The 285567-nt window shown below is 46.2% G+C and overlaps 4 protein-coding genes and 2 long non-coding RNA genes across 11 annotated transcripts in view; 4 read left to right on the top strand and 2 right to left on the bottom strand.

Annotated features, from left to right (window-relative positions):
• Positions 1–24816: 24816 nt before the first annotated feature.
• Positions 24817–45509, bottom strand: LOC135399542 (uncharacterized). Of its 3 annotated transcripts, XR_010424330.1 has the most exons (8): positions 45362–45509; positions 44211–44268; positions 40306–40397; positions 31638–31739; positions 28960–29016; positions 28818–28871; positions 26187–26408; positions 24817–25181 (listed from the first exon to the last, which is right to left on the bottom strand). XR_010424330.1 is itself a non-coding variant. In XM_064631284.1 (7 exons), the coding sequence occupies exons 5-7, from the start codon at positions 29014–29016 to the stop codon at positions 24906–24908; spliced, it is 387 nt and encodes a 128-aa protein (XP_064487354.1). In that variant the 5' UTR covers positions 31638–31739; positions 40306–40397; positions 44211–44268; positions 45362–45509; the 3' UTR covers positions 24817–24905. The 3 variants fall into 3 exon arrangements, 2 of the variants coding, with proteins under 2 accessions (XP_064487354.1, XP_064487355.1); XM_064631284.1 differs by lacking the exon at positions 26187–26408; XM_064631285.1 differs by lacking the exons at positions 26187–26408; positions 40306–40397; positions 44211–44268; positions 45362–45509 and adding an exon at positions 34394–34419.
• A 7695-nt stretch (positions 45510–53204) lies between these two features.
• Positions 53205–216356, top strand: LOC135399541 (uncharacterized). Its single transcript, XM_064631283.1, has 24 exons — positions 53205–53313; positions 64285–64555; positions 66424–66480; positions 67144–67247; positions 83623–83655; positions 96742–96807; positions 97746–97913; positions 104804–104896; positions 119063–119295; positions 125235–125411; positions 130929–131012; positions 160574–160707; positions 167030–167267; positions 169692–169799; positions 173902–173976; positions 177500–177615; positions 178746–178801; positions 180267–180315; positions 188030–188097; positions 190786–190904; positions 193272–193334; positions 205564–205647; positions 213415–213491; positions 216137–216356. Exons 2-24 carry the CDS (start codon positions 64293–64295, stop codon positions 216294–216296), a joined length of 2625 nt encoding a protein of 874 aa, XP_064487353.1. The 5' UTR covers positions 53205–53313; positions 64285–64292; the 3' UTR covers positions 216297–216356.
• On the top strand, positions 61747–62292 carry LOC135400461 (uncharacterized). Its single transcript, XM_064632294.1, has one exon. It carries the CDS (start codon positions 61747–61749, stop codon positions 62290–62292), a length of 546 nt encoding a protein of 181 aa, XP_064488364.1.
• On the bottom strand, positions 196067–199658 carry LOC135400208 (uncharacterized). Its single transcript, XR_010424557.1, has 2 exons — positions 197113–199658; positions 196067–197002 (listed from the first exon to the last, which is right to left on the bottom strand). It is a non-coding gene; the product is annotated as an uncharacterized LOC135400208 (long non-coding RNA).
• An 11723-nt stretch (positions 216357–228079) lies between the features above and the next one.
• On the top strand, positions 228080–240158 carry LOC135399540 (uncharacterized). Its single transcript, XR_010424329.1, has 3 exons — positions 228080–228243; positions 236876–237032; positions 239037–240158. It is a non-coding gene; the product is annotated as an uncharacterized LOC135399540 (long non-coding RNA).
• A 26015-nt stretch (positions 240159–266173) lies between these two features.
• LOC135399539 (phospholipid scramblase 2-like) overlaps positions 266174–285567 on the top strand; it is a 22868-nt gene continuing 3474 nt past the window's right edge. Inside the window, exons 1-7 of one of the 4 annotated variants that reach the window (XM_064631282.1) lie at positions 266174–266269; positions 266623–266880; positions 269300–269377; positions 271698–271837; positions 280007–280103; positions 280160–280174; positions 285441–285532. In XM_064631282.1, coding sequence (XP_064487352.1) covers positions 266230–266269; positions 266623–266880; positions 269300–269377; positions 271698–271837; positions 280007–280103; positions 280160–280174; positions 285441–285451 — 639 coding nt within the window. In that variant the 5' untranslated portion in view covers positions 266174–266229 and the 3' untranslated portion in view covers positions 285452–285532. Of the gene's footprint in view, positions 266270–266622; positions 266881–269299; positions 269378–271697; positions 271838–280006; positions 280175–285440 lie in introns of all 4 variants that reach the window. The other 3 variants (XM_064631279.1, XM_064631280.1, XM_064631281.1) reach the window with 3 other exon arrangements.

The raw sequence follows: 285567 nt of genomic DNA, 5'->3' as shown, positions 1-285567 counted from the left end.
TCGCCGCGTCCCGGCCTCCGAGCGACGCTTTCCGCTGCGCTTTAGACGTACTCAATACAACCTTCAAAGTTACGATGTGCTCCAGTCATATCGCGTTCCTTAAGCGGTGTCTCCGAAACAATGTCGCCTCCAGTGGCTTTCGTCTAAAGTTCCATTCAAATTTCCGTGTTCCCTCCCTTGAATCCGAGGTGCAACATGTACTCCATAGGGCTTCCCTAGGCCTAATGAAAGCTCACCTGAAACACCACGACCATAATCTCCACAAATTACGTGAGCACCTCAAATTCCTCAAAATCGTTTGAAGGGCCTTACTTGTACGTCGTCCCCTAACCCTTACCTTACCGTTATTAACAAAGTTAGGGAACTCAACCACGAGCTCTACGTGGATGTTCAACGCAGAAAGGAGAATAAATTGAAGACCTTTCTGCCCCACTTGTTCACCGCACCCTCTACCACAACCGTGTACACGATTCCTCCCAATCTCCCCCTGAGTGAGCCCCAACGTTCGCTTTTATCCAAAGGGCTGTCCTTTGCTCCTTCTTCTCGCAGGCCTCCTGACGAGTTCTCCTTACTCAATGATTCGGAACGGTTTTTCCGCCGACTGTTGCTCGACGCCCACTTTCTAAATAATTCGACGTCTAAACCCCAAACTATTTTTGACAATCTTAATCCTCGCTGTTCAAATTGGACCCCTCCACCACAAAAGTTTCCTCTAGTGGAAGAATTCATAAAGGGCACACGCAGCTTACTTTCCAGAAACATGCCTAAGCTTAGCACCTCCTTTCCTAACCTGAACCCCTTGGAACTCACCGCCCTCGGGGAACTAAGATCCAGGGACGACATCATTATCAAACCAGCCGACAAAGGTGTAGCCGTTGTGGTATGGCGCCGAGACTTACCGCCGCATTCTTGAACGAGCCTCGACTCGAAACTCGACTCGAGCTGCTCCTCGAGGCCGGTTTTGCACTTCATAAATCGACCTTGGCTCGAAACGCTCCTCGAGTGGAGGAATTCCTCCGTGCATTCCTCGAAAATCTCGAGGTAGCATCGGTGCTACCTCGAGAACGCTCCTCAACTCGAGTTTGGCTGGTGTCATGGCGGAAGACAGGTCGTTCGCTGCGTCCATCGACTGCGTTTTCTGCCACGATTGCCTTTAACTGGGTGCTGACAACATTACCACTGAGCGACAACGTTCAATAAGGGGCCATCAAACTCCTTTTGACCATTTTGATGATCACGAGTTCCTGGTATGGCATACGGCACCGCTTCATGAAGAAAACCGTACGAAGCCTTTTAGATACATTGCCAGTGGAGGAGAATGTGTGCAATCGTGGGCTGCCTCTACCTCCTGTGCCACAGCTGCCCGTCGACATGTGATTTTATGGCGTTAGGACTATTCGAGCTGCCACGGGAGACATTGTGAATATGTCAGAAACGACGGTGTGCCGCGTTGTGGAAAAAATCCCACACCTTCTCGCAAGCACACTTTTCAAGACAAGGTGTAATAAATTTTCCTTCTGTCGCGCTATTTAGCACAAAGAAGGTGTATTTTAAGAATGTTTTCACGCAAAAAGTGGTGCAAAAAAAGAAACAGTGCATTGACTGGACATCTAAAAAAAAATAAACATCTGATCTGCCTCCTCAATGTTTTTCCGTAATCTTTATACTGTATCAAGCTGGCCCAACCCCTGCTCCAGTTATCACCGAAACGGCTCAACAAATCTTCCATTCATGTTTTTTTTTTTGTCTCTCGTTTTCGTTTTTTTTTTTTTTTGCAGTTGTTGTTTCAATAGTGCGAATTCCCTTTGTTGGGTGGGATAACAGGCTCCACCGTTTAGGCAGAGCGCGATTGAGAGCCATAAGAGTTCGTACGACATGCTCGCGGTGACTCCCAAAGAATGGTTTCCCCGATTCTTTGCTCGGACTGTTGTTGTAAAATCTGTTTTGTTTGTTTGATTGTTTATAGCTACCCTCAAGGCGTTGGGTAAACGTACCCATCCGCTAACAAACAGTCATTCACGCCACATATTGTAACATAATAGAAGAGTGACAAGCAGTGTCATCATCTTTCATATTATTTGATACGAGGTGACCATGCCATTAAGCTAGCTGCTGCCGTTGTGGTTGTAATTGCCAGACCAGAAAACTAGGAAACCTATCAGTCTGTTTCCCTGTTCGAAACACCTGCACCCTTCTTCAAACACTTGCAGACCTTTGTGTTTGTATTTGTAATGCACGTTGGTCGAAATAAAGTAAAGGATTACATTTATATTTCATGCCATAAGTGTGTTTTAAGCACGATAATTAACATTTTCGAGTGATCCCGAAAGACGGCTGGGGACGAGACTACAGTTTTATTCGAGGATAATTTCTCGAGGAGCGCCTTGGCGGAGGAATCCCCGAAGCGGGTTCATGAAACGCATGGGCTCTTCGAGTGGAGCAGCGCCACTTTCCTCCACTCGTTGGAGTCGAGGCGGAGCGTCGAGTCGAGGCTTGTTCAAGAATACGGCGGTTATACGTTGCCGAAGCAGAGAGACAACTGTCCAACACTAGGTACTACGAAAAACTTGATGAGGACTCCACAACCCAGCACCAACACACTGTGAACCAGGTCATCACCTCTGAAATATCGAGCGGTACTTTGCCCAGTGAGGCAAAAAGCCTTATCGTCAAGAATGCAAAAGCATCCTCTTTCTACCTCCTCCCGAAGATACACAAACCCGACTGCCCTGGACGCCCCATTGTTTCCGCACTCTCTTGCCCGACCAAACTCCTTTCTGCATATGTGGACTCTATATTGCAACCTCTCGTTCATGGGTTACCCTCCTACATAAAAGACACCACCAATGTTCTTCAACAGCTATCCCTCTTTAACCACTCTGGCAGTTGTGTTCTCTTCACTATGGATGTAATTTCCCTTTACACGGTCATACCGCACACAGAAGGCTTGTTGGCTTTGCGCCACTTCTTGGACCGCCGATTGACTCTACATCCAACAACGCACACCCTACTTCGTCTTGCCGAGTTGGTACTTACCCTTAATACTTTTGAATTCAACGGACACTTTTATAACCAAAAATGTGGTGTGGCCATGGGAACCAAAATGGGGCCCTCCTTCGCCAACCTATTTATGGGCTTTATAGAAGAACGTTTCTTTGCCAAGTACGATAAACCCAAACCGGAATTCTTTAAACGCTATATAGACGACATTTTTGGTTTTTCTACCACGCTCTCCTCTTCGGAACTCCAAGACTTTATCGACGCTTTCAGCAACTTTCACCCGGCGATTAAGTTCACGTCTGCCTCTTCGCACGACGCTTTAAACTTTTTAGATCTCACCATATCCGTTAGACCTTCAAAATTGCGAACAAGCATCTTTTACAAAGAAACGGATTCTCACAGCTACTTGTCCTATTCCTCCTGCCACCCCAGACATGTCAAGGATTCTATTCCCTTCTCACAATTCTTACGGCTGCGCCGCATTTGCAGTGAAGATTCAGATTTTCTAAATCAACTTGCCAAAATGAAAGATTTCTTCACCTCCCGTGGTTACCCCTTGTCCCTCCTTGACAGGGCTGCCGCCCGCGTTGCGGCTATCCCCAGGTCGGCTACACTTATCCCAGCATCCTCCAACAAAAAATCCTCATTGCCTTTAACAGTTGAGTATCACCCATCCATCTCTAACTTGATGCGACAAATCAAGTCCGGCTCGGAGGACCTCTTGAATTCCGGACAGCTCTCCACTGGCACGACAATTTCCTACAGACGCCCTCCAAACCTAAGAACTCTTCTTGTCCGCAGCCGCATCCAAAAAGATGACGAATTAGAAAATGGGACTTGCCAGGGACCACGGTGCTTAACCTGTGCCCATGTCGGACCCAACCATCGCCTTCAGGGCTCCAATGGTCGATATATCCACACGTACGGCCACTACACATGCAAGTCAGCGAATATAATATATGCAATATTTTGTTCTATCTGCCCAAATCTTCTATACATCGGAGAAACCGAGAGGAAATTACACGAAAGTTTCCGCGAGCACCGCCGCTTAATACTTTTACAACATAACATTAGCAACCACCAAATGACTCTGATCTCCAAGAAGTTTTCCAGTTCAACCCACAGCGCTGATAACGCCCGAGTTATCGTTCTTCGTTCCGGCTTCAACAATTCTAATTCCCGTAAACGTGAAGAAAGCCGCCTTATCTACCACGTCAACTCGACTCATCCCGGAGGCCTAAATGAAAGACTCATTTTAGGATTCTAGTTTGTCGGCACGTGTTGTAACATACCGCCCTGTGACACGGATCTCGTGTTAGCCCCCTCGCGGGCTGGGCGATATATACAACATGTTTCCCGATATCCCCCTCTTTCCTTCCTACTAGTCTGAAGAAGAGCCTTCGGCTCGAAACGTCACCCCTCGTCCCTCTGCTCCCCTCTTCGGTACACCAGTCCCCCCTTCTTTTCTCTCGTTATATCTGCTTGTTGATGATGCTGTCCAACACCCCCACTCGTCTACAACAGTTAAGGGTACTGTAAAGCAGCTGTAAAGCAGCAGGCAAGCTGTTAATATTGGCAGCGGTATTTGAAAGCTTATGCCGAAAGAAACCCACAGTGCAAATTTTATGTCCGACAGAGGATTCTAAATATTTTTTAATCACTTCCGAAATTGCGGTGAAAAGACGCGGTGCAACGCCTGGTGGGAAACAATCGCCTATTCGTCGAGCAACAGTGTTACATGTCTCCAACCCTCTGTCGGCTAAGTCATAGGCTAAGTAGCCGGCTTCATGAACTTTCTTTTAAAAGTTTGTTCAAAAGAGGTAGTTGCTGTCTCTCAAAATCTAAGAACATTGATACATCGTGTAAATGAGTAACAACCTGCCAGCAGAATCCCCATGAAAGCCACCTACGCAAAAACGCACCACGTCCGGCAAGCCACTGTGGTGATGGTAGCGGTCCACAGATGTCGCTGTACGCTCCATTGTTATTTGCATGTTTATGTCAGCCGCCCTACGTGGCGGGAGTTCTTAATTTTCTAAAAAAACTATGTGGTGGATTTCAAGGAAATTTGTGCGTTTGTATACTGAGCACCTAGGCTGTCCAAATGAGCCAACAATATAAAATTGTATGCCTGCTGCTTTACAGTACCTTTAAACAAGTTCTGATGTCAGTCCGTTTAAAACTTTCCATGCAAAGTGACTTATTAAGCAGTTCGCAGTCACGTTCCTTCCGTTGCGGTACGGAAGATGAATTACATTTTGACTATTACCAACTCACGTATGTACTGCTGACGGACATCTATGTGTTTCGTCCTAGGATTAATGGCTTCAGTCACTGTAACTTTAATACATCCTTGATTGTCTTCACAGGCAACGATCTGTTCAGTTGGTGCTACTCCGAAGTCCTGTAACAGCTGGCACAGTCAGCTCAGTTTCTTCCAGCGGTGTAGCCGCTACCAAAACGAAGCAACTGAATATCTCTACCCCCTACTCCACAAAAGAGTAGCGCAAAACTAGCGTCGCTACAAACTTGAAAGTGTAACGCGATACCACTACCACTACCAAATAAAAGTAACGTAAATACTACTACTTTTCCGCTACCGTACCCTTCTCTAGACACCACGTTACCTTGACATCTCGTTGTGTCTAAAAACTGTGCAATATTTATGTTCTCTCGCGTAGCCAGCATGCCGCCTAAAGTATACCACTACTTACTGCCAAAATTGATTATTTCACGTTGATCTTGACCGTGAGATGACGCGCACTTCAGACATAATAAGATTCCTTTGACAGTGCTTCGTGGAAAGGAAAGATCGCCTGCGCACACTTTGCTCACCAAGCTGCCCCTGCGGGAGGAGAATGGTCTTGACATAATGATGAATCATCGCGACGCTGACGATAATGGCGAAATAGAAGTGCAAATTAAGTGATTCAGGGTGTTTGGGGCGAGATTTTCCGTTCATATCCGTATGAGTATGAGCACAGAAAAAAAAAAAAAAAAAAAGAAGAAGAAGAACGGTGCTGCCCAAACACGCACTGATTTTAAGAAGCATCCGAATGAGAGTAGGAGACGAGGACGGACAGCGCGCCCTGGATAGGGTAGGAGATAAGGTTAACATCACGTTTGTTCTATCAAACAAAACAGTTCGTCATCAGAGTTCGCAATAGCGCCTTCTAAAAACAACCTCCGCATTTAGTGCCCTCTGCCAAGCGTTATACCGTTTTTCTTTAATCATTGTGCATATTGCCACGAATCATCGCGAAACTTCCAGGGCAGGCACGAAACGGTACATCTCATCCCGGTGCATGCTGAATAAGAAGTAAGAAGCTTCCAGACACATCGCCTGCTCTCTGGCAAACGCACGTGCTGTTTCTAGACTTTTCGGCGCGACGCTTAAATGCTTGTGCGCTCCAAGCTGGAGCATTCATTCTTTGGACTCAGTTGTGTTCAGAGAGCTATCACTCTTGTGTTTTGGTACCAAGTAGTCTAATAAACCGTTCGCTGTTTATTCGCCGACTCGCCGACACATTTCGCTTCGTCACATTTCTGGTGGAGGTGGAGGGCATTCAGGGGTGACGCAATTCTTGAAAAGTTCGTAATGAACCGTCGGTAGTAGGCGCAAATGCCAAGAAAGCTTCGAACGTCTTTCACGTTAGAAGGAACAGGGTAATTTGCGATGGCCGCCGTCTTCTCGGGGTCGGGGCGTACGCCGTCGCTGCTCACGAGATGTCCGAGAAATCCCTCGTAGCCGAATCGACACTTGTGAGGCTTCAACGTCAGCCCTGCAGTTCTGATAGCCTCGAGGACTTGCTTTAGCCGTTCAACGTGTTCTTCCAATGTTCTTGCCAAGACGACAACATCGTCGAGGTACACCAGGCAGGTTTGCCACTTCAACCCGGCGAGAACTGCAACCATAACACGCTGGAACGTCGCTGGTGCTGTGCAAAGGCCGAAAGGCATAACCTTGAATTCGAAAAGTCCATCCGGAGTGACGAGTGTGAAGTCCAAAGCATCGTTTTTCCACATCACTGGGTTCGTGGGGCAGCATCGCGTCCAGCATAGTCGATGCGTCATGGCCGTGTGCAAGGCGGAACGGCATTTACAAGCAGGCTAACACAAGAAATCCTTCGACTCAGCCACACCGCTCACCGCAGGACAACGGCGTACCATCCGCAGACGAACGGGCTCACCGAACGCCTAAACAAAACCCCTGCCGTCATGATTTCGATGTACGTTGACGTCGAGCACAAGACATGGGACGAAATACTGCCTTGCGTCATGTTCGCCTATAACACGGCTGTCCAGGAAACAACGGGATTCACACCGTTCCGCCTTGCACACGGCCATGACGCATCGACTATGCTGGACGCGATGCTGCCCCACGAACCCATTGATGAGGAAAACGACGGTCTGGACTGCACACAGCGAGCAGAAGAAGCCCGCCAGCTGGCCAGACTACGCATTGGTCAACAACAACGCGTCGATGAAAGAAGATACAATTTGCGCCGACGAGACGTACGCTTCAGTCCAGGCGACTTGGTATGGGATTGGACGCCGATTCGACGACGAGGCCTGAGCGAGAAGCTACTGAAGCGGTACTTCGGTCCCTACAAAGCAGTGAGTTGAACCGAAACGTTTAACGGTCCGGTTCGGGTTTAGGTTCGGCGATAAGGGTTCGGTTCCGGTTCAGCTCCAGAAGGCAATCATAATGGTTCAAACCGGTTCTTTCCAAACGGTTAGATTCACGAACCGGTTCAGGGGCCACGGCTGCGAATGAAGCGCAACAGGCAGGTTAAAACAAACTTCGTGTGTGTGTGTGTGTGGGATGACGCCGAAATAAATCATGTAAAAATAAAACGTTCAAAAATAAATCTCTTACAGATCAAACTTCCAAAATAAACTCTTCAATATAAATCATGAGAAAATCCACGCTGTCGAAATAAACTTTGAAGAATAAACGCTTCAAAATAAATCTTTTGAAATCCACCGTCCATTATTGGTGGAAAACCGATGGCACGACGTCCGCCGCGGAAAGTAGCGCGCTAACCGCCCTTGTGGCTGGCCACAGCTAGAACTGTGAACGAGGATTTCGCTATACCGGAAGTAGGTTGTCTCTCTCTGTGACCCATGGCCAGTGTCCCCAACTTAGTGTGGGTGTGTGTGTGTGTGTGGGGGGGGTGTTTTCTGATTGGGCGGCTGGCGAATTGTATTGGTGGTGTATCCAGCTGGTCGGCTTTATTTCTCTCTCTCTCTCTCTCTCTGGCATAATTACATCCAGTACGAATGAACGTCGCTGCGCAATCCGTCCACAACACCACCATAGCCAACTTCGCCCCAACTCCCAAGCCTGTTATCCCCGTTCACAGCTTAGCTCTCAGCTGGTTCAAGGGTCAACCGTGTGTGTCCTGTATTCATACGCGCATCGTCCTCATCAGTTTTAAAGTGGATATTCCGAAATCCAAAGCATTTGTTTTAAGAAATGTACTTGATAACAGTACAAACGTAAGTAAGAAACATCATAATAGCATGTAGGCATACATAAACATAACATAAACGTAAACATCATAATAGCGAAAAGAACATCGTGTCGCCCATAAACTATCATACGCAACATTACGTTGCTAAGCTTAACCATGATTTATTTTAACAGCGTTTAGTTTGAGGGCGTGTATTTGTAAACGGTTTATCTCAGAAAATGTCGGCGTACAGCCGTGTGTGTTACAGTGCTTGAAGTGGACAGGAAGGCGTCAGTGGTCGTTCAGGATTTTGAAAGAGTTTGTGCGATATGAAAGATTAGATTAGATTAGTAGTAATAAGGTAAGATTAGTAGCGCTTACAAGAGGAGCATACCCATAAATTACTGGTTTGGGTTGACTTTCCCCGCACGTAGCTCACGTCGCGAGGGTTAACTCACCCACCGGGTTGTTCGCAGAATCACACCAGAAATAACAGTCAACCGAGTCTGCTACCTGGACCTAAGTCATTTAAGTAATCGAAATTATTCATTACCAGTCAGAGTCGCGAATACACGTTAATCAGCTAACGACGCTTCATGGTAGTTGGATTGGAATGGTGCGATTGTGGCAAAGCGCTTCTAGGCGTGCAAGGGTGCAAACCCCACCCCCAACCACCACATCATTTTCTGGAAGCGTACGCTGTGCACTGTGTGGGTGTTCAGAGGTCTCTGTCTCTCTGTATCTATTACGACCTATGACTTAAGAGCGCACTATTTTCACAGTGACCTTGGAGTTCCAGCCCCCCCTTGCCCCCCTCACGGTACGGCCATGATTAGTAGTCATAACAGTTTTCAGTTACCACCTTTGTTGTTGTTATTTGCGATTATGATCCCCGTGGTCTTCATGTAAAAGGCGCGTTATAGTATTATCACTGACCGTCGCAGTGCTTCCATGTCGCCGTTAGAGTGAAGTGCCTGTAGAACAAAGACAGGGCAAGGGCAAGTGCAAACAGAGAGTTCAAATAATTTTCGATCCCTTGCCGTTTCCTAATGCGATTTCAGCATGCTTTTTTTTTACCCCTTTTATTTCAAATGTACAAAGAAAACCATATTGGTATGTTCTTTTCATTCTGACCCGCATGAGGATGCCTGGCCCTTTACTTTGTAAGGGGCTTCTGTAAGTTCACACTCGCACGTTCGGAATTATTCTGCAGCGTCGTGCAAACGAACGCATGCTGTAGCTGTGTTCAGGTAGTTTGCTTTCGCACAGCACTGCACAAAAGAAAACACAGAAGAATGCGAAACGAAAAGGAAAATGAAAACCAAATTGAGAACATTTGAAGGACCGAAGGTCGCACGGACGACAACGTATTTGTCAGTTGGTTCGCGTATTCGTATTTATGTACGGGATGCCTGCGGTAACTGTAGAGATGATCTCGAACACAAAGAGCTGTCAAAGAAAAACTGACAGGTTTGTGTTACAAACGGACTGATCTTACAATACATCGCCTGTTTGACACAAACGTCATAGCAGAGTGTCAGTTTCCCTTTGATGGTGCTATGTTCTAGCGATCATTTTTGTTGCTATGGTGGACACCCTGTGTATAGCTGAATCTGATTAGTATATTATTATAATATATGTCACTTATTGACTGTTACCAAAAACTGTCGTCGATCCCTAATTTTTATACATATTCATATGTATGTCACACATTAGGAGTCCTAACATTTTTCACTTACTATCTGTTGCTATTTCGTGACTCGAGAAAATCCAGATCATTGTTGCATGGCACGACTTTTTGGGCAAGCAAGAAGAAGTCTACGAAGCTGGTAAATGAAGAAAAATACGAAAAATAGCTTTTGTGTTCATGCACAACATACAAAGTTTAGCACTTAATTCCGTGTGAACCGTTATTTGAACCGGTAACCGGTATTTTTTTACCGGTTTGGTTCCGGTTCAGCTCCAAGATGGCATCGACTCTTTCGGTTCGGTTCAGTTCCGGTTCGGCCAAAAATAACGGTTAATAATGGTTTTCGGTTCGGGTTCGGGTTCGGTTCGACTCTCTGCTTTGTACTGTACTTTAGGTACTTTTGTTTGGCGTGCTGTTCGTTTGGTACACTTCCATCAAGTACTGCTGTACCCAGCTGGGAATGGCAAAAAGAAAACGAGGTCACTTCACTGAGTAACGTTTGTGCTCAATAGGACCATTTCAGGAGAAGAAAACGCCGTGTTGACTGGTCAGGAAAGGTACATGAAATGAAACTGAGATGGAACATTAAAATAAAAAATACAGTTTCGAAGTTCACGCCTCATGCAATCCGATAGGCGGCAACGTAATCTATGTTTCAATCTGTTCTGGGTTCTATTCTGATTTTATTTATCCTGCACTTTGTCATTTTTAGTGTTCACACTTTTCTTTTAGTTCTTTCACTTCTAAAGTGTCAGAACTTTCAGAGCCGTTTGTGTACTGTGTCTCTTTGAGACTATATTTATTATTCCTTCTGTGTGGTGGTCGACGGGTGGGGTGATTTAAATCACTGATATTCTACATGATTTAAATCCGAATTATCTCTCCTGACATGGGAAGTGGTTAAAAAAAAAAGGGGACACGAAAACGTGACAAAAAAACACAACTATTTTGTTAAGAAGAATTCTTGCAACGCCGAGACGGATAATTTGTTGTTACAATGATAACGTGTGCACATGCCCAGCACCCGCACTGCATGCTTTTCGACCGGGAACGATTATGGGCAATGCTGCATTTCGCACCAGACTTGCACATAACTTAAGTAGTCCAGTCAAGTTCCTCTTTCTCAAAGAGTTTTGGAAACAGCTTGGTATCTTTCTACAGTTATTTTAAAATATTTCTAAGAGGCCAGCATTCATCATCTAACGCACATAGTTTTAGATATCCCGGGGTACACGAATCCCAAGACGCGTAGTATGGAGAAACACGTCAGGTTTAGTGGATGCGCGGCGTACTGGTGTGAGCATGAGCGTTAATGCTCGGGGTATGCAGAAGTTGTGGTCTATCAAGATGGTACCCTTATACAGTAACAAGCTACTCTTAGAGGCATTTGGTGCTTCGCTTGAATACTGTTAGGAGCTGAGTTTTTGGGATTCTACTCTGGTGCTTTTCTGCTTCTTGTATCTGCTCTTAAATGCAGTTTTGGTATCTTCTCCGGGCTTGCTGAAAAAAAGAAAAGGATTGGAGTGGGGCGAAGTATAGACTCTGTACCTGGTGCTAGCACAGCCGTGCTGCCACCGAGTGTCGCATACGGGTAACACGAAACCCAAGTTGTCATTGTCATATGTTATCGTGGTCCATGACTGTGGACTAAAATGACAGGGCCGAGTCACACTTAAATCGAATAAGTTCGATTTTCATGTCAGTTACAATTTTCTGTGTTTGACCATGTGGATGGTCAGAGGTGGATCTAGAGGGGGGTCCGGACGTCCTGACACCTACCCTCAGTACCTGTCTTCATATACTTAGTGTGTAATCCCTAGATCGCGTATCTAGCATGCTGTCCATGACTGGACCCCCTCCTCAGAAAAATCGTGTATCCGTCATGTAGTATACAAATTTGTATACAAATTCATAGCTCACGTACCCAATATCCATCAAGTCCACCGCGAGTAAAGCAGACCTGGCGGGACCCCGTGAAGTTGAAGCTTTGCTTGATGATGTCCAAAACCGGAGGCGGGCAGCAAATGTCCTTTATGTTGTAACACTGGTATCCACCCCTTCCCCATCAATATTTTTCTGAAAAGCGATGTGACTCTTTTCAAAGTTATGTCCCACTAAACAGATATCAGATTAGCAAAAACATTTGGACGTGAACCTCTCAGTTGTGTTTGCCTAAACCGCCTATAACGTGATATCAATCGATAGATTGCAGGTCCCCGTGCATTACAGGGGTGGGCAGTAATGCAATACTTTGTATTATCATACTATTATTGTAGTACTTTTGAGTGTTTTTATTCTGTATTATAATGCTCATTTTCGCAATGTATTTGTGTCCGTGTTATTATACACAAAATCGACGGAATACATGTATTATTATACTTTTGAAGGTGTAATGCTTTCCTGCGGTCGTATGTACGACCTGCACAGTGTCATCGGTACATTTTATCGATAACTTTTAGTGTCGCCCACGCATCTGGAAACCAACAAGGTCCCCTATTATTCCCCTGCCTCAAGTTATCCCAACCTTATTACCTCTGGACCAGAGGCTATGGCAGACTTTCCAGCATTCCTTCTAGTGTAGCGTCCATAAGGATGAGTCATACCATTGCAAGGACTTTGTCGTCTGAAAGAGTTCGTCCAAGTAATGGTGCCGTCATGTTACACAAGGTTTGTCTGCCTATAATATGGCGACATGTCGCTCGTGCCGCAGGGCAGAACCACGGATAATTTCGATCACCTGGGGTTCTTTTGACGTGCGCCGGAACTCTCCCACACGCGGTGCTGAAAGCAACGTGAGTCTGTCCAGCGCTGTCACCCTTGTGAGTCGTTGCGCAGTGCAGAACGGCCCACATTTTATCATTCAGACGGGAAGAATCCAGGTCTCTGCACTCTTAAAAATGAGTTGCACCGCATAGCACGCTCCTAGCCAACCTATCATCTCGAACGATATCGTTATTTGTCCTGATTTGCTGAAAACGGGAGGTGTACACCTCTTTTGTGACACTTATGCTGTTCATAATTGGCACAATAAAGGCGTACCCCTCCCGTTTTCAACAAATCAGGACAAATAACGATATCGTTCGAGATTATGGTTGGCTAGGAGCGTGCTATGCGGTGAAGTTCATTTCTAAGAGTGTGCTACACTGCACATACCTTTAACCACGGTTTAGGAAGGGGACACCCTTTTGAGCTTGTTGTGGATCTGGCAAGCCTCCAATATATTCAACCATATGCAGCCTTATTAAGGGGGATGGTAGGGTAAAGCGACCAAGAAATCGAATTTTCAATTTTGGCAATGAAAAATAGAGCTCACTTCGACGAGGCATTCGCATCGACGAATCCGAGTGCCCACTTAAATCGCTTTAAATCCTGCGCCAAATATCGCGCCCCCTTGTAGTTGAAAATGGCGAACACGATGTTTCTTTAGTGTACCGTTCAAATCAGTTTATGTTACATTCTACACCGCTTTTGCATAATTTTCTTTTTGTAACTGTTACTCGTGACCAACAACGGTGCCAACGAATTTGATTGGCCAACAATTTCCACATTTTTTTTACTCATAAATGTGCTCAGCTGGTGTGCTCTTCTAACATTCTAGCAAGTTGCCAGACCATTTCTTGTTTGAGCAACATAAGAAGGTTGGCCAACACAAAGCTACAGCGCTTCTTGGGTATGGTTGTTTGTGTGTAGTTTGTAAGTTCGGCACTCCCTGTTTCCACCGCCCTTCGTCCCGCCTGAGTGCTGCAGTGTAGCGACGTAAACTATCACCAAATGCCCCCCTTCCTCCGTTTCCCTCAACATTTGACTAACAGCAGCTCCTTAGCTACAAGTAAGGTGTTCGTAGACTGCCTCCTTGTGACGCACAGACACTGCTGGACCGTGTATGCCAGGCAAATTTACAGCCTCGCGGGTTCACGTGATCGGTACGGTATGGCGTGTGTCCAAGATGCGGGGGCGCGAAGGAAGAAAGTAATAACAGTGAGCCTGTGGTCTGCTACAAGGGAACGCATATGTTGCACAGTGGGTAGCGTATCCTGTACTTATCCCGTTATCGCATACAAGTTCAGTTGCACAGATAATTAGCTATAATCGATGGCACTGCAGATGGTTGATGATTCCAGATGCATTATTACTCGCCCAGCAAAGCTGCTAAATAAGCTGTGAGAAATTTGAAGAAAAAAAAAGGAAGTCCGTTTAGCCCAGAAACTTTAAAATGTAAACCTAATTAGGTGGTGAGGTGTGCCGTCGTGTAGAAAACTTGCAATTCCATATTATTACTCGGCCCGTAGAAGTCAGAAAGTTAAATGAACGTAGTACACAGCGAGGGAATGGAGCTGGTCCCTTTACCTGTAAGCGTCGGCGCCGAGATCAACGTTGACCCCTTTATCGTGGATGACAGAATAATGTACGTCGCGGGACAATTCTTTGGTCCACTTTACGGCAGCGTCAAATGGTTCCACGAAGATGAGGCTGCAATGAGAACGCCAGCCTCAATGTCGAAGAAAAGCAATAGCTCTACCTTCGCTTCGGACGATGATCACATCTTTTCTCTGCCACAATATGTTTAAACATAATTATTGAAACTGACCAACAACACTAATTCAAAAACGAGCTTGCTTTTTCTTTTTTTTCGCATAGCAGAGGAAACATTCATGAATATTTATCAATCGATGTTCTGACGCTGGAACACATAGAAACAATGGACGAAATTGGACGAGATCGTCCAATTTCCTATACGGGCGTCGTTCTTCCTAATCATATCATTACTTAATTTGAGAGTGATGATGTACCGTTGGTAACCATTACGTTCGTTCCATTAGCAACTGACTTCTAAATTATCGTAGTGGTGGTAATGCAACATTTTGGATCCCATTAAATAAATTGGAAATGAGTTTCTCATTGATACACAGGCCATTTCCTCTTTCCTTGTATTGGTGCAGTCTGTAATATAGAACATGTCGGAACTCATTAACTCAATTGGAAATCAGCGTTTCTCATTCACGCCCATTAAACTAAAAAAATGAAAATAATTGAACTAATAATAAAAAAGCTCCTACACCGTTGATGTGGTCTTCGCGGCACAACACGGCGGACCTCGACTTCGCAAAGGCAGCTTCCCTGCTTAGTTTCCAATTCAGCCATTGAGGAATAGTCGGCTTTTACACGTTCAACGAATTCGCAGTCTTATTTCTCATTGATCTCATTAAAACTGCGCTGAGAAAGCAATGGGATCGTGTCTACTATTTTCAGCAGAGTTGTTCATCCACCAGTTTGATACTCACCCGACCCGACCCGTGCGTTTCTCATATCATTGAACTATTTCTTTACGTAACAGTAGATCACCTATTATGACTTTTCCGCACTTATTTCACAGGAAGCAGCAGTATTTTTCCGTGGAGACATTTTCCTGGTCAAGGCAACCCGCCCGTTTCTTCCCCTTTCTCGCCTTTTACAGAATTTTTTAAAACCACTGGAGCATGGCTTACTAAGAAGGGATATGCTTTACCATTGGGATAATTTGAGTGCGAGCAGCACCATTTTGGGAGGTATACGAATCGGCGCAGTGAGACCGAAACTGTCCGCCTCTGTCAGACATGTGACACTTTGATGGCGCCGGGTCATTTTCATGAATAACACCACTTTTCAGTGACTTCAGATCTACTTAATGACTCTTATGTCTGCCGCAGCATACGGAGGGCTGATTTCGACATTAAAGATTACCGATCCACAAAGTTAGTTATGTTTCTCAGCAAAACACAAAAGCACAAACATTTTGGTACATAGCAGCAAGCCATGGTACAACCGAAATGCGTTCAAAACTACGCGCCTCAGAGGCCCCCCACCCTCGGAGCCACCTTCAGTGCCGTGTATGCCATTTGGCGACTTATTCGCCGGAGGATTGTGGGACATTCGGTAATTACCTTCTGGAAAATTTTGCCGCCGTTTAGGAAGACCTTGGACAATTTTTAATTGAGGTAAATATATTTTTTCAATTAAACTTTCAAAATTGCGAAGCGAACCTCACATTTTTATAGAAATATGAAGTCCTCCACGGATAACCACCGACCCGACAAAAGCTATGCGCAGTATCGCAACGGAAGTAGTCGAAACAAATGGCGAAAATCCCGCTTTAGCCCCACCTGCTTGATTTTCGCAAAGAAAAGCGCACGCAAGATGCGGGGAGAGGAGGAAGTGTCCCGCATCTTGTTTTACCTTTCTTTCACCTACTTTGACCTTGATGCTGGTGACAACCGTCTTATCACAAAGATGCAAAACAAATGAAGGCGGGGACACTTCCTCCTCCACACGAACATTTCGCGCGCGCTTCTTTGCGAAAATCAAGCAGGTGGGGCTAAAGCGTGATTTTTACAAATTTTACTATTTCTGTTGCGATACTGTGCATAGTTCTTGTTGGGTCTGCAATTATCCGTAGAGGACTTCATATGTCTGTAAAAAAAGTGTTTTCAAATAAATTTTCAAATAAATTTCCCGCAATTAAAAATTTTTGAAGCCTTCCTCAATGGTGGCAAATGTATCCAGAACCTAATTGCCGAAATTCCCACAGTTCTTCGGCGAGTACGTCACCACTTAGAATTTTTTATCAATTTAGGTGAAACACCCTGGTGGTGGTGGTGATAGGGCTTGCCGTTGTTGGCCTCACGAATGTGGGCAACGTGACGACTCACGCCCTGGGGGAATGTGCGTCCTGGGCCGACTTCTAAGGGAACTGTGCCGACATATGTCTGAAAGCGCCTGCATAGTGAGCCAGCCATGATGACAGCCTATCCTAGCACTCGATTTTATAACACGGGCTTTTTGTGACTACCGCCAATGCGGCTGATGGCGGGTCGTTTCCATAGCAACGGCCTTATGTCTGTAATGTCTCTTAATTTGTGTATCACGTCGCTCACGCGATGACCAAAATGGCAGAATGGTCTTGTTAATACATGACTGAATTAGAACTGGGCATGAAACACGAACAACGAACACGCGAGACGACACTTGCGCCGCTATCAGTTGATTGATTTGCAGCACGCCTTAGAAGCAGGGCTCGAAACCGTTATTTTTTGGGGTTCGGTTCAAGTTTCGGTTCAAGGTTATCGGTTCTGTTCGGGTTCGGGTTCAGCGCAACCAAAATAACGGTTTGAACCGATATTAATCGGTTCGAACCGGTTTACGTGTGCTGGGCTAATCAGTATACCACATGTGAGAGGTAATATCAGGCTCCGGCAATGGTTCGCTCCTCCTTCCTTCCTCTTACTCCGTCGTCTCTACACTTCATAGGTACAAAGAATCATGCAGTTCACAGCAGATCATCCTTTTACTGTACCGAAAAATGCTGGGAAATGGCGTACAGCATACCATTGAACTCCATTGCAAAAGGCTATCGCCAATTTCTAAAGAAAAAGAGAAGAAAGCGGTCACGTGGTAGATAAGAGTATCCCAGAGTCCCATGCGCAGGCCTGCACGCTGCTCCCCATTGAAAAGAGGGCGAGAAGCCGCTCCTGTGTTCCCTTCCTCCATGCTCTGGACCACACGCCAACCTCTTTCCCGTGGTCGCCGGAGGTCTGCGTTGCTTGTGGATGTCACTGTGAACTATTAAAGTGTACGTCGCCTTCACACTGCGACGCCGAATGAAAGGAAGCAGCCGAGGCAACACTACAATGTGTAGCTGTCTTTACATCTCGAGTCACAAAAAATGTACAGGGGTGTCATGAACCTTTTGGTGGTGAGGCAGTAGGAGGTGCATGGACTCACCACTTCTTGGTTTATCAATTCGTCCGCTCTACGAATGCGACAAGATTCCGAGCGATGCAGGGAGCTGGTGCGCGGCAGTCGACTGGGAAGGAATAGGAGTTGCTACCGTTTGGCGAACTGGTTACCGCATCATATTTTTTCGATTCAGTCCCGGTTCGTTCAAGGCGAGAGAAAAAATCTTTACGGTTCGGTTCGGGTTCGGTTCGGCAAAAAACAACTTTTTTTGTGGTTTTCGGTTACGGTTCCGTTCCGGTTTCGGCCCCTGCTTAAAAGGAGTTGCTGAAGGGAAAGTGGGGGCGGGGAACAAGTCGCTTCTCAGACTGTTCTACATCAGCCTTTCAGATACAGGTTGGGACAAAAGTTTACGGAACGCGGGAGCGGCGTAGTTTTTCTTCGGTGCGACACCCTAGCGGCTGCCGGAACCGGGTGAGTTCACTGTTTCGGAGGGGTGGAAGGGTTCGCTGTTAGCGACACACAGTGGTAGTTTCGGTGTCGCTTGGGCGTGCCTCGGAGGGAAGCTACCGCTGTGTGTCGCTAACAGCGTACCCTATTACCCCTCAGAGACAGTGAACTCACCTGTTTACGGCGGCCGCTAGGGTGTCGCACCGAAGAAAAAGTGCACCGTTTGCGTGTTCCGTAAACTTTTGTCCCAACCTGTACATCATTTCTTCACGTGTCAGTGCCATATACAGTTCGCTGACACACTTATCTTTGCAAAATCTCTCGATTAGAAAAGCTTCAAATACTGCCCTCCAGATATCATTCGCTGCGCAATTTCGCTAGCGATATCGTTCAATGGATGTCAGTATTTTTGCACGTTAGACAGACACAAATACAAAATAAAATTATCTACTCTATAGAAATATCTCAGCACTCGCCTTCATTGTATCTTAAGGACGTCGACCCTACAATTTTCTGAAATTACTCAGGGGTAACTCCATTGCCGAGAGAAACATAGAAAAAATATGTCGCTGTGACACGCAACATTTAGTGAGTACACGGGTGGCAATCATATGGCCGAAAATCATAAGGTCGAACTATTAGAAGCTGTACAACCACTCATTCATTGTTACATTGCCCTTACAACTCCACTTCCGCTGAAGATACGTACGGTTCGTCGGCATAGAAAGGATGAGAGAATAACTGCAAAATCTTTTTCTGACCTATTCACAGTTGTCTCGCGACGTAAAGCCCCGAATTATTATTATCTTTGTCTGACCAAAAATAGGAAAATACTAGCATCCAGGTTCACTCGGGAGCTACACCCGACGACACCCACGTGCAGCGAGCGTGAAGTCGGAGCCTCAGGATAGTGAACTGAGCTTAAAGCGTTTATATGCGTTTATTGGTACGAATATTGAAGGTAAAGTGCCATTTCGCTCACTACTCTGCGATACATTCTTTTATAAAAGAGCGCGGGAACCATTTTTCCTATCAAACTGCCAGTAATACGCACAAGGTAGCAGGACCTTGGAGGGTCACCAGTGGTAAATCACCCCGTCTCAGAGTCAAGATTTATTTGTTGTTGTTGGAGAATCGCTTACTAATCTGACCTCGTTGTGTGTACTCCGCGAAATAGAAGACAGATTGTTGAAACAGAAATACTAGACGCAGTCCGCACAATACAAGCGGTGCAGTGAATGTAACTGCTATTATGTTCCTCATTCACTGGCGGAGAGCTGTTATTGTTCATTAACATGAATGTTAATTTAAACAAGCCTGTCTCCCAATTTCAACAAATCAGGAAGGCGAATGATAGTGCTTGATCGGCTATGATCCGTTTCATCCGCTGTCCACAACAACGGCCCTGTATTTTTAGGCGCACGGATCCCCGCAGGACTATTATTTCCGCCCACTCCACAAGGCCAATGTTTTTTTCCGGGACCAAAATATTCGGGACTATTTTTCCGGAACCTCCGAGATGTCCGTGCACCGAGATGTCCTCACCAAGATGTACCGAAGCATCCCGGACAACTGCTCACCAAAGAAAACTGCTGAAACCGGACAATTGCTCACCACAGAACCGTTGGAGCACTACAATTTCTTACCGCCCCTCTTACCACACTTATATTATGATTTGATTTCGCGTTTTTATGCAATGCGATTTTATTTCTCGTTTATGGCGCTCATATGCTTGACTTTTTTTATGTTAACTGAACTTCTTTTTATAGTTTTCTAAGGGTGAACGCCTCTCGACAACACGCTTCTCGAAGGACACATGCAACACGACGTGTCGTTCATGTATCACTCTGTCTCAGAATTTTGATTACGGATGTCCGGCATCATCAGCTAGCCTGCTTCCTTCCGTAAACGAATTATCCAGTGAGCAACTGTCCGCTTACGCGTTAGAAGTCTTTTACTTTGAGACAAGGAAGCCACTGCTTCTTGCGGCCGTTTACGAGTACGATGATTGGATTCGCCAGCATGAGCCTGTAAATATGCCTGTCTGAGTGTAAGCTGTTGCGTTGTTCGCAAATGTTGCACAAACAACGCAATGCACAAACAAACAGAGAGCTATAATTTGAGAGTTCCATCGCCAGGAGCAATACTCTTCCCCATTGGTGGTAGTGATGTGGGGAATGAAATAATGAGCCCCTTCACAATAAGGAGTCACAATAAGGATCGAAATCCTATGGTGTCCAAAAAAAGGGCTTTGAGGGCAGAACGTTGGTGGGCTGGATTTGGTCAGGGACCAAGCAGTTTTGAGAGAGGGAGAGAGTGAGCGAGAGTCCAGCTAAATGAGCGCTAGTTTCACCAAAGCCGATTAAGAGTTGATCCGCGATCAAGCGCATCTTAACTTGAAATTACGTCTTTCTCTCTTTCTCTAACATTAGCTGGCGTTACTGAAATTCAGACACCTTGCGTCATTAACGTTGTTGAAAAAGAACTGACGCTTGACCTTGGTTTAATGTTAATCGGCTTTGGAGAAACCGGGCCTAAGAGCTCCTAACGGTGCACTTCGGGAAGGTTCGTAGTGGGCAATGAAGAATAATGTGCTCTAGATCTGCGAGAGCACTGCAGTCACAGTGTCTGGGAGAGTGAACTTGTCTCAACTGGTAATGCCACTGGGCGACATCGATTCGCATTGGATGAGGAAAGCGAACGTTGGATCAACTCTACTCAGCATAGATGGGGGAGGATATCAGTTGTCCGTTGGCGGAAGTCAGGGGTCCTCGCAGAACGGTCCATGTCGCAACGTGGCAAGTATAGGGTGGTAGGGTTGATCCTAACGAGTACATGATCGAGTCTATTGGGGGGAAGGGGTATGAATCCCTTCCCGTTACCTCCTTCCATCAGCCGGCGGCAATCCACCCACTATCTAGGTTTTCCGTTCTTCTTCGGCGCTACAAACAGCGAAAAAGCCCATGGGCTGCGAGAAGGTCTCATAGCTCAAGTCATAGCTTAACTAAGCGCGGGATTAACTAGATTAATAAGCACGGGCTCCTCTGTGCAGCCATAGAGTAGCCAGAGCTTATGAGCTCCCAAAGGCCGAGGATTACACCACCAGGACGTATAGTCTTTCTGTTTCAATGTGTCGTTTTTCCACATGGTCTCCGTGCTTTTCAAAGGGGGGCAGGTTTTGGGGTCGGGTGCGTAGTCATTCATGCACCGCTTACTTGGAGTATTTGTCGGAACCAGTCGCCAATGTCTTCCTTTAGACCTCAGAGTATGTGATAGTTCGACGACGCTAGGTTAGGTGAATATGGAAGACAGCCAAATCGAAGATCACGTATTTTTAGGTATAGTTGGGTTAAGGGGAGGCAAGATGAGACAGAAATGTGCGATTGAATATGAATTTTTATTTTTCGTGTTTTTCATTTAAAAAAATACCCATAGGCACATTCTCAGAGGTCTAGAGATTCTGATTTGTAAATCGGAACGGACGTAGCAGGTTCTAGAATAAATACAGAACAACAAATTCAAGAGAGAAACTGATGTTCTGAGGCTGGAACAACATAGAAGGGTCATCTTTCATCGATAACAAATTCAAAAATGCAGATTGTTTCATCTTGCCCCAACCACGGGGCAAGCCGAGACAGCGCGTGGGGCAAGATGAGACACGCCTTGGTAAGGAACTATACGAATTAGTTTTTGCAATTTAAGCACCTACATAGCCCCCTTAAGCCCACCGCCTACATGATGTGGGATAAAACGACGCAGAACTGGGTGCTATTTCCGTCCACCGTCCTTTGCAAACAAGGCACTGCCAGACTGATGTGTCGCTGGTCGCTCGCTTTTGTGTGCGCTTCTGCTTTGCTGGAAATATGCTGGGAAACGGCAAAATTTGCTGGAAAATCCTAGGCAATATGCGATAAAAGAAATATCTGTGGAACAAGCATAAAGCCACCTAATATTTGACTTCTGTTTAAATTACGTTAAATTTAAATTGCACCGAATTTTTTAATTTTTCTGTTCCCCACCGGGAAACCAAGAATGCCCATAATTTTGCATGTATCTAGATGAAGGAATAAACAAATAGGATGCGGACTTACATTGATAGAATAAACCTGCGACACGCTGCCCGCAAAAAACGACTGCGGAAATATCGTGCCTTTTTTGCGAGTCTTTACATTCCAGTAACAGATTTTTTTTTCTCTTCTACGCAAATATCAATCCGGACAATTCTCATGTGCAATAAAGCGGAAATGCAGAGCCACCTATGAGTAAAGTTTCAAGTGCATGGGGCAACGCATCTCTGAGACAGGCGACGTCGAGAAAAAAATGTCGCTTCTTGCCGTGTGTCTCATCTTGCCCCTCCTTACCCTATATGCGAAATATGTGACCAGGCGTCGTAATGTTGGAGCGGTACACTCCTTGCAACCACTCAATGACATAAGCCGCCAGGACAGCGTCTACGTTATTTACTGTGTAGAGGACGATACTCTTCCTCTACATGAGCCCCGACCGGCGATGATGGTATGCCACGGAGAGGCGATGACGGTGGCCTATCTCCGTGGCCGCGCCGGTGGAACTGAGAAACGGGTGCTCCATGCGCGTGGCCATCGTTGTCGTCGTTGTCGTCGTCCAGCGTCCGCTACAGGGGTCCCCCGGCCGTCAGATGCGTTGCGGACGCATCGCGAGAGGTGGAGTCCAGGTAACGCGTATGAGAAAAGCTGCAGTTGAGGGCGACCGTGGTAGACGTGCAGGCGTGGTGACGTGTGGTCGAACAGGGGCACGGCACACGTTGGCGGCATTTCACAGAGGATGAAGACGGGAACAGCGATCCGTCAGGTAGAGACGAGCGAGAGAGAGTGAGGCGCTCGGTGTCGTGGCCCTGGGGTGCAGCGACCGGCACGGGACCCGAAGCTCGAGAGTCCCAGGTGGAGTGAGTGAGGTGCCGAGACGGGCTGAAGCGTGCCAAGGCGTCGGCTGCCGCGACTGCCGCAACCGGCAGGTGAGCGCAAGGCTCAAGTGTCGCGGCCGGCAGTGAGAAGCGTGAGAAGAGGAGTGAAGAGTACCGAGATGCGGTAGGAGTGAAGGCGGGCCGTGTGCCGGAGGTAGTGCTGCTCGATGGTGTCGTCACAAATTTGGGATGGTGAAGAGCCGAATTGCTCGTGATGTTCTTCGTCCGGGTCACCAAATGTAGAGGACGATACTCTTCCTCTACATGAGCCCCGACCGGCGATGATGGTATGCCACGGAGAGGCGATGACGGTGGCCTATCTCCATGGCCGCGCCGGTGGAACTGAGAAACGGGTGCTCCATGCGCGTGGCCATCGTTGTCGTCGTTGTCGTCGTCCAGCGTCCGCTACAACTGTTTGTCCCTCTTGTCATTCAGCGTTTAACAGTTGTTCGCGGATGATCCCCCAAACCGAGCATCGACAGCTTCGGCGGCTACAGCTGTACCCGGGCTACTAGTTGGTGCCGCGCGCAACACATTTGTGCTTCCTGCGAACTTCTGCTTGCAAGCATGGGGGCACTCGCTGCAGTGACATGCGAACACTGCGATACTGTGCGGTCATGCGATGCTGTGTGTCAATGTGTTTCAGACCTCCGGATTACTGACTCTTGATACTCCCAGATGGAAACCTGAAGCGGGGCAGCTATTTTTATTCAGTTGTCACTCGCTTGCACGTGCAACTTTGGGCCGCAAACCGCAACATGCGGAGTACAAGACCTGCGCTAGCACCAGCAGAGAGAATATTTCGTATGAGATTTTCAAAATTTACCCAACGATGAGATCTCCAGGACCTAGGAGAGCTTCGCAGTGTCGATTTTATTATTATTATTTTTTAATGTGAACGTCCAGTAAACCGAGAAAGAAATAGTATTCATACAAGCTTACTTCCACTAGAGTCACTAAATAAGCTACGCTCCAGAGTATCGACACTGAGCCGCCATGTTGTTTCGGATGACCTCCAGCGCCATCCATTTAGCGCTCTTCGAAGTGTTGTCTTCTTCCACTGCTGAACTTCACCATCTATTTCTACTGCCAAAATAGAGGTGGGGATGGAGGTCATTCGAAACAACATGGCGGGTCTTTTTGCCTCAGTATGGATACTCTGAAGCGTAGCTTATTTAGTGAGTCCAACTTCCACGGCAATCAATATGTGTAACCGAGGCAAGAACTCTGCACACACACCCGGAGCGGTGAGCTACATTTCCATTGGGCCATACTTCCGAATTTGTTCCACCAGTCTATCCGGACCTAATCCAGTCCAATTCGTTCTTAGATCTATTGCTCTCTACGGTGCGGTTCTGTAGTAATCGTGATGCGTGCACAACGTTGTAGACATGCGTGCGTGGCGTGGTATGCGTGGTATTATTAATTAGCACATTTCTATAGAGTTCAACACGGACTCTCACCTGCCATACAACCCTGCACTCATCAACACCTACAACCAGTTGCTAAAGGCACATAAAAAAAACTGCCGCAAAAGCCCATGATAACTCGTTATACTGCACACAGAACCAATTTTTGAAAGTATAATCATAGCATCTCATGTATCTATTTGAAGTGATATCACGTGCCACACTTATTAGTCCTTTCGTCCCAGCATCTATTGCGGCATCCGCAAACCTTGCTGCGTAGGCCCAACCCCTTGACCATATATCGGAGGCTGAGCAGACGCCAGCGGTCGGACGTGTCCCTGTGGGATCATCATGGGCTGCATGGACTGTGGGTGAACTGGTTGAAGCTTCATTGCTTCAGCCAAAATCGGTTGTCCCCTCTCCACGAAAGGCTCAGGACCTGCTTTGTAGTAATAAGCGGGACCAGGTTGGTCTGCTGTATCACCATGCTTGTAGTACACGTAGACGCTGGACAACAAAGCACTCTGGAAGACAACGACGAACCAAGGGATTACAACTCTGAACCGAACAGTGTTATATGCAAGTAAGATGTTCAACTTCACGAACGAATACAAGCGCTGAAAGGAGCGTGGAAAGGACTGTGCTTTACCACACTCGTGTCACTGACGTGTCATTGTCAGATGTCGCAAAGGAATAGAAACGATTTCGGCAAATTGAGAGGGGGGTGCAACAACGTGGGGACTGTAAAGAGCCCCTCTATGAAACTGAATGTCGTCTTCAACAGCACAGTTTTGTAACGTCCTCGTGCTCTTGTCTTTGCTGTAGTGTCAGGTTTGTCAATTAAAGAGTCAGTAATTTCCAATTGCGATTAATTCTTCGTTTTATTTGTTGTGCACGTGATCCTCTGCATGCAATGATCTGTGTACTGATGCCTCTATATATGAATTACGGATGCTGCAAAAGACAGTTGGTGTTATGCACTGATGAGAGCTGATTTTCAGCATCTTCTAGTGCGTATAGCGTCAGTGAGGAGGCAGGATGTAGAAGCATCCACGGAAAATGCACACAAATTGCAACTTTCGCTGAAAAGGCTGGGGAAGTTGGGTAATTGGTACTGAGCGGGCATGTCAAAGCAGCAAATAGACAGGCACAGGAACATGAACCAACTAGACATCTGTTTTCATGAAAGCAGATGCCTTGTTGGTTTATGTCCCGGAGTATTTGCATCTTTGAGATGTCCGCGCTGTAACCTTCACGCCTGTGTGGCGGGTAGGAGACTGTAGCCTCTATGTACACGTGTTCTAGCAACGTTTATAAAAGGTGCTACTTAAAAGTTACTTTGTAACTTCTGAAATAGGAGGTAAAATATAGCGATTTTTTTACGCTTAACTAAGGGTTACCACGTTACTGTAGTAGCGAGGAAGTGATAATTCGGAGTTCCTTAAAATTGGGCTTAACTCTTCAGCAAGCGAATCAGGAGAAACTATGACAATATTTTAGCAGAACCACTTCATATAACATTAATTTACAGGGGCTGTATATCCGCAGCGTTACGAGACTCTCTCGAATCTAAAAGTCATGTACCACTCCGGAAGCAATCTTCATGGAGTAATGGTCTTCTCTCATTGGTTATCCAAAATCGGACTGCCACGGACAGAACGGCGTTAGTGACTAGTGCTTCCAGGCTGTACCGACGTGAGCAGCGCAGTAGGCGAAATTCTTATGTCCTCGTGACGTTGACAGATAATGGCCTGTGTCGTTACACGTGACATCTCTAATGCGGAATGTTAGCTCCATTTCCGATAGAACACTGAGCTTCGCTCATGCGAAGATCAACTTTCAACTTAATTTTCAAAATTTCGTTCCACCATATTCCCTACGGAACGTGTGGCATTCTCTTCAATGCGGGCCTTTCGCTCTAATTCCTGTCATTTCTCTGTTTCTTCTTTTTGAACTAGGTTGGGGAATGAACTCTCACATAACCTACGGGCAACAACTAGTTTTCTCGCTTTCAAGCGCTCTTGCAGATTACACTTTCAACAGCGGCATTAATCTCTTTATATAGTTCAATGACATGTCCATTTCTTCATGTCTTCATGTCCATTACTTCATTATAGCAACATACACCCTTTGTGCGTATTGTATGTATTCACGTGTGCCATCTTGTATATTTCCTTGTCATTATGTGTGGGCTGCTGCCTTTGCAATGCCTCTCCCTCATAAGATGTTCAATTGTATTTGAATAACGTGTTTTCTTGCAGGACTGTTTAACGGGGCTTCCCCTCACAGTCCCGTATCTCAAGTGTGTTCCTCATTTTGTGTAGCACTAAGCAAATAATAAAAAAAAAAAAACTGATACGCTGGGATTGTATTTGCTGCGCGCAAATATTATGGAGTGAGATGCCGTGTTCATCTCTCTCTGTCTGCTTTTTTCATCGTTATTTGCAGCGCCCTTGATTCTTGACGTTGGTCGACCACTAATTCTCACCAAAACCGTGTTCCAGACGCTGTAAGCAGAGCTCGTAAAAACATATCCCGAAACGGCGTCACGGAAAAAAAAGCGATTTCATAAAGCAGTCAGTAACATTTCGCGGAAATATTCCGAAAGCATAAAATATTTCTAGTCGCCACCACCGCATCCCCGTCCCGTCAGGGCGCACGTATTAAATCTTTACCGAATAGACGCGTGTCACTTAGAGACGCATGCGCAATCTTCAAGGTATTTTTGTTGCCTCAAAAGTAAATATACAGACAGATTCCTCAAGCGGCTGCCACATATGCATGGGGCATGTTCATCAAGGGCGGTTCCAAGCCCTCACTTTTGGAAAGGGTGGCTTCTTCCTCCAAGTACGTATTGGAGGAAGGTAGAGGGGGACACTTAGTGTTAAGCTAATTGTTGGGTGGACCGACTTCGGTGGCTCAGTTGGTAGAGTGTTCGTCTACTCGTCTCAAGGTTGCTGATTCGAACCCGGCCGAGAACGCCAGCGACTTGGTGGCGGGGTAAGAGTTGGTTGGACAGGCAGTCTTCAGCGAGGGACGTTAAATACGGTGTGCCGTGTTTCGCGATTTCAGTGCACCTTAAAGATCCCTCAGGTGGGCGAAAGCAATCCACAGACCGACAACCGTGGCGTCACTCATCATCAGAGTTGTCTGGCGACGTAAAACCACCAGGTATTATTAGTATCGTTTTCGGGGGCAACACTGATGGCCATACATGTCAGACATTCGAAGTAATGGAAAGTATATGCAGATATTCGACAAACAGAAACTCTAACCTCGCCTTCAAAATCTCCACAGACTTTGACAATTCAGCCATTTTCTCGTGGTATATAGACTCCGTATTTCTTTCTTCTTTTTTTTTTTGTGAGAACGGCATCAGCGGAAGAAACATTTTACTACTAATACTTTTTTACTTTGCTTTTTAGTGCGCTAGTTTTCGCTACCGTACAGTCATCGTACAGACATATCCTCGACACATTCGCCATTTTCGCTGCCTTCATGAACGCTGGCACTTCCACTTGTTACAGCCATGAGACCACAAAGTAGACAGGGCACAACACATGGTATGCTTTGATCAAATTTTCGGGTAGTTCTGTAAATTATTGCAACTTCAAGTTGTTTATGTATATATTATTTACCCTATATGATCTCATTAGTTTATAGTTAATACAAGCATAGTTAGATCTCCTGTTGAACAAGAGAGAAACTGATGTTCTGAGTTTCATCTTTCATTGTTAGATCTCCTACATATATATTTATTTATTTATTGCGATATATCACCAAAGGACAAGGATATACGTGATAAGGAAGGAAAGCGTACCGCAGATAACATACGATGGGTGCAGATGGTGCCCTAGTATATAGCCTGCAGAACATGCTCAGCATAGAGTAAAGATATCACACGTAGTGGAAGCCACAGTTATAATGAACCGAATGTCAACAACCTACCACGTGGCATACACAGCGAAACAAGTGACGTCGCAAAATATAATGAATCTCCACCTGACGCAGTCTGAAAATGGGACTCACAACCTCGTTTACGGTATCTCACTCACTGTACGTTAGTAACTCAAGTTACCAGCGCCAATGGTACATATAATATTTGCGCCCTAAGCACTTATATGGTTGATACATAGTAGTAGTTCTGCTTGCTGACTTACCTTAACAATAAAATATAATGTGTACAAGATGATCATGGCATAGAACATGTAATTCTGCAAAAAAGAAAAAAAAACCGGAAAAGACATAAAGTGACATACAGGAACACAATCTTCATTTAAATTGGCACATGACAAAACTCACTCGAAGTTCCTTCTCGTCAATGTTTTGGTCTTGCTGTATGTAGCGTTTGACATCCATCTAAGAAAGGAAAAAGCTTTCTTGCAGGTATTTCTTCACCACAGTTCACGTACTTTTGAATTCCGTACAGATGTGTTTCGTATCTTTGGATTCCATATGTGTGTGACATAAAAGTGGCCGCCGTTACCTAAACTGCTCTCGATAGTGCTTCCCTCGGGTGTACTTTTGAGTGTCATAGTGATAGTGCCCTCGAGTAAGCAGAAGGGAAATGTGAACAGTTAAGCACCGTTAGCCCATACGTAACTGTCGTAGTTAACTACAGGAAGATTATGTATAACTACATATACTCATAAATACCGGGTGGTGCCCGAGGTGGTTACCTACATGAAGTTACGTTGTCGCCCGTTAATAGCTCGTCACTGTTATTTACAGTGTGCGCTACACAAAGTAACGCGTCTTTGAAAAGTAACCAAATATTTCTCAAATAAAGAAATAAAAACGCCCAGACTGCCGTTCTGTCGGAGAGAGCGTACAGGTGCTACATGATTAATTACCGATAATTCATCAGTTCACTCCTTATTGGATATTTTCAGAGATCCGTGAGATAGCAGGACTGGAGTCAGTCACCATTTAAAGTAGCCCACTCAAAAAAAAAAAAAAATCCCGGAACGCGTGCACACTTTGAGGTACCCGTTGTCCAATTTTGCTACGCAAATGAGCCGGAAGCAAAAATCGAGCGCGTCGTGAGCGCTTGAAGAACAGCGTCCATTTTAATTAGGGAAGAAAATTCATCAAAGCGATGAGGAGATGTTAAATATTAAACTCCTTGATACGTGTGCTTCCATGCACGCATGTGTGTCCGCAAGGGTTTGGTTCGTGCCGAGTACGACACTAGAGGAATAATTATTATTCCCTCATTACTCTAGGATTGGGTACAAAGCGGGTAGCATCTATCATGTCTGCAGCAGACGAAAAGAGACGCAGACAACGCGCTCTGAACTTGCGCAAGAAGAGTTATCTGGGTCAGTCTTCAGCAGCACCAGAGGTTCACCAAGCTTGCAATTTTTGCACCAGGAGGACATTCATGCGAAGGTGCCCATAAGGTGTGTCAGTAGAAACGTCCGGAAGCGGGTGTGTCATGTGTCGTAGAAGCGCGAATAATTGTAGACTTCGTGCTCCTGTTCAACAGGTTTAAAGCACTAGGAGTTTATATTGCGTTCAAGTGTACACTTGCTGACACGGAGAAAATTTTGAAGAGCAGAAATAGATTGCGTAGCGAAATTACAATGCAATGAAAAATTGTCTCACTAAAGGACGTTCTAGACGCTGAGGGGTCGATTGGCAGTATATACCAAAGCGTATGGACGACAGTACCGCAACTGCTGGTGTGCTATTCATGAGGGCTGGACATGATGCTGAGATTTGTGCAACTCTGAACATATTGTTGAGCTGTGCTGAGGGTCACACAACATGGCTGTTTTTTTTTTTCTTCTTTTGAAATAACAAAGCAGGTGCGCATTCGCCGAGAGAGCAACGTAACATTTAGCGCGCTCCACAATTATCCCCCCCCCCCCGGTCCCGTTAGAGCGATGCACGACTTGATGAAGGGAGCCGCTGTACACGAGGAGGCGGGAGATAGTTCCTGTCGGAGCTGAGCCTACTCACTCATCGACGTGACGTGGCAACTAAGAGTCAGCCAGTCAGGGTCGCGTTTTCAACGGCGGTAGCCAATCGCGAACGTGAGTTCAGCAGTTGTAGCCACGGAGACGAACCGCCGTCGTCTGCGAGTAGAGATTGAAAGTCCCCGTGTACTAAATGGGGAAAACTTTAAAATAAGTCACAAAACAGTCCCATATCTTTCTCAAAAGCGTGTTGCACATTGTCCGCAGACTGAACTCTGCAAGTTCGAAAGGTGCAATCATTTGCGTGTAAGAACACGCAAATGATTGCATGAATGAATGATTGATTGATTGATTATTGATGAATGAATGAATAATTGAATGAATTCGCAATGCCAGCAGTAGCAGACGAAATCTGGCTCTATATGTCCACGTAGCGGAGGAGAGAGAGATGAGGCAATAAGCAGAGGCATTCCGTATCTACGTGGCGTTGGCAGAGCTCACGTAGATTGTCACAGTGGGCCTCGGGGGAAGGGCTAGCCACGAGGATGTCGTTTCAGGGCATTTACATAGCAAAATTTGGCAGTGGATATCTCAAAGCACCAGCGGGTCTCCTAACAAAAAAAAAAAAAAAAAAAAGAAAAGAAGTGTGGCATTATTCCAATTCTGCAATCTCGCATTTCCCTGCAAACGTCTACTTAAAAAGTTCCTAAAATTCCTAAACTTTAGGTGACTAGACCTTTAGTAGTTGCAAAATCTCTCCGACAGAACGTCCTGTTCATAAGTCACCTGAAAAAAACGGCATGTGTCCGTTGAGAGCTGAAATCTATGAGAGGAGTTATGTGCTCCTTAAAATATGTAACAGCCTGGAGAGAGAATCAGACTACTTTAAACCTTTAAGCAAACTCTGCGACATAGGGGGTTCTTTTGTACACGTATAGGTTGTGTGCGTTACAGGGGTTAACGTGCACAACGATGGAACAATCGCGATGTACTTTAGGTATTCGTTAAATGAATATCATGTTCTTCGTATATCCCTTCGCGAAAAGAAAGTAGACTCACGTGTTTACTAAAATAGAAAGCCAGGGCTATGCTGCCACAGTAGCAACATACTGTAGTAATTTAGTACCATATTCCGAACACTTTCATTGCTCGTCGACTGGCCTGTGTATACAAATAGGAATTAGTTAATAGGATGAGACTTGCGATCTATTAGATCGGGATGCCTTCATGGTAAGTACCATGACCATATCCCAACATCACGTTGAATGACATCACTTTTGTGATCTTTGATCTGATAGCTTCTGTTAACACACCGTTTTCTTATAGTGTTTACAGCCTACTAAATCTCCATAGTTTGGTGTATAGCTGAGCGTTAATTAACTCAAAATGAAAAGGTTCGTACGGTGTACTGTCACGCACATACGCTACGAAGGTCATGCACTGTTGTCAGATAAAAATCTTTAAACCACCATATGGTGACTCCTCACTGCTGCAACCGGCGACTTCTGACCAGTAGATGTCTCTTCCTTTACCTGAACTGCAGGAGTCACTAGACAATTTGCCAACACCACCTCGCCGTCCAAGTACGGAGCACTCTACTAAGACAGTTGATACATTGCAATGGTCCACCAGCAATACTGGGCCGCCTGTGCCTAAACGTCCAAACAGAATAAGGTACCGCCTGCTTGTTTGAAAGACTTCGACACCAGTTGTGACATTTACATTTGCGTTACCACATCAACAGTACCGTCATCTTTCTTTTTTTTAGGTTATGCTCTAGTTATCTAGTTATTTCAGACATTTGTATCAGCAGCAACAATTTTTGTCCACTGTTACGTTCAGGGTGAAAATGCATTTCTCACGAGCTACGCGGATGTGGTCTTAGGCAGTAGGGCCGGATGTGAGTAGCTAGAGAGAGCCTCGAGTGCAGCGTCAGTCTGGCAACGCTGAGACTCTTATCTCAGTTCCCTGCCCTCGATCTGGCGCGTTCGAGCGTCAATGCTGTGTCATTTGAGTATTCAACTACTTTTCTGTACTTCTGTGTCTTACTCTTGTGCTGCATGACCCTCATACAAGATTGCGTCTTCTCTACGAGCTCTCTAGCGAGGTCAGCTGTGATTGTTTTTGATCAACAACGCATCACCCTTTCGATTGACATCCACAGCGGCCAAGAACGATGAGTTTGCGGAGGGAGTTTTCGCATGGGATAACTGCGTCAATAATTCTGGTGGTCACCGTAGTACAGGGGTATCCAAATGAAGAATACTGAGGGATGCGCGCATGTTTTCTGTGGTGGATAGTTCTGTTGGACAACCCAAATCACAAAGCAAGAGGGTTAGCACTAGGGATTGAACGATATATTCTTATCGATGTCATCGATATTTTATTGTCTGCGATGTTATCGATACTTTTAAAATATTGATATAGATATCTATATTATATCGATATAGATATCGATATGCATGCTCATCAAAATATCAGTAATTCGGAGACTTCTGCGCGCGGACACGGAATGGAAAAAGGTCAACGAGTTTATTAACCAAACTTGATTTGGTTTAGATGTGATGCACGTTAGGGGAAAACTTGGTAAGTTTCTAAAAGTTCGTGGATTGTACGGGGTCTGCATTTCGTGCCGAACGACGCATTCGATTATGCAGAACGAGCGCGCAACGCGGCAGTCGATTTTGATTGTGATTGAGTGATTGAGTCGGAGAATGATTTTCTGTTGCTGGCGTGGCTCCGTATTCGCAAACATCCACTCTTCGAGGAACAAACAAAGAAGGAGGCAGGGAGGCTGGTGCGCTTCCGAAGACGGCGACATCCTCCGCACGCACCTATAAATTATTGCACTGATTATTCCCATCTTTCTGATGCGCTAATTGAGGACGTGTTCTCCTTGGTCCTAGTAATATACGTTGTTCGTCGCCGTCTTCATCACGTGCCTCAGCGGTAGAACGCACGGGAGATAATAACACCATGACAACTTTTGCAACTGTGCAAGTGGCGTGACGGCTTTTCAGACATCCACATATATGGATATTTCTTTTAAAAATAGATACATCGACATAAACATCCATGTTTTAATAGATATTATCGGTTATTTTTTTACGATGGTGATATTTATCGGTATAGAAAATTTCGGTATTTTTGCACCACTAGCTAGCACACCTCTCCCTGTCCTGTGCCACAATCATCTTCCCCCCCCCCCTCCTATTTCGCCCTACCACCTTCTCTCTACCCTGGGTGCGCCGAGCTGTCATTCCAGAGCAGGCTGATCGCACCGTCCGCATGCATCACCCCACCCACCCCCACAAGGGAGCTTTCGCGGCTCCTTTCAGGCTAAAGCCTGAGCCGCATGGCAAGAAAAACTATAACCGAAACCGGGACCGCACTTTTTTCCGTGCATCGCCGCATGCTGCCGAACTGGAAACCGAGGTTCGGCCGAAGACTTGACCTTTCGGCATTCTAGCTCAATGAAATAATCAGGGCTGTATTCACAGGAGGAGGAGTCGCAAACGCAGCAACAGTCGGCTCGTTAGTCACTTCACTTTTACTATGGTTCTCCTTCCGGCTGAATAGCCATGCTTACTGCTTCTTCGGTTTACGACACTTCCGATTTCGGAACAGATACCTGCCCTTGCTAGGTCCTACCGAATTCGGCACGAAACTCCAGACGCCGAGAAAAATCAGGTCTCGATTTCTGTTCGGAAAGGATTTGGCCGGTTTTCGTGCCATCCGGTTTACGCTCAACATAGTCTGTGTAAAGCGTCTCTGTATAAATTAAAATTACACCAACAAAGCGGAAACCCGCTTACCCGTCAGATTTGACCCGGCGGTCGACTCCCCAAGCAGCAAAATGTACTGAAAGTCGAGTGCAATAGGGGTGGACGGGTAGGCGGAAGGCCTTGAACAGACTCCTGAAACTAAAGAACATTGATAATACACATACCGTCCACCCCTATTGCACTCGAGTTTCAGTACATTGTGCTGCTTGGGTCGATACAGTATATGCTCCCGTCAAGGAAGTGACAGTCCCCAAGCCAAAGCTAAACGGCACTCTGTTTTGGAGGCCATTAACGAAGTGAAGTAGAAAAGTCACGCCATGGATATCTTTTAAGCGATAGCGTATAAAATGAACGGGTTTCCGTGCGTATACATGCTTTGTGCACCAATGTGGTACAACTCTCTTTTCATATGCCCTGTGAGATTCGTATCATCGAGATCCTGCTGTAGCAGCTGTTCTTTTCTTGCTATGAAACGGTTTCGAATCGTATGCCGTCTTTGCACAGAGAATTGCACCCCCAGAATGCTGCACAGTACGCATCATATCTGGGGAAACTTAGACGCCGCGTGATGTCAGCTTGGGTAGGCAATAGCTGCAATGCAAAATTGACAGTCAATCCGATTTTCCGGCTACTGCTCTGTAAACTGCTTTCTGATGCTTCTGCCAATCGGGAACCACATACCCATTTCCAGAACAGCCGCCGGAAAACCGCATTGCGGGTCATTTCAGAATTGCAGCCATTGCCTGTACAAGGACCGTGAGGTCGCATGAAGACTAATGTGCTTAGGTTTGACGCATACTATGTGGCATTTTTGGGTGCATTTAAGCGGTATTATAAGGGTAACCAAACAGCCCACAGAATAACCGGTATCAAACACCGCATGCCTATAAGGGTACAAAATTGGACTTTTTTTTAATGCTTACTATCTGTCATCTTTGTATGCGTAAGGTGTTGACCCTTAAGTTGGGTTCACACTAGTGCGTTTCATTGCGTGCGGGCGCGGGCGAACGTTGGTTACCATGGCAACAGACGCGTGCGAGACCTCCCGCAGCAGACCGCAAGAAGTTCGCTCGAGGTGAACTTTTTCCAACGCACGCACCAACCCGTAAGAGGAGAACCAATCATAAGGTCGCATTGCGGGCATGCGCGTTGAGGTTGGCTCTTCCACCTGTTGAGCAACATGGCTGCCGTCAACGTGGAACTCACGCAAACGTCAAGAAAAAAAAGGCAAGACTCATGTGACACGACCCTGCAGACCCAAGAGCTGACATGCATTGAAGTGGAACAGCGCCCGTGGCTCTACGATAACTCGCGCGGGGATTATAAGGATACCATTAAGCGCGATAACGCTTGGGAGGCTATTGGCCGCATGGTTTCAATGTCAGGTGAGAGTCAGTTGGCATGAAAGAATATACTTTTTTCGTTATCGGAGACAACTCTACTTATTGTTTACAGCGACCGACTGCCAGAAGGCCTGGAGGGGAATCCGGGACCGATATGCACGTGAATTGAGGTCCACAGAGAGTAAACGCAGTGGCATGGGCGCTGGAGAAGTGTACCAGTCCAGTTGGCCACTTTTCAAAACCTTGGAATTTTTAAAGGAATTTATCAAGCAGCGCAGGTAAGAAACGAGCTTCGTTGCAGGATTTCACCATCTATTTGTCACGTACGTGTTCGTTGTGGTGGTTCGGAATCCAAGGATTCTGTTTGTCCCGGAAAAACTAATTTTAGTGGACACTAAAGATTGTAGTTTAAATTCTGGCGAAATGTTGAATATGTTTTACTTTTGCCTAGTACTGAGTTATACTTGTATGTATGTGTGTGTGTGGGGGGGGGAGAGGCATTAGGCAATAAGTCGAGAATGACTTGACTATCCCTCAGCCCCCTACATAAGGTATAAACAGCAAGTAAAATGAAATAGTCATGTACATGTCATAGCCATAGTTACAGTTCAAGAACTACGGTCATATTGTGTTCCCGTTACACACTTTTCAGGACTAAGAAGCTTCCAGCACCTGTACCAATGCAACCAGTGCATGGCAGTATGCTTGCTGCCATTCCTACAGATGGGCAGGATAGAACTCCTCCACTCTATCAAGCCTTGGGGGTGTCAAACAACGAGGCAGGTGAAGAAGACAGCCCTGTGTCCAGTGAGTACTCTGTTATGTCCCCAGTGGAGCCTAATTGTGTCGGAGAGTAGACAGTTCCACAGTTGTGGAACAACCATTGCCATAGTTTTCATCAAATATCGAGTCCAACCTAAAAATTACATAACTACAAATAACCCCATACTGCTGTGGCTTTGAATTTGATATGGGCAATTGGCAGAGCTGTACGTAGCTCGTTACCCAGTAACCAGTTACTTTTTTGGATAACAAAGTAACGACCTAGTTACTTTTCTAAAAATTGTAACTAATAACGCATTCAGTTACAGAAATTGGCAGAATTTTTTTGGTAACGTGTACAAGTCCGGCATTTGGAAACTTTAAGAAGGTAGAGCCTTTTAGTTTTCACAATTTTATCCAATTCCAGAATGTGCGCTTATCAGTAGGAAAGTGACATTACCAAGAAAGAAGGAAATTTAGACTACATTAGCCATCCATCAATTGCTCTATAAGCCGAGCATGAAGCATATCTCAGGGCTGATAAGTGGTCTACCTTGTGCAACTCAGTGATGTCAGAACCTCGGTTCATGTACCGATTGTTTTGTGTAGTAAAGGTTGTTGATAGTGCACTCGTGTGTTGTTTGGATTCTGTCCGTGTGATGCTGAACCCTTGTTTGATAAGGCTGCTTGGCCAAGACATTAAGATAATTGGAATGAACAAACGCATGCTACAAGAGTTGCAATTGGCCAATACAATGTGTCAGTATAATGCTTTTTTTTTTCAGGATTGTTGCTGTCCTGTATTGAAACCAATATACAGGATGGGTCACCATGCCCAGAAGAAAGCAGAAGCCCTGCCGAGGCTTGTTCCAGTCAGGTATGCAGCGCTCACACTGGCTCACTTTCTGGCGCTTTATTCTTCGCTTTATCACATATTAAATTCCTATTTATCACAAGAATCCTACTGAGCATTTATTATGATGTACACGGAACACACTCCAGCGCATTCCTTCCTCATGGTGACTTGCTAGCAGCGAATGTTACCATATGGACCTAGACATATACCTAGGTAACCCAGCATCCTATTTGCAAGTCCATACGGTACCATTCCCTGCTAGCGTGTCACTCTGAGGAAGGAATGCGATGGAGCATGTTTCGTAAACTTTTGTCCAGCACTGTACAAAGTGAATTGTTTCATGTACATCTTGATATGGTACACTAGAAATGCATGTGCATGTGTTTTCCACTGCCAAAGTGATTGGTTAAGCATTTCACCAATGCTGTCTACATTACTATTTATTCTAATAGTATACATGTTTTACCTTTTTTTGCAGGAAAGCATGGACAGTCCGTTCACTCCATCACAGACATTTACATTACTAAGAGAACAGCAAAGCAGAAACGAGACACCGACATTGCCAGAAAAACAAACATCAACAAAAAAAAAGAAAACATTCAGAAGACAACACTTTAGTTCAAATTTTAAGCAACGCAACACAAAATATGCAGAGTGGCAGCCGATGTCCCAGGCCCCATCTCGATGTAGATGATGAAGAGACAATGTTTCTCTTGAGCCTAAGGAAGACGTTGAAGTCCTTTGACGCAAAAAAGAGGCGACTCGCACAGATGCGTATACAGCAGCTAATGTTTGAGCTGGAATTTGGCGAATAAACTCACAAATTTGTTCACTGTTATCACTGTGTCAATTACTAGACCCGTTCTGAGTATGCTACACTTCTCTGTCATGAGGTTTCTGAGCGTGGGAGCCTCTTAGTGCTACAGCATATTGCCAAGCCAGCTCTCCAGATGCAGAGCAGAAGTATTCTGCAAACGTGTCACGAAGTTCTTTTCCAGACCTGGAATGCATATTTGATCCAGCTTTTTGCATGTTTCTGAGGGCGTCATTGTCAGACACACTCTGCCTCCACTGCCCTAAATGCACCGTTCCAGACACGTCCTCATAATCTGAGTATCCATGGGGGCAGTACACCTGCTTTCCATCGGCTTCATCACACGCTCTCAGGTAGTTGTGTAAGCAAACGGTAGCATACACAATGGCATTCACTGTTTCTAGAGAGGCGTTGATAGGCTGTCGGTAGATCCTCCAGCGGCTGGAAAGAATCCCGAATGCGTTTTCAATCACTCTCCGTGCTCTTGAAAGCCTGCAGTTGTAGACCTTGCAAGAGAGTGACACGTGCCTTCCTGGATATGGTCGCATTAGGTTGGTCATTAAAGGAAATGCCTCATCTCCTAGCAATACACAAGGCATGCGCACAGATGTGTGTGGGAGATTCCTTGGATCTGGCAGCTTGTTAGTGTCCTTCACCATTTCACTGATGTGACTGTTGCGGAAGATCCCTCCATCACTCCGTGAACCACACTCCCCCACATCAATCATGGTGAATTTATAGCTTGCATCGCAGGTTGCAAGCAGTACGATGCTATGTGTGCCCTTGTAGTTGTAGTATACAGAGCCACATTTAGGTGGGGCTTGGATGACTACGTGCTTCCCATCCAGTGCCCGGATGCAATTTGGAAAATTCCAAAGTGTCCAGAAATCGTCAGATATCTTCCTGAAAGTATCCTTGGACGGCGTCTGAAATTTCAATGTTAGCATAAAATATACTGGCATATAATTTAAGGGGAAATGGGAAAGTACCGGCGGATAGATGGGTTGCAGAGCATTCCAGATGGCCTCGCAGGTCTCCCGTATTATACAGCTTGCAGTCGATCGTCCGATTCTGTAATTCGTCGCACATAATCGTTGTGACGACCCGTGTGCTAAGTACCTTCGAAAATCTAAATGCAGCAGCATTAAAAACACACGATGAAAGAGTGCAAAAGTAAATTCAAGCCACCATCACAAAGTTAGGATGCCTTCATCCTTACCTCAGCGTTATGCATAGCCTTTCCGCCGGCGATATTGACTGCCGGAACGACGTGTTCTGTCTTTCGATCAGAGGGCCAACAAGCGATAGGAGGCGGTCGAACCTTCAATGAAAAACAGCTGTTGAGTACCGATGCGAACGAAATATGTACGGGGAAACAGTACCTTTCTTTCGACATTCGGAAATAGTCAAAGAAGTCTTGGCCGTCTCCTTGGCGCATGTCCCGCACAAGGTGGTGAAATTCTCCGAACTGAGTACGCGGCACCAAAAGATCGCGAACCCAAACACGACGTCTTCGTCGCTGCTCGAGCAAAGCTGCTGAGGCAAACTGGGCGACAAGTGCCCAGTCGACAACGTCAGCGTGTTGTATGTATGTCATAACACACTCGACAGCCTTGCTATTTACATCTTCACTTGAAGTTTGAGTTTTTTCCGTCGCACTAAACTCAAGCGTGGTCTCCAAACTCTCCGCCATCTTTGCTTGAAGAGCTCGAATGTGACGCAAGGCGCTCATTGGCTGAGACTTGCGCTGACCGCATGTATGTGAACAGCCTAGAGAAGTGCCTGTGTCGCACGCATGCGCACGCAGGCGCCCGCACGCAGCAGAACGCACTAGTGTGAACCACGCTTTAGAATATGGGTAAAAAATTGGGCGATTTTTGACGCTTGCTATCCGGTTTCTTTATGAGAGTGCACAAGTCTTCTGATGCTCAGGGTTACCGTGCAAAATATTTCCATTAAATTTGCAGCCAGCTATTTGACAGTGACCTCGACAGCCAGCGCTGTAGACGCGGACAGAGGATACACACGGACGCTGTCCATGTGTGTTCTCAGTCCGTGTCTCTGTCACGTTGCCTCATCATGTTGCACTGTACCAACCAACACACTCGGCACCTTTTCGCGTTAGACTAAGGTGATCTCAATCAAAATCTTGAAATTGGTGTCTTACCTCAGTCAAATTAGCCATTGAGTAGATTCCCACAGCGATGTTCAAAATACATTCGATGCCAAATCCAACGTCAAACATCCACCCTTTCGGAGCTAAAATGGAAAACCGTTCACGTCAACTGGAACTTCATTCGTTCGTGAATGCACGGTTTCGGAACTCTACAGTTCGTTCTGGCAAATGTAGCAGATGTCCCGAAAAAAAAGCACTCCTGCTCTTCTATGCAGCAAAAGACGCGTCGTCTCAAAACTAAATTTTAACGTTGTGGGTTCCATGCTGTTTTATAACGCCTACAACATATCTTTTGTGATGTTCCCCTTAAGTTGAACAGTACAATCGCAAAATATTTATCTTTCATTTCGCACTGTTCTCCCACCATTGGCGACAAACATGTTCGCCGGACGCGAAACCTTTCTTTATTCCGGGGCTTCCCGCGTATGAATTATTCGTTCGACTTCGAAAATTCCACGCTGAGAAGGGGCCAGTCCACCTCTCAGCAAATTGCCATGTACGCTTGACAAAAATCACTGGGAGAGAACGACGCCATACACAAAGCCCAGTGCGACAATGTTCAACTTTTTTTTTGTTATGTCATCAACGCGGCACCCGTGCACAATTATTTTTTATTTGGTTCACATCACACGGAAGTTTAACAGAAAAAAAGATCAGGGCTCTAGCTCCAAGTACTCTTTCTTTAAAAAATCACAAAGTTGCGTTTTTTTTAGTAAAACCCGGATGTTAGAGTTAAAAAATAACTAACTGCCGGTCGTCCTAGGACGTCCATCTTGGGGCCAAAACGTAGCCCAATGACTACATATCTCTCAACCCCAAAATATCCCGAGGGCGTTTTTTATTGCCGCGGAATGATTTTTGAAATCCTGTACCTCCTAGAGAACGGACTGGGCACGTCTCCCATGCTATTTGCTTATCCCCCTGTGTGACCTTCAGTATGCAGCCGTACGTACGGAACGAACAGTGTTCGCAGGCGCGTTTCCTCCGCCATAGTACAGCGGAGCTGCGCAGTTTGCGAGCCACTCTGAGGTGTCACGTGGCATAACAGGAGGGCGCCGTTCAGTCTGGCCTAGTGATGGGCAAAACGACTATTTTTAGTGAATCGATTCATGTGATCCAGTTCGTTTTAGTGATTCGTGCAAAGGATTCGTTCAGTGATGCAGTGACGTCTTCCGAGACGTGTCTTTCCTTCACCCCCAATGTGGGAGTGTGAAAGAGCACACTATTGCCTCTTGCGTCCTGGAAAAGGATTAAAAGAAAACACACAAAAAAAACCCAAGATAAAGGCAGTTCCGATAGCGTCCCCCGATACATTTGTTTGGTTTCCGCAAGTTAAAGCTCATCTTCCACGCATGAGCCAGCACTGCGCTCCTTCACCCTCTCACAGTGGGGGTGAAAGACGCGTCTCCGAAGATGCGCTATGACCAAAATAAAGAAAAAAAATTGCGTTTCTTCACGAATTTTTTTTGCGGACGATCTATCAAACAGATTTTTTGTTCTGAAAACGGCTACCGTATCAGGTGACCGAAATGAACAAATGTTCTCAATTGGACAACTTCGTCGCTTTTATAATTAAACACTTAATTAACGATTTTTAGGTAATGAGTCATTCGACAGTTGAGCAAGAGATGGCCGAGAATGTCCGCCGTCAAAGAGATGATAAAAGTGAAAACAGGATGTCTACAGCCCTTAGTTTTTTATGAAAAATCTGTATCGAACAAAAAAACACCCGTACAGCCACAACCACCATCCAAAGGGATGGAATAAATCACTCCCAGTGCATAATCCGAAAAATTGGCTTTGTGGCGCAGAGTACATAAGCTATCTTCACGAGTTCGCGACAACATTATTGGGAGAGACGAAACTTTAAGGTCAGCTCCTGAGACAATTCATCGACAGATCACAAGAAAAAACGAGCAGGCACAAAGGTTGGTTCCTACAAATGTACCTCCAAAATTGTTTTGACGAATACCATGTACTTAGGGAGAAGTATTTTTTTTTAATTTTTTTGCTTTGCTATCCGGTCGTCCGCTTGAACCAGTGACATCACGGTCCGCTCTCGCTTTGGCTCTTTGAAAATTGCCAAGCGAACGCCTCTTATTTCTCTTATTTTTTTTTCTTTTTCACAAATTTGAAGTCCTCCACGGATACCACAGACCCAACAAAAACTATGCAAAGTATCGCATCAGAAATAGTCGAGAAAAATTACTGAAAATTACGCTTTAGCCCAGCTTGCTCGATTTTCACAAAGAAGCGCGTGCCACGTGTGCGTCTAGGGGAGGAAGTGTCGCCGTTTTTTTTTTGTTTTACCTTCCTTTCCCCGCTTTTACCTTCATGCTGGTGACAACTTTCAAATCATAAAGAAAACAAAATATCCGTCTTATATCAAGGAAGGAAAAACAAATGAAAGCGGGGACAGTTCCTCCTCTCGATGCACATGTCGCGCGTGCGTCTTTGTGAAAATCAAGCACTGGGCTAAAGCGTAATTTTGAATTTTTTTTTTTTTTGCTATTTCTGTTGAGATACTGTGCCGAGTTTTTGTTGGGTCTATGGTTATCCGTGGAGGGCTTCATATTTCTCTATAACAAAAGTGAGATCCGCTTGGCAAATTTCTAAGTTAATTCGAAACAAATAAATTTCTCGTAATTGAAAATTGTTCAAAGCCTTCCTCAATGATGGCAAAAGTTTTCAGAAGGTAATTGCCGAAAGTCCCACGATCCTCCGGCGACAAGTACATGCATCGGCAGTTAGAATTTTTTATCGCATTAGGTGAAACACCTGTGTACGCGAGAATGGAAGATGCGTTAACGAGAGCATGAGAGAGCACAGACCGATTGCTATAATCGGAAGGACACAGAGGTTTCACATTTAGCCAGCCCTATTCTAAGCTGCCCAAGCAGCAAAATGCACTGAAAGTCGAGTGCAATAGGGGTGGACGGGTAGGTGAAAGGCCTTGAACAGATTCGTGATACTACGGGACGGGACACTGATAAGACACATACCGTCCACCCCCATAACACTCGACTTTCAGTACATTGTGCTGCTTGGGTGTGGTTTGAGGGCTCAGCTTCAGGAAACAAAGATTGCGGGAAGATAGAAAAGTAAACACGTTTGGCAACCTCTGGAAGCTTCCTTGATCGATGCAAAGAAAGATGTGTCAGCAAGGCGTACGCACGTCTAACAGATATAGACAGTTAGACCTTATCAGATCCGGAAAAAGTTTTGGGAAACGAAGAAACACGCCACACCTAGGGATTTGACGGAACCAGTTCATTTCATTGCGTGTCCTTGTTCAAGTAAAACAATGATGTACGTTGCGACGTGTGTTTGTTCGGTTTCGTTTGTGTATACCCGAAAGACTTGTCGCGCGAATTTGAGCGGAATTGCACGAACGAGCCCAATTGGTGCTCCCACTATATTATATGATGATTTCCTCAGATAATATTGCAATTAAGTTAGCGACGAATTAGGTGTAATGTCTAACTTAATTTTATGACCAGCGCTCTCAATGCTGAGCGTTCATTGGCAATTGCTTCCAGTTGCTCTACATACCAATCATGACACCCGAATGGGAACAAAACATGCTCGTTACGTTATGGCGCATTTTGAAAGAGTACTCAATCACTTCTATCTCAGTCGCACACGCTCATGAAGTCCACCAAAATGTTGCAGAACATGCTTGCATCGCCTAACACCAAAAGCGGGCATGGAGATTCCGATTGTTTATCTCAGGGACTCCGACACCCCCCTTGATGACATTTTGAGTATTGCACCCGCACGTAATTTGTGGGCGAATAAAAGTCCATACTCCTCCCATTTGTCGTGTGAAACCTGAAAGCACCGAATGTGTGACCGTGCATGGGTGCAGTTCAGGTCTGGTTCACTTGTACACTTACGTGCAGAAAGCCTGTACTTTCCGGTAATGTACGATATCAAAGTCCAAATGTTGACGCTCTGTTTTCCAAAGAAAAAAAAAAGAAAGATTCAGCTACGTGAAAAACACTTGATGTCACACAATGAATAGTTTCTGCGTAGCACAAATCTGCGTTTCTCTTTCTACAAAAACAAGTTTCTGCGTTCCTTCAATATCTTCATATTCAGCGACAGCAGCGTTTTGATAGGACTTTTTTTCTGGCTAAATATAATAAGGTGACCAAGCGTCACACTCATATTGGTATTGCTTGTAGAAAGATAAGTGCAAATATATTCTAGGCAGAATAAGTGAGAATTCCTCCTCAGGAGTGAAAAATGGACCATTTCCATGTGCGCTTCGACTCTAAGGGGCGGCATGTATAGAATGTACTGTTTTCCCTCCAATGACCACGGTGACACTCATACGCACTCTAAAAAAAAGAGTAATTTTACTCCTTTTGGGGAGTAAATGCACTGACACAAAAAATAGTCCCTTTCGGGAGTAAATGCACTGGAGTAAATGAATGTCAGAGTTGAGACTGCATTTCACGCTCTGTTCTATGAATCCCAGGAACAAAATTCGCGTGCATGCATGAAAATACTTCGAATCAAACAGTCAACAGTGACATGTCGAACGATATAAAATCTTACAACATACATAGGGCACAATTTGCGAAGAAGCGCTAACTGTTTCTTACTCTGTGGGGGGTGAAAATTGCTAAGTTGGCTGAGTAATACAGCCTTATGTCATCAAATTGACCACGAGCATATATTTACATAGACTGTTGCATTAGGAAGACCATTTGTGAAGTTCAGTGACCATTTGCAGTCCTGGGGAGTAAATGTCGGGGTTAAGCACCAAAATGGGGAGTAACTGCATTCCAGAGGACTAGAAGCAGCAATTACTCCACATTTTACTCCTTTTTTCTTAGAGTGCGGACTAGCACGCCGTGGGGCAAGAGAAGACCCGTAGAGAAAGCGACGTTCAGACATTCACGAGTACGGAACGCCGTGAAAGTCCACCCTGAAGCGCGCATGTAACTGTGATGTGGATAAGGATTTTAGATGAATGTGGTGCGATTATTTCAGCAATCCAGGCAACGAAATGAACAGATTTAGCGCAGAACGGTCTTACCATGAATATGAACATGACGTTCTTCACCGACTGAATGGTTCCTGCCATAGTGTCATAAAAACGACGTTCGAGGCAGCGGTCTTCTTCTTCTTCTCGGCCTCGGGCTGGCCTCGGGGCAGCAGTCTGCCTTCGTGTAACAGGTTCGCACGCGCACGCAGATATATATTTTTTTCTTTCTTACCTAGCTGGTAGCTTCCGCACTCCGGAACCGCTGGAAAAGTGGGAGTGCAGCATGCTCGATCAAGGATGATTTGTCGTCCGAGAATGAGTAGAACTATCATGCTTAATGAAAGAAGTACTTAATAGCAAGCTAATTGGAGGCTAGAATACATGACGGTGAAACCTCGTGGCTATGGCCAGCGAAAACAGACACACACAGACGAAGTCTCAAACTCGGCGTAAGATGAATACGCTGATTGTGTTAGATTTCAGCTGTGTCTGTGACTTTGTCTGTGCATGTCTGTTCTCGTCGTCCTTAGTGCTTTACCGTCATGAATTGCACTAATCATTCCTGTTATTTTACGTTTATACGTACAGTTCATTCTTTTTTTACGTGTTTATGACACCCTCGGGGCTCTTGGGGAATAGAGGGACAGTAATAAGAATACAAGCACACATACAGAAAATAAAACGAAAAGTGAAAAGCTATTCTAAACATACAGAACAATCACGTGAGGGTGGTCATACAAAGCTTTCTTAAACAAAGGGTTAGCAATTGATGAAAAAGAGGATGAATAAAAGAGCCGGAAAGATGGCTCCACGTGGAGAAACTTTTGGGTAGAAATAACTGAAAGCATGTGCTAGTGCATGGTTCAGCCGTAAAGAAATGTACGATGGACCAGAAACAGACAGTGTCGAGTGATATCGTTGTGATAACAATTTTTGTGAACAAACAAAGACGAGAAACAGAGCGTCAAGTGAAACGTGTGATATATGTAAGGACTAGCTTTGATTGAAGTGACACTGGCTGCACAGGCATACTTTATTGGAAAAAGGCCGAAATTACTGCGACTGTAACCTAAAGTATGTGTGGTATTATTGGTAATATTCTTGATGTCTGATTTGCAGGACAGATTCCAAGATATGTAAAGTCCTAGATATTTATAAGTAGAAACAGGTCCCAATGTAATGCTATTAATCATGTACAGTATGTGGGAAACCTTCTTTGCGGAATATTCTCATGTACTTGCACTTTGCGAGGTTTAGTTACACGTGGCACGTGGAGCACCAGTATCTAGTAACCAGAGCTAGTAACGTTTCGAGATCTATATGCAGCATGTCAACGTCTGGAGTGGTAGTTCTATGTATACAGAGTGTCGCCGCTAACTTTGAACATATCTTTTAAATATACAGAGTGTCTTTTCTCGATACAGACTGTTCATAAAAACTATAAGGGCTACAGACATCCTGTTTTTACTTCTACATCACTGGGCCAACGGACGTTCTTGGACATCTGTTGCTCAACCGTCCAATGACAAATTACCTAAAAATCGTTAATTAACTTTTCAGTTATAAAAGCCACGAGGTTGTTCCAATCACAACATCTGTTCCGTCCGGTCACTTGATATCGAAGCCGTTTTCACAACAAAAATCCGTTCGATAGATCCTCCGCAAAACATTCGTGAAGGAACACCATTTTTTCTTTATTTTCTTCATTGGACATCTTCGGAGACGGGTCTTTCCTTCATCCCCAATGTGACAGGGTGAAGGAGCACAGTGCCGCCTCATACGTCGAAGATGAGCTTTAACTTGCGGAAACAAAACAAAACGAATGTATCAGGGAGGGGGATATGTTTAATGCAAAGTTTAAAAAAAAAAAGAGAAGGGAAGGTATCAGGGAACTCTATCAGAACTACCCTTTATCTTGGGTTGCATTTTCTCTTTTCTTTCAATCTTTGTCCAGGATGAAAGAAGCGACAGTGGGCTCTTTCGGCCCTCTCACATTTGTGGTGAAGGAAAGACGCGTCTCCTAAGATGCGCAATGAACAAAATAAAGGAAAAAAATGGTGTTCGTTCGCGAATTTTTTGCAGACGATCTATCGAACGTATTTTTGTTCTGAAAACGACTCCGGTATCAGATGACAGAAAGGAACGGATGTTCTCATTGGGACAACATCGTAGCTTTTATAATTAGAAAGTTAATTGCTGAAAGTTAATTAAGACATTGCCTTAGGAGTTTGCTAATGCCCTCCTAAGGAGTGCCCTCCAGCAAATGCTGTATTGAAATCAGTGATGGCCAGTAGTTAACTACATGTAGTTAAACTACTAGTTAAACTACCAGACTGTAGTTAAAAAGTAGTTATCAACTACTTGCAGAAATGTAGTTGCAACTACTAGTTAAACTACTATTTTAAGTAGTTAACTACAGTAGTTAGGTTACTGAAGGCGCGAACTACTTCCGATTTTGCCGCAAACTTTACGGCACGATTGTGCTTCGGACTTTTCGCTTGAGCTACTTGTTTGACGAGAACGGAGGTGCAGAGCAATTGTGTCGTGCATGTGTACTAAATCTTCAGTTTTAATGCTTGTCCAATGTCCAGTGAAGCCTCATTTGCTGTGAAATAATTATGCAACTTAGTTTATCGCGTAGGCACAGAAAGAATCCCGCCGCAAGCTTTGTATTTGATGATCGTAGCAGTGGCTTGAGCCAAAGTTTATCATCCGTGTGATTCATATTTAGGTGTCCAAGAACACTACAAGGGATTGGTGTTGATGGACAACGTTAAGTAGTTATAGGTGTAGTTAAACTACATTGCCGTAGTTAAAGAAGTAGTTTTAACTACTCCCCTAAAAAGTAGTTGAACTGCTAGTTAAACTACTCCATCACAAAGCAGTTTGTAGTTATAGTTAAACTACTGTAGAAGTAGTTAGTGGCCATCACTGATTGAAATTGATTTCTTCTCTGAAAAGGTGATATACATTTCAAAAGAACATGTTCACAGTTAGCTGGGACACCCTGTATATAAATATGGGAGCGAGGACGAGCAGATACACAGGCGCCAGTGCACGACGAGGAATACGACCCTACTTGAAATATCCGATATGACTTCATACTGGGACAAATCAGAAGTAATATCAGCTCGATATCAGCATATTGGTTTTTACATACTAATGATACTGGACATATACCAGGAGTATACTAGCAATATACCAGGGACATCAGACTCCCATATGGTTGCTATTAGACATACCAGCCGCTTGTATGACCATCATATATTGCCATACCAGATGCTGGTAGTTACCTCAGATCGTTGTAGTGGATATTGTTATCTTTATTGGTATCTTAGATACCTTCTCACTCTTTCCTGACTTCCTGACGGCAGAAAACTGACCCGTCTGAAGAAGTCTGAAGAACATTCTTAAAAACGAACTTCATCGAAGGACGCTCCTGGCCAGCCATTATCTTCAAAGACATCTTCCTCGCCCCCAATCTGTTGAAAACGGGAGGTGTACAGCTTTTTTGCATCAATTAGGCGATGCATAAGCACTACAAAAAAGGTGACATAATTGGGCCGTACCTCAGAAGCCCCCGTAGTAAGCAATGTCTGTTAGTCATTACACATCACTTCAGGAAGTGGGCTGAGCTTTATCCCCTGTGGAAGTTGGTGTCAGCTCGGAATTGGGATCGACTACTGCATGTAATTTCACGGTTTGGATTCCCGGTCGAGTTTATCACGGATAACGCCTCATACTTACTCAATAATACTCATACTCATACTCAATACCTGCTCGGCAACTGAATATCGGACATAAGACATCCCCCAATCACCCTCGAGCAAGCATAACTGAGTGGGACAACAGGAATATCAAAATGATGATGGTAAGGCTTATCAGCAGGCATAAAGATTGGGACGCGCGTCTAACAGCGATTGGCTTCGCCACTCGTAGGATAGAAAATAAGTCCACTGGATTCACCCCTGCCTATTTGAATTTTACACGTAACATGAGAAACGGTTAGGAGCAACTAAGGTTTATTTGAACAAGAACTGTCGTGCAAGAGACTGCACTTCTTCAGGTTACACAACTAAGTGCGACACAAGCATATATACCAGGAGAACAGATACAATAAAACAGGTTTCCAGAACTAAGTAAACAACCAGACAGTAATACAGTGCATCACGTGAGCAACAGTCACATAAGAATCACGAAAGAGAAAGTGTACGGGTAAATGAGACATTCGGAGAATTGTGGTTCAAAAGATTTGGTGGTGAAAAAACGGGGGCACAGGTGGATGTCTAGCCGCGTACGAGGAGAACCACGCAGTTCAACAAAAGCTGTGTTCTCCTCGTACGCGGCTAGACATCCACCTGTGCCCCCGTTTTTTCACCACCAAATCTTTTGAACCACAATTCTCCGAATGTTTCATTTACCCGTACACTTTCTCTTTCCTGATTCTTATGTGACGATTGCTCACGTGATGCATTGTATTACTGTCTGGTTGTTTACTTAGTTCTGGAAACCTGTTTTATTGTATCTGTTCTCCTGGTATATATACTTGTGTCGCACTTAGTTGTGTAACCTGAAGAAGTGCAGTCTCTTGCACGAAAGTTCTTGTTCAAATAAATCTTAGTTGCTCCTAACCGTTTTTTCATGTTACGTGTGTGATTCCCTCTTCGCGGGCTCCTTGACAGTGTTTCTCTTTTTTTTCCCCTTTTCGACGTATTTGAATTTTAGACGGGAAATAGCATTTCCACTGAAAAACACGCTACGAACACTGAGGGACCAACCCCGTCGTCCGTTTGCACGATATGCGGAAGACATTCGCAACCGTCTCTCAACTGCATTTCGTTGTGTACGTGAGAATCTTGATGTGACACGACTGGAGCAAGCATCCCAGTACTACAAGGGTCGACGCCAGGTAGCATACCGCGATGGAGACTTGGTCCTGAGACGGACGCATCTGCATAGCCACGTGACGAAGGGTTTTCCAGCTTCTCTCGCTGATGCATGGAACGGGTCTTACCGGGTGAGTGCGCATCTTACACCTGGTACATGTAGACTTGAGCGCTGCAGTACAAGCGAAGTGTCCGGCCCAGTCCATGTAACAGACCTCAAGGAATACCGCATCTTGGAGCAGGACGAAAAGCAAGAGGACACCGGCACAAGTTCGTCGGAATTCCCAACGTTCCACGGCCCCATCGATAAGTATTTAAAGTGATTGAAACATTTAAGTAATTTATTTTAGTAAACAACAAGCTTTTGGACCAACAAGAGGATAGCCCTTTCAGCCCTGTGGCGATATGAGCTGTTTGCGATAACTGTCAAGCATGGCGATATCACCGCCAAGGGGATGGTTGCGATATCAGTGATGAGGAAACCCTCTCTCCTGTGCAGCGAATATTTAAACAGTTGCGCAGCGGGACTGGGAAGCTTTTTTCCCTGGCTACGTTTCAGAGGATGCAGCACGCAGAGACAGTATGGCACGGCGGAAACAGTTTGGACATGTATGCAAAGAAAACCTTGTTTGTTCACTGTTAGTTGCTGAGTTTGTGTTTTTCGGGATTCCGCAAAGTAGGAATCGGAACCACCCCGGTTTTGCGGGCCGCGTTTCCCCCACAAGTCATCTTAATAAGAGCACTAATGCTCTGAATGCAAGCCCGAAACTTGCGCGAAATACAAAACCCTGATACACATGCAGAGGTTAATCCTTTCCTGACCGCTCCCACAGAGCGTCGATCACTGGTGATCGACTGTTTAAGAGCCGCGCTATTAGCCCCCAAAGCAGATATGGACAAGCGGCAGTATTTGGTATAAACACTGCCGAATGAGTGTCACTTTCACTTTGAGCTTTTCCTCGTGGTGGTGATTTATTAAGCTGGTTCTGTGCCAAGAAGGCAGCGTACAGTTTCATCTTTGGTCGCGGCGTCGCGTTCGCACGGCGGACCTCTTTCGCAAAATCCGCAATACTCGCATTTGAAGCATATTTGGGTTCGGCTTCGTTTATTGGAACGCGAATAGCTCTAATATTTTTGTCCTAAATGTGCGCACATGTATAACTTGCAGTTCTTCCTGTCTCAAAACTAATCGAGAGGAATAGAAATGGGTGAAATATCAGAAAGTGGTACAAGAACAGAAAAGTTGAGCATGAAAGTGATGTTTTCTGTAGGAGTTATGATGTTCAATTCTGCTTTACTCATTGAATGAACTCCGTCACTCAGTTAACATTAACAACATGGGCGTTGATGTTCTATACAGAATTCATCTGGCTATATTTTCCTGTATAGCAACATATTTTGAAGCGATACTGTCAGCCACAAAAATATATTCGTCAGACCACCTAAAAATGGCCATTTTTGCGGTAATAAGGAAATAGTTAAGAAAAGTAATACAAGTTACGTTGTCTCGTGTGGCGAGCCGTCCCTATGACTAGGGTTTTCTTCCTCACGGGTGCTACGGCAGGTACCTAGATGAAAGGGCAAGTGCACCTACTCAAGCATATTGGGAGCTGAACATAAAAAAAAACGAAATAAATTATATATAGTTTAAACCTGTTGGGAATACAAAAAAGAAATTAAGTAAATAATATAAGTATATAACTAATTAATTAATTAATTAATAATTCTCCCTACCAAAAGCGACCATTTTCGAAGTTAGTCAGTTCAACCTTTATTCCGTGCGACCAGTTCTGGTGTCTGACTCAGTGCCCAGATCGCGAGTTGATTTAGACTTAAACGAAAAAGACAGGAGGTCCACTGCATGCAGCCCTGTTTATGCCCCAAAATTTATGTAATGCATTGACCTATTGCAAATGCCTAAGGTCCGATTTTATGCGAGTTGTACTTTGTAATACATTGGTGGTAGGAAGTTGAATTGCTGAATGACGGCTCAGATGAAACTTATGAAATTCAATTTTTAATGGTATGAAATTTTCCGGAGTTCTTCACATTGCGTTACTCACAGGTGACGAGGAGAAGCTTCTGTGTTTCAATGCACAGGCGAAACAGACTGCTGTTCATAACGCTTGGGTCATATTATTTTGCACTATTATATTACTATTATATATTATTATTTGTCACAGAAGGACCAACATGTCAGTCGTTTCAGTGAACTCACCGGTGTGACGCAAAGCGGAAGGTTACGAAGGAGGTTACTTCGGAGATGCAGCTTACGAAATCCTTTCTCTCGAGTCCGTTATAGCTGCTGATGCCGCGTGCTCTTACACATTTTGTTGTCAGCGTTTCTTGCGCGCCACACACGGCACAATTGTAGAAGTAATGTAAACGAATACTTACTATCAAGCCAGAACACAGACCTCAGACGAGCCCAAGAGCAAGATCATGAACGGGGATCTTGAAAATGACGCAAGTCGCTGTATTGCCTTAACGTCTCCACTGCGAGGAGTACGCTTCTCCTGGCGCGCATGAGCAAACTACGAAGATCACGTGATTCCAAAGATTTCTGTTAGCACCACCTACTGAGCGCCAAGATGTCGCCCCCCGTCCATCCCCTGTACGTTCACGGGATGCCCTTTGCCGTACTTTTGAGGTAGCACGAAGTGGGTCCATCCCCTATACGTTCACGTTGGACCTTTGCCATACTTTTGAGAAAACGCGAAGTGGGTTCAACAGGGATGTTCACAGCTGGTCCGAGGGCGGCGAAGACGTTCCCCTCAGGTATGGAACTCCGTGATTGCTTCGTGGTTGTGTGGGCATTCAAACATTTCTGCGCTGCAGTTCCCCTAGAAGTCGGCCCAGGACGCACATTTCCCCAGGGCGTCAGTCGTGACGTTGCCCACATACGTGAGGCCGACAACGGCAAGCCCTTTCACCATCACCACCGCCACCATCTGCGCTGCAGAACTTCTGTCGTTCAGCTGTACTACTTCCTTGTCTCACAGAGCTAAAGAAGAGGAAGACGTCCATATTCCATTGCGTTCTTGAGTGCTCCGAGATTGCGAAGTGCAAATAGCTCCTGTGTGGAGAACGTTCTGAGTTTCGCCGACGAATCCAAAGGCATGTCTGATTTCCTTCACTGCTTTGTAGCATACTGCAATGTTGAACCCATTCGCACACGAGGGCTGTTAAGTAAATAGCTTTAAAAATTGATTTACAATTCTGCACCGTGCATCGTGTTCAGTATTGCGCAGATGATAGGTCAGGTCATGTTGTTTTTGGAAGAACGATAAAAACTTTCCCACTTTTTTTCCTTTTGGGTACACTAGTCCCGGTTTTTACTCTTGTTTTTGGAAGCCATAGCCTCCAACACGTACTCACGTGACAGGCGTGTAAGAATGGTGACAGACTGAAAAAACCAGGACAGCGAAAGAAGACGACGCACACACGGTCGCAAACAAACAGTCCGTTTATGATGAAAGATTAAAGTCACTGAAAAGGTTAGCCAGCTGTAGGAGTCGAACCCACATCTTCTGGATTGCCGGTCCAGGGCTCTACCAATTGAGCTAAGCTAAACCGCCTTCTCAGCGACTTCCAGGGTGCGTCATCTGAAGGGACAAACCAGCCACTCTCTCTCACTCATCCTCCTTTCACTCTTACATTTTTGCTCACTCATACACACATTCATACGACAGGGATCGACGCAGGCGGCAATTGTTGACCTTTTCAGTGACTTTCATCTTTCATCGTTAATTTCTTAGGCAAATTGAGGCTTTGTATGTATTTGTCCCTTCTATGTTGTTCCAGCCTCAGAACATAAGTTCTCTCATGGTCAAAGACCCTTTATGATCAAAAACACGTGTGTCCCTAACAACTTCCTAGATTACCCGCAGTGCTACCCTGGCCCGTGCAGCACAAATATGGCCACACAAATAGGCTGAAACACCTTACGTGTAAATCTACTCCGAATTTTTATTATTCGTAATCGGTGGCAGGGGAGAGGGTGACGGAACACTAACGCAGCGCCCTCTCCTGAGCATCTAATGGAATTCCATTAAAAGTCGACCAACGGGGTCAATCACCTTCCTAAGGACACACGGTTACGTCACGTGTTAATTAATACGTAACGGCAGCGTTACGTCAAAAAGGGAGTAACATCCATTGCACTCCTTCAGATGCTCGGCGAGCTCAGAGTTCTCTGAAGGGGATTTGACATTACTTCTGTGTTCTAGGAGCTTCGGGTTTAAACAAGGTCCCGCATGTCCCACGTAACAAAAGCCACATACCAACGGGATGTGGTAGACAACCCAGACAACACAGATGCGTACCAGGGACGTCCCATGTATGCCTCCATGCGGATGTTGCAGACATCCCAGAGATGACCGCAGTTGGTTCCATACACGTCACTGGGAGATCTGAATGAAACTCCAAAGTACGTAACAGTGACGGTCCCATAGACGTCCCTCGAGATCTCTAAAGGATTTCTGAGGGACTTCTCCGGTACCTCAAGCCCACGCTGGTAGGAGGCTTCACAGCATAGCATATTTGCTCAGCAGAGGTGCTAGCCTCATCTGCTGATTGTTCTCTAGGGTCATCGGTATCCGGTGCGCGTATTTGCGAACTCCACACTGTTAGTGTGTACGCTATAAGGAAACCACATTCGCTTTTATACAGGGAAAAACTGTCAGTTTATTGGTTTCAAATATATTTGAGCTTCAAAGGAACAAAATATCACACTGCACAGTTCCTATAGCAATCCCAAATCCTACAAGTCACATTTACTTCGAACATTGCACAGACGAAAATGACATGTGCAACACCGTAAGCATGACATCACATCTGCGTAAAGAGAACAGTTTGGCTTGTCACGGCGAGTGATTCGTTCCCCGGTCAGCCTCATTACGGCACAGTGAATCGCTAGACAGAGACGGGACACCGGTTATATTAAAAGGCAAGTCGAATTGAATTCAGAAGTTGAAGACAAAAAGGTAAGGTGTGGCACTGGTATGCCCAGATAAGAGCACTTGTAGCAAACTATGCATATATCGACATACAGATACAAGCAAATTAACATAATGCCGTTTCTGAGATTGCCACTTGCTAATCAGACGAACGGATTGGAAGAGACGGCTCCAACATCGTCTGCAGAGCGGGGCGCGGACAATTGCTCACCGGACAATTGCTCACCGGACAGTTGCTCACCGGACAACTGCTCACCGGACAATTGCTCACCAAAAACTGCTGAGGCCGGACAATTGCTCACCGCCTCTTTCACCACACTTATATTGTGATTTTATTTCGCGTTTCTGGCGCTTGACTTTTTTATGTTAGCTGAACTTCTTTCTTAGCTGTGTAAGTTGCTTCAAATAGATCTAGGAATCCACCAGTGAAGAGGGTGAGGCGAGAGGTCGTCCACTTGAGGCACACCTGAAGCGTCTTTGTCAGGACCTCCGTCCATAGGGCGTTCCTAGAGGATTATTTCCCAAGGGGGGGGGGCGAAGTGCTTCCAAGGGGGCAAAGCGTGCAACCACGTCACCTCCTTCCCTGGAGACGGACGCTGCGGAATGTGCGGGTGTTCACGGGTTCATATTATGATGACTCTGAGAAAATAATCATGACCTATGAATAAAGAGTGCGCAATTTTACAAAGTGACTTTGTCCCCCTCTCGGTACGCTCAAGCCTGCGTCACCAGAATCTTCCAAGACACGAGACGGGGAAGATTTAAAATCACATCATTATTTAACTACTAAAATTAGCGAATTTTCTATATCTGTCCAAGTCGGTTTATCGAACGAAAGCCACATTTTAGCGCCCATTAGGCTTAGTAGGGCGGAGACGACTGAACAGTACGGTGGTTAGTTTATTATTAGGTTGGTCCAAGTTCAGTGTTTGCACCGCTATGTCCAGGTTAGTCTAAGTTTGCTGTTGGCAGTTTCCCGCGCGCAACTGTGCATTATTTAGCCAGGTAACATTTATTTACAGTAGTTTGTTTTGAAATGGGGATTTCGATCACTTTATTTCGAGGTGCACCCAAGTTCAGCTAACAAATAAAAAGTCAAGTGTATGAGCACCATAAACGATAAATATAATCACATCACATAAAACCGCGAAATAAAATTGCATATAAGTGCTGTGAAAGAGGCGGTGAGCAATTGTCCGGCTTCATCGGTTCTGTGGTGAGCAATTGTCCGGTGAGCAATTGTCCGGGTTCATCGGTTCTGTGGTGAGCAATTGTCCGGTGAGCAATTGTCCTGGATCCCTGCAGAGCAGCAAGGCGCAAGGCCTAAACGTAGAGTAGTCCTCTCTGAAAAGGCGCAACAGAACTTCGAACTCGAGAGGGATGAGCACTGTGCAAACCTAGCAAAGGCTTGGGAGGAAACAGAGTCTGAGCTGGAGAAAATCTGCATACCCGAAGCATCTCACGAGGAGGTGAGGAGACTCGCCACCTGCTACAAGCGTTACAAGCTTCAGGCAGAAAGGTATTCCACGTTTCTGGTGAGGACTAACGTCGAGGACAGCCTAACCGAACGAGATATTCAGAAGGAAATCGACAAGGACCGATATGACCTCGTAGGAGGCATAATCAAGGAAATTGAAGAACGCCTCGATCGCCAATGTGAGACGGGTTCACGGCGCTCCGTGGACTCGGTACGCTCATCTTGTGCTTCACGACGTTCTGTGCAGTCTAGCGTCAGTTCTTCAGCAAGTGTCGCAGCAGCTAGGGCTCGCGCAGATGCAGAAGCGGCACGTACACTCACGTCATACAGCCAACGGGAAGCCCGCACAGAAGCCGACCTCGAGACACTGCAGAAAGAGAAACAAGCTGCCGCAGCGGAAGCACAAGCCAGGGTTTTGGAAGCAGCACTCGTACAAGGTGGCACACGAACTCCTGAAGTCGAGCTGGTTGACTCGTCAGAGCGAACTAGGGATTACGTTCTGCACCACACCGTACCACAGAGCACGTCATTGGTCCCAGGAGAGTCCGCCGCACACGCTGCAACCCTCCCGTCGCTTCAATGCGACGTCCCGTGCATCCCTGCTAGGGGATTCCCCCAACAGCCCAACGACAACCCCTCAGGGGACGCAAGGGTTCCTATGCCTCAGGAACAAGCACCGGTCATGGGCGACATCGTTAAATACCTTCTTCGTCGGGAACTGGCCACGAACGAATCGGCTGCCTACGCTAGGAGGCTGAGATCCGTGCACGTCGAGGACCCAAGCATGGGCCTTCGATCAATCAGGGAACGTCTTGAGGAAGCATACGGTAGCCCAGAGGCGATAGAAAACGCGCTTGTTCGGAGGCTGGAGAACTTCCCCGAGGTATCGAGTAGTGACAGGGAGAGGCTCAGGGAGCTGGCAGACTTGTTTCAAGAACTGGAATCTGCGAAGGCAGATCCGCACTTGCCTGACCTGTCTTATCTGGATACGGCGCGCGGCGTTAATCCCATCGTAGCGAAGCTGCCCTTAGGTTTGCAAGAGAAGTGGATAAGCCTCGGATCCAAGTACAAGCAAGAGCACCGCGTGTCTTTCCCGTCTTTCACAGTCTTCTCGGGCTTCGTCCGAAGTACAGCTAAAACGAAGAATGACCCGAGCTTCATAATCGGGTCTGTAGTTGACAACAGAAGCATAAAGGACAAACTATCAACTACGCATGGTTCCAAGAGGACATCTGTGTCAGTGCACGGGACCCAAGTTACTTTTCTTGAAGGCGGCTTGGTCGGTACCACCAAGGGAAATACTTCAAAGAAGTCGGACGTGATGTGCCTCCTGCATAAGGAACCGCATAAGCTCGCCGACTGTCGTGCGTTTCGGCACAAACCTTTGAATGAGCGAAAACGCCTGTTAGCGAACTACGGCGCGTGCTTCAGATGCTGCGCGACAACACACAGCGCCAGAAACTAACTCGACAATGCAATTGTAAGGAGTGTAACAGCGACCAGCATGTAACAGCTCTTCATCCTCAGACAGAATCATCCCAAGTTCAATGCAGAAACGTCATGCCCTCGCTGGCAGGCTTAGATGAAGCATCTTCAGAGATCACGTCAAGCTGTACAGGCGTGTGCGGAGGCTTAAATTCTAGACACGACCAGAGCAGGCAGTCCAGATGTACGCAATGCATGACAACAAGAGCAATAGATCTCTGGCCAGGCCAGAATTCTTCGAGCGCTTTGGTATTCGTGCAGGTGAATATCCGTACACACTGAGGACCTGCGCCGGCGTGGTGGAAACGACAGGGCGACGAGCAATTGGCTACGTAGTCGAGAGCCTCACATCCGAAAAACGGCTGGATCTACCCACGCTGATTGAGTGTGATGAGATTCCAAACAACAGGCATAAAATTCCAACGCCAGACGTTGCACGCAGACATCCCCATCTCAAAGCACTAGCCAGCCTCATTCCACCAATGGACCCGCTGATCCTGCTCATTATAGGCCGGGACCTTGTTCAGGCACATAAAGTGCGTCAGCAACGGAATGGACCCAACGACGCTCCTTTCGCCCAGAAGATGGACCTCGGGTGGGTCATAGTTGGTGACGTCTGTGTCGACAGATTACGCACACCAGAGAAGGTCGACACTTTCGCTACAACGGTACTGGGAATGGACGTCAGTCTTCCTTCAAGCCATGTCTCAATCACATTCTCGCAAAGGAAAACCTCAGTTGTCAGCATCCAAACAGAGAAGTCGTGCTGCCTGGTATATCGCCACCGGGTAATGACGCAGTGGAGTCGCTATTCCAGACAACAAGGGAGGACGAAACCTTTGCTCCGTCTGTGGAAGACAAAGAATTTTTTAATCTTATGGACAGAGAATTCCGTATGGACGCATCGGGCAACTGGGTGGCCCCTTGCCGTTTCGTACACCTAGACGTAAGCTTCCTGACAACCGAGAACAAGCACTATCTAGGTTCAACTCGCTATGTCGCACCCTGGATAGAAAACCGGAGATGAAGCAGCACTTTGTTGCCTTCATAGAAGATCTGCTGAAAAATGGTCATGCTGAGCCGGCTCCACCAAGGGACGAATCTAAAGAGTACTGGTATCTTCCCAGCTTTGGCGTCTACCACCCACAGAAACCGGGTCAGATCCGCGTCGTGTTCGACTCCAGCGCGAAAGACCAAGGCATTTCGCTAAATGACCTGCTTCTTTCGGTACCGGACATGACTAACAGCTTGGTCGGAGTTTTACTCCGCTTCAGGAAGGAAGCCTTCGCTGTAACCGCAGATATCCAGCGCATGTTCTATTGCTTCTTCGTACGTGAAGAGGACAGGGACTACCGCGGTTTCTTTGGTTCCGTGATAACGATACCAGCAGCGAAGTTATCGGGTACAGAATGTGCGTGCACGTCTTCGGAAACACGTGTTCCCCAGCCATTGCGACATACGGTTTGAGACGAACCGCACAAGAAGCAGAGCCGGAATTCGGAGCTGACGTCCGCCGCTTTGTCGAAAGAGACTTTTACGTGGACGACGGCCTCATATCTGTGTCAACCGAAAAGGAGGCGATCGAACTCCTGAAAATGACGCAGAAGATGTTGTTGGGTGCCAACTTACGCCTCCATAAGTTTGCTTCAAATTCGGTTGGCGTCATGGATGCCTTCCCATCGGAAGACTACGCCAACGACCTAAACAACTTGAACCTAAGCGGCGGGAACTTACCCATGCAGCGGAGTCTCGGTCTAAGCTGGAATTTGAAGGCCGATACATTCACCTTCAGAGTGCCTGCAAGGGACACTCCGAGCACAAGGAGGGGCGTGCTGTCGACCGTGAACAGCCTTTACGACCCTTTGGGAATGACAGCTCCGGTAACCGTACAGGGCAGACTCCTGCTTAGGGAGCTAACTTCATGTGCCACAGACTGGGATGCCCCACTCGTACTGGACGACAAATGGCAAACATGGAAGGACTCGCTTCGTGCCCTTGAGCGACTCGAGATACCACGCCGGTACGTTGCTGAATCCGTCACCAATGCTCGTAGACGAGAGGTCTGCGTGTTCTCCGACGCTTCAGATAAGATAATAGCAGCTGTGGCCTACATCAGGGTTACAGATTCCAAGGGGACGCCGCACGTGGGGTTTGTGATCGGCAAAGCGAAGCTGGCACCACGGCCTGAACAAACCATCCCGAGGCTGGAGCTATGTGCCGCTGTGCTTGCTGTCGAAATCGCTGAGCTGGTAGTCAACGAAATCGACGTTCACATCGAAGATGTCAGGTACTACACGGACAGCAAGGTTGTGCTTGGGTACATCTGTAACCAGTCGAGGCGCTTCTACGTCTATGTCACCAATCGCGTCAACAGAATGAGGAGATCCACGAAACCCGAACAGTGGCACCACGTCCCGACTGACCTCAACCCTGCAGACCACGCCACTCGACCAGTTGCTGCGGCAGCTCTCACTCGTACAACCTGGCTCACAGGACCCGAATTCCTTCACGAACGCTCGAGTACGGAGTCGGCAAGCGCAGCTTTCCCGCTCCACCAGCCAGAGGTCGACCCTGATATACGACCACAAGTCTCCTACTCTGCAACTTGCATGATGAACCAACAACTGGGTACCCATCGCTTCAAGCGCTTTTCGACATGGACGTCACTGGTAAAGGCCTTAACGAGTCTCGTACACATCGCTCGGTCGTTTCTAAACCCATCACCCACTTGTCACGGATGGCACCATTACAACACCATTACAACAAACCTCGAACCGCGGAAGAACTAGCGCATGCTAGACAGGTCATCCTGCGTAGTGTCCAACACGAGGAATTCGCAGAGATCATCGTTCGGCTTCGCACGGACGTACCTCAACGAAAACACTTTTCAACCAAACGCTCTCTGTGGAAGCCCGATCCTTATATCGGCAGCGACGACCTGTTAAGAGTTGGCGGGCGCTTATGGAATGCAAACATGAACGAGGAAGAAAAACACCCGCTTATTGTTCCCGGTCGGCACCACGTCGGTTTACTACTGCTTCGGCACAGTCATGAGAAGGTCGTCAAGCATCAGGGAAGGCACTTCACGGAAGGGGCTGTTAGAGCCGCTGGCTTCTGGATTATCGGCGGAAAAAGATGCATAAGCGCCATGATCCATCGCTGCGTCACATGCCGTAAGCTTCGACGCAAGTGTGAGCAGCAAAAAAGGCAGATCTACCTGAAGACCATCTAAACACAGACCCCCCGTTCACTTTCGTGGGACTGGACGTTTTTGGTCCATGGGTCGTCGCCTCACGACGCACAAGAGGTGGTTTAGCCCACAACAAGAGGTGGGCAGTCCTCTTTACGTGCTTAGCCGTCCGTGCTGTGCACATAGAAGTGATAGAATCTATGGACACTTCCAGCTTTATTAATGCCCTACGAAGATTCATCGCACTTAGAGGCCCAGTTAAGCAGTTCCTTTCAAACCGAGGAACAAACTTCGTTGGTGCTTGCTCTGAACTAAAGATATCATCGGTTCGCTTCGAATCCCGCAAAGTAGAAACTTTCTTAAACGAGCAAAACTGCACTTGGATATTCAACACACCGCACTCTTCGCACATGGGTGGCGCGTGGGCGCGAATTATAGGTATGGCTCGCCGAATCTTGGATTCGATGCTCCTCAGCGAGGCCGTCGCACCGTTCTCTCACGAAATTTTGACGACATTCTTAGCAGAAGTAACTGCCATCATAAACTGCAGGCCCTTAGTCCCTGTATCTTCGGACCCCGAATGTCCCTCAGTTCTCACCCCGGCAATGATTTTGACACAGAAACCGTCACCACCAACGGCACCAGCAGGAGAGTTCAAAAGTCTCCACGTCAAGCAGTGGAGACAAGTACAGGCTCTGGCCAACACGTTCTGGCACCGAAGGAGGAATGAGTACCTACTCAGCCTCCAAAGTCGTCGCAAATGGCTAACCGACCAACGTAATCTTACGGTCGGCGACGTTGTCCTATTGAAGGACGCGAAAAGCAGACGACATGAGTGGCACATGGGAAGAATCAACGCTGTGTACCCAGGAAAAGATGGAAAGGTGCGGAACGTTCAAGTACAGACGGCCCAAGACAGAAAGAAGAAAACCTTCGAGCGGCCAGTCTCCGGTCTAGTTCTGTTGTCGTCGGAGCAGGGCCTGTAGTTTTCGGACATATTATTGAACTAAGTGCATATAGTCTGGTATCGTGGGGATACCAGGGGGGGAGTGTTCTGTCCTGTTCGCGCATTGTTTGTTGTATGTAACTTCTTAGTATTTTGGGAGATTTGGTGGCGCCACCACAGTAGTCATGCATTCATCTTTGTCTTCAGAGCTCACGCGCTTTACTCCATGCTTGAGCATACTGTTCGGACGTTCTTTGTCTGCTATCTATTATGGGTGAAATAAGCACAGTCTTTTCACCTCTTTGAGAGGTTTAACTTTCTGACTGGTCACTTTCTTGGAGTTCTGATGGAGTCAGAACAATAGCTGTAGCTCATTTGGAGCCATGCGGGTCACATTACTTCAATATCCCAATGAGGTTGGTTTGCACGCGCCATTTTGGGGGTCACATTCGCGTGCTACCACCACACTTCTCCAAGTACTCCGAAACTATGCGTTGGGGACCCTATAGAGATGTGCAAGCGGTGCCAAGCCAGCGATGATCAGAGCCGTTTATAGAAAGAGTTTGGCCATTAGGGGAGTCTAACTTGAAGCGCGTCATGCGATGTCACGGCTAAGCGACCTCCCTCGCCGTGCTCGATTGTTGTCCCGTCGTCAGCCGGTCGCCGACGCCATATTGATGCTGATTGTTGTTTACTATGCAAGGAGGGAACACACGTGCGTACGTCGTCCTTGGAAAGCCCTTCGTCCTTGGACTCTTTCGCTTTGGCAAGAAAGCCCCCCCCCCCTTATTACAGGCGGCTGTCTGTCATTAGCTGGCTATTCCTCCAGATTACATTCAGTGCGACAACAAAGCTGTTCACCAGCTGGCGCACATCATCAAAATGGCGCGCACCAGATGGCTCATAAGCGGATTCTTCTTGGACTCAGGCTTTCTGGGCGGCGCAACGATGACTGTGACGTCAAAATAGGGTCCACCCATGAGGCGGCAAAGGATCAGAGAATGGCCAAACTCTCCCTATGAATGTTGTCTATTGTATTCCGCTTGAGTACGGTTTTGTGTACATTGGACAAACACGCCGGTGTCTCAACCGATTAGGGAACACACAGGAAACGCTGAAATAATGGCTGAGTCTTCGGAACTGGTTGACCGCTTTTGGGATTGTCAAGGTTGCCAGCCATGCTTCATGGACACTACCGTGCTTGCGCGAGAACGCTGCACATATCGAAGGTTGTTTCGGGAATCGTTAGAGATTGCCACTAGGGGAAACGTCATTTATCCCTCCCGGCCCCCTTCGAAGATTTTTAGCATTGAAGTTGATATGAGCCAATAAATTCATTGCTGTGTCTGTCTCTGTCTATCGGTCTTCTTCATGGTACTAAATAGTGACTTTTGAAGTATTTGCAAGATACCAAGTTACTCGCAAGTGTATTTAAGATACGAAAATACTCTACTCAAGTTTCTGTATATGTCTAATCCTTAGTCGTTAGTTCTATATGAACGTCAGTTCGATAATTCGATTCACGCAATTAACTCAGGTTCATTGATAGGCGCTACGCTCTATGCAGGTTGGTAGTACGCATAAATTCCGATGAACGTAAATATCTGGTTGCTGATGACATTTCGCAGAGTCTATGGAGATATGCACAAACGGTCAGGACGAGACACGGTTGTAGAACTCTAGAACTAAACTGAACGCTGTAATGCCGAGGACGGTACAGTACGAAGAAAAGTCTTTCATGGCCTCTCAAAAGACGCATTGCGAAGTATTTTACCCCTTTGAACCTCTATTCATGGGCTTGCTGAAACATGGTTATCAATATGACAAGCAAAGCCTAAACCTGCAGTAGACGGAACCTGCAAAAGGGAACCTCGCCAATTTGAAACAACGATTAACATACGATTAATAGGTCATGAGAAGAGCTATTGGTTTCTATGTTTTCAAGAAGGACGCTAACTGAATTTGAAAATGTTTATCTTTAATCAGTTTAACATTCGTGAGTTTCTGATTGTCCGCTTCTTTGTCCACTCAGCTAGAACCATGGCGGAAGACGAGAAAAAGCTTATTCCCGATGCTGAGCCCAAAGCAGGAGCAACAGGAGCATCGGCGGCACCGGCTCCGAGTACGTCAGGAGCCCCTGCAGCACCAGTGGCACCGCAACCCCCGGTACCTGGCGCGCCAGCACCAGCCGCCCCAGCACCCGCCGGCACAGCACCTGCGGCTCCAGTACCAGCCCCAGAAGGCAAGAAAGAAGATGCAAAACCAGAGGATGCAGCAAAGGCGCCTGGTGCAAAAAAAGAGGAGTATGTATTACTTCTTCTCTACGAGGGCCCCGTTGTGTACCCGGAGCACTAAGGCGACCCCGGAATCCCACTGACCCCGCTCCTTTGTTCTTGAGTGCCGCGTGTTCAGGTCTCTCCTTTAAAAAAATCATCCATTGTCGAATGAGCGTATGCTAAAATGAAGGAGGGTCATGACGTAGCATGACCCACATGTGACTTGTGGCGTCGACCGCCGCGGCTCAAGTGCGCATAAGTAGCGCGTGAGGTGACAAGAACGGAACAAAGAATGGCGCGGGAGCTTTGTGACGTCACGCGAGGATCGCGTCCGTGTCTGCTCTCTCATACTGTTCTTCTAGATGTATTTGCACAGTGAGAATACACCGCACACTGAAAATATTTTGCATGGTGACTTCCAATGGACAGGTTAATTGTCACCTCATTGTTGATGCAACTTGGCGGAGGTTCGAAGAGAGCGCTGATCAAGTAAATGGATCTGTTCACGTATCTGTCTGCGAGAAGCAACACCTAGGAATATCCATTCTTAAATACGGAGTGCGTTGAGTTACGCGTGATGGGTGCCATAGGTTTGGTTCTGTTCCACCACTTCGTGCTCCCATGTGAACTGCCATTCTCCTCTTCCGTCAACGCCGTATAGCACCGTTCTTAAAGGTATCGTAAATCAGTAGACAGGTTCGTGCATGTTACAGCGTCGTTTAACAGCTTGTTAAATTGTAAACCCAGCGCAACAATTTACAAATGCTCCGGAGAACCCGAGGTGCATCCAGGGAAGCGTCAAGGAGAGAGGAACACCTCAAAAGACAAAAAACAAACAAACAAAAAAATGTGAAAAGCGGACGACGACGGTGTTGTGTGTGTGTGTGTGGGGGGGGGGGGGGCATGTAACACGCTCTGCTACATTTTCATTTCACACGGTACACCACTGTATGCCTCTATAGCTAGCGCGGATTGGAGACACAATGGCTGCAACAATAGTGTGGAGCTCGAAGGAGGCAAAAAATGTTTGCGACAGTATTGCAGTATTGTGGCAGGACAGACGTGAAGTCGTCTTAGAGGAGGACCCGGAAAGTCACTGAGTCGGTTTGGGTCTGGTTGTCGGTCGCTGAGAGGAGGCGACCGTGATTCATTTTCGTAGCGGTTTAACGTTTACCTTCCCGTTTTCATTCACTGTTTGTAACCCCGTTTTGCGAGAAGCGGAGTTTCACAGCGGAACGCATTGCAACCTGAATGCTGTGTTTTTATGAGATGGCGCTGCTCTTGTCTTCCAGCGGTAGCAGAGTGCAGGCTCTTCTATGGCAGTTCTCGCTAAATAAGTGTCACGGAAAAAAAACGAAACACCTGCGTCCTGCAACCGTTGCAAGACAAAGCGCAGAACGCAGAACCATCTGATTTAAACACGGCGCCAAGACTGAAACGCATGCGCAGCATAGACGACCGCACCTGGCAACCGGACAGGAGCATACGGACGCTACTCGGGCAGAAAACAAACAAAGAACCACAAGATGGAAAGAGACTGGTCTCCCACTACGGGTACATCCGGTGGCGGACGTTGTGGACGCGTAATCCGGGATAAAAGACGTAGTTTTGGCTTGATTTCATTCGTCGTCGTCATGTCCCCTCCACGGCGCGTGACTCTTCTTTATGGACATACTGGAGAGTTTGACTCTATCCCCGTCGCACATGCCGCCGACGTCCGCGGAACTGATCATGGTTGTGTGAGCGAGGTTTGTTGTATTCAACTGTCATTGTACATTCCTATGGGCAAAAAAGTGATGTTCCTGTGTAGCACCGAACCGCTGTCAGCATTTCGCGTGGTAGACACGAAAAGAACGAAAAACATAATCTCTTTTTCACTTTGTGTTCTCTTTCAGGGAACAGGTTCTCATCGCTCTTTTGTCTTTGGTGCGCAAGAAGCTGGGCAGCCATTTGTAAGTTTGCTCACCTGAAAACATATAACGTTACGTTTTCCATTGTTGATCGTTCATATAATGTTGCACGGCATACGCAGAGTGTGAAGGGCGTTTCTCGTACAAGCTATACTAGCATTTCGATAAAAAAAAGAAAACTTTTGACTTAACACACCCAGAACACTTTTTTTTTTCTTTTTCTTTTTTTGCGGTGCGTTACACTGAGGGGGCTGGACATTCTCTACAAGCAAGTAGCTCTTCGCCAAATGACTTAGGCTCGGTTTCACCAACGCCATTTAAAACTTAACCCAAGGTTAGACTTACCTAAACTTCGTGCTTATCGTTAAACTGTAGTACCAACAACTCTATGTGACCCTGTGTGACAGGAAATATCGCTATCCCGCACTAGTGAAACAGGGTCGACGATTAATACCAAGTTTAGGGAAGTATAAATGCTCTTAATTGAACATATCTTCGTGCCTCTTTTTAGGACCTCTGGATTACGTTTACATTTTTAGCGACTTTCCTGTTACGCACTTTATATGTCGCATCCAAGACAGCCTAGCGTCGACGATTAGAACTATATATGCCCTTCCAGCGTTTTGGTAAAAATGGTCCTATATATATATATAGTGGTCCTATATATATGGAGTATATAATTGAAAGAGTATTTCTTCTCCGCAGTAAAGAGACTCGCCAGCTGGTCATCTTGGCTGTCGTCTGCCTCCTCTTGATTGCCTATCTCATGTTTTCTTCAAAGTACCTCCTGGACTGGCTTCGTTCCGAAGGTAAGTCAACTTTATTATTCGGTAACACAACGTCGTAACCTAACAAGGAACACTACCTGTTAGAACGCAAGTGCCGTTTAAAAATTACGTCCATCCAAGTTACGTCTCTTCCATTTGTTTCTGTTTTGCGTACTATAGAACGCGCTCGCTGAATGTTTTTAGCAACAAGATACTCAGCTATAGTGAACTAGGATGAGTGGTATGATGAGCGGAAACTGGGGGTACTACCCGTCGATGTACCTGCCAATAGATGGTGGCACTCGCGTCTCGATAGCACACGATGGAATCGCCTCTCTTGGATTTCTAACGAACTACTGGTTACGTGAGAGCTCCAGTGCCGTTAACCCAAGAGTATGCATTTCATTCTTCTTGCATGCTGCGTTGCACCTTAAGCAGGGACAGAGCCAGGCGAATGCCACGCGTAGATCCCGTGTGCCGCACAGTTCTATGTCCACCGCCGCGAGGTAAACGTGTTGATCGCGTCCAGTAAACGCAGGAGTGATGCACAGAGACTATATACAGAAAATAGTGGACATTGTGGACATTGACAACTACGCACGAACAATTTCATGAAAAAGCTGCAACTGGATTATACCACCGTCGTTGTACCATTGAGGAGGACCTGCAGCTTCCTGAGTACGAACAACAACAATGCCAGTTCAGAAGTTAGCAACTTCGTATACAAACAGTCGTCAATAAACACGTGCACGTTTCATAACCTATGAATGGGCGTTGGAAGGTAGTGGGAAGGGGAGCGTTTATAATTTTTCGTGTACCATGACCAAGCAACAAGCTCAGCGGAAGAAACAAAGCCCAGATAACCACTCAATACGTTTGTAAAGAGCACCTCTTTTGAAAGCATAAAACTATATCACTAGTAACACCGCGATTTAGCAACAGAGTCTGCAAGGGCCCCGATCTTCAACTTTCACGCAGCGATCGTTATCGTTATATTTAAAGCTCGCGCGTTTCAAAGCCGCTGTGGTAGGCTGGCGCAACAGCTAGTGGCGAATCAGGGGCCGCAGTGATGCATTTAACACGCTTCGTGGGATAACGACATGTTGAAGAGCGGGCCCAGCTGGACTCTTGTATTAGATAAAAGCACGGTCCCTTGATAAAAGTAGAAAGAAGCAGACCAAGCAGCACAATGTACTGAAAGTCGAGTGCCATGTGGGTGGGCGGCTAGGTGGAAGGTCTTGAACAAACCAGTGAAACTAAAGAATGTTGACAAGATACATGCCGTCCATCCACCATTGCACTCGACTATCTCTACATTGCGCTGCTTGGGAGCCAATAAGTGCACGAGGCAATATGTGACGGGTACTTTCTAAGAATCGTGGGAAAAGGGTCGATTTCCGTGTCTATAGCGGTCGACGCACGCGATGGGTGCTCGAGGTGGATGTGCCTGGCTCTATAGAAACATCTTCAGAAAGCGGTACAGCCTATTAGTCAGAACCTGACTAATACACTGTGTTTTCCTGTGTGTGTACATCAACTAATTTACCGACTCTAAGCACGCACGTAATGTAACATTAAGTAGAACGGCTGCAACAAGCAAACTTCAAGCAGGTTGCATAGGGAGCGATTTTCAGCTGCAGCTGAAAAATAAATAAATAAATAAAGTGTTAAAATCAAAATGTCAAAATTTCGTTTGGTGTGGTTGGTGTCATATTCTTCTGTACATTCATATGTAGGAGTACATGTCGTACATATGTGTGTACATTCTTATGTATGCGGCGTTACCGCCGTTGTGCCAATACCTGGCACTGTAGTCCTGAAGAAAATAGGCAGCGCTTCACAACAGCCACCCATACACTCTAAATCTGAATACGCTTCTTGTGCCACGCGTATTTTAAGAGTTTTTTTCCTGAGAATATTACGCGACAGAAGTCGTGTGCCACATATATAGGGTGTCCCACGACCACGGTGTAAGAAAAGAGAAGTGGCCGAACGCGCCGCATACTCCGCACGCCGACGGTGTCGAATCTTTTCTCGTGGTTCGGAGAGAGGCGTAGCACTCGTCTTGGGGGGGGGGGGGGGGGGGGGGGGGCGGACTTCTCCTCGTTGTGACCGTGGACATGTGCGCAGCGGTTCGGCATGTTTCGTAGCTGTTGCATATGAGTTGCGAAAAATGTGGTTCAGTGGAGATAATACTGACCAATAAGTACTCTGCCTCAGTTTGCCGTGATGGGTACAAGCCGTGCAAGGGCCATTATTTTCAGTGTATATTAAGACATTGTGTTTTTAAGGGCGCGGTGGCAGGTAATCTCTCGTAAGGTAATAACAAATAATAACTCCTGGCTTCACGTTGCGAAACGGCTATGATCATGAGCGATGCCACAGAGCTCGGTCTGCCCATTAATTTTGCTCCCTAGGGGGTTCTTTAACGTCCGCTAAAATATCCACACATGGCACGCGGAATTTGCCACCCTCGCGAAACACGGCGTGTCAAAGCAACTTGTGCCCTGCCACGAAGTTACTGGGGGCCTTGGAAGGGTGCAAACCCGCAGTCCCCTGGATGAACCGTGTTCTGAGTGCAAAAGAGCACTAACTCGAGACGTAGAGACGAGAACACACATCTCGTCTCTTCGTTTGGTTTTAGCGCTTTTAATTTCATGATGTCCTAGTCCTACCAACAGGCCCAATTCGACGTTTTACGCAAATGGTAGTCGACATCGTTCCAGAGGGGCAATCTGTTAGCCAACTCTCCGCGACACGCTGTTAAGCTGTACTACCATCTTTCGAAACTGCTCCGCATACCTTTCAAAGTAAAATAAATGAAGCAAACAGAACGAAATCTTGTCGATGTTCCTTCAAAGTGATACGCGGCATCTACACACATGTGTGATTCATTGGTTCCACGTTGTAGATGTAGCTCTTCTGCACAGATTGTTTCTGCACGATCGTTTCTGCTATCCGTAATGCTGGAAGCAACCCCATCAACCAACAAAATAGGGACTTGGTACGCAGAACAAATCTCTTTACGTTTCGAAAATTATCTCGTTGTTACTGGTGGATGCTTGCGTTAGTGAAGAACGCACTGTATGTAGGGTTGCCACCTTTCGTAGTGAAAAATACCGGCTGAGGGAGAGGAGGTAGAATAGAGGGAAAGGAGGAAAGACTCCCGGGAAAGGGAAAGTGGGTGAGGGGTGGACGAGCACAGAGGGAATGACAACAAGAGCGAGCGTGCTCACTCAAGATAATACGAGGAAACGTATGTTCCTGTGTGTGGCTGGATCATTGATGCTAGAAATTGTTATAAACAGGCATGAACCCTACATTGGATCGTATTGGAGCAACCGGATTGGACTGCGACTCACTTTGAGAAGCTCATCGACGCAGACAAACCCTTCTTTGCAGGCGGAGATCTCATGATACGGCCTAAGTTCAAGCTGGCTCGACACAACCACCAACAGCTTTGCACAACCACCGCATTAATGAATAACTAAGAAAACGACTGGTAACTGCGGAGTTGTGTCTGCGCTCCTCCATTTATTCAAGCTGTAGTGGAATGTTGATGGGAAAACCCCGTAAAAGCCTCCATGAAAGGTCTTGAGTCACACATACCGGCAAAAGGCTGCCGGTATCACCTTCCTACCGGCAACCGGCAGAGCGAGCAAATAACCGGCCGTGCCGGTATAATACCGGCCTGGTGGCAACCCTAACTGTATGTAGTATTGAAAGTGTGGGCAGTTGGGTGCTTAAAAGTCTCGCAAAAACAATATTGCGTAAAACAACTCTGTACTGATTCGTGCTGAGTAAACCTTCAACCAGCACTCAATGCGTCGCACCGTTAGAAGGTAAAGATTATTTATAGTAAGGTGGGGCACAATAGGAACGTACTCTGAAAAGAAGTAGGCAGGACAAAGCGCTTAAATTATTATATATATAATTGGGGGTTTACGTCGCGAGACAACTGAGGCTCAAATTATTATACAGCTATCCTAGCCCTGCCGTAGCCCATCTAGAGTAACACCGGCGACTATCATCCTCACGCTCATGCTTCTCCTTCTCATGAGGGAACGTGGAGGTGGCCAAGGAACCAAGGCGGCCAAGGTGGAGGGTATCGAAAGGAACCCCTACTATGTCAATGGAATGCACGTAACCTGGTCTTCTTCCAGATGGTGCCTTATTGTAGAGGCACTCTAGGCAGGGCGCTAGGTACCGGCGTACGTATCTTTTCATACGGGGAAACCAATATGTCTCCTCTTGTTTCTTCATTGTCTTCTCGCGTCTAAAATGTCCTAAATAGTCATGGTACAGGAAGACCACACTCCTGCGAGGAAAATCCGGAACTAGCCAACGTATGTGGCTGTCGTCACCACAAGCTTTCTTATACACGCGGTTTCCCTTGACGGTGTAGTTCTTCTTGATATCAAGATCACCACTGGACATGCTTTGTGTCTTCTGCAATCTCATCTTGATGTCGCGGATTTTGGATTCTGTAGCTTGTGTTGCGGCGAGCCAATCGTCATCCATTAGGGTCGCCAGCGCTAAGCTGGTTGTTGTCTCAGTGTCTTCGGGGTTTCCCACCGGAGATATGCTGCGAGCATCGACGCGAGGCATATGAACTCCTGGCTTATGTTCAACGTCAAAAGTGCGACTCGTGGGAGCAAATGTCGTTTGTTAAGTTTACACCGCGTGGCGTCGTAGTCGGTCACCACGTCGCAGAACATACACTGGATTTTTTCAAGTGCCCATACAATCGACAGGGTTTCTAGCTCATGTGAATGGTACATGCGTTCGGCGTCGGTCGTTCTACGGCTCGCGTAGGCAACGTGACGACTTGCCCACGCTCTCTTGCTTTAAAGGGACTCTGACCAGAAGTTCGACAAATATTTCGTTTGTATCTATTACGAAGGTATAATATGCCTCCAAGCCACACGCGAAATATTTTGGCTGTGCGCGGAGGCAAAGTTTGCCAAACGGGGAGCTGAAAACCGGCTTCGCTTTTCCCCCTCAACTCCCGCAATCGGGGCCGAAATCTAGCCTCTTTGCAGTGGACATCCGCCAATTTCCGTGTGCGTGACGAAATCACGAGGGCCACGTTTCATTGGGCGCCCGGACCGGAAGTTCTGTTGTTAGTGAGTTTGTGAGAGCGCCGGCATCCGTCCGGAAAGCGATCTTCAATATGGACGTCGAAGGAAGAAATGCGGAGACTTCGAGCCCGGAAATTCTTTCTGAACTTTCTGCGATCGAGAAGAAAATTCTGCGTGCTGAACAGCTCGGTAGGCTTTCGAAACGTCGCCGATGTCGCGAATGCGAGACGAAGTTAGAGCTCTACGAACATCAGTCACAGATGAAGCAAACAGCATGAGTCGCCTGTCTTCAGGTAAGCGATGAGCTTTTTAACGCACACTGTGATCGAACATGTAAACGTTCTCAGAAATTTCGTGTTCTGATATCTAATGCGCACTTGCTGTTCATGGTGCCGGTGTGGCTGGTGTGTCATAATGCCGAAGGAGATCGAATGCTTGTGCTGCAAGGAGCTCGAAAACACTGCCGAATGACTGCAGTATGAGTGCATTACAACCCACAAAGATTTCCAACTTCTATTCTTCAATATGACTGTCCTGAAGGTCGCATATTGAACTCCGTGGGCAGCGCGAACCTATGAGCGACTATATTCACAAGTAAGTCACATGTGTCCTTGTCGAACGATGTTAAAATTTGTACGTCCAAAACTGGTTTGGTCCTGCAATAAAGGGGTTAAAAACTCCAGTACAGGGCGCAGCACATAAAAAGGCTATACAGTACACGACTCTGAACTGGAGAAAACCAATATAAGCAATTTTGTAATTGTCAGTGTGCTGTGTCCTGAGTCACGTTTTTATGTATTGCCCTGTGCATAAGGTTTTAACGTAGGTTTTTAGCGATATTGAGTGTTCTTGATTGTCGATTCAGTGAAAAGTAAAACAATGTTGGGTTCTAAAAGCACACAGCATGTGTAGTAATGTACAAGGTGTGGGCAGGTAAACAGTTGCTCTCAGGTACATGTAGAAATGACATTGCACACACACTGTACTGTAACCGGTTACCTATTTGCCTAAACTATATTTTATGTACATCTGTGTAGACGATGCAGATACACTGCGTACCGCCATTTTGCAAGGTGAGTATGGCACAAGCTTGGGAAAAACAAGATCATGGTCATCCCAGCCTGTGCAGTGAAGAGGGTCTGGCAAGCCTTTCCCACAGAAAATGCCACAGGCTTCAAGTACCCAAGATCCTAACTGGGGGTACCTCTTCGCACAGCTCGTCTATCACATGTAAAATAATTCAGCATCTGTATTTAGGATGATCTATAGCTCTCAGGATGATGCATGGTTCATGAGTTCAATATGTTGTGTTGAAACACAGCACTAGCCCTTTTTAATGAGTCTTGCGGAACAATAGATGAGCACTCCTTTTGTGACATTGTGTACCATTGCTACAGTGAACAATTTCTTGAGCAAGACTGATGAACGAACGAAAAATAGTCTTATCTTCCAAATATGTATGTTTCTTGTAACTTCCGTATTTGTTAAGTGACCCATGTTGATGTCCCCCTTCATGTAATGCCTGCAATGGCCTTTGAGATATATTCATAAATAAATAAATATCAAAACCGGAAAAAGATGTAACACGTATCCTCTCTTTGTGTGAATGATACATAAACATTCTCAGATTTGTACATAGTCACACTTTGCCTCATTTTGCATAAAGCCTAGTTCCACCTCTTACATCATCTCCACATCTTCAATCTCCAAAGCAGTACAAGGCTAAAGTAATCAGCTACTACATAAAAAGAAGGAGGGGAGGAAAACAAACGCTGGCACATCTAAAATTCGAAGAAACCCTGGTACTTTCACGGGGCTACTCACGGCTCAGTGCTGGATCAGATCCCGATGGAAAACAGCTTTTCTGAGCCTCAGTGATAGATTCCCTTGATTGCACTGACTGTGAGGCACAACTCATTGGCTTGGTGGCAAGTGGGCTTGCGTCTGATTTTGTGCAGGTTTGGGGGACACACCTTTTAATAGTGTTGATGGAAAGCAGGGTGTGTGAAACACTGACTTCTGGTAGATGAATTCTTGTTATTTATAACCAGGTACCCATGTTCTAGTAATCTAGAAAAAGCCTTGGCTCTCTTGGAGGAAATCGCTAATGAATCTGAGTGTCTTTTGTGGAAACAGGTTGTAACTGCCTTTCTATCCACCCTACTTAGTTGCCCTAGCAAAAGCAAATATGTAATGCTGTACACCATATCTGGCGCTAGCACACTAATTGCTTTGAGTGTTCTCAGGCTTCTGAAATGGAGCTGGCTCGTACATACGCTGTGCCATGCACCGCTCAACACAACAAGTAAAAACAGAGCGTAAACGTTTTGTCGCCTATCCGGGTGGCATCATCAGTACAACAGAGGCCAAAGATGAGCACATCAGCCTATCTAAGAGGGAATCTTCCACATCCGATAGGGGGACACGGTATGTATCACAGGCTGAAGCATCACGCCTGATAAAGCAGGATTCTAAGAACTTTCTAGGGCCCCATCGCTATAGTCATGAGCAAAGGTTACTGCACCATCAAAATATATGTCGCTTAGGACAGCAGTGGTAGACTGATTCGGTCCTGTTTAGTTACGCTAAGGATTAGTAGCCCTGGCAACTGGCTCTTTTAGTCCCACATCTTTTGTCTATCTCGCCAATGTAGGTTGCATCACATTCTATGCACTCAACTTGATATGCACAGTCAAAATGCCTGATGGGCACAGTGCCCTCCAAATAGCGTATGAAATACGTTGGATGAAAGGAATGCGAACCACTGATTTGACTCCTTTGTTGTTGTTTTTGATTGTTCTCTGTTGGAGGGATGATGCCACCTGGATAGGCAATGAAACGTTTACTCTCTTTATTCTTAATTGTTGTGTTAAGCCAGTGTTCTGAGTAAAGGATTTTACATTATGAACTTTGTTTGAATGATGATTAGTGGCGAGTTTCATACCCTGGGCCACTACTCTTAACAATTGCTTGTGGTAGTGTGGTGAAATGGAATAACGAGCCTTGTAGACAATATACTTGGCAATATATTTATTTATCTCTCATAGGTTGAAGAACCCAGTGTGGTGTTACATAAAGGAGGGGCACGTAATCATACAAGACCGATCACCAAAAGGCCTTGCTTTTCACTAGATTAAAATGTGAAGCGATTGTAACATAAAAAATGCTGCATGGTGGCGATATGATAGGTTCTCCTCACGAGTTGTCGCCACGGTTACGGTTAGTTGAGAAACTGCATATCCAGGTAGCAGGATCAAATTTTAATTAGGCTACTTTAGCCAACACGCGAGCATAGAGCACAGTGTCAAAAGCCCTTACAAAATAAAAAGAATACTACATCTACGTGGACCCAGAAATCAAGACAGTTTGAAATGCTGTGAACGAATTCCACTACGTTAGTTTTGCCTGAATACCCTTTTCGAAAGCCATGCTGGAATGTAAAAAAAGAAATCGACAGACTCGACTTGGTTGACAACGTGGTAGTACATGATGTGATCCATTAGTTTACAGGGAACCCTAAAAAGTGGAGCTGGTTAATAGATAGAAGGAGCATAGTTGTCACCTCTTCTGAAGACAGGAATTAGCTTGAGACCTATGTCCTCGACTCGCACACATACTAAGAACCTTTGACACAGATTAACGTATCTTCATTCCAGCTCTTTCACTTTCAGATGTTCATCTCTGTTGAGTGGTCTGTCATTCTTGTAATACAGATTGGAATTGAAATGCAGGTGCATAAGGGATGCTCTGAAAGAAAAGCGTTTGGTTTTAGTCCTCTTAATGTTTCTGAAAACGAAAACAAGCTTCACGGTGACTATTCTTCTGAAATGAGCAATTCCAGGATGACAGCAAAAAAATATATCTCGCCATATCATTATATCCACCTGGCACTTCAACTGAGTAATGGCAGTTGAAGATGATGATGATTCAATTTAATGACGCATAAGCAACTCGGGCTATAGTGTGCCAAAACCATGGTAAAACTGTGATTTGTTAAATATCAGACGATTATACTAAAATAATATACTTTGTTGGTTGGTAAATTGAGATATAGACAAAAACATATGATAAAAATAAGCAATTGAAGAAAAGGCAATTGTTGGCTTTGTGTGACTGATGTCGAGTTTGCTACACTACGTGTTGAATAATATTGTACGCTGATACGCTGTAGCATATAAAGTACAATCATACACACGCTCAATATGTGGTGGATATGTGAAACCAATATACACATACTTACATTTCAAACTTTCTTGAAAAAGGCAGTCCAAGTGTGTCGGATTTGCCAGACTCTATACAAAGCCAGTAAGCACAGTGTGGAATGACTGATTCATCTTTCGAAGGCAGAGGTGCAGCTACCACGACGCTTCGTCATCTCAATGCTTCGGAGCGGCATAGCCTAGTAAGAAGCCATCAAAAGGATCTCATAAAGATAACTTGGTTGAAAAAGTGGAGGGTTCTGTGGGATATGTAAGAAAGCATACGCGTTACACAACAGCTACGAGAATGATCGACTGCACCTGCATGGTTTTCAGTACGTAGACTTGGAACTGAAAAATAAATGTGCTAACCTTGTTGATACTACTTTTCCGTCAGGACCACACGAGAGCACATTTGGTTTCTTTAGTTGAAGGTATCATCAGGTCCCTATGCTCCTTTGAGATGCAGCAGACAAAATTTCGCTGCGAGTGACTGCCGTTGTGGTTCGTCGCTTCGCAGCAGATCAAGAACAGTACACCACAACGATAGGTGAAACGTTCAGAATATGGTGACCAACTCCAACACCAACCCAATGACCCGAACAAAGAGGATGAACCGGGAGTCACACAAGTTCGCAGTTCGCAAGCTCGGCATACGGCATCCATTACAGGTGACCGGATACGGAAGCATGTATCGAACGCCGTGTACAGATTGAAAAGAAAATCGTAGAAACTGTTGCAGGTGATAAATGCAGGGTATATTTTTCTTTTTGAGGCTCTGTAACAAAAACATATTAACGTAGAAATGCCATTTCATGAAGGAAATTGACAGATATTGCGTGACCACGTGACGCGTTTGAGCCAATTGTGGGTGTTGCGAGTGGCCCCCGTGTTGACGTCATCTTGATGGTGGGCCGGGGTGGATATTCTATATAAACGTATGTTTTCTCGGTTTGACGCTAGGCGTGCTGCACTCGGATGAAGTCGAATGTTTAAAATTCGAGTTTAGAGAATCCGTGGGGTTTTAATGCGTGAATTTTCGCATGGAGAGTCCTTGTTGGGTGCTTTATCGACTACAGGTACGAAAGAGCTCCCACAGTTTCTGGTCAGAGTCCCTTTAAAATAGCGGCAAGGCCGTCTTGGCTTGCGTCAGTGTGAATCTGTGTTTCGGCAGTCTGTGAATAGTGAGCCAGAACGGGACGCTCAACAATCTTTTTTTTTTTTTCCTTCAGAGTAGTGAAAGCGATTTCACGTTCAGTAGTCTACTCCCAAGCGGTATTCTTGTATGTTAATGTGATTAGAGGCAATGCGATATTCGCGTATCCTTTTACGAATCACCTGTAGTGTTCAGTAAGTCCCAAAAAACTGTGGCACACCATGGACGTCCGTGGGCCGTCGGTAGTTACGGATGCTTGCAGCCTTTAAATGCCCAGGTCTTATGCCCTGCGCGGACACCTGGTAGCCCAAATAATGAAACTGGTCTTGAAGGAAGTAGTACTTGCTCAGGCGAGGCGTCAGCCCAGCGTCTTTCAAAGCACGAAGCACTTTGTCAAGGGACTCAAGACCCTCAGTGACTGTTACCGACGGGATAGGAACGTCATCCATGTAGGCCGTCGCTACTGAGTAACGCAGTGGACCCAAGACGGCATTGATCAGTTTCTAGAAGACTACAGAGGCATTGGTGAGCTCGAATGGCATCTAGACAAATTCGTATTGACCGTCAGGAGTAACGAACGCTGTTTTGTGTTGAGAGTTCTTAGCTATCGGTATTTGGTAGTACCCGAATGCTTAGACCAGACTAGTGAAGTAACAGTGACCTCTCAACCTGTCTAGCTGGTCATCCATTGGTGGTAATGGATAACGGTAAGGTTTCGTGACACTGGTCAGGGCTCGAAAGTTAATGCGCGACCTTGGTTCTCCAGTTTTCTTTCGCACGAGTAAAACGACTGGAGTAGGCAGAGTTAGAGTCTACAGCAATTCCAGCATTCTTTAGGTCATCCACTAGGTTCCAGACCTTCTCTAGTTCTGAATACTACGTGCGGCCGAAAAGTCACTAGAACATCGTTAGTTCGATCTATGTGCCTTTCTGTGAACTTTGTGAAGCCCAGTTCGGTAAGAGTAGTGGCGAACCAGTTGCAGTACTCGCCAAGAATTTGGAGAAGGTTCTCACGATCTTCTTCCGAAATGGCTTCTCGAATATTAACGGTTGACGGGTTAATAGACGTGATTTCTCTTTCTTCGGTCGACGTATATGACGACATGATGCTTCTTCAATGCAAGAGCATCCCCGAACAACTCATTCCTTAGCTTGAAAACTAATGTAATGAGAAGAGACGTTTACAACGGGTACTCACGTTGAGCCATCATCTTCCACACTCACTACGCATTGGGGATTGCTGTGCTCACGGCACAGTTGCGGTCTGGATTGCGCCTCGATGAAGAAACTGCCTGGTGGGGTGTCTCCTGGTACCGAAAGATATACGAATCCAACGCTGTCTCAAGGAATAACTAGCCTCGGAAGATCACATGCTCACTCGTCGCTGAGGCAAATCAAGTATCTTTATATCCAGAAGTGAAGCATCCGCGCCATCATCGTCCGTGATCGGCTCCTCGAAAACTCAGCAGTATTTCTGCGACGCACCACTGTTATGTGCTTTTGCTCAGTAAACGGCTGTCCCACAAGAATCGTCATCTGGTACAATGTACAATTCGACGTCGGCCGTAGTTTGGCCTATCTTGACAGTCGCTCTGGCTTGACCCACTGGGACTACCTGGCCTGACCCGTATCGACAGATGGAACAAGGTTTCAGTAGCTTTTGGTACGCCAGTTGAATCGATGAAGAAAGAAGGAAGTCACTGGAAAGGTTAGCCAGCAGTATGACTCGAACCCACACCTTCTGGATTACCGGTCCAGGGCTCCACCAGTTGAGCTAAGCTAACACACCTCTACAGCACACCTTCATTCAGAACATACCTTCTGAACACGCCTTCATTAATTTATAGGCACTTGAGGCTGTGTATACATTTGTCCCTTCTATGTGTTCGAGCCTCAGAACACGTAGCCATCAATTGCCATCAAGTTGAATCGATGTTTCATCCGACTGTCGCAGTGTAACGCATTGACTGCAAAAATCCAAGTACCCTTGAATTACGTTTACCGTTTACTTTCGCGTCCATGAAATACATGCCATTATTTATCTGAGGATCTGTTCCTTCCGGAACGCACACAGTATCTGACTTTTTAGCTTGTACACGGCTGTGACAGTCTGACGCTGCATGACCAGTCTTCTTACTGTTTATGCATCGTAGTCGTTTCTAAGGTTGTGGACAATCTGAGAAAATATGACCAAGCTCATTACAGTTGTAACATCGTAGTCCCTTATTTCCACCGTCCTTCTTCAAAGTGTCATCTTTCTTGTCACTTTTTGCCACCTGAGGCCCTGCACAATGTCGAGCTACGGAATGCTGTATTGATGAAATTCGGTCACCAATGCGTTTCAGCGCGCACAATAAGTCCTTAGTGGACGTGAACGTAGCCGAACCCAGTGCTCGAGCATAATATTCATCGCCAATGCCACCGATTATGTACTCCACAGCAAACGGTATCTCCCAGCATGCAACGTCGACACTTCGTTAGCTTATCGTAGTAATACTGCTCAATTGAGTCGTTCTTCTGTTTTCTTCTGGATTCCATGTCGGGGAATCGGCGATGGCTGCTCACCCTGTCGGGAAAAGCCTTTAGCACAGCTTCTTTCCATTCGGTCCAAGTTCTGTATATGAGGTGGGAACACCCTCATGCCACGTCTTCGCCGCTCCATTGAGCAATAATGCGTAGCAACAAGTCTGCTTGTCATTCCACCCGTGAGCAGATGCCAAATCATCCACTCTTGCTATCCACTCCTTCGCGGACATCAGGGCGTTGTCGGTGGGGTTGAACGCAGGTAGAAGTTTTGCACTCTCCCTTGATATGTGAGGAGCACGAGGATCGGGTTGCACTATAGAGTCACTAAAAAGGGGTACAGAGTATCGCATTCCTTTTCCGCGCCGGAGCCGCCGTTCAGTGTCCACGATTGGGCCGATCGTATCACGTGGTTTCTTCTTCCAAGAATCCATGTTGAACCCGTCCATGTTGAGTCCCCTCTATCGAAAACCGCTTTTCTCGGTTGCGAGCTGGCTCGACTGCGCGCAGTTCTCCGTCGAAGAAGGGGGGGATTGGCGTCCCGTTGCTAGGCGAAGCAGCTTCGACAGTCCCAAGATGGCGAAATCGCTCGTCGGCGTGGCTCATTGTCGCTACTCTGCTCCCAATTTAGTGACTCTAGGTTGCACCGTCTGGGAAGCCTAAAAAGTCATGACTTCTCTCAAGGCTGTCTCTACAGCGGCCTTCATAATCATGTCGAAACCGGAAGCTTGTAGTTCGGAGCTTACTGTGCGCCTTGCTGGTGTTGCATCTGGTGTGCTCGAGGCCCTGTCGCTAGTAGATAGGCTAGCGCCAGAGTCTTCCACCAGGGCTCGACGTACCATTTCATCCTTTGTGTCTTGGCATTGCAGTCACTATTTATCGCTGGGCGTAAAGATTGCTCACCGCGAGTGGTCGGTCACCAATCCAACCCCACTTCTGAAATGTAGCCGAGTTGTCGCTGTGGAAATGCCAAATCACTCATTAAGGAGTGAAACACACAAAGCGGTTTATTACAACCCAGCACAAAACGTGTGACAGCATGAGTCGAAAGTAGGTGCTCTTGCACGTTCTTGCACAATACTTCCAGGGTTGCCCAGTTGGCCCCCGTGTTTACGCTGAGGCCTGCATATTCCACAGAAGAGTGCTGGGGTTCCTATACTGGCAGGGCCGGCAAGTGCCTCTACGATAAACTTTTCGTGGACACTCTAGCAATGTCAAAAAGAAATCAAGTGCTTCTGAACTTTTTAAACGTCTGGAGGCCTGTTCAGGTTGTTCGGCAGACCTTCCCGGAACCCTCCTACAAGGACATTCTGTCCCGCACTCTACTAGAATCCTCCATGACAGCAACCAGAAAAGTGTGTGCAAGCCAACCTTGCTCCCAGAAGGGTTGGTCACTCTCTTTCGGACTTGTAGGTATTTAGAGTATTGCATTTAAGATGCTGTATTTAAATACTATTTCTGGTATCTTGTTATTTTACTCAATACTTTTTCGGGGGGAGTATTCGTGCTCCATTTGAAATACATTTTGTGGTATCTTATACACTGTCTCTTATACACTGTTATACACACAATGCTCGCTTTTGGATCGCATCTCAGGTTTCCATTTTCTCTCTCTTTCTCTCTCCATTGGCATGCTCGCTCTTCGGGAATTTCCGTTACGACCCCGTACATTGACCTCTCTGGAAAACCCGAATTCAAGAACAACGGTTTTATGACATGTGCCTTGCAGCTTCAGCAGAGTTCTGACTTAAATATCTCCTCTGGCTCTGGCCTTCTAGGACACCCCTGGTTGACAAGCTTCTACTCTTTGGAATGTATGACGACTTGGTCAGTGACTGCCAACGAAAGAGGCGCGTTCACTGCCTTGGCCAAACCACTGGACGCTTTCCGAATATGTTTCGGAAACCGATAATAATATTTCCATCAAACGCAAGCTTTGCTTACCGAAGAAGATGCTGCTTTCGCTCTCATTAACCACGTTACCCCGGGATAACATATATTATCCTCGCTAATTCAACACGACAGACTCAAACACCATTTTGCTACACTTCCTTAGTTTGTAACCTTGTACTCTCGACAAGGTTTTGTGTTGCATTTTCTCTTTTCTTATTCTTAGTTTATTTGCTCTTATTATATTTTTCATCATCTTTTCGCATGTTCGTTGAGACAGCATGAATTTATATCCTTTGGATACCACACGTTTCCTCGTGCAGTTTGCAACGCTCTCATTGACCGTTAACAGGTTCGTGTTACGTGCATCATATTCACTTTCGCCGAGACGCCGAAGTGTACTCTACTATTTTCTTTTTACCCTGTCTCCCTGGCGTATGAAAACTTCATATCTGGTTCTTGAGTCTGTCGTGTGTTCTACTAGTGCTGTGGTTTGCCTCAAACTCAAGGCAATGTTAACGTCATCAAGCCAACACTAGCTAGCCTGCCTGGTATATTCACTTATACATTGTCGCGATTTTGAGTGTTACAAGCGAAGTATCGATCGAAAATGCCCTTAGAGACCGCGCTTCTGAAGAGATCTATACGAGGCAGCACTTACCGCCGGTTCAGAAAGACAAAAATACATCACACAACTGTCAATTTCGTTTGTGCCTCACGAGCTTCAGTATCCCCAAGGGTAACCGATAACACTGCAGATAACGTCGTGCTCTGTAATCCTGTAGGACACCTCGCGTTCTCGTGAGATACGTATTCGTACTCTGACGACTAATAGTAACAACGAAACTATCATCTCATCACTTTTCAAGAAATATTTCCGTTTCTGACAACTGTATTTATACGTAAGACGACGATAAAACCTGAGACACGGAACAGAAAGAGACAGCACGACAGAACGTGTCGTGTTGTCTTTTTCTGTTCCGTGTCTCAGGTTTTATCGTCGTTTTACAATGTACCAGCTCGCCTGCACCCTTGTACTTCTACCATTGGTAGTTATACATGTTGCATAATCTGATAGTTGAGAGGTAGTAGCTCGTAGTTCTCTCGTATAGAGGTAGTTCTCGTGCTGCAAAAATATCTAGCGGGCGTATGCATAAATTCTCTTGCCACATTATAGTGCCCTGATGCTACTTGCAAAATAGATGTTTTGTTGCTAACGAATTAGCTCGTTGCTTATTTACATGGATATATGGGCACTACTTAGTTTATGACTGTTGCCATTTACATTTTCCTTGTGATGACCCTCGAACGTGGTGGCTTCAGCGCGTCACTCACTGGAAGGTCCCATTGACGAAGTGACTGATCCAAGCGCGAATATTTTCCATCTGACAGCTGTATCACTGATACACGATACAATGGAAATCGTTTAACATCAGTGGATGAATAATGCGTAGTTGAGGGCATTTTACCAATAGAGGAAAATGCCCGGTCATAGGTCGAAACGTTGACAACAGTGTGCTCACGTGCAAGCAGCAGAATACGCGTAACGAGATTTTTCTTCCTTTCAGACACCGTCTTGGACACAGCAACGGAGAAGACAGGTGCGATAATAGAAATATTGATTTTCTTCAACATCTTCTCTTTTAATTAAATACCGAACGCAAAGAAAAATGTATCAGAGGGATAGGGACATGGAGCGACAGGGACGCTGCATACACCAGTAGGACGACGACGACGATCGGAGACGATAGCAAGGGTGCGTTCCAAAACAAACCCTCGAGTCGAGTAGGTCACATGACCGAGTTCTACCATGTGACCACAGAGTACGGGCCCGGTCGAGTAGCTTTGGGAACGCATGGGGGACTCCGATCGAGTTAAGATGGAGGCCGGTGTCGGCACCGCTCTCATCTCGCGCGCGTCAGATTTATTTTACAGAGCGACGATAACGGCGACTGGGAATGTATTGTGAGCCGTTTACAGGAGCCACCATGCCCCGTCGGACATAGTTGAACTCTGTCTTGTCGGCCCAGGGGACATTTGGCTTTTTCAGCACTTTGTGTATGTAGTTATACTGACTGTACAGTTACATTCAGAGATTGCTTGTCTGGTGGCATTTCTTCCAAGACACTGCAGAATTATTCTTAAGCCACTCTATTGGAGAATGAAAGGGAAAGGCAGCTGACATTGTCGTTATTTATTTGTTAATTTTTTGTGGGGTGGAAGTTTTCACGTACCATTAGCTACCCCAAATGCATGAAGTGGTATACATCCCGTTGCATTTGGTAGTCAAAAGAAATAAAAAAAGAAAAATGTGAACATCATGACGACAGAAGATGAAAAATACAAAAGGTGGAAGCTGCTGGTTGGAATCTTGGAACTGAGGTAGTGGTTTGGGTCACGGAAATGTCCGCGGCGTCGGAGTCGAATTTGAGCTGAACGGCTGAAACAAAAAACGTAATCAGAGCGCCATGAAGCGGTTCTGATAGTACACGTATCGCGCAAAAGCCTCCTGTTTCATTCATCCTGAAAGAAGTCTGAGCTCTGGCAAAAAGACTGGAAATTCGTGACAGAGTGCTGTCGTGTTGTCCCTTCCTTACACAGCTCAGAATTTATCCAAGTTCCACCCAAGCATTTATCCACCAGCTAGCCTGCGCCTACGGTACACATTTTATCTGAAACCTGTTCACATGAACGTACCGACAAACCACCTTACAACTGTAAAGGTAACATTCCATTTAAACTCCCATTTCCGACACACGCACACAAAAGTAATAATAATAATAATGGTCAGTAATAGCCCTTGCTCCTAATATAGTTTTGAACGTTTCACATAGAAATGCGCACCAGCGAGACTGTCCTGGGAAATGTATCCAGCTCACATGTGTTTGGGCGTTCGCCTGGTCCTCGAAAACCATGTCGCACAATCCGCATCCGGAGAGTGTTGCCATTTCGGTGTCCAGTTGTGTATTGATAACCCGTCGTGGAGGTAGAGGCTTTTCGACAACCACACGTTCAGCTGGTTTCGATACCGCGCTTTAGCGGAAAAGAGCAGACGACAAAAGCATGACGTCATTACTCTAGCGAACCTTCCCTTACCGGCCTTCGGAGGAGAGTTGAATCGAGTTAACTCTCTGGTTACTCCACCTTGTTTTGGAACGCGGGTAGTGACGTCATCGAGTTACTCAACCCGGTTTTGGAACGGCGCTTCGGGTAGAGAGCTACTCCCGAGTTGACTCGAGTAGGTTTTGGAACGCACCCCAAATCGCTGTCGTTTTGCACGGCATTTCCCGGCACGCCCTGCCCGGGCGCGCGCTGCTCCCTGGAACTTTCTGAAATGGCCTATTGGAGTCAAAACTGCAACACATATAATGAACAGCTTAAATACATGGTTGGGGGCTTCTGTCCTGACACCCTTATTCAAAATGATGCCTACGTAGAATTAAACTCCAGATGGTCGAGGTAACTGGGGCCCTATTCTCGTCAAAAGCTATAGACCTGATTACTTTCTCTAAGGCAGCGTTCACACGGGGCAACTTTTTCCAGCAACTACGAGCAACTTTGGAGTTGCTGTCAGCCGGCAACCTCCAGCAACTCGAGTTGCTCAGAGTTGCTGCGAATCGCTCGCCGACCGAAAACTTGAGAAGTTGCTCGTGCACCGGCCAATCAGTGAGGGGAGCATTGCCACGTGATTCCCGATGGCGTTGTGGATTTCGTTCGTGGATTCATGGTTTCAAATCCTGCAGGTCCAGCTGAGATAACGTTTTTCTTTTTTGACGAACTTCACGAAAACATATCAGTTGCCATTTCTGGAAGGTAATAATGATCTATTGGGGCAATAAAACTGACTGAAATTTGATAAAGAGCAGCTAAAGAAAAGATTCCAACAGTTGGATTCGAACCCACATTCTCCGGTCGCCATAAGGTTGCTTGTGGGTGGAGCTACAGAGTTGCTACGTGTGAACGAGTACTCGAAATTGCTCGAAAGACGTTGGTTTGAGTTGCTTAGAGTTGCTGGGAAAAGTTGCCCCGTGTGAACGCCGGCTAAGCTGTCATTGGTATCCAAACCGAGAAGGCGTGAACAATATGAATGAAACGTCACGCGCAGTCAACCAATGCTCAAGCGTTTACGCATGGGATTGTGTTGTAGCAGGGAACCGCATCATGAGAACGACCTTGAGGAGGGTAACATATCCTTAAAGGGACAGTCCGGGACAACCGGAGGTTGATTTTTTCCAATTGTCACGGAAGCTTACATGCTGGGTGGAAAGTTTCAGCTCACAAAACGGCGTAGTTTTCGAGACGAATAAAAAAAGACTCCTCTGAAGACATCCGGTTTCGTTTTTCTCCCTCGCATACTCCTTGCCCCAAGGATCCTCTATGTACGTCAGCCGTCACGTGAGTATGACGTCCCCAATGGACAAAGTGGAGCGGAGGACTGCGCCGTTGCTGGGAATGCAGAGAGGTGTTTTTGTCTATGAGTGTACTGAACAGAAGGCTACGTCGTGATCCCTGTGTTTACATTGACGCTACTCTGCATTTTAGTCTACATAATGCGTGATTGCTACTCAAAAATATCATAATGGACAAATGCTAGCACGCAACAATCAACTATCGCGCAAACAGGCATGTGCAAGTCACGTGCGGCATTGCTCTTATGCACGTCACGCGAGAGCTCGCTGCGGCTTTTACTCGGGACCAACTGCGGCATAGAAAAATGTCGAATATAAATCGTGCGATACGATTTCTTCTGAAATATTTTGCACAGTTGTTGTGAGGAGTATTAGAAATTATAAGGCGGTGTTTCCCAGACCTATGTTTTCGACCGGACTGTCACTTTAAGAGCTTCTTGTCGTGACCGGGTCCCGTACCGGAACGAGGCATCTTTGAACAGAAATCGTGAGGAACCTTTAAATTCGTATTATATAATCATATCTGTGGTGTGCTTTCGGAAAGGTCTTCGGCAGTTCTGCAACATAAAATAATGCAATAATGGCGCGAATGATACTAGTGCAGACGTTTTCTTGATGGCGCTTGCGTTCTCGAGTGGGAAATAACCATGAATATGATCTATTTAAATGAAAATTGAATTGTTGTTGGAATGGCAGTTTATGTGTCACGATCACTGCAAGCAGATATTTCAGCAAAAGCTTTCGATGTAACCATGCTTGTAGCGGTCGATTATCTTTTCCTGTTAAACGTGATCTCAGAGGTGACAGCCGGCGTCAAAACTACGTTCCCAATGTTAATGAGCTCGCGCCTTGGTTCTTGAGACGAAACGCAAAAGCACATTCCAAAACCGTTCCTATTGGTCGAGCCACAGACTGTTTCCGGTAGCCAATTCAAAGACAAATTGTAGTTCTCTTGTTGGCTTGTAGCGGTACTTGCAAGCACAAAAAGTGCATATACTGTATAGAGGTGTCGCGAACTTTTTTCGAACCGCAATGTTCGACGTCGAACCCGGGGGTTCGAACGGTTCGACGAACCTTCGAATTTTTCCTGCTGTTCGCAGGGGTTCGCAACGGTTCGACTCAATTTAAAAGCAAGAATTTGCGAAAGGCTATTTGAAAAACAACTAGAGACATCTGCGCATCTGCACTGCAGCGCCGCATAGAGTCCGCGTGAAACGCAACGAAAACACGAGACACAGACAGCCAACGCAGCTTACAAGACGGATGCCCTTTGACGACCGGCGCCAATGAGGCAACGGCGCCAATGGCAAAGACGCTTGTCCCAGCGTTTGCCGCTGTCGTCGTACTTACTTGCTTGGTCCACGGCTTCGACATGAATTCTTCTGATGACATCGACGACATCATATTCTTGTGAGTATCACCTTTGATCCGCAACAAGTGATAATAGGGAGGCCCATGAAAGCAAGGGGGAAAACGCGCGCGGACGCCTTGCGTACTTTTACTGGTAAGACTCGAGATACAGGTTGTCAGGAACAAAAGTTAATCATTCGCGTTGTCCAATGAGTGTAAATTAGGAACTGCACACCTACTTGAGACTGTCTCATTTTAATGCGCACGCAGCCCTCCTGCGCAGGGAAACGAAACCCACCACACCATCTTGTTCCTTTTTACCGAGGTAGATAAGTCACTCATGAAATAGTCTCATTATTTGTGTCACGCTGCCCACCATCATATGGTGGTGCAAATCAAGCTATTGTATGTTCCTCGACCGTGGCCAGCTTTCGCGGCAATGCTCGGGTTCGGGCCTCATTGGTTTGACATCTGTCTCTTCGCATAGTCACTCCATGTCGAAATTAAATAAATTAGCGAGATGACGTCGTTGGACTTGTTGTCCTACACCAGGGCCTTTTGAGAATACAGCCACAGTCTGACATCCCTGTACATCACTTTACAGGGAGGACTCAAGTGTCACCATTGAAAGTGTGGAAAGTTGTTTTAGAGACTCTTTCGTCACCAGTCCAGATGCTGCGGCTGACCATATCTATTTTACGTCCGGTACAGAGCAGTCAGTTTCACAAATTCCAGGTAAGCACAATGTATTCTTGTTTGTGCTACAGCTGTGTGAAATGATCTGATGGCGCCATCATCATGTCTTCCTGCTTAGCCTTTACCAGACACCTGCTTCTGGGTCTTCTTTACCTGAACTGCAATACGGCAGTGGTCAGAAAACTCGAGATATTAATGGGGAACAATTCAGCGGCGTCTCTATTACTGGGATTATCAGGTCATTCCTTGTCCCTGTCCGCCTTTCTTAACTACTGCCGTATCTTCACAGATCCTCGACACGAGGATCCCTGTGTAGTTGATTGTCTGCATCAGAGCAACCTTCCAGCATGGTCTTTACCTGCCATACTGCATTTCATGCAAATTTGAAAGCGGATAGGAACATTCACATGTTTTTGATGCATAAATGTTAAAGAAACCTACATCAGCTGCATAATTTGTATGCTGGCTTTCTCTTGAGCACCGTTATTAACGTGTCTCGTGTGTTTGATTGTGTTACTCACTTAGTCACGAATATGGTTCTTGTTTCGCTTATCAGATGGGGCTTACCACGGGGATTCGTCGATAGGAGAAACATATGCAAGCTTGATTGAGGAACTTATCGATGATGGTGAGAGTCAGGCCGCACCGAGGAAAGAATCGACCAGGAGGTCTGCTGCATGGGATCACTTCAAAAAAAGTGCGAACGACCCACTTGTAGGAATTTGTGTGCATTGCAGAAAGACTGTGCGCCTCGCAAAAAAAGGAGGGTACACAAGGTCAGGAACAACAGCTTTGCACAGGCACGTAAGACGACATCATCCTAACCTCTTCCCAAGAAAGGCACCTGCCACATCAACACCACATTCGAGCCCAGGAAAGGCACAGGTCAAAGAGGCATCTTCCAGTTCACAACAGTTAACACTTCCAGAGTCCCTCGAAAGGAAGAAAATGTGGCAGTCTGACCACCCCATGACACTTGCTCACAACATGCGGCTTGCTGAGTTCATTGCAATGGGCATGAAACCATTTTCGGTATGAAAGGAACCCGCATTCTTGAACCTCGTGGCATTCTGTGTGCCTAAGTGGAGGATACCTGGAAGGAACTATTTTGCGTCATGTACCATCCCTGCACTTGAGCACACCATCAAGGAAGTGCTGAGGGGACTTCTCCAGAAATGTGTAGGTGTAGAGGTTCATCTCACCACTGACATCTGGTCCAGCTGCCAGGTGAACGACTACATGTGTGTTTCAGCACATTGGGTGGTACACAAAGATCGCACTGGACTTGAGAGGTGTGAAGCAGTCCTAGATATGTCTGGGTTTGGCAGTCTCACACAGCAGACAACATAGGAACACAGTTGCAAAACGTCATTGAAAACTGGCTTCCTCCACTTGGTTTGCAAGTAGGCATGGTGGCAACAGACAATGCACAAAATGTGGTCAGAGCCCTCAGGGAGCAAAGCATAAAGCGTGTACCCTGCATTGCACATTGCCTCAACCTGGTTGTGAAGGGAGCACTCTCCAAGTTAGGGGAACAAGCTGAAAAAACTCTGAAAACTACTCGAGCCATGTGTGGCCACTTTCGACACTCTGCTTCTGCCCAAGCGAAGCTGAAGGAAATTCAGCACCAACAGAAACTGCCACTTCATCAACTGACACAGGATGTTCCAACCCGTTGGAATAGTACCTACTACATGGCAGCGCGCATGTGTGAGCAGAGACGAGCTGTAACAGAGTATTTTGAGGACTCAATGGAGTACTACCTCACTCCACAACAGTGGGCATTCCTCAACTCAATGGTTAAGGTTCTGCAACCATTTGAAGAAGTAACAAAACTGCTGTCTGCAGACGCTGCTACATTGAGCCAAGTTCTCCCGCAACTCGCTTTCATCGACAAGATGCTTGTCAGCATTCTAGGCACTGCAGAGGAGGGTACAGCCACGCACAGTTTGGCTTCAGGGCTTCTAAGCGAACTTCGCACAAACCGGCATCTAGTAACAGTGAGAGGAGAATTGGTGTACGCCACTGCAAGCTTTTTGGATCCCCGTTTCAGGGACACATTTGAGAACTACGTTCCTGAAAGAAATGCAACGCGAGACAAAGTGCTAGATGAACTTTACCATCGGCTGGTTCAGGAATATAACACAAAGAATAAGAGGAGTACTGCTTGTGAGAGTCCGGCTTCTACATGTGTCCATACAGGAGCGTCTGAGAAACCTGCCTCAGAGTCATCCAGCTTGTGGCTTGCACACTCCGCCAAAATGGGTCTAACACTAGGAAGTGGAGGTCAGCCTCGTGTTCACGTACAAAAGAAAGGCGAGGCAGTTGTAAAAGCAGAGCTGGATTCCTACACTTGGGACACTGACATCAACTTTGATCTTCAAGGGGATCCCCTGAAGTACTGGGCAAAGAGACTGCACTGTTGGCCATCACTTTCAGTAGTTGCAGTGACATACCTGGCTTGCCCTCCTACCAGTGTCTATTCTGAACGGGCATTCAGTGCAGCTGGAGCAACCGTTACTGAAAGGAGAAGTAGGCTCACACCCAGGAATGTCAACATGCTCTCGTTTATAAGGATGAACAGAACCCTCATCCCAAAGGACTTTAATGTGCCACCAGAAGATGGCATCATGGACAAAGATGATACCACTGTTGATGAAGTACCCTTTTTGAAACGTGTTGTTTGTGATGACTAAATGCAAGTGAAAGAACATTTGTTTGGGTGGTAAAGAAAAAAAAAGTGTTGCTGTTGGAGAAAGAAAGTGCAGTATTTGTTAAAGCAAACATTGCTGTCACATGTTTCGTACAACTTGAGCGTGATATTTTTGTATATGTTGTTTAATTTGTCCAAAAAGACGTGTTTTGTCAAAATTGTATCAGTGGAGAGACTAACTTGTTTACAGGGTAGCCACCATAGTGTGTGAATTTGTGTAGCCCGTTGTTCCTGCGGAAGTAATTCTGCCGCAACATTATGTCGCAGTTGCTGCGTTTCCAGCTGTATTTTCTAGTCAAGTAATGCATATACTATATGATAGCACTAATCCTAGGCTACCTTTACTTTACCTGTATTACTGCCATGCCTGAGTTTTGTGGTAAATAAATTTAATCCTGACAGAAATGGGTCTGTACCTCGGGGAACCAGTAAGGTGATTGACGCCATCAGTGCCAAACGTGGGTGAATATGAAAGTGTACTCTGACCAGTTCACAGCACTAGCAATTAACCTCACATACTGCTAGAGTGTGGTAGGTCTACAGTCTGTTGTATGTTTTGTTTGGGTAAACGTTCCATTCACAAAGTCAAAACTCGGCTGACTCATGCGGGAAGTGCAAGCACGAAGCTAATTTTGCAAAGCCTGCTCGCATAAAACGTGAGTGCCGCTTTTATTGTGTAGAAAATAGCCAGCCGAGCACCGTCTACGACATTTGAGAGTTGGAACGGGAGGAGTGCCAGAACATCACGCGAACCTGCCGTGCCCTTATGTCCATCCTAGGTCATCCCATCACAATTCGGGGGGGGGGGGGATTTATTGGTAGAAAGGGGGAAGGATCACAATTCGGGTTACGTATGTATACGTCTGTGCAAACAGGCTATCACGAATTGCGCGCTGATGCCAAATTTTTCTTTTGTAATCGACATTCTCACTGCATAAATTATATAAAGACATGAGGCAAGACAACTGACAAAAGTTGTCGATGGGAAGGCTCTTAAAACGTAACCGCGCACTAAACGCGCACACAGATGAAAGGTGAAATGGCAGATGACAAGTTGACAGACAACTACCCTACTTTCATCGCACTTTTTTTCCTTTATCGTTCTGCCTCCTAGTGTCTACAGGGTAAAGTGCGTGCATGCGATACTAGAGGTCACGCTCGCCGCACATGCGCAGATGTGTCGAACCGTTTCGAACTGTTCGACGAACTTCTTCAAAAAGTTCAATTTTTTGCGAACCAGTTCGAACTCGAACCGCGGCCGGTTCGCGACATCTCTAATACTGTAGCACATCAACTTATCTTTGTAGATCAACGGCCGAAGCACAAAAATAGCACATCGGCCAGCATAGCTTTGGCCACTGTGATAATAGCACTTTCCTGCTAAATACTGAAATGCGTTCAAGTACTGACCAGTAGCAGTGCAAGAAGCGTCCTGAAAGTGACGTCGAGCGTAACGTAAAGTAAGTGGAGGGAGCTTATTGTGCTGTGGCAGCACCGTGGCATCCGATGTCCAATAGTTCCGCTTGCTTTTCTTGACGCATCAAGTTGTCTCGACAACCAGCAAGCATAGCGTCCCTCGTCTGTAGAGTACTCCACCGGCCGTGTACTCCTTTTAGTGACAACAGGCGCGTGTGCATGAAGGCGGTAAAAGCCGACTGTACGAGAGAAGTTGATTTGTCGTCTGCATGTAAACCGGCATATATCGACTTAAAATATGACAGGTCGACACATGAAATGGCGATCGTAAATCCTTGTGACAGCCATTGTAGTCAGTATGCAGCAAAAGGACAGGGACACATACAGAGAAATACACAACACGATGACTGCAAACTCACAAGACCCACAAGGAAAATATTCTTTTCACAGCCATAGTATCTGAGAAACGCAGTTGGCAAAAAAAAAAAAAAAAAAAGTGCCTACCTTTCTACTCTCTATGTTGAAACTAACAGTGACCGACCCGTTTGTCTTAAAGGACTTCTCCGATGTGATTGACTTTCTTTGAAAAGACAACCCGTGCAAATACCAAATGCTATCGATAGACGTACAGGACCATTTCTATTCCATACCACAGGTCCCACTTCTAAGCTCTGTTCAGGACCTCATCGAAAACCAGGGTTTCACATAATTCCAGAATGCAGCGGATATGAGTGCTCCGTTGTTCATTGAGCTTCTACGAGATTATCTTAGCTCCGCTGTAATCGCCGATAACAAACAGCTATATCTGCAGAAGACAGGCACCCCAATAGGATCCCAAGTGTCACCAGCCCTGTGTGATTTTTTTTTTCGGTGGATTCAGCACGCCCTCAACGCGGGTTCCTGTAAGTTCAGGATAATCCGCTATGTTGACGATTTTTTTCCCCAAGACTGTGACCAGAGTAAGGAGGCTACAGTGGATAGCCTGATATAGGTTTTTCGAGACTCCTCCCACGGACTAAACTTCACGTTTGAACTCCCTCAGAACGGAACATTACAATTCCTCGACCTGAACATCAGGAGTTCCTCTACGCATATGTGTTGGCTCTACAGCCCAAGTTCCAAGAAATAGGTTTTGTCGTGCTGTTCTGCCCACACCAAGATCGTGAAAAGAAGCTTAGCATCGGCTACCTTATCATCAGAAATCTGCCTATTGTAGGAGCCCAGGCCTCCTCTGCCGGCTCCACAATAGCTTTGCACTGGGTCAAGAATGACACTGAGAAGTGGCCGCTGCTTGTCGCAGCCTGCGCAACCGAGACACGAAGGCTGACAAAACAGCAGCAGTGGAGCCATTGCGAAGGTAAAAGCAATCCTGCAGATCTACTAACCAGAGGCGTAGCCGCCAAGACTGTGCTCGATACCCAGCTGTGGTGGCACGGTCCGCGGTGGCTATCGCAAGAGTTCGACTCCGCAACCGCTCCAGTGCTCGATGCCGGGTTTCTTCCGCTGGAAGAAGTTTGTTGCGCAGCAGTCGCGACCGGCGTGGACCTCCCTCTTCGGTTGCCGAATTCCAACTCGCGGAAGCATATCTTAATGCTTCCGGCTCACGTGCTCAGGTACATCCTTAATCTGCACTACCCACAGTCAAGAACGACACACTCTTAAAAATGAGCTTCACCGCATAGCACGCTCCTAGCCAACCATCACCTCTAATGATATCGTTATCTGCTCTGATTTGTTGAAAACGGGAGGCGTACGCCTTTTTTGTGACACTTATGCAGTTCATAATTGTCACAGAAAAGGCGTACGCCTCCCGTTTTCAACAAATCAGGGTAGATAACGATATCATTCGAGATGATGGTTGGCTGGGAGCGTGCTATGCGGTGAAGTTCATTTTTAAGAGTGCAGGGCCACTTTCAGCGGTTGAATTAACTTCGGCCGAAATCTTATGGTTAGGTAACACACAAGCACAAGTGTTTCCTGAGGAGGTGGCAGCACTTGAAATATCCGCCCCAGTACCGCGCACCTGAACTATACTGACCTTGCAGCCCTTCCCCGACGAGACTGCTGTACTCCGCATAGGTGGTCCGCTCCAGCAAATGGACCATTCCAATGATGTTCGCCACCCTATTCTCCTTCCGTCGAAGCACCGCTTCAGTGCGCTCGTCATCCGGGACACGCCGTGCAAGAGTCCATCATGCGTCATGCGTGATGGGATTGCACGGGATTCCATCATGCGGGAGCCCAAGACACCTTCAGTGAATTAAGTCAGATGTACAGAATCCTCAAATGCCCTGAAGCAACTCTCTGCAGCTAGATACATCTCTACCATGCAAGTATAGACGGCTATCACCCGAAACCGCTACAGAGGCCCCGCTGCCCAGGGAAAGAATCACCCAGACGCATCCGTTTGATATTGTGTGAATTGACTTTGCCGGGCCTATGTTCGTCTCGCACGCCGGACTTGACGAACAAAAGGCCTACATTGTTGTATTCACATGCGGTGTCACACGTGCCGTTCACCTTGAACATGTGCTGCAGGTGTCCACCGAGAGGTTTCTTAGGGCATTCCGCTGATCCCTGGCCAAGACGGTGCCTACGCTCTCTCACCATGTCCGATAACGCTCGGACCTTCAACCAGTGGTCCCGTCTTCTCTCCTTCCTTTCATCATCTGGCGTGCAAAAGTTTGCCGCCAAATATCGAATTCGTTGGAAGTTCATCGTTAAGAGGGCACCCTGGTGGGGCAGGTTGAGGGAGAGGATAATACACTCGGTCAAAGAAGGTGTGAAACGGTACCTAGGAAGACGACGTCTGGACCTCGAAGGTCTGAGCACTATACGCTCTGCGGGGTAGAGAGCATTATTAACTGCCGACCGTTAACGTATATTTCTTCCGACATATCTGACCTGTGCCCTCTGATGCCGTCGAACGTTCTCATCGGAGGGAGATCGGCAGCCCTTCCGAGCTACGTCGGAGCCACCACGCCGCAGAACGCTGCTGAACTGCGCCGCCACTTCAGGGCCGAAAACAGATACGCGTGCAGTTCTGGTCAGATGGCGTTAGGAGTACCTTCTAGAGCTCCGGTCCGCCAATCTTGCGAAGCGTGAAGCAGAAACAAAACTGAAGTTTACTGCGAAGTATACTGGGACGCGGCGGAGTGGAGCCAGCACGCGAGCTCACACAGGCACCTGGTGCAGTTGCTGTACCGCCTAGAAGCAGACATAGAGTCATGGGCGGTGCAGGAGTGTGTTGGGAGAGAAGGTGGAGGAAACCCGTAGAATGGGCGCGTGATCACGAACAATAAATCACTTGTTGGTCTTCATTGGGCCAAGAAGGCGAGCAGTCGTTGTCCTCGTTTCTCCATTACGCAAACTCCGAACAATCGCCTTTGCGTACTATGCACTAAAACTCACCCATGAGAGGATCAGGAAAAAGACAGGAAAATATACGTTGCCCAAAATAGTGGTGAGCAGTGTGGCGTTACGACATTCGATAAATAAAAGCAAAAGTGTGTCTGCAGTTAGGCTTGTGCGGCTTGACACCCTACGCCTTCGTTGCCTACACTCTTAAAAATGAACTTCACCACATGACGTGTGACGGGCAGTGACGTGTGTTGCACAGGTTTGCACATTTTTCACAATTAGGTGCTAAATTAAAAAGAATCATGCTTTGAAGTTTTCTTTTTTTTCTTTTTTGCGAACCTAACTTACAACTAAGCTTACAGTATGGGAGGGATTGTGTGTCACTTGCGTAGTGCCTTCAGAATTAGGTGCATTATTACTGATTTGCCGTAGAAAATAGTATGTTTGTATTCGCGTAGCCATCACTGCACAGCTACGCCAATGACATTAACGTGTATAATCTGTAAAGTGGAAACTATGGGTCCCAATGAGCAAATACATATTTTGTGTCATCTATTGCGGTATCTCTTTATGGAGAGTTTCGGCTCATGGCCCTGTTTTGTGGGGTCCTGGTCTGCAATTGTGTCGAGTGGCATGACGGATGTTGTGTTTGGCTCCGTGTCAGCCTCCACCACGGTTATAGCTGTAGCGCATTTTTAATATTTGTCATTGTCTGTATTCACTTTTCCAACTTTCTTTTGCAGTGAGCTTGCGCTTCAAGTACCCTCCGGAATGCATTGACGGGACGGATATAATCTGCCTTCCAGAAGGTAACATACGCGATGATATCCCTCGATCCCTGGGAAGTCATAACTCTTATGCTGATCAAGGTAGAAAAATGGAGTTACGTCGTTTCTTGATGAGAAATGGACGATGACATGCGCCGCGTCAATTTTTGAATGGGGGATCGATCGAACCGGATATACAGGACGGTCGACGAGTCATGGAGATTTTCACTCCCGATGGACGCATAAGCGGGATCCTACGGCGCATGCTCCGCGGGGGCAGCTCGCTACTGCGCGGCGCCAGCTCCCATCGCCGCTCCATTTAAATTCTCCCCCTGGAATAATCCTCGCATGACGAAGGTAAAATTTGGTTCTAGACTCAGAAAAATGTTTTCTTTCTGTTGAAAACGACAAAAAATCATTTCATAGTCTCTTTAACGTAGGAGTAGTAGCTGATGCAAAGAAACAGAGAAGGACGAACGTAACATCGAGTTCACAGAACGTCCTATATGCATATTTGGATTTAAGAATAGCACTAGCACTAGGATTTTAACCGACACCCTCAATTCCGGGTCAAAGACACGCTCTATCAGGCATTACGAGCTACATTCTCAAGACTCGTTAAGGGTCACTCGGCGCATCGTCTCCAGTATGTTGCCAGGTGCACTCACGTTCACACAAATGTGCCATTCCATGTGGAGGTGATGCAAACTAGTACAGTTCATTACTATACTAACCTACGCAACCGACTGTGAAAATAACACAAGTGCACGAATATAAAATAAAAAAGTAAAATAACGTTGGGGATTGCAGCGTACTTTTCCTTGTATAAATCTTCGCTCGAACATAATTTATGCTCTTAAAATTCGAGAATTTCTGGTTTCGCAAAATTTAAGGTGGGCATATGTTCATTAAAAAAAAGTATTTGCAGCATTTGTCTTATGTATTCGTAGTGTTCACTTATGGAAGAACTCTGTTTCCAGTGAAGTACCTGAAAGAACACCTTTCCGGTGACCCCTGTGACGACCTGTACAGCTACATCTGCAACAATAATTACTTCTACAGTGCAGACCGCAGTGACTACACCCTGTGGCCTTACCGATATGCCAATCTGGAGTACGCCTACACCACACTGGCTCGCTTCATTGAGGGTAAGGACGTCATTATATCGTATATCGTATTCATCTTCAAAACATCTCTCTTAGCATCCACATTCGCATATGCGTGCAGATCCAATTGTGTTCAGGGCAATGCGTCCAACTGATCATGGTTCTAGTTCTTGGCTCCCTCGATGGCACAATTACATGAAATAGAAAATTTGGCGTCCCTCTTGTTCAACAAATAGAGCGCGCTACCGTAAACGTTAAAGAGGCGCTGACCCACCGGGATCCTATCTTCACACAGTCTCCGTATAAATGTGTAGATGTTTATTGGTTACGTCCGATTTACCTAGGATCACATATATTAATTGCGTATGCAGCTCTTTAAACGAAGCCTTACGCCAGGTTATGAAACACAACCAATAAAATGTGTTTGCGCAGCCCACTGAAGCATAGTGAAGCATGGTAATCCTGAAATCCGCGTTTCATGCGTGGCAGCCTCACTGAGCTTAGTCTCCATGAAGCTGGCGTAATATAGAATCCCTGTGCAAAGCAAAGCAATAGCTATTGCAATGTTTTCTTTTTTTCTTTTGTTGTTGTTCTGCTTTTATGCTCATGCCTGTGACATCTCCAAGCGACAAATCAAAACCACTAATAACTGGATCGTAGGCATAATAAATTACTGCTGTTTTGGTCGCTTCGACTGCGTGTGCGTCCGCGTAAAAAACCAGTAGCTAGCCCGACTTTGTCGTGACTTGAGTCCCATTTTTTTATTTTCCGTATCATCATCGCCATCATCATCATCATCATCATCACCACCATCATCACCACCAGCAGTCTTTTCTCCCCTGGTGCTGCTACATGAACGATAAAATCAGACCTTCAACTACGGGACAACTATTAGCGACACTGGGGAGTTTTACGAAACCGTAGAAGGCCGTAGATAACTTTTCCGAAAACATGATGAGCCAATCACGTCATTCCTTTTGGAGTGGCTGACGTCACGTTGCTGATAGCTGATTTACTGACCGCAATACGCAGTCGGGTTCGGAGGGCGCTTACGATTTCCTAAAACTCCCTAGTTACGATACGATACGATACGATAAAGGAAGTTATCAAATCCAAGTTTAGCAATCTGATGTCATCCGCTTCAAAGGAAGATTGGCTTATACGTTTTCGAACGGCTATTGCCAACACATTGTTCATGATAATAGTAGTTTTGTCTATTACCAGATGGCGCTGCCGTTCATGATACGGAGTCGTAGCGCTAAGGGAACGTGATTCTTCTAAATCGTGAAAGCAAAATGAACATAGTATGCTCACGGTTTCCTAAAACTCTGTAATATCGCGTAGATACAGACAAGCTGGTGGTGAAAAAAGCCACAGCATGGGCGAAACGACTACACGACGCAACAACTAAAACCAGAAACGTGTTTAATTTTCAACTCGACCCGAAAATATAAGCAGAGTGCGTGGATAAAGAAGCAGGGAAAGGTGGAAAGCCTCAAAAGGGAGAAAATCGAAGTAAGGCTACAAGGAAGAAATTAATCAAGTTGCTAGTTTGAGATGTTGTGTTCGCGCTGTCTCTGTGTTTTTGCGCACACTCTCTATATGGAGCTCTTCAGCAGTTTCAGATCTGTCAACTCAAGCTGCAACGTAGTCGACTCACACAGTTAGTAATCTCACAGGTTTTATTCGTAGAAATTCTGGATATGATGTATGTCACAATGCTACTTTTGCTAACTACGCAATTGGTATGGCGAAAATGTCCCCGGAAAAAATGCCACAGGAAAATATGTTCCCAGGAAAGGGTCTACGCGCAGCCTTAGGCCGAAAATATCTCCCAAAGGTGACGCTACCGTATAACGCTACAGTAATAACAGTCCGCGACGCACGCCTTCATCTGGCGCTCTTTGGCCTTAGTTGCCTATGGCGCCATTGCTGCTGCTGATGATGATAATTCAGGTTTTCCTGGCGCATAAGCAACCAAGTGGCACCATTGCCATCAGAGAGGCACACACACACCTACGCTTTCGTATGTTGAGTGGTCGTTTTCGAGTGGTTGGTTGAGCTTCCTTCGAACGTGCCAGGCGATTTATCCACAACGTTACAATACCAATGTGATAAAAATTGTTAGCTGGCGACATACTCGCCGGAGGATTGTGGCACTTTCGGCAATTACTTTCTGGAGACTTTTTCCACCGTTGAGGAAGGCTTTGGACAATCTTCAATTCAGGAAAATTAATTTTTTCGAGATAACCTTGAAAATTACCAAGCGAACCTCACGTTTTTTACAGAGATATGAAATTCTCCACGAATAACCGCAGATCCAACAAAATAATGCACAGTATAGCCACATCAATAGTCGCAAAAGGTTAGTAAAACTGCTGCTACGGCCCCACCTGCTTTATTGTCGCAAAAAAGCGCGTGCGAAATCTTGGGTAAGTGGAGGAAGTGTTCCCGTCATTTGTTTTGACCTCTTTGTGATAAGACAGCCGTTTTTTTAGCCAGAGGCAAGCCTAAGACAGCCAGAGCGTTGGGGGGCTGGATGTGGCCAGGGACCAAGCAATTTTGTGAGAGAGGGAGGGGGTGGCGAGAGTCTAGCTCGTTAAGGGATCCGGAGAGTACGGTTCGGGAGGGTTGGTAGTGTCGGCAATGGAAGAATGTGCTCTATATCTTCTACAACACCGCAGTGACTGCATTGGGGAGAGCCAACTTGTCTCAAGCGGTTACGCCACTGCGCGATAAAAGCCACATCGAGGCGCATTCGATGAACTAATGCGGCATCTTGACGAGAGGTATGTCAAGGCATGCGGAAAGCGAGTGCTGGATCAACTCTGCTCATCATGGCTGGGAGGAGAATGTCAGCTGTCCATTGGCGGGTAGCCAGTGGAGTCACGAGGCGTCGAAGTACGCAACGACGATCTCCTCTCAGCAGCGCAATACCCGTCCGTCTCCGAGACGAGAGATCTCCTTCTGTGGCGCTGTCGGCATGTTCATTCCCTTCGACACCGCAATGGGCTGGAACCCGTTGGAGAACCAGCCTGTGTCCTGCTTCGTAGACAAGATTGTAAGCCATTAACACATCCATCACGAACGGTGAGGATGAGCTTCGGATGCCAGAATTTTCAATTGCTTGCAGCGCAGATGTTGAGTCAGTGAACACGACCCATTCCCGTGGGGTAAAATCAACGATGTGCTGCAGAAAGAAAAGTATGGCATAGAGTGCCGCATCTGTGGATGAGGTTTGAGGCGAAATGCGACGCCCTTCCACGACGCCTTCGGAGGGGATGACGAATTCCGAGGCGGACTTGCCATTTCTAGATGCGCCATCGGTGTATGCTGCGGCAGAGGTAGAAAACTTAGAAAGCATAAATATGGGCTCGAAGGACATGAGAGTGAACCTGATCTCTTCGTTCCTGGAGGTTCGGAAGACGTACGAAGATGGGTGGCACAGGTAGAGACCAGGCGGCATCCGGCGGTGTGACGTCCTTAGCTATGAAGCCAGTGAGAGCCTGGCGTGTCCTCTGCGCTACAAGATGGAAATCACTTTCAGGACGGTATCGAATTTTCCTGAGGAGTGGGCGACGAGGAATGTGCGCACGCAAAGGTAGGAAGTGTCGAGCCGTTTCACGCTCATGGAGAACCTCCACCAGGAGTTCACTAGCTTCAGCCAGGACCGTGTTTCAGCCATTCTTGCAACTTCAAGGCAGCGACGAAGGCTTCGGGCAAACAAGGTCCGAAGGGTATTTACCGACGTTGTGGAAGTCCTGTGCAAGATTGGAAGGCTGTAAAGCACAGTCACTCTCACCAAAGCCGCGTGTACCACTAGAAGGGAGTGTTGGTCAGAGCCCCAGCCTAAGCCAGAAAGATGTTGAATTGCAGGAAGCCATCGCTGCACTTTGGTTTCAAGGTGCTTAATCGCGCGACAGGATTCTTTTTTTTTCTTCTCGCAAGGCGCGAGAGGATTCTTTTGTGGGGGCGTATCCTTCAGAGCTCGAATTGTCCTCCAGATCTTTGTGACCGCGTCAAACGGTGAAAGGTGTTGACAAAACTTACGCCAACGCTTCCGGTCTTCTTGCTTAAGTTATCGTGTTAGTTTAGCTTTCACACGGTGGTATGCTGCGGTACCTTCTCTCTAGTGGGGTAAGTTACACGAAAGAAAGATGCAGGATTAATTACACTCAAACTAACTGCAGCTTGCGTTACGCAAAACTCAAACGTGCATTTCACGCTTTCCGCCAGAACGCTTAGTGAAAGTTGCGCATTGGCTGATACTTTCGATGCCCCCATGCATGTCGACAGTGCATCGGATTGCTTACGTGAGTCGCGTCGTACGTATACGCACGCATGTGTGTGAACGCAATGAAAGACAGTCGTGCGAACCAAGCTATATAGTGTGCGCTGCATGGACTACATCTAGTATATTATTCATAAACCCATTCTCTGCATCGCAAGAACTGAGGACCACCCAGACGAAGAGAAATCGTCCGTGTGATCGTGTACGGTGACACACGTACGTTCAGGTTCATGACCTGAGGGAGCGAGTTTTAGCAGATCGGAAAGTGTTAACGATAACGCTTCTGATAACATGAGGCGTCAAGCGCCTGGCTCTCTTGAAGTGGCACACGTTGTTGATTCGACAGCTTCCTTTCAGCATCGTTATAGTATCGTTTCCGTATACACTGCTGCCGAAGTGCTGAAACTCCTGAAAGTGTGCTTCTTTGGCATCCGAAATGGAGTCGTCGTCCTTGGTCTATTGTAATGCTATCGCTATTCATATGGGTTTGACAGTGCGCCAAAGAGTGCACAGTACTTTTTTTTTCTGGGGATTCCCTTTCGGGGAATTCAGAGCTTGTGGGTCACCTTTGAGAGTGCAATGAATGTCACTCACTCGACAAGGCCTCAACAAGCGCAGTTGTCCTGCTTTTGGCTGAATTGAGGGATATCGCCACCAAAGAGACTTGTATCAGTGTTTCATCGGATTCCTCGTCGCAATCTATCAGGTGGCTCTTGGGAATATTGGTTGTTGTTTAAGGTTGCTTGTTGTAGATTGTTGTTTGAGATGGTGCATGTTTTGTATTTGGTGCTCCCTACGTCGGGTTTTTTATCGTTTTCGTCTTCATGTACCAGAAGGCCTTTGCTCCCCTGCTCTATGAGCTCGGAACGGAACAGCAACAACAACAACGCTATTTTCAGACCATGAACGAGATGATAATGATGAAAGCTAACCCGCGAGGTTCTTCGCATTTTCCTTTCGTTTATCTTTCTGAACTTTTGGTTTCAAAGAAATGTGTGTTGAATCCTCGGAAATTTCCCGAAAACCTACTGGTTTTGCAGCGCCAAACCGTAGGTAATCACATTAGAGACCAAAGCCTGTATTAAAAACACAGTATATTGTCAAGAAGCGAAATGGGCCGGCGAGTCGTTGAATAAACAGCAAACGGTTTATTAAACTACACTCTTAGAAATGAACTTCACCGCATAGCACGCTCCTAGCCAACCATAATCTCGAATGATATCGTTATCTTCCCTGATTTGCTGAAAACGGGAGGCGTACGCCTTTTTTGTGACAATTATGAACAGCATAAGTGTCACAAAATAGGCTCCGCCCCACGTTATCAACAAATCAGGGACGAGAACGTTGTCATTAGGAATGATGGTTGGCTAGGAGCGTGCTATGTGGTGAAACTCATTCTTAAGAGTGTACTTGGTAGCAGAAGCACAAGAGTGATATATCACTCTTAAAAATGAACTTCACCGCATAGCACGCAACTAGCCAACCATCACCTCGAATGATATCGTTAGCTGCCCTGATTTGTTGGAAACGGGAGGCGTACGCCTTTTCTGTGACACTTATGCTGTTCATAATTGTCGCAAAAAACGCGTACGCCGCCCGTTTTCAGCAAATCAGGGCAGATAACGATATCATTCGAGACGATGGTTGGCTAGTTGCGTGCTATGCGGTGAAGTTCATTTTTAAGAGTGTAGGCCTCTGAACACAACTGAGCCCAAAGAAAGAATGCTGCAGCCTGGAGCGCACAAGCATTTAAGCGTCGCGCCGAAAAGTCTAGAAACAGCACGTGCGTTTGCCAGAGAGCCGGCGATATGTCTGGAAGCTTCTTGCTTCTTCTTCAGCACGCGTCGGGATGAGATGTACCGTTCCGTGCCTGCCCTGGATGTTTCTCGAAGATGATTCGTGGCAATATAACAGGGAGGGATGTCAAAAATGTTGTTGAGTGCACTTCACTCTTGCTGATGTAAGGACTAACTTCAAAGGCGCATCCTCGTCACCGTCGTACGACCTGCTACACTTAATGAGCCCCAACACTTTAAATCTGAGTGTATGCTCCATCCTGTTCGCAAATTGAGGATACCAGCACCTCTATATCCAAACTGGTTACCCAAACGGTCTCCCCAACCGCAGTAATTTAAGCAGAGATTTGCGGAGCTCAAGTCGTCTGCCAGTGGCGTACAAGTGCTTGCAGTCAGCATGCATCTGTGTTCCGACGGAGAAAAGAGAGGAAGAAGAAATAAATAGCGCACAAATACCTCCGCCAACCTCTTGCCAATAGTACCTAAATGTCGCCATCGCGTTGTTCTTATGTGGAATGTTGCAGTTTTCAATGTTGCAGCAATGCTGTAAGAACATCGTCTAGCAATGTTGCTAGAACGTGGCCTGAAGAGGGCATTAGCGACGTTTAGGCAACGTTTGAAGAAAACATCGGGGCACAGTTGCTTTGCGGCGCTAACACGGAGTTGAAAAACATTCGGGCAACGTTTTGGCAACATAGTGTGCTACCAGAGGAGGTAGGATTCAATGGTACCGAGCAAACGCTAATCCAACGTTCTAAAGAAATGTTTTCTTATCCAATTCCTACATTCCATTTCCACCGATTCAGACATAGTCCACACGCGTTATGTGAACCTCTCTTTCGCAGAGGACCTGAAGGATTTCAAAGAACCTGTCCCAAGCCGGTACGAAAAGACAGGGCTTATCAAGACCGCGATGTTCATCAAGAACTGCACTAGCGGTATGTGTTGCTTGCTTTTTCCGCGAGAATACGACAGATTCCTGGAGAGCAGCCATCTTGCTTGACGTCACCTGGTTGCCATTGCAGCACTGTGGGGGCGTCATGACCGCGCCCAGTTATATGCGCTGCAACCATTACGGCAGTGTGGGGGCGTCATAGCCGCGCCCACTGATATGCGCCGCAACGAATACCGCAGTTCACTCGAGAGGAGCTATTTTGCCTGACGTCACCCAGTCGCCATTACAGCGGTGTGGGTGCGTCATTCTCGATGATATTGCGCCGAAACCAACGTATACTGCATAACGTATAAGCAATGACCATTTTAATAAATATCTAGAGAAATGTCAACGAGTACGTATTATAAAGGAATTTAAGTAGTGGGCTTGTTATTTAACATTGCATTTGTACTCAATCGCTCTTTTGTTCCTGGTGGAAATCGGTAACGGCTCCTTACGCGAAAATGTATTATAGTTGCATAGTGTTGCATCAGTGGTGCGCAGTGATTCATTATCTCCTCTCAAGCAATACAATTTAAATTCATGTGTTTGGTTTGTGACGTGCACGATATGATATGCAACCCTCAACGCCACGTAATACCGCTGCCACACGGTCAAGAAACATGAATCCCTTACGTCTTTGTGCCATTCGTGCGGTGCCACACGGAAAGATTTAAAGCTCAGCTACGCCGATTTTCGAGTGTTACAGAATGGAATGGTACTCACACGATGTGTTCACAGGGGAATACTGATTATGTATGCAAAATAGTTATCCCAAACTCCTCGCGGTTTTCTGAAAAAGTGAATTTTTAGTTTCACTGACATCCCGTCTTGTGTCCCGCAAACCCTGTGTCGACGACACATTCGAGGTCTGCCCGCGCTCCGGCTTGGCATGACTTTTGGCTTGGTTTCTTCCGCCAAGCCGGCCAGTTTCTTCTGCCGAGCCGTCTGCTGCGCAGATTCACATTGGGGAAGTGATAAACAGTTCGCTATTAGGGAGCCAGTATATTTCTGGACTTCACTAAACCCATGAGGAACGTGAGTTTTGCTTCCTTCGACTGCAAAGCATTTGCTAGGCCAGTACAGACTTCCTGGTGTGATTCGTGTTCTGTGCTGCGTGCCGAGAATGCGTGAGCGTTTTGCTCCCGTCTGCAAGAACACTTCAGCATGCAGATCCTATGTTTCAAACCACAATTTTCCGAAAGGCAAAAGAGAAATCGATTGACTGCAACAATCGGTTACAACTCCGACTGGGTGCCACCTTCGAAAGCAGTGATTTGATCTGTTCATCTGGCTCATACGAATGTTACGGAAGCAATGCGCAACTTGTTTCACAAGAAGCCGAAGATGTCTCGTCCGGGATGCTGTGCCAACCTTATCTGCAGCAGGAGATTGCAGGGGCAGGACTAGGCAGCAGATAAAGGTAAGACACGTAATGTTAGACAAGTCAGTCATGCGTAGAAGAGAAAAATACGCTATCTGTCAGTTACTGCTTCATCCTTTAGAGATTACGCCCCAGCGGGTGTATTCTCAGTACAGATTTGGAATTGCCTTATTTGTTAAATGATTTCGCAAGCATTCTGGCACCACCGAAAGGCTTGCACTCCACGTCTCAACTATCACCGTCTGGGTTTCAAGCTGAAGGCTGTCACCAGTGCCAACCAGACGCCCCTTCAAAGTTCATCTGTTTTTCTTGACGGAACAGTGACACCTGGTACTGAGACATTTCATTTTCTGATTAATCAAGTGCATTCTATCACTTGTGCTCGACTACTTGTGTTCGTATACCCTTGCTGTTGCTCGCTAGCTTAGAGCAACCATGCCTGAGGTGCCAGCGCTTTCAGAGTACATTTAAGCAGTATCATATGCACGGCAGCACATCTTGTGTATTTTGAGTAAGGTATAAATTCAATGTTGGCTCAGCTGTTGTGTTTTGGTCACAAATAAGGTGTTCTTCCAGAGCGCTCAAGGGCAGTTCAAGCAGTTTCATGTGTGCAACAGCACATACTTTTTCTCAGTTTTGACTAAGGTAAATCGAAATCTTCCAGTTGATGTCTTTCGGTCATAAATTATGTTTTTCGAGACATTCAAACAGCATCATGTGTGCAACAGTACATACTTTTTCTCAGGTGAAGTAAGGTAAATCTGTCCGCCGTGGTGTTCTGGCAGTGCAGCAGAAGCTTGTGTTGCATTCAAGTGGTATCATGTATACAAAAACTTGTTTTATGCCTTTCTGTAGCTGCTGTACTAATATTGTGAGTACAGAGACATTCCTGCATAACATATCGGAGCATCTTGTGTGCTATTGTTGGTATGATCTGCAGCAGTATATTGATAATGTTAATTATTCAATGACTTCAGCTAACATTTACATTCTTACTTCCAGGTAAACCTGTCACGCAGATGCCCTACCCTTTGGTATGCATAGTTCAAGATTGTACCGAAACAATCCACCTGGAGTATTATTCTTCAATTGGAAGTGGCATTACCAGGCCCCCACAGCTCCCCCTCTTCGCGGCTCTAAAAAAATGTTTCCACGTCATAAACACGTGGTATTACTCCGTCAGGCATCATAGTTGATATCCATTGGCCGAAGGACATTGCGCGCTCCGCTATTGGTTGGCAAAGTTTCAAAAGAGCATTCTTTCGCGGGCTGCCTGTCAGGAGGGCAGTTACGAGAAGAGAAGGGAGAGAAGTGGCAGCGGTGTCTCGCGTCTGTCGCGTCTGTCTGACGATGTCAGTTGACACCACGGTATGATGGCATTGTTCAAAGAGAAGTCCCAGATTTGTTCGTGTGTGAAAGTGACTCAGCGCGTGTTGTGATGTTTCCCGACACAAGTATGCTACGTACGAACAGTCTCTCGAGGTCAGAACTGGAATGCAGTGGTGAGCTCACGCCTGAGGAACACTTGTGAGCGCCGTCGCATTTTCAAATGCAGTCACAACGGAGACAGGATTCGGTGTCCGTGCGACAAGCATTGCCCGCTTCGTTGAAACCTTCGCACTGCAACCAACGAAAGGAGATTGCCAACCGTGAAATCGCGTGCACTCGTGTGAGCGTCGCTCGCTTCTGGGAGTAGAGTGTGTGTGTGTTTTTCGAGTTCGAACTTGGTCAACGAACGCAACGATTTGGACTCTGTAGGCACGGTGAATATTTGTGTCAGACTATTGAATCAGTACGATGTTTCAAATAAATGTGTATTTTGTCAAAAATTTGCCTTTGTTCTGGAATACGGAATAACAAGTGTCGGGCATGAAAACCAGTAAAAGTCAAAGCCAATGGTAGCCAGTACTGGCCAGTACCGGGCCGAAAGGCGAGCCCAACTGAGAGACTCCTGATTGGCCGAAAGGTAGGCATCATAGTTCATTTTCATTGGTTGCATGTCCAGTGTTGCCTGAATTATCTCAAACAATGGGCTCTATGGGGAGCTGTGGGAGCCTGGCATTACTATCACAACACACCACATACTGCATGTCTATGGTGTGTGTACAATGCATCAAACCTATTCTCAGGTACAGGCCAGCTGGTACGCAATTACAACATGAAACAACTGACACAGAGACCGTAAAGTCATGCCTTTTCCTCCGTGCCTCGGGTTTCATGTTATTATCCTCACATGCAGCTCAATTCGCCTGTGCTGTGCAGCATGAGCAAAAGCATATATTGTTTGTGGTCACATGACACGGAACATAAATACAGTGAAACCTTCTTATGTTGGACACCCGCGGTGCAGCCGAAGCGTCTCCTACTTATAGAGGTGTCCGAGTTACAGAATATGACGGGAACAAAAAATGGTAGAGGTCACAGCTGTGAGAAATGTCCCCCTTCTTCAATTTAAGGTCCTTAGTGGTACCTGGTGGTGGTGCCTGGTAGTGGTACCTCTACCCACTCTTCACTGATAATTATTACTGATTTAGTATATTCAATTCCGTTCAGATTCTACTCAATGGCATTACCTCTGGAGCTTTTCGAGCAGCAAGGACTTGTCTCTGAAGCGTCAGCTTACTTCTCATAGCTTTGGTGCAGTGCTCGTTCAAAGGCTCTAGACAAACTGAAGACAAGTGCTCACATAAAGAATTACAATGTAGACTGACAGCACTTGTTTTTGGACTCTAAAAACTAAAGCAACAAAATGCTGAGACCAGTATAGGGGAAAAAAGGGGCAAAAGTCAAGGCCACTGGCTCATTTTGGGTCTTCTTGGTGCAAAAATGGGCCGATATTGAGGTAATTTGGCCAGGGTTTTGTCCGACTTTGCAGGGAAAACCCTATCCTACTTCCAAGATAGGGAGGTGTCCGACATAGAGAATTTCGTCGCCATGTAGTTTCAATGGGAGCCTGCCCGTGCAAAGAAATCATGGGGAGTTGTCCGAGGTAGGGAGGTGTCCGACTTTGGAGGTTTTACTGTACTATAGAGCATTCTACATCATGTAATCTAACAGTTGTTCACGTTTGGATATTTTAACCATGGAATCTACCCTGCATGCACCATACCATGTCCAAACACTAACAACTGCTAGAGAGCAGCATGTACTGTTTCCGTATAGCACTTATGGCTTGCTTCCTGTGATCGGAAACAGTGGTCTCTTTTTTCTGCTACAACCAGTAAACTACAGTAAAGATTTAGAAATACTGTGTCATACCATAAAGCACTATGGGAAATGGCAGTTTGAAAAACTGGAGAAGACTGTTATTAGAATGAGGGACATGTTCTACGGTGAAATTTTTTGCAGTGTGTGCTGTACCATGTAATGCACTGCAGGCCTACCACAGTATGGTAACGGTCTGAATACTGATTTGCTCAAAAAAGGAATATGTGCGTTTCTTGTACTAACTTCCCCTTATGCAAAGTAGTAGAAAAATGTTTTCAGCCAATGGGGAGGGAGAGGACATCATTCTGGAGTCTCGTTGACCTACAATGTGTCGTGTGTCAAGGTCATTTTGAAGAGTGTAGGTGGTACAAGACTGTGTTCCCACATTCTTGGCAGTGTTGACTAATAACCATAATAAAGTAGAGGGTACATTTGTTGCTTCATATATTTGTGTCATGGCAAAGTATGTAGAGATACATCTGTCTCAACATGCAGGTGACAAAACTGCTTTTTATGCTTAAACTATGACAAATAGTTGTCTCTTCAGCACCACTAACCATGTGCCGGCCTCCATGACATGTCTGTGACATTCCAAAGTGATTAACATGTCCCATAGATGTGTGCAATGCTGAAGCGTCAGCTTACTTCTCATAGCTTTGGTGCAGTGCTCGTTCAAAGGCTCTAGACAAACTGAAGACAAGTGCTCACATAAAGAATTACAATGCTGAAGATGACTGTGTACCTTCTATGGATTCTTGATTCAAGAAAAGTACTGTGTGATTTGCTAACAGCGCCTGGCTGTACCTCCACAATTCTACATAAAAATATGTAAAGTTTGCCAAAGGAAACATCATGAAGGTCCATAGCGAAAAACCCTGAGACGAGCGATAGGAAGGGACATACACAATGTCCCAACATAGCGTGTTTATGTCCCTCCTTGTATCTCCTCTTCAGGTCTCGCCATCATGGACACTATCACCAGCTCGCTTGCTGTTGAACCATTCTTTCAACGATAAGGGTCACTTTCATGGACTGGATGGCAGCCAACATGCTGTCAATAAAAATAATAATGGAAGAGGCTCAATATGATCCTTAGGCTGTGCGTGGTCATTGCTTTCTGACAAATGGTGACTTAGAATTTCAGGACAGTGCCTGCAGTGGTAGTATTCTTGTGTTCTCACCCTTGACGGCCATTGTGTGTCATCAGTCACCTGTTATCTGCTAATATGCACATAGCTAAAACAATGTATATTTGTATTTCTTTGAATACCGTTTGTACAGCACATTGTTTTTTTACATGTTCTTTGGAAAGTATAAATAAAAAAAATTCTCTACTCTGCAAGTCTCCTGTCAGCTCTACAGAGCAGCTTCGAATTTCACTAGAAGCCACGTGTGAAACCTAGACCGAACTAGTGGTGAAGGTCCATATAGGTCATAGATAGATACTATTATTATTATTAGATCATAGGTCAGGCTTAGGTCCTGGTTGGTCGCAACGCATTTGAACCTTATTAAAAATTGGTGCAGGAGGTGACCAACGTAACTAAATACACCAACTGACTCTCACAAATTTTGTAGTGTTATACTTTTGAAACAACATTAATATGCCGCAGTGGTCTTTTCTCCTTTGTTCCTTTTAACCTAGAAATATTAGGTCTTCGGCATCCCAGCCTTAGTTGCTGAGCATGCAGTTATTTACATTGAGCACTGCAGTTTCATATTTGTTTCTCTGGACAAGCAAGCCCGCTTCCCCATTTTGATAAGAGTCTTTCAGCTTTGACAGGGCATTTGTGGACAAGGAAAACATTTGGACTATTGTGTATTTTGCTATGAAGTGCACCGTACGAGGCAGAGGACACCATCAACCCTTTCCACTAAGGTTATTAAATTTGTGATAAAGTACATATACCTTTTGTCACTGACTAATTTGGTGGCAAAGTTACTTGAGTGGCAGTTGTGCAATTTTAAGCACATGTTTAAAAAAAATAGGATATGGGAAGTGCTGACTGGTTGAACATGTGGAGTACCCAATATAATAATTGGGGGTATACGTCGCGAGACAACTGAGTGTGGGATACACAGCACAGTGTAATGTTCCTTATTCTGGCAATGTTAGCATGGTTCAAGTGGGAAATGTTGCACTACCCTTAATAACATCTGTTGGGCCCAGCAAACAGGGTACACATACCCTGATCTGAAGACACTATGCCTAACTCAAAAGCAATATGAGATCGACCCGTACGTGTTTATTTGCGAAACTATTATGAATGAAATATGGCCTGTGTGGTACAGAACAATGCGCACACTCAAGTAAACATGCAAAAAATACGTATAAGGGCTCTCGACCTACATGCCGCGATGCGCTCTACGAGATAAACAACACACTACAAAACTACATCCCACACTTTTTGTTCGGGGAAACTCTAATGAGCACTTTCATATAACCGACGAATGGTTCAACGAATGCAGTTCGAGTGGTCACGATACATTCCTACGTCGTTCATTGCAGTCGCGCTATGATGCTGCACAATATATGTGTCTCGTGTAACAAGCCTGGCAATCGCACGATGTGCATGGGCAGAAATACGGCCTTCTTTCTTTGAAGACCAGTCCTCTGCAGGTATATGCTCAAACGATCACCAAGTCTCACGTTGTTGCTCAATCGCTCCCATTCCTGCACTTGTAGTAAAAGCAGCAAACGGGTTGACGTGAATGGCAGCTGAACGGTTGAACTGCGAAGTTCTCGAGCACATAATCACAATTTCACGCCGAAAATGATGTTGAGGTGAGTTCGCGGTTGTTGTTTCCATCGTTCAATAGTTCTCGGGATTACCTCGGACGAAACACTCATCGTAGCCGGTGGCCATAACTGGATTTCCTCGCAAACGGGAGAAGACGCCAGGGAAGTCAAAGAAAGCCTCAGCTTTTATCCAATCAGACGCGCGATCCTCTATCTACGTAGATGGAGCAGGTTTATCCCATCTACGTCACAAAAATGGCTGCGCCCATGGCTTGTTTTGGTTTCTTTGACGAATTAATTTTCGTAATGGGAAGACAAAATTGAGAAACGAAGGTGCATTTCGGGGGCAGTTGGATGTGCTCGTTCTGAATATCACAACCGTTTCAACACATCGGGAAATCGGCGTAGCTGACCTTTAATGACATTTGTCCGAATAACAGCTTCTGCTTGAATGAGATTGCCACAACTCATTTACCTGCTCGAAATGCTAATTCTCGCTTCCATGGTCTGCTCAAAGCAACAAGTTTTATTATTGCATCAAACCGCTTTGTATACCGTGCAACACAAGATTGTTTCATAATTTAATGTCACACGAGTTTTCTTTGACGAGTATAGGTATACTGGCAATAGGCTTGATGCACCAGATGCCGTATTATTTCTCTTGAATTGGGTGTGAGTTGGCAGACAGATTTTACGTGACCACGTTAGTGAGGCACATTATAGGTTATCCGCATGAAAATTAAGTTACTATTGTTAAATTTCAGGATATTACATGCACTTGTGACCTGTTTAGTAACCTGTAAGTTTTTAAACCGGCATAAATTTTAGTTGACTAGTGAACGTGCTGTATCCCCATCATGGGGTGTAATGTCATTACAAGCGGACGTGTGGTACGACCTTCGTGAAGAACGCCATTCGGGACCGAAATGGCATCACACGGTAATGGCATTCGTTCTGCCCGTGTGGAACAGGTATTAACGCAGTCTTCGTCTCAGCCAGGCTTTGAAACACGCCGACGACGGGCTGCATGCGGCTCCTTCCATCGAACAGCGGAAAGCTGCTATATAAAAAATAGTGAGGAATTAGGGATGACACTAGATTTGCAGAGCTTGTTTCTATTTTACCCTTCCCTTACGTGCGATGTGGGCACTTCCTGCGACTCATGAACCTGTATGACATGAACCGTAGTTCCAGTCATAGGAATGCCGTGTTCGTGTGCACGCTGGCAAACAAGCACAGTAGTGGTGTTAGTATGGCGGGCTAGTGTTAGTGTCACTGTTATACTACCTGACACGCACTACCTTTACAAACTTATAGAAGAAGAAGAAGACGCTCTAGAAGTATACACGTGAAAAGACCTGCTTACTATATAGATAGCTCAAGCGATGTAAGCCAACGTATCCCGATCGTAGCGTCGCCGCAAACTTTGCACACTCCGCGCTTTTGCAGAAAGTATAAGCGCATCCGCCTCTTTCCTAGTTCACTCTAACCTATAGTTTAATCTCAGTGATGTATAAAAATGAGAATGCAAAAATATTCGACGCCGTTTGAATTTACTCACCAGACAAGCGAGGTTTACTTACTAGCATTCACAGCACGTGACCTCCAATGAAGAAAAACCTGAAGAGCTATACACTATCCTCCCAAATGAGGAAAACATGAGCCATTACGCAAAACAACAACAACAACTTTATTTTGAGATGGAGAGTGGGAAGGTTAATTGCCAAAGGCGATACTCTACCCCATTGCTGGTGGGGATGTGGGGAATAAAATAACGAGCCCCTTCACAATAACTATCGCAGTCCGATTGTGTCCAGAAATGTCAAACGAGCTTTGAGCGCAGATCGTTGCTGGGCTGGATTGGGCTGGGGTCCAATCAATTTCGATAGAGAGAAGGGGCGAGAGTCCAGCTGACTAACCCCCGTATTCCCAAACAACCCTGAGGGCTCCCTATGTAAGCGCCGGCCCTAAGGGAGGAGAATTTCGTTTCCCAAAGCGCCCGTATCTGCAAGGGGCGCCCTAAGGGCGCGCGCCAGCCAAGCAAGCTCGCGAGCTCCCTGTACGCTCCCTGAGGGACGCTCGCCTCGAAACGAACATGGAGGACATGTGCGATTTCATTCATGGATCGCGTCGAGCGATTTGGTTTTATGCCGACAGTACGACGAATTCGGGAATGGGAAAAACCATCTTGAGCGGTTCGACGAATATGAATTCAAAGAAAGATACTGCTTATCGAAGTCGTCTGTGCATTATACCAACGTCTCAACATCAGGAGGGGCATGGACAATCGTGGCTTCCCTTGTCCGCCCATCCAGTGATTGTTACAATCTTGCCATTTTAGCGCATCACGTATACACACATAAAGAGACGGTGATGAGATGTGTACAATTCATATTCGCAATAGCCAACAGTTATACAACATCTGAACACAATACTGACATGAAGTTTGCAAGACAAACCCCAGCAGATACCAAAATAGCAGACGACAGCCGTCAGAAGCGGAAATGAAGCGCGGCCGTGCGCATGCGCTTCTGCTCCGTTCTACGAGGAATCGGGCCGAATCCCCTTCGAGCCTCCCGATGGCCAGCCCTTCACTGAGCGCGTGCACATTTACGTTTGAGAAACGCATGCTGCCATGAGGTGATGCTCGCCCTCAAGGGTCCCTGGGCTACGGGCGCCCTTAGGGCGAAGTTGCGGGTGGTTTGGGAATACGGCCCTAAGAGACTCGGAGAGTGCGGTTCGGGAAGGTTGGTAGTGGGGGCAATGAAGAAGAATGTGCTCCAGATCTTCAAGAGCACCACAGTGGCAGCAGGTGGGAGAGTCAACGTGTCTCAAGCGGTAACGCCACTGAACGGTAAAGGCCACATCGAGTCGCAGTCGGTGGATTAATGCAGCATCTTGACGAGATGTGGCATGCGGAAAGCGAGCGTTGGATCAACTCTACTCAACATAGATGGGGGAGAGTGTCGGTTGTCTATTGGCGGGAAGCCAGGGGTGTTACGAGGCGTCGCAGAATGGAACGGCGGTCTCCTCTCAGCAGAACAATACTGGTCCGTTTCCGAGGCGAGAGTGCTGCTTCTGCGGCGCTGTCAGCCTGCTCGTTCCCCACGACACCACAATGGGCTGGAACCAGGGTTCGCCGAATGGACCCAGTTTAAAAAAACCCACCCGGGTTTTTTTGGGTCCACCCGGGCTGAAAAACCCAATAAAGCCCACACGCGGGTGAAATACAGAAACAAAGGAAAAAAAAGAAAAGAAGGAAAACGTTTCATCTCCCTTCGCGTATCGAGAAATATGAGGTGGTGAAGGTGGTGAAGGTGGTGAGGTGATATGGTGAAACTCGCTGTCTCCGGCATTTGCCTCTTCGTTGCTATGCAAGCGTGCGCTTTATCGCGTGCAGTCGTTCCATAACCTACATTGATGGTATTTTTTTTCTAATCGTTGTCCAGGGGACGACTGCTTCGGAGGTTACTTTACCGTAAATTCTACAGCGGCAAACAATTATTTCTCCCAGAAACATGAAAAATAGGTGGAGAACGGCTGTTGCGTGTCATATGCAGCAGTTCGAAAAAAAAACCCAGCACCCGAAAAACCCACCCGAAAAACCCGAAAAAACCCACTGGGGCGGGCTTTTTTAAAAAAACCCGGGTTTTTCCGAACCCTGGCTGGAACCCACTGGAGAACTAGCCTGTGGCCTGCCGCGTAGACAGTGTGGTAAGCCATTAGCACATCTGTGAATAGGGGTGCGGATGGGCCTCGTATGCCGGAATTTTCTATAGCTTGAAGTGCAGATTTGGAGTCTGTGAAGACTGCCTATTCCCGCGGGATAAAATCAGCGAAATGTTGTAGAAAGAAAAGGATGGCATAGAGTTCCACAGCTGTGGAGGAGGTTGGATGTGAAAGGCGTCGTCCTTGCACTACGCCTTCGGATGGTATGACGAATGCTGAGGCGGACTTGTTGTTTCGGGATGTAGATGCATCTGCATATGCTGCCGTAAACGTAGAAAACTTCTCGTCTACCAGAGCATGAAAATGGGCTCGTAGGACTTGAGGGGGGGACCTGATCTCTTCTTTCCAGAAGGTTTGGAAGGCTTACGAAAGTCTGCTGTACCGGCAGAGACCAGGGGGGTTCCGGCGGTATCGAATCTCTAGCTATGAATCTCTAGCTATCTCCTTAGCTATGAAGCCAGTGAGAGTGTGGCGTGTCCTCTGCGCTACTCGATAGAAGTCGCTTTCACGGCGGTATCGAATTTTCGTGAAGAGCGGGTGACGGGGAACGTGAGCACGCAAACGTAGGAAGTGCCGAGCCGTTTCACTTTCACGTAGAACCTCAACCGGGAGTTCAGCAGCTTCAGGCAGTACTTGCCGTTATTCAGCCATTCTTGGAACTCCTAGGCAGCGACGAAGGCTTCGAGCCAACAGGGACCGGACGGTATTTAATGGCGTTGTTGATATCCTGTGCAGAATAGGAAGGCTGTAAAGCACAGTCGGCCTCACCAACGCCGCGTGAACTGCGAGCAGGGAAAGCTGATCACAACCCCATCCTCAGCCAGAAAGCAAGATTTCAAAGTCGTGACTTTCTGCAAGCGTTCAAAAGATTCATCACGAGACGTGGCGTTCCGCTGAAGATCTATTCTGAAAACTTCCTTACATTTAAACGTGTCCGCCGAGACCTCACCTTGGCACGGCTGTCCCAGTCACCGGGATTCTTACATCGAACAGAGTCACTTGGCGTTTAATTGCGGAGCGTGCTGCCTGGTGGGGAGGGTTTGGGGAAAGGTGGATCCGCAGCGTCAAGACCCCCATCCGCAAGGTTTTGGGAAAGAGCACGCTGAGGTTCAAGGATTTAGCTACGGTTGTCACTCAGGTGGAAGCTGTCATAAATTCGAGACCCCTCAGCTACATCTCAGAAGATCCAAGCGACTCCGAAGCGCTTTCATCTGCTCACTTCTTGGTGGGGAAAAGACTCACAGCGCTTCCAACCCCCCCCCCCCCCCCCCCCCTAGTGGATGCGGGCAACTCGACGTCGGGTGATCTCCGAAGACGCTGGGCCTACCAAGAAAACCTGACCGCTGTTCTTTGGGCGAAATGGACCAGGGAATACATTTTGTGCTTGCGATCGGCGAATGTCTGTCCGCCATGCCCTTCGACTGGCATCTAGGTTGGGCATATCGTACTCCTCGCTAAGGAAAATGTATCCCGAGTAGCATGGCCTCTGGGTCGAGTCGAACAGGTGTTCGTCAGCGCAGACGGCAGAGTATGGTCATGCCGTGTAAGGTTGGCGGACGGAAGGATGCTAACCCGACCAATACAGCTGCTTTACAGGCTGGAGTGCGACACTGCGTGAGCTTCCGAATTGTTTTACGGGGATGGTGTTGAGGAAGATGACACAATGACGTCACTATGCATCATCCTCGTGGTCGCGCTTGAGCGAGGGCTTTCATTCCACTTCAGTTTGTTGCATTAAACGGACATCTCTTCTGTCTCCTCTGTGGCTCCTTGGCTTTATTCCACATCTGGTGTCGAAGAGTTCCAAATCACTATGCATTTTTATGTTAACAGTAAGAATAAGGCCTCGCTGCTCTAATCCTTAAAGCAAGCACCAATCACGAAAGTATTTTCAGTGGCAGCGTTCACGCTTGCGTATACGCCGTTTGCGTTTAAGTACTGTCTGCGACACCGTTGTCTGAAGTTTCCAGTCAGTGGCGGCGAGGTCCACTATCGGCTGGGTCACACACGAAGGAAGTATAGCAATGTGGTCTGCCAAGGCAGGCGGCACGCCTATCTCTCTCTCTCTCTCTCTCTCGCTAGCAGACGACGCCCGAGTATCCTGCGATTATCTCAATTAACTTTCTCGTTAGGTGGCGATGCGAGACGCACGGTCCAGCGCGGCCTCATTGGAGTCGGTATTGGCATAGTTCCTTCGAGCGCGACATCGCCGTTAGGGAACCACCACAGGATAGAAATTTCGAATGATCGCGTGGCGGACAGTACGTTTATTGGCGCAACAGGCTGAGGGAAAGGGGGGACTCATCCGCAGTCGTGGCCCCATTGACGCTGTTTCGTTATGCCATCGCATTCTTCAAATAAAATCTGTCTCCTCTTATGTGCTCGCAGCCCATCGTAAAGCACATGTACGATTGGTGCATGACTTTCGCCGGTTTAGCTTTCGCGCATTTCATAGTTCGGTAAGTTCGGCCTCTCTCCGCACCCCTTGCTTCGCAATTCCATAGGCGCGGTAATTAGTGGCACTACCCAACGCGTTCGGTGTATTCTGTCCGTCGTATGCACGGTGCGTCTACTAATAAGTCTTTCTTAGTCATGAGCGCGATACGCGACCAGGCCCAGTTTCCAAGTCGGCGGCTTTCAGTCCTCCCCTTCCTCTCTACGTCACGGGGTAAGAGCTCGAAGCTGGAGCGTGAGAGTTCAACAACAAGGGCCACGCTCCGGAAAGGAGTGACATCGCTTAGCCGCTATATAACGCACCCCATTCCTCTCCGAGAGTGTCTGACCAGGCAAGTTGAAGCACGGAAAAATCGTCTTTCGCAGGGGTCCTTCGCTCCTAACCCTCGCGGAAGTCAAGATAAACTGTATTTCTCTGTTTCGATTAGGCAGATGATAGGCGCTTCTGTTGGGATGTTGTGTTGACTTGCCTTGATTCGGCGAACAATCCTAGTGAACAGCGTGTCTCTGCTTCTATAAAACCCCAAACGCAGCACCATTTCAGAGTGTATAGCCCTTCCGCCCCTGCGATGGACGTGACTCGTGCATTTTGTTCGCTCTTTTGGTATGAGTGCTCCATGTGTCTTTTGCTTCTGAGCAGATACCCTTTTGCGCAGAGGAAGATTCACAGAAGCACCACGTGGGTCACCTGAAGCGTGCTCTGTACGACACGGGTCTTCCGAGCAGCCCGTACGAGCACTCTCGCCCGGAAAAGGAGCTGCCGGACGTCGCCGAGGCCTTGGCGACAGTCATGCTTCAATTGGACATCAAAGTCCTCTTCACGATAGATTTCGTGCTTAATACAGACCCTCAGCTGAGCAGCAGCGCCCCGGGTGGAAAGCTCGTTTTGGTACTCAACCAATTCACACTCCGCTGATTGTATGATCCCAAGGCAAATTGAGTAATGCGTTAAATCAGCACTGAGGTGATTCAAAAATTTTCGTTTATTTGTCGCTTCGGCGTGTTCCGCAATGAATAAAATGCGCTCCTGCGAGACAACGACGAATACGGTGACCTACAGAGCGCTCGCGGGGCCTCTGTTCTGTACACCTTTAAAAAATTCATCCGCTATTGAAAAGAGCGTATTAGGGAACTCGTGACGGGACCTATTGTAGCGGCATCGCCATTACCATTCCCGCGCACCAGTAACCTAGGCGCGCGGGTAATAAAAACCTTTGCCTCGGCCATCTCGGGCACTAGTTCGACTGGCCTGGCTCTCACGGCAACCTGTGTCTAGTCTACCTCTTTCTCTGACATTGGTGACCCGGACGTTCCTTTCTGGAACGACGCTACTTTCCCTTTTCCGTCGGCGATGCATCAAGGCGACCCACCTCCGTCGTCGTCTAGCACAGGTTCCCTACAGCCCAACTCTGACGGACAACAGCACCATGTAGGAGCCATCGCCGTTAAACTTCCAGCCTACTGGGATCGCAATCCAGCTATCTGGTTCGCCCAGGCGGACGCCCAGTTCCATCTGGCCGGTGTGACTGCTCAGACCACTCGTTTCTATCATGTCATCTCCGCCCTGTCTCCCGCGGCCGCCGAGGAAGTACAAGATCTGATAATCTCTCCCCCAACGCAGAACGCGTATGACCAACGCAAGTCTGCTCTGCTGAAGCGTACGTCCGCCTCCGACCGTGACCGTCTGAGGCAGCTCTTATCGGCGGAAGAGCTCGGTGACAGGCGGCCTACCCAGCTCTTGCGCCGCATGAAGCAGCTCTTGGGAGATGACGCTCCGCAGGCCGGCGACAAATTCTTGCGTCAGCTGTTCATGCAGCGCTTACCCAATAACGTGCAGATGGTCTTGGCAGCAGCTGCGAATCTTCCCATCGACGAGCTCGCCACCCTCGCGGATGCTGTCATGGAGGTTGCCTCATCTCCTTCTCTTTCCGTTCTCGAGCAACCGGCTACCCAGACTAGAGGGCGAGCGGTTCCCCCAGCCATTCCGCCCATCCCAGAAGCTTGTCCTTCGGTTTCCCAACCCACTCCAGCCACCGAAGCTATACTCCAGCAGGTCAATAGCCTTACGCAATTGGTTGCGACGCTGGTTGCTCGCCCACGATCCCCGAGCCCCCGTCGCCCAAGGTTCCGCAGAGGTTCCCCGTCGCCACGGCGATCGCGATCTTGTTCTGCGAATCAGGATGGCCTCTGTTGGTACCACCATCGCTTCGGTGCCGAAGCCCACCACTGCTTGCTCCCCTGTTCTTGGACGGGAAACCCGCCGGCCCCCCACTAATGGCGGCAAGTGGATTCGGCCTCGGCGACAGCCGCCTCTTTCGTATCGTAGACCGTGTATCGGGCTTAAGGCTCCTGGTCGATACGGGCGCCGAGGTCAGCGTCATCCCCGCCGGTGCGCGCTATTCCCGTTCCCGACAACCTTGCTCCACACTCAAGGCCGCCAACGGTTCCATTATCCCGGTTTATGGCCAGCAGTCGCTCACTCTCAACATTGGGCTCAGAAGAGACTTCCGATGGCTTTTCCTGCTTGCAGACGTCACACAAGCCATCCTCGGATCCGACTTTTTAAATCACCAAGTTGCTGGTAGACGTTCACGGGAAGCGTCTGATCGACAGGACTACTTCCTTGTCAGTGCACGGACTACGTCTATCGACTCCACCGTTGCGTGTCTTGGCCTGTGCCGTGCCTGAATCACCAGCTGAATCACCCTTCGCCGCCATACTGAAGGAATTCCCGGCACTCACCCAGCCACCTGACTGGACCAGGCCTGTGCAGCACGACGTGGTCCACCACATCACCACCCGTGGCCCACCGGTCCACTTTCGCCCGCGTCGTCTGGCACCCGAGAAGTTCCGGGTAGCCAACGCAGAATTCGACCACATGCTTGAGCTCGGAATCGTCCGGCCGTCATCAAGCACCTGGTCGTCGCCATTACACATGGTGCCCAAAAAGACCGGAGATTGGAGACCATGCGGCGACTATCGCGCTTTGAATCAAGCCACTATCCCGGACAGATACCCCATACCGCACATCTTGGATTTTGCTGCACAGCTGGAGGGCGCCACAGTATTCTCCACAATAGATCTTGTCCGTGCGTACCACCAGATCCCGATGGCCGAAGAGGACATAGCCAAAACCGCGATCACAACACCTTTCGGATTATTCGAGTTTCTGCGGATGCCCTTCGGGTTGCGGAACGCCGCTCAGACGTTCCAGCGGTTTGTGGACAACATCATCCGCGGCTTCCCCTTCGTCTATGCGTATATTGATGATATCCTCGTCGCAAGTCGTTCGCCGGCCGAACACGAGCAACACCTTCGTGCGCTGTTCTCCCGTCTTCACGACTATGGAATCATCATTAACGCAGCGAAGAGCGAGTTCGGCGTTCCGGAACTCGATTTCCTCGGGCACCGTGTCAACAGCCAGGGAATCCTGCCTTTGCCTTCCAGAGTTGCGGCCATCCAGGACTTCCCGCTTCCCACTTCCTTGACCAAGCTGCGCCAGTTCCTTGGGTTAAGCAACTTTTTCCGGCGCTTCATTCCGTCGTGCGCGGCCAAGCTTATTCCACTCGAAGCCATGCTTACTTCTAAACGTACTATGTCCCCACCGCCTCTATCATGGACCGAAGAAGCCACTGCCGCGTTCAAGGCCATTAAGGAAGAACTTGCGAGCGCATCGCTCCTTTTCCACCCCTGCCATGACGCCGAAACGTCCATTATGGTTGACGCCTCCAGCACAGCCGTCGGCGCCGTGCTTCAACAGCGTATCAGAGGAGCGTGGCGCCCCTTGGCGTTATTCTCTCGCAAGCTCAAACCGCCAGAGACGAGGTACAGCACCTTTGGACGAGAACTTTTAGCCATCTACCTCACGATAAAGCACTTCCGACCTTTCTTGGAAGGCCGTGCATTTACAGTGCTTACTGACCACAAGCCCCTTGTATATGCCTTCTCTGCATCAGGTACCAAATACAGTCCTCGCGAAACCCGTCACCTTGCGTTCGTCGCGGAATTCACCACCGGCATTCAACATGTCAGCGGTGCTGACAATGCAGCGGCGGATGCTCTCAGTCGCGTGAACGCTCTCGGATCGCTGCCTGCACTCTCTCTCGACGCCCTGGCCCAAGCACAGTCTTCCGACGCCGAGCTGGCTCAGTACCGTTCTGGCACGGCTTCTTTGACCATCGAAGATGTCGCCTTACCCGGTTCCTCCACTCTGGTTGCCTGCGACACTTCTCAGGGACGGCCCCGACCTTTCGTCCCCTCTTCCCTGCGACGTCGCATCTTCGAGACGTACCATGCGCTCTCTCACCCCGGCGCCCGCGCTTCTCTGCGCTTGATTTCCCAACGGTATGTCTGGCTGCACATGAACAAGGACGTCAAGAACTGGGTGCGCGTTTGCCTTCCCTGTCAGCGCAGCAAAGTGCAACGGCACGTCCGCAGAGCACCAGAAAGGTTCTTGCCCCCCGACGACCGTTTCGCGCATCTCCACATTGATCTGGTTGGACCGCTTCCGGTATGTGCTGGCCATCGGTATATTCTGACCATCGTCGATCGCTTCACCCGGTGGCCCGAAGCCATTCCCATTCACGACGCTACCGCCGCCACCGTCGCCTCAGCCTTCATCTCCACCTGGGTATCGCGGTTCGGTGTTCCGTCAATCATCACCACAGACCGGGGCGCGCAGTTCGAGTCCAACCTGTTTTCCAACCTCACGCAAGCCCTTGGCACCAAACGTATTCGAACAACCGCCTACCACCCGGCTTCCAACGGCCTCGTTGAGCACTTTCACCGGCAGCTGAAAGCCGCGCTCCGGACCTCATCTGACCTTCCTTGGACAGAAGTCCTGCCCCTAGCTCTGCTGGGAGTTCGGTCGGCTTATAAGCCAGACTTAGGCTGCACATCGGCGGAATTAGTTTTCGGGACGTCTCTTCGCTTGCCTGGCGATATCATCGACCCACCTCCCGACTTCCCGTCTCCATCACCAGCCGACTACGTGTCCCGCCTTCGCCAAACAATGGCCGCCCTCCACCCGATCCCCCCGCGTGTGCCACGCTCTGCTGCGACGTACCAGCACCCCGAACTCGAAACGTGCTCACACGTCTTCCTCAGGTGCGACGCAGTCAAGAGGCCCCTTCAGCACCCATACTCCAGCCCGTACGCTGTCGTGCGAAGATCTCCTACGCATTACACCATCCTGGTAAAGAACCGAGAGGAGACTGTCGCCCTGCAGCGATTGAAGCCCGCCTTCCTCGACGTTCCTGCGACGCCCTCCAGCGCCGTTAACTCCCACACAGGGCCGACGCCAATTCTTCCTGCCACTTCGTCCGCACTTCACTCTCCACCCTCGACTTCATCGCCTCCCCCCCGCCGCCGACACGTCACCTGGGCCCCACAGCTATGTATCGCTCGACATCTTCCGACGCCTCACTAGGGGGGGAGCCCTGTAGCGGCATCGCCATTACCATTCCCGCGCACCAGTAACCTAGGCGCGCGGGTAATAAAAACCTTTGCCTCGGCCAGCTCGGGCACTATTTCGACTGGCCTGGCTCTCACGGCAACCTGTGTCTAGTCTACCTCTTTCTCTGACACTATGTCCTCGGGGACGTGACTCGTGACGTAGAGCGGCACAGCCCAAGTAGGTGTAAGCGGCGCGTGCGCTGAGAAGAAAGAAAGAAAGAACACGGCACATGGATCTGCCTACGTCACGCGAGAAATGTGCTGACCATCTGTGGTTGCCTTCTGCAAGCTCCTTATTGTGCACTGCACTGAGAAAGTATTTTGCGTGGTGAACCGTGATTGGGACAGCTTGAGAGTTGGGACAGGGTTCCGAGCCATGTTAAATGACACCTCAGTGTTCCTTTAATGCTATACAATTGGGAAGAAGGTCCCATTTCAGATTAAAAGAGTATGAAGGGCATTGAATTTAGACGCACCGATATGCCAACCGAGTGTCAATATGTTCGTGTATGTTTCTGCCAAGGAGATGGGTGAAGTCAGTTTATGTTGTGCTGTGTTCTTGTAGTTAGGGTGAGTTCCGGGTAGCATGCATATGGGAGGGAGGAACCAACATTTTAGGTGTACGTGACGCACATGGTTTTTAACCGTTGACGTTTTGTTTCTGCAAAAGCTATGGGATTAGATCTCCGCACGTGCCGACTTTTTAGGACCCGACCACGCCCGGTGAGACTCAACGGAAGCTGTCGGGCTTGGAATCTCCAGTTGACTACCCCTTTCTAGCACTAACAAAACAAATGAGTTAATAAAAAGAGAACATACTAGAACTGGGGGTGAAACGTGGCAAGAATGCGAGACGAAAGTCCCGAGCGAATGCGCGCAAACGCCTCTTCTTTTTCTTCTTCTTATGGGTTAACAGTACCGTCACACTACAAGCTGTTGTGGAGGTAGAGGATGCTTTTAATCACTACCCCTCTCGCCGAGCTTTGCGAGCCTGATTTGTGAAAGTGAAGTGAGGAGTCATGAGCAACGCGAAGAGGCCTTGAGAAGGTTCTAGAGGGTCAAACGATTTACATAATGCAGCGTCATTTGTTTGTTTTTGCAAGTATATGCACAGGAATGACACAAGCATGTGATCAAATGAACGTGCATCGAAGTCGTCCGTGTGAAGTCTTGCATTGTACGGAATTAGCTGCCTGGACCGGCCAGGCCGCTACACTGTTTACACTGCTACACGCTTTACACTGTTTTTAAAGAAATGAAAGTATCGGTCAACCTAAAGCGACCCTTGTAATTGGCTAATACTCCGTAGCTCAGAGATGAGACTGAAAACTCCTTGTACGCACTCTGATTTCGTCCATTCCTATTGTCTGGTAGGTGAAAAAGCTGCCACTGAATAGAAAAATCGTGGAACGTCGTAGAGATGCTGAAGGCACGGAGAGAAGCGAGTTCATCTACAATATGCTCAAAGTCCGTCATTTTATTCCACCCACCTTCAAACTGTACGACTACATTGGACAAAATTTCTACGACTTGTCTGACACCTTGGCTAAGGTAAGGGACACTACTGGGAGGGTACCTAAATGTGAATTGCTGGATACAGACGAACGACTTGACTGGTAGTTCTCATACATTCTTCGTGGTTTTCCATTTCATGCTTTCAGTTCATGTGGTTATTTCTTCTTTGTGCTTTCTGTATTCTTTACTTTTTTAGGCATTATCTTACCCTGTGCTACATGTAAGCCACAGAGAATGAGAAGCACTACTAGTGTGCATACAGCGAGTGCTGCACTGATCGTACAGAACTTATCATCAAACTGTTAACAGATTGCAAATGCATTATCGTAAGAAATAACGGTAATATAGTACGACCACAAAATTAGATATGTGTTACACATAATAGTGGTAATAACTCATGATGGTAATGACCATGTTATGGTAAGAGACTAGGAAGTATGCCTTTCGTACCTCTCACTCTTATTTAATGAATGGAAACGCTCACTGGCAACAACTTAAATAACGCCTACCCTACTAGTACAGTTTTTCGTCGAACAGGCACACTTGCTTTGAAGAAGCTCTTCAGCAACTCTTAAAAACCGTTAAACAGTAACATCAATAATCTAATTTAAACGATTTCGAGGTGAACAAGAGCCGATAAAGAATGTAAATTAAATGTGTTTGAGGCTTTGTGTCTGAGTGCCTGTTCCTTGTCCTCTGCCATCGGTAATTATCATGAAGTAAATGTAGATATGACCTGGTGACAGCGTATCTGTGATCAACTCAATTTTGCACGTTGTAATTAAAGCAACACATCGGTTATCCCTGGCAGCAGTGATGGGCAGTACTTGAAGTACCAAGTACTACTTGAAGTACATTTCTGAGTACTTGTACTTTACTTGAAGTACATTTCTTTATGTGTACTTTGTACTGGACTTGAAGTACATTTTGGGGGGTACTTTATCATCAAGTACTCAAGTACCCAGCCTGCAAATATTAAAAAAACAGTGCTTGGGTGCTTTTATACAGACATGAATCCGAAGTATGATATTCAAAGCACATCCTTTTCCATTGCGGATCCTTTACTGTTGAAACGACACCTTTACAATTGAGATGAAATCAATTTGGCCTGCCACCCCTGCAAGCCAAACATAGCGTTATATCGCGCTCTGCTGATCGTGCTCACATAGACGCCTCGCAACACTGTGTTACAGCCAAAGCCAAAAGGCGAATCTCAAGCCGATCCGATGGTCGTATACTACAAGCAGTGGTTAAAAATTAAAGTGGTTAAAGTGGTTAAGACGCATGTCTCGCATCTTCCGTATCGTACTTCGTACCATGACGGACTCGTCTACGAAACTGCCAAAAATTCTGAATGGCAGGTTTTTTGAGCTTGTCAGTCAGGAGTCTGTTGGGACGAAGTTTACAGCGAGATGTAAGCTCTGTGCACCAGCGAAACCGCCCTTGTCCAGCCAGTTTGACGCCACTTCAAACCTCACGAAGCACCTATAGGTAAGGACGCTTGAGGCTTCTACATTTCCGAATCCCGTCTGCGGTTCCTTGACATGACTGAAGATCCAGAGTGGACTACCCGAGGGCCAGCTAATGTGATTTCATTTGATGCAGGCCTTGTCGGCATTAAAAAAAGCTGCACCCGTCATACTTTCGGTATAGCCTGCTGTTGTTCTCCTCCACTGCGCTTGCAGCAATTTGTCGGTAGCCATCTGCCTAATACGTATATATACCAGGGATTGTTACCGAAAGTAATAATGTCTATTCCCGATACCCGAATATACCTTATACAATCTCCGTTCGCGTTTCTGATCGAATTTCAGTATACTGGTTTCTGTTTCCGTTCTTGAGATGGATATTTTGTTTCCGTTTTCGTTTTTCAGCTAATTTTGTTTCGGGTACCGTATCTGAACAAAGGAGGAAAAAGTCTGGTGATATAGCTTAGATATTCATGACATTGGTTACTTGTACAACAACACAGCGAGAGGACAACACTATACAATGAGCATACATACGACACACGCTTACACAATAAAACTTCAATGCGGAAAATAGTTTAACGCAAGTTTAAAGCGCTGTCCCTGCGTGGTTACCAGACAACAGTGAGCGTGTTCGTATAGCATATCTTTAAAGTCGCCATTTGTTCGCAGGAACATGACGCCATAAAGCACGTTTCCATCTATCCAGCTTCGCATGAAAGAACAATAAACATGAAGCTGAAACGTTCTATGATGCAGGTCTGGGCATGCACCACAGTCACAAACACTCACGCTTGTTATGTGTTTAGCCCTAATTGGCTGTTACACTCTTTGGCTACCAAATGTAAAAAAAAAAGAAGAGAAAAAATTGTGAGGTTGCCTGTTCAGAAATAACTGGTATCGAAAAACAGATTTCCCTTATGGTTCCTGTGCTTTGAATTCTGTTTCTGTCTCTTGTGGTAATGGCAACAAATATTCTAGTTTCAGTTTTTATTTTATTTCCTGTGGAATTCATATAGAAATTGTTTGTTTCCGGTGACAATCCCTGATATATGCACAGCATATTTTATATCCATTCGATATCGTATGCTTATGAATCCTCGCGTCGTGTGCCCATTTCACTCCCAGCTGATTCATGTACAGATACATGCAATACAATATGCATATGTGCAATTTTTACAGAGGGTCCACCCTGATGCACACAGAACCTACGCTTCGGAAAAGCCACAGCACACAGAGCCAACCCAGCCTAGGCTGCAGGATTGTCTTCAGGTTGCACGGAGATGTCGGCAAGAGGACGCAAATGTCCTAATTACGTTATTCATTGTGAAAGGAGTACTTCCATTGTCCATAGTAGAGCAGGATTATTTCAAGGAGCTTGTGACTGGCCTCTGCCATTCAGTGAATGTTTTGGGTCGTAAGGCGCTCTTATCAAGGATAGTGCAACAACATGAAAGAATGATGTTCAACATAAAAGCGAGCATTGAGGAGACTGCAAGTGTCTGTACCACAGCAGATATATGGTCCACGAATCACAAGAGCTTTCTAGGTATCACGGTACATTGGTTGACAAACAGCCTCGAATGGATTTCATGTGCCATTGCATGTCGACGCATCAGAGGATCCCACACGTATGACAGAATAGCTGATATGCTAGCCCAGGTGAACCAAGAGCTCATTGGTGAACACCACTACAAGAAAATAACTTACACGATAATGCGTCAAACTTTGTGAAGTGTTTTCGTGAGTACGCGTATGAAAAAGAGCACGTTCAGGACAGTGAGGACAGTGAGGGAGAAGAAGATATCACTTTCAGTGACACAGATGCAGTACTTTCTTCTCCTAGTGAGGAAGACATAGTGGTGCTCCCACAGCACATGCGTTGTGCTGTGCACACGCTCAACCTCGTAGCAACTGCGGACGTCGGAAGATTTCTTGATGGTGACAAGACTGCATGCAGAAAGCTCTATCGTTCCGCAATGGCTAAATGTTCCAAGCTTTGGTCAATGTTTAACCACAGCACCCTTGCAGCGGACAACATAGAGGAGCTGGTGAACCTCTCACTGAAGCCACCTGTTGACACAAGATGGAATTCAGCATTCGATGCGGTTAGGAGGATGTTAGATCCAAGAGTTCGTTCTCAACTTCCTGAGATAATGAGCCGCCTAAAAATTCCAAAGCTAACAATGCTTGAAATGGAATTTCTTGAGGAGTTCTCGAAAGTATTTGGTCCGCTAGCAGCTGCGATAGACCTGTTGCAGGGAGAGAAGGACTGCTACTTGGCGCATCTCATGCCAGCTGTACGGCAAGTCTACAAAACAACTACAGCACTGACGCCATCATTGAAACACTGCAAGAACATCGCTAACGCTATCGTTGACGGGTTGCAAAAGAGGTTCAGCGGCTTAATCAATGTTGACCACCAAAGCAGTGTCTTTTTGTGTGCTGCAATCTGTCATCCCAAGTTCAAACTCTTCTGGCTGCCTCAGGAAAAAAGGGAATGGGCCACAAATGTATTTGTCAGTGCAGTTAAAGATGCGGCCGCAACCGACAGTGGAACAGCCTATGCGAATAGTTCGGAAGCCACGTCTTCTGGCACAGAAGAACGTGAGAAGGTGTTTTTTGATTTCGAAATGGATGCATCAGCAGTTTCGTCTTCCCCTCAAGGTAGCTACGTGTCGCTGGCGTGTGTGCAGTACCTGCAAGAGCCACCTGCAGACCTGACACAGTTAAATGTCTTCCCTGATATCAAAAGACTGTTTCAGAAATTAAACTGCGTTCTTCCTTCGTCGGCTCCAGTTGAACGCCTATTTTCAAAGGCAGCACTGGTGCAGACACCGCGTCGTAACCGGCTGAAGGACGAGACCTTCGAAATGTTGTTGCTTCAAAGGGCAAACATGGACTTTTTGAGCCAAACGCCGAAGTGAAACATATCTTCTTGACAAGACTGTTTTCTAATATAACATAACATATATGCTCATCATTATTTGCTTTCAAAAGAGGAACACTTTTGAGTCTATAGTCAGCCAAAAGCCATGTCAGTAAGTTAATACGTGTTTTAGCCATCAAGTCATTTAGTCATGAAGTGCAATAAAACAATAAGTGTCCAGTGTTCGTCTTCTTGTTGTGCACACGACAGAACCTACATCTTTTTAGAGCGGCAACAACTTGATTGATCAGGGTGTCTACCATCAGGGAAAACCTGGAATTGTCGGGGAAAATTGCAAGTAGGTATGACACAGTGATATGCTGCGAGTGCACGTTACCGAAAAATGGAAGCACAAGTTCGTAAATGAGACACAAGGGGCTCTCTGTTAGAGAACAAAAAAAAAAATTCCCTTTAGGAGTAAAGATCAGTCACTGTGTTTTCCTTGTTTACCTGATCCAAAATTGCGTTTTACCTTGTACAACTGCTATTCTTTTGAGATATAAAAGAGGCATCAGATTATGTGGCACCTTTAATGGTCAGGGAACTTCCGAACTTAGCTCCAAATGGCCAGGGAAAAGTCAGGGAATGTGAACAATGAAATTTGGTAGACCCCCTGTTGACGGAACACTTAATGTGATTTAAGACACAAAAAAATTCAAATTGGTTTAGCTCGCAGCAAGGATTCGGATATGGCAGCCTGTGATACGTGATGTTACAATTATATCACATAGGCCACACCCCATGCCAGAAGCTATAGTAGAAGTAGACCAAATATTAAAACTATAATGCAAATAATTATAATTAGAAGGTTTTTATTGTGGGAAAAGCAAAAAGGAGAAAGCACGACCGACTCCCGATGGCCATTCGTTACGAGGATAGTATTCCTTACGACAGATTTGTGAAATGCGGATCAGTATGCATTGAATTCACTGAGTACTTGTTGGGTACTCCAAGTACTTTGCTTAGTACTTTGTACTTTACTTGAAGTACAAATTATGCATGGTACTTGGTACTTTACTTGAAGTACAATTTTGAGGTACTTTGCCCATCACTGCCTGGCAGGTATATGAATAGAATCTGCTGCGTGATTGAGTAGTCAGCGCCGCTTTCAAAACACCATCTCCGTTGAAGTGTAAATTATAAACAAACATGCAGGAATCCGTGTCAACCACTACACAAGAAACAACCAGAATCATGGATGTGCAGTACCTCCCAGGATACGCGGACATTAGCACTGGTGTAAGTTCAATGATTTCACGGTTCATAGAATGTGAAAGTGGGCCATTACCGAAGCAGTGATGCTAGTAGTATAGCGCTGTTACGTACTACGACATCCTTTTTCTAATCGAGTTCTAGGAATCCTATTCTGATCCAATTCTAATCCAGTTCTAAGCAAACGCAATCCAGTTCTAATCCAACACAAAGGAATTCCAAAGCCATTGCTCGCCATTAGCTCCGCCCACTTCACGTTGATTGGCCCACGCTAAGCCTACCGATCGTTGATTGGTTGACCGTAGCTCCACTCCTTTATGCTAATTAGGAAGGGAGTTGCCTCAGGACAGAAGCCGCCAATATTTCGAACAGACCCATGCTAAGCCTACTGACCATTAGTTGATTGACTCTGCCCCTTTATACTAATTACTTGGTTCCGCTCACCTCACGCTGATTGGTGCATGCTGATCGCTGAGCCTTTATGCAAATTAGTCAACTCCGGCCCCGCTGATTGGTTCGTGCTAAGGCTACTGATCTTTGATTGGTTCACCATAGCTCTGCCCCTTTATGCTAATTGCTTAGCTTCACCCACTTTACGGTGATTGGTGCACGCCGATCACTAAGCCTCTGTGCTAATTAGCCAGCTCTGCTGATTGGTCCATTCTAAGCCTACACATCCCTATTGCTCCTTTTCTCCACATTTTCCAGACTTCTAAGCCCCTGATCCCCCTGATTGGATATCTCTATTCTAAGCCCACCGATTGGTCCTCGCTGGCCCGCTGATCGCCGGGCAGCCCGCTGATTAGCCGGACCTTCACTAGCGCCCGCCCGTTCAGCAGCAGCTCCACTGCGGCTTTATCTCAGATGTCCAAACTTACCTTGTGGCGCAACGCTGTACTGGCTCCACCCACTTCATGCTGATTCTAAGCCTACTGATCCAGACATCAAAGCCAGTCCACGCTAAGCCTACTGATCACTCTCCACATTTTCCAGACGTTCTAAGCACCCTGATTGGCCGTCCCCTATCTAAGCCTACTAATTGGCCGTCACTGGCCCGTTCTAAGCCTACTGACATCAGATGGCACAATTCTTTACTAGGTCTGCCTACTTCATGATGATTGGTCAACCACGCTACTCGAATTGAGCTCCGAAATTTCAAAAGGCAACCTAACGTTTCCTTTGCGGAAATGGGTTCCCCATAGTGTATAGCATATAATCCCACTCGTAATCCAATGGCAATTGCGGCGCAACTCTTTACAAGCTCTGCCTACTTCATATGGATTGATCCATTCTAAGCCTACCGATAGCTGGCCCTGATTGGTCCACGCTAAGCCTACTGATTGGCTGTCATTGCTGCTGAGTTAGTCCAGCACCAGGCAGCCACTTCAGACGAGACACGACAATTGTTGATTTGAAACTTTATTTGGTACAACAGCCTCCTGGTCCGGCTGTGGTTGTTTTCACGTGCATCAGAGAGATCATTGGTCCAGTCATCTCTTGCGCTCATTGCTCACTCAGCTCCCTCGGTAGTCTCCAACTGCTATTGGCCCATGCCACATTCAGGCTGCTCACTGGTTGACAATGAAACTTTTTCACGTTTCTGCGTATGCTCTGATGGCGCCAAAGAAGATTCCCTACCCATACAATAGATGGCTGTATACTTGCGCCCTCTTTGTAAAGAAGGCTGAGGCCGGAGATGGACAGTGGCGACGCGAGTGTGAAAAAGAAGGTCCATTGGTGACTCATTTCTATCCAACTGGTTCATACTTCTAAAAGCTAGCGTTGGAAGGCTGAACAACACAAAACAGCTTACATAAACATGCCACCACCTCCTGCTGTTCACACTACTCATAGCCACAGTTGCTAGCACAGAAAGAAAAAGTGTCCGGGGTACGATGTACGCATCTCAAAGTACACTCTATCTACCTACACGAGTTAAGTCGGCTTCACCTGGTTGCATGCGTTCGTTAGGTGAAGTCCACCCCTGGGAACAAGCTTAGGATCATTTTTTGTGTGCTTTGCCGTTCAACATAAAAATTGATTTCAATCAAGCAGAATGGCAAACGAAGTGCGAAGGAGCGCGTTCATTCTTAGGAACGAACTTTTTCACAGATACGCACCCGCAACAAAAAAACATTGTTAAACAGAGGGCAAACAATTCATCGTAATGCTAAGTAGGCAAGCCAGCACGCGTTCGAAATAAAGAAAGCTGAGCAGGAAGAAGCACGTGATCGAGAAAACATCGATGGCTGATGCTGTGTAGAGAAAAACAATTTGAATCAACAAACCCTATAGAGCAGTGAAGCTTGGGCTCGTTTTTGTTTTAGACAGCATGCGTTGCACTTCAACATAAGAAATTAACTAAATCAAGCAGAATGACAAAAGCATAGTGGTGCTACGTGGTGAAGCTCAAGATTGTTTCTCGCACGTGCTCAATCTTAAAAAGAAGACTCAACCCAAGCTGAGTATGAAGAAACACAATTTCAGATTGCTCTCCCACCCTAGTAGCACAAAACGTCGCAGAAACGTCTTTATTTGGTCAAATTAGGATAGAAGACGATCAGGACGTCAACGCGACGTCTAGAAGCCGTAATTTATAGTACGTTTATAAGACGCGCCGATTTAACGTTTATAATACGTCTTCGGCATCTCTGTTGAAGAGATATCCTAAAGGAAGACCTCCCGTAAACGTCTTCCGTTCACGTTTGCAAGAAGTACCGAGTTTCCGTTTATAATACGTCTTCGACATCTCTGTTGAAGAGGTATCATTAAGGAAGACATCCTGTAAATATCTTCCGTTCATGTTTGCTAGACGTGCCAACTTTCCATCTATAATACGTCTTCGCCAACTGTGTTCAAGACGTATCTTAGACGAGGACGATTTGTGTACACTGAATAAGTTTACTTTCGGTGGACCTACTGACTGTCTCAAACCAAAATCAGTAGGAAACACAGGCGTTGAGTTGACGGTGAGTTAATACTCCCAGAAATTTCCCACTTCAGTGTTGTTTCTGTGCGTAACTGAAATAAACTTAGACACCTCACCCTCCATTGTGACTCAAAGGCGAGCACGGCTATCGAGTTTACGGGAGTTTCTAAGACGAGCAATGTATCTGTTTTCCCTTTGCAAGGGACTAGACCACCTCTACGCTCTGGTTCCCCCACGTGTAACGCCGTGGAGGAAGCCTGCTGTTCTTACGGTAGGAGCACCTTTGCTAACGCGGTCCACCCTTGTGAACCGCATCTTCGATTTTCGCTGAAACGACACGTGGCAGTGTTGCATGCAGTTCTGCTTGGAGAAACAGAAAATGGAACGTGTGGTGACGGTAGCTGAGGTTGAAAAATAAAAAAAAAGAGGCAGATCTCCGGAAAACTGTACCCGGTGGATATCAACAGGGATGAATTTTCTCACATTCAAATTAGTGTTCTAAACATTTTTTGAACGTCTTCAAGACGGCCACAAACACGTCTTCAAGACTCGGGAAAGCGTCAACTTATCCGGGGGTAGAAAACGTTATGTAGATCAGATTGAAGACGTCTCCTAGATGAAAATATGGTTGTGACTAGACCTTTCCTGGACGTTTATAAAACGTTTTGTGCTACTAGGGCAGAACATTCTGCACAAACATAGCCAGCATATCTTTCACACAACACACCTCGTACGCAGAGCACTAGTGACCACCAGAGCACCATTAGAAATATAAGTTGAGGGTGATCACACAACGTCGCATAAAGGGCAACCTCCATGGAGCGAATGTACAGCGAACAAGCAGCGAACTTCGCTCCACGTCGGACGCCTTAAACGCGGCGTCAAGAATGTGAGCATCCGCCGCCGATCTGCCCATGCCAGATATTTTCGCCCAGCGTCGGCGAATTCCGGAAGCGTCGGCTGCTGCAGAATGTGAGGGGGTCAATCAAAGCGCACTTTCGCAACGATTTTGCACCACCTACGTCTCGCTGTTTTGTCGTCTGCTATGTCGTCTGCTATGTTCAAGTGTTTGCCAACGTTTTGCTAAATGGAATCGCGGGCGGGTAGTTCGATGCCTCGGGTTGTAAGGCTAGAGTACAACGACAGACTGATTACTGCTGTTGAAATCAGGCCAATTTTGTGGGACTGCAGCAATGCACATTGTGTGGGAGGAAGTTCTCTCCGAAGTCGCGGGAGACCCAAACGGTAAGCTAATGGACTTTTAAGGTGGAATTCTGTTGACATGGATAACCTCACTGAGGAACACTTTGACTTCAGTGGACATTATTTTCGTTTCATTCGTAGGATCGACCGTGCAGGCACGATGGAAGAGCCTGCGCGACACCTGCCTTAAGAAATATAAAAGTTGGAAGGCTGGTGTACCCAGTGGGTCGGGAGCGGGTACCACGAAGGAGGTTCGATGGACGTATTTTTGGTCCCTGATGTCTTTAAGGGACCAAGCAGATGTGGGCAAGTAAGTACAGTTTTCAGTAGGCATTCTTGACTAAACGTTTGTCCTATGTCTGGTTCAGGCAATTATTACTTAGTACTTAATTGTATGACATAGCAACAAAGCTTAAAATAATGAGGCGAATGAATGGGCGCATTCCTCAGTGTTGACCTGTCTTCGTTGCACTTTATCATGTGTTGTACAGCAAAACCTGGATGTGATGTTGTTGGTACATTAAATGTCGTCAATAGATTTTCTCTCAGCAGATGTCAATCTTCTATGTCTGACACCTACATTGGCAGACTCCCACAATCTGACATTACACTACCAGGATATGATTCCTTTACCTTGCTTTGTTGTTGTAGTGCAGCCCTGGGCACTGCTCTTCTCTGTATGTGTATATAAACATGATTTTTGTTGAGAGTCTGCAGTCATGTGTATTATTTCTTTAGTGCGCAAATGTACATCACCATGCAAAAGTATGAGGTTGCTCTTTCCACACCAACACAAACAGAGCACCACTTTATTAGCTATGACCATGTTGTACAGTGGTCTAATAGTATCACATTCAAAGGCACGTGTGCTGTGCACGGAAATAGCTTGATTACACCACGCTTGTGTTGTTTCCGATCAGCACGACAAGCAACATGACGACAGTCCAGGCTCCCAGCTCTGAAGGAGTGTGTGTAGAGTCACTCCTCATGACTGCCTATGATGAGCAGGAAGGTAAACTATTTCACTGCAACCAAAAAACATAAAAGCCAGTGACTTGCAAGACTGTGCATCTTAAAATTAATTTAGTAGTACCCTTCACACCATTAACATTAAGCTACACACACACATGATGTACATTATTCACACTGATTGGCAACAGTTACTTGAACGTGCACTGATATCAGAGTACATGAGACACTGCTATGAAGACCACTCTGCAGTTATAGTACATTAAGGAAATGCATTAATTACAGCTATAACAATGATTACCTGCACGCAATCGTTACATTCAGCCAAAACCAGTTAAATATGTATTTGTAACATACTGCCAATTAAATTGCGTACTACAGTTCCTGTTTCACCACTGATTCTTCACCCCTATAGACACACAAGGTAGACAGACGTGTATGGACGAATCAGTGACACCACAGTGCACAGGAATCTCCCAAATAACCCACCAACCAAGTCAAGACACCACTGCGTGTGCCACTGCAACATCACGACATCCCATGACACAATCCGTTCAAAGGCAGCGAGGCACAGAGAGGAAGAGCCCATTAGATGCCGAAATTGAGAAGGTGGACGATCTCCTAAAAATAGGTGATGAGCCCTTTATGTTTGGGCAACGTATCGCACACAGAATGCGAGACTGCCCAAAATATACATGGCCAGACATTGAGATTGAGATGCTGCAAGTACTCAAACGATACAAAGTGGGGGGCACACAATGAAATGTTTGTTAATAGCGCATTTGTGGCTGAACACTTGCATGGGCCCACTGCCAGTGCACAACACCTTCATTCATAAAATGTTCCACAAAAACATTCCTTGTGTCTGAGGCATTTCTGCTGACGTTTCTACTTGATGTTGTTTCCAGGTTGAGGAGGTCACTGGTTTGGGTTTCGGTTCTCCATGTGCCTGGTAAAATGTTTCCGTGATTGTCATCATAGTCTGTATAGCCTGGTGGAATGTAGGCAATGTCTTGTGCAGCACAGAGAAAGTTATGGAGCACACAGCACGAGAGGACAACTTCTGCATTTCGTGGTAGCAAGTTCATACGGCAAAGAAGGATCGATCCTCCACCTGGCAGCAAGCATCCCAAATGCATTTTCAACGATGCGCCTGAAATATATATGGATGTGCTGAACTCTGTTCTGAACACATAAAATGTATGCAGGGTGTCTAGCACTTTCTCAGACTTTTTTACTGACTATTTCAAGCTAATTTCCTGACCTAAACAAAAGGCAAGTTAGAGTCTGCTACTAATTTTTGTAACAAGTCCCCATAAAACAGATCATTTATTGGGTAGTTGTGAGGCTGCCCTCATTTGGTGCCTCTGAGTTTGTCTCACCGGTGAACGGCTACCCACAGCAACATTGCTGTAGCATGACAGTCAAGCGGCTCACCGGATTCACTGGGCGTTGTCACAGCACTTTATTGTGAATTCCCTTGCCTTCAGCAGCATTTTTTGCAAATGCCATGACAATCCCCTGGCATTTCTAGTTTCACCATAATTTCCTGGTGATTTCAGGTTTTCTAGATTGGTAGACACTCTGATGTATGATCTGAATACTCATGAAAAAATACTCATGATGAATAATAATTCCAGTGCTGCAAGGACTGTTACTGGGATGGGTCAAGGTAGAGATACCAGCGCTGGATAAACTGAGTACTATGCAACAATACCTTCATGGATACACTACTTTTCTGTACAAGCACAGCACTGTTATTACTATTGACTATATCGCTATGAAAGCCCCCTTCAACTGTTGTTGTACTGTAAGGCATCATTAGTAGTTTCATGCCTGGCCCTGCTTAGCCTGTAGTTAAAGACTGCCTGGCTTGGCCCCAGGGACTTGCCAGGAAAGGGGCACATGAAGTCCGGGCGAAGCTGAAATGCTTCATCGCCCACAAATACATGCGGTGCGACTCTGTTGCTCATGGGGGGCTTAGCAAGACCCGGAATGTCTAGCGTCCCATTCACCAGTTGCCGTCCAAACTCGCAAGCCTTGAAGATGCCTCCGTCACTGTGCCTTCCTGACGCGCCAACGTCAACCATAGAAATTTTGTAGTTGGCATCAACCACCGCCATCAAAACGATGGAGAACGTTTTCTGCAAATTTACAGGGGAATATAACAATCACGTGTTAATATTAAATGCTTAGCTAATGCCCATCAAAGTATGAAACCCCATCATTTTAGAAATATAATGTTTTGCAGATGGTGAGGCTCAAGGACTTAGCACATGTTTTACCTTGTAGTTGAAGTAGTTGCTGCCGCTTTTTGGTAGGGCCTGGATTTGAACGTGCTTGCCCGCCATCCACAGCACCTAGACAATTCGGGAAGTTCCACCGTGCATGAAACCTTTGAGCAATGTCCAGCCATTGCTGCTTTGATGGTATCTGAAAATAAGTTACACGTTTTCCTCAGATGGACAACTGATTGAGTGGCAACCCTGCACAACTACTACTTATTAAAACCAGATGCCTCAAACCATTTAAATTATATTCAGAAGGACAACAGTAAGATTTGTTAATGGGCTTTTCTCACTCCAGGATTCAACGGTAGAACTTCACAAATACTCTTCCTAATCTACCCCCTCCCTCCCCAAGAACGTGAATTGTACTCACTGGCAGGTACAGTGGCTTCAAGTGTTTCCAAAGAACCCCACATGTGTGGTGGATTATACGCCTGCACGTTTCGGGTGACACCCTGAACGACAGTGCGACTTCTTTGATGGCGTTTCCCGAAGAAAGATACTTGTATGCAAAAGTAAGTCTTGTGTTCATGTGTGAATAACATAAGATATGCTTGTACCTGAGAGTGATGGCAAGTCTCTGCTGTGAAGATATTGGCTCGCGACAGAGGTATGCCTATGTGAGGTCCCTGCGCACAATATGATGCAGCTCGTCAAACCTACTTGGTGGCATTCGGTAGTACTTGAAGAAAAGAGGAGTGTCACCCCTCATCAGCTGCATCTGAAAGACCAATAATATAAAATGTTACCAAAAAACTATCACCCGTCCAACTTATTTCCATACAATAGTATACGACTGCTTGTGAACTATAACTGGAACAGGTCTGGAACGCTCTGAACTTGCTTACCGCAGTGTGGAACTCTCCTTCAGATTTCCTCGTCAACCACAGGGGATGTATCCAGAACTTTCGCTTCTTTCTTTCTTGCTCTTTCTTTTTCTGAAGCAGTAGTTTCTTCTTCAAAAGAAGAAGCGAGCGGTAGCTAGAACCCATGACCCCTATCCAGCGAAGGTCGCTGCCAATGACAGCTCTTTACGCTGTCGTTCGCTGTTTCAACAACCACGGATAGCAACATAGGAAACAACACGAATAATGAAAAGCAAAACATCAAAGATGTTGGCTGATAAAGCTTGCTGCACCACGAGAAAGAGGATAACAGACGACCACTGCCACCGCTGCACAGTGGGAGCGAGCGCATTCCGCGGTAGAACGCAAGGCGTCCTTTACCGAGAAAATCCTTTTCCCTAAGCGGTAAAGAATATGCTTCTCGGTACATTACTACGTACTGTTTTTGGGAAGTTGATGCATTTAGTTACTTTGTGATATTAAGCGTATTTTTTTCCATTTACTAATGTAACTAAGCTTCACTTTGTGCTCTGACAACACTGACATCAGAGCAAGACTTACCGACGCCGTCCGCTGGTTTTTCGCCTTATGGAGGTGGTATCAGCGAACAACTGGCGGCGGAACGCACGTGACAGTCTGCCGCGCGAACTTCGTTGCAAAAATTCGCTCCATGGAGGTTGCTCTTTATGAACAACTTCATCTCGGAAAAAAAAAAACGTGCTCACCTTAAGAGCATCACAGACAGGCACATAGATTCACGAGCACCGTGCAGCAATATCTGAAATACGAATTCCCGACGGGGCGCGGACAGCTCACGCGATTTTAGCTGCCCATGTCCGCGTATATTGCAGTTTTAGACAGCGTGCGTTCTACTTCATTATAAGAAATTAATTAAATCAAGCAGAATGGCAAATCATAGTGATGCTACGTGATGAAGCTCAAGAATGACTTCGACGCTACGCTTATTAAACAAAGTGGTTGGTGCTATACAGTGAAGCTTCGCACGTACTCAATCTTATAGGGAACACTCAACCCAAGCTGAGTATGAAGAAACGTAATTTCACGTCGCCTTCAGAGCTGTCCCAGAACATTATGTGTGAACATAGCCAGCGTATATTTCACGCCACACACCTTGCACGTGTTCCTTCGAAACAGAGCACATCTGGAAGCACCATTAGAAACATAAATTTTGGATAATCACACAGCGTCGCATTATGAACAAGTTCATCTCATAAAAAAATGGGCTCACCTTAAGAGCATCACAGACGGGCACATAGATTCACAAACTAGCGGTACAGCAGGGCACGAATTTCGACCGTGGACAGCTCACGCAATTTTAGCCTGCCCGCGCACGCCTCACAACATGCGCCGATCAGATGCGGTCATGCCAAGACGAAGTCAGATAAACCGGGTGTACCCTGTTACCCACTCTTAATAATAAAACTTTTGAAATCCACGCTAAGAAATCCACCCTTCAAATTCCAATCCTTTCAAATTCAAACTGTCAAAATAAATCACAATGGGTCTATGCAGTCCAGTGTTGAGCATGGTTTTACGTGAGAAAATCAGTGTTTAAGAAGGTCACACTCCAGAATAACGAGTCTTTATGCAATTCTGTGTGGTATTCAGCATGTATCTCTCAATTATTCATTAATTTAATTAAGTTAGAGGCGTAAATAACTACGCGTATGAATACTAGGAAAACAACGCTTCAGAGGTTCGGCCGTTCGGCTACTATTGGGGACGAGGCTATTAGAGAAAATGGAGTAACGACGGAGCTGTATGGTGTTGCGTGATGTGCTGCATGAAAAGGATAATCACTGCAAGCTCTAATAAAGCATATGTTTCTTCTGCCGATTTCGTCAGGTATTTTTCAGACGTGTAACGACTTGGTGTGCTAACACGCGCGTGTAACTTATGAAGGAATTCATTGGTGAAGTGACATTGATGCAGTCGTAGCTGTTTTGGACAGGCAATCTGGTAGCGAAAAATGTCCACGATAGGAAAACGTATCGTAAAACTGCTGTGTCGACCATTTGTCACGACGGTAATCACGTACATCACGGTAAACATCATGGAAACGTCTCTTGCTTTCCTCGGCCTCGGCCTACGAAGAACCGCTAATGTTATGTTTGATAAGCGCCGCGAAAAGTGGTTTAGCAAGGTAAAACTGTGCCGGGAACGCCGTCACATGAGGGATGTGTTTAATTAAATCACAGTGAAAGATAGCAAAGGAATTGTTACTGGTCATGTAGAAAGCAGATCTCGTTCACCAACATATCAATGGATTGTTTAAATAGTGTTCCTGTCAATGGACAACTGACGTTTTCGTCCCGTCTATACTGAGAAATGTTGGCCCAGAGCTTGGTTTCTGGATGCCACAAAACACTTCTCGCCAATGTGGTGCACTGTGACTCAATGGGGCATTTACAGCTCAGTGTCATTACCACATGAGGCAAGTTGGCTCTCTCAGGTGCTGTCACTGCAGTGCTGTAGAAGATCCAGAGTATATTCTTTGTCATTGCCCACACTACTGAGCTTTCCAAACTGCCATTTTGAGATCTCAATAATCTGAACTCCTGCCCCTCTCTCTAAAATTTCTTGGCCTATAGCTAAATCGAGCCAACGAATGCCTGCTCTCGAAGCTCTTTTGGCAATTTTGGACTCCATGGGACATTATTTCCTTCCTCACACCACAAGCAACTATGGGGTAGAGTACCGCCCCAGGCAATGAAACTCTGTCCATCTCAAAATAAAGTTGATGAACAGCATCTGCAACTTCTGTGAGGTGGTTTCAACCACTCTTATAACTACATGATACAGACAAAATACAGAAACCGACACTTCCTCAGGTAGGACCTAAGGAAGCGTGGACCTCCATGCGAAACCTTGTACAAATTAAACTTAAACAAAAATCTTCAGTGTCGGTTTCTGTATTTTGTTTATGCGATCTACAGGACTTGACTCCCCTCTTCGTATATCAACCACATGTATGTGTAACCTAGGAATGCTGGTATGTGGGTGGAGTGACTAGTTTGCCACAGTACCACAAATAGGAACACAAATGGCTGATAAATCTGCTACAGAATGTGGGCCAAGATGATGAGCACTTGGAATCATCATAGTTTTCAATACCATGCAGAGTAGTAGAGTAGAGTAGAGTACCCTCAAATTTTGTATTACTTTTTCTGAATTACTTATAATTATGCAGCAGCTACATAGGCAGCAGTTAAAATGCTACTCAGAATTGCCAAAACTTCATGCTAGCACTCAATTCTTTTTACAAACTTTGGTTTGTGATGTGATGAATGTTTCAGTGACTTCCATAGGCCCGGTTTCACCAACTCTGGTTAACTGAACCAATATCAAGGGTTGCCAATCCTCAAACAGACACTTCTTTTTTTCCATCGGTGATGTGGTGAAGCAGATAGTTTAATGACCGTTCACCTTAGTTCAGATGCTGAAAAGGTTGGTGAAACTGGGTCATTATGTAGCCTTTGTGTTCTGGTGCTGTGCAATGGTTTTTCGAGGGATTCGAACTACAAAAAAAGGTTAGTAATAAAAAAAATTCTTGGCATACCTACCTACCTACATATGTGTCCTGGACAGCATGTAAGAAACTCAACAGAATATAAATGTCATCATGACATTGGTAGACAGACTGATACCGAAACAAATCGGAAGGGGGGGGCTGGGTTCCACGAATGGGCACTTGTTCACTGCCTCCTCTTGAAAGAAAAGTAGGACCGAAAGTCGCGTGCTCTGTCAAAGACCACCATAATCCCCTCAAGACCGTGCCTTTTTGATGCGAACTCGTCCCCCCTAGCTTTGAGCGTAGCTCAACTGCACCAAATTGGTGGCACTGTTGAACAGTATGATGTCATTTGTACCGTTTCTAAGGCACTTTGTACAAGGGTTTTGTATGCCAGCAGTGTACTGTCTGCGAAAGGTAGTTTCCGTGTCCACTTCAAGAACACAATTTTTTTAAGAGGCTTAGAGGATGCGTAACTAATGTGTGATTCCCACTAAATATCAGAAGAGAGGAGCACACTTAAATACCTGAAACCCTCAACTCAATTAATTGTAGGATCAAAATTACGTGGGAATATATTGAGGTTTGTCTCGTTCACAAAAGACATCATTGCACACTCTGCAAAGTGCATCGGTAGTTGCCATGGCCTACATCAATCATAGATACTGCAAACCACTCATTGAGCATAGTCAGTCCGCGGTACGCAAAGTGAAAAGCGTCATTGCCCATTGTGAACATGGCCATGCAACAGTGCTTGCGGCTTCGCATTTCTCACTAGTTTCTTTCATCACTTTGTTATGAGATGACTAATGCTTTGCCAATTCAACACTTGGAACTTTGGAACAACTTTGCAAAGCATATGTACTCGTATGCACTTCCTATAATCGCTTCAGGAGTATTTCTTCCGTAACATATCTCAGCAAAGCAGTATGTCATGTAGGTAACACAATTTTGGCACAGTATTTGCTTGATATGTCCAACAAGCAGAGATATCAAATCTTTGTGCCAAAATGGTGTGCCACGTGTCCGTGTAAAGACGTGTCGCATCTTGATGTTGAATGCAAGAAGTTAATGTTTGACAACATATATGTCATGGGTTAAATAGAGCAGTATATCATACACATCAGAAGAATGCCAACACTTCAGTGCTTTACGTTTACCTGTTATTCCAATGTTTACTCTCCCTTCTATTGGAATTATGTATTTCAGAATCATTTTTGTATTACTGAATTTTAATTTGGCAATCCTTTCACATGTCTTGTGATAGACAGGTTACCAATGTAAGCAGTGTTTACGTGCCTCTCACAACCTGCATCTTTATGCAAAAGTACTCCAAAAGCCGGGAGACGACATAACTAGACAAAAAAGTAGAGAACTCCAACTTAACATATCAAAATAACAAGGTTTACTCAGACGTTTCATCCGTCATGCGACGGACATCATCAGTGCCAAACTGAATGAGCGATTGCACAACCGGTCATTATTTAAGGAGATGGGAGTATTGTTCGGGGAAGGGCCACGGTTTTTCTTAAAAACCGAGGGGTCACTGCGTATGTTCCGAGACTCTAGAAGCTTCCTGTGTCCCCATCTTTGTTCTCTCTTGTTATGTTAAGTTGGAGTTCTCTACTTTTTTGTCTGCATTTTTATGTCTGAGGGTGTCTTTGTGACAAGAGGGCAAGGGTGCCAGCAACATGGCACATGTTCACAAAAATGCAGAACCAGAGACACACACACACACAAAAAAAGTATAGCATAACACAGTCCCAATCATTTTGTCGTGTCCTTTTTGATGTGTCGTCTGTTCTACAGTTTTTTCTTCTTTTTTTTTCGTGTGTAGTTTCTGGATTTTAAGCCCAGCAGCAGTTGCTGTAGAGGATGCTGAGAACATGTGAAGCATAGATTTTCTCATTCTCACATTATGCTGTAAGCAGTGTGAAATACAACCCAAAAGGAATTTAATGAGAGACAACTTGTCATCAAGATCAGTGTGGGAACATTGCAAAGGAAAAATAATTCTGAACCATAATGGATTTCTATCCTATTTAATGGTGCAGTAGCAGATGAAAGTAATCCAAATAATATTAAAGAAGTAACCGTGCAAATTATCAGACAAACAGTGAAGCTGGCTGCAGTACACTACAATGTGTCACATGTAACAATATCAGTGTTTCCAAAACTGACACATAAACCTTAGGGAGGCCGCAATAGTCAAAGCGGGGGTTACACCAGTTGGCGAAAAGAAAAAGCAGATGAAATGAACGCAATATGCGACAAAACCAAGGAAACTATCACGCTACAACTGCAATATATTGAAGTTGTTTTTAAAACATAGAAGTTAGTTCAGCGCACAGATATCAGCTGTCGAACACACAGCCATCCCGAAAACTATGCCCATCTTCGTTGATGCACCCACGAATCCACAGGAAGACCGCCGAGGTTTTCCCACTCGGATTAAGTATCTGTACCTTGAACTGTGAACAGTTTGGTGTACACTCCAGAAAACGAGAACAGCTGATTGCCGATTTCATGGGCGCGGCCATGCGAGCCGACAAGGACAGTTCAACAGAGGAGCAATTTGAACGCGAATGTGGCGCTAGTGGTAGGCGCAACAATTTGCACTTCATACGACGTAAAGTGACCAAAAATTAAGCAGCGAGGATGCGTGCTTGCTCATTTGTGATTATTTGGGCCTGTAATCCACATCACGGTTCAGAAAAGCTGCTAAAAATGCCGATGACTGGCACAAGAAAAACGAGTTTGCAATGTTTTTTGACCCGTTGCGGTTCAAGCGAATATATCTTTTTTGTGCTTCCTTCCTCTTTTTTTCTCTCTTGTTTTTTCTTTTTCTTTTATTGTTTTTTACTGTTGTCGGTTCGTTCCGGAGCCCTAGCTTGGAAAGCTGCTCCTGTTTAGTTTCGGTATAAATCGGAATGTGGGGGCAGGGGGGAACAGTCCACCGCTCCTCGAGTTTTCACAGTGCTGGCTCTTACCCCCCGCCCCCCCCCCACCCCCGAATTTTCCCTCCGAGGACCTCTTTGAAAATGCCGTACTTCTCAATCTCTAACTCCATGTCCAGCAGTGCTCTCCTTCAGGTTAGGTTAGGTTAGGTTGGGTTAGGTTAGGTTAGGTTAGGTTAGGGCTCGCTCCCCCTTGGCGACTTCTGAGTTAGTGCGAGCGAAGTATCTCAATAATGGAAAATCTGAAATGGTGCACTAAAAACAAATGTCACCTCTGGGGATAATAATTTGAAGGATATAGATGAAGGATTCATCTCATATCTAAACCGATTGCCAGCAATTCTGCTCTTTCTGTTTCTCGAAGAAAGAAAAAGAGCTTCACACACACACAAAAAAAAATACATCTTAGTGAATTATGCAAATTAGAATGCCAAAATACCTTGCAGATAAGGTTTTCCTCCACTCGCGTACGCGTACGTGCCAAACTATACACAAAGTCCTAGTTGTTTTATTTTAAAAAATCTCCATTAAAATGGCTACGACCACGGAGTATGCGTTTGTGGCACCCCGTTTATTTTGTGTGTGTGTGTGTTTCAGCTTGGGGGGACAAACTTAGTCACGATAGCACGTCATTTTCACAGTTGAGTTCTACGGGCGCGTATCTTTTCCAAGAGAGACTAATAAGGATGACTAATCAATTAAATTCATTAATTAACTCTAATAAGGACGTCTTGAACAAAAGCCAGATACCGATATGAGAGACTGTCCTAGTTAAAATCCACGTTTAAAAATTTTGAAACGCGTACGTGTATTCAAATATCAATCCCTGAATTTTGACATGCAAAGGCCAAAACCGAAACTGTGGCAACCACGTTTGGGGTGGTGGTCTTCGCGGTACGGGATCTGTATGGGATACTTCTGTAAGTCAACTGAGCTCACAACTATATTGTCCTGGCTCAGAAACCGTATGTTTCTGGAACGTAGAGAGGGAAAAAAGGAATCACACAACAGGAATATACTTCAAGTACTCTTCTCCTTAGGGAAGCGAGGAAGCGAAAGCTTTATTGACTCTACGTTACGTTGCACTAGTGTCAGCGCGCTGAGCGGTTGAGCTGGAATTGGAATTAGAATTGGAAATGAATCAAACAGAATGATAAATATTACTAGAAAGAAAAAGAATGAAAAAAGCGTTATCTGAGCTGATCGAACTCGGTTCACTCTGGAAATTGTTGCACCGACGACTGGCGCCACGTTCGAACTTACCTAAAATTGCTCCTCTGTTGAACGGTCCTTCTCGGCTCGCATGGCCGCTCGCATGGCCGCGCCCATGAAAGCAGCAATCAGCTGTTCTCGTTTTGTGGAGTGTGCACTGAACTGTTTGTAGTTCAAGCTACAGGTACTTAATACGAGTGGGAGAGCTTCGGCAGTCTTCCTGTAGATTCGTGGGTGCGTCAACAAAGATGGGCATAGCCTTCGGGATGTCTGTGTGTCTCAGCCGGTGTCTTTCTCCGTCTGTTACGTCGCGAGACAACTGAGATCACCGTCTGTGCGCGCTCAGGAAGCTTGAAATCTGCCCTGATACATATATACAGTAATATACACCTTCAATATACGCTGATACATATACGGTCAATAAATTGGGACTTGCTCCACGGCAATCTTTCCAGGAGTTCACAAGAGACACTGTTTGTGGATTTATGCCTTACATTTAATCTATCGCATGTCGTTCCACATCCTATGCGAATAACTCATGCCACGCAGTCAACCCTTGACTTGGTTTTAACCTCCCATCCTGAGCACATCACTTCTTTGCATGTCACTGATGGTCTCAGTGACCACAAGGCCATTTTCTAAGATATCTCTTCAAGTAGTCCAAATGTTCATAAATTCAACGATAAAACCATATACGACTATGCTCGAGCTAACTTCCAAGCCATCAACGAGGGTCTTGAAGCTCTGTATGAAAATTCATTTCATGGCACCTTGCCTCACTCCATTGAGGATAACTGGTCCCTCTTTCGTGACAACATAAGCTACCTTACCGGGTACAATGTTCCAAAGATAAGAGTGAAATCTTATGATCACAATCCTTGGTTCACGAAAAGTCTTAAAATCTTGCTAACCAAGAAAAAGCGCTTATTCAGGAAAGCAAAGCGTCTTGGCGACAACGTATCATGGGCTAAATTTCACTACTGTGAACGGGAATACAGGTGCTCGATCAAGGAAGTGAAACATAAGTTCTTTACCATCGACCTCCCGTCTCTCTTGACGAATAAACCAAAACAATTTTGGAAAATCTTATCTCCACCAATATCCCACCGTATCAGTCTGACACCCGCCGACAGCGACTGCGCCAACGCTTTCGCTTCCTTGTTTTCATCCGTTTTCAACACCGATAACGGGTACACCCAAACTCCATTATCAGTAATCGCCTTGTCACCTATGGTCCCCATTCATATCAGCACTCATGGCATTTGTAAAATTGAGTCACTTAAGCTGTCGTCGAGTGCTGGTCCGGACCCTATTAACCCGAAGGTTCTATACAACACGAGATCTATTTCCAGCAAGATTCTATGTTGCATATTTACTCAGTCACTCCAAGATTCTGCCATACCGCAAGACTGGAAGATGGCGAAGATTGTCCCTATTCACAAATCAGGCAGCTGCCACATCGTTAATAACTACCGCCCCATTTCACTCACATCTATAGTATATAAAATTCTTGAACGCATACTCCAACGTAGTTAAGTACCTTGAAGAAAAATGCTTCTTCTATCACTTGCAGCACGGGTTTCGAAACCTCTTTTCATGTGAAACTCAAGTAGTCAGTTTTGTTCACGACATCTTTCTCCACGCGGACAATAATCATCAGACTGACGCCGCTTTCTTAGACTTTCGCAAGGCCTTCGATATGGTGCCGCACTCTAAGCTTCTATACAAACTCTATCTGCTTAACCTCGACCCGTATGTCGTCCATTGGATAGCTCAATTTCTGACTAATCGTACGTTATTTGTTACTTGCAACAACCACCAATCCCCAGATGTACCTGTGCTTTCTGGTGTCCCTCAGGGTTCAGTCCTCGGCCCTCTCCTTTTCCTTATCTATATAAATGACCTTCCTTCAGGCATATCTTCCACGATTTGTCTCTTTGCTGACGACTGTGTAGTGTACAGGCAAATCCTCTCTCCTTCTGACCAACTAACCTTACAAAGCGACCTTTAACTAATCCGGCATTGGTGCAATGAGTGGCAAATGCCTCTGAACATTGCACAGTGTCGCATTTTGTCGTTTTCTCGAAGACGGGTCTCCTGCCTTCCTCCTTTCCCCTACACTCTAAGTGATATCACATTAACCCGAGCAGATTCTTACAAATATCTTGGAATCCTCCTTTCCTCCAACCTAACTTGGAACGAGCACATCAACCACATAATAACTAACGCTTCTCGCTCCCTAGGCTTTGTTAGACGCACCATCAGGTTGGCGGGCTCCATCTCAAGCTCCTAACCTTCACGGCTCTTGTACGAAGCAAGCTGGAATATGCATCACCTATTTGGGACCCTCCTCAAAAGTATCTCTGCGACGCCCTAGAAGCCATCCAGAATCGGGCTGCCCGTTTCATTTCCAACGACTACAAATTCGATCCCTTGTAACCGCGTTAAAATCAAACCTTAATCTCGACTCACTCCAACATCGTCGCCGTATTGCCAAGTTAGCCCTCTTCCATTGGTTCTTTTTCATCTTGCCACCGCACCAATCGCCCATCACCCGACCGAGTGTCATTTTTCCTCGCATCCACCACACTAATAAGGTCACATGCTTTCATTGTAATACCAATGCATTATCCAGATCATTCTTTTGTTCAACTGCCATCGAATGGAACAAGCTCCCATCACCTCTCGCAACTATTATCTACCATACACTATTTTGTAACACCCTCTCCCGTTCACTCCACCCACAAGACCACCACGCTTGTATGTCAGTTGCTATGAAATTTTTCACCTCCCCCTTATCATATTTGTTAATTATCTGTACTTACGTGAACGAACTCCCTGTTTCACGTTTTAATACTTGTTTTCATATAAGATTGTACTGTCGTCGTTTCTTTATTTTCCTGTTTACTTACTGCTAATTGTGTTGTTCTTTTCTGCTTGCTTGTTTGTTTCTATCAAGTTGCCGTAAATGTATCTTACGCTCGAGTTCCCACCCCCCATTTAATGTCCTCCGGACCCTTGGGGTTCTCGAAATAAATAAAGAAATATGAATGTTATACTAGTGCGTGCAAGTAGCGTCTGATGTAGGTCCACGGCATAGGTGGGCATTTTCCTGTGGCCTCACTCATCCTCACCTCACGAAGCACGGACTTTATCAGCCTCACTCACCCTCACCAAATTTTCCTCACGAGTAACTTAACCTCAGTCGCCCTCACCCTCACATTCCATTTCAAATTTTTCCCTCACGAACCTCACTGCAGGGCATCGGGATCCCGAAAGGCCTCACCGTCCTCATCGTCACGTGCCTTTACCTCATGAGGCAATTCACGACTCTCATGGCCTCACGTATCTTCACCTCATGAGGGTCCTCATCCTCACTTGTCCTCAACTAATGAGGACCCACATGGCCTCACGTGTCCTCATCCTCACGTGCCCTCACCTCATGAGGGCCCTCATGGCCTCACGTACCTTCACCTCATGAGGACCCACATGGCCTCATGTGTCTTCAAGTCACTAGGAGACACGTGAGCCTCAAAAGAACGTTCCGTCATGTTCACATGAGACGTCGGTGTTTATCTACTGTGTCTGTAGTTGGTACTAATGATACTGCGCGGCATTAAACTGTTTACAGGGTTTCGTGCTGTGCTTGGGTAAATGTGCTGACAGTTGTTACTGTGAGGTTTAACGTTAGTGTTTGGCATCAGTAAAGTGGAGCCCGTAAAGTAGGAGCCAGTAAAGTAAAGCCGTTACGGAAATGGTCGGGTGGTGGCGGGGAATAGTGCTTGGAAAGACCCTGTACTCGATTCTCAGAACCGTATGACGCTGCTGCCAGAATCGGAGGATACGCTCACAGCTGAAGTGTTTGGACACAACGATGGTACTTAATCGCCCCTGCAATCAGGTCGTGTCTTTTTGTTGTTGTTCTTTCTTCTCCTCCTTTTACATTTCAAAGGCGCGCTACAGTCAATGGGATTCCAGTTTTCCTGGCTTCGTTTTGAGGAGCCAAGGAACGAATTTGAAAATTCTTACAACTCCATGATGAAAAACCCGAGACTGGGGAAAAGACGAAAAACAGACGACGCACACAAACTCTCAATTTCAACGTCTGTTTTTCGTCTCTTCCCCAGTCTCGGGTTTTTCATCATAGATCTTTTTGATTGTTATTTGTTTGTTCTGCTTTGTTAGTTCCTTACTTAGTACTTCCTTCATTATTGCTGTCGCACAGACTTTGGGGAGCCCGGTAAAGGCTGCTTTATATTGAGTTTTATGCTGTTAAGAACAAGAGATGTCAAAATAAAAAGAAAACCTCGTTACATTCCCAGCAGCGGTAACATTTGTTTCAAAAGAAAATACAAAAACACCGCACATGGCACCTTTGGCACGACACAGCACGCGTGTGTCCAGTTGCAATCATTCGAAATTAGCGAGGGAAAGCAGCTGCACTCGCTTTCGAAAACGCGGTATAGGGCCTCTCCAAACGAGGCTGCTATTCCAGTAAACAGGCAGAAAAACGAATCCACAAGGGGTAGTGTGGCGCTCAAAACACGACTTCGAAATCGTGTTCCCTATTCTCGGGGTTTTATCTTATGCAACAAAATAACGTGACCGCCTAAGGGAGTCATGACTTATCTGTAAGGTCACTCATGAAAAAGTCGCATGCCCCTTTGAAGTGATATTCTTCATGGTAGCCTTCATACAAGGTGGTCCACCAACCCTGATAGAAATTCATAGTAAAAAACGTAGGCCCTGGAGAGACATGCGGTGAAGGGATTTTTTTCTGCCAGGAACTTTTGTCACATATTTGTAATATTTTAATTTCATTTCAATTGACGGAAAGTTAATTTCTTGAATTGAACTCCGAAATTTCCCCATGCAATCTAACGTATTCTTTGCGGAAATGGTTTCCGTGTCGTCATTTTGCTCAGTATAGAGCATAACCCCACTCGTAATGCAATGGCAATTGCCGAAATAAATTCGCCGAAAATCGTGGAAATGAGAACCCTTGGCACCGCCTCTTTTTTCATGGCTCTAAGTTTGAGCGCAAAGCTGCGAAGAAAGGAGGTTACATTGACACGTCAGGGAGAAAGGGTGACAAACAAAACCCGCAGAAGAGTTCCGCTGCCAGGTATCAGCTTTGCCCACGTCAGTTTCAGGGTCGCGCTCTTTTTCCTTTATTCGTGTTTTGCTCAGTGTGTTTTTTTGCTTTTGGGTGCGTACGCGGCAGTTTTCACTATGACCGCTGATAGCCGGTCTCGTAGTTTTTCTGCACCACCTTATTGTCACGAAGCTGTGTATGTGTGTGTGTGAGAGAGAGAGAGAGAGAGTTGTATGGCACCGAAAGCCTGCCAGCTCTCGTCTTTTTTCAATTCGTTTGTTTCAACATGCTACGGATTTCTTCACATTCAACAGACTTCCTGTGTACTTTGATTAGGTTATTACTAGCGTAAAAGCGTTCGAAGCGTTCGCCATCTGCTGCAATGCACAGGTGGGCTCTCCGAATTGTATCTTCCACGGCCCTTTTTATTTCGGATCTGGAAAGCGACGAGTAGAAAGCAGTGATTTCCCCTGCTGGTCAGCCAGCGATCGTGGTTCGCTTTTGTATACTTTGTCTTTGACGGGACCCCAGAGGTAAAAGTCCATCGGCGTTAAGCCAGGAGACCTGGGGCTCAATCTTGGTGTGCACATAGCGTTCGTTATAGCTATTTTTCAAAATTTGCGCGTTCATTCCGTCACGCGCATTGGCCATCAACCGGCGAGCACGAGCGTTTAGCAAGCGTTACGGGATAGCGAAAAGTTCAAAATCTAGCCCCTGGCGGGCCATGCCACTGGACCAAATCGGCCAGCCCACTTCTCCCGGAACATGTGACGGAGCAGCTGTACTGCACGCCGCGCGCTGTGAGGTGGAGCCCCATCGTGCTGAAACCACATGCGGGTCTGTTCAGCAAGAGGCAGGTCATCAATAAAGCGGAACACGGCATCTAAAATTTCGCTACAGTAGCGGTTGGCATTTAGGGATCCCGTGAAAAAGATTGGCCCAATAATGGCTCCGTTATAAATCCCGGCCCATACATTCGATCCCCACTCGTACTGATGCTTGCAGTCCCGTAGTCAGTGTGGGTTTGTTTGGTTCCAATAATGCGCGTTGTTGCGATTCACGTGAGCGCTATGGCAGAAATGGGTCTCATCAGCCCAGATGACCCTGTTCACAAAGTTTCTGCTTTCCTGGGTCCGACATCGCATCCAGTAACAGAAATCCAGCTGTTTCTGGTTGTCGCCCGCCTGGAAATGTTGATGAAGGCTCACGTGGTACGGGTGGACTTTGTGCTTATGTAGTATCCTCAGCACACTTGACTTTGATGTCTGTATTCACTTTGCCAGGGCGTGCAACTTTACGTGGAGATCATCTCCTACTTTTTTCAGGGCCTGGTCTGTTTGTGTTCTCACTGGCAGAGATTGGGTGTGACCGGCTCTGGGTACCGGAATGGAAACTTTCCGTTGTGGACAGTCTCACAAATGCACGCCTTATGGTACAAGAGCTCACGACCCTAGTTCCCGGAAGCATTTCACTGTATTTGAGGACTGCTCTGTCATAGTCCATACCTGCAGCTCCCAGAGCAATGATCATCCTTGTTTTTTTGTTTTTGTTTTTTGTTGGAATACACGGTGCTTGCCATCGCTGCCGTTTACTTGTTCACTGCATTCAGTGAGACCGGAGTGCAAAACGGCCCAAAAATGTATTTCCTTCCCTACCTGTGAACACGTCGGGTGACCTCATTTTTGGTAAGATAGCTCTGATTCCCGCACTCACCGCGGGTGTTTCTTCCGTGGGTAAGGCTTGTAACCCTTTCCCCCCTCGTGTGGTGTGTCAATGTAACCTCATTTCTTCGCAGCTTTGCGCTCAAACTTAGACCCGTCCAAAAAGGGGCGGAGCCAAGGGCTCAGTCTCCACGGATTTGCATTACGAGTGGGATTACGTGCTATACTGAGAAAAATGACCACGGGGAACCCATTTCCGCAAAGAAAACGTCAGGTTGCCTTGGAAAATTTCGGAGTTCAATTCAAGAAATTAACATTCCGTCAATTAAAATGAAATAAAAATGTTACCAATATGTGGCAAAAGTTATTGGCAGAAAAAAAATCCCCTGACCGCATGTCTCTCCGGGGCCAACGATTTTTTTGTACTATGAATTCCTATCATTTTTGGTGGACCACCCTGTATATGGCGGAATGAAACCTAAGAACGGAACATGGCGATCCTCGAAGATCTTCGAATTTCCATTGGCCTTCGCACAGAGTGATGTCATCTGCCGCACACCTTCTCCAAGTGAGGGGATACAGTGGCTTCCCCTTCATCTGTGAGGCTCTTCACGAATGGACCCATGACCTCATCCGTGAGGTTCCTCACGAAAGGCCTCACGGCCTCATCCGTGAGGTTCCTCGCAAAGGGCCTCACGGCCTCAGCCGTGAGGTTCCTCACAAAGAGCCTCACGGCCTCATCGGTGAGGTTCTTCACAAAGGGCCTCACGGCCTCATCGGTGAGGCTCCTCACAAAGGGCCTCACGGCTTCATCTGTGAGGCTCCTCACGGAATACGTTGTACCCTCACGTATTGATGGCCTCACGACGACTGGCCTCATGAGGGCCCTCACGGTGGGCCTCATGAGGGACAATGCCTCACGACTGTCCTCATGAGGAACTTTCAGCGTGGTCTGGCCTCACTCATCCTCACCTCATCGTCGTGAGGTGAGGGTGAGGCGTCCTCATGAGGGTCCTCATGAGTGAGGCCGCCCAGCTATGGTCCACGGTCTCGTCATGATACAGTGAGGAATACTGCTGCACACTTGATTCAAAGCATTGCTGCGAGTTAGCTTGTTTCCCGACTGATTGTGTGCTGAACTGAACTTGCATTTTTGTAAAACAACTTCAATATAATGCAGTCGTAGAGAGATAGTTTCCTTGGGATAGATGATAGATAGGGGTCCTGACACACTGTTTGGGAAACACTGAGGCATACTGTATATTGTTACATGTCGTAGTGTACTGAAGCCAGCTTCACTGTTGTATTGTTTCTTCGCATGATTACTTCTTCAACATTACTTGAATGAGGAATGCGGAGAATGAGGAAATGTATGCCTTGCATGTTCTGGATGTGCTCTATTTGCTGACCCCTGCTGTTGGGCTAAAATCCAGCAACTACACAAAAAGATTAACAAATGCAGAACAGGAGACAGAAACACGGACACAATGACACAATTGAGATCATGATATGCTGTCAGTTTTTTTCTGTGTCTCTGGTTCTACATCTTGTGAACATGCGCCACATTGCCAGCACCCTGCTACTCCACTGCCAGCACTCTTGCTACGAAGAGAGCCTCTCAGCAATAAAAATGCGGGTTGTCAAATGCACGTAAACAGTGGTTACATTTTTTGGGGGTTCACTCATCTAATGTTTATGCCAGAAAATGCTCCCCTAGTTCACATGGCATACTGAATATGAGTGTGCTCCACAGCCACAAACTACATTGTAAATTAGCACTGCAGTATGTTTATTGGCACACATGAAATTACCCTTCATAAGTGCATCATGCAAGCTGATTGATTCTGATGCCAACTGCTCATGAAATAACGTGGGGTGGGGTGAAAGACACTGGAATCACATGTTGCGTCACTAGCAGTGCCGTACTCACTCAGCAGTGACATCACAAGCAGTGATTTTTCACTGAAGCCTGCAACTCAACGATGTAATTTACATCTTGATTGCAGAAAAAGTAAGCACATGTTTGTTATTACTTGGTATACAGTTGAAACTTGTTAATGTGATGACGGTAATTCTCGTTGATTTTGGCAATGAAACCATTTTAGGATAAAAAACACCTGTCAAGGTGTAAGCTATGAAAAGTAGTAAATTGAGTGAGGCATTTTAAATTGCCTTTTTTCCTTTATATTTTCAGTGCTGACATACATCAGCTTGTGTAACTGTCAACCTGGGCTATTCCAGCCAAAACCAGCCAGAGATGTAGCTTGACTCTGTTAAATATCACTGAAAAAAATTGTGTGCATTTTTTAGATGATGCATATATCGAATGTAACTCATCATTTTGTTTTCTTGAACAATGGGGGCACATTAAACTGTGCCGAAATATGAAGTTGTCCCTTACGAGCTTCCTTCTGACATCTACATATGCATCATTTGTGCGCTTTCCTTGCCTGGTGTTAGAGGGGAGCCACGGCTCTGCCATCCCAAAGGGTATGTAGAACGAGAATAAATCTGGTGACGTGGTGAGAACTCGAGAAAGGAACACATTTGGAGTCAAGTTTACAATAAATTTCTGACACATTAGCATTCTTGAAGGAGCCCCAGATTATTTATGCTTGTAACTGATTGCTTGTGATTAGCTTCACATAAAAATATCAAGCTGATCTATATTCATTGTTTAACCATGTGTTTGAGAATAACAAGCACTTGCAAAAAATTACTTTTTTTTTTCAGATAGTATATTCACATATAGGTCGTCTAAAAGAAATCTTCCCTTATTTGTATAACTAGTCCTCTCCTGCAACATATTGAAAATCTAGAGGTTTATTTTTCTTTAAGAAAAATTTTAAAAAATTGTCACCATAATGTGCTGCAGCTTGTTCGTCAGTTGAGGCCATCTAGGAAGCAAAAAAAAATATTTTGAGAAACTAGCGGTTGTATTTGCTCTTACACAAGAAAAATGTTTCGTCAGCTCATTCATATCCCATCTGTATGACGCTATAGCACACTTTGAACAAATTCTGCATTCAACCGTTCTGCCCAGTTCTACAGATTAATTGCAGTCGCTGCTTCATAACAGCTTTGTCAACATTTATGATTGTTTTCACATACCTGAAGTCATCTGGAAAGTGAACAAATCTCATCATTTCATGGGCATACCCTCTCCTATAGCAAGTTCAGAATCTGCTGGCATGTGTTTTCTGTAGGTCTTATAGCATCAGCTGACCATATTGGCTCAGATCATGTCAGAATGCGACGTAACAGCTTTTGGAAACAATTTATTATGATCTCGTGTGCCCTTCAACCACAACAGAAAAAAAAAAAAAAAACAGTCTTTCTTTCAGTGGAAATAGGTGTTTTTGCTGCATTAACAGAAGGTGGCTCAAATTAATTGTGTACCTCCTTGTGGCCTGGGTGGAGCATGCCTCACTGTGCTTTATGTCCAGTAATCTCTTCTCCAACCGCATCTCTTTGGCAGTGAGCCACAACGTATGCAGTCTTCAAGCTTTCTTTCACCCGGAAGAACAGCTCTGCAGGCATCAGAATATTTGCACGCAATAAGGGGCTACAATCTAGCCCTATAGATGCTAACGTTTTAAATGGTACTGCGAACACAGTCATAGTACCCTATATCACGGCACAAAGCAATTATGTCAAAGCTATGCTTGTGGAGGCAAAGTCACGCTTGCCAAAGCCAAAGAGGCAAAGTGATGCTTATGGAGGGTTTTATTATGCCCTGCTGCTCAGTGTATGGCTTCTGTTTTTAGCTGGAACAAACCAATAAAAAAAAAAAAATCTGAGGAAAGAAATATGCCACCTTCAGTTGTCATCGACCAAGCAAACTAAGTCAATAATGGTGGTTGTTATTCACTCTGCTATGTGATTGTCTTCATGTAAATTCACCTCTTTGGTACTGTGGTATCAGGTAGCTTCCTTGTAGCGTAACATATATGTGACCACATAGAGGACAAAGAGGAGGAATTAGCTAGTCTGGCGTAGGAGCTCTCACACTGGCATAGCTGGTCAAAAAGAAAATGTGGGCCATACATCACATAAGACACAAATACCAGTATATTTTCAGCAAGCACTGGTTAATTTCTAGTAGGTGCAGTGCATATAGCATGTCCATGGACTGATTTTTTATTCTTAGAGAAATAATATTTTTGCAGTTATAAAGGATGACAACATGTTCTACATCCGAAGCGAATGTACTAATTAGGTCTCGTTTAATTATTAGAAATAGAAGGTCGGTGCAAATGCAATGTCAGTTTCCCTATGTGCCGCTATAGTTTTCCAAAGTATGCTCGTGACCATTTAGTGCGAGGACATGGCCCCGAAATAATGGCTGTGTGAGAGTAAGTCCCGGAGCGTTCTTTTTGCCTTTTCACTTGAGCGTGAGGAAGAAACAACGCTGCAGAACTGCAAGCAGCACATTTAATGTAATGTCGTACAGGATGCAAGTTTTACAGCGATTTCATATTTCAGCACAATATTTATAAGCTGTAAAAATGGGTGCAAGGGTACCATACAGTGAAGTAGCTGGTACCGTAAATTTTAGACCTCTTCTTGGCGTGGGTGCTTGGCATAAAGAGTGACTGCTAATAAACGTACTTGGGGATTTCTGAATGCGAAGATCATAGGAGAGAAAGGAAGGCAAACAAAGACAACAGAGGGTGCCATTCATTTCTCACACTTCTGATTTCAGTTACTTCATTGCTCTTAGTTTTCTTCAGTTCCGACATCTGATAACCAGAATTTACAATGTATGTCCACGCGAATAAAAAAAGATGCAAAAATTCCTGTGAGAAAATTTCATGGTTTTTAATACCTTGAAAATGGCATTCTTTGGTTCCAGTGTATTCAAAGACCAGTGAAAACAAAGTGCTTGAAATATTATGTCTAGATACATCTTTTGCAGCTTTTGCATGGCAAATCGTTGTCTAGGAAGGTGCGCGAATCAATGTGGATGTTCCTGAAATTAGAATCTTATTTCGTTACACTTTGAGATTACCGTATGCTGGTTACCAAAAAAATTAGGACCTCTGCTGACTCAAGTTATTCATTCGAGAGAAAATAGTTTTTTTCTTGCAAACAAACACACAATTTCTTCACATTCATATGCAGCTTATTTGCAGAAATGCATTTCGAGAGTCTGTCCAGTACTTGTTCCGTGCGTTAATCAGAACGTAGGCTCACAAGGAAAACCACAGGCAGGTTCCGATTTCACGATTCTACGGTTCTGAGCCTGGAACACAGGCAGACACACACAGACGGACAAACGCAACACATCCACACGGTATCGGAATCAGGCTTTTTCGTCCATCGTCACTTTTCAACTATACGATTTCACAACCAAGGCAGCCCTGCAGGAGAATGGCGATGTTCGCGACAATGTTCATAATATAGCAGGTGTCCACCATAGCTGGAACCAACACCGGGAACTCATTTGGTGACAAGACACGAATTCAGAGTTCGACATTCGACAGAGCTTGACAGGCGAGCAGCAGCAGAACCATTAACTGCAGTCCCAACAGAATCCTGATAGCCGGCGAAGAATACAGTAAACGATTCGTCCAGACTCGGTACTCTCGTTCCCAGCCCACCGCAAAAAGCCTCACCCTGCGGGGAACTATTTTGAAACGCGGGAGCGAAAAGCCTTCGCTGCTATGAGGCTGTCGTTCCTGTCGACCAATCAGAGACGATTTATTTTGAAAGTTTGAATCTGAAGTGTTTGTATCGCAAAAGTTGATTTTTACAGCTTTATCTTTACATCGTGGATTTTTTCGTGATTTATTTCGAGGAGTTTATTCTCGAAGTTTATTTTGCGAAGTGTAAAACAGAGTGTTCCCGATAAACCTATAGCAGTGACGTCGGTGCGTCCGTGTGCAGGATTAGCTGACGATCTCACGGGCTAACTAAACTAAAATAAATGCTTTTTTTTAAAGAAACTACAAACACTTGCACCAAGATATGTCACGCACATATTCAGTGTTCGCTGATGAACACAAAGCGCACTTATTGCTCGTTTCTGCGGCACTTCAAAATCGGCGTATCTGACCATTAAAGTTTTATTCAAAACATTTCAGTGGTTTTTAAAATTGTGGATATGTGGTTATGCGATTTCAGCGTACCGGGAAGACACTAACGATCACGTGCTACTGGCACGTGACTGGTTACGTGGTGAAAGAAGGAAGTCAGTGAAAAGGACTTTTGCAGTGACTTCATTCTTTCATCATTAGTTTCTTAGGCACTTGAGACTTTGCATGTATTGGTCCTTTCTATGTGTTCCAGCCTCAGAACATCACTTCCCTTCACCTTACGTGGAGGTTCTAACCCACAGACTGGACTATGCGTTGGTGTGCCGGCTCTAAAGAGGCGCTAGAGGATGTGGCTTTAAAGAGGCACTAAAGCGCAAACATTTCTCTTCGTGGGAAATATCACCGTGTCATAAGAGGAACGCGGTTCATCCGTTGCGCAGTTTGGAATTAGAACGCGAAGGAAGGTGTCAGTTCGGGGGTTCCTCTTTCCTTCCTCCAAAGCAGCGATAAATGTCAAGGGTACTTCACCTCCAGTACATCTAACTGTCACAGGAAATATATTGCGGGAACGTCCCCTTACCGTATTCTTCTGTCCGATTAACGCCATACGGGGGAAACAGCTTCTTGGCTGCGACACACCTCTCATCTGGGCACATCTCACCGGGACGTATATTCTGTACTAGTGGCAGCTAGAGCTGCTACCAACTTGCATGCAGAACAGTACAAATCGAAATGCAGATAAATGAGCACAATAATAAGCATTGGTTACAGAATATACGTGCTTCCAATAGTCTATGTGGACCACAAACACCAACTTCTATAGTGCCCGTTTAACACGAGCCTTGCTTGGTTTATGCAGAGATTCGACTGGGTTAAATTCTTCAACACCTTATTACGGGACAAGGCCTTTAAGTTCGACAACACAACTAAAGTGGCTCTGCACGACTACAATCACCTCAAGAATGTTATGAATGTGATTCTTGGACGTTCGAGGTAAGCTTAGGCATTAAACTAGCTTCTCCTATAGACACGGCCCACTCCTTTTCGTATATTGATATCGTAATATTCGCGCACAGGCTGTTCACACATAGTAGTCGCAGACACTTAGTACGGAGGATAGAGTAAACCCAAGAGACTTACCTACATCTATCGGTAGTATGATCAGACAGCTCCATATTGCACGAAACAGCATTGAGCAGAGTAATGATGAAGGCGCGGATCGATCTGCTTTACTGACTCCCATCGGGTCACAAGGGTGACACAAACCCGCCATTGTTGTAACTACCCTCGAGCAGGTGCCTTTGACAAAACTGCCATCTTGTCCTGGTCGCACGTCATAGAAAACGTCATTTTGAGTTCATGTGACTGTGTTTACATGCCGTTTTGCCGCTTACCGACATATCTCCGTCGTTATAAAGCCAAGAGATGAACATATTTTGCCAGCGTAAACTATGCGGTGCTTCTTACGCAACATGGTAGCTCATTTCTCGTTAGTTTAAGTACATCGCATCGGCTCAGTGAGTCAACGTGTGGTCGTCATCACATCTATGGAAGTCGTCAACAGTACGATGCCTTATGTGCAAAACTGCGTGTTTTGCTGCGAGATTATCGGATAAAAATAATTACCGTGATCGAAAGACGTCCAAACGCGCAGAAACAACAACCGCATTGTTTACGAACGGTTTGGCCAGGCCGATTACGGGTGCCGCCATCTTTAACGTCAGGTCACGTGTGCCTTGACGTTTGCTGTGACGTGCGTCCAGAACCCATTCAGGATGCATTGCGTTCGCCCTGCACGCTTTCGTCTACGGAGCAATACATTGAGTGCCACCCCTGTGCATCGGGTCACATCCTCCTGACGTCATGGAGTGATGATAGTCTCACACGCTCCCCTGTGGGTCCTCTGAAGCGGATGAGGGAATTCACGGCAGCTTTTGATCAGGGCCCCACAGGCACACCACGGCAAAACTCGCTCACTCATTATCAGTGTGACGAATGAGCCGAGTATCATTGAGCAAGAGGATGGTTGAGCGGGGAGTCAGGAAACAGAGATCTGATCAGGAGCAAGTGAGCATGCGTGAGTAAACCGAAATTTAACAAAGTAGGAATGAGCATGAGTGAGCCGAGGTGACCGGGTGTGGATAGATTCCCGATTATTGCGGACGCTATGCAGGTCAGCTCAACTGGTATCGACAATGACCACACATGCTCACTCATGATGAATGTAGCGAATGAGCTGAGCATTGATGATTAAGCAAAAAGATGAGCAGGGGGGTAAGCCGACAGAGAGCTAAGATGGGAGTTATGAGCAAGGGCGAATAAGTGCCGACCTCTGGTCACACGTCAGGTACGATTACATTTCTTTTGTGAAAGAACGTCCTTCTGCCATCCCTTCACGGTATTCACCCATGACGACTTACGTAGGGGCACACTAAACCCTCTACATTTTGTGTGTGCGGACATTTTGTGACACGAAGAGCCAAGAGACAATTATGACCGATACCGTTCCAAACTTAACACGGGATCAAAACATCTACAAAGTATAGCTTTATAATCATGACTAAATGTACGCAGTCTCGTCCCTACGATGTCTGGTTAGAAAGGCGGCGCCCAGCGTTCACTCAGCAAACCTGGCTTTTCAAGGCGCCCTTTTTTACTTGTGCCAGTCCGTCCTGAAGAGCTTGAAGTGACTTCCTCAAGGGTTCCGGTCGAACTTGTTTAATTATCGGCAGCACGGGGCAACGCCTTCAGCGGAGATATGTGTCCGAAAAATTCCGCAGATGTGTCCGAATTCGCAGTTGGAGACATTGGCTGTGCTCAGTCAAGCTCGCAACCTGAAAGCCATCAATGTACGTAAAGACTAAAGGAAGCGCATGGGTGATAATGTCTGAGGCAAGTTTCGAACGTTTGGGCTCTTTCGAAGGATGACATGCACAAGAACGCAAAAGAGCCAAACGGGGTGGTAATGGCAGTCTTCTGCACGTCATTTGGAGCTACAGGAATCTGGTGGTATGCCTTCATTAAATCAATCTTCGAGAACACCTTCATGCCTTAGAGGTCGGCGGTGAAGTCTTGAAGATGAGGCTGCACATAACGGTCTGGAATAGTCGCTGCAAGGTCTCCAATTCCCGGGGACCACGTGGAGTGCCTCTGGCCAACTGGCGGAGGACGGTCGAGCGATTCCGATATCAAAGATTTCACAGTTTTCAGCTTGTCTGGTGATCAAGGTCGCTTGAGAAAAACCGCTAGTCTAGTTGTCTGGATATAGGGAATGACCTCGCGCTTTACGGGTTCCCTTCAGTCTTGCGCTTGTGTCAACGACAGGTGTTGCCTGAGGAGTTCGGCAATGGGCGATGGTAAGGTGGATGACGATGATGTTAGAAACCTAGACCTGGGCCCATAACCCATTTTAGAAAAAGAACCAGACAGGTCCGTCCGCTTTGCTGACTGCGTGCCGAATAACGATGTGTCACCGCGTGCGCCACTGCAGTCAGCTGGACAACAGACGCTGCGCCTTAGGCAAAAGGACAAGACCGACAATAGATATAGAACCGGTGGAAATAGCGCTCATTCCGACAGGAGTTTCTGCGTCGACGAAAAGGTGGTGAGCAATGGCGACGCAAAGGGCAAAATTATACAGAAAGACAGGAATGGGTTGGCTGTGGCAACAACTAGGAACGTCCAAGGGAAATCCTTGCACAGGTCAAGGTTGAAATTCAAAAACTTCTCCCGGTAGGCAGGAATGGCGGTGTTGTTGATGGCCATGAAGTGGATTGAGACGGTCCCCGGAAGAGGCACTGCAAAGCGCTGACAGCCGCTTCAGTGTCAACAACGAAACGTGTCTCTGTGGCGCGGTCGATGACGAAAAATAGGTGACTACATGGGTCATTGCTTGGGTGGAGGAAACTGTGGCCATCGCCAATGGTTCCCGGGAGCATTTCCTGACCGGCCGCAAGGCCCTCTCACAGCAGCGTCACCGAAGCGCTCGTGATACGCGGAATGGGGCGGGTTGTCGCTGTCGACGGAAGGAGAACACCCTTTTAAGATATTGACGAGACGCATAGTAACGGCTGTAGGAGAGGCTGGCGGAGCGGTAATGGACATCGGCAACGCGAAGGCGTTTGATATCAGTCCGCATGTCGGAAAGTTCGTCGTGGGGATGGATGGATAGGATCGACTGTGCTTGAGATACGCCGCGGCTCTTGCGAGATGGCAGCTGCTGTTGGAAAAGCGGCATCCACGACCTTGTCGGCATGTTGGGCAAGGTCGGAGGGGGTCAATGGGACAGCCGTGGAGAGGACATCCCTACGGCAGGTGGAATTGAAACAGCAGCTGTGTTAGCCAACATGGCTCGAATGCCACGCAGGAACTGGAAAGGGAGGAGATCGCTATCGATCCTCTGAGGTTAACAGTTATTGAAGCCGTTTCCGCTCCGATAGCATAGTGCGTTGCAGTAGAGCGAACCTCAAGCCGTCGTAGGAGTCGTACGCAGGAGGGCTCAAAATGACAATCTCGCAAACAACAACAACAACAACTTTATGGCGATATGATGGATGGGGAGTTTCATCGCTAGGGGCGATGCTCTCGCAATCTGGCAGTTTGCAGATTGACTTCGGTAATCTCAGGCAGTACGGAAGCGACGATGTCCAGGTACCCGGTGAGTTCGGGTCGGTTTAGTGAGTTCGGAGATGAGTCCCTCAAGAAGAAAGTGGACTTCGTCTTGTTGAAACTAGGTTGTGTGGTTTCAGAGCCAAAAGGGAGGGAGCCGAACAGCGACGTGGCCTATTCCATTCTGGCCAGTGTCCGAGGCAAATGGGTGAGGATCCACACAGAACAGAATGGTGCGCGTTCGTTCCCGGGTGACCAAAAATAACGATGAAACTTCCGGGCAAAAAATGAGTTCCGGGCAGGCAACTAGACACGAAAAGAAGTAATTCAAAAAGTGTAGCTCGATGAAACACCCGACTTTTTCGTCGTCTTGGCAGATTGGACGTCGCAGTCGTACCGGGCTATGGTCACCTTCTTTTCTACCCTTCTATGGTCTACCTTAAGTGCGTCGGACCACCTGGAACTTCGTGATGGTCAGTGCATCTACAAGTGCCACCTTTCCGAGTCACACGCCTCAGTATCGGTTGTACTACGTAGATGTTAATGGCGTTTTAATGTTAAAGACGTAGATGGCTCCAACAAGGTACTCAGTCTGCACTCCCTTCCCTTTTTGTCATTTCGAATCGGTACTCCTGTTTTGTTTCGCACAAGTCAGCATCTGTGTCGCCTTTCTATCGTGTGATATGCGATAGGTCGCGCTGTGCGTCATGCGAACTGAATACATGTGGGAACACGGAAACAAAAATGTGGCCGTTGTGCCTTATACGTATGTATAAGAGGGCCCATTGCGTGCAGATGACGGCTAGCGCTTCGAAGCTGGTGGTGTCCTCAGATCACTTTATTGCTTTCTTGCACATGTCCTGTTATTGACAGGACGGGCAAAAGGGCTTGCCGCGTTTCAGGCCACTGCTGTTGTATTGCGCATGCGCTCAAGTTTCTGTTCCGTTGTGATGCTATTATATCTAAAATCCTAACAACGTGCAACCGTGGGTATGTTAGAGAAGCTTTCCGAGCTTCTCTTTCTAAGCAAAGAAGACTGTCTGGAAACCTCGTGGGCCGTGGGTGCGGAAATTTTGTTTTGCGGCTGCGTACATTGTGTACATTGTGTCTCATCTTCGTGGTATCGACGCGGACCTCGACCACCAGAAACGCCCCGCGTCTGAGGCAGTAATTGATGCCGGCCAGTGGAGGAAGGCGACAACGCCTATACTAGTGTAGCGAGCAAGTTCACCAACTGCTCAGTGTTATTGCCATCGTCTTTCATCGATGCATTGGATTCAGCAGCTTGTTAGCACGTCCGGCCCTCAGGAGCATTCTGTCATCTTCGGGTTCATGGGGTTGATTACCACCTCAACTACGAGCACTCTTCGATTCTCGTGATGCCCTGGCGTCACAATGTGGCAACATTGCTGCTGCAATAGGACTCCTGTGTCCTCGCGGCAACTTCTGCTAGCCTTCCACCGTGGTGTAAGGAGAAGTAGTAACCTATGGTGCTCGTGGGGTTGCTAGTAGACAGAAGCACGTAATATTCACTCGCGGGATTTTCTTTTGCAGAGAGGCTTTCATCGAAGTCGATCTAGAATACCAAATAAAAGAAATAGCAGTCCTTTTAAAGTCTGTGGTCGGACGTTAAGAAATGAAGACAGATGGTGAGGACAGTTCCTCTCCCATGTGCCGTAGAAGCACAACTCAGTGAAAGAAATCGATACTGTCTGCAACGCTTTCACCTTCTCGAGCGAGGCAGGTGTTTCAAACGCTTCAGAATGCTCCCGAATGGCTTTTCTTAGTAGACAGGAAACACACAGCGCGAAAACAACAACCACGGGAGGAAACATAAGACACACACACTTTTCTGGGCACACTGGGCTTTTCTTACTGGCTGGTAACAGCCAGATATACGCGTACCACATATGTGGAAAGTCCATGTGGGTGGCAAGGATAATTTTGGAGCTATAGTCTAAGTAGATGTGACGGCCTTTGAAACTTATTTCCTGTTCCGACATCTAGCGATTCGCTATATAGCGGTAGAATATAGCGCTTGCCGGAGTTGTGCTCTTGTCAACTTTTTCAGCGCTAATACTGTAATACTAGATTTGTGTTGGCTAATGAGCAGCTCCTGCAGCGATGACGTCGCGGAAGTCGTGAAGTTGTTTTGATTTCACATTTCACGCACGGCGACCTCATTGGAACCGGTGAGTGTCATCCAAAATATCTGGGAATTTTCAGTTTAGCCGATTGATCGAACTCCGGAGGCGCCGTGATAGGAGGGTCCGGAAACAACCACAGAACTTCCGGTAAATTAGCGCTTGCAAGTGAGCGCTGTTTTTGCGCGCTCTTTTCTAGCGCTATATTAGCATGCTGCTATATGTCGGAGCAGGTCTTTATTTTAAAATCCAACAGCCTATCTCTGGGTTCATCTGTTGGCAACGCGGTGAGCGGCCTCTTATAATCTAGGCCGCGTAGTCCATACTGAACGTTGTTTTCCCTCAATACACCAACTTACGCTCGATGTTCTTTGTTTCTGCATGTTCTGTGTTTCAAAGCCTCCAAACCTTCTAAAGCGGTGTACAGGCTTCTTGCATTCCTAGTATGAGCAATCATTGAATACATTTTCTTCATCGACGGTATCAGTGCTACGTGATGACGCTATAAAGCCTTTTGTAGGGCAACGTGTGTTACTAACAGCGACTGACGACCTTATCTGCAGGCATGATATCCTGAACTACATCCTCTTGTTCGTGTGGTCGTACTATATACCTCTGATGCCTAAAGGATACACGGCACACATGCGATACCTGCCAAACACAGATTTCACGGCCATTACAATAAGGGATGGTTTCCAGTCGTGCATGAAGCTTGCCGAACACTTCTGCCCCAAAGGCATGTTGGCTCTCAACCGGGAGGTACTAATGGACAAGGAGGGACCGTTGAAATACCTTGAGTGGGTATGTTGACCATATGGACGACTTATTTTCTCCCTCTATGCATCCGACACCTTAGCAACATTGTGCACGTCGGTAGTTGCCTCGGCAATGCGGAATTTCAGTTTCGGTTTCTGGGTAGATGCAATATCGAGTTAGCTTGAACACCTGTAAGTCTTTCAGAGACAGATTGCTCTTCATTGATGGTGGACGTCTGAGGAGACTCATGCCATTGTTCCCTAAACACACACTGTACTGTCGAAACGGAACTTCATCAGATAAGACATTCAATGTCGATCTTTGCACTGAGAGATTCGTTATCACAGACTAGAGGAGAGAACACAATCTTCACCTTTCTGTGGCTATTGAAAAGCTCTCATTCACTGGGCCTAAGCTTCGCCGGCCAGGAAAATGTAAAAGCCAGTTACCGCATCCGTGTGATCCTGCATTCCCAGTTTTACAGTAGAAGGGGGTAACAGACGCATCAAAAGCAGGCACGGAGTACGAAGACACTTATCCGGGTGTCACATCACGGTAAGCATCTCCGCCAGTGAGGCGGCCGCGGGCGAGGTCACGTGCTTTCAAGAACCAATGGAAATTGTGGAGGCTTTCTCGTTGTTGTTGTTTTCCCCTCGGATGTCATATCTGCGCCAGAACATTCTTCGAGGGTTTGTATTTTGCAAAATGCTACACTTAGAATAATAATTAATTTTACCCTGTGAGCTCTGGAGGGGAGTACAAAGCCTGCGAACTGAATCACTGAATCACTAAAGTGACGTACAACCAGCAAAGTGTCGCAACCTTCGTAAAGGGACGATCGCATCCGTTCCAGTCGATTTCGAAACTAGAGTGTCATTTAATGCTTCGCCGACCACAGACCACGGTGTCGAAAATCCCACGCGAAATACTGGTGCAGTTTCACTGTTATTCGACGGAATACATGACAAGAGCAGACGCCAGATGTGGGGAGTATGCTGGAATTCCCCCTGTGGTCGTTCTGTAACCGGCCAATGATGGCACTCCTTTGAGAAAAGGAATGCCGCGACCGTGCGGGGTCTCATAGAGTTACAGGGCGTCTGGACGGCTCCTTTCCTCCTCTGCGCGTCGCCCTCTCACTCCTCCGCTTACGGAGCGATGTCACGTCACTAGAGCTTCTACAGCCGCGGAAGCAGCGCTGCTCTTTAAAATTCGTTTACTTAGTGTATAAGCACTTTTCGGACTAAAAAAATAACCAGGTAGCCTGTTGGCCGATGCCCAACACAGTCGTATCTGTCTCAGAGATAGGTCTTCGGATGCTGCCGTCCCTTTAACATAACTGCAATGCGTCACAAAGCTGCGCCCGGTGTACGGTCAGAGAAAGAGAGAGACAGAATGTTATTTGGAATTGCTGTAAACTAGAATCGTCTATGCGGTGAAATCATCTCTTAATCGGTAACCGCATACGACGAATTCTCGACGGAAAACCGGCCATCGTCACCGTTTTTCCGGTGAGCCGACGCGAGCAATGGGAACGTCACCGATTTCTCGACGACAGCGGTGGAGAGAAAAATCCGGCGAAGAGCGGAAGCGGCCGCTTGACGGAAGCCAATAGGTCCGCTCCACGCGCTACCGTTCCACGAGTTCCACGAGCTTCCGTTTCGGATGTCCATATGACCAATCTGGAAACTGGAAAGCGTGCTGTCGCCCGCCGGCTGCTGTCTGAGGGCGCTTTTGTAGCGCTTGCTTTGCGAATATTCTTTGATCGCAAGAACTTCTTCTGTGAACTGTGAAGCAAAATGTGAAGCAAAATATTTATCAGTTAATTTGAAGTCAAAATCTAACACGGACTAACGAAACACCCCCTAAGGCGCCACCGTCCGCCGCAGTGGGAATCCGTGCATGCGGTTCCTCCCGATGTTTCTCCGTGGAGTGGTCGTGCCGGTGAGAAAGCTGGCCCTTTTCCCGTCGAGAAATCGTCGTATGCCGTTACCGCTTTAAGGTGCAGCGGCGATTCTGTCATACTACCGTGGTCGCCGCATTCCCCGATTATGCACGTGGAACAACAACAACAACTTTATTTTCGGTCTTGGAGAGTGGGGAGTTTCATCGCAACAGGCGATACTCTACCCCAGTGCTTGGTGGAATGGGGGGAATAAAATAACGAGCCCCTTTACAATAACGATCGAAGTCCGATGGTGTCCAGAAATGTCAGAAGAGCTTTGAGCGCAGAGCGTTGCTGGGCTGGATTGGGCCAGGGACCAAGCAATTTCGGTAGTCTGTCCACGATATGCACGTGGACTGTTCAAAGGCATAGACTAAAAATAGGATTCGCTGTTTGATCACAATATTCGAATACAAGATAAGCATTTACTCGTTAGCTTATTTGAAAGGTCTTTTCCAGGAGGCGATGAAACTCCCATTTCCCATTCATCATTTCACAATAGAGTTGTTGTTGTTTGTCTTTTCCAGGAAGGAAGCATTGTTGACTTTTACGCGAACCGCTTGAATGAATTCGCTTTGAATTTCCTCACCAGTCTAATGAATCGCACGCTAGCGGACCACTTCATGGCGAAATACGTAAGTGACATTGCCGTACTACACGTAAGCACATCGATAACGTATCAGGAAACTTAAATTGAGAAGGCTTACGATTGAAGACAGAAACTGAAGCGCCAACAGGACTTTTCGTGTAGCTCTCTGAGCAGACACTTTGAGATGACGCTTCAGTAGCCAGGAAGACCATGGCTTAAGAGTGTCCAGAGCGTTGATCATCAGCTTTATGAGCACTGTACGAGCGGGCTGCTTTGCTTTGCTGGAATGGAATTACTTCTGTGTCGTAGCTTTGAAGATGTAGGTACGCTGCCATTGTATTACGTTTTGGCTCTGTTCGTCGTATAGGAATCGCTCTGGACTGACTTCCTTCCATAAATTTGCCAGAATTGCTCCACACATGAGGAGAGTGGCTAATGTAATAGATTTGGCGTAGACAGAGGACTGTACGAGATAACGTAAATTCATGCATCCATCTTTCCTCGCTGATTGTGAACGTTTGACCGTGACTCATGTTCCGCACACCAACGTTTCGGCTAGAAAGGCCTTGGTTAGGAACGATCAGTCGAAGAGCATGAATGAATTCTTAACCACGGAGGGTGCACTGCCAGTCTGGTCTTCACGGCGCCCGTCAGCCGACCCGCGCTGGTAGGTAACCCTGCTAAATATTTCGGCAACGATTCTCTTGATCTGACTAACATGTCTGCAGGACCGACTGTACAGTTGACATAAACAAGGGGGGTGCTGGAAAGTTGTCGGCTCGACAAGGAAGCACGCGGCCTATACTTATGCACCTACATTAGATATATTCACTTCGTAGTTCAACGCACTTGGCACATCCTTCCTTCGAGAAAGACATCCGGAGTCTGCTCTCAGAACTGTGCTCGGTTGCGCCTATATATGAACTTCGGCTCATCCGTTTCCTTTCTAAGATATGGTGTGATGTTTGGAGACAAAGAAAAGTACGATAGGGAAAGATCGGGCGAGTACGGCGTACGTTCAATGCATTCGAACCGTAAGGCCTTCGGAACATTCATTGTCTGGGCTGCTATGCGAGCCCGTGGATTTTCCTGCAAAAAGCAAACGCCTTCCCGCATCTTTCCGCGCGGTTTTTCCTTTAGCCATACCAGGAAGCTACATCATTATTATAAAAAATACTTTTTAGTGTATAAATCGCCCGTGCAATAACTTGTAGCATTTACGGTATTAATTTATACGTTCCGGTAAGGCCAAGAACGTATAGGGTTGAGTCAAAATCCACTTGGCCAGAATAACAACACAACTGTAAAACACTAAAGCGTTCCTTTTATGCAGGGGACTGCATTTTGTCAGGTACAAAAATAACAGCCTGGGAGTTACAAATGTATACACTTGGATGGCATACACGTGAACGTACGAAAAAGGGGACGGTAACGAATACAAATTAACAGATGGAAGACAAGTACCGCGTGACTGCATTAGGGTGGTCACAAATTTGACAGGCGTAGCACAAGGGATAATAGAGGGAATGCGGAATCCGGACATGATCCAGGAAAAAAAAAGAAGTGAATCCGGTCAAAACTAGCGGCAAAAGCGGCACACTGGAGTCACTAAATGGGGAGCAGACTAGCGACACTGAGCCACGCCGACGAGCGAGACCGCCATCTTGAGTCAGGCGCGGCTGCGTCGCCTAGCAATGGGACTCCCCCTTCCCCGGTGGAGAACAACGTGCAGTCGAGAGCCAGTTCGCAAGTTTGCAACTCAGGAAACCGGTTTTGGAAGAAGGTGACTCAACATGGTCGGCGACTTACTGGAAGGAGAAAATACGTGACACGATCGGCCCAATCGCGGACACCAAACGGTGGCTCCTGCGCGGAAAAGGAATGCGATACTCTGTACCCCTGTTTAGTGATTCTAGGGCACACGGGAGGCAGCATATTATAAGTACCAAAGGGACTGTGTCCAACCAGACTGGGAAGGAAGGCTAAGCCGGTGGGCAAAAGGCGAAAGTGACGTCCAGAGAACAATATGTCTAGACAGTGTATGAAGGAAGGGGTGTGTGAAACAGTGTTTTGGGTGGAACGTGGACGGGTGGGAGATATACGTTAAAAGGTAACCAATTTAATGAAGGGTACCCGGGGTGATATTGAGTCCACGAGGTTGGAGTGATTTAAATTCTGAGATAGAAAAGGACTGTCCGTTTTTACGTTTGACGTTCGTATTATAGCTCGACTCTATTATAATAATTTTTAAATTGGTATCTGTGCTGTGACCCGGCAAGTTGAAATGTATAGAAATGGGGGATTGAAGCTTGTTTTTTTGATTATCAAATTTATGGCCATAAAAACTTTCGCACATGCTGTTGGAGGTCTCCCCGACATTGCTCTTATCGCACGAAATTAGATAGCAGATATTTGAGTTACGGACACCAGCTCCCGTGGCATAGCGGTTAGGATGATCGCTTTCCACGCCGGGACTGCGATATGGCACGTGTTCGAATCCTGTTACCGGGTGTCCGAGGTTTTCCCTGGGTTTTCCGAAGACTTTCCAGACGAATGTCGGCACAGTTCCCCCTGAAGTCGGCCCAGGACGCATACTACCCCCCCCTGTCCCCCACTCCTGCTTGCTGTCCTCCCTCAATCCGTCCACGGCTGTACGACGCTCATAGCCACAGTTGCTTCGCGGTGCTAAGACAGAACGAAAAAAAGAATTACAGAGACATAGGCAAGATGTGACACTTTCTGCTTGACGGCGCCTCTCTCAGGAACCTGTTGCTCCATGCGCTTCAAACTTTACTCATAGGTGGCTCTGCATGACCGCTTTATTGCACGTGAGAATTGTCTGGATTGATGTTTGCGTTGAAGAGAAAAAGATATCAATTACTTCTGCCTGGGAACGTAAAGACCCGCAAAAAAGGCGCGATTTTCTGTAGTCCTTTTTCTTGTCAGGTGTGCAGCAGCATGGCGCAAGCTTATTCTGTTAATGTAGGTCCACATCCTATTTCTTTATTCATTCGTCTAGATATATGCAAAATATGGGCACTCTCGATCACCCGGTGTTTAACTGAAAAATTAATGCATCCGATGATATGCACGGGGCAAGACGCGATAACCTAACGTAATTTAAATGTAATGCAATTGAAATCTAATGTCCTTTAGAAACTTATAAGTCAACTCTTAGGTGACTTTATTCTTGTTCCCCGGATATTCCTTTTTTTCTTCTTCTTCTTCTTTTTTTTTTTTTTTGCATATTGCCTAGGATTTCCAAGCAAATTTTCCTGTTTCCTAAGATATTTCCATCATAGCAGAAGCGCACTCTAAAGCGAGCGACCATCTACACATCACACTCGCGGAGCAAAATAGCACCGGGTTGTGTGTGGCTTTAGAACACATCATGGGAGCGGTGGGCTCAAGGAAGCTGCGTAGGTGCTCGGGATTGCAAAAACTAATTTGTATAGTTAATTACCGCGGCGTGTCTCATCTTGCCCCACGCAATGTCTCGTCTCGCCCGAGGCAAGATGAGACAATCTGCATTTTTGAATTTCTTGTTCTGGGTTTATTTTAGAAGCGGCCACGTCCGTTCTGATTTACAGATCAGAAGCTCTAGACCTCTGAAATTGTGCCTATGGCTAGTTTTTTTTTTTTTTTTTGTTGTTTTAAGAACACGAAAAATAAAAATTCTATAGTCAATCGCAAATTTCTGTCTCCTCCATTTGTCCGCCGTCCTGAGAGTTCCCGGAGTTCATGTAGTTCGTTGGAGTCGCGAATACCATCCAACGCCATGCAAGCAGATGCAATACTCTATAGTTTTTTTATAGATCTATTGTAGATCCCTGTAGATCTGCGCGCGCTGCAATCTCTCAATAAAGATTACTTCAAACAAAATACAGATAACCTTGGAAAGAAACGATTTTCAGCGAAACGTATTGCATGAGATTTGTTTCGAGTCAAATATTTCTGCCACATACATTTCTTTCACTTGAAATGGGGAGAGGACTGCCCCTCTAACAGTTCTTGTACGTGCAATTTAAATGTATTACGGCGGTTTAGAAATTATTATTAGATCCATGAGAATGCAGTGGGGAAAACTCAACACGCTTATTATTATTAGAACCTAGAATTATAACCTACGTGGTCTTCTCTATTTTCAGATCACGAATGCTAAAATCCAGTTGGCTTTTCCATATTGGCTGAAGAGCAAAACAGTCAGAGAGCTAGAATGCCTTGTAAGTGAATGCTTACCACGCAGTGTATACCTGTTGAAAATAAGTCAGCAGTGCTATAATAAAACGATAACTTACTACTTAGAGAATTAGGGAGGAACACACGGTGTATAAATACAATACAAAGAACAAATTCTCATTTCAACGTAATCACTAACCACTCACCCTACATACAATATCGGACTGAAATGAAATATCAGAAATATAGGCATGCCAGTGCATGGCGAAGTAAGCCTGAACGGGAACCTAGCAATGGTTAGGAAGCCGTGTAGCAGTGGAAGGACCGTTTTGGTGTCGTCTGATACATTTACCGACGTTTTCACTTGCTCACGCCGACGAGAACACGAGGACTTCTAGGATAGTTGTAAGACACCTTAAATGTAGCTGAATGCTTGAATGCTGCAAAACATGCAAGCACGTTCAACACGCTAACTCCATCAAAAGCACTGCGAGCAATTACACCCACCCCGTTAACCACGCGCTCACATGCACAAGATCCAATGTCATATACTGCATTGAATGCGGCGACTGCTCTGTGCAATACATTGGTGAAACCGGCCAACAAATGAACAACCGCCTTACCGGACACAGAACCGACACGTCCAACAAACTCCCCAAAGCAGTCGCCGAACACTTTAACGTTCCTGGTCACAATTTTGACAACATTAAACTGCATATTCTGGAAACCGGGTTCAGATCCACACGTGACAGACGTGATAGGGAGTCTTATCTCTCATACAAGTTCAACGCTCTTCACCCGTTCGGTATCAACAAATCACAAGGCACCCTAGAAACACTTCACAATTAAAATATGATCATACCTTTTCCATTCTATCCCCTTTATCATTTGTTATGCTCTGCATGGCCACTACGTTTTGCTGTCTTTATTGCATGCCACAACTTCGTATTACGAATATATGTCCTAAAAAATGCTATGCTCGCTCTGGAATTTTCCCCACGTAACCACTAACCTCCTTATCTTTTGGAATGCTTCCCAATTCCTGCCTGTTGCCCCGTTTCGTCCCCGCCCAAGCAGCACAATGTACTGAAAGTCGAGTGCAATAGGGGTGGACGGTATGTGTTATCGATCGTTCCTTAGTGACTTATCGTTCCTTAGTTTCACGAGTCTGTTCATGGCCCTCCCCCTACCCGTCCACCCCTATTGCACCCGACATTCACTACATTTTGCTGCTTGGGCGTGTTCGTGAACCTCCCGTTTGTTTAACCGGTCTGAAGCCAAGATCACTTCGTTCACATAATCCCCTTCACACTCTAACTAAGCGGCCATTCACTCCGGCCGTAGAAGCCCGTACGGACCCTTTCTCCCCGCCGGGCTGTTGACCCACAATTCGCATGAACCTTTAACACGTCACACTTAATCCATTAAATACCATGCCAATGATGAGGACGGTGCCCAGAAGAAGAACGGTTTCTGTTCGAAATATCGGCAACTCCTGTCCTGAGGCAACTCTCTTTGTACTTCTCTACCGGTTCGCTGGATTTTTACCCATCCACTTGAATGGGAGGCACATTTATTGTACAGCCACACAGCTTCCCCTTCTTCAATCTCGGGGCGGGCAGCTACAATACTCATCAGGGATTTCAACGAATTTTCCGAAAAATACACCGCATATTTCGGAGACTGCGCAATAACACGTGTTAAATGAGAATATTGATACACATGATAATCATTGCATCAGTGTGCATATGTCACATCTGTTCCGATGAATACCTCATCCTTTTCTAAAGTCGGGGAAGTTCCTGCGATCGTTCTCGGGATATGTCGCGCTCTCCCGTACATCTGAGTCTTCGGTGCTTACAGCGCTAGCCTCGTTACTAATCGCACTGCCATGCATCCTAAAGCATGGTTCACATTGCTGCGTTTCACACCACGCAGACGCGTGCGTGCGACACGACACGATCCGCTAGGACAGTGGTTCTCAACTTACATTACTCGAGGGAACCCCCGATAGTGCCAGCACGACCTCAAGGAACCTACTGCACTGGAGGAACCGCGTATAAAAGTGGGTGAGGCGAACTTGATGCCGCACAAGTAGCAAATTATTATTCTGTCTAACTGATCTTATAAATGTTCAATTATAATTCATTTAATTATTTATCGCTTCGTCGCAAATATCGCTTGAAGTTTCCTTGATTTATTCAAGTGTTTCACAATACTTCTCCGCAGATAACGTTGTTGTGCGTTGCCACTGATGCTTGTAAATCGCAAGTCCACGTGGGCAGGAGAGTACGGCTCTCCGAAGTTTCACCAAAGTATGGCTTTCCAAGTGCTTGTAATGCCTTAGAAGCACAAGAGAAAAGGAAAAGCGTGGTGAGGAGAAGGGTTGAGTTGCGGGATGAGCCAACCCACGAAGATCACAGCTGGTGGCTGTTTGCAATGACCGTCAGCCGTGGCAACCTGGTCCTGCGATCTTGATGTCAATTCCGGTGGCAGCGATTAATTGTCCAGCACTGTTCGATATAACAAGGTTGTCCGGGTGCGAGCCTTGGTACGCAGTCAAATTGCACTCGCGGGGGCTCAACAGAATGGCGTTCGCGGAACCCCGCTTGAGAAACACTGTGGTAACTGTTAGCATACATACAGGCACCTCAAGTGCCAGCCAATAGGCGTTTTTTGAGGCATCTGTTCACGAAGTTTTATGGTAGAAAGCTTTGATCCGTGTTTGAGTGTGGTGTGACAGAAACTGCTGCCAGTTCGAAGGAAATAAGATGAATCTTGCGTTTTTTTGTGTGTTTTTTTTTTCTTGCCCCCATGCTCCATGTTTACAGCGGCTATGTTGGAATCCGTCTCACATAGCGGAGACGCGCCTCAACGAGCATGCGTGCAACGCTGCGATTGTTTCTCCGCTTGCGGGCCGGTGCATGCTTGGGAATTCATTGCGTTCTGCTGCAGGTGATCTCGCACGCGTCTGTTGCTACGGTAACCGACGCTGGTCCGCGACCCCAAGCAATGAAACGCAGTAGTATGCGCCATGCTTTATCGTTGTACCAGACGCGTGCGAGACATTCAACAGCCCGAACTGAGGTTTCTACGGCGCACACAGCGAGCTGCAGGGGGAGAACCAATCACCCCTTTCCACGCATGCGTTTTGAGGTGCTTTTTCTTCTCTTCGTGAGATGAATTTTACCATGGCGAACGCGTAAACATGGAGCACGTGGATATGGAAGGAACAGCGATACAAGGGTTCATTGGTTTCAAAACGGACTCATTCAAGAATTGCAAGCTTTCCGTCATTACGATTCGAGGACGAGGCCGCAACGTAACAGAGGCACTGGCTCGCACTTGCGGTGAATGCATGTATGTGAACAGTCTAGCAGATCGCCTATGTCGCACGCATACGCACGCATGGACGCAATGAAACGCGAAATGTTGTTCCTTACGTCAAACCACGTCAACAGCCACCGCACTGAACATTCATATCCGACGCAACGCTATAGTATTTGGTTTGGTACCTTATTCCAACAGTTTTACACAAGTAAAGTGTGTCCTTCCTTTGTTTTTCAGTTCGACGTGGATCAGGTGGGAGCCAATCAGACGCTGTTTTATTTCAAGGACGTTGTCAGCAAGACAAATGAACTGAAGTGGCACCAAAGGTTTTTCACCAAGGATGATGTATACGTGTGCGTATGTCACAGAACAATTTTCCGAATTCCAGTTCGCTTAACGCAGCTCAGGAAAATTTACTGTGAGGAGAAGACCACCCCCGTTTTCCGCGAACTGGGAAAGGTCGGTTGAGGTCTTCGGCGAGCTGGGAAGGAGCTAACCCAAATAGGAAAGGCACGGTCGGTTGACATCTAGGATGTAAGGGAGTTTAGAATGCATATCAAAAAGGGTTTAATCATGAGTCTAGAATGGTCGTCGTAATCTGGGATCACTTCAAGACACATAACCCAAGAACAGCAAAAATAGACAAATACGTAAATAAAAAAGAAAGAAGGAAAGAACTGCTCAACGCAAATTAAAGTGTTTGAAATGTTACGAAATTTTAATAAAATACGCTGTTTTGGTGCCGCACTATACAGCGGAGGACTTAATATGTTCTCCAAATTCCTGTAGTAATACCGTTCGTTCAGTCGCGAAATCGTCCCAACATATAGGGACCATGTTCAACTTGCTGCTTCAAGACACCCGGGCATCCGGAAGACTTTGATATCCGTGTAACCGCAAGTTTTGGGGTGTGCGGGAACATGGAGTTCCCACTCTTGCAGCGAAGGCCCGCCCCACGCAAGAGGGAAACGAAACACAGCAAAGTGAAGCAAAAAGCAAAGAATAGTGTATTACCGTGGTCAGCCAGTCAGAACTATAGGGTCCGCTCTCCACACAGAGGACACTTCCCCCCCCCCCTCTTTTCTGGATTTTCTGCTTTTATATCTATCGGGAGAAACCCCTCTCAGCCTCCTACCGAAATACAGATAACGGCTCGTGCCGGACGCTTGAGCAATCTTTGTACAATCTTTGATGATTCTGCGCACGCCCGTCACAAAAAGAGAGCTTCGCGCAGTGTGCAGAACCATCACCGCCATCTGGTTACTTACGCTATCGCCTTTGCGTTCGATTTGCTATAACTTTCCACTAGACAGTTTTAGTACATCCCTTTGCGTACAGCCCTCGTACAGCCTTTGCGTACGTAAGGGACAGCGTTGGCAGTTCTGCGCACTGTTTCATATAATGTTAAACGTCTATTGTCACTGTAAATGGTGTGCGTGTGGTATTTTTACAGCTCATGTGTCTCACCTTTCTTCTCGTACAGGCCTCCCGTTGAGAGCAATTTCGTTTATGATGTTTCCTTTCGACCCGGTGAAGTTTGTGAGTTCTTTTACATAACATATTGTTAGTGCTGTAGTTGCTTGATCACAAAAGCGAAAAACAATGACGTATATAGTCGTGTTCAACACATGAACGGCATTCCCGGCGCTGAAGTAACTTAATAATATAAGGCACTTTATAATATGCAGTGTGTCCCACAAAACGTGACATTGAATTATAATTTTAAAAATCTACACCACCTAGAATCATGCGGTCAACGACATTTGTTTTTACTAGCTTTTTGCCACCTCCTGATGTCGATATCATGTAACGTAAGTTTAATTATGTCAATTTTTGCGAAATGAACTCGGAAATTTGCAAAGTAAAGGTAACTTTTTTATCCCACCGATGTGAAGAGCGTGCTGAATCTACTCAAATTCATGATAATTGACAGAGATATTGAGGGGCTATCCTATCGGAAAAAATAGCCGAACATCATGCTTTTCAGGACACCAAGACCATAGCGCTTGATGACTTCTTGGGCGCAGTCGTTGCCAGTCCTGCTGGCATGCGATGGCTCCTGAATATCACTGTCAATTATCATTAATTTGAGTAAATTCAGCACGCTCTTCCATTGGTGGTTGAAAAATAGTGACCTTTGCTTGGCAAATTTACGAGTTCAGTTCGCAAATGTTTACATAATTAAACTGACGTTAGATGGCATTCCATCAGAAGGTGGCAAAAGCCTAGTATAAGAATAAATGCCGTCGATGGCATGATTCTAGGTGGCGTAGTTTGTTTTTTTATTGTAATATAGCTTAGCTTGTTAGCTTAGTGTTGTTAGCTTGTACGTGCTGATACTAGCGCCGTTATAAATAAACCCCTTGTACCCCAACTCCTTCCTGCTGTCCTCTCTCCATCTGTCCACATCTGTACGCCGCTCATAGCCACAGTTGCTTCGCGGCGCTAACACTGAACAAAAAAAATCATCTTGCCTTACGCGATGTCTCGTCTTGCCCGGAGGGACGGGGCAAGATGAGACAATTTTCGTTCTTGAATTTCTTGTTCTGCGTTAATATTAGACGGGCTACATCCGCTCTGCCTTTACAGGCCAGAAGCTCTACACACTGGAGAATGTGCCTATGGCTCGTTTTTTTTTTAAACACGAAAAAAAAAATTTATGTTACATTGCAAATTTTTGTCTCAACTTGTCCCACCTTACCGTACAGTTCCCACTCTCCTGCCATTTCAAGCATGACGTCCAGGAGCGGGGTATCTTCGCAGATTGATCAACCGTTTACCTTCGTACGGACATATTACGTAGAAAGGCTGCTGATGAATTACTGTGTGATGCATATACCACTTTGGACCTACTGAAAACCCAGAGGCAGGAGGGGCAGGAGGGTTTGCACACCCCTCATTCTCATTTATATGCTAGTCTTCCCCTTTAAACCCTTCGTTTTCCAATCTCCTTGCCGCATCTTCAACTCGCGCTACAACAGACATAATTTCCTTTTTGTTTCAGTTATACCCATGCCCTACATACTTCCTATGATCAAGTACGACAGACTCAAGTAAGTGCCTTTCGCTCATGCTTACTCTCCGTTCGGCTCAGAGGAAGATTTGAACCCACGGTGACCCTCGTGGCCACTTTGATACGAAGACTAATCAGTTTGTTGCGCAGAATTTAATTCTTTGCGTCGGAAGTTTTGGTCCTTACACTGAAAAGTCTTGGCTTCGTATGGTAGCTTTTAATCCTGTTGCGGCGGAATTCTCTTCGCCATTTTCGATCGTTGTATAGTAGAAGCTAGTTTTGTGTCACAATCGTCACTTAAATTAACTCATGTGCTATAAATCTGTGTCTGAATTTCACAAAGTTGTGAAACGTTCATGTTTGTATTGCAATACCGATTTCTCAGCCTTTCCTGGTTCCCAACCATCATTTTCACGACCGTGGGAGGGACTCCCATTGTCATGACATGAGCATCACTATGCCGGATGTTTCACGAAGGTCACCCTTCGGCGGCCTTCGAATAGGTGGCGCTATCGAAAGGTAGCTGGGACAAATAGGTGGCGCCATCGAAAAGCTTTCTTTTCAGTGAGCATCCCTATGACATCGGCCAAGAACTTCGGAGTGATCCTTTAAAATTTTACTTCGGACGATTTCGGAATCTGCTTTACAGCTCGGAACCTTCAGCGAAAAATAGTTCAATCAAAAATCCACGTAGACACTTAGTAATTATTACAGCGGTTTCGTTTTACATTTTTCCTGCACGGGGCTGCGCACCAATGAGCTCTTTCGCCCAGCTCGCCCAGCTATATGCGGTTCCCAGTTACGTGTTCATCGGTCTGGTGCAGACACAGGGGCGATGGAACAGCGTAGCGTACCTGTATAACGTGATGGTTAAAAACACGGAGCATAGAATATAGAGCATAGAACATAGAACTTGGCACGCCGTCAATGGGATTCTCCGATCCCCGAGCGTGACTGCCTGAGCGCAGCCATCCGTTGGTCATGGACAGTGTTAGTGGACGAATTTCTGCCCCCTAACTACAGCGGAGCTGCCCCGTTTGTTGCCAACCCTGCGCTGTTACGTGGGTAACAAACGGGGCAAACGAGCTGATGGAGGCGTAGATGGTGGAAACGCCGTCCCGCCAAGGAAGCCAAGCAAGCCGTGTCATTGCGTTGAGTATACGTACGAACCTTTTGGACGCCTGCAGAACTTAGTACTGCTGTCGGTATCACAAGACAAACGTTGTCATATCAAATGTGAATCATATTTTATCTGTGCAGCGACGTTATTTTACCAGCGAGACCGCCAACCCTTTGCTTTCCGCCGACACGGATGAACATGTTTACCGCCTATGAAGTGTTGAAGTTTCGTTTGTATGCTTTGCCAGCGAAATCAGTAAATCGTTACCTAGCGTGACGAATGTAGGCATGTATTTGCGGAGGCAACAGTAATCTAAAGATGAATACGCACAGTCAACCGTCATCTTCGTGCTGCTCTGCGAATGATCGGGAACCGGAAATTGCAAAAAGGAAACCACCCGCCATTCTATGCTCTGCTCTGTCGAGTTTAGCGATAATAAAGTGACGAACGAACGACAGCACACAGCCCGGTGTGACAGCCCAGGCTGACTGTATTTATGGGACGACAGCCTCCACAATCTAACATGACCCAGAAAACCTGTAATTCAATAGTAAATCTCGGTTAGAGTTAGTTAAAGGCAAATTGATGTCATTTATTCTAATGCATTAGTTATCTGGCAGTGGCACAAAATGTCCGCTCGCCGTATAACTCCCCAGCTGCAATGGTTTCTCTGCTCGCCCCATAGCTTCCTGTAAAACCAAAAAGAAAGAACACAAATGTCCTCAATCTGGCCACCTGCGTGTGGTTTACTTCGGCAGGCATCTTCGTGCACTACATGTAGATATTAACGGAGCATGGAAGGGCTGGATAAAATATGTCAAGATTAGTAAAAATTAGGGTTACATCCCCTAGGATACGTATTCCCTCAAGAAATACGAGTCCGAGGCGTAATCGTGGTGCGGAAGGAAGCTTTGAACCTCGCATGTCAGCAAGGTCACTGCCAGCTTGTGACGTCATGTCAGTCGTCCAATAGTGCGCCTTCTTTTTCCCTTCTTTCTTTGTGCTGTTGCATTTGGCGCACCCCACTCGCATCTAAAGCAGAGCGGTCAACCCATCGCTTTGCCTGCTTCGGCGCCAACAAGAATCCCCGCTGACGTCACAACACGTCAGAGAGAGCTGGGAGACATCCGCGCCGCTGCGACCACTCTTGTAAGCTAACTTTCTCACGGAACGCGCGCTTCACAAGAGAAATGTTTCGCATCCGTTCCTGAAGGTAGTATGTTCATATCACGCGATAAATTTTCGAGTCGCCTTCCATTCTCCTTTACGACTGTAAAAAGTTAGAAAATCAATCTTTCTGGAATGCAGTTGACCAGAAAGTGTAACGCTTACGGGAATGTCCCAGCAGGGTTGTGGAGTTGCCATCCGGGGTTGGAATGATTCCGGAATCATTCCAGATTTATCAGAGCCCGGAAAGGAATTGGAATGGAATGGCGGAAACTGTCCTAGGAACGGAATGGAATTACGCAGTTTTTTTCCGCAGGCGGAATGGAATTGGAATGGACTAGTCTAGGTGCGACACGGTCAAGGGCGAAATAACCATGTCTTTTTGCTTTTTCCGTGATGAGTAATGTCAATCTTCTCTGTAGCACTGCTGGACTACCCAGCACTGTTACCGGGACCCTTTTCTTTTATTGATGGAAGGGGTTGAAAGGGGTTGCCAAGCCTTTCCAGGAGTGGGAATTTGCCATACCTTTTCATTCCTAGGAATTGAAAGGAATGGAATTATCACAAATCTCCATTCCTCGGAATTGAATTGGAATGGGTGATCCCATTCCGCAACCCGGTGTCCCACAACAATGTGAATCCATTGTGAGCAATGTGTGTTCATTGTTCCACAATGTGAAATCAAGGATGATGTGTAAAAAATCTATGAAACTATCCGTTTAAACATAAGAACAAACAGAGGTGCAGCTTCATAAACTATTTAAAAACTTCATACTTCGTTTTGGTGCACAAAACTATCTGTCATCAAAAATAAATTTGAAATCCTTGGTGTTTCCTTACATTTTGCATCCCACTGCTGTCCATATCCCCCTCCTGTGTACAATGTTCCTGTTCAAGCGATTACGCAGGGACTACAGGGACTAAAGTTTGTGCGATAAAGTTCTATGCGACTGCGGTCTCCGTGTCTAATATTGCATGCTATGAATGTATGTTTTCGGTATCACACCGTATATGTTGTGGATCATAGCCTATGATCCACAACGTATACGGTGTGATACCGACAACGCTGCTCAATTATACACGCACCGAGAAGAGCCGTACGAACGGAACACAATATACAGGGGCTTGTCTCGATTCTTCCGCCTGGCCATCGTCGTCCTCTCCTTCCCTCCATCCGCTCACCCGTCCGTTTCGCCGTTCTATGTCACAATGGCTTCGCAGGGTTGCTCGCTAACGGAGCAACTCCGCTGTCTTTAAGGGAGAGAAACTCGTCAACTAACACTGTCCATGCCAAAGGATGACTGCGGGCAGGCGGTTACAGGCTGGCATAGGCGGAGCCCATTCGGAGCGCACCAAGTCCGTTCTCTAGAGTATTTCCAGGTCCCCCAAACTCACCTCGGAAAAGCGTGCAACAAAGAAGGCCGCCACTAGATACCCCACTGTTGCCGTTCCGGATCACTTCAGCGCGCTAACTTTAGCGGCAAAATGTTTTTGTTGTTTCTGCGAATGAATCTAGTCTTTATATGTCCAAATAAAACGCGTATAACAACTTTCTGTGTAGTGTTTCACTTTTTGGTCTCGTTTTTAAACGTATTGAGCGATCGGAAGGATCTAGTGCACGGCTGCGTGCATCACATGACGTACCTGGCGTACCAGGCGCCGCAGGCGCAGTCGTCCATTTCTCCTTCGGTGACTTGGCCTGGCTTGATTGTGCTTCAACTGGATCTTTAGCGCCCTACAATCAAACGCAAGCCAACGTCTGGTAACAATGGGGTATCTAAGGGCGGCCTCCGGCATTGCCCGCATCGGGATAGGAACAAATACACGGGAAAATGGCGACCTTGGGGCACCTGAGTATTTCTATATTATCTCGATGACTTCACCGCAACTGCTGACAGATTCAATTTTGAATGAACGGCGCACACGCTGGTCCTGTTGCTAGGAGTGAGATACGCCAACTCTCAGTAACACTCGGAGAATCTATCGAGTTTTGTGGCTTCTTTCAAAAATTCGTGGAAGAGCGTAATGTTCACCGACAGAATTTATAGTTCGCGTAGGGGATCTTTCGGCGTGGTCGACTTATAATACGAGTCAAAATAGGTATCCTTTTATAGTTCGGAGTGGCCCTTTAAAATATTATGCCACATATACCTGTTACAGCAGAAGCTGACACGTGCTTTCAATATTTACTTTGATTATTGCATTAGTGATATGTTAGTTCCTTGTTGTATGGATACAGGTTCCGTGACGTCCGTAATTACACTGCATGGCGTCATCAACGTTTATTAGCTTTATCGGATTTATCTCTAATAAATTATGCCCTTTCATTAGTAGTGTTGTGGCAACCTGAGGCGGATGATATGCCCTTTGGCCTAATTCTTGCACTTCAAATAAGTCTTAGAGCATGCGTGTTCCGTTACGTGCGCGGTGCGATTTGAACAAATAACAAAACTAATACCAGTGCAAATGAAGACACAGTATTACAAACTAGACGGTCTCAGCGTTGAACTTCGAATTGACGTTTATTACAGGTTCGACTCTCATCCCCCCTTCCCCAAAGAAACATTACGTGAAACAACATTCATTTGCCGCTATACCCATTGTAGTCTAGGAATTTTATCTCGTTCTCATTCAATGCAAGAGGAACCTGGCCTATATAGATATGTGCTCCAGCGGTCGCGATAGCATGCGCTTCAGCTATCTCCCTCGTTGTCTTAATCCTCGCTGATGCTACGACCGCTGTGCACCCGCGCAGGTCTTTCACAATACACGCCAGATGCCCCGCACGAAGAACTACTCCGAAGCGACGCCGCGTGCTCTCGAAGTCTGACCTTCAGTCATCTCCCCGATGCCTGATACCGCCAAATTGTAGCGCACAGGACAACGGTGCTCTACAGCCTTATGAGGGGAAAATGAGGTACACGGCACCCTGCATTGAATAGACTTGATAACATGCTTGTCCTGACCTTGCGACTTGTCCTTCAGCTTGTTAGTCAGGCAAAATAGTCTATCCAGCTTTTTAGATGCTACGTAAAACCGCAGGCACTTCGTACCTGCTAGCCACTTCCTTTAGGTCGTGCGTTTTGCTGTGGACATAGAACAGGGAAAGTGGACGACCTTGCCTTGCTTCACCCTCGTTTTTCCGCTGACCCTTTACATATTTGAGGATGTTGTCCTCGTGAGGTGCCATGGGAGCAGACTTCCAAAGGTCTACCGACCTGCACTTTTAAGGCCCCTTGCATTTGACGTATGCACGATAGCCTGATAGCCGCCTTCAGGAAAACCACAGCGATAAGCCTATCCAATATCCCTTCCAATTTAGAGCTGATAAACAGTTGGAAGTAGGCCTTTCTTAGGTCTAGGTGCATACCACCAGGCAGGTGTATAGACCTTAGTCCTTAACCTAGGTCTTAGTCCAAAACGGACGCGCACAAGTGTGCGTTTTGTGGCAGTCCTGCATTCAACCGAATTAGCTTCGTGTCCCGACCGGGCTCACGGAGACATGTCTGTCGGCACGTGGGTTCGTCCCGGTCCTGGGTGCTGGCACATTTTGTCATTCCGGGCCCGGACCGGTGCGGACAGGCCCGGAACACAGAGCAAAGGTGATACCCCGCCAATTCATTGGTGAACTCAAGACCTACAACGTGTTGATGAAGAGCATCCAAAATCTCATGCACTTTGCTCTCTCTTTGACCCGCACACGGAGTATCATCGCAAAGGAAAAGCAAAGCAAATCGTCCACATACCTGAACGACTTAAACGCTAAAAGCGATAAAACCCCGGTGCAGGGGACAGAAAGAGACAACACAGACGAAGCACTGACTGACAAACACCTTTAATGGCAGGGACACATCTTAAATACACCAACTGCACACCCGACCCCTAGTGGCAGCCAAGGCCGTCATGCTGTAATCACAAATTATCACAAAGTTATCAAAAAGATATCACGCAAACAAGGCACCAGGTAAACGCCCAGTTGGTGTATTTAAGATGTGTCCCTGCCATTAAAGGTGTTTGTCAGTCAGTGCTTCGTCTGTGTTGTCTCTTTCTGTCCCCTGCACCGGGGTTTTATCGCTTTTAGATGTACCACCAAACAGCCCGGTTTTTATCGCTTTTAAACGCTCCCAAGTCTCGCAGATGTTGCTGAACAGGCACCCCCGAATTAGAAACGAAAATGTCGCATGAAATGTGTGCCACAGAGCAACCATTTTCAGACTCTCTGCTTCTCAGTGAACATGTCATTGCAATCACTAACTAAAGTAGATGAGAGTTAGCACTTCAGAATCTCAAGGAAACTTTCCACAGACACACCCCCGGCAGTTCAGAAAGGGGTTCCTCTCTCGCGCCACACTACTCCCTAACACTCCTGAACAATCGCTCATGGGACACTGTGTAATATAAGAGCGTTACATCAATTGAAAACATAAACTGCTTTGCAATAGAAGCTGACTGCAGGAGCCGGGCCACTTCCTTTGAATTGGGTACCAAGAAGGGGTAGGGCGTCATGGCGGGGTAGGGAAGGGCGAGAAGGGGTGTAGCAGCGTAAGTAGACAAGTACTTTTGCAAACAAGAAGAAAAAAAGGCGAAATACACGGTTGCCATGCGGACCTCTCCGATGCGAACGAACGCAAAGGGTGTCCGATCTTCTGCGTTTTTAAAGCGAAGATATCTGGAACTCCTTTTGGACTTCTCTTCATACCTTTGGTAAGTCGGTCCAGCTCCGAGACTAAAACAACGAGGAAGATAGTTGAAGCCCATGCTATCGCGACCAGTATATATTTGTATTAGCAAAGCTTCTCTTGCATTGAACGGAAACGAGTTCAAATTCCGAGACTACACCGGTTTTAGCGGCAAATGAATTTTGTTCTACACATGAATGATATTGCGAGGGAGGGGGATGAGGGTCGAGTCTGTAATACACGTCATTTGGTAGTTCAGCGCTCGTCCCGTCTCCTGTGTGTGTACTCCTATGTCTCCATTTGCGCTGCTATCCATCTTGTTGTGTCGATATAACCTCTAGCCCGCATTTCCATCGATATGAGAATCCTACACAATAACCGCGACCAAAGAAATTTCACGACAATGTTCTCTGCAAATGTACCGCGAATTTAACGCTCATCAGTCTCCATTTGGTCCATTCGTATACGCACGATGGGGAATATTACGCTTCTGCACTACCCTTTCGCCCTCGGTCAGAAACAACGACGAGTCTCCGCAGATGCTTCATCAGTCGACACACGGCGTCCGTATCCTGCGCTGGAAAAGTCATTACGCACCTTTGGTGTTTTCATTAAAAGCTTTCGGGATCTGTCACCTAGTTGAACTAATGTGTGAATGACACCCAGTTGGTTGATTCTGACGGAGCAATGATGAGGACTTCAACGTTTTGAGTGGGTTTCGCACCGTGAAACCACTTCACGTTCTTTTTTTGGTCTTGTCAAATAAATTTCGTGCCTTTTACTTTCAGAGAAGTTTACATGTGGATGTCTCTACCAGACATTTTTCACGCCTTCGTACGCACCCTTTTCCGAGAACGTGAGTGTTGCGAATTCCTCTTACGAAGGCATGCACAATCGAACCTAGTTAATATGAGACTCGTTAATCTGACGTCATTGCTTTATGACCATTTGGTGCGTGAACTGTTCTCGTGAGGCTCTTTGTAGCACGGGAAAATATGTTAGAACATCAGTTGCCCTTTGACACCTGCCCATACTGACCTTCTGCAGTCGTACGGGACGGGTACATCAGCCATCCCTGGAAGCCACAAATTCGAGCAACAAAGACACACGTACTTGCATTGACCATGCGATAGCAGCTCTCAGCTCAGTTGAATGAAATGAAAGACTCGATATACTGCTATTCACGTCAGGAGACAATACTAATGCAGCGAGTTGTTCACTCACTGAGTATACAGTGCACTAAATTCGGATGCACAATATTAGCTGCTCATTCGACATATGTATCACAAAAACTGTGGCCAGGATCAATACGGGACTGGAACAGCGAACACAGCCTCTCTGAGTCTACCAGCCTTTCCATATCTCGTCTATAGTCACCATAGCTACAGCTGCCGAAAGCACGGTCGCGGTTGACAGATTTTTAATGACTGCACCACGTCTCTTAAGCGATCAGTTTTTATTTACATAGGTGGGTTGTCGGAGGTCGAATGCGTAACTGAGCTTGACCTTATGCACGTCATGTAGTTAGGCGACTTTTCGTTTTGCGGTGGCGCTGCCGGTGGTCGTGCGGATAGTCGTACATTGGACTGTGCTCGAAGGAGCATATCTCCTTCTGTGAGCGGTTTCCCCTCAGTCTGTCTGTCGCGACTATATGATGTCGCCGCGTCACGTTGTCTCTTTGATGTCGTGCATTTGCTTTTCAGAATAGCTTTCTTCTTTTTTTTTTTTTAGATACGCAACTTTCCCGTAATGCTGCGGAACAAACGAAAATGCAACAACTTATCGATTCAGCGAAGCACTCACATGGAATCTCTAGCCTTTCTTGCAATAGGCGCCTCCCAGACAATGTAGCCTGTACTCACGAAGGAACATAAATTAATCAATACAAAGAAACATTTGGTACAGTCTCCATTTTGGTATGTCTTTATGGATGTGTCTATATCAGCGGTGTTTCCTTTGTTATTCTTTTTCCTTTGAAGTTTGCGCCCGTGATTACTCACAGTTGTGTCTTGGAGTTTAATTATAGCAACGCTTGCTTCCGTGAGAAAAGCCGTTATTCACAGGAATAACAAAATATGTTGCAAATGTAGTACACTAGCTGTGTGTCCACGATCCATATAATATATTTATTCTAGGTATTTATTAACCCCTTATATGTATGCCTTGGTGATGGTGCACACACAAATCCGAAAAGAAACCAAATGATCGTCCGATTTTAAGACATCAGAACAGTAAAATTTAAAGTAAAAAGGGAACTAAAACAGTGACAACTTGTACTTACAACTGCTAAGAACTCAGAGATGCACAAAAACTATTGACATAGATTTAAATACATCAACAGTTGTAAAATATGTTATGTACAGAAGCAGGATTCGCGATATTGTGCATGAATCCAATGTTGACCTTGAAAGCCACTCGTACTTCTAATTTGCTTGCTGAAGGTTGCTGTAAAAACCACTCCACCGCCGAGAAGGACAAATCCAAACAGATATCGTGGCGTGTGGACTACACGCCACGATAGTAGCGTGTAGTCCACACGCTACTAGAAGGGAAGTGCGCAGCGAAGGGAAGATCGCGAGGTCCCTTCTGCCGCAGTGGTCGCGGCAGAAGGGACCTCGCGATCTTCCCCGACCCAGCACAACCACAGATATACGGCCTTTCGCTGTGACACCGCGAAAGGCACTGCGTCTCTGGCTTCGCCTTTGAATCCCTCTTGAAACCTGATGTATAACGTGTTATCATTACTAAGAAATAGACAAGAAGAAGTAAGAAGAAACCTTCCTTCATCCTTCACCACGTGTTCTACTCGTCCCCGATAAGCTTCTTCCCCGGGCTTCCTCCTTACCCGGGCTTCCTCCTTACCCGCTAATGCGGCAGCCACGTCCTCTGTCCTATTCATTTTGCCCGGTCGGCTGATTCTCTGGCTTCATATGCAGCCATTAGTGTCACATAAGCAGCCTCTGCTGCATAAGATCAATGGGCAATGCAGCTCGCATAGCCCAACGAGATAGAGACACATACAGAGCGCTCAATCGCTCGTCGTTTCTCCTTGAACTTTGAAGCTTCAAGGACACCTCTCGCACTCCTTCGTTCAAAGCAAAAACGAACGATGAGCGAACCTGAAGACCCATGAAACGTGAGTGCGCCACGCACGTTGGGTTGAAGCGGCCGTGGGACGTGCACACCCGAGCTAGTGAAACTTTTTCTCCACGAAGACCACCAGCCGAATTATCTATAAAGCCGGTTCACTGAATTGTTGACGGCATTACGAAACGAATCAATGCCACGGAATTTCGAAGAGTAAGCGCGCACAGACACTCACCGCATGAGTTCCTAATGTCCGCCATTTGCAAACAAGGCAAGGTGAGGTCAACATGGCGCCGTCCATGCATGGTGGTTTCAAATATGGCTCCCAGTTTATCCCTCTATTTCCCTCTCTATCTTCTTGGCATAGCCCCTTTAATGTTATGTAATAGTTGCATATCCGGCCTCCAGTTGCGCATGACCTGCTACTTACATCTGTTTCACTGCTTCTCATTTTCAGAGGTGAAAATGGGCACCCTTACCACCTACGGCGAGGAAATCACCAACAGTACCGAGGTGCTAGGGCGCTGTGTGTCCAAGCTGGTTGCTAGTTACATGAACCTCTCCGACTTCACATTGGCGAGCTCATATTTATAGCAGTTGTCGAACAGATTCTATACTCCTTGCGGAGGCAAGGTCGTTGCAGTGAAGCACAACGAAAAATAAATGAAGGCTCGTGTACCCGAACATGAAAGCCCAAGAAACCCTCTCGCAACGGCAGAAAATTCGGTTCTTTGCAGCCATGGGGCATAGGTATCAGCGTCTTGATCGCATGCAGGTTCCCATCAGGGTCTCTTACCGGAAACAGTAACAGAAACGAGAACATTCGCTACCCTACTTCCGATGCAAACGAAAATATTTAAAATATTTTGGTTCGCATTACCAGAAACAGAAACAGGAATGAAATGAAATACATGTAACAGTAGGCAAAAACGAATGAATGAATTCGTGCCTTTGCGAAGTCGTGCTGCCTGATGTGGTCACACTTTTCATGGCTAGTGCTTGCCCGGTTTTACCCTATCCTGCAATACCATACATCGGTCACCATAAGGAGCTGGTGCAATAGACAGGAAACTGTGGGCGGTGGAGTACAAACTCTGCTTCACAATTAAAGCGAAAAAAAAAGGACGAAAAAGGGGCTGCGAACTCCGAGAAATACTCCCAAGGTGATTCCAATCACTTGGCTCTACCGTTAATGCATTTTGGCGAGGCAGGTAACTGCGTGCAGCTGGCGCTGGATAATACCCGTTCGCACTGACGCATCGCGCCCAGTCGTTACCAGGCTGCGATTGCGATCACCCTTACGTTCGTACATAGTGCGCCTCCGCGACATAGATGAAACTCCGCTGATGTTCGTGAAGCGGGGATAAGTTGACATATGGTTAAGCAGAGCTGACGGTGTTGCATGTCTGTGATTTTCCAATATATCGTTTAATGAACGAGAAAGAAAACGTGAACATAAAGATATTTTTGTAAATTTGTAGAGCTTCGCAAGCCTTACACGCAGCTTTAAGAGAGCTACTAAGTGGTCCAATCCAATCCAATCCACGTGAATCCGCAAGTGTCGAGCACACGCCAAAAACGTGCAGTATGGAAAATATCTTGTAAACGAAATCAGAAACGAAATACTGCACCAGAAACAGAAATGGAAACCGCAACAAAAGTGCGAGTTTTTTATGTGCCAGAAACAGAAACTGATTCCCGCTGTCGTCACGCTAAATGTGAGATATGCTTGAGCGCCACATGAGGTTTAACATTCAGAGGAGGGGAGAGCTTCTACTGCGCCCTTCAGTAATGCTTCTGTTGTTCATCCAAATAACTTGCAAATTTGTTGCAAACGTATCCTTGTCAGACTCGCGCTCTTACGGTCTTCAAGGCCGTAAACAAAACTGAGGAAAAGGTCATGCCATACGATGACGATAAGGCCCTTGGGAGAATACGGATATCAAAAACGCAATGAGTTCTCCATTGTCTTCAAACTGCCTAGTCTCGAACGCAAAAGGAAACGTGATACTCTCGAAAGCAGGCATTGCGCTAGAATAAAAAAACGTGTGACAACATTATGGCGACCCGAAGATTTATGTGGCGACCCCTGGGACGATAGATACCTTCTGTGGCTTCAGTGTGGCAGCGTCCTTGGAATTGCGGCCGTTGACTAGCTCGGCATTTTCTTACGGCCATTCCGTTTACGGCCTTACGTTGCACCGTCTGACTAAGGTGCTATATTTCGTTGACAGGTAGGGGTTACAACAGTTATCATTAAGGGATTGCACCGCAAGAAGTGTATTGCACTTGTTCAACATAATCGTTGCTATCTTCAACCAGATAAAAGGAAGAGTTACAAGGAAATTTACATTTTGTCCCCAGCGTTACAATCGACCGTAAGCGATGAAATTCGGCCCAACGTCAACAACCTCAACCTTATCAACGCATGAGATGCAGTAACCTTGATTAGGATAACCGGCAAAACAGACAATGGAAGTGACTCGTCTACCGAGCCTCTCCGAAACTTTTATCGCACGCGCATTCTCTACCCGCCAGTAAGCAGCACTATATGTATAAACCCATCGCGGCCTATGTCTGGTACTTTCTTATGTACTTTACGTATTTTTACGTACACTTGCGCTGACTTTGCTCACACTTGTGCAATCAGTTCATTTTCTTGAAATGCCTCGTGGTAGTTCGGAATAGTCTGCAAATATCTCGTTGATTGATTTATCGATTTTGAGGGCCGTTTTAAGGGACGTACGTTTTGCCACGCGTGATATTTTATTATAATGTAATGTGTATGCATCGTGTCAGCGGTACACAGCCTACATGCAGTCAAGGTGTCTTACACTTGAACGCGAAATAGCAGCCTTCTCGATGAGTTTACACGTGCAGTATCTTCAGACTTTACTCTACATCGCTTTGTCACCTGCTGAAAATACACTATTTCTATGACAGGACGCACCATGGTTTCTTGGAGATAGCATTATCTACAAATTTATGGCAAAGTTCACAATGACGGTAAGACACCGATGCACTGCTCCTTTACATACCTCAAGCGCACAGTATAGCTACTGAACCTTGGGTGATTTTTTTCTAGTCCATCAGCGGAGGTCCTCAATATTATCCGGATCAGACAGCTATATCAGAACGAGCTAAGAGGCACGTGTCTCTCTTTTGTTCATGTGACCTCACGTAGTATTGCGTAATCTTTACGGGAGTCAACAGCCCATTCAAAAAACTCCACGTTTCAAACTCCTCTTGGTATACCTTTTGCAATTATGTTTGTTATTGCTGTACGCGGCATTTGCTGCACTTATGAAGTGGAGGGCAAGGAGTGCACACCATTGCACAGAGACTGACGGTCATGAGCTAATCTCGGAAGCGTGTACTGTAAACGGACTGTCGCATCCGTCCCGGTCAATTCCGAAACGTCGATGCAATTTTACTCCCCGTCGTTCAGTGACAATAACGCCGGAAATCCGACGCGAATTAGTGGAATAGTTTCCGTGCAATTTGATGTGACGCCTAGTAAGAGCAGATGACGGATGTTGAGAGTGTGCCGGAATTCCCTCTCTTGAAATCGGAGGAAGCGTCACTCAGGGAGAACCCTTTGAGGCGGACAAGTTGAGGAAGCGGCCGGAAGGGCTGTGGCGACCGAACGGCGAGCGGGTGGGGCGCCGTCTGCAGGTCACGGAGAGAGTCTGTGGTTGGCTTGTGGAATGTCGATTCTGGGCACTGATCTCGATTGTAAAAGGCTGGATGGCGGATAGGGAGCGCGAGCGTGAAGAAACCGGCCGCCATCTTACTGTACCCACAACAGTTCCCGCGGGCGATCATGCCGGCTTGTTGTAGTTACGGCTGCACCAGCCGTACGGGAAAAGGAGAGGGCACAACTTTTCACAGGTGAGTCATTCGTTATTAAGGAATAAATTGACGTTCATTCTGTACATTTCTTTGACGATTTCGAACAGTTTTTTTGCACGAAACCAGCACTTGGTGCAAGTTGTTAGATGGCTCTTCCGAGGCTCAAGCGAACGCCCTGGTATTTTACCCGGCGTCAATGATAGTTTGAGGTCATAATACGTTACAAGGAACATGTTACTGTACAGTGGCAGTGTTGTCATCCGTGTATGTGCGGCACTCGAGCGCTAAACTGCGTGCATTGCTAGCCCGGTACACGGTGTTCTCTACCCAAGGAAGTAGGCAGTCATCTTTTTGAATCAGCTTCGCGAGGAAAGTCTCATCCTTTATGTGTTTGCGTTGTTTACTGTTTTAGTGTTAAGTCGTAGCAAGGGATGTGGGGCTTTACGTCGTGAGACAACTGTGATCCTGAAACAAAGTTGAAACCCGGACGGGTTGGTGATCCATTTTAAATCGATAGAAAACCCCAATGCGAGGAGACGACGAAAGGGACAAAGGACGAGACGAACACAGCAGTGTATTGCCAACCAAAGACTTTTATTTGTGAAGCATGTGCTGTATTTGTCTCGTCCTTTGTCCCTCTATCGCTATTACATCTGTGATTATGAACTGACAAAGAATGTCTCCGTTGCGATAATGTCACTGGGGTGCGTCATCTAGCTCTTTTGTGTCTGACCTTTGTTGTCAGCTTCTTGCAACAACTCCATTAATAATTGGTTGCATGCAATGTTATTTGTGACAGTATATAAGACGTGATCTCTTGATACAGGTTTCCTCATAGCCGCCCTGTCATACTCAAAAAATGGGTGCAGAACCTGCGCAGAAAAAACTGGACACCATCAAAGACCTCGGTGATCTGCAGCAGGCATTTTGAGGAAGACTGCTTTGACCGGACTGGGCAGACAGTGCGCCTTAAGACCGACGCAGTACCAACAAAGTTTGATTTTCCACAGCACCTCCAAAAAGTAAAAGCTTATGCATCACATCAAAATTTTTTAAGCTATTCTGGATAGTGTGTGATTGCTCTGCATTAACTGTCATAGATGTGAACCACATATGTACAGTAGACTTTCAGTAATTCAAACCAGCAGGGGACTGGTGATTATTGTGTTGATTACTACACATACACATCTAAACATGGGCCGCAAGGTACAAATTAGTGACCCACGTTGCTTACATCTACTGTTGGTTACCTTTATGCTGCCACAAGTTTCCTTTTGGACCCCTGAAACGCTCTGTAATAATTTTAGCTGCAATGGGAGTGTCCTCTCAGCATCTCAACTGCTTGCAAAACTGTAAACATCTTAAAAAATGACACAGTTTTGAAGATTTCACATTCTGGAAATTTGCAACAGCAGAGGCTGTCAGAGTGCGACCTACTGAAAGGTTTGTTTTACGGAAGCAGATTTGTGGTAGCCATTCCTTCAAAGTAGTCATATCTTATAAAGGAATGAAAAGCGTGAAATTAGCACAAGTGCCGTTCGAATTTTTAATACACTGGACACATAGCCTGCCAACCCAAAATTTTGAACTTGTTTGAGCTACAGTAGTTTGATCCCCTTTTGTAGGACACTTAAGTAACCAGACAAAATAAGCTGCCCACAAGTGTGAATTATCAGAGCTTACATTAATGAGAGCCCACTATACAGAGATCAGCATACATGGATAAATAAAAGGGTGGTGTTTGCGCGTCATTACTCATTCCAATGTCAAATTGGATTCAGTAGTTTTGCATAGCGCCCCCATACGTCATCATTTTTGAAATAAAAGTATCGTCTCCTTGCACATTCCCTGTACCTTCAAAATGCATAATGACAATAAATAACTGCTGAACTTAAAACCGTTTATTGTCTCTGTTCTTCAGACATAACATCTTGGAACTTATTGACGAATGCATATTTCGTTACATCTTTGTTACACAGAATGCACAACCAAGAAAGCCCCCTGCCACTAGACATAAAGTAGAGCAGGATACCATCGGTAGCACGTCACAGCCAGGACCATCTTGGGGCACACCAGGGCCGTCATCAGAAGTGTCACAAGCCTCATGTAGTCTTGCAGCTGACCATACATACGTAGTGCAGGAAAGTCCTCGTACATTAAAACTGAAGGTGAACGTCGCAGTTGAGGCACTAGAAGGTGCAAGCAAAAAAGTGAAGCATACACACCAGAAGAATTTGAGACTAAAGAAAAAGGTGGTAACTGCAGAAAGTGTGATTGAAGACCTCCAGAAAAAGTCACTGGTTTCAAAGCAGTGCAGCGACATTCTCCGTGGCTCCCTTTCAGGCGTGCAGTTGGATTTGGTGCTACGTACTATACACAACAAACATGGGAAGATCAGCAGGGAGCAGTACCCCCCATCCCTACGTAGTTTTGCTCTCACACTGCAGTTCTACTCCACGAAGGCGTACGAGTATGTGAGAAAGACATTCAATTTGGCACTTCCGCACCAGGCAACAATCAGGTCATGGTACAGTGCAATCCATGGTGAGCCAGGATTTACACACGAAGCCTTTGATGCCTTGAAAGTAAGAGTAGAAGAGCAGCGGAAGTTATCTAAACGTGTCGTGTGTTCACTCATGCTCGATGAAATGAGCATAAAGAAGCAGATTCAGTTCACAGGACAGTCCTTTAATGGCTTCATAAACTTAGGTACTGGCATTGATGACGACAGTCAGGAACCAGCTACACAAGCTCTTGTATTCCTTGTGGTTGCTTTGGACAGTAACTGGAAAGTGCCATGTGCATACTTTCTGATCAACAGCCTAAGTGGGGAGGAAAAGGCAAACCTTGTGAGCCTCTGCCTTCAAAAGCTACATGACATTGGAATTCTGATAGCTGCAATTGTGAGTGACGGCCTGGGCTCTAACCTCACCATGTTTCAAGACCTTGGTGCAAACATGAAAAGCCCCGACATCAGGCCATGGTTTCAGCACCCTTCTGATTCTTCCTGGAGAGTTCATGTAATCCTCGATGCTTGCCACATGCTGAAGCTGATTCGTAATGCCCTGGCAACAATGGGGACCCTGAAAGACAGCAATGGAGGCACAATAAAGTGGGCCTACCTCGTATCCCTCCAAAATCTGCAGCAATCGGAAGGGCTTCATGCTGGAAACAAGCTCAAGGCTGCCCACATTGACTGGGGAAGTCAGAAGATGAAGGTGAATTTGGCAGCTCAGACACTCAGCTCAAGTGTGGCGGATGCTCTGGAGTTCTGTGACAGGGACATAAACAATCCAATGTTTCATGGATGTGAGGCAACAGTGGAATTCCTCAGGAAGTTCGATCGTCTGTTCGACATCATGAACTCCCGCAATCCCCTGGCAAAGAACTTCAAAGCACCCATCCGTTATCCAACCCGCCACCTTTGGATTCCATTCTTCAACGAGATGACTGCGTATATTGGCAACCTGAAAGATGCATCTGGAAGGCCAATATTAGAAACCCCACGAAAAACAGGCTTCCTTGGATTCCTCATCAACATGGCAAGCATTCAAAGCCTATGCAGCCATCTTCTTTCAGGAGATAATGCACTCTTAAGGTACCTGCTCACATACAAACTCTCTCAAGACCACCTCGAACTTTTCTTTTGTGCGTTGAGGGGTAAAGGTGGGTGGTGCAACAACCCGACGGCAGGACACTTCATGGCTGCATACAAGAGGCTCCTTGTTCACCATGAAATCGAGCCTACAGCACGAGGTAATTGTATCGCCCAAGACTCCACACGCATACTGACTGTGACAGCAGCAGCAGCAGCAGGAGCTACTTCCCTTGACGAACTTGACATTCATGCATCCCGCTATTTTGGTACTGCACAGAGTGAATGTGTTGAAGACCACGACTACGCAGATGTACCTGATACAGAGCAACTGTCAGCCTTTGTTGAAGATGTTGTGGGGTACATCGCGGGGTACGTTGTCAAGATGGTGACAAGGAAGATCTCCTGTGCTGACTGCATCGACGCTCTCACAGACAGAACTCTACACAGTGCTCTTCTTCGTCGGAAGAGTCGAGGTGGTCTGATTAGTGCGTCTCAGAGTGTCATCGCCATTTGTAAAACAACAGAAAAACGTGTTCGTCAAATGCTTCATATCTCAGAAGGAATCTTGACATCCAATGCTCAGCTTGGGCAGCTTCTCACAAGGGCCGTCTTGCAGGACATTCTGTGCACGTCTGCAAGACTGGACATTTTTCCTACTTTGAGCCAGCACATGTTTGAGTGCAGTCCAGACGAAAACCATGTCATTCGCCTTGCAAAACACGTTGCAGACTGTTATGGGAAGATAAGACTTTATCACATTGCCAAACAGTACACGGAGAAGGTGACTGCAAGGCCACGTCTGCGTAAGAGGTTGTCAAGAATTATAGTTTTTAACAATCAGTGACTACTCACGTTCACTTCCTAAGTGATTCCAATTTTCATATTTAATAAGTACAAGAGATTATCTTACTTTTTAGTTTTACGTATACACAATTTTAGCTGGCATATGCCTTGTTCTGCATTTTCTTAAGGTGATTTTCTGAAATTTTGTACTGGCACAGAAAGTCAGAGCCCAGGTGTAGCTGCTGTTTCACTATGGTCCCCCAGCAGAATAATTCATAAACAGGTGATGCTATCAGAAAGCTTTCTTTGGCGGCCTCATAGCTAAGTGTAAGAGCGCATCGATACACTGCTCCGTCCAAGAAATATGTACGCCGAAACCAATTAACTAGAAATCATTAAAATATAAATGCTGTGTTTCTTTGTCTGGAACAGTTTTTGCTGAAGGTTCAAATCAATAAAACAGAATTACTGAAGGCATCCACAGTAAAAAGTTAACAAGCTTAAAAGTTTAAAACGAGCTTTATTCAATCAATGAGAGCATGCAAATGACTCTCCCACTGCTGAGTTCTTGGCCAACACCTCAGGAATGATCAGTGAAATGAAAGCTTTTTGGTAGCACCACCTTGTTTATGAACTATTCAGCCGGAGGACCTTTATGAAGCACCTAGTATACATCTGACACATTTGTGTCAATCTTCGTTACTTGTACCATGTTACTTTCCTGTAGTAATTACTTTCAAGAGGGACAACTGTTAATAAACTAGTGTTAACCCTCTTCAGCACTATACTACCTCTTTCTGCAAAATAAATCAGAGCCCAAAGTTTACGGATTCATTCTAATGTTCCCCTTAATTGAAAGTTGCCTCTTGAGGGTGAAGTCTGACTTTTACCGAGCAAATTGCCCTTACTGAAATGTCTATAGCAATGCACACCAGCTTCTTCGGCAGTAAACGCAATTACATCACAGTTTGTACCAAACAGTGCGCAGTTCGTTACAGTAATAGAGCCCAATTCCCCCCCTCCCCAATTTAGCTGTTTTTTTCATCTGAATTCATATTAATTTCAAGCACACATTCATTTCCCTAATTTTTACCCCCCCCCCCAAATATTTCCCGAAAACCTTGGGCTCTAAGAATAATGTTTACCTCATGTTTCATGTGCGTGGTTTCTAGCACTGCATTTGAAATTTTGTGGCACAAGGAAAGCCAAGATCACATTGCGGGACTGTCTTGCTGTGTCATATCAAAGGATTGTTATTTGTCACGTGCCTACCAAGTGTGGTTGCCCACATCGTTGTGCCACTGGGCTGGTGCCCACTGCAATCAAGTGCATTGTCGTGAGCAACGTGTGAGCAACTTATTCTGTGGGGATGTAGCAAAAATGGGGCCAGAAATAATTGTCCCAGCTTGCACTGGTAGAAAAAATTGTCCCATGCCTTAGGGGACAATTCTGGTGGTTTAGGATTAAGCGTGTGGTGACGCATGCTAAAATAAAATAAGAAAAAAAAAAAGAAAACGGTGAGAGGACAATGAGAAGGCAGACACAATGACAAGTTGGTTGCACTTGCCGGTGTCTATGCACTGGGGTTTTTATGAGTTCCAAAAGCCATGCGCTACGTTTTACGGACAACTGAATTTTTCAGGAGTAGGACATCTCGTTGCAGGAAATCAGACGTGTGTAAGAAGTGACACATCGATATATATTCCAGGCTATTAGTTTCTTGCATGGTCTGATGCTGGGGTCTCCCAGTGCAGCCCATGCCCTGGTACACTGCTAATTGGTGTCGCCTAACCTGACCTAACCCAACTAAACTGACATAAATAGCCAAACCTCCTGACGTAACCAAAGTAACATCCGTATCATGAACAAGCTCGCATGGTGTAAGCAAGCTGCTGTCTGCAGAGAAAGAGGTAACATTTGCTTGAGCTTCAAACGGTCTTGTGTTGTCGTTATCGACTTATGTGTTCATCACATTTAAGAAAATGTTACCTCTTTCTAAGTAGCCCAACCTAACCCAACTGACGTATCCTAACTAATTATTTGGGTTGCGCTGCTGCAAAAACGACTCTCTGTTGCAATGGTTGATAACTCATTCCAAACGTAAACACGTCTCTAAAACAAAGGTACTATATAGCCTGCGATTCTATGGGACCATTTCCTTTGTCCCATGACAGTAGAAAAATGTTTTTCGTTACCACTATTTCGGAAACAATTTTTGCCCAGATCCCAGTATGAGAGATTATGCATGATTGTTGTGGAACTGACATCGCACCTTACTGAAATATGGGCTCTGAAACGTGCTGTAGTACAATCCCCAGCGCTGCACTGCAGTGACGGTCTAGTTTCGGAATGCAAAACATAACGTAATTAAGAATCGAATGGCAGGACACCTGTGAAACACTGTTAGGATACATCAGTATACTGGCACCTTACAAAATCGCGTGACGACAAACAATGATCAACGCCTGTAGCGCAATAAATACTCACAATCTCTGTTGCCTCCCATTGTTTTCTATGGGCGCACACAGCACTTTAGGGCCCACCAACATGGCGGCGCGAAGGCACGCCTCTCCCCCACGAGCCCCTCTCCCATGCGCGATCCAGCCTTTATACATAGAGATCAGTGATTCTGGGTTAGCGTCGTGTGTCTTCGTACAGTCAGGTGACACGGTGTTAAACGCGACATGGTCGCGTAAAAGCTAACACATGTAAGCGAAAGTCGGCGTATTTACCGAGGGCTTTTTTACTTAGTATATTGAGGTGCGAGTGCGGAGCAGACGACCTTATGAATACAATCGCTCTGCGGTCCCATTCGTGTGCCTGGCTACGTCATCATGACGTTACTACCGCTGGAGCTTGTTTAGCTGCAGAGGAAGTGCGAATCTTCCAAAGACTTTGAAAAGGTTAGCCAGCTGTAGGACTCAAACCCACATCTTCTGGATTGCCGGTCACACACACTGCCCGAACGACTTCCAAGGGTGCGTCATTTGAAGGGACAAACTCACTCTTACATGTTTCACTCACTAGAGAATTTTAGCAGACCGTTGATAACCTGGCTTGCGTCGAACCGTATCAACCGGATCCAATGAGTGGATAAGATTCTGAGTCACGCGCGACTACGATTGGTTCCGATACACACGATAACCTTATCAACGGTATACTAAAACTCACTACTCACGCACACGACGGGCGACGGGGCGGCGGAAGCGGCGTCTGTTGAACACGATGGAAATTGATGCTCTGAGGCTGGGACACAGAAGAAAGGACAGCACAACACACGAGCCTCAAATGCCTAAGAACAGTGAAAGAAGGAAGCAGTCACTGAAAAAGTCACTGAGCATGAGTGAGAAAACATGTAAGAGTGGAATGAGTGAGTGAGAGGGTGTTGTCTTTAACTTCAAATGACGCATCCTTAGAAGTCGTTGAGGCAGGTGTGTTAATTTAGCTCAATTGGTAGAGCCCTGGACCGGCAATCCGGCAGATGTGGGTTCGAGTCCTGCAGCTGGCTAACCTTTTCAGTGACTTCCCTCTTTCATTGTTCTTAGGCATTTGAGGCTTATGTGTTGTCTAGTCCCTTCTTCTATGCTCCAGCCTGAACACGCATCTTCGGAGACGCGTATTTCCTTCATCCCCAATGTGAGATGGTGAAAGAGCACACTATCGCCTCTTGCGTCCTGGAAAAGGTTAAAGGAAAACAGAAAACGCAACCCAGGATAAGGGCAGTTCCGATAGAGTCACCCGATGCATTTGTTCTTGTTTTGTTTCGGCAAGTTAAAGCACCCCAAGCAGCACAATGTACTGAAAGTCGAGTGCAATAGAGGTGGACAGTATGTGTCTTATCAATGTTCTTTAGTTTCACGAGTCTCTTCAAGGCCTTCCACCTACCCGTCCACCCCTATTGCACTCGACTTTCAGTACATTTTGCTGCTTGGGACATCTTCGACGCATTAAGCGGCACTGTGCTCCTTCACCCTCTCACACTGGGGATGAAAGACGCGTCTCCGAAGATGCGCAATCAAGAACAACAACAAAAAGTGTTCCTTCACGATTTTTTTGCGGACGATCTATCGAACCGATTTTTGTTCTGAAAACGGCCCCGGTATCAGGTCACCGAAGGGACCGTTCTCATTGGGACAACTTCGTAGCTTTTATAATTAAAAAGTTAATTATTGAAAGTTCATTTTAGTTGTTTTTAGAGTGTAGAACCACCATCGCTGTTCTCCTCTTTGCAACAGAATTAGGGCTCTGTATGCTCTGCTCCAAAAGTGACGAAACCTGCTACAATACCGCATTTTTCCCGCTACAAGAGCTGCTACGAAGAGCAATTCGTCTGTGGCGGCCCGTGTGTGATGACGAAGACGTGCCTCTGAGTCCTGACCGGCGATGATGGAATGTCCCAGCGGGCAGATGGTCGTGGCCTCACACTAGGACGGTGCCGGTAGAACTGCCGTGCCAGCGCCGTAGCGCGTGGCAGCAGAGGCACGTCTTCGTCATCACACACGGGCCGCCACATCACTCCCCCCCTCAGACGCGGAGCGGTGTAGAGCTGGCGGTTGAGATTCCGCGTCGATACAGGAAGAGGAGGAAGACGGGCGACACGCAGTACAGGGACGGCTGGTCTTGCGTCTTGTGATGAGTGGGCAGAAGTGGCGGGCTGAACGGTGCGGACAAGAGCTGGCCGGGAGGGTTCCAGGGGCGGGCCAAAGCGGAGAGCATGCATGTAGGCCGAAGTGATAAGAGAGTGGGGCGACAGAACCGCGACCGGTTCGTGAGCGTTGAGCTCGTAGTGTTGTCACCACGGAGAGTGCCGGGGAGGACCATCGTGAAGCACGTGGAGACCGGGAGTAAAACTCACTGTGGCCTCCGAGCGTGACCCCGGTGGAACGTTGGTCCCGGTGCCCCTTGACCGCAATTGGATGGACTGGACTCCCACTATGTTGCACAAAAGCCAGGTGGGAAGGCGAGGCGGGCAGGGTTCCTTGACCGCTGGCGTAGCAGATGTGGGTGGCGCGGTCGACAGCGGCGTACCGCGACCGGTACAGGAGCGTGATGCTCGGGAAGGTGCCGCTGGTGGTAGCCAGAGGAGTGCCATCGTGAAGCGTGTGGCGACGTGACGCAGAGTGCGAGACCATGGCGACGTGATCTGGGTAGATGGGTAAGGTGGGTAGGACCATGGTGTGACGCGGTCGGGCGTTGCGATGAGTGGAGCCGCGGTGAATTGACGTCGTCGCCTAGCGGTTCCTCGGTAGAACGTTGCACCGTACCTTCGGAGGTGGGCTTGCAGTAATTTGGGATGGTGCTTGGCCGAATTATGCCGAACATGGTGTTCGTTGTTCGGGTCACCAAATGTAGAGGAGGTGGTGTTCCTCTACATGAGTCCTGACCGGCGATGATGGAATGTCCCAGCGGGCAGATGGTCGTGGCCTCACACTAGGACGGTGCCGGTAGAACTGCCGTGCCAGCGCCGTAGCGCGTGGCAGCAGAGGCACGTCTTCGTCATCACACACGGGCCGCCACACGTCAGTTCCATCACTGGTCAGTCACTGAAAAAGTCACTGCGCATGAGTGAGAAAACATGTAGGAGTGAAAGTCGAAGGAGTGAGTGAGAGGGTGTGGTTTGTCGCTTCAAATGACGCACCGAAGTCGTTGAGGGAGGTGTGTTCATTTAGCTCAATTGGTAGAGCCCTGGACCGGAAATCCGGCAGATGTGGGTTGAGTCCTGCAGCTGGCTAACCTTTTCAGTGACTTCCTTCTTTCATTGTTCTAAGGCATCTGAGGCTTATGTGTTGTCTAGTCCCTTCTTCTATGCTCCAGCCTGAACACGTCAATTTTCATCGCTTTAAAACACGTTTATGCATACAGGGTGTCCCAGAAAACGTGTCATTGAATTATAATAATAATAATAATAATAATAATGGCCAGAGCTGCTCTTACGCCAAAAAACCCCAAGTCAAATCAAATCAACATAATAAAAAAACTACGCCACCTAGAATCACGCGGTCAACGGCATTTTTTGTTACTAGGTTTTTGCCGACTCCTGATGTGAATATCATGTATCATAAGGTTACTTATGTAAATATTTGCGAACTGAACTTGGAAATTAAGGTCAGGTAAAGGTCACTTTTTTACCCCACCAATATGAAGAGTGTGCCGAATTCACTCAAGTTCATGATAATTGACAGCGATATTCACGAGATATCCCATCGGAAAAATGAGCCGAACATCATGCTTTTCGTAGTACCGAACCGCAACGCGCGACCACTTTTAGAGCGCAATCGCTCTCAGTCCGACGAAAGGAGGTTCCAAACCCAGCCCAATGAGCGATAGTAGAAAAAGTGACAGTTCCTGAAATTGGGAGAGGGAGAGTGCGATCCCAGCGAAAGTCGGACGCGATAAGCCATACCTGTGTTATCTCTTTCTGCGTTGCAGGTGTGGGCTGGGCTGGGCTTCAAACCTCCTTTCGTCGGACTAACAAGGATTGCGCTGAAAAATTTGTCGCGCGCTAGCTCCGTAGAGCATGATGTTCGGCTATTTTTTTCTGATGGGATAGCCCCTGAATATCCCTGTCAATTATCATTAATTTTGAGTAAATTAGACACGCTCTTCACATTGGTGGGGTAAAAAAGTGACCTTTACTTGGGAACTTTCCGCCTTCAGTTCGCAAAAATTTACATAACTAAACTTACGTTACACGAAATTCACATAAGGAGGTGGCAGAAGCCTATAGTAAGAACAAATGCCGTTGACCGCATGCTTCTAGGTAGTGTAGTTTTCTTATTATAATTCAATTACACATTTTCTGTATAATACACCCTGTATAATATATGTGTGTAAGATGTTTTCGAAAGACTTCACAAAGTATAGACTATGAAGCGGAGTCTAAACCGTATCCGTCTTATACACGCGTGTCGGGATGCGATAGTCACTTTAAGGAGTCCCGATTCGAAGTTGGTCGTAATGCAATCGCGTCTGTAATAACATTTTCTTTCTCTGTCGTTTCAGGCCTGGACCAGAGTAGGTGCTGCGCAACTGAAGGGTTTCGATCCTCACGAGGTCGCTCAAATGCCTTTCCTTCTCATGGCTGAGGTTTGTTAGCTTCATAATTTTTCAGCACTTTGACGCGAAATTGAATGAAATGAATGACTGAATTGAAGGGCGGTGCCGCGATATTTCCTTGGACGTGGCTCAATGTCGCTTGTCAGCTAAATACAAGACCGTTGGCGACAGAGCGCTTACTATGTGCTTCCGTCACTGCGGTGAGTCGCATAATCTACAACACGTTCTGCCTTCGTCATCACACTATTAAATTTGCTGGATTATAGTTATATCAGCCATTCCCTCACTCACTGTGCTTAGTCTATTCTCAAATGGACCGCATTAAAGCGTAGCCCTTGAAGCGGAGCTTATGTTTTGGAACAACAACAACAACCTACACAACAACAACAATACAACTTCGCACATGCGACACAACAACAACAGCTTCGCACATTTACGTATATGCTCATCATTATATTTTGCCTAATTATTGCTTCCAGTGGTTCGGAGTTTCCCTGTCGCGATACAGCGCACTATTAATCATTACCACCAGATAGTGTTGTTACCGAAGATAGGTAACTCAGAAGAACGGTCATATAGACGCCTTTCGCAATTAGTGTATGTTAGAGATTTTACATGTTGTGATTGCTAGGAATAGTATTTATGAAACAAGAGGGCATGCTGTCACATGAAGCACCAGTTGAGGGGGGGCGGGGGCGAGCCCTAACCTAACCCAACTTATCCTAACCTAACCTAGAGGAGAGCACTACAGTGCATGGTTCTAGATTGAGAACAGCGTCAAATACAAAAATGGGAGCCATTGATGCGCTTATTAGAAATGACTATCCGCTACCCGGCAACGGACTCTGGCTCTGGCTATACCCGCCAACGGACCGCTGACATTCTACCCTCCGCCGTGCTGAGCAGAGTTGATTCAGGGCTCGCTTTCCGCACGCCTGCGCACAGCCTATCTCTCGTCAAGATGCCGCATTAGTTCATCGAATGCACCTCGACGTGGCCTTCACAGCACAGCGGCACTACCGCTTGAGACAAGTTGCCTCTCCCCACTGCAACCACTGCGGTGCTGTTGAAGATCTAGAGCACATTCTTCTCCATTGCCCACACTACCAACCTTCCCAAACCGTCCTCTCCGCATCCCACAACGTGGTAGACTCCCGCCCTCTCTCTCTCTCACAAAATTGCTTGGTCCCTGACCACGTCCAGTGCACCAACGCTCTGCCCTCAAGGCTCTCTTCACCTTTATGGATATCACGGGTCTTCGACCCTTATTGTGAAGGGGCTCATTATTTCGTTATTATTGTGTTTCTGTGTAGTAAAGATGTGTTGGAAGTGCGCCTTGTGTTCTCTCTAACTTCAGCTGTGTCTTTGTTTTTCGGCGCGTTGCAGTGGCTCATTATTTCATTCCCCGCATCACCACCAGCAATAAAGTAGAGTATCGCCCTCGGTGATGGAACTCCCCAGCCGTCATCCCGTAATAATGTTGTTGTTGTTGTTGTTTACATATGACTCGTCCAAGCAATCTGATGATGATAAAGGTTGTTATGGTATAGGGAAGACCATCTTCCCTTCTTGGTTACCTTGAGGCAAAAAAAATGGCATTAGAGCAGCACAAACTGAAATACTTGTTGAAGGTTTCCTTAAAGTCGGGGACGTTAAGGGGACCATGAAATGATTTTCGCGAATTCCGAGTATTCTGCAGGAAACCGTTCTCATGATCCCTCACTATAGAAAAATATAGAAAAATAGCGGGGCGTGACCCGATGGATATATGCCTTAGAAGCGGGCTTACGTCATCGCCATCCAGTTCCCTCAGCCAACTGTGAACGACGAGGAAGACACACCCCGCGGGACCATGTGGGTTTCGGTTTGGACAACAACGACGTCGTATATCTGCCGTCGAAATCACTCGAAATATGGCGAAAGGCAAATTGTCAGCAATGGAGGAAGAGATTATGCGACACACACAGCGCCTATGGATTGTTCGGTACTCAGCAGCTCGAAAAATGTCTCCGACGGAGGTGTGTTCTGACGAAGAAGTAGTTCAAAGAGGAAAACGTGCTCCGGTAACCAGGCTGACACTCAACGGCTATATTACATTTTTCGTAAGATTCTGTGTAAACAGTTAGATACAATCTTGTCTCCAGGTGAAATCAAAACATATTTCATGGCAAAGTATGCAAGCTTGTTTGCAAATTTTGCAGTTCGCAAAAGTCCGTCCACGAATCGGCAACATGTTCTGTGTATGATGTCACGGCCAGTTCGCCTCGGAGGCGGGCTGTAGCACCTGCCGTTCATGCCCGTGGTTAATATAGAATATCTTTTATGTTTGAGCGATTTTCAACGTCATATTTCACACAGTGAATGCTGTAGTACAGGGGAACAGATTAAAAATGATCGTGGGCTACTCGGCTACTCGTAGTACCTTTCATGGTCCCTTTAAATGTGGGGTGCCGTATGTCGAGATTTCGGCCACGTTAAGGAACCAAAAGGGCGGGCAAAAGGTGGACAAAATTAATCCACAGACCCGACCACCGTGGCGTCGCTCATGATCGCAGTTGTCTCGCGACGTAAACCACCGAATTATTATTAAATGCGGTAAGATAGATTGATAGAATTAAGCGAGCGGTGGCGTGTTTCCTTATTTTTAATTTTTGTTCCCATGAAAAGTACGACAATTTTGTCTGCAAAGGACCGAGCTTAAAAAAAAAAAAAAAGGAAAGAATTTGTCCAGTTGGAATTTCTACGAAATTGGTGCGAATGAGACCCGACAGGTCCAATATCAAAACCTATTGGATCCTTCACTTCCAAGTGGACTGTTCAGTTGGAAATTGACCACCAACTGGAAAGTTCATTTCGTTCCATGCACTCCAACTGGAAAGTCTATTTGGTTTCATGCACTCCAACTGGACACTCCATTGGACATTATGGGTCCAACTGGTCCTTTTGATAGCGAACTCCAGTTCCATTTGGCCGTTTCTGTCTCCAACTGATCGTCCCAATTCGCTGCAAATTGGCAACTGTTAGCTCGGTTTTCAGCTATTTCCAAGTGGTAGAGTTGGTAAAGGTGATAAAGTTCATTATTCCTGCGGTCATTATTGCTGCATTAAAACGGTCTGTCGAGTGTTCTGGCCTTGGCTCAGGCAAAAACAGCCTGATATGCCACACGAGTCATGAAACGTACCAGCGAACTGCTTAAACACCCCTCTCCGCAGGATAAGAGCTTCCCTGCGTTGATCGAAAACAACGCGGCGTCCTTTGCTGAACAACAAATATGCGTTTTCTTGTACCGTCTAAGCGACACTACTGAATGGCGTGTAGAAGTGGCTGCTCTTCGCGTAGGAGGTCCGCACATACTGTATCACGTGGGTAATTGGGGAGATAGTAGGTGCATTCTTTTCGCTTGCACCTCCTGCACCAGATCTGAACTGGGTTATTTGCGTGCTGCACTTTCCTGTTGAAAAGAAAGGCATTACTAATAAAGTTCCTTTCAGCTGGAAAGTGCAGCTCCCGAAAACCCGTCTTGCCTGGAGTCCAAGGTAGTGCAGTCCAGTGCAAGTGAAAAGAATGCACTAAGTACCTAGTCGGGTGAATTTCGTCTTCTACTTTTGAAGCCGGTGTTAATTTTCATTCTGCGATAACAGAGCTGAAAGCGAATCTATCTCGGGTGACACTTACGAATGAAAGATAGGATGGCGGGACCCTCAGAGCGAAATATCAAGGGGGGGGGGGGGCGCTGCAGGGCCCCCCGCGAAAAACTCAGGGGGCCGACTGCCAACTGCCCCCACCTTCCGACGCCCCTGAGTGTTTTGGTTCACTTCGGGTTCAAGTTCACACAGTTCGTTTCGATTCGTGTTTAACTCCAGACCAGTGGTATCACGGTTCACCTCGGTTCATAAAATAAACATAGAAACATTCTCTAGGAATGCACATAGGTACGCGACAAGACGCAAGCTTCCTTGATTGGGTCTTGCACATGAAATCAATCAACAGCATGTTCTCTTCGTGCATTAATTAAAAAATGAATGCAATGATACCTGGCCTGTTGTAGCGATCCCGGGCATAAATAATAATTCACCTTAAGACACATGCTTGGTTTTCGTATACCTAGCCGTCTGTCCCCACTTAATGTTTTGAAACATTCTTTCTAAGCTGTCGTGATCTCTATCTATTTGTGCGAGAGTAGTAATGTAATGAAACAAAACAATAAATGATCGTGCATTTTAGTTTCTCTAGCACGGACGTTTCAGGAAAGACACACGTACTGCTCTTCGGTGACTAAACGTTATTACGTACCTACGTTTTTGACCATTAGTGTAAGAAAATTTCTGCAAACCACTGCTGAGACGAGAGATTGCGTGCAGTAGAATACACTCGATTTGATCACACTCTGTAACGTCTAGTTGTTTTTCCCGTCCGTGTCGTTTTCCTCAGATTGAAGGAAATGTCACCGCTCTCTAATTTACACCAGCTCGCATGTGACCTTTTATTGTGTTCTACGAAGTACTGTTTCAATGAATCACGTCACGTCACATTTCTTTTGTTTCATGGCAGCACGGACAAGCTCCACGTGCAAACATGAATTGTGTAAATCTCCGGGGGAAGTTCGAGTGCGAGGACATGAATCGGACTGTTGCAATCGACGGCTAGAGTTCCGTGGTGCCAGCTCTTGTTATGCTGCTTTGCTTACATCCGAGAAATGTGTCAATTGTGAAGCAAAAAGCGGCGATACTATGAAATCACAGAAAATTTGTGTCTTCTTCTTTCTTTCCTCCGCGAACGCGTACTAGCAGCGTAATCTATGAATGGCCCTCAGTGAATTTTGTAGATGCAGGCACACTTGCCTAAATTCTCGTCAGAAATAGGTGAGCTCTTCACGGAAGCCACAGAAAATGTCTTCTCGAACTTTGCACTTGATGCAGTAGAGGCTACAGTCATGCCACATCACGAGAGTAAATGCCAGTCTCTAACATGCAGTCGCTGGAACGTAAGACGTTGTACAGCTTCTTTCAACACACAGTTTACACACCTTACAGCAGCTTTAAATAGCTTGTACAATTTCTTTCAAAATTTCGTTGAAAATTGAGCAAGTCTACAGGTCCCGACAAAAGTTTACGGGCACGCGAGCGCTGTATTATCTCCTCGGTGCGACACCCTATACCGGCGAGTGGAAATGGGCTCGTTCACTCGCTCAGAGGGGTGAGCGAGTGCGCTGGTAGCGACGCACCGCGGTAGTTTCGGTATGGCTTGAATCTTCTCGAAAGGTGGTTTGAACTGGTGTCGCTGCCGACGTCCTCCTCCACCCATCTGAATGAGTGAACACGCCCGCTTCCGCTTGCCGCAAGGGGAGTCGCGCCAAGGAGAAAATACACCGCTCGAATGTTCCGTGAACTTTTGTCGGGGCCTGTAACATCCTTAGCGAGGGCGAAAGGAAATAAATATATTGTTATACAATTAGCTGGGTATAGATGAAGGCGCTGATAAGGGTCAATCTACCCTTTCCTGCCTATTGGAATATTGGGATGAGGGTGGAAACTGTTTTACACACGTGGATCATGGCTGTTCTCGCGACGTAAGGCAACGAATCATTACTAGTTTACACACCTGTATATCGCATTCCCATTTGAGCGTAGTATAGTTGGACGAATATTTCGGCAGCTTTTAGTGTGTATTTATACGCGCTCTACTTGTGAGTATTGAAGATGTCAAAGCGCATCGGCGAGGAAGGAGACGTCACGAACCATGGATTTCGCCGTGAAATACTAAGTGCCCGACAAGCTATGGAGGTGACGAATTTCCACCATGAGCCAAAGAACAGGTTTGCTTGACTTACGTCGTCAACCTGGAAGCACTGAAGTATATAAGTACAATAAAGTATTGGAGTCCGCTGCGCTGTTCGAGAATACTCAAGTCACGCATATAGCTTCAAAGTGAACTAAGTCAACTTTTGTAGTACACTTACACTTGAGGAGAGCTTCAAGCATTTTTCGACGCTTCCTAGGTGTCGCCTGTTACGACCCTAAGTGTGCTCCAAGCCCTAAGGTTGTGATCCAATCATCGGTTCAGAAGAAGCAGAAAAGCGTATTTTTCTCAATTGAGAAAAATATGTTTTAGCCCATTTTGGAAACCAGCTCGGTGTTCGACGGCGTCCAAAGAACGCCATTAAACGCGCTTCGAAGCGCATTCTCTTCGTCTAAATGATTTATGCATATAGCTCTGCCCAACACCAACGACCGCAAAACACGTCAAAGGCGGAGTGTGCGCTCAGAGCACGAAGAAACGCAGCTGGAGAAGCTCACCGTGCGAAGACCGGCTACGAGGTGTCGCGCATGGATTCGAGATATATGGGTACGGATGGCGATGTTCGCATGAAGCAGGGTTCGCTTTGTCCTATACCTCCACTTCTGACGTTTTTTGGCTTACGCGTGCAGATTAGGGTCTGTTTGCATTGGTTCATGTGGTTGTTTGATTTTTAAAGAAAACAGTGCCATCTGCTATAGCAGGAGTGTGAAATATATAAAAATACACCATCCACCAATGCGCAATCGTACGCAACCGCTGTTAACAAACGCATGCATAAACTAAAAGAGACAAGATATTCAATTATATCTGACACCAGTGTGGCCACGTGTAATCGAAGAATTATCACTCAGACAGAAGAAATAAATGTAAGGGCATTGAATCACAGATATGTAGTGGCAGATTAGCCCGTTGTCATCTGGAATAATGCCGGATTTCGAGGAACAGTTGAGTTAACGTTTAATTAGTAAACGCATAGCAATAGTAACCTTCTCGGAGACAGCTATTCTACTAATTCTAAATTTACTCTACAGCACAGTATGGGAGAACAAGTTCTGTGGAATTTTCTCAATGTCAATATCACTCTTCGTCGTTGTACACTCTTCACCTCTTTCCTTAAAGACAGGTGTAAGGGTCCCATGCGCTCTTGGCATACATAGTTATTGAAAAGACAAGTGTTTGATACGACATGAGACGGACTTCGTGCGTTAAATGTCTCTATGTCCTCATTGATATTTGAAAGAAACATTCGCCAGGATTCAAAATTCTAATGTACTCGTAGAATTGGACTTTCGATTCGTCACTCGAATCCAATATACCCACTGGCAGACAACATTGGCAGATTCATTTATTCCGCGCACAGCACGTAGGTGGAACCACCTTCCTTCCTCTGTTTGCAACATCAGCTCTATCACACATTTCAACAATGCACTTAGTGCGTATTGTATTTGATTATACCTGCTTTGATACATGTGCTTTGTTCCATACCATACGTTTATTTGTCCACGAAACCTGCATTTGAATCAACTGCATTTCTTGTTTTGTTTTTCTGTATAATACATGTGTATGCCTATTTGCAGTGTAATACCCACTCCCCTCTGTAATGAAGAACCCTGAGGGTAAATAAATAAATAAATAAATACCATTCTTCCCTTCTGTTTTCGACAAGTTAGAACGTCTCCACAGTACTAGTAAGGGAGGCTACAAGCCTCCCTTACGGGGTCTAATGTCTTCGGTCATGTCTAATGTCTAATGTCTTCGGTCTTAATGTTTAATGTCTTCGGTCTAATGTCTCAGTTCTTCAACCAGAAGTACACGTTTTTGCAACGGTTGTTTTACTTTCGCAGAAATACTGGTGGTTTTGTTGCATCTTGGTAAACTTCTTGTTTGGTGGTTTTACTATAGCTATAGCAATCTTACTTTTCAGCTACCTTCTTGTAGTTTGCAAACCATTCTGAATCGTGTGAGCAATACGTTATATGTCCATTTTAACCATTCCAGGTGGCGTGTCGGAAGTACCTTGTCGAGGACATCACGTGGGACACAATGCTCTACTTCAGCCTTTATCCCGCAACTCAGTAAGATTACGCTTTCGTACAAACTTCTCGGTTGAGCGTATGCCCCAGAGCCTTGATTCCCGACTGTAAGGGGCCTGTTCAGCTCAGTGTTGTACATAACGGCGCTACTAGAACCGCCGCTACGATATTCGCTACATTTTTCAGTAGCGGAGTAGCGATCACGCTACACGTTAAATTGGCAACGGAAGAAGTATTTCGGCTGCAAATACGTCCAGGGGTGGACAGTTTCTCCGCTACGTTAATTTTCATCATGTATAAGTCGCGCAACACACAGTGAAACAGTGAGATAATTAAGAAGCGTAATTTCTTCTTGTCATTCCTTTTAGTTTCTTGTCAATCATGCAGACTGATGTGATGATCTTCCTCAATTTTATAAGTGATAGAAAGATAAAAGTACTGAAACTACTGTTCGTTAACGTACACGTTTTCTTGGCTTGCAGTAGTCTGCATTTCGTCAGGTACAAAAGTGATATAACATATATATGGAGAAACAGGTTCTCCATGAATCTTTGTTTATTTATGTCTGAATCTTCCTGATACTTAGAAAGCACTGAGTTTCTGTTAGCTAGATATAATGATTGACATTGTTGTTATCAGTTGTATGTCCCTCTCCCCTACGCAATTCCAGAGTAAGTGGAGAAGTAGGGAACTTTGAATAAATAAATAAATATACGAAGCATACGCATACGAAGCATAAATATACGAAGATATAAATATCGAAGCATACGAAGTGGTCACGTGGAAACAGAGAGGCGGGGACAATAAAAAAGAAAGAGAGAGAGAGAGAGAGAGAGAAAAAAAACGTTTCTGTATTCCTGGATTCCTACATTCCTACTTGTTCAGTCTGTGCAGCTAAGAGTTTTGTAATTTGGGAAAATAACTTTATTTGTAAGATGAGAAATGGTGAGCTTCATCCCAAGAGGCGAAAAGACCATGAAGTTAGCTGTGGATCCTGAATACTACAGGTTTTCCGCCCATATTATTCCAAGTGCCATCTGAAATAATCCAGGCGCCATTCGATTTCCGGGTGCAGTCTGCAATAATCCAGGTGCTATTCAGTTTAATCCGGGTGCCATCTGAATTAATCTGTTGTTTTTAAGCACCATAACCTTGTATTCAGACGAGGGACATCCCCGCGAAATATTCTAGGGTCATCTAGTGGAAGGAAAAGTAAAGATCTGCTGACGAGACCCCAACCAGCACAATGTACTGAAAGTCGAGTGCAATAGGGGTGGACGGGTAGGTGGAAGGCCTTGACCAGACTCGTGACACAAAAGAACATTGATAAGACACATACCGTCCGCCCTTATTGCACTCGACTTTCAGTACGTTGTGCTGCTTGCGACTGAAGTTGTGCTGCGTCTTATGTTGAGCATTTGCACGGTGCCGAGATTATCGGAGGTTGGAGCTAGAGTATAGCAGGCGATAACATTGTTCATGTCCCCTGCTACGGACTATCTTGTATCTGATCTGCACGATATTCCCGGCGGGTAGAAGAACACGGAAAGACATGACCTACAGCTGTGTCAGAAGATATACCGTAGCAGACGACAGGGCGAATGGTGTCTCCTACTATTATGCGTCATGTCTTTGCGTGCTCTTCTAGCCGTGTGGAATATGCTTCAGCTCAGTCACGAAATACTCCATAGAGGACGACAGGACCAACCGTGTCGTCTGTCATGTCGCTCATGTCGTCTCGCGCTCATCTAACCGCGGCGAATATCCTGCAGCTGAGTTACAAAATATTTCCTAGCAGACGACAGGGCGAATGGTGTCGTCTGCTATGTGCGTCATGTCCTTTCGCGCTCTTGCTCTTCTAACCGCGCGGAATATCCTGCAGCTCAGTCAGAAGACATCCTGTAGCAGACGACAGCGCCAATAGTGTCGTTCGCTGTACTCGTGCTCCAACTCCGAATAACTTGGCGCCGTGTGAGTGCTCAATATAAGACGTGGCAGAACTTCAGTCACATCGGCAGATGTTTTTTTTTTTTTTTACTTTTCCTTCCACTAGAATATTATGCGATGATGTCTTTCGTGTGAATAGACGGTTGTAGTGCTTAAAAACGCCATGGATTATTTCAGATGGCGCCCGGATTAAATTGAATAGCATCTGGATTATTTCGGATGGCACTCGGACTAAACTGAATGGCGCCTGGATTATTTTAGATGGCACCTGGGTTAAATCAGATGTCACTTGGACTAAAATGGGCAGGAAAACCTGTAGTAAAATTTGTTCATATCCGAACAACTATAACTTGAGAGAGATTCACGGAACTAGTGAAAGCATTGACCGTCATTCATCATATCATTACAAATCTTGTCCATCGAAAGGATTTCGTGTTAATTGATTTGCTCGTGCTGCCAACTGCAATGGAGTACCGTCCAGATTAATATCGTTTATGCATTGAAAGCAATCAGACTACACGGAAACGTTATAATCAAATACAGCGGCCGCAGGAAAGTTACGTTTCGCCAGCACTTCGAACGTGCCTCTGGGTGGCGCGCTGTGTCGAGAGTAACGGGTGTCGCATTTGCGTTGGGTTGTGGCTACGATACATGTTAAGACTTTCACGTCAATTTTGCGCAAACCCATGCTAATGCAACAGTAATGCTGCATAATCGTGCTTTGTTTAATTTTCTCTCAGGATCAACCTCGCATTTTCTGACTACGCCTCGTTCATATCGGCCTTCAACTGCACTCCAGGCTCAAGAATGCACGCTTCTCTTTCATGCTCGATGACCAACCCGACCGAGGATCCGCAACCGATAACGATATCTTCGCCACGCATTTCATTCTTTTATTAAGTCAGTCACTTAACGAATACTGTACTAATAACTTGCAGACAAGTACGAATAAATACGTTTTGTCTCAGAAATGTTATGAAGAGATTACTGACGACACTGCGTCGCTTCCTGGATTCTGTTGTTGTTGTTGTTTATTGTGTCCATCCAAAGCATACACTATTGACAAGAGGGGCCGACAAGAAGAGCCAGGGCTTCCCTACTACGGTGTGTTGATATTAGATACAAAAATGAATTACTCGAACGACAAGCTGCACAACAAAATGCTGAGACTAGTGCCACAGCTAAAACTCGTACAACAAAATACTAAGCAACCATCGTATATATAAAAAAGAAAAATATCTACTCGTACACTCTTAAAAAAAAAAGGGTGTACTTTAAATCCTTTCCTTGCCACATATATAACACCCTTTTGGAGAGTACAATTACTCTCAAAAGGGTGTCTCCTCACTCCCTCAAGGGAGTAGCATAGCAACGTCTCCCTGCCGGAGAGTAATATTACTCTCCAGTAAAGAGAAAGGTGTTATGCTACTCCCTTGAGGGAGTGAGGAGACACCCCTTTTGAGTAATTGTACTCTCCAAAAGGGTGTTATATATGTGGCAAAAAAAGGAGTTAAAGTACTCCCTTTTTTTCAGAGTGTAGGTAATCTGTGACAACAGGCGACTCTTCAGAAACAGAACAGAAATTAGTAGAAAATGTGTGGAAATTTTAAATGAGACGATAGTGTACGCATAGTTAGTGTACGCCAGAGTTAATAAACAATTTCAGCGGTATAAAAATCTAGTAGGAACAGCTGAAGAGACGCGAAATTGTCGTTGTTTAAGTTGATATCGGAGTTATTGCACTTAAACAAGTGTGATCAGATGCGAAACTTTTACAAAAGCGATAACCGTAAAAAGTTTAGCGGTGCACAGTGATAGGATTTTTTTTCTTTTTTTTTATCCGAGTTAGGAAAGACACGTGAGAAAGGCAGGTCGATCCCCATTACTGTGATACAGTACGATACATGGAAGTGCATAAAGGAGTAATAGAATGAGATAAGTACGCGAAGAGGAAAGAAATGCCGAACTTCGATAATGGCGTATAAACAGAAAGCAATATGACGAGAGGTAGGAGAAATGTGTGGGCCGAACTTGGGATAGCCAAGCCATAGATTTTTATACCTAAGAAAGTGACAGTGACGGTATCAGGTGTTAAGGTATCACCTAAATAAGTTGGGTATCGTCGCTATTTTCTTTTGAGGACTGTGAAATATGTTGTTACTGCACCAACATTATTGACAAGGTCGGCTGTGAGTATAGTGATCCAATGTGTTTTTTGGGATGAGCAAGTCGTGGTGTCATCAGCATATGAGATACATTTAGAGTGAGACACAGGGTTAGGGAGATTATTTATGTCAATTATAAATAACAAAGGACCTAACATAGAACCCCGAGGAAAGCATCGATTAGTTCTTAGTTAATATTTACTACCTAAGAATGATTCGAGAGGTAGAACGGTATTAAAGCATTACTGAGACAACAAATGCAGTAACTATTCAACGTAATTCTCTTAATGCTGACACTGGTTACTAAATCGTCGATCGTCGAAGCCTTCGGAGGGCAGCTGGCACGTGCTTGGCAATGGTGTCAAGAAGTCGCCGTCAAGGGAATGGATTCGGCAAACTGCTGCGCTTCAGACGGAGGACTGCCGGCGCCAGATACAATCGCACACAGAAGGAACGAAAAAAAAAATCATTGTAATTTTTGGCGCACTGCAACCGCCTTTGAAATGCGAGAGCATTGCAGCAGACGAAGAGTGGTCCCTGCGCTGTGAGGGTACATGATTTGCGTGCGGCTCAACGGCGTACCCGACCACATGTTTCCATGGGTCTCGTGCAGAAACGCGGGTTTTGAATGGAAACGCCATCACTCCTTGTTAGAATGTTAATGTGAGACATGTTCTGCATTCACTGAGCGATCAGCATACAGCCGAGTGGGAAAGAGCATTCGTTCGTTGGTTGTTGCCAAGGTGGTGCCGAAGAGCGGGAGGTGGCGTGTTCCAAGCCTATACCAACCGGCTGCGCTGTCCGAGGTTTACCGACACACTCGCATGCATGCCTACATACTTGCATACGAGAATGTTGGCACAGTTCCCGTTGTAGTCTGTCCAGGACGCATACAAGACCTTCTCTCCCCAACGCCTTCCTGCTGTTCTCTCTCCATTTGCCCACGTCTGCGCACCGCTCGTAGCCACAGTTGCTTGACCACTCTAACAGGGATCAGATTATGGATTAACAGAGATTAGAATGATCCTTAGTATATCCTTTCTATGGGGAAGTGTGATGACTCGCTGTGACCAATGGGCGGTAACTGATGCCGCGTGGGTAGCCCACAGGCGACCGTTGCGGATGGTTAGATGAAATCGTTAGTGTTTCCTAATATATATACAGGGTGTTCACGCTAAGTGTGAACACATTTTTTTAAAATATATCAATCACTTTTTCCGAGATGAAATCAATTGCAATATAGCATATGCTGAAGGGCACTCCCTAGGGGGGCATTAACAGACTCCTAAGGAAATGTCTTAATTAACTTTCAATAATTAACTTTTTAATTATAAACGCTACGAAGTTGCTCCAATGAGAACATCGGATCTCTTCGGTCACCAGATACCAAAGCCGTTTTCAGAAAAAAAATCCGTTCGATAAATCGTGCGCGAAAAATTCGTGAAGGAACGTCATTTTTTCTTTGTTTTATTCATTGCGCATCTCTAGAGACGCGTCCTTCCTTCGTCCCCAATACGAGAGGATGAAAGAGCACACTATCGCCTCTTGCGTCCTGGAAAAAGATTAAAAGAAAACAGAAAATGCAGCCCAAGATAAGGGCAGTCGCGATAGAGTCACCCGATAGACTTGTGTTTTTGTTTTGTTTCCGCAAGTTAAAGCTAATCTTCGACGAATGAGGCGGCACCGTGCTCTTTCACTCTCTCACACTGGGGGTAAAGGAAAGCCGCTTCTTTGAAGATGCGCAATAAACCAAATAAAGAAAGAAATGACGTTCCTTCACGAATTTTTTTGCGGACAATCTACCAAAGGGATTTTTGTTCTAAAAACAGGTTTGGTATCTGGTACCCGAAGAGATCAGATGTTCTCATCGGAGCAACTTCGTAGCTTTTATAATTAAAAAGTTAATTATTGAAAGTTAATTAAGACATTGCCGTAGGAGTCTGTTAATGCACCCCTAGGGAGTGCCCTTCAGCATATGCTATATTGCAATTGATTTCATCTCGGAAAAAGTGATTGATATATTTTTAAAAAATCTGTTCACACTTAGCGTGGACACCCTGTATACAGGGTGTCCCAGAAAACGTGTCATTGAATTATAATAAAAAAACTACGCCACCTAGAATCATGCGGTCAACAGCATTTGTTCTTATTACGTTTTTGCCACCTCCTAATGTGAATGTCATGTACTCCAAGTTTAATTATGTAAATATTTGCGAACTGAACTCGGAAATTTGCCAAGTAAAGGTCACTTTTTTACCCTACCAATATGAAGAGCGTGCCGAATTCACTCAAATTAATGATAATTCACAGTGATATTCACGAGCTATCCCATCGAAAAAAATAGCCGAATATCATGTTTTTCGGAGCACCGGACCATAGCGCGCGATGACTTTTTGAGCGCAATCGCTCTCAGTGCGACGAAAGGAGGTTCCGAAGCCAGCCCACAGAGTGATAGTAGAAAAAGAAACAGTTCCTAAAATTGGGAGAGGGAAAGCATTATCCCAGCGAAAGTCGGACGTGATAAGCCGTTCCTGTTTTATCTCTTTCTGCGATGTCGGGGAGGGCTGGGTTTCCAACCTCCTTTCGTCGGACTGACAAAGATTGCGCTGAAAAATTCATCGTGCGCTATTCTGTGCGACCTCCGTAGAGCATGATGTTCGGCTATTTTTTCCGATGGGATAGCTCCTGAATACCCCTGTCAATTATCATTAATTTGACTAAATTAGACACGCTCTTCACATTGGTGGGGTAAAAAAGTAACCTTAACTAGGCAAATTTCCGACTTAAGCTCGCAAAAATTTACATAATTAAACTTACGTTACACGATATTCACATGAGGAGGTGGCAAAAACCCAGTAAGAACAAATGCCATTGACCGCATGACTCTAGGTGGTGTAGTTTTTTTATTATAATTAAATGACACGTTTTCTGGGACACCCTGTATACATATATACAGGGTGTTTCAAAAAACGTGTCATTCGGTCTTTATAGAAAAACGGGGCGACGGAAAAAGACGGGGTAAACGGCACTTGTGTGGCAATTGAATTTGCCATCTTGCAAACATATTTTCATTTGATTTTAATTAAAATAAATTGAATTTCTTTAATTGAACTCCAAAATTTCCCAAGTCAACCTAACGTTTTTTTTTTTACAGAATTAGAGAGCCCGTAGCGAACTTAGTCAGATCCACCAAGAAATCCGCTCGATATTGCAAATGGAACTGCCCAAAAAAAGACCCGAAATTGAGGCTTCAAAGTTTCGGGTATTCAACGGCGCATTAGCGCAACGGTGCATTAGTGTGTTTGAGACTTCGTGTTGCGTCTGTCCCTTCATGTTCTGTAGTCTCGGGGTTTTTACATTACGCAAAAACAAGTTCACTTCAATTTATGTTACACACTTTGTTAATTTCATACTTGTTATCATAATTCAAAACTTTGATTCCATTACGAACCTACAATCAAAATCATAGCGGGCTCTTGCTTGCTTCAGCGCTAAGCAGTGAACGTCGCTTCAGCCATCAGTGTGTTTAGTTCATGCTGGACATGTCACGCCATTGAGCGGTCAAGCGGAAGAAAACATAGTGCGCGTTGCGAAGTGGACCGGTGTCGCTGTCCGAAGGACGTGAAGATAAATGTTGTCATTGGAACATTCGCGAGAACTGTTGTGGGCTACAGTTCAGTGAATCTGTATTGAAAAATGCAGCCGTGGGCATCATGTCGCGCATATACACAGAACACTACGATCGGACCAGTTTCAAATCCCCACGTCCAGTATAGGTATGCGCACGCTTCTCGTGCTGTCTCATTGGATGCCGCCAATCTTTGCCTGTGTCCGCATTGTGTGAACCAATTTGCACCCACATTTGCATAAATCTAGTGCACATGTTTGCTTACCCAATTTTACCCCCTGAATTTAGAAAAAAATATTTCCTGAAAAGTACGGGCTCTAGTTGTATGACTTTTAGCTGGCCAACAGAAGATATCACAGCATCAACAGGAAGCCGAAAAATTTGTCTCGGGACGTGATGCTCCCATGATGGAAGGGTGTACCCCCCTTGCCTGAACTACATTTGAAGTACCTTTATTAGTAATTCAGTACAATTATAAAATAGATCACACAGCTTTTCATTCGGGCTGCGCACCCTCCAGTGAAAACTACATTTAAGAAGCTCTTACAGTGTTCTCATAAAATTCTGTTCAAAATAAAAACGACATTGTGTGTAACAGTACGACCTTACTGAGGCATGAACAAATGACCATTATAATCAGCATTCTTCATCATTATTCATCAACATAATATTCATTTTTTAAAATTCTTGATTACATATTTGTAAGTGTTCCTTTTATTTAATTGGCTTACAGGAGCCGTATGGCATTTCCTGCCAGGAACAGCAGCCAAGCCCACCGCTTACGATGGTGGCACCACAGCCTGCTATGTTGACACCACAGCCTACCATGGTGACACCACAGCCTACCATGGTGACACCACAGCCTACCATGGTAACACCACAGCCTACCATGGTGACACCACAACCTACCATGGTGACACCACAGCCTTCACCAGCCCACACGGTTGCTACACCTGTCGTCCCAACACCTCAACTGAGAGATGTACAAGCGCCAGCTAAGGAGACACCAGCCCAGCGCAGCACCAAGAGGTGTACAAATCGGAAACGGCTGTTTTCAACAGAGAATTTGGAAAACACGAGCTCTGTGGCACCCTTCTCTGTGGTGGACAACAAGGCGAGCCGATGTCATCTTGACAAACACCAAACACACTAACGCATGCATGGAATTTAACTATTACTTATGATAAGTGGACTACCACCTACTGACACCTATAGTAACGGGGACTGTGTATAGGTAACATGTCGTACAAAGGAGCACCGAAATTACATCCAAATGTTTTATTCATTTTTTCATTGTGTTGTGTTTTACAATGAATAAAATGCGCTCCTGCGAAAGGATGATGTGTGCAGGTGAGCTACAGAACGCACGTGAGGCCTCTGTTCTGCACACCTCTAAAAATCCTTTCTCGTGAAAACAGCGTAACAGAACGAAGAGATGTCGCGACCTAATGTGGGTAATCCCAGGACACGTGAGTCTTGATATGCAGCGGCACAATTCAAGCATGTATAGTGGGCATGTGAACTGAATTTTTTAACCGTGGGAATTGACTCTTCTTTAAACGATTCCGTTCCACAGCTATAATACATCGCAGAGTGCAAATATTTTATGGTGAACCCTCATGGACAACTTGACCAATGAGGCTAGGTCTCAAGTCGTGTGAAATTTCACCTTATTGATCCTTTAAGTGGGGAATCTGATATACCACAAAAGGCCCAATATTCAATTCTGCATATTTGCTTGTATTGCTTTGGTTCTTGCTTTTCTGTCCTCAGCAGCCCATGCTTATTTGCCAAAAGTGTGAGGTAAATTAAAGGAGCAATGACGTGACACATAACATTGCTCAAACCCTGCCTAATCTGTCCAGCTATCCATCAGCAGTCATTATGCAAAATGCTATCACTCGGTGGTGTATTGTAAACTGTGCACTCACATTTATGAAGACAGTCTGGCAAAGCAGCTGTTGACAGCAGACGCGATTCTTGTGTTATGTGGAAAAATATTTGCTTTTTCTCTTTCTATTTTTCTTTTTTGCTCACACACTATACATGCTCGGGCAATGATTCTTTATGTCATGAAGTCACAAGACCTGGACTGGGACCAATTACGTTACGATGGCTCCTTGTTCCGTGATGTGTACTTTTCACGAGAGAAGATTTTTAGAGGAGCGCGGAACATAGGCCTGATGCACACTCTATGGGTCACCTGCATGCTCGTCGTTCTTTCACAGGAGCTCATGTTATTCGTTGCAGAACATAGCACAGTAAAAAACTGAAAACATTTTGCGGGTCGCCTCAGTGCTCCTTTAAAGGTGCTCAGCTCTCCACCATTTCATATCTGCCATGTGTTCCTGCAGGGTAATTCTTTTTTGGGGATGAACAAGTTTGATTTGACTTGATATGACTGTTGCTGAACAAAGGGGTAATAATACATGAACATGTACTTGACCCTGCATCCTGCTTTTGTCTGCTTCAGGTACACTTAGGGAATAACGTATATGTTCCAAAGGAGAAGTTGGAATGGGCCATGGAGGCTAAAAGAGACTCCACGTTTTGCCGGGAGCTGTCACGGCAGCTGTGGACTGAGGCTGAGCTCCAGGGTAGAAGCCTGAGCGGCAAGCTAAGCAACCGATATGCAAAGGCAGGTGTGCAGCCAAAACCTGCTCTCACCCCCAGCAAAGTTCAGGCTCTTGCAAGTGAGTTCTCCTAATGCATATTTGAATGTCTGATACAGTCTAAAGTTTAAGTATCACAGCTGCTAAACATGATCAAGGTCACTTCTGAAGTTCCAGTCGTTATTTGATTTGTCTGTGGGCGCTGTGATCAACGATTTACTTCACTCATGGGAGTCGCAACGGATCACCAAGTCGAGGCTTGCTATGAATTCGGCTGTATGTCCATCATTCCGTTAGTCAGTTCTTGCTCCGTGTGCAAGCCATTGGGAACAAATTGCACTGCAATATTTCCTGATGGAATTCCATTCTGTACTGAAATGATATGTTTCCGACAGCATACAAGTTAAGAGAAACGGGGTGACCATTTATTACACGACTCTAGCACGTGACCTTTCCAGCGCCATGGGGCCATGCTTCGAGGCACTTCCATCACTGCTGCTGTTATTCCTCTTATGGTCCCCTGGCACCTGTGCAAATTTTTCGGCATTGCTTAATTATTACACACCTATGCTAGTGCACTAACAAGCCCAGCTCCTCATATGACATCAGGAATAGCTCCTGTGTACATGGAGTAGCAGAGATGAATGCCATGCAAGAGAAAATTACTTGTGTGCTAGGTCCCCTCTTACAGGAAAATGAGCACACGCACATTGTTATGGTGTAAACGTGTGAATATTTATGCCACATCCTGATCTCTGATTTATTACTGCTGTCTTTCGTATCATGGTATCTAACATATAGCTCTTTCCTCTAGTTGAAGGACTTGTTCACTTCACGCATGTTGCTAAGTGTGGTGCCCTGTGTATAAACTCTGTGGGTCTCCATCTCTGTTATTGCTGACTTATCGTTTTTGCTCCGAACACCGTTTCAGATGCCTATCAGAAGTTTGTGCGGGAGGGAGGACAGTCTGAGGTTCCAGTGCCGAAGAGACTGGACTCATTTGTCATACATATGAGAAGCTTCTTAAATGATCTTAATAAAGAATAAAATTATTGTATATTGTGTTATGTTTTTATCCTTGTGCTTATTATCGTGATCCGTATTATTCATCCCTTCATGTAGAGCATTTACCAGGTTTCGGAAACACACACAAAACTAAAACTATATGAGAGGAGGTTTCTTGAGAAATCTCTAGTTTTTCGGAGAAATCCTATGAGATCTGCTAAGAGAAATCATATAAGAAATCCTGTGAGAACTGCTAAGAGAAATTCTATGAGAAATCCTGTGAGAACTGCTAAGAGAAATTCTATGAGAAATCCTGTGAGAACTGCTAAGAGAAATCCTGTGAGAATTCCTATGAGATTTTGTTCCATTATCCCACAGAATTTCTCTTAGAGTTCTGTAAGAAGTATTTGAAGGATTCTTTGTGAGATTTTTCAGCAGGGCAGGAGGACTTGCTCCTGCCCCCATGAAAGATAGAAGGTCGGAAAAAAAGAGAGCGGGAAAAAGAGGCGGAATCATTTTTGTTTGCCGCTTATCAACGTATGGTGGAATGTCACCCGCCTTGTTATCGGCGCGTCTTGTGCTGCACGCCGGTTCGGCGATAAACTGTTCTAGCTTCATGGGGGCAGGAGCATGTCCTGCCCTCTGCGCATTTTTCCGACTGATTTGGTGCGCTGTTGAATACCCGAAACTCTTCGGGAAAACTTCGGGACTTTTTTTTGGCAGTTCCCTTTGCAAAATCGAGCGGATTTCTTGGTGGTTCTGACTAAGTTCGCTACGGGCTCTCTAATTCTGTAAAAAAAAAACAAAAAAAACGTGAGGTTGACTAGGGAAATTTTGAAGTTGAATTAAAGAAATTCAATTTATTTTAATTAAAATCAAATGAAAATATTTTTGCAAGATGGCAAATTCAGTTGCCACACAAGTGCCGTTTACCCCGTATTTTTCCGTCGCCCCGTTTTTTTATATAGTCCGAATGACACGTTTTTTGAAACACCCTGTATATACCACACACAACTTACGTGCGACGATTAGCCGCGTGATTTCCGCCAATGTTTTTTCCAGCATGGTGATCCGCCCCGAGTTGGCGAAGTGGAAGGCGACGAAACAATAGCAGGGGTTGCGGTCCCGTGATATTGCAGACGTGATATGCGGATATGTGGCAAACCAACACGTGTTCTACTTGTAACATCATTTGGTGTTCGGAGCACGTACCTGGTTGCTGGTTTGCCAAATCCGAACGATGCGCAGCTACCCAGAGCTGAAGGGCCACAAACACGGCGAAACACGTGTTCTCTGGTGCTGTCGCATCGTTCCAGGAGTATCTGTTTCTCTGCGTGCAGCCATAGAAGCCATCTTAATCTGTAATTTTGAATTTCAAACACGTCTAGTGCCATTTATTTGTTTCTTTATTGGCTTTTTTCACCTCATTATATATATATATATATATAGACTACAAGTAATGAAGAGACTTGGGAGGCCGTATAAGGGTTAAAAACACTTGCTACTTTTATTACATTAATAATTAAGGGGGCGCTAGGAATAGATTTACAGTTAGGGGTCGACGTTTCGGCAGTCAGCGCTGCCTTCAACAGAACTGTTCTGTTGAAGGCAACTAAGGTAATTATATTTTTGTGATTTGCATTTAATTATAATGTTTTCTGTTGCTTTTATTTCTTTATTTACTCCTAATACTGGCCGCCCTTTGGCAGCCAAACCATGAGGGGGTGAAAATACGCAAATGGCAGAAATGTAAAACAAACATTACAAGCAATTGACAAAAAGAAAGTGCACGAAGAAAACATGGCACACACATCAATACTATGCATATACTACTACAGTACTACATACATAGTACTACACTACTATGCATAATAATGGAAGGCAATCAACCACTCAATGACATTACATCATACACCTGTATTTCTCAATTTCTGATAAAAACTAAGGAGGAAGTAACTAAGGAGTATCGCGCTTTGATCCCAAATAAACTGAAACTGAAACTATGAATTGTCTGAAATACTAGTAAGTATCTCGGGATAACACTGTCTTTTCATTCATTGGCTGCTTGTCTCTTCCACTCAGACACTGCCGTATGGTCTTCTCAGCACTGGTGGGTGCTATTTATCCTGGTACCTATTTCCTATAGCCCCAACATCCTGATCAAATCGCTTACTGCTCCTGGCGTAATTATATTATAAGCATACATTATTATAATATTGTCACGAAGCGAAATGGGTCGTCGAGTCGTCGAATAAACAGCGAACGGTTTATTGGACTACTTGGTAGCAAAACACAAGAGTGAACTCTCTGAACACAACTGAGTCCAAAGAATGAATGCTCCAGCTTGGAGCGCAGTTCTAAGCATTTAAGCGTCGCGACGAAAAGTCTAGAAACAGCACGTGCGTTTGCCAGAGAGCAGGCGATGTGTCTGGAAGCTTCTTGCTGCTTCTTCAGCGTGCGCCGGGATGAGATGTACCGTTTCGTGCCTGCCCTGGAAGTTTCGCGATGATGATTCGTGGCAATATAATGGCATATAATATAAGAGACTCTGCTTCGGTTTCAACTTTTCCTCGTGGAAGTGCTTTACGACGCAAACTTCGCACCAATGAGGCGAAGTCTGTATTTTATTATATCGTGTTATTTTTTACGTGATTTTTGTCTCCCTGAAACGCAGATTTTTCGAAATTGTCCAATAATCGCGCTTCTAACTGGAAAATTAGAGCAAATTAGCCATTTTTAAACATCATTTGTCCACAGCACCCAAAAATTGCTGTAGTTCAGCTGTTTTTATGTCTGAACCATTTTGGATGTAGCGCGCTGTGTAACTCATCAATTTTTACACTGATAGTAAATGATTATAGTATCGGTTGACTTTCCTCGTTCAAGGATGAAGGAAGCACATGAAACGCGAAGGTGCTCCCCTAGAAAGGGAGTGCATAAACGTTGCCTGAAACACCCACGAAACCCGCAGGTGCCTGTGTGTGGAAGCTAATAGGTTGTTGTTCAGAGAAACTTTCTTTGCGACAGAGCATTCGCAAGGTCACGTACTGATCAGGCGAAATACACGGGACCAACGTAGAGAGGAAACCTATATTTCAGTCTTGTGTGGGAATACACTGTGAATAATTCAGCGGATATCCTGTGTCTTTATATTCGTTTGGTGTATCGCTGTATGCTCCTTTTGCTAATGTGCGAACTACCCCAAGTTCTTGCCACTCGTATAGTCGCACCACATGTAACACGCAATTTTTGTTTATTGCGCGTCTTAGACAATGGAAGTTCAGATCCCTGCCGGTGTGGTCGCCGGTTACCTGCACCAGATATGGACGCCTTGGTCCCCCTGTATCGCCGTCTGCGACGCCCAAGGTAAAGCGACGCTCTGGGTCGACGGCCCCTGCGTCACAACCGACTGCTGCTTCCAGGACGTCGTATATCGGGTACAGTACAGAATACAGGCACCGCTCGTGCTCCTGGATTCGGGAACTCCAGTTGAGATGACCCAAGACTTGCCAGTAGCAAGAATAATGAAGTATTTAAAGAAACATAGCAGCAGACAGTGATGAACGGAAGCAGCCGCCTCCAAGGAAAACGAAAAGCAAAAGCAGAACCACATACACTCTTAAAAATGAACTTCACCACATAGCACGCTCCTAGCCAACCGTCATCCCGAATGACAACGTTCTCGACCATGATTTGTTGAAAACGGGAGGCGGAGCCTATTTTGTGCCATTATGCACGGCACAGAGTAGGCTCCGCCTACCGTTTTCTACAAATCAGGGGCGAAAATGTCATTCGGGATGATGGTTGGCTAGGAGCGTGCAATGTGGTGAAGTTCATTTCTAAGAGTGTACACGCACGCACCTCTTCTTCGCGGCTACTGCGCTCTCTTACCAGTTTGTTCATTGCAAAATCGGTTGCCAGTTGCAAAACTGGGTGTAATGTTTGGGCAAGCTCCAGTCATCCTTCCTAGGGATGGTGGCAAAAGAGGAATGCGGGAAAATGTAGGGGATACAGGAAAAGTTACAAGTGCAATGTTGATGCAATATCTGGTTTACGAAATATTATGCCACAGAATCCTGTGATTGAAACGAAAAAAAAAAAAAAGTACCTTCAGAGCTTGTTGGTAACATCTCGGAATAAAAGCGCTACAACTGACGTACGGGTACAACAGAGCGCTCACTTTCAACAAATATTGTCCAACAACACCCGACTCTCAGAGATAACACGTTCCCGGCTTTACCTATACATCGTTTTCCCGTGGACTCCGCCGTATTGAAAGCGCAGTGACGTCTAGCCGGGGGAGCACGCTAAAAAAAAATTACTTATACTTAAAATACTTAAAATTTTATTAATAGTGCTGGATGCGAGGGTGCCTGGGAAACGGTGTATACGATCCTAATATGTCGCGCGCGGTTTGCTTTACGAACCTGCCCCTTATCTCAGTTTGACTGAAAACATTTGACGCCCACAATGCCTTCTATGTAAATAGAAAATGTCTTCCCTATTTTCTGCTTTGTTTTTGTGGTCGTTAACGCGGGTGTTTAAACAGCGTCCGATGTGCGATTTATCACTGGCCAGGGTATGTGGTAAACGACCCCATAAAACACGGAACTTCGGCTTTTCCATAGCTAATATCACATTGTGCACTTCTTCTTTTTTGTCTGTTGCGGACAAGGGGGCCAGCTGTGGCCAGCTCAGGGTGAGCTGTGCTTACGGCGTAGCTGAGAGGAAAAAAGGAAAGAAAAAAAAAAGCAGTGTATCATATCTAGGCGACCAGACTCCTGACTGTTGAAAGTACGTCGTCGTTCGTTAATGATTTATTGGAATTTGTAAATGAGGTTTGATTGATTGATTGATTGATTGATTGATTGATTGGGGGTTTTGGCGCAAAAGCGACAAAGGCCATAGAGCGCCAAAAACAGTGTGTATGTGAATCAATATGAGAGTAAAAATTAAAAGTAAAATGATGACATTAAGAACAAAACATTGTGTAAAAAGAAATACTAACAAGTAAAAATTTTACAACTTGCCAGCCAAGTCAATATCCTGTAGGAAGTTAAAAACAGGTCTCGAACTGAACAAGCGGCTCATTGCCCAGTAAGAGGGCTGGGTGAAGAGGTATGAAATACTTGTAAAACCTGCTAAAATAATGCTGACGTTGACTTTCAAAGAGAGGACATGAGATGAGGACATGGAGAATGGAGAGCTGCTCACCAGAGTGTGTGCATTGAGGAGGCTCCTCTCCTCGTATTAAAAACCCATGTGTGACATAAGTGTGCCCTATTCTGAGCCTGCATCGCAGGGTCTCCTGCATTCTGTTTTTCAGAGGATACCCGTGCCTTTCAATGTTCCTTTCTATAAGGTGGAGTTTATTATTCTCCTGTGTATTCCAAAACTCCTGCCATTCGGAGTTTATACATTTTCACAGGACCCGAGTCAGATCCTGGATAGGAATATCAAACGGTATGACGTCGCTGTCCATGGCTTTGGCTGCTGCGCTGTCGGCACACTCGTTTCCTGGCATCCCTGGGTACCCAGCAGAATATCAACCTGTATTTTTTGTTTGTGATTTCTGATGCAAGATACCGTGCCCTGTGGACAAGGAAGTTTTTGGTTTTATGTGAGCTGCATATTGCCTGCAAAGCACCAAGAGAGTCTGTGTAGATGACTGATGAGACGATGTTGTGCTGCAAAATGTAATTCAGTGCGACAATAATTCCGTATACCTCAGCACTAAAAATGGACATGTTCTGGTTCAAACGGATTGCCCTGGTGCATCTCTCAGTCACCATGGCACATGATACGCCTGTGTTGCTTTTGGATCCATCTGTATAGAATCCTGTGTGCTCTCCCAAACTTTCTCTCAGATGTTCAAACTCTTGTTGCAAAACGACCATGTTGGTATCATTTTTCTTGTACCGTGCTAAGGAAACATTAGACGTTGGGGGTGGTGTCCATGGAGGTAAAAGTCTAGTGGTTTCTGATACCTGACAGTTGAAACCAAAAAAGTGGTACTGTTCAACCTGTTGTGAGATACGCATAGAAAGAGGAGAACAACTGAAGGCTTGTTCAAGAACAGCTGTTTAAAACGTGTGTCCCCAACACTCGAACGAGCAGCGTGCTGTGGGTAACTTCTCACCCTGAGCGCATAAAGGATAGAAAGATAGGCTCGTCGCCTTTTCAATGACCACTCACTGCTTTCAACATATAAGCTTTCCACTGGCGAGGTGCGGAAGGCAGCAAGCACCTACCGTAGTCCATGATGATGTACAGGGTCTATGCGTTTTAAGACAGTTTTTGCGTCAGTCAGTGCGTTTTAAGGCATGCTGACCCATAAACTATACACCCGTAGCCCAGTCTAGACCGGACCACAGCGGTGTACACCCGGTGTAAAGTCTCAGGATCTGCTCCCCAAGATCTGTGAGCCAAAACTTTCAGCAGATTTAATGATTTGGTGCATTTTACCTTAACATTGTTGATGTGGGACTGGAACGTAAGCTTCTTGTCAAAGGTAAGCCCCAAAAATTTGTGTTCCGATTGTACAATAAGAGGTTTACCATTTATATTCAAAGATGGTTCCGGAAACAGCCCTCTTACCCGTGAAGAAGGCACACAAACCGTTTTGTCTGGTGAAAACTTAAAGCCATTCTCAACCGACCATCTAGTCAGTCTATTAATTGCAAGCTGCAGCTGTCTCTCGCACATGGCAAGATTGGACGATGCACATGATATTTGCACATCGTCCCCATAAACTGAATATGTGAGCGACGGGGGTAGTGATTGTGTAACAGAATTCATCTTAAGAATGAACAGGGTAACACTCAGTACAGATCCCTGAGGAACACCATTTTCCTGTGTGAAAGGACGCGAGAAAGTATTTCCCAGTCGCACTCTAAACATCCTTCCACGAAGGAAATCTAGAATACATTTGAAAAGCCGACCACGTATTCCGCAAGAGTGAAGGTCTCGTAAAATGCCGTACCGCCATGCCGTGTCATAGGCCTTCTCAAGGTCGAAGAAAACAGACACGCAGTGTTGTCTTCGTACGAAGGCCTCACGGATGGTGGTGTCTAAGCGGACAAGATGATCAGTTGTCGAACACCCCCCTCGGAATCCACATTGGTATTTATCAAGGCAGTTATTTTCTTCCAAATAATACACAAGGCGGTTATTAATCATCCGTTCAAATGTCTTGCCTAAGCAGCTTGTGAGTGCTACAGGCCTGTAGCTTGATGGATTGGAAGCATCTTTGCCCGGCTTTAGAAATGGAACAATGGTTGCCATCTTCCAACTGGAAGGCAGATGTCCTTCCTGCCAAACTCTATTGAAAAAATGGAGCAGAGTTTCCTGAGTGTTTGTGGACAAATGTTGAAGCATGGAATATGTGATGCGGTCAGGCCGAGGTGCCGCCACTTTTGTTGTTGCCAAAGCCCTTGATAGTTCTATCATGGTGAAAGGCATATTATAAGAGAACCTGTCGCCACCTCCGCTTGGTATTACTGTTTTCTCTGCATTTTCCTTTATGTGTGTGAATTCTCTACAGTAGTGTGACGAGCTTGATATGTTCTGAAAGTGTTCACCGAGGGCCATCTGCCTGTTCATTCATATTCTCACATAGTCTTCCATTTACTTGCAAAAGTGGGATTGAGAAACCAACATAGTCACCCCTAACTTTTCTTACTCTGTCCCACACTATCTTAGACGAGGTGTTACTGTTGATAGATGACACAAAGTTCCTCCAAGAGAGACGCTTAGCGTTTTACTGTCCATTTAGTTTTAGCCCGAGCTCTTTTGAATTGGGTTAAATTTGCTGGAGTTGGGTATCGCCGAAAAATGCCCCATGCTCGGGTTTGTTCTTTGCGCCTTTGTTTGCACTCTTCTGTCCACCAAGGTTTCGAACGCCTAGGGGAGCTGGCCAGATGTTTGTGGGATGACCTTGAGTGCAGCATTTATGATCGTGTTAGTGATAGAACTGTTTGCCTCATCAACAGTCATGTGGTCGAACGATGAAGTCACGAAATTCGCTTCTTCTTGAAAGGTATCCCAGTGAGCTTCACCTAGTTTCCACCGTGGTGGACGTGTTAGGATGGAGTTTGTTGTGTCACGGAAGTTGATGATAATCGGGAAGTGGTCACTCCCCAAAGGATTTTGCTGAACTGTCCAGCTCAAACTCTGGAAGAGGGATGGGCTGCACATAGAAATATCCAGTGCCGAAAAAGATTGTGTAGCTGTGTGTACGTATGTAGGTAGCCCAGTGGTTAGAAGACAAACAGGTCTTGACAAGAGAAATTGTTCCAGCATTTTCCCACGAATATCGAGCTTCACACTGCGCCATAAGGGATTGTGTGCATTCAGATCACCGAGGATAATGAAAGGTCGAGGAAGCTGGTCACATAGTACCTCCAACTCACTCTGTTCTATTGCTACTGATGGGGGAAGGTACAAGGAACATACTGTAATGACCCTATGGAAGCTCACTTGGACGGCAACAGCCTCCAAGTTAGTGACGAGTGGAAGGTGTTTTGCAGGAATAGACTGTGGAAGGACCACAGCAACGCCCCCTGATGCACGTGTGGCGTCTGCGCGGTCCTTCCTGAAGATGTTATGCCTGCGAAAAGGATTACAATTGTGTTCCTGCAGGTATGTTTCCTGTAAGCAGAAGCACGACGCCCCATGTTGTGTTATAAGATCGTTAATGTCCTCCAAGTTTGACAAAAGACCTCTACAATTCCATTGCAGAATGCTCATTGTCAGAAATAACAGAATGACGCCAGGGGCACTCCATACCTTGTTTCGGATGTGTTCCAACTGAATCATTATTTTGTGTGTACTTACGGTTAAGGAGGAAGCACCCTTCGCGGGGTATGTTTCTGTTTTTCGGCACCTTTGTTGCCCCTGCCTCTGCCACTTGTCCTCTCACGTCTCTCTTTTGCTTGAGAGAAAGTGCATGGAAGACTCGATGACGACTTCTGCGATGCGCAGTCGTCATCATCGACTTCCATGGTTAGTGTGTTTGTCTGGGAGCTACCAGAGAGGACACTTGTGTCTCTCTCTGTTCTGGTTGGGGAGTGTGGAGCGGAGGCCCAGGAGTCTGGGTCTCCACGGATACTCTGACTGGTGCCACTCCCCTACGCACCACCTCAGAAAAACTTCCTTTCTTTTGAAAGTCCAGCTGTGCTTTTGCTGCCTTATATGTCAGTTTTTGTTCGGTCCTGATTCTAAGTATATCTTTTTCGTCTTTCCAGCGTGGGCATGACCTCGAATATGCTGGATGGGTGCCTTGACAATTGACACAGTGAAATTCTTTGTTACATGACTCTGGTGTGTGGTCATTACCGGCACTCTTTGGGCAAACTTGTTGTCCACGACACATCTGGGAGCTGTGGCCGAAACGTTGGCATTTAAAGCATCGTCTGGGGTTCGGAATGAGTGCTCGTACATGACAGTTAATGTAGCCAGCCTTGATCTCGGATGGGAGTGTGTGTGTAACTGAAAAGAGAGTATTACATGCTTTGTTTGGACTTCCTTACCATCCCTTCTCATCACAATGCGTTTTGCACATACAACCCCTTGCTCCTTCAATCCTTCCTCGATCTTTGCTTCAGAACACGAAAGGAGTCAAATCCATACGCTGTGCCGATGAGACCCAAGAAGCTCGAAACGGCCGTCCACAGCTGGGATTGTGGCACACTTGAATTGTAAACATATGCCTCACGTGCAGCCATGGAGCATTTGCTCATTTTTATATTTGTATATGAATTTTTGCAATTATAGTACATTAGAAATATTTACTTGTCTGTTTTAGGCTCCATGGATACATCGCAAAGTTCGCGCATGTTACATGTGTCGTTACAAGTTGTTCTGTGATAACCTATATACGTTTGACCCATGTTTTCTTCGGTGAACATAAGCTTAAATAAAGTGGAATTATTTGTTAACATCTCTTGATTTCATTTCCGTTCTTTACTATAGTGATATATTTCGTGGCTTATGGCACACATGGGTGCATGTCCAGTTTAGGTCCCCCCCCCCCCCAGTTTTCACACTAAAATCTCAATATGCGAGTGTAATTATGGAAGGCGCATTGTAACTCACAAGTAATCGGTGGCCACTTCAACAAATTGCTCCAACGGCTAGCGATTACTTATTACGAATTACAATGCGCATTGCATAATTACACCCATACGTGCAGATTTTTGGATGAAAACAGGTGGGTGAACCTAAAATGGACAGTTTTTTTCTTTCTTTCTTTTCTACGGCTGTAACATTTTCCGATTTTTTTCCGATTTTTACCCCTATGTCCTGTCTTACTATCCATTTTATTTTAAGAGTGTGACATCATGGACTTTGGGATGTTGGAAGCTACCCCTCTTTTTGCAGTCTTGGATACACTAGAATTATAGCTAACCAGTGCTTTTTGCACTCTCTGTTGGTATCTCCAAAGGAGCTGATTAGGTTTTGAAATCAGCAACAAATCAAGGTATTGGAGTTTCTCACATGGTCTCCGTGATGAACTCTGGAGCAGCTGCGTTGAACACCGAAATGATACCCGCGTCAACCTCACCAGGATTCTTAATTGACAGCCACTAAATGGTCATCAGCATGTTTGATTATCTGAACACATTAATTGCTCTCTCCATCATTATGTTGCTGATGCGTTGATCTATACTGTAGCCAGCTACAAATGACTGAACTGAGGGACTATATACCTTATATCCTATGCAAATTTCATTCTTGTGCGTTAAAATCCTACCACCTTGTTCTACGTAGGTTGATCGGATGTATGTCCTGAGCAAAGTTTTATCGGAAGGAAAGCTAGGCAACTGCAAAGTTATATCGCTAGATGTCTCGGATAATAGCCTGCTAACTGAAGCGTGATCAGACTTTTGTGCAAAAGAATAAAATTTGCAAAGGATCTAAGGAAACTCGTATTTACAAACACGATGTTGTGGGTGTGAAAATATTATCAGTCAAACTGAGATAAGGGGTAATTCAAAAAGCAAATCAAGCACGAGATAATATCTAGAGGTGAGTGCGGGTAAGCAAACTTTGACCCGCACCCGCTTACAATACCCGCGAGTGTGTGACCCGCACCCACAAGAATTTTATCTGGGCGACCCGCACCCGCAGTGCTGTCTGTCTACCCGCATTGGTTCCCGCAGGGGGAAGTGTTCCTCGCCCACTTTGCCGCTGATTCTATTTTAAAACAATGGAAATTCTGAGTGTTGGCTACGTGTCTCGGACGGCTTCAATCGTATGCCAGTACAACTGCAATTCAACAGAGAGCCATATATGTCCGCATTAATAATCGAACTCGCCCGTCAGCACTTGCCTGCTGCAGTCTGGCGCATGAATTGATACAGCCAACGACATAGGGCACTGCCGAACTCGCGTGTGACAGAGAGGGACCACTTAGTTGGCCATGGAGTGAGGGTAATGCGGGTATACCTGCATTACCAGGGGTCGCATTGCGGGTACACCCGAATTTTTCCCGCTACCCGCAGCAATCGCGAATTCCCACCCTCAAATTATGACGATGTGCGGGTACTCGCGGGTATACCCGCGCCCGCGCTCAGCTCTAATAATATCCTATAGGAAAAGCCGGGAACGCGTGCGCAATACGCCGCGTTGTCTGTTCATTGTGTCCGTCCGTTAGTTCTAGCGTCTGATTCCAAGTTTTATTTGAGGTTTGCACATGCGTAAGCTGATCGTAGTGCAACAACCGTAACGCTCGAAATCACATTCTTCAACATTATTGTTCACCTGCTTGTAATGGACATAGTACAGGGATATTCGGCTCGCTGACAGCAACGATATTGTGGCTGCATCCCGTCGAGGTTCTAGCTTCCACGATGTTGGGAGTTACGCTGCCAGGGTGATCGAGGCTCGTAGGTAGAGAAGGCAGATATTTAAATTCCGGGAGGTTGTCGTTTTCTGAATTTGGATTGGGCGCAAATTCTTTGAGACAATGAGGGAATGATGGAAGCCCCATCATATCAGGCATCCATCTCGGTGGAGTTTGACTACACCTCGATCGCTAGGCATTTATAGTGAAATATTTGCTTCTAGGTAAAGACTAAAGATGACACTCAGATCGGTCTGATCATCCGGCAGTATCCAGGTGTCCTGAGGGACGTTTTTACAGACGCCGATAATTTCTGTTACGTTTCCGGTGGACTTGGAGGTTACTTACAAAGCCATGCTGATTGCCTGCACCATACTTCTGGTACGTACACTTACGAAAGGAAGTGACCAACATTTCGGCAGTATTGAGTAGAAGTGATATTGTGGTACTCGAGTATGGTGCCCAGGCCTCGCAGAGCACCGTAACTGGGCGGCGACGTTCAAGTGCAGTTGATGACAGAGACCCGAGGTAGAAAACTGCACTCTAAAATTTGTACCTCTTAAAACTCCCTTTTATAAGGTACATTTTTGCAAAAAGACGTACCCTTTATTTTATGCGGTACGAAAGCGCGTAAAAGGTACTGCCGTCTAACAGGTACCCCCGTATAAAGGGCAAAATCGTTTAGCAGGTACACGTGTATAAGGAGTACAGCCGTGCAAGAGGTAATGCCGTCTAACAGGTACGTCCGTCCAGAGGTACTGCCGTCTAACAGGTACAGCCATTTTAGAGGTACCGTTGTCTAAAGGGTACAACCGTCTAAGAGGTACGACCGTCTAAGACGCACAGCCGTCTAAGAGGTACGCCCGTCTAAGAGGTACGCCAGTCTAAGGTGTACGCCCGTCTAAGGGGTACAGTTGTCCAAGAAGTCTACAGTCCACACACAATGGAGAGGAACATGTTTGTGGTGACACAATCCGTACGTGACGTATCGCACGCGCAGCAAAATGCACGACGCGCATCATGTATTGTGCGTTGGTATCAGTAGTGGTAATGCACACTCGCCGAAGTGTGCATCTGTAACATACGCGGAGGTGACCAACGTGTTGCAAGACCATGCGGGACAAAGACAAAAGGCGATCTCAATACTGAACCGCTCTTTATTTGACCTTCAGCGATTTCAGCAGCTGCGAAAGCCGTGGCTTTCTGTACAGCTTCAGGAATTCGTTGTCGCCCACAACAAATATATTCGCAGCAGGCCTAACAACTGGCCAAAAGCAGCTGGGTATGTCACGTTTTTTTTTTTTTTTTTTTTTTTGTAGTAAACTGTCAAGCAGCAGAGCAGCGCAAACTCAAGCATGCCAGACGGTTCCAGTTGCAAGGCCTCTCCGTCACTACACCAAACAAGGCTCTCCTGCCCGAAAGAGTTTCGGTCCCCGAGAGACTACCTCTTCGGGGACGGTCTGGAGAGGAACGCCGCAATTAGTTCGTGTTTGTGCCTTCCAAAAGAATTGTCCCAAACAAAGGAAGTAGTCCACATACCGTTGATATCAGGTCATACTTCGAATTTTTTTGGACGTAAGTATACGTCCACATGGTCATGAAACAAATGAAGTTTAGATATTAGAGATAAAACTACACTGTCGGCTTGAGCAGTAACAGCACAGCAAAGCCGATCACTTCGCTTGATTTATTTCGATCGTATGAATAATTAGTGTTGACAAACTACATTACTAACATGGCAAACTACATCGCTACGCCGTTAAGTGAAGACGTCATTCTGACCCATGGGTGTTTGGCCGAATGGCTACTCTTGGTGCCTGACTTTCCAGCAAAGCAATGTATCAAGGCGATCAGATTTCGCTCCAGTATAGAATTACAATTTTATTCCTTACCCGGAGAGCTGGATTCAAAAGAATCCATTGGAGGTGGTCATGCCATGGGGTAGTAGTGTTCGTTAATTGACTGACGGGAGGTACAGTGGTGCACAGACTTGTCTTAACCAGAGGAGCGCGTGTCATTGGGCGCTGATAGGCAGCTGGAAGCGAGGTCGGGATGATCCACTATCCCCTTTCAGGAAGGGTCGGTGCGCACAGAGGATGAGTTCGCGTTTCGACATATTCGTTGTGCGTACCGACCCTCCCTTCAACGGGATAGTGGAAAGTCATAACCGATGTATCTGGCGGCGTATTTTTGGGTCCGTAAGTTGGCTGCTCGGCTTCTTGAGTGTAATTACGCTATTACAATGCTCGATGCTGTCAGGGAGTACTATTAATATGGGTTCTACGTAGCACTAGCACATTAAGTTACGTTCAAGTCAAACGCATATTATTTGTAGTACGTCCGCGCTCGAAGCACTTTAATGAAGTAATTGATTTATCTTTCCAGGATTACATGTACTACGAAGACCGCGACCGGAAGCGGCGCGACGACACCAGTGGAGCAGTTGGAGCAGTCCAAGCAGTTGACGTGTTGAACAGCGTCGTAAACTAAAGGGACGCCGTCGTGGGAAAGTTCAGAACCTTGTGTGATGCGCTTCAAGCCAATACTTTCTTGGACACCAAATGCAGGGGATGAAGTACTGTGATCCGTACACTTACTCTGCACTTATTTCTAAATTCCGTTACTATCTATACATATTTTCAAAGTAGTAATTGCCCAATCATCGCACCGCACTGTACCCCTGCATGGTGTAAACTTGCGTAAAATCAAAGTGGTTGAACCAGGGCTGTACCTTTTCAGCCTCACGCGATTTTTTTTTCTTGTGTCGTATATGGCTTATTATATGCCACTATGTGCCTTTCATATTCCAGGCCGGAGGTGCATATTGGATTTTCGAGATACTGTGCAGCCAATTATTTTGCGAAACATTGTTTGTTGACACTCGCATTGTGTCTCTGGAGAGTATGCCCTAAAATACAGGGGAATGTGTGGTCAGTTGTTTCTGTCTTGAAGGCCATAGAAACGTGTCCCACCGCATTTTCTTCACATATCGTTATATGCTTGAGCGAAGTAACTAGGACTATCAGCGGCGGACAGGCGTATACACATGGAGAGAGGACCGTGCAACATCCCGTGCTTTTTGCAATGAACGTAACTGCGATGCTATGGTGCTCACGCGCTTCCAGGAGCGCGCCCCTGGTGATTACTTCACAGCACTTGCTGCAAATCCACGCAAATTGAATATCTACAATAAAATGAACAATCCGCACAATACACACCAGCCTTACAACTTACATACTGCGCGCTACATGCTGATGAAGAGCTGCTTACGAAGCATTATCCTACAGCGAGAAAGAAGGTGATTATACAGAGCAGATAATGGCAAGAAATCTTCCCTAACTGGTTCAAAACTGGGCACTATACACACACGTACTTCTATTGTAATTCAGGCTGTCTAGAACAACGTGCTAGACATGCAATGCATAATTTTGAAGCCACAAATGGATTTCATATCCGTTATCCCTGCTTGTAATATTTATATTTATATTAGTTTTCAGCGCAGATGTTCCAAGTGTCTGCCTCAGTTTCATGCAGAGGTAGGCATGCAATGATAAAATAATATTGTGGTATTTTTCAACATGGGTCTTGGATGGACATGCAACTTCTGCAAGACATCCAGAAGTCCTGTAATCTCTGTAGCATCACAAGTGCGTGTTTTCTATCAATGTAAACAAAAATTATTTGTTTCACGGTTTCTGTGTGGCTTGTACAAGACTTGTACAGCCTGGTTTCAAGGCATGCTGGGCAGCAAAATCCTTCTCCAATCATACAGTGAGCAATCTCTGAAAAAAATCATTACGTGGTCAATACAAATCATAGCAACTTCAATAAAGTGCTCATCATTGGAACTGTTTGCTATATCTGTCCCACCTTGAAATCCGTGATAGACTGGTGATGGAAATACACTGCGAATAGATGACACGCAGCAGCCGGGTGTTTTCCTGCGATGTCCACGGCCAAGGCTGCCCCACACCCAACATACGAACTAGGTATATGCTGCAAACCGGAGGGTACTGCACACACACACACAAAGAAAGGAAAGAATAAGTCAAATTTATGCGTGCCGTCCCGAAACTTAGTTTGATATTCTAGGAACTTTACATGTACTACTCACACTTTCTTGGTTTTCATGTGTGAAAACACGGTTCAGTAAGTATAAACATAGTTGTCACAGTACCTGTTCTCGTCCCTGTGTTGCTCCAGTTGGGTGGGGATGTAGTGCCTCATGTGCCGTACAAAACCGGAGAGAAGTTGACGGTGAAGGCACAATAGTGGAAACACATGATGCTGAGCAATGCAATCAATGTTGTTTTCGTCGCAGATTCGGGAAATAATCACGACGCTTCGGCAGCACAGAAATCCATTTGGGCGTTCTGGATTGCAGCCTACGCGCCAGCATCTAAACAAGATATGCAGAACGCTGCCTCAACAACATATGTCATGTAAACAGACACAAAACCCGCGTGCAGGCAAGCTGTCACCAGTAGTAGGTACTGGACTCTCTCAGTGCACAATGCTCAACTGTCCTGAACACAATTTAATTAGCAATTAGAGCTAATTGGGGCCCCCCACATTAATCAGCACCCTCCAGGGAGCCACCACACTAATTGGGGAACGTCTAACTCGTGTCCAGACCAGCTGAGCGTTGTGCACTAGGAGAGTCCATAAAAAATAAAAAATAGACAGAAAATAAAATAAAAAGATAGAAATAGAGTGGAGAGAAACAATTTATTCGAAAATCAACGATGCCGCGGCGAAGAAGCCGCTCCGCAACACCTGAGTGACCAGCGCCCGCCATGTTGGTAGTTGGCACCCAGCAGTTGCAGTGATCGACGACAGGTGGCCACATAGTTACAAGGCATCACACCAGATGGCGCCACCATCATAGCTTTAGACGAGAAAGACAGACAACACTAGCGCCAGGTAAAAAATGGCAACACTGCTGAACAAGTCTAGGTATGCGAGAGAAAAAGTCTAACCGCTACTGCTAAAACTGAAAACAGTACACATCGAGGAAAAAGGCTTACGGGGGCGATCGCTTAGGCCTAACCACAGCGTCACAACTCTATGCAGCTAACACCAGGCGGGAACCACTGGGCACACATCGCTAAACATGCGTCAACACGAACAAAAGGCTTGCTCACCGCAAAACAAGTCTAAACATGCGAGAAAAGGCTTAACGCGAACGCGGTCAAATCACTCGCTGGTCACCGCTAAACACGGCAAACATACGAGAAAAGGAGCGCGTCAAATCAATCACCTTTTCCCCCGCGGCGACTGCCAGGCAGAAACTGAGCGAGCGCGGGGAACACACGTCTGCTCTCTACGACAGCCAGCCAGAAACTGAGCGAGCGCGGGGAGCGCACATCTGCTGTCCACGACAGCCAGAGAGAAACTGACTGAGGCGACGCGCAGCGGCAGCTATGGATGCGCGCGCGCCCTCCGCTCCACCCGTCCGCGCATGCGCGCGCGCGCTCCTAGGGCCCTCTGCGCCGCCCGCGGGTGTTTTCGGTTTCGGCTCTCTGCTGCGCGCGCGCGCGCGCTCCTAGCTGCGACAGGTGGCTTCTGAGTTTCGGTTTCACTCTCGTTTCTTTGCGCGCGCGTTTATCCGTATAAAGGCAGCACGCACCGTGCTCACGTCATCATTCTGACCGGAGAGAAGTTGACAGTGAAGGCACAATAGTGGAAACACATGATGCTGAGCAATGCAATCAATGTTGTTTTCGTCGCAGATTCGGGAAATAATCACGACGCTTCGGCAGCACAGAAATCCATTTGGGCGTTCTGGATTGCAGCCTACGCGCCAGCATCTAAACAAGATATGCAGAACGCTGGCTCAACAACATATGTCATGTAAACAGACACAAAACCGGTTCGGTTTCGGCTCTCTGCTGCGCGCGCGCGCGCGCTCCTAGCGGCGACAGGTGGCTTCTGAGTTTCGGTTTCACTCTCGTTTCTTTGCGCGCGCGTTTATCCGTATAAAGGCAGCACGCACCGTGCTCACGTCATCATTCTGACCGATACATGGAAAACGCCTTGTGTGGTTTATTCTCCTGCGTTTCTCGTCGTCGCAAGGAAAAGACAAAAAACGAAGAACTTCGCGAATTTATTCGCGGCATCGTGGAGGAAGCCTTTCAAGTCCACCACCTGGAATGGTTGCAAGCGCGTCAAGAAATGTGTCAGGACAAGATGAAGACGCTCGACCGCATCTTAGCGGCGGACAGACTGGCGAAAAAGAAGTCCAACTTTAGCCTGGATAATCTGTATTGGGAACGCAGTTCCGATGTAGAGGACGACGACGACGACGTGTAAATAAAAGGGATGCATTTCTCTTCGAGTCTCAGTCTCTTCTTTCTCTTCCTGCAACGTGTACGCACGCAACATGTTTTCCCCCCGCCCCGAACCTTTTCGTTTCAGTCATCCTTTTTGCTGTATCTTAAGCGGCCCCTCCATGTGCGGAAAAATCTACTTTCGTTGCTAACGTGCTGAGGAACCTGAAGGACGTGGTGGACAAGCCTCCGTCACAAATATTCTACATGCAGAAATATGCTTCACCGAGCATGCAGGACGAATTCGGGGACTCCGTAAAATTTACCAAGGAGCTACCGCGAGAGTGGGACACGTCGCGCGCTACGCTGATCGTCGTCGACGATCACATGACCGACGCCGGTTCCGTGAAGGAGGTAACTGATCTTTTTATTCGGGGTTCTCACCACGCCAACGCATCGATCTTCTTACTCGTTCAAAACAAATTTTTCGACAGTAGCCATTTTAGAACAATATCCTACAACGCTAGTTACGTCGTCCTGTGGCGCACCCTGCGCAGCGTGCACCAGATGGAACATTTCGGCCAACAGCTATTTGGCAGAAAAAAATTGGAGTATTTTCTGGACGCATATAAACCAGCGATGTCGTGGCCCCACGCATATTTACTCGTGGATCTTCACAACAATACGCACGAGGATCACAGGTTGCGTAGCAATATCTTTCCGGGAGAACGTCAATATATCTACGCTCCGAAATGAATCTCCGCCCTCACCTCACTTTACTCAAAGTACTCTCCACTCTACCCCCTCCACGCTGTCGCGACGTCTTGAGACGTTCGTCCTCGTCCCACATGAAACACCTCTCCGAAATTTGCCTCAATGTATTGAACGGAAAGGTGGCTCTAGCTCCAGATACGTTCGCGCGTTTGAAGAAGCACAAACGCTTTTTACGACGGCTCGCCTACAAAAAGATTCACAAGAATCCGCAACGTTGGAAGCGCTATCTGTCTCAGCAGCGAGGACAGGGCGTTCTTTCGTCGGTGGTTCCTCTCCTGCTTTCCGCCGTGTTGAACCTTTTCGCCAATGGCCAAGAGAATTGAAGTGACCACCTCCTCCATCGGAAACATTCTTTCCTCGAAGGAGAGTGACGACGTCAAAGTGAAACTCATACTGCAAGCACTGTATCGCATACTCAAGCAGTACGGATTTGACCCCTACGACAATAAAAACAAGGCGTCCGACGCTACAAATGACTTTGACTATTCGCTCCTCTCTCCAGAGGTGGACGAAGAGGAAGCGGAAAGGGTCGTCTCGGAATTAAAGAAGGTTCTTTCCTGGGATCGCGAGGGTTGTGTCTCCGTGTTGGGCAAGCCCATCAGACACTCCTCCGTTTACGAACTCGTCAATTATTTGTCGCAACATAAGACGGGAAAGAAACCTTCCTGGTTCCCCAAAGTCTCGAAACTATTGCGTCTGATTTCTCTGCCCAAATCTCGCGAGCCTCAGCAGCAGCAGCAGGACTCCATTGCGTGGACGACTTATGGAGGGATATGAGAAACCAGAGGGTGGTTTGGGGGGTGTGGAACGCTATAGAAAAGCGCATCACTTGAGCAAAAAGAAGGCTCTCACCATTCTCAGAAAGCTGGATGCCTACACGCTACACCATCCGGTCAGAAGAAAGTTTAATAGGAGACGCATCATCGCGCTCAAGATCAACGTCGTGTGGCAAATGGATCTCGCCGACTTTTCAAAATACAAGAGATTCAACGGTGGCTACCGCTACATTCTCGTGGCAATCGATTCCCTCTTCCGCTTTCTGCGCACCCTCCTGCTAAAGACGAAGCGCCCCGCCGAAATGAAAAGGGCCATGATAAGACTTTTTCGGGGAGGTAACGTACCTACACGCATCTTTTGCGACAGAGGAGGGGAATTCTACAACAAGACCGTCAAGGAGTATCTCTCACTAAAGAAGGTACACATGTATTCTACCTTCTCTCCAGTAATCAAAGCATCGCAGGCTGAACGCGTGATACTGATTTTAGAGTAATCGGAAAATACCACTTCGTTTCCGCGCTTCCCAAGATCGTGCGCGACTACAACAACACCAAACACAGGACTTTGGGCATCAGCCCTTCCGAAGTCACGCCCGAAAACGAATTGGAGCTGTTCAATAAGATAAATGGGAAGCCCGTCGTACCCTCCGTGAAAAAGAAGCTCAAAGTGGGGGATAAAGTGAGGGTCCTACTACACAGAAAAGTTTTTCATAAGAGCTCGGAAGGGAGTTGGTCGCCTCAGATTTTCACGGTCTCCCGCCTGAGAGACACCTCCCCTCCCGTCGTGCACCTGGAAGATTACCGGGGTAAGGAAGTGGACGGATCTTTCTACCCGGAGGAGGTACTCGTCGTAACTCGAGACGCCAATCAGCCTTGGCCAGTAACGAAAGTGCTGAGAAAGAAGCAAGTGACCAGTCAGAGCTTCTCCTTGGTTCGCTGGCTCGGTTACGACAAAGAACATGACAGTTGGGTTCCGAGCAGCGATGTGGTCAAGATTGGGAAATGATGTCAGACATCTACGTCCACCTGCTCTCGAATGCCACAATGGATAAGTTTCCCTCGAATAAACTCAAAGCCTTCATGGTAGCTTTCGATAGTCCGCTTCAGCTCTCGAATCGGTATAAAGTCGGTCTGATGGATCTCAGCATAAGTAACAATTTTTTAAATATCGGGTACGAAAGGCAAGATGCGAAAATCGAGGTTTCTTTCGAGGACAAGGTGGAAGCCGGCAGAAATTTTCGTGTCACCTCGGATCTCGAGAGGGATTTGGGAAAAGCCCTTTCGGAATTTAACATTTCTTTCGCGTACAATAAATCGCGATACGACTTCGTCTTACCCGTGGACGTGAAAGCCGTGGAATTGGACCCTCGGCTCGCACAGGCGCTCGACGCCTCGCTAGCGTCCCGCGAAGCAGGTCGTGCGGTGAAACCTCCCAAACTGAGCGAACGCGAAGCCACCTCCATCTTATTGGAGCACGCCGCACCCGTCGCTTTCGGCGATGTCATTCTGAATTCGGAAACCACGTCCCTACGGAACACACTCAACAAGTATTTCCAGACGCACAAGCTGGACGCCTCGCTAGAATTCGCGGATAATGTCTACTCTCTGAAAACGCCGAAAGGGTTGCACGTACCGGAACCCTTTGTCAAGCTGCTACATCTCACAGCCGTCGAGGGACACGGAGAAACGCTACGCGTCTCTCTCCCCGTAGCGCGCCAATTTTCTTTCACGATCAAGACGAAAATTTCCCGATCTTTGCAAGTACATCTGCCTCCCGGCTATTATGCGACGCCGCAAGCACTTCTGGATGCGATTAACCAGCGCGTACGCGAACGTGCGCGCTTCAGCTTCGACGGAACCGAACAGAAATGTAAAATTCGGCTTTCCGAGGGCACCTCCACCCTAAGACTTTCCGAGTACCTGGCCGTGCTTTTGGGCTTCGAATCGCGTACCGTGTTTACGGGGGAGGAGGAAGATGCCACGAGCTCAGTCGAGGTACTCCTGGAACCCCCGTTTCACAACATAATCGTCTACACGGATATCATGGAACCCACGTACGTGGGGAGCAGGAAAAAAAACGATATTAAAAATACTACCCTTGTATTACGAGAAAGAAAAGCACGTCGTCACCTACACGTTAGATAACATCCAGTATTTTAACCTGTCTCAATTCGAAATTCCCTCAGTGACGATTGTTCTTGCGGACGAAACGGGAAGTCGTTTGCCGTTGCGGTCCAAAGGCAGAACCAATCTAATGTTGCATTTCAAATATGTACCGTAATTCCCCCAAAATAATTCCCGTGTACACGTGACCCCTTTTCCAACGAGGGGGTGGTGTGTTGAGCAACATACCCAAGTTTATCGTTCCCATCTGGCAGCAAAGCAAACCGATCGCCAAGAGAACGTTGAAGCGCTTGGCGCGGAATTTGGCCAATGGCGAAGGAATATCGCGCGCAGTAAAAAAGACGGCCATAGCAACGGGGAGAGACGTGCTGGATGCCATGGAGGGCTCTGGAAACAACAACAATGGAAAGAAACGCCGCAAAAGACAACAAAAGGCGCCGACACACGACGCACCTGCAGATATCTTTGGCACGCCGTGAAGGTCACACATCCGCTGTGCGCGCTCCGTCCATCATGACGTCAACGAAAGCAAAAATACAGACGCAACGGTTACCGCATTGTCTTACGAGTGACGTGATGATATTCGAACCCCCTTCCATCCAATACGGCGTGGAAGATACTTCGTACCAACTCTTTTATCCGGTCAACGGGGTAAATAATTCCGTGATCGAATTTTCTATTCAAAATTTGCAAAGGGCACACTTGGATCTCTACGGCAGTTTCGTGTCTTTGACCGTGCGCATTGTTCGCGACGACGGGGAAGAAATTGACGAGAAACATGTCGTTTTCCCAATAAACCACCTGTTGAGCGGCATGTTTAAGACGGTCACCATTTATGCGAACAACAAGCTCGTCAGTTCCAACGAGTTATACGCCTACAGGAGTATTTTGGACGTCGTGCTTCATTCCACGCCCATGGCTCAAGAAACAGTGCACGCGGCTGGACTCTCTGTTGAGGACGACGAACATTTAAAGAACGATTACGACGTCTCGTCTCGCGGTCCGAAACAACGCTACGAAGCGACGAAGGGTGGAAGGGTGGTTGGTCAGATCAATACCGACCTGTTTCAACAGCCGCGCCTGATGATACCTGCCGTCGAAATTCGCGTCGTTTTCCTGTTAAACAACGACGAATTTAAACTCATATTGGTCCCTAACGACAAGAAAACGTACAATTACGAGGTGGACATTAAAGAAATGACGTTACACTTGAAAAAGGTGATGCTGGCACCTTCACTGTTTTTGGAATACGAGCGGCGGCTTCAGACCACGCCAGCCGTTTACGTGTTACGCGGATTGGAAACCAAGGTGCGGAGCTTGAGTGCCGGGAGCTTGGACGCTCACTTTGAAAACGTTTACCCCGAAAGGGTGCCTTCCAAATTATGCATCGCCCTGCTCGCCACGTCCGACTTTCTCGGCGACATCCAATCGAACCCCTACAAATTCCGCCATTACGACCTGTCTCATTCGATGCTCTCCGTGGATGGCCAGGAAGTACGAGCAGAGTGCGACTTTCAGAACGACCTCGTCAAAATTCCCTACTTTAACTTCTTGCAAGAACTGGGTGAGAAACATTTCAAGTATAGCTACGAGCGATTTAAAACGAACGGGTTCCTCCTCTACTTCAACTTGGACGTGAACAAGTGTTCTTCTCCTTCGCATTTGAACGAGTGACGAAAAGGAAACGTTCGCCTGCAATTACGCTTCGCTAAAGCCCTTCCACACGCGGTCACCGTCCTCTTGATTTCCGAGTGTCCCAAGCTCACGTGCGTCGACAAGGACCGTACGGTCACGTTCCCATAGAAAAGATGTATGAGAGTGACATCTTGGAACTCGTGTCCCTGAACCCCCTCGCTTTCTCCATGCTGAGAGGCATTTGCGCTTCCGACGAAGCCTTCGTTTTACGCAAGCCCGGCTATTTAATCATCAATACGGAAGAGCGAAGAAAGCGCGGGCAGCACTGGGTGATCTACCTGAAAAACTACGACGGGTCTGCCGTGTTTTTCGACAGCTACGGACTTCCCCCCATCGAAGCAAACCTTCGAAGGACTTTACCTGCAGTGAACGAGTATAACGACAAGTGTATTCAATCACCCTTCTCGCCTTACTGCGGGCTTTTTTGTATCTACGTAGCCACGCGCATGTCGAAACGCTACTGCTTGAAAAATTGTGTATCCATGTTTTCGTGTAACCTCGAAGAGAATGACGAAACAATAAAACGTCTCCTCGTGAGTGAACTCGTTTCGTAAAAATAGTCTATTTATTTTTTCACGACATACACAAGACGCTTGCGAGACGATCTTCCAACGTGCTGACCCGACGCTCGTCGTTGCCGGTCTGCACCGTGACGTCGAGGGATGTGTGGAGAAGCCAGTAGCGACGGACGATAGGTCGGTTGAAACCCGCGTTGATGAGACACGGGTCGACTGTCTCTCCTCGTCTATACTTCTCCAGCAGCTCGAGCTTGTAATCTATGAAACGCTTCATTTTCTTTGCAATTTTCCCACTGACGGTGAACAGACGTACGGGTATCGTCTTGAGAATCGAGCGAAAGTCTCCCTCGCAGCTATCGCCATGAATATAATCGCGTAATCGCAGCAAGTCCCGATACATTCGCGTTTACACAAAGGTTGCAAACCTCTGCTCGGGCGTCATGACTGAAACGGAATGAGAGTAGACAACCTTTTTTATTTCTCGTTACACATGAATTAGGCTCCAGCTTTGGTTTCGTAGCCGGGAAGACAGCCCAAATACGGACGAAGGCTCGAGTCTAACCACCCAGTCAACACAACATTGCAAATTCAACGCTGAAAACACGTTCAAAATCAACCATGTGAATGCAGGGTCAACGTTAACAAATTAACGTTGATTCAACCTGGCTAATGTCACAGCCAGAAACGGGTTAAATTAACAGCGACCAGAACGCATATTCCACGTAACTGAAACATAGTTTATGCGTGAATTCAACGTATGCCAACGTTGAAAAAGTGGAATAATCAACAGCAAACTGACAACGTATAATTAACGTGCGATGAAAATGCAAATTACACGTAACTACATTTTTAATTATTATTGAATACATGTTATTTCTCGATGCTTTTATTTCACAAATAGGCATAATGTCCTGATAATAGTCGTCGATAATGACACAAGAATATGCTTGCCGAAAGGTTTTATTCTCGTTACATTTGATTAGCACTGCTACATTTTTCCATACTCTCTCTTGTGAACAATAAAGGCAGTTAACTGACCGTTCTAATAGTTGAAATGCACTAGAGCCTCGCGGGAAGCCACGTCGTTTCGGCATCCAGGCTGTCTTCTTTCTTTGCGACTACGCCTGCATAAAAGTGAACACAAACAAAGCAAAAGATCAATTCGAACAGCTAAGAGAAAACTTACGTTACATCTCTGTGCAGGCTCGTTCTTTGCTCAACATCTGCCTTTCTTTCCCGCATCACTCTCTGTCCTGAAATACAAGTGACGATAATTATCACACGAATTTGAAACGGCCAACAACGCTGAAAAACAATTCGGGAGCCCACCATGTAATAGTGACCCTATTTGCACACTCTAAAAATGTAAACACAATTATGAACAGAAATCCGACGTGCACATACCTGCGCTTCCTACGAATCACTCATAAACCGCACACACTGGACTTGCTAGCAGCGGCGATAATCTCTGAGCCAGCTTCCTGGTAGTAGAGAGCCCGTCGTAACCGTCATAACCGATTCGTATATCCCAGCAGTGCGAGTGAAACCTGTGCTTACCCATGTCACAGTCACCAGCACAACCCGGTTCGAAACCAAAACAAGCCACGAAACATAGAAGAAGTAGCCGCAAAAGCGAAATAAACTTGAAACGCCAGCATCAGTTAATGGCGGTTACGATCTGAGGAGAATGGCGTCTGGTGTGGCTTCCCCGATTCTCGCTTTGGAAGGAACTGACTTGAATTGGATCCTGGATGGGATTGGATTGGATAATGCAGTTGCTTTACGTATGATAAACCAACGTGATTTCTACGTGTGCACTTTGCAAGTGAAATCCTGAAGTAAAACTTGTGCAGAAACAACGTTGTTCGTTCTATGTTTTCAGTTACGTTAAATTCCAGCGTAAGTATCAACGCTGTCATAACGTGCTCCATTCCGCTGCTGGTATATGAGTGTTGAATCAGCGTTGAATTCCTGCATTGCAATTCGCACGTTGAAATTTTACGTAAAATCTGCGTGAAATTCATGTTCTCAATTCACGTTTCACATTGTTCAACGATATTCAACGTGGATTTTACATTCTGTCAACCATGTGTGTTGACTGGGCAATGGCTCGGGTTTCTCGACCAGAGTCCACCACAGCGACAAGTGGTCAGTTGATCGCCGATCCGCAAAAAGAAGGTCTTCCGAGGAGGCTTGAAGGTTAGGACCAGAGGTAGATCTCCCGTCAGTAGCCATTCGTAATCTGCAACGAAAGGAGTGTGAGAAACGCGTGTTTTGATATCTCAAACACACACACGTACAATCTTCTTCAGTCACAGAGTCACACTGATGGTCCATCTTCTCCATCTTCCTTCAATAGTCAAAGTCTTTCGCAACGTACGTCGAACGGTACCGTCCGACAGCCGAGAAACGGGCGAATCAATCGGTCCGTCCAATGCTTTTGCTCTGAAAAAAAAAAAAAAGTGACTGGTTATAGAACGTATTAAAAAATAACCAGGAAGCGTACCTTTGGACCACAATCCACCACAATTGGTGCAGAAGAAGCGGGCGCTGCCAATCTCCCGAAATATGTGAGGCGGGAAAAAACCGACTTCATGCGCAGCAAAAGTGTTGACCACTGGACACGAAACTCTTCAAACATTTCGACGATGATGACGTCATGGGTATTACTTACGAGGATCTACCAAGCTGATCATGATGGCACGAGAATGACGATCGAACGTTCGCTTCAACATTTATAGTAAAGCTTTGCCTCTCACTCTCTATGACGTCATTGAACGTGTTTGGACGTGTTAAGACGTGTTTGGACATGTTAAGACGTGTTTGAACATGTTTGGACGTGTTCAGACACGGGCGGCGAACCGTCGAAGTCGCTCCTGGACACACTCGTTCCTCTCACCCTCTCTATGACGTCATTGAACGTGTCTGAACATGTTTGGACGTGTTTGAACATGTTGTGATGTCACTGAACATGTTGTGACATCACTGAACATGTTTGGACGTGTTTGAACATGTTGTGACGTGTGTAGACACGAACCCCGCAATACGAAAAACGTCACGCAGTACGAATTAGACTAGTGGTTAGTGTGTCGCGTCCAGTGTAGGAGGCTCCTGGGTTCGAATCCCACACTGGGTCTTCTCGTCGTCATATACAAGTCGTTTCAGAGTGTTAGTTAGACATTAGTGTCATGTTTTATTCAACGTCGATGGTGTCATTGTTATACACGGCGGCGCAGAGGGCGCTAGGAGCGCGCGCGCGCATGCGCGGACGGGTGGAGCAGAGGGCGCGCGCGCATCCATAGCTGCCGCTGCGCGTCGCCTCAGTCAGTTTCTCTCTGGCTGTCGTGGACAGCAGACGTGCGCTCCCCGTGCTCGCTCAATTTCTGGCTGGCTGTCGTAGAGAGCAGACGTGTGTTCCCCGCGCTCGCTCAGTTTCTGCCTGGCAGTCGCCGCTGGGGAAAAGGTGAGTGATTTGACGCGCTCCTTTTCTCGTATGTTTGCCGTGTTTAGCGGTGACCAACGAGTGATTTGACCGCGCTCGTGTTAAGCCTTTCCTTGCATGTTTAGACTTGTTTTGCGGTTAGCAAGCCTTTTGTTCGTGTTGACGCATGTTTACCGATGTGTGCCCAGTGGTTCCCGCCTGGTGTTAGCTGCATAGTGTTGTGATGCTGTGGTTAGGCCTAAGCGATCGCCCCCGTAAGCCTTTTTCCCCGATGTGTACTGTTTTCTGTTTTAGCAGTAGCGGTTAGACCTTTTCTCTCGCATGCCTAGACTTGTTCAGCAGTGTTGCCATTTTTTACCTGGCGCTAGTGTTGTCTGTCTTTCTCGTCTAGAGCTATGATGGTGGCGCCATCTGGTGTGATGCCTTGCAACTAAGTGGCCACCTGTCGTCGATCTCTGCAACTGCTGGGTGCCAACTACCAACATGGCGGGCGCTGGTCACTCGGGTGTTGCGGAGCGGCTTCTTCGCCGCGGCATCGTTGATTTTCGAATAAATTGTTTCTCTCCACTCTATTTCTATCTTTTTATTTTATTTTCTGTCTATTTATTTATTTTTTATGGACTCTCGTAGTGCACAACGCTCAGCTGGTCTTGACACGAGTTAGACGTTCCCCAATTAGTGTGGTGGCTCCCTGGAGGGTGCTGATTAATGTGGGGGTCAATCAGCTCTCATTGCTAATTAAATCGTGTTCAGGACAGTTGAGCGTTGTGCACTGTGAGAGTCCAGTACCTACTACTGTCACCTAAATAAGTCATCTGCTTGAATGGGAATCTCCGGCGACGGAGGAGCCTCATCGTCCGTACCCGTGCATGCTTCCGTGCGTAGTTGCGGTACTGGCAAAGAGCCTGTTGTAAACTGACATTCGTCTTCGACGTAGTTGTCATAATAAAGGTCGTCGTCGCTCTCAGTAAGCAGTCTTCATCCGTAGCGCTCATGCTAAAAACACTTGCGATTGTATGATGGCGTCTCGCGTCGCCCCTGCAGACGCTGCTTTGTCTCGACACCCGTGACGTCACTAGTGTCGAGCGCGGTCGGGGATACCAAAACTGGATATGGAATTCGCATACAATTAAATTCATTTTCTCTACGACGAGGAATAATTAAGCTTTCTCGTTTCGCTTGTAGCATACACGCCCTGTTTGGAATCTAATGCAGTCGTTATTCGAAAATCACCAAACCTCCGGGCTGTCGCATTAAGGCTCATAACCAAAAGAATACAGACTCAACAGCAAATTATGCACGATTGGCTTTCTGTAGGTGTGTACAATCTGAAATAAAAGAAGAAAAACAACAAAAAGTGTCAACAATGCTATAACTGAATGTTTTACAGAAAGTCGATGGGACACATATGTCCCTACCGACCTAACTGCAGGTCGCTTAGCTTCCTGAATGGTGTTGCGGACAACAGTTTTTCTCGGTTGGGTAGCTTAGGTACATCTGGGAAATCGAGCATATGTTGGTCATGTGATTTCCTTTTATTGTTTTTGCACAATTTATGCCCCTTTTTCTTGATGCTGAACTCACCATTTTGTGATCTGGTCCACAAGGAGTGGCCGTTGGCTGTCTCTATCAGTGAACACGAATACAGTCAACCCTCGATTTATGAACACCCTCGGTTCCCCGAAAAATCGTTCATAAATCGAGGGATTCATAAATCGAAAATTGCAATACTAAATTGTTTAATTTTGCTTTGGACCATGCCTTCCGCTGTGTCAATCTTGGAAATAAGAGATGTCACCACATTCGCACTGGACTGGTCTCGGATTTCCTCTGGGATTTTTAACCTCCGTTTATTAATCTCCGGGTGACAGCGGCCACCTTATTCATCAACTGAGGTCAGGAACAGTTGGTCGCACTTTATGCGACCCAGAAAACCCGTTTGTTGTTCGGATTTCGAGGGGTTAAGAACCGAGGGTGCTAAACCTGGAAAACGTTTTGTCCGTTCAGGCGTCATTCATAAGACCACGGAATTATCCCTTTGAAGGTTTCTGTTGACCTCGGAACCATCCGTTCATAAATTGAGGGCAAAAACGCTGGGCAACTCCTAGTTGGTTCCCAGAAATTCCGTTCATTATTCGAATATCGAGGTGCATAAAACGAGGGAAAAATTAATGGAAAAAGTTTGGTTCCCCGTGCTCGTGTTCATAAAACGAGGGAATTCATAAATCGAAGGTTCATAAATCGAGGGTTGACTGTATCTCCGCCTGCTTGAAAAGCTTCCAAGCGCTTGAAAAGCTTCATGCAGCGCAAAGTAACTCCAGATGTTGGAAAATTCCCGTGGAAGGGTGTCTGCTTCAGGGTCACGTGGTGCTACGTCATACCCAACTCGCGGGTTACTCGGGTTGAATAAAGAAAAACGCATCCTGTCGAGCTGAGAGCACTACGTTGTTCACCTGTTGTGTTGAACACGTTTAGGAGAACCATGCAAAAATTAAAAACAAAACTAGAAACAAAAGAAATGCGCGATTTTTCTTTATCATTGAATCGTTCTGCTCATGAGTAGTGGTGAAGGAAGTGGTGAAGGCTTCAATATTTCATATTTCAACTTGAACTCTTTGTGTATGACTTTTCTTTGCATGTCTATACTTGCATGTAAAACTACACACGTCCCACCCACCGGATAGAGTCGCGCAGCTGTTGCTCCCGGAAAAATTCGCGACGGTGGCGCTATTGGCGGCGTTGCCTGCATCTCTCATACTACTAGCTCGCTTGAGTTCGATCTACTTTCTTTGGGACAGCATCCTCCTCCGCTTTTCTCGCAATCATGGGGCTCGCGGTGCAACATAGATTGGCCATTAAAAGCCGCTACTTACTTATTTATCTCCATAAGAGAATGCGAGAACACTTACGAATGAAGTGACACATATGACTTACTGTGCCCGATTTTACATTTCACACACCTCATCGAGGTTTTCACACGGCTTGACGAAACAACTGGAAGCAACCTGCCGCAAAACCGAATGCACCTGCAATCCCTGGCTCTGGTTTCGTGAGTTCCCATAATAATAAAACGTTGTTCAAACGACAGAACGCAACCAAATAACGATGCAGGAAATCTTTATTTTTCATTTATTGAATAAGCAGGTATCAGATATCCACAGACGATTTTTTTTTTCGGTTTGAGCAATGCGCCACAAGAAACGATTACTCCAGATTTAGCGGAATGTGGCAGTCCATACAGGTAACCCCGTCCATTCGATACGGATGTCGGCTTCCGTGCTGTCAGGCTCCATGGACGGAGCCCGACCTCCTGCTTGAGACACCTTTCGCGAGCACTGAGCGACCAGCGGTATGATCGAGTGGGTAAAAGGTTACGTCCACTGGTGGTAACCAGTGTCTTGCGGAAGATTAGGAGCTGGTGAGTTTGGTTCCTACCACCGGCTGGGCTGTCTGAGGTTTTCTCCGGGTTTTCCTGCAGATTTTTCACACAAATGTCGGTACCGTTTCGCCTGAAGTCGGAACAATCTCCTGTCCACCAGTCCTCTCTCCATATGTACATGTCTGTACGCCGCTCATACACATTGTTGCTTCGTGGTGCTAACATGGAATCGAAAAGCACATATTACGGAGGCTTAACATATCAGAAGAGCTCTACGAAATCTCTACTATAAACAGAAGCTATCAATTTCAAGATCCTGAACATGATGTCAGCCACTTGAAATGAATCACGTGCTTGACGTATAAAATTTTGGGGACCGCTATTATAAAGACCTTCGAATCTGCTGAACATGGTCTAATCGTTCAAATCCTTCTAAATTTCCCCACTGAATATGCGCCGCGATAAAGAAACAAAGGAGTGCGAGCAACGTGACATAACAGGCACACCGAAGCTCCAAAAGAAAATGCTAAAGAAATGCTATCAGTCACATTTAAAAACGTATGCACGCACGCATTTAAGTGGCTCCCAAAAGCATGCACTATCAGAGTAGCTTAACAGGTTCAAGCTTTATAATTTCCAGTTACATTACAATTTGCACCAACGAGCTCAGGCCTGTACCGTCTAAAATTCAAGTCACCGTAGGACACAGACTATTGCATCGATGTTAAAGCAGTATGCATTGAAGTGTCACAGCTCTACTACTGCTCAGTTGTCCGTAGTATTACAGCCTTTTTTCTACGAATTTACCAACGAGGAGAATTAATTGAGGGTGATAGGTAGAGTATCGCCCTGGCAATGAAACTCCCCCATCATCGTCATTAAAATAAAGTTCTTGTTGAGCGTGATAGAACGATTTGTAACAACGTAAAAAAATCAAGTTATCAAAAATGCATAACATATCCTAATAAACATAGAATTATACGGGGTGGCCCAGATAAATGCGAATAGAGTTTTTTTAATATATACTGTATCACTTTTTTCGAGATGACGTCAGTTGCAATATACTACACACTGAAGGGCACTCCTTAAGAGGGCATAAGCAAACTCCTGAGGCAATGTCCTAATTAACTGTCAATAATTAACTTTTTGATTATAAATGCTACGAAGTTGTCCCTATGAGAACATCTGGTTCCTTCGGCCACCTGATACCGTAGCCTAACAAAAATCCGTTCGATAGTTCGTCGGCAAAAAATTCGTGAAGGTACACTTTTTTTTTCATTTTGTTCAATGCGCATCTCCAGAGGAGCGTCTTCCCTTCACTCCCAATGTGAGAGGGTGAAGGAGCACAGTGCCGCCTTATGAGTCGAAGTTGAGCTTTAGCTTGCGGAAACAAAACAAAAAGAAATATATAGTGTGACGCTATCGAAATCTTTTCCTTTTCTTTGTCATATTGGCGGGTGAGGGAAAGGCGCGTGTCCGAAGATGCGCAATAAACAAAATAAAGAAAAAAAATGTGTTCTTTAATGATTTTTTTTTTTGCGGGCGATTTATCGAACGGATTTTTCTTCTCAAAATGGCTACGGTATCAGGTGATCGAAGGGACCAGATGTTCTCAGTGGGACAAGTTCGTAGCTTTTATACTTAAAATATTAATTATTGAAAGTAAAGTAGGACATTGCCTTAGGAGTTTGCTGGTGCCTTGTTGAGGATAGTCCTTCAGCATATGCTATATTGCAACTGAATTCGTCTTTACAAAAATATATATATATATATATATAGATACGTTTGTAACTCAAACGTCGCCATGCCAGTACTGGACAGCTGTTTCGGCCTTGTTGGGCCTCATCAACAGTACGCAGACAGGCTACGCTTGAGTGGACGGCGTCAGAAGGTCACGTAACACGTGATTCCTCCCGTCAGGGTGAGATAACTCACTCACCGAAAGCCCAGTGCAAAGCCAGTGAAGTATAAAATGAAAAAAAAAAAATAGCCGGAGCTCTTGGCTGCACGTATAGCATATGTTTGTAACTCAAACGTCGCCATGCCAGTACTGGACAGCTGTTTCGGCCTTGTTGGGCCTCATCAACAGTACGCAGGCAGGCTACATTTGAGTGGACGGCGTCAGAAGGTCACGTAACACGTGATTCCTCCCGTCAGGGTGAGATAACTCACTCACCGAAAGCCCAGTGCAAAGCCAGTGAAGTATAAAAAAAATAAAAAAAAAAATAGCCGGAGCTCTTGGCTGCACGTACAGCATATGTTTGTAACTCAAACGTCGCCATGCCAGTACTGGACAGCTGTTTCCGCCTTGTTGGGCCTCATCAACAGTACGCAGGCAGGCTACGTTTGAGTGGACGGCGTCAGAAGGTCAAAACAAGGTCAAAACAAGGCCGAAACAGCTGTCCAGTACTGGCATGGCGACGTTTGAGTTATAAACATATGCTATACGTGCAGCCAAGAGCTCCGGCTTTTTTTTTTTTTCATTTTATACTTCACTGGCTTTGCACTGGGCTTTCAGTGAGTGAGTTATCTCACCCTGACGGGAGGAATCACGTGTTACGTGACCTTCTGACGCCGTCCACTCAAACGTAGCCTGCCTGCGTACTGTTGATGAGGCCCAACAAGGCCGAAACAGCTGTCCAGTACTGGCATGGCGACGTTTGAGTTACAAACATATGCTATACGTGCAGCCAAGAGCTCCGGCTATTTTTTTTCTCATTTTATTTATATAGATATATATAAAAGTGAAATAATAAGACTTGGACTACAGATTACAGGAACGTTAACAAAAACTAGTTTATTTAATGCGCAATTCAACACATAGATTAAAAAAAGAATGGTCGACGTTTCGACAGTGGCACTGTCTTCGTCAGGACAAAGGAGGTACAAGGGTTGCATATTGCTTAAATAGGTTTCCTGGGTGACGTCACAATCGGTGCAAGTATGCCACGTGGCAGTTGTCTGAGTCGTATTCTGGAACATTCCGCAAGGTCAAGTCCGGGTGGTGATGTCATCTCTCTTGGGGAGCCAGCTCAGGGTGAGCTGTACTGAGGCCATAGCTGAAAAGAAAAAAAAAGAAAAAGACAGGAAAATAAAAGAAAAAAAATGGGAAAGTATATCCCATCTAGACGACCAGATTCCTTACTGTTGAAAGTATACCGGGTCTTCGTTAATGATTGATTGGAATTTGTAAATGAGGTAAGACTCGCGTTGTTCCCTGCCTCTATCGGAGCTAAAGTTTGATTGAAGAATAAAAAGGGCAACGTCATTGATTGAATGACCAGGCTGGTTGAAATGACGAGAAACAGGAAGATTTGGCTTTTTATTAACGTCCGACCGGTGGTTGTTGAACCTGATCCTAAAAGATGCTTTGGTTTGATCTACGTATTGTCCGAAACAGCGTCATTTATGGCATAAATGACGGATGAATTGCAGTCAAAGTCACTATGAATTTTGACGAAGAAATTAGAATTTGTGCTGTTAAGCACGTGGGCACTTCGCATTAGTTTGCATATTTGACATCTGCGGCCATTGCACGGGTGGCAGCCTGCCGTCGGACTTGTTGGTCGGTTGACTTTGGAGCTGACTCTGACTTATCGTGGAGGTTTTGCGAGCGCCTGTAGGTCACACGTGGCGGTTCCGGGAAGATTTGTCGCATGCGCTCTGACTGACAAAGAATACCGTGGTGGCGATTAAGTATACTGTTGATGTTGGAACCATTATTGTTGAATGTTACAACGAGGCTGACGGAACCATGCATTGTCTGATTTGCGGTTGCGGTTTTGGAACAGAGCTTTGCGATCTGCCTGCGGGCCTTCCTTATTGCGTCCTCAACTAAACTGGGTGGGAATTGGCGACTGATGAATGTTTGCTTGAGTTGGTTCAAATTTCTATCCAGGTCACTGTCGCTGGAACAGATGCGTCTATAACGAAGTGACTGGCTGTAGGGGATAGCAAGTTTAGTGTGCCGCGGGTGGCAACTCTTGAAAGCTAGGTACTTCTGGAAGTCCGTAGGTTTACGGAACAGGTCCGTAGTTAGGACCCCGTCCGTTAACTTTACCTGGACATCTAGGAAGTTAAAAGTTAGAGCTGAGTAAGAATGGGTGAATTTGATAGACGGATGTGCTTGGTTAAAATTGCTAATGAATATATTCAGATCGTCCTCCGAATATGGCCAAACCATAAAGATATCGTCCAGAAAACGCTTGTACAACGTCGGCTTTTTCTCGCATTGGAACAGAAATGCCTCCTCCAGATCACCCATAAAGATGTTTGCATAATTTGGTGCCATCTTATTTATTTATTTATTATTCCAAAACCCAAGGGACCACAAAGGGTCATTACATGGGTAAACGATAAAGAAAAAACTAACAACAGCCTTTGCACACTATTAGTTTAAAAGGAGAGCAAACAAGAATTATAACAATAATAACAATAGTAATTGAATGCAATAACGATGGTACACTGGCCACAGTAGACCTAGGGAAGGAGGTCTATGTGACAACAGAGTTATTAATGAAACAAATGGGAAAGAAAATGCCTGCGGAAGGTTAGGGGATCTGCGATGTCAACAATGTTCTGTGGGAGTGAGTTCCACTCGGTTTCGGCGAGCGGTATGAAAGAGTGTCCGAGGGACTCGGTGAGAGAGATAGTACGTGATACTTTCAGACTGTGATCGGTGCGATGAGAAATATACCGTGCCCGAATGATGTATAGCTGACTCAGGGATGTAGTGTAGAAGAATTTGTGGAATAAGCAGATCCGAGGGTACTTCCTCCTTAATGTCAAAGAGGGAAGGCCTAGATTAAGTTTCATTAAGGACACACTTGATTGAATGGAATAGTCCGATAGGATGAAGCGGACGCACCGGTTCTGGACTGACTCAACAAGTGTTTCCAAATATGACTGATGGGGATCCCATATCGAGGCTGCATACTCCAACTGAGGTCGAACCAGAGTGTTATATGCAATTATTTTAACATTTGAGGGCGCTTGTCTTATGTTGCGTCGAAGGAAAGCAAGTGAGCAATTGGCCCTCTTACAGATGGCTAAGATATGGTCCTTCCATGAAAGGTTAGATGAAAAGGTAAGACCCAGGTACTTGCATGATGTGGAAGGGAAAAGAGAATGATTGGATATAGAGTAGGTAACAGTTACAGGTTGTGCGGAACGGGTGAAACGAACAAATACGCACTTCGGCAAGCTGAGTTCCATTTGCCAGACTTTGCACCATTCACCAATTAAGTTAAGATCGCGTTGTAATGTGACCTGGTCTGATATACTCGATATTGCTCGGTACACCACACAGTCGTCTGCGAAAAGCCGAATTTTTGAAGTGATGTTGGTGGGGAGGTCGTTAATGTATATGAGGAATAATAACGGACCGAGAACGGTGCCCTGAGGGACACCCGACGTGACAGAACAGAAGGATGATAAGGTACCGTTAACTATCGTGGCTTGTTTACGGCAGGATAGGAACTGTTCGATCCAGGTTAAGAGAGATGGGGGAAGGTTTAAACGAGATAATTTATAAAGAAGACCCGTGTGAGATACCTTATCGAACGCCTTTTTGAGGTCGAGGAAGATAGCGTCTGTCTCCACCCTATTATCCAGGCCAGTTTGTAGGTCATGAACGAAGCTGGCAAGTTGGGTTTCACAAGAGTATTTCTTACGGAATCCGTGTTGGTGTTGATAAAAGAAAGAACGGGCTTCAAAGAAGGAAGAAAGATTTGAATATATTATGTGTTCAAGAATTTTGGAAGGAACACTTGTCAGAGAAATGGGTCTGTAATTCAATGGTTCACTACGGTCCCCCCCTTTAAAAATTGGCACAACTCTCCCCAAGCGCCAGTCTAGAGGGACAATGCTGGACAAGAGCGATTGCGAAAAAATGACTGCCAGAAACTCGCTAGATATCCTTTTTGTACTTTTCAGTACTTTGGCGTTTATACCGTCAAATCCACAAGCCGAAGATATTTTGAGACCGTCAATTATCTTAGCGATCCCGTTTGCTGAGATTGAGATTTCGTTCATTGGCGGTAGGATGATTTCTTGTACAGGACGATTTTCACGGATATTACTCGAGATAAACACAGTTGCGAAGCTTTCATTAAATATTTCACTGATGGTATTCTCGGGAAGGCTGTTGCCTTCATCGTCACTTAACTGAATTGTTTGAGTGGTAGCCGGATTTAACACGTTCCAAAACTTCTTATCTTAGTGCCCATAGCCGTGCCACTGACTTGCAAGTAATGTTTACCATCAAATTCAAAGTTGTTATTTTTCAGAATAAGGTTAAGGAATGTGAATAGAACACAAGGATCGTATGAGTTGTCCGAATATTTTAAAAACGCCCTTTGAGCTGCAGCAATGCCATCTTCGTGGGGGATGTTGGTATAGAGGGAAGAAACGTCTAGCGTGACCAGCAAACTTGAGGGAGCAGGTTGGCACTGACTTAATATTTCCAGGAAGTGATTTGTATCTTTAATCTAGGATGGAAGTTTTGGGGGTATATCTTTAAGAAGAATCTACAAAGCTGGAAATATTTTCGGTAGCTGTACCGTTACACGAAACTATCGGGCGCCCTGGGTTCCCAGGTTTATGGATCTTGGGGAGCATGTAAAATCTGCCTGGCACGGGATCTCTAGGGAGTAAATACTCGTACAGGGTGGTGTCTATCTTTTTGCTGGTTTTCAGATCTTTCAAGCTACGGATAACATTAGGCAGTGATCTGTTCCGTAGGGTCAGCTTCGAGGACTTTGTTAAATGATGTGCAAGATAACTGCCGAATGCCCTCGTTAATATAATCAGTTCTGTTCATTACCACAATTGCACCACCTTTATCATCTTTTTTTATAACCAGATCACCACGTCTTTGAAGGTCGGAAAGGCTACGGTGTTCAGCTGGCGATAAATTGGACTGTGATCTACGATTGGATGAATGGCCGTACGCGTTAATAATATCCTTTTGGACTGCATGAATATACATATCCAGGGCTTTATTACGGTTACCGTCCGGTGTAAAACTGGACGGCTGTTTGAAAGGGTTGGAGTCTGACCTAGGCTTGTCATGAAAGTATTCTTTGAGGCGTAAGCGGCGGGCGAAGTTATCTAAGTCTATGTGAAGTTGATATTCATTTAATTTATTGTTGCTGGGACAGTATGAGAGGCCATGGCTGAGTAAATATATTTCGGAATCGGTGAGAATATGGGATGACAAGTTAACGACATTATGAGACTTGCTGCTTTCGGCATTACCGGGATCAGTGGAGGCGGCGTCTTGATTTTGATTAATAATGGTGTGCTGATCCTGTGATGACTTACTAGTAATTTGGACAATACTTATCGGGCGACTATCCTGAAACGTTGTTTTAAGCCAGGTAGGGGCAACCTGGTTAACTCCGTCCCTGGCGAGCTTTTTGCGTTTAGTGCAGTGCACGGCTTCTTCCCTGTTCTCAGCGAAGCGTGCTAAATCTGAGTTATGATTGTCACCAAGAGCGGTTTTATCGCGAAAAATTTTAGCTTCCTGAGAAAATTGGCTGATAGCGTCATCACAATGGGATAACAACACATCGATTAACGAGGTGGAGGCATTGTTGATAATCTCGTTCCACTTATTTTGGTGTTCATTTTTAAGGGGGAAAGTAGGTTTAAGGTCGATTGCAAGTCCCTTTGGAATTTTGTTGTGTTGCTTATAGAGCTGCAAACTTTCACGATGAGAGCGATACCGTATGGACTTATCAGTTAGTTTTCTAAGTTTAAAGAAAGCATGGGCGCTAGGGGATGGTTCAGGGTCAAAGTTGGAAAGAGTACGCTCACCGGCGGTTAGTCAATCCTGTCTTGATGGTCGTGGTGTCCGTCCTCGCTGTCGCTGTTCCAAGATGGTGGCTTCCTGTGGAAGGCTTGTCATTAAAGTATTCTTTGAGGCGTAAGCGGCGGGCGAAGTTATCTAAGTCTATGTGAAGTTGATATTCATTTAATTTATTGTTGCTGGGACAATATGAGAGGCCATGGCTGAGTAAAGATATTTCGGAATCTGTGAGAATATGGGATGACAAGTTAACGACATTATGAGACTTGCTGCTTTCGGCATTACCGGGATCAGTGGAGGCGGCGTCTTGATTTTGATTAATAATGGTGTGCTGATCCTGTAATGACGTACTAGTAATTTGGACAATACTTATGGCTTGTCATGAAAGTATTCTTTGAGGCGTAAGCGGCGGGATAAAGGTGGTGCAATTGTGGTAATCAACAAAACTGATTTTAACGAGGGCATTCGGCAGTTATCTTGCACATCATTTTACAAAGTCCTCGAAGCTGACCCTAGGGAACAGATCACTGCTAATGTTATTCGTAGCTTGAAAGATCTGAAAACCAGCAAAAAGATAGACACCACCCTGTACGAGTACTTACTCCCTAGAGATCCCGTGCCAGGCAGATTTTACATGCTCCCCAAGATCCATAAACCTGGGAACCCAGGGTGCCCGATAGTTTCGTGTAACGGTACAGCTACCGAAAATATTTCCAGCTTTGTAGATTATCTTCTTAAAGATACACCCCCAAAACGTCCATCCTACATTAAAGGTACAAATCACTTCCTGGAAATATTAAGTCAGTGCCAACTTCCTCCCTCAAGTTTGCTGGTCACGCTAGACGTTTCTTCCCTCTATACCAACATCCCCCATGAAGATGGCATTGCTGCAGCTCAAAGGGCGTTTTTAAAATATTCGGACAACTCATACGATCCTTGTGTTCTATTCACATTTCTTAACCTTATTCTGAAAAATAACAACTTTGAATTTGATGGTAAACATTACTTGCAAGTCAGTGGCACGGCTATGGGCACTAAGATGGCACCAAATTTTGCAAACATCTTTATGGGTAATCTGGAGGAGGCATTTCTGTTCCAATGCGAGAAAAAGCCGACGTTGTACAAGCGTTTTCTGGACGATATCTTTATGGTTTAGCCATATTCGTAGGACGATCTGAATATATTCATTAGCAATTTTAACCAAGCACATCCGTCTATCAAATTCATCCATTCTTACTCAGCTCTAACTGTTAACTTCCTAGATGTCCAGGTAAAGTTAACGGACTGGGTCCTAACTACGGACCTGTTCCGTAAACCTACGGACTCCCAGCAGTACCTAGCTTTCAAGAGTTGCCACCCGCGGCACACTAAACTTGCTATCCCCTACAGCCAGGCACTTCGTTATAGACGCATCTGTTCCAGCGACAGTGATCTGGATAGAAATTTGAACCAACTCAAGCAAACATTCATTAGTCGCCAATTCCCACCCAGTTTAGTTGAGGACGCAATAAGAAAGGCCCGTGGGGCAGATCGCAAACCTCTGTTCCAAAACCGCAACTGCAAATCAGACAATGGTTCCGTCAACCTCGTTGTAACATTCAACAATAATGTTTCCAACATCAACAGTATACTTAATCGCCACCACGGTATTCTTTGTCAGTCAGAGCGCATGCGACAAATCTTCCCGGAACCGCCACGTGTGACCTACAGGCGCTCGCAAAACCGTCACAATAATCTATAGTCAGCTCCAAAGTCAACCGACCAACAAGTCCGACGGCAGGCTGCCACCCGTGCAATGGCCGCCTATGTCAAATATGCAAACTAATGCGAAGTGCCCACGTGCTTAACAGCACAAATTCTAATTTCTTCGTCAAAATTCATGGTGACTTTGACTGCAATTCATCCAACGTCATTTATGCCATAAATGACGCTGTTTCGGCCTTCTTGGGGCTTCTTCGAGGCCCAAGAAGGCCAAAACAGCCGTCCAGTACTGGCATGGCGACTGTTGGCTTACAAACATATGCTATACGTGCAGCCAAAGAGCTCCTGCTATTTTTGTTTTTCCTTTATATATATATATATATATATATATATATTTAAATCTGCACACATTTAACTGGGACACCCTGAATAGTGACAAAAGAAAATTTATGTCGCTGACTTTCCATACACTCACCAGTTTATCCAGTGGTGGTGGCTACCGAGCATTTTGCTTACTGATTTAGGTGGAATTCGCGTAAATAAAGCATAGTTCCCGTAGGGACCTATGCTAACCTAATTGCCGTAGACCATCCAAGGCAAGCCCTATTCGAGATGACATATCGATCGCTTACAAGACGATTCTAAAGATACTGAAGATGAACCTCACCACCTGCCGTGGGATAGTGGCTACAATGACGGCATTCGAACCCGGCACTGGGAAGTGACCCGAGTTCATATCCGGACGCCTGCGGTCTGGGTGTTTTTCCTGAGGTTTCGCTCAGAAGCTTTAAGACATATTTCGTTCACAGTTCCCTGTGAAGTCGGCCCAGGACGCATGATCCCCCTGCTATAGTCTTGAGGTGACCTGCATGTTACCTGTATGAGCGTGGCCGACTACGCCAAGGAGTTTATTTATTTATTTATAAATCGACACCACCACCACAACTTACGTGCGACGATTAGCAGCGCGATAGCCCGCCAATCTTTTTTCCAGCATAGTGATCCGCTCCGAGCTGGCGAAGTGGAAGGCGACGAAAGAATAGCAGGGGTTGCGGAAGAAGGAAGAAGTGTAGAATTGAAGGTAGAAGATATGAGTCAGAAGGCAACACCTTTGGCTTCTCCTGGTCACGGTAGGGCTCTTGCTTTAGTGTTCACTGTCTATTGATATCGCCGTGCAGGCATTAGCAGCAGAGAGCGCTCACATGATCTTAAGGAACACAGGTGACGAAACTTCTGTTTCCATAACTTTGTCCTGCGTCTCTCAGGCTGTTTCCAAGCATTGAAGCATTTTCGAATTTTCTCGCTACCTCTCAATAGCTCTGCTGTTGCTTATTACTACTACTGTTTTCCAAGATTTTTGCGATCTTGAAAAGTTCGAGGTCTATCTGTATCAGGGTTAACCTACACCACTTCCCTGTGCAGTAAGCTGCGAGACCTCGTCATATTTGTAACTGTTGTAGACGAGCCTTCCTATATGCCGCAGGGCACAGACGTTCCACGCACAAGAGACGAAAAAGCACGAAGGAGAGCAAAGAGGAAACAAAGCAAACAAGTGGGCCATCCGGAACAGCTGCTAATTCTTCCACGGCGGATACACCTGTAGAAAAGTCTCCAGGGGCTCCCGCCGACGGGGTCATTCAATTGGAATTGCCTGTATACCCCGGTGCCTGCCCTCGAGGATTGGAGTATTTGTGCTTACTGGACCAGGTTCTCGTTCATCAGAAGATCGAACTCCTTGAAGGTAAGGAAATGTGGTGGAGTCTTTTCCCTGTCACGTGGTCGGGTTTGTTATGTAACAACCACACGTCTTCTGTTTGCACCTATTGCTCTCTTATGGCGTCTGTTAAAAGCCCTCCCCATTCATCACCTCAAAACAAAGTTCTTGTTGTTGCCGCTGGCGAGATCAACGAATTTTTGTAACATTCTTTTACTCATAGGCTTCTTCTTCCAAGTAGCTAAAAATTCGTACATCCGTAAATGATATCGTGGCTCAGCACTGAAAATGCCACAGAAAAAAAGGGCGTGCAGTCACCCTTCCAATCTAGTCACCAACACAGTAAAGACTGTTCCCTGCCATAGATGGAGAGTTTGCAATCTGCCAGAAGGGGCAGAGGCACAACGCTCCCCCTTTTTGCATACACAGAGGTAGGGCTGGGTGTCAGAAATTCCCTTTTGCGATGTTACAAATTTTTACACTATGTTCATGTTCACTCGCATTAAACACGCGATACTTAGTATACCACTCGATATATACCCCCCGCGCGATATGCCCCCGATATGAACACTCGATATGGCCCCGCAGTGTGCGCCTATGCTGCCCGCTGGTAATGAATACTGCTGCTTGGGCCTGAGCTCCACGCGATCCGAGCGCCCGCCTGATGGCTCGATGCTTAGCCCGGCACTGTCCAGAATAACTTCCGCTGTACCGCAGTTACTCGAAATTATGTGATGCATTAGGACGGACCCTTTGGTCCGCAATTTCGCTAAAATTAAGGACTACGGGGGAACGAAGTGTAACTTAATGATGTGCTATGACACATAACCGAAAGATAACCCTTGTTCACAGGGAAGTGTTCTGCTAGCTGAGTCTTGTCTTCCTGTAGAGAGGTCGAGCCACCCTTCATAATGCGGAGAGACAGGATATAATTCCACTGATCCACGAACCCAGTACCTGCAGTAGGCGAGAATATCAAACATACGCCCAGTCCCGCAAAAAAAAGAAAGAAAGAAAAACGCTTTTGGCGCAAGCGAGAACCCGCGCAGTGCGCTACTATAAAAGTGTTCTTGTAATCGTGATATTGCGGACATTCGCATGTTGTTCATGCTTGTATAGTAAATACCTCACCAAACACGTAATTTGATAAGTGATCGTTCGATGAAGCACACTTCGCACGCAGTTCTTGTGCGTGCAAAAATGCGGGGTGCGTGATTGGACACTGTAGAGTTTGGACTCTGTAGTGACTCTGTAGCGAAGCGAAGATCTGCGTGCGGTGTAAAAATGTGTGCGTTCAAAGGAAAAAGAAGAATGGTGTGCAATAAACGCCCTGCATACCTTGCATCACAACACTGTTGCAATTCCAGACATGGCTTTTCAACCGTCCAGAAAAGCGAAATAGTACGTGCTGATAAGCTAGTGCATGACTGCGAAGTGAAACCCGTGACAAGGAGTACCGAGGTACCCGGAGGTTTTTGAGTATTAAAAGTTTGCTGTCCATTAAACTTGGAGCTGTGTAACCAGAATTTCATATCGGCTCACTGCAGCAATAGACGCGGACAAGGAGTTAGAACATGGAAGAGACAAACCACCTGCAGACCAACTTGTACCAACTACCCCGCTTTGTCCCTCTTGTGTAACCAGAATTTGTCTACACTCTTTGTCTTGGGTTTTACCTCGCACTTCTCAACCATGTTTGCCTTTTCTTTCTATAGTTGTAATAGCAGCTTGATAAAGAGGCAACCTATTCTTTGCGTTTCATTTCTCGTATTCAAGACGGAAAGGTATATTTGTTCTCCTCTTAGTTCTTACACTGTTTCGTTATTACAAGGCTGGACGTTCTCGCATTGGCCTTTTGTTCTGGGGATATCGCTGCTTCAGAATTGCGAGCAGTTACGGGGCCGTCAAGAATAAAATGAGTCACAGCCATTCGTGCACGCGTAGCCATAACGGTGCGGTTGAGTATCCAAAGTGTGGGATAACATATCGAGATCTGCAAGTCTAATGGCTGTTACACCGTGTGGGAACTTTTACCTACCTCATCATATAGCTCGTGTAGTGCCTCCCCAATTGCCCAGGTGGTAGCATACTGCATTTATTTGCTGAAAGATCACCGCTGTATCCTTCATTTTCCGTGAACAGAAACTGAGACATTTTATGAACAAAACGGTTCGCTTCGTGCCACTGATGGTTCAGCTAGACATGTGTGCAACTGTCGTGCATCTAACGTGTCATCCGTGCATCCGGTTCAGTCAGACATAATTCCGCAACTAGCATACACAAATTAACGGTTCGTGATCTGCAATTGACTTCACTGCTCCTTGGTATCGTGACGGGAGGCTGTACTGAACCAGACTGAAGCTCTGTTGCTGGTTCATTTTTGCTAACCCAAGCGAAACCAACATCCGATCAGGTTCTGATAAGATCTCACTTTTGACTTTTCCAGCACTCACGGGGTTCGAAACAGCGAACAAGTACGTGGTAAAGAACAACCAAGGACAGTTTGTCTACTTCATGGGGGAGGGTAAGTTCTTGCACATAATATTTTCGTGTAGTCAAACGGTGGAACGCATGTGTGCGACATTTCGCGTAGATACGGGGCTAGTGTCTTTACGTGTCGGGCCAGAACATCGGTACCGACCAACGTTGGTACCGACGTTAAAACACGGTACACTCCAAGATACAGTGTCATAACACCGTTTGCGGTGGTAACACACCCTAACTCACATGTGCACAATTTCAGGGTTTTTGAAGAGTGTCTGCGACTCCGGGAAGCTGCAGTAAAATTTACCCCCTATACTACCGAGTGAAAGTAACCCAATTCATTAGGTTAACGTAACTCCATCGGTGAGTTATTGTAACATACATAAGGCGTAAAAAGTAACCTTCGCGCCTTGCGGATCCTTCAGCCATCTCATCACCTTGAAGAACGTGCAACGAAATATTGCATAACAGTATATTCCAAAAAGCATACATTTATTGTGACTCTGATACGGAATAAAAGTTGAAGTTGAACATTATGATGCACATTACACGCTACGTACATGGGACATGACTACATGACTAGAAACGACTGTCATCAGGATAAAAAGCGATAAAAACCGGGCTGTTTGGTGGTACATTTAAAAGCGATAAAACCCCAGTGCAGGGGACACAAAGCGACAACACAGACGAAGCACTGACTGACAAACAACTTTAATGGCAGGGACACATCTTAAATACACCAACTGCACACCCGACCCCTAGTGGCAGCCAAGGCCGTCATGCTGTAATCACAAATTATCACAAAGTTATCAAAAAGATATCACTCAAACAAGGCACCAGGTAAACGCCCCCCCGAAACAGAATTCGCGTTAGTTATCAATGAATTGCTGGATTGTATCCGTTACCAACACGGAAGGCACGCTAATGCAACTTGCAAGTTGCATTAGCGTGCCTTCCGTGTTGGTAACGGATACAATCCAGCAATTCATTGATAACTAACGCGAATTCTGTTTCGGGGGGGCGTTTACCTGGTGCCTTGTTTGAGTGATATCTTTTTGATAACTTTGTGATAATTTGTGATTACAGCATGACGGCCTTGGCTGCCACTAGGGGTCGGGTGTGCAGTTGGTGTATTTAAGATGTGTCCCTGCCATTAAAGTTGTTTGTCAGTCAGTGCTTCGTCTGTGTTGTCGCTTTGTGTCCCCTGCACTGGGGTTTTATCGCTTTTAAATGTCATCAGGATCCGAAGTGTGTCATCAGGATCCGAAGCGTCTCCTAACCGATGCAACATACTTCAGGTTGAACACTTCGTAATGCTCGAAGCCGGTAGATATGACAACTCTTCTGCAGGTCTTCGGTGGCCATTGCATATTTTCAGCACTTTTGTCCTAAGCGACACTGTTAAGGGTAAATAATGAGAGGTATATTACGAGGTTGTGTTACATTCCTTTCTACGCGGCCATCTCAAGTATTGTGTCAGTGTTATCACAGCGCGACAGACGATGTAGATGAGCGTCACCCGCATATTTGAACTTCATTGTCCATTGGGCGTTAGGAGATTACGTGTACAGTCTTAAAAATGAAGTTCACCGTATAGCACGCTTCAAGCCGACCATCATCTCGAATGATATCGTTATCTGCCCTGACTTGTTGAAAACGGGAGGCGTACGTCTTTTCTGTGACAATTATGAACCGGTTAAGTGTCACAAAAGACGCGGCGCCTCCCATTTTCAACAAACCTGGGAACTGTATGTATCAAACTCTGCACTTTGCAGAAGAATATCTTTTGCGCGAACGCCATTGCCCTGAATGTGGGTATGAAACACAATTGAGTATGATTGTGAGGTCCGATCTCACACTTCCTTGTCCTGAACACAAATATGATGCTATAGCGAACGTTTTACACCAGCACGTGTTAATGAGAATGCAAGGCTACTCTACGCGAAGTAACGCAGCAACCATTAAGGTCATAGTCACAGCTTTTAATTGTTGACTATATAGAAGCCTGCTATATTTAACCATTGTCTTGGCGCAGTATGGCCAGAGCTGCTCTTGCGCCAAAAAACCCCAAATCAAATCAAATCAAATTAAGGTGGCGAGAGACATGGAAAAGACAGCGAAGCACATGACGTATAGAAGCAGCACTTAAACATGTCCACGCGCAAATAAGGCTCGAAACAACGTTTGCTATCGTTATTCGACTCAGTTTTTTTTTTTCGTGAGATGTGCACCCGTTCTTGGACGGACGTGCCAAGCGCAGGATCCACGAAGAAGGCTTTGTTTAACGATCGCCTATGACTCTGGAACAGTCCGCACAAGCTTCGAAACTGATCTATTTATTCCTGTCGTTCCGCTTGCAGTAAGTGAATGCTGCGCCCGGAACTGCTTCAAGATGACTAGATGCTTCGATATGTTCATGCTGGACTTCGCGCACAACCTGCTGATGTACCTTGTTCGACCCATGCGCTATAGCCAAAGCTGTTGCTGCTGTTGCCTCCAGGTAAGTTTTCTCTGTTTTCCAGCAAGACACCGCAGAAATGGTGCTGTAGCGCCACCGCCATCTAACGATGGTCACGGTCCTCGAGGACTGCTTCTTCTCTCTCGAGCTGTCTGTTCCTTTCGGGCAGTGCTGAAGTGGCACCGCGCAGTAAACACTGTTTTTACCCTTCTGTCGGAGTCTAGTGTGGACTAGTTTACTCAGGCTTCCACATCTCTGGTGACCCGAACGGCGAATGCCTGCTTTTTCTCGTCGCTTCGAATGCCAACGCTTCGCTCCGGCCTGACTACTACTGCTACTGAACTTGGTATGAACACTTCGATTCAGCACCAACCGGACCTGGCCCCGCCCACGTCAGGCCCCTTGCCCACCACTCCCCTACCTACCGTAGAAGGAACTCTATCCCTGCTCCTACCACCTTATTGGGTTCATGACCCGCAGCTATGGTTCGCCCAGACCGATGCTCAATTTTCCGCCCGAAACATTTTGTCGCAGAGTACCGAGTACGGGTATGTCCTTGGGGCTTTGCCTGCCGGTACCGCGACGGAGATCCGCGATATTATCTCCAACCACCCCTCGACAAGCCCTGCGACACCCTCAAGATAAAATTAATCGCCCGAACAACAATGTCTTCCCAACGTTGCCTGCAGCAGCTTCTCACCAACGAAGAGCTCGGCGACCAGAAGCCAACCCAGCTTCTTCGACGGATGCGAGCTCTAGTTGGCGACTCCACTCTAGATTCATCGCTTCTCCAAGAACTGTTTCTGCAACGTCTGCCCGCGGAAACACGCCGCATCCTTGCTGCGGAAGGCAGCACTTGCTTAGACGACCTTGCCAAGCTTGCTGACCGTATACTGCACCACTCGCCGGCGGCATGGGCTACCATCGCCTCCCTTGGCCTCACGCCCACTCCTACGCGTCCTGACATCGACCTCTCTGGCATACCTGCTGCAATGGCAACGTTGCAGAACATGAAAGCCGCCAATGCGAATCTCACGGCAATGGTGGCAGGCATTTTCCACCCGCAGCAGGTCCCCCTCTCCCGTCGGTCGCCAAGATACCCGACGGCGCCGTTACTCCAGCCGTCGCCGTTTCCCCTCACTCGTACATTCGGAGGACAGCACGTTCTGCTGGTACCACTTTAACTTCGGCGGCAGAGCTCAGAAATGCAAGCCCCCGTGCAACTGGCCGGGAAACGCAACCAGCAACTGAGGGCGGCAGCAGCTGGTGTTTCGGGAACCCGCCTGTTCTTTATTCGGAACAAGATTAACAACGCAAGATTTCTCGTCGACACGGGAGCGGACGTCAGTATCGTGCATCCAGAGTCGCCTCACCGACTACGTCCCGACCCCAATTTCAGCTTGCAGGCGGTCAATTCCTCACCAATTACATGCTACGGCCGACGATCGCTCACCCTGAACATCGGTCTTCGCAGAACCTTTCAGTGGCTCTTCATGGATGCCGACGTTCCCCACCCTATTCTTGGCGCGGATTTTCTGCGGCACTTTGACTTGCTTGTCGACATGAAGCGCCAGCGGCTCGTCGACGCCGTCACCGGTTTGAAGGTCCAATGCCTCTCAACCACCTTTGAATCCGTCAGACCGACCTTCCTCCGCTCCTCTACTTCTCCCAATTTCCTCGCCATTCTGGACGAGTTCCCGGAGATCACACGTCGTCCGCCTCCGGATGCTCCAGCGCGCCATTCGATTACTCACCACATACTCACCAAAGGTCCGCCAGTTCACGCCCGTCCCCAGCGTCTCCCTCCCGAGCGTCTCGCGATCGCATGCCGGGAGTTTGACCACAGGCTTGCCCTCGGTGTCGTCCGATCTTCCAGCAGTCCATGGGCATCGGCCTTGCATATGGTCCCGAAAAAGGATCCGGGGGACTGGCGGCCATGCGGCGATTATAGAGCTCTTAACGCCATAACCATCCCCGTTCGTTACCCTGTGCCGCATATCCAGGAGTTCACCAGCCATCTTCATGGTGCCACTACGTTATCAAAGGTCGACCTCGTAAAGGCCTATCATCAGATTCCGGTAGAGCCTGCGGACGTCCCGAAGACTGCCATCACAACACCTTCGGCCTGTTCGAGTATGTCCGCATGCCATTTGGCCTCCGGAACGCGGCCCAGAGCTTCCAGCGCTTCATCGACCATGTTGTTAGAGATTTACCATTCTGTTTCGCATACATCGACGACATTCTAGTCACGAGTTGATCGTCCGAGGAGCACGAATCACACCTGCGTCAACTGTTCCAGCGTCTCCAGGAATTCGGGGTCGTCATAAATGCTGCCAAATGCGAGTTCGGCGTACACAGCATAGATTTTCTCGGTCATCACATCACCTCGGAGGGCATCATGCCACTCCGCACAAAGGTCCAAGCTATTAACGATTTCCTCCAGCCACAAACTCCTCGCAAGCTCCGCCAATTCCTTGGGTTGGTCAATTTTTATCGAAGATTCCTTCCCTGCTGTGCACGTCTACTTGCCCCACTTTTCGACCTCCTTTCTGGCACCAAACGTTCCAGTACAACACTCGTATGGACAGCTGAAGCTGAGCAAGCGTTTCAGCAGGTTAAAAAGATGCTGTCCGAGGCTACGCTGCTCGCCCATCCTATCCCGAACGTCCCGACGTACCTCGTGGTGGACGCCTCAAGTGTGGTAGTAGGCGTAGCCATACATCAACTCGACGATCAAGGCCAGCCCGTCCCATTGAGTTTTTTCTCTCGCAACCTCACGGCTGCGGAGAAACGGTACAGCACTTTCGACCGCGAGCTGCTTGCCGTCTACCTAACCATAAAGCACTTCCGTCATGTCCTCAAGGGATGACCCTTTACCGTTTTCGCGGCCATAAGCCGCTGACTTTCGTCATCAAATCCTCCAGCGCCTCGCTTTTATGTCGTGAGATCCGGCATCTCGCTTTCATCAGCGAGTTTACCACCGACGTTCGCCACATTTCTGGCCAATCCAACCAAGTAGCCGATGCGCTGTCGCGTCTCGATGTATCGGCGGTCACATCATCTCCACCTCTAGCCATTGACTATGATGCCCTTGCTCTGGCACAGGCTGACGATCCGGACCTCAAGGAACTCTGCGCGACGCCGACCAACCTAACCATCAAAATGGTCCCATTGCCTGTCGGCACTCAACCCCTTCTCTGTGACACTTCAACGGGAACACCCAGACCGTATGTCCCTCAGGCCTTTCGACGCCAGGTCTTCGACGCGTTCCACTGCCTCGCCCACCCCGGTATACGCGCCACGCAGCGTCTTATCTCCACCCGTTTCCTGTGGCCCAGCATGCAGAAGGACGTACGTCACTGGACCCGCATATGTCTGGCATGCCAACGAGCCAAAGTGCACCGTCACACGTCGTCGCCCTCCGCTGCCTTCCCCGTACCCAAAGCCCGTTTCCGGCACATGCACATCGACCTCGTCGGTCCCCTTCCACCTTCTTCGGGTGACACCTACCTTCTAACATGTGTTGACCGGTTTTCCCGATGGCCCGAAGCTTACCCCATTCCCAACATTACCGCCGCTACTGTCTGTGGTGCATTTCTCACCACATGGGTATCCCGGTTCGGTGCGCCAGCCACTATCACCACTGACCGCGGTCGCCAATTTACTTCCCGCCTTTTCGCCGCGGTATGCAGATTCCTGGGAGCCCAGCACCGTCTCACCACTGCATATCATCCCTGCTCTAACGGGCTCGTGGAGAGGCTCCATACACAGCTCAAGGCAGCCCTGAAAACCTCTGAGTTTCCGGAACGTTGGTCCGAGCACTTGCCCCTGGTTCTGCTCGGTATCCGCAGCGCCATCAAAGACTGCGGTGTTTGCGCCGCAGATTTGCTGTACACCCCCGCCCCCGCCGCCCCGCCGCTGGGAAGGCGGCCCCCTTCGCCTTCCCGGTGAATTCTTCGCTCCCGGCGCAACTCAGCCCCTGCCCGACCCGCAAGATTTTGCCACCCGGCTCTCCTCATTCTGTGCCACCCTGCGGGCGCCGTCTTACGACTCTCATCCGATCGTCGCGTCTTTGTGCACCCCGACCTGGCAACGACGACACATGTCTTCGTACTCCACGACGGCCATCGGCAGCCCCTGCAGAACCCATACGACGGCCCCTACCTCGTCCAGAGTCGCCGTCCGAAATCCTTTAACCCTCCTCATCAACGGGCGCTCCGAGGTGGTTTCAACGGATCGCGTTAAGCCCGCGTACATGGACATCCCATCTTGTGCAGCGGTTTCAGCCCCCGTCTCTTCGGTCCCCTCCCTCGTGACTCCGGTTTCGTCCCCGTCTCGCCGGCTGCACTGGGACTCGAAACCGCCTACCTGCCTTCGGCTTTAGACTCTTTTTGTGTGCTCGCTCTCCATGCTTCTAGAGGGGGGAGCTTGTAGCGCCACTGCCATCTAACGATAGTCACGGTCCTCGAGGACTGCTTCTTCTCTCTTGAGCTGTCTGTTCCTTTCGGGCAGTGCTGAAGTGGCACCGCGCAGTAAACACTGTTTTTACCCTTCTGTCGGAGTCTAGTGTGGACTAGTTTACTCAGGCTTCCACAGTGGAATGGCAATAAAGAGTGATAGTCCCGGTGATGTGATTCGTGGTTATTTTGTTTACCCCTTGCCTACAGGTTTTGAAAATGAATATAAATGTACTAAAATTCGTATCGTTGGGACCTCAATTTGAATGAGAGCTTGTTAACGGAAACGATAAAGAAAACTGGATACGTGAACTGCCCTAATTCCAAAGGAAAAGTGAATGCAAACAGAGAGGAAATAGTAAATATTTTCACTTCCATTACATAAATCAAAACTAAAACGAAATCGACGGGTTCTCACCCTATAGCGCAAGCTGAATTCAGCTTGAACGTACCTTACTTTCTCCCGAACCCTATTTCAGTATTCATAACTCATCAGCATAACTTTGTGAGTAAATACATATTAACAGCGCGAGGGACACCACAGCTGACCAGAAAATCTCAGTGTAGCAACAAGTCCGCTGCATCTACATTGGTAACAGTACGCGAGCAGTACAGCCTATAGGGCATACTGTGTACCGATGATGTAGTCGATTGGTTCTGCGGGAGCTCCTTCTACAACATCAAAGAGGCGTTCACATGGCTTTAGCTGCCCCATCGGACTTTTCCACAGGAGAACTAGCCAGTCTTGCCGATGCTGCGATGAAGATCGCCATGCCTGTACATTCTTATGCGTGGACACTATCCTCGCCGTGAATCAGGGCATCAATCGACAACATCCTTGGAATGGGGTCATCGCCGCGTCTGTCCACCATCGACGCTGTAGCCCAGCAAGTCGACCACCTAACCCAACTCGTCGCGGCCTTCACCACATGCCGTCGATCGCCAAGCCCTCGTTGTTACCGTAGTCGACCACCGTTTGGCTTAGCCCGTCGTTCAACGTCAGTTCTCAGTCCAACGGAGTCTGCTGGTATCACCGCTGCAGACGCTCATCACTGTCTGCAACTGTGCTCACGGACTGGAAATGCTCCGGTCAGCCATCACTAGGCCACAATGTGGACAAGGCCTTCATAACAATCGCCTCTTCTGTACTGTCGACCATGTCTCCACCCGGCGGTTGTCTGGTGGATACTAGAGCTGATAGCAGCGTCATCCCGACCAGCAAGTTCTCCCATCGTTTTCACCAACCCACTTTCACGTTGAAGGTTGCAAATGGTACCACCATCTCTGTGTATGGCCAGCAGTGTCACACTTGAAGTCAGCAGTCTTTCGCCCCCTCCTCATCCAAGTCTCCTCGATAAGCGGCGAGCGACTGTAAATGCAGGACCGGTAACCAGTTCCCAACATCCTCGGCACTGTGGCCAACATCGAAGGGGCTATATAGTAGTATGTATACCAGAAAATTGACTTGTTGCGGGCCTACCGTCCTGTGGCTGAAGAAGATATTCAAGAAAGGCAATAGTATCTTCATTCGGAGTATTCATGTTCTTGCGCATGCCTTTCGGCTGGCATAATGCACCACAAACATTTCACAAGATTTACATGCAAATGCAACTACATGCGATAGAGATGCGTTGAATTCAAATATAGTAAGTAAATCCGTGAATTATACCCGGGTTCTATGATGTTGGGGGTATTCGTAGTAATACGGTTAATAATTTTAATAACTAGGGGTCAGAAAGCAAGCGTGTTGGTTGTTAATGGTGCTGGTGGGGTTACGTTCAGGTATGAAAATGAAAAAAAGCGAATTGGCGCGGTTTCTATGGTATCGAAGAGTCGTCGTAGTATTACATATTTCTACACTGAGCAGATAATACATTGAATTTTAATCATTACTTTTGAACAGTAATATTTCTGCAAACAGAAATATGATGAAAGACAATATAGACATACTGTGTTCGCTAGGTTATTCTAAGTTTCTTTAGAGTTCAGTTTAAGGAACTATGGTAATCGTATGTGCTATGTTTTCTGTTGCTTTTATTTCTTTATTTACTCCTAATGCTGGCCGCCCTTTGCCAGCCAAACCATGAGGGGGTGAAAATACACAAATGGCAGAAATGTAAAACAAACATTACAAGCAATTGACAAAAAGAAAGTGCACGAAAAAAAACATGGCACACACACCAATACTATGCACACTACTACAGTACTGCAGTAGTACATACTACATACATAGTACTACAGTACTATGCATAATAATGGAAGGCAATCAACCACTCAATGACATTACATCATACCCCTGTATTTCCCAATTTCTGATGAAAAATTACTAGAAGTAACTAAGGAGTATCGCGCTTTGATTCCAAATGAACTGAAACTGAAACTATGAATTGTGTCAAATACTAGTAAGGATCTCGGGATAACACTGTCTTTTCATTCATTGGCTGCTTGTCTCTTCCACTCAGACGCTGCCTTATGGTCTTCTCAGCACTGGTGGGTGCTATTTGTCCTAATACCTATTTCCTATAGCCCCAACATCCTGGTCAAATCGCTCACTGCTCCCGGCGTAATAATATCATAGGCATATACGTTATTATAATATAATGGCATATAATATCATAGGCATATAATATTCTAATGTAATGGCATATAATGTTATAGACTCGGCTTTGGTTTCAACTTTTCTTCGTGGAAGTACCTTACGATGCCAACTTTGCACCAATGAGGCGAAGCCTGTATGTTATTATATCATGTTATTTTTTAAGTGATTTTCGTCTTCCTGAAATGCAGATTTTTCGAAATTGTGCAATAATCGCGTTTCTAACTGGAAAATTAGAGCCAATTAGCCATTTTTAAACATCATTTTTCCCCAGCGCCCAAAAATTTGCTGTAGTTCAGCCGTTTTTATGTCTGAACCATTTTTGGATGTAGCGCGCTGTGTAACTCATCGATTTTTACACTTGATAGTAAATGATTTTGGTATCGGTTGACTTTCCTCGTTCAGGGATGAAGGAAACATATGAAACGCGAAGGTGCTCCCCTAGAAAGGGAGGGCATAAACGTTGCCTGAAACACCCACGAAACCCGCAGGTGCCTCTGTGTGGAAGCTTCGTTTTGTAGCATCTTGTAGGTGACGTCAGTTACAGCAGGAAATCCGGTGCGCAGATGTGGCGTAGTTCCACTTGCGGCTTGGTGACACTCAGCTGCTGACTCGAGCAAGGGGTAATCTAAGAACGTAAGATAACAAATGTCAGATGCGTGCTCGACAGTGATTCCCCACAAGACTGCTAAGACATACAGGAGTGCATAAACGTTGCCCGAAACACCCCCGAAACCCGCAGGTACCTGTGTGTGGAAGCTAATAGGTTGTTGTTCAGAGAAACTTTTTTTTGCGACAGAGAATTCGCATGGTCACGTACTGATCAGGCGAAATACACGGGACCAACGTAGAAAGGAAACCTATATTTCAGTCTTGTGTGGGAATACACTGTGAATAATTCAGCGGATAGCCTGTGCCTTTGTATTCGTTTTGTGTATCGCTGTATACTACCCTACCCTACCTACTACTACCTACACTACTACCTATACTACTACACTATACCTACTACTACCTACACCATACCCTACCTACTACCCTACCTACCCCAAGTATATCTTAGCGTTAGTTCTTAGTTCTTAGTAGTTCTAGCGCTAGTTCTTGCCACTCGTATAGTAGCACCGCATGTAACACGCAATTTTTGTTTATTGCGCGTTTTAGACAATGGAAGTTCAGATCCCTGCCGGTGTGGTCGCCGGCTACCTGCACCAGATATGGACGCCTTGGTCCCCCTGTATCGCCGTCTGCAACGCCCAAGGTAAAGCGACGCTCTGGGTCGACGGCCCCTGCATCACAACCGACTGCTGCTTCCAGGACGTCGTATATCGGGTACAGTACAGAATACAGGCACCGCTCGTGCTCCTGGATTCGGGAGCTCCAGTTGAGATGACCCAAGACTTGACAGTAGCAAGAATAATGAAGTATTTAATGAAACATAGCAGCAGGCAGTGATGAACTGAAGCAGCCGCCTCCAAGGAAAACCAAAAGCAAAAGCAGAACTACGTACACGCACGCACCTCTTCTTCGCGGCTACTGCACTCTCTTATCAGTTTGTTCATTGGAAAGGCGGTTGCAAGTTGCAGGGATGCGCGTGATGTGGGCAAGCTCCGGCCATCCTTCCTAGGGATGGTGGCAAAAGGGGAATGCGGGAAAATGTAGGGGATGCAGGAATAGTTGCAAGTGCAATGATGTCTGGTTTATGAAATCTTATGCAACAGCCACAGAAGCCTGTGACTGAAACGAAAAAAAAAGTATCTTCAGGGCTTGTTGGTAACAGCTCATCTCGCAATAAAAGCGCTAAAACTGACGTACGGATACAACAGAGCGCTCACTTTCAACAAATATTGTCCAACAACACCCGACTTTCAGTGCTAACGCACACGTTCCCGGCTTTTCCGCCGTGGACTCCGCCGTACTGAAAGCGCAGCGACGTCTAGCCGGGGGAGCACGATAAAAAATTGTACCGCGCAAGCCAGAGAGAAGGAAATAGTGCTGGATGCGGAGGGTGCCTGCGAAACGGTGTATACGAACCTAATATGTCGCGCGCGCTTTGCTTTACGAACCTACCCCTTATCTCAGTTTGACTGAAAACACTTGACGCCCACAATGCCTTCTATGTAACTAGAAAATGTCTTCCCTATTTTCTGCTTCGTTGTGGTCGTTAACGCGGGTGTTTAAACAGCGTCCGATGTGCGATTTATCACTGGTCAGGGTATGTGGTAAACGACCCCATAAAACACGGAACTTCGGCTTTTCCATAGCTAATATCACATTGCGCACTTCTTCTTTTTTGTCTGTTGCGGACAAGGGGGCCAGCTGTGGCCAGCTCAGGGTGAGCTGTGCTTAGGCAGTAGCTGAGAGGAAAAATGGAAAGAAAAAAAAGGGCAGTGTATCATATCTAGGCGACCAGATTCCTGACTGTTGAAAGTACATCGGGATCTTCGTTAATGATTGATTGGAATTTGTAAATGAGGTAAGACTCGCGTTGTTCCCTGCCTATAAATTACCTGCCTATATATATATATTATATATTCTATATATATATATATATATATATATCTTGAGAAGTTGGAGTTGGATCGGACGGCTACGTAATTATAGTTGAAATAAATGGGAGACAGAAGACGAAAGTAAAAGCACTTCCCCTACTTTCGTCTTCTGTCTCCCATTTATTTCAACTATATATATATATATATATATATATATATAGAACAAATAGGTTAATATATCAGACGGCTACGAAGTTGAAGTTGAAAGTCCAAGTCTTATTATTTCACTTATATACGATATATATATATATATATATATATATATATATATATATATAGTACATTAGAAATATTTACTTGTCTGTTTTAGGCTCCATGGATACATCGCAAAGTTCGCGCATGTTACACGTGTCGTTGCAAGTTTCTCTGTGATAACCTGTATACGTTGTGACCCATATTTTCTTCGGTGAACGTATGCTTAAATAAAGTGGGATTATTTGTTAACATCTCTTGATTTCATTTCCGTTCTTTACTAGAGTGATATATTTCGTGGCTTATGGCACACATGGGTGCATGTCCAGTTTAGATCCTCCCACTAGTTTTCACACTAAAATCTGAATGTGCGAGTGTAATTATGGAAGGTTCATTGTAATTCATAAGTAATCGGTGACCACTTCAACAAACTTCTCCAACGGCCGGCGATTACTTACTACGAATTACAATGCGCCTTGCATAATTACACCCATAGGTGCAGATTTTTGGGTGAAAACAGGTGGATGAACCTAAATTGGACAGTTTTTTCTTTCTTTCTTTTCTACGGCTATAACATTTTCCGATTTTTTCCGATTTTTACCCCTACTATGTCCATGTCCTGTCTTACTATCCATTTTATTGAGTGTGACATCATGGACTTTGGGATGTTGGAAGCTACCCCTCTTTTTACAGTCTTGGATACACTAGAATTATAGCTAACCAGTGCTTTTTGCAATCCCTGTTGGTATCTCCAAAAGAGCTGATTAGGTTTTGAAATCAGCAACAAATCAAGGTATTGGAGTTTCTCACATGGTCTCCGTGATGAACTCTGGAGCAATGATGTCTACGTCAACCTCACCAGGATCCTTAATTGACAGCCACTAAATGGTCATCAGCATATCTGATTATTTGAGCACATTAATTGCTCTCTCCATCATTATGTTTAATAATTGGGTGTTTTACGTCGCGAGACAACTGAGATCATGAGCGACGCCACAGCGGTCGGTCTGTGGATTGCTTTTGCCCACCTGAGGGTTCTTTAACGTGCGATGAAAGCTCATCACACGGCACCCCGTATTTAACGTCCCTCGCGGAAGACGGCGTGTCTAAGCAACTTGTACCCTGCCACCAAGTTGCTGGCGTCCTCGGCCGGGTTCGAACCCACGATCTCGGGATCAGCAGGCGAACACGCTACCGACTGAGCCACCGAGGCCGGTCATCATTATGTTGCTGATGTGTTGATCTATACTGTAGCCAGCTACAAATCAGTGAACAGGGGGACTACACCGGGTGTTTCACTTAAATCCCCGGGCTAAATAATTCGTGAAACGGTGCACCAGTCGAATAACTTTCTTTTTTACAAGTATCTCGAATACCGCCTACAAGATTCGCATCGCGTGAATGAGCGGGAGACGCTCACTATTTAAATAAAAATTCAAATAAAGGCGACAGATGACAGTTAAGTTAACAAAAACTAGTTTATTTAGTGGGTAATCTAACACAAAGATTATAATATACTACGAAACGTTTAAAAGAACGGTCGACGTTCGATCGCAGTGAAGCGCAAAAGGACGCTCTTCCACTCCCTTATCCACCAATGAATTACGTCCTTACACCAATGACTTACGTCCTTTTGCGCTTCGCCGCGACCAGCCGCGACAAAAATACGTAAACCGAAACCAATTATTACTGTAACAAGTGACCCGCTTCGGTTGCAGATTTTTCTCTAAAAGGTATCTACTGAAGGTCCCAGAAGGGGTAGTACCCATTTTAATGCCGACGGGGCCCTGCTTTAGAAGTTAGCTTTTTTTCACGAAACTCATTTGGATTTTTATTTAAATAATGAGCGCCTCCCGCTCATTCACGCGCTGCGCATCTTTTAGGCGGTATTGGACAGATACTTGTAAAAAAGAAAGTTATTCGATTGGTGCACCGGTTCGCGAATTATTTAGCCCGGGGATTTAAACCCGGTATACCTTAGATCCTATGCAAATTCCATTCTTTTGCGCTAACATCCTACCACCTTGTTCTACGTAGGTTGATCGGATGTATGTCCTGAGCAAAGTTTTATCGGAAGGAAAGCTAGGCAAGTGCAAAGCTATATCGCTAGATGTCTCGGATAATAGCCTGCCAACTTGAAGTAAGCATGTAAGGCGGTGACGCTTTCGGAGCTGTACGGTTCCAGATCCTAGTGAGTTGCGGTGTTGATCAGTATATGTGGTTGCTCAGGACATACCTCCGCTCAACCTACGTAGAACCACGTGATCAGATTTTTGTGCAAAAGAATAAAATTTGCAAAGGATCTAAGGAAACTCGTATTTACATACACGATGTTGTGGGTGTGAAAATATTATCAGCCAAACTGAGATAAGGGGTACTTCAAAAAGCAAATCAAGCACGCCATAATATCTAGAGGTGAGTGCGGGTAAGCAAACTTGGACCCGCACCCGCACAGTACCCGCGAGTGTGTGACCCGCACCCACAAGAATGTTATCTGTGCGACCCGCACCCGCAGTGCTGTCTGTCTACCCGCATGGGTTCCCGTAGGGGGAAGTGTCCCTCGTCCACTTTACCGCTGTTTCTATTTTAAAACAATGGAAATTCTGAGTGTTGGCTACGTGTCTCGCACACTCTTAAAAATGAACTTCACCACATAGCACTCTCCTAGCCAACCATCATCCCGAATGACAACGTTCTCGCCCCTGATTTGTTGAAAACGGGAGGAGGAGCCTATTTTGTGCCGTGCATAATGGGCACAAAATAGGCTCCTCCTCCCGTTTTCAGCAAATCAGGGGCGAGAACGTTGTCATTCGGGATGATGGTTGGCTAGGGGCGTGCTATGTGGTGAAGTTCATTTTTAAGAGTGCACGGCTTCAATCGTATGCCAGTACAACTGCAATTCAACAGAGAGCCATATATGTCTGCATTAATAATCGAACTCGTCCGGCAGCACTTGCCTGCTGCAGTCTGGCACATGGATTTATACGGCCAACGACATAGGGCACTGCTGAGCTCGCGTGTGACAGAGAGGGATCACTTAGTTGGCCATGGATCGAGTGAGGGTAATGCGGGTATACCCGCATTACCCGGGGTTGCATTGCGGGTACACCCGAATTTTTCTCGCTACCCGCAGCGATCGCGAATTACCACCCGCAAATCGTGACGATGTGCGGGTAACTGCGGGTACTCGCGGGTACACCCACGATCGCGGTCAGCTCTAATAATATCCTATAGGGAACGCGTGCGTAAGCATTGAAAGTAGGGCGCTGTTGGGTAAGGAAAGGGAGTATCCTTATATCAACGGTAAAAGTGCTATGGTGTAGGCGTGCTGTTACATTGTGAAGCGACGATACTTAATGGTTGCATCGTCCCTATAAATATATATTTTGTTAAAGTGAGCGATCTCTTGTTTCCGTCCGTTGTCTGTTCATTGTGTCCGTCCGTTAGTTTTAGCGACTGATTCCAAGTTTTATTTGAAGCTTGCACATGCGTAAGCTGATCGAAGCGCTACAACCGTAACGCTCGAAATCACATTCTTCCACATTATTGTTTATCTGCTTGTAACGGACATGGTACAGGGATATTCGGCTCGCTGACGGCAGTATTGTGGCTGCATCCCGTCGAGGTTCTAGCTTCCGCAATGCTGGGTGTTACGCTGCCAGTGTGATCGAGGCTCGTAGGTAGAGAAGGTGATGTAAATTTCGCGAGTTTGTGGTTTTCTGAATTTGGATTGGGCGCAAATTCTTTGAGACAATGAGGGACTGTTGGAAGCCCCATCATATCAGGCATCCATCTTGGTGGATTTTGACTGCACCTCGATCGCTAGGCATTGATAGTGAAATATTTGCTTCTAGGTAAAGACTAAAGATGACACTCAGATCGGTCTCATCATCCGGCAGTATCCAGGTGTCCTGAGGGACGTTTTTACAGACGCCGATAATTTCTCAGTTACGTTTCCGGTGGACTTGGAGGTTACTCACA

The sequence above is a fragment of the Ornithodoros turicata genome, chromosome 7, assembly GCF_037126465.1.
Source record: "Ornithodoros turicata isolate Travis chromosome 7, ASM3712646v1, whole genome shotgun sequence".
Classification (NCBI taxonomy): Eukaryota; Metazoa; Arthropoda; class Arachnida; order Ixodida; family Argasidae; genus Ornithodoros; species Ornithodoros turicata.
The sequence above is the reverse complement of the archived record's forward strand: the minus strand, read 5'-3'. Positions and strand labels throughout refer to the sequence as shown.

What these genes read in the sequence shown, in the direction of transcription:
- LOC135399542 (XM_064631284.1), bottom strand. Translation starts at nt 29,016, where the DNA reads ATGGATGTCAAACGCTACATACAGCAAGACCAAAACATTGACGAGAAG. An exon ending in TTGACGAGAAGGAACTTCGA is followed by an intron (nt 28,872 to 28,959) that starts GTGAGTTTTGTC and finishes TCTTTTTTGCAG; the next exon opens with AATTACATGTTCTATGCCAT. An exon ending in CATTATATTTTATTGTTAAG is followed by an intron (nt 25,182 to 28,817) that starts GTAAGTCAGCAA and finishes GTTGTCTTCCAG; the next exon opens with AGTGCTTTGTTGTCCAGCGT.
- LOC135400461 (XM_064632294.1), top strand. Translation starts at nt 61,747, where the DNA reads ATGGCTCGCCGAATCTTGGATTCGATGCTCCTCAGCGAGGCCGTCGCA.
- LOC135399541 (XM_064631283.1), top strand. Translation starts at nt 64,293, where the DNA reads ATGGCGGAAGACGAGAAAAAGCTTATTCCCGATGCTGAGCCCAAAGCA. An exon ending in CATCAAGAACTGCACTAGCG is followed by an intron (nt 104,897 to 119,062) that starts GTATGTGTTGCT and finishes CCTTTTGCGCAG; the next exon opens with AGGAAGATTCACAGAAGCAC. An exon ending in ACCAAGGATGATGTATACGT is followed by an intron (nt 177,616 to 178,745) that starts GTGCGTATGTCA and finishes CTTCTCGTACAG; the next exon opens with GCCTCCCGTTGAGAGCAATT.